General features: G+C 39.8%; 1 protein-coding gene across 5 annotated transcripts; it reads left to right on the forward strand.

Annotated features, from left to right (window-relative positions):
* The first annotated feature begins 38500 nt into the window (after positions 1 to 38500).
* On the forward strand, positions 38501 to 184925 carry LOC124607359 (cyclin-dependent kinase 12). 5 transcript variants are annotated; one of them, XM_047139665.1, is made up of 14 exons: positions 38501 to 38771; positions 67197 to 68883; positions 70594 to 72023; positions 76400 to 76681; positions 77199 to 77362; positions 83037 to 83233; positions 83347 to 83551; positions 85959 to 86230; positions 87039 to 87218; positions 87499 to 87540; positions 97489 to 97903; positions 105050 to 105188; positions 108822 to 109040; positions 184439 to 184925. In XM_047139665.1, exons 2-14 carry the CDS (start codon positions 67202 to 67204, stop codon positions 184534 to 184536), a joined length of 5325 nt encoding a protein of 1774 aa, XP_046995621.1. In that variant the 5' UTR covers positions 38501 to 38771; positions 67197 to 67201; the 3' UTR covers positions 184537 to 184925. The 5 variants fall into 5 exon arrangements, with proteins under 5 accessions (XP_046995621.1, XP_046995622.1, XP_046995617.1 ...); XM_047139666.1 differs by lacking the exon at positions 184439 to 184925 and adding an exon at positions 142341 to 143087; XM_047139661.1 differs by lacking the exon at positions 184439 to 184925 and having other exon boundaries at positions 38506 to 38771; positions 108822 to 111109.
* Positions 184926 to 288358: the final 103433 nt, after the last annotated feature.

The following is a 288358-nucleotide window of genomic DNA, read 5'->3' on the forward strand; positions in this document are numbered from 1 at the left end:
GTTGTTAGCAACAATACAAGTAAAATGATCGATTGCTACTCAAAGTAAATATAACACAATGAGTTGCAGACAGCCACGAAGAAAGACTGCCATCTTTGTGATGAGTAGCAATCTATGTTTTTCCTTATATTGTTGACATTCCAGCCTGGAGTTTCCAAGTTGTTAGTTACTTTCAGGTTCCATGTATCATTTGCACAATAAATCATAACGATGTTGAAGGAGTCATTTTACATTTGCATCACAAATTAATTTGTAAATGTGGCTACATGCTAATCACTTATAAGTATTTTATAATAATAATAATTATTATTATTTGTTATTATTATTTAATATAAAGATCTGAGCTAGTAATTCCTATCCACCACCTTTTACACATCACAATGATAGAAATTCTTCTATGGATTAGGATGGATTGTTAAGGAGAAACATTTTCAGTTTGTTTTCAAATTTTCATATGCTGTCTGTCAGAGACTTTATATCACCGGGTAAGTCATCAAAAATTTTAGTTACTGTGCAATAATGAATGTCTTTTTTTTGGTATTGTAATTATGTAGTACATCATTGTTTCTTTTGAACTGCAGTGGATTATTTACAACAAACTTCAAGGGGGAGTAAAATATACTGTGCACCTGTAGTCAGAATGCCCGACAGCTGTGTACAAGATGATCATGGATGAGCACCACATATTATTCTTGCAGCACATTTTCAGGCAATGAAGACTTCCTTTCTTAGAGATAAGTCACCCCAGAATATTATACCATATGACATAACTGAATGAAAATAAGAAAAATATGTCAACCTACTGATTTCTCTCCACAAGATTTGCAATTTTTCTAAGTGCAACTGTGGCTGAACTAAATTGATTTAGGAGTTCCAAAATGTGCTTTTTCTGGTTTACATTCTCACCAGTATGAACACCCAAAAATTTCGAAATTTCCACCCTATTTATTATTTCCTCACCATGTGTTACACTTATCATTTGTATAGTATCTCTAAATGTACAGAACACAAGAACTGCCATAGTCAGACACAAGACCAGTTGAGAAAAATTTGGGGGGCGGAGTAACACCTTGGTTCACCAGGCCCAGGTGATACTACCTAATGAGGGTAGTATGGTGAAGACTTCAACAACAGCGAAGATGGAAATGGAGACCATCAGAATGGTGGAGCTAGTGGATGAAGCAGTCCTGTGTTTCTGAGCCAACACCAAAATGGATAGAGGAGGAACCTCCTTTTTGTGGTTCTCAGTGGTTGTCGAGGTGGATGATATCATGCCAGATGGACCAGCTGTGAGAGCGCAACTCAGTGGCATTTTGAGTCAGTGACACTCTGTTGCAGTTGCAGTACTAGAACCTGCATGTCACATTTAATCTGAACTGTAGAGTCTAGACCAAAGATCCTAGTGTGTGGGTCACTTCCTTGCAAGCTGTGATCCACCTTAACCAAAATCCTGCTTGTGGGACTTTTTCCTGCTGTCACACCTTCAACTCAAGTCCAACAGTGATGGGTAAGGATAGTGGAGGGAGATTTTCAGATGAAACTGGAAGCCTCCAGTTTAGATCTGCATGTTGGCAGCAGATGTGTGATGATCGTCTTTCTGAGTTCCCATGACTACTCAGGAATTTGGTCCTGCATCTGTGTTTGGGCAGGCCTGTTTAGGATTACTGCTGCCCACTCTGAATGGGGAAGGCCCTAGAAAATGTGATGAGAAGGATGTCCTTGTCACCAGGACTGCAAGATGCATTGATGACTGCTGGGCAGATCATAAGCTTCTTTACTGCTGGTGGAGGATTTAGTCTGTCGCAAACCAAAAGAATCCATCCACAATCTGCCCAGGCTGAAATTCGATACGTCTAAACTTCAAATTAAATCCACAGGTACAGATTACAAAACACAATCTCAAATAACCTGGCTAGTCATCCAGTCAGCACTAATAGTGCTAATCAGGAATAGGCCACACTTCAGGAGGTCATTACCGAATCAGCTAAAGAAACAACTGGTTTTGTGAAGAAAAAAGACAAGACTGGTTTGATGAAAATAATGGAGAAAATATGCATTTGATTGATCAGTGCTAAACAGGAAGGCTATCTATCCTTACTTCATGATCCATCTTCCAGTGCGAATAAATCACATATCATGGAACTTAAGGGGAAATGCCAGGCACAAATCACGAAAATAAAGAATAACTGGTGGCAACAAAAAGCTGGAGAACCACAAAGATTATCTGACCTGCAAAGCTTCTATGCAGCCATAAAGGAGATATATGGCTCACTCCGATCCTCTTCAGTAACACTGAAGACTGCTGACAATTTCATCACTTTAACTAAGAATGCGAAAATCTTAGAGCATTGGAAGGAACATTTCTCTGGGCTTCTAAATCATGGCTCCAGTGTTGCTGAGGACTTTCTTCAGATTATCGGTCAGCAAACCCAACAACCATGGATGTCACATCCATTCACATCCAGAGGCTTTATCAAAGTACTCAATCAACTAAGACCAAGAAAGACTCATGGTCCTGATAACATTCCTCTGGAACTGATACATAATGAAGGTAAACCCCTGAAGAATAGACTTTTTACACTGATCCTCTTAATTTAGGAAATTTGAGAAGCACCTGATGACTTGAAGAATGCTACCATCATCACTACTTCAACAAGGGCAACAGTATTGTAAGTGGGAACTACCGTGGTATATCGCTATTGTCAGTTGTAAGTAAAATTCTTGCAAGGATTCTATTAAATCAGCTCCTAATTATTTCAGAGAGGATTTTGCCCAAATCTCAATGTTGTTTCCAGATCTCCAGAGGCACAACAGATATGACTTTTTGTGCAAGACAACTCCAGGAAAAATGTGGAGAGCAACGAAAGCCGCTATATTTAGTTTTCTATGGCTTGGAAAAAGCCTTTTATACTTTCCCCAGATTACATTGTTTTAATTACTAAGTATAGCTTTCTGCATTCTTTTGGTTAGGTGTCATTACCCATTGGTTGGCTATACCATTAATTCCATAGAATTTCAGTTTGTCCAGGAGCACATAGTGGTCAACATAGTCAAATGGCTTAGATAGATCACATGGCTGGATATTTGTGTGGTGTTTTCAGATAGTTCTTCATTATCAATAACTACATCATTTGCAAATAATCTGAGGTTACTATCAATAGTGTCTGTCAAGATATTAACATGAATGACAAGCAAGGGTCCCAAGACATTTCCCTGGGAAACACCTGAAATTACTTCTATGTAGCTGCTGACTTTCCATCCAAGATAAGATACTGCAATCCCCCAATGGAGAAATCCTCCAAATAGTTACAAATTTAATTGATACCCTATGTGACCATACTTTTATTAACAAGTACTGGTGTGGTACTGCATCAAAAGCTATCTGAATGCTTTTTGGAAGTAAAGAAATATGCCAAAATGTGTAAAAAGGTTTGAGCTGGATTTCACTTGACTGATGTTTTTGGAATCTGTGCTGAACAGCATGGTGGAGGTGAGTCCATATGAGATGCCTTATTACCAAAATATATGTGGTAATATTCTATGGTGCCTACTGAGCATAGTTTTTTGTCTGAAGGATGTATGGTGTATTATAGGTAACAAAGGTGCCAATCCTGCTACAAAATCTGTACTGAATCTGACAAGGATTCCAATGACACCTTATTTAATTTTTATAAAATCAGCAGTTTCTCAACACAACTGACTCTAATACGTACATGACTTATCTTTACAGTGGTGTGAGGATTAATTGTGGACCATTAATTGTGGAACTAATCCTGCTCCTTCTTTTGTAAAGGACTTTTTGAAAATGTTAAGCATTTATGGCTTTACATATGACCAGAATTTCATGAGGTTTTGGGAGAAGTCAGTCAATAAGAATCTTCTATGGTAGATATTTAAGGATTCACTCACTGCCCCTTTCACAACTAAACAGGATTCATTCAGCATCTCTTTTTTCTATTGCCCTGTGCTTTCTTGTTTCCTTAGAAGCTTTTTTTACATGAAATGTGTACCATGGAGGGTCCCTCCTGCCATGAGCTGTTTTGCTACATACTAGTTAACTATGTAACATGATTGCTAATTTTGTGAATTATTATGAGAAAAGCAGCTCCACTGCAGCAGTATGTGATTTCATAAACAAGCCTGTATACCTACCTCAAGGTAGCTAGGCTGAGCCATGCAATTTTGACGACTTCACAGAAAAACAGTGCTACTACCAATGGCCAGAGAGGAGTTTCCACATTCTTCGGCCATGAAAGTGATGATCTGTACACGCTCGGAAGCAAGGCATCTGCCCAACAAACATGCCATTAATCACTATAAATACCATTGAGTCTAGCACAGTATGCGCAGTCTGGCAGTACCGTCCATGACACCACAGCCAGACAAGTCTGGACCGTGTTATGGGCCAGTGAGCAGCCGATTTCGATCTGGGCAGCCATCTCCACCAGACTATCTCTTGGGGCTAAGTTTGCACCCATGGAATTGGAGCAGTATAACACATGAGTTGACTCCAGGTTCTACACCAGCAGTTGAACTTCTGCCTTGGAGAGCAGCAGTTCATAACCAGGGCAGTACCACTGCCATCCACTTGCAATGGGACAAGCTTCTCTTCCAGTAGGTGTAGACCTCTATGAGAATCAGGGCAGACGTTTGCATCACTGGCACTTCTTACTTACTGCCACACAGTGCTAACTGGAGCATGCACTGCTGAGTGAAGCAAGCAATGCCAGTAAAGTAGGACACTGATGTCAGACATCCAGCATACTGCCACAGCCTTCTGCACCCGATGGCAGCTGGCAGAACAAACGGCTGCAAGGAGGGTGTCTGTGGTATCAAAGAATTTCGAACATTGTAACAAAAGTCCCAATTAAGATGCTTTGCCTTGTAGCCAAGTTGCTATAGCCAGCAACATTGCCTCAACACTCAACATCCCACCACTCCACCACCTCTACACTGTATCAGCCCTGCTCTCCCCAGGTCGCTACAAATTGGTGTCAGAAGTATTTTGATATCAGTAGACCTCGACTGGCAGCTGGTGCTACACAGTCTACCTCCATGCAGCATGGCTTTGCAACCACAGCACACAGTTTTGTCACACAGTAGGGTGAGTGAGCAGAATGTTGGTTTTTGTGGTTGTTTTTCCTGTTTCTGGGTAGATGGCATGGAGTCTAAATGGGAGTTCCACAGAAATTTAAGGGCTACACTTGTATAGCCATTGGAACAGGCTGATATTTCTCACTTCCAAGGTAATACGAAGGAGCAATATTTACAGTTTGTGAGATGTGGTCAGAATAATTTTCTAGGGCATTTTTCACCACATGCAGAATCAGTACTGGTAATTTGTGTTAATTTTCATAGGAATGGCATATGGCTAGTCAGTGAACAGAGTCAAGATGATCAATGATAAGACATAAGATGTAAACGTTATATTGAGGTAAGCAACCTGTTATAAGTGTATTCTCTGTTATGTGGTGCATTTTGGAGATTCAGATTTCACAGTGACATAGTCTCAGATACAAGATGTCACTGATTGGGAGGCAGTTAAGGTGTTCATTAATTAGATAGTGCTACTGAGGGCATATAATACAAACTTGAGTAATGAGCTTTCAGCTAGAAATGAACAGTTAGAATTAGCCAAGCAACCTAGCACTTTACTAGATTTAGACATCATCAGTTTGATCATGTCTTTCCCTGGAAAGTTAACAGCCAATGTAATGTCCTTTTTTGATGACCTGCAGTTAATAGTGAGAATTGTCAAAGGATCAGTTACTACTGGTGATGAAGTTACAATTGGTAGGGAAACCTGAGATGCATGTCAGATGTACGGAGGACTAAATGGTGTGGAAACATTTGATAAATTGAAATAAGAGCTGCTACAAAAGTACAAGAAGCAAAAAAGTGCGAGATTTTTTTCACAAACAATTGAGTAGTCTGTCAAAGAAATACAATAAGTCACTTGAGAATTTTGCAGATAGGATACTTAAGGTGAATGTGCTAACAAATCAATTAGGGGAGTGTGATAAGACAAAAAAAGTCATACTTCAGGAAGTGAAACAGAAAACATTGGATGCATTTTAAAGGGTTTGCTGGTTGATATGTCAAGAACAGTGAAAAAGGATACCACAAAGGATTTATACTCTGCAGTCAGATTAGCCACAGAGTTTGATGAAACTGACAAAGCAACAGGAATGCAGGATAAGAGGGGAGTATTTTCTGTTAACATGAAGTGCTGCAGATCTGAGATGGCAAGATATGTGCAGAGGCAATGTCGCCAGTCGCATTGTGATAGATGTGGTGTGGCTGGACACCACCAATGCAATTGTAGGGATCGTAAGGGGCTTACTGGACACAGGAGTGCATGTGTTGGTAGTAAGTAGGGACCTCATGGGTCAGCGGTGTTTGAACCCCCCCAAACTATAATTTTCATGGTATTGGAGATAGCGATGTGGAGTCTTTGGGTCTAGAAATAGTAAATTTTCAGATTGGGTGCAGAAATTTAAGCAGTGTCTAGAAGTAATGCCCCAGTTAAGTGAAAGTTACTGAATGATCTTAGGGTTACATTTTCTGATAATCCAGCATACCAAAATCAACCTTAGGTGATGTATAGTTGAACTTAGAGGAATAATGTTTCAGCTAGGGGATGCTGTTGCCAGTGAAGTAATATTGCAAGGTGCATCAGTCTAAAGGGGAGAACTACTTGAATTGCAGTCAACAACATTAAGGATTAATTTGCATGTTATTGTGCCTCAAGACACAGGGAAGATGGTCTGGGTAAATGTGGAACCAGAACAGCCTATTAACGTATTGTGTTTGATAGGATCAACTGCAGAAAATGATGTATTAGATAAATAACACTGCTTTGTAAGGAGAAGTATTGTAAGCATACAGGAGAGGTTGGATGGGAAAGTAGTACCCACGATTTTGATAATTTTAGTGCTTACAGAGCAGAGCTGACCAAATGAATGCTGGTAGCTAATCTGAAAGTCCTGGATATGTTGACAGGGACTTAGTCAGAGTGCAACAGGGTAATACGCAAAAGTAGAGCACCTTAAGGGTACAAACAGACTGGATATGTAGATGTTATAATTTGAGTTTGAGATTTTTTTTTCCGAGGGCCTTTACCTTTGACACCTATAACACATCTTACCCCTACAGGAAATGAGTCACCAGGGCATCATACACCTTACTGCATACCTTAATATTTGCAACCAGTGTTGGAGAAATTGATTGATCAACTAGCCGGTAGAGTGATATAGTACAGAGTAATAGTCAAGGGAGCAGCTGTGAGGGTTGTGCCAAAGAAGTCACCAGATCAGCATAAGAGATATAGATTTTGTTGTGACTACAGACATCTTAACAGTAAAACTGTAACCAAACTGTATTGGATGCATGTCCAATACGGAACATCACTGTGACTACTGACAGCTTAGGGCAGTGCAAATACTTCTCTACCATGGATCTGAGGACAGGCTACCATCAGATAGAGGTATTTCCTGAGAACCACCGCAATACAGCACTATCAATCCCTGGGCCCACTACCAATATCGTAGAATGCCATTTGGTTCGAAGAATGCTTTGGCAATGCTTCTGCATTTGTTAGATGGAGTGCTGAAGGGACTGAGACCTCACCAGTGCATGGTATACCTAAATGTTATAATTGGTGTCATGAAGGATATGGCAGAATATACACATTTGTCAAAGGTTTATAGAAGGTTACAAGCTGAGCATGGAAAAATGTCACTTCACTTTAGAAGAAGTAGCACATTTAGGGCATGTGACTAGCAGTGAAGGAGTTCAGATGGATCAGAGGTTGGTACAGGCAGTATGGGAATTTCCAATTCCTAGTAGTACTAAGGATTTATGGCGTTCTTTGTGTTTAGCAAATTATTAAACAAAATTCATAAAAGTGTTTGCAGATGTGGTGGGACCACTGTTAAGAAAGGGGGCGAAGTTCAATGAATGAAGGAATGCTAAAACATGTTTGAGGAGTTAAAGAGAACATTAACAACAAGTCTAGCACTAATTTTTCTGAACTCTCTGAAAGAATTTGTCTTGTATTATGCTCCTAATCAAGTCGTAGGATGTGTTCTCAGTCAAATAGTAAATGGAGAGGAGCATCCAGTAGCATATGGCTCTAGGCATTTAAACAGAGTAGTATGATGTATGGAATCACATATTTCTGATGTTATTTGTATGGAAATAAGTTTCAAGTAGTAACTGACCATGCAACTCTTAGGTGGCTGCTGGTACTTAAAGGCTCTTCTAGTAGACTGATCAGATGGTCATTGAGACTGAGCGAGTTCACGTATGAAGTCTTATACAAACCTGGTAACAAGAACTACAGATGTGGATGGTTTAAAGCAAAAGGTGCTGGTTATAGAGTCACTGGGTCATCGCCTTGCATACTGACGAGCAGCACAATGCACTGCTGCAGAATGTAAACTATATGCATCACAGTTGCAATTCACTGTGTGTGATGAGTTGTTGTGTAAGACAATGAGCTTGGGACTGCTTTGAAATTGAAAGAAGTGCATGATCACATATTGTCAGGACATGAGGATTCTTGAACAGTGAATAGGAGAATAGTGGAATGCTACTGCAGGAAGTCAAGGAAAGAAAATGTGGATCTATATGTGAGATGATGTACACAATGTGCAGATATAAGTCATAAGTTAATACTTTTGCAAGGATTACCAGAAGTGACGGAAAATTTCCAAATGATTGGGTTATATATCCTTGGACCATTTAAGTGGACTCTAGCAGGGGTTGATTTGTGTTGACTACTATTGATAATTTTTCCCAATATGTAGAAAAGGTTGCAATCTCTAACCAAAAAGGTGCAATCATAGCACAAGAATTGGTCGACAGCTGGGTGCTCACATTTGGAGTGCCATAAATGATAATCATTGATCAATGGACAATGTTTACTCGGATTTGTTAAAGCAACTGTGTAATTTGTTAAAGGCTAGAAAGCTAAGTATTAGTCTCCTGCACCCACAGGCTAGTGCTAGGATAAAGAGGGTGCATTGCACTATTGGCAGGATGTTGAGTCACTATGGGAACTCATACCATAATGATGGGAGATGTGTCTATCATTTGTTGTGGCCTTGTGCAGTTCACAAACCTATTTTGGATCAGGGTTGCCACCTTATGAGTTAGTTTAAATGAGGTGCAAGCAGTAGCTGTTGGACTGGATAAGACCAAAGGTTGGCAAAGATGGGGAGTCTGTCAAGAATTTTGCTAAAGAATTAAGGACAATATGGAAGTATGCTCAGGTACCAAATGCCAGAGCTCTGGAATGTCAAGATCAGTTTGGAAATTATGTGGACAGATTACCACAGTATAAAGTTAGTCAGTGGATGGTGTTATCCCCAAGGAAAAGAATGAGAAGTTTTTACTTCTAGGTATCAAGGGCCATATCACATAATTGAAACAACATCACCAGTTAACATCAAACTCCAATTTCTGAATAGTAACATGGACGTTTATGTTGGCCACATAAAGCAGTTTCAAGGTGCTCCAGATGTGTTGAAGCAAATGTCGTCATTCGTCAAGGGTAAAATTACGTACAGAGAATAGGAAGAAGGGGAAGTGCAAAAACATTTTGCAAACTGCAGCAGAGATTCAGTTTGGATTAAGGCATTTAGGGGTTAATGTAAAGCATAAATGATTAATGTATCGAGTGGTTGTGAGATAGAGAGAATGAGTTGTGTCTCATGTTATACCTATAGTCACACTTCTGTGTTCATTTGTATGCATATTAGGTATTTTAGGGTTATATTTTCTCTTGTATATCTACATGATGACAGACCTTTCAAAGGGGGGAGGTGAGTGATGGGAATTCCTTGTTCCCAGGTTGCTGTGGGTTGATGTAGAGACGAGAGTAGTCCTTGTTTTGGTAGTGTACCACCTCCTTACCAGGCATGAAGTGGGTGCAAGTATGTGCTAGTCAAAAGCCATCATTGCGCACTGAACCTGACACTGAATACTTGGGCTGTGTTATGAGGCGAGATGGTGAGAAGATGGATTTGTGGAGTTACAGCCAAAGATAAAAGGTAAAGATGTGTTGAAAGGGTGACAAGTGAGTACAGTAAGTTGCAGCAGATGTATGAACAACTGCAAGTGCAGATGCAGCAGATGGTGGAAGTGGTACAGCACATGGATGGCAATGCAAAAAAGGGTGGTTAGAGGCAGTGGGAAGAATACTGAAAATTCTTTTTGGGACTATGGATATTGGTGACATCTGGGAATTAAATGGTACAAGAGGAAGAGAGTGAATGTTGTGGTGAGGAGGAATAAAGCCATCATGGAATGGCACACTACACAGTTAACCAGTTTGAACAAGAGGTATTGAATAACGCACACACATTACAGAGATTAGTAATGTAGGTAACATAGCCTATGAAGAGGATGGTAAATAGAGTAAACTGAGATGTGGAAGACCTGAGGGGTACTTTAGATACATGAATGGCAGTAGTAACAGCTTGTGGTGTGCTTGGGTAGTGGTGACAGAGTTGCAGTAAACAGTTTTACATTAGCTACATCTACATCTACATCTACATTTATACTCCGCAAGGCACCCAACGGTGTGTGACGGGGGGCACTTTACGTGCCACTGTCATTACCTCCTTTTTCTGTTCCAATCGCGTATGGTTTGTGGGAAGAACGACTGCTGGAAAGCCTCCGTGCGCACTCGAATCTCTCTAATTTTACATTCGTGATCTCCTCGGGAGGTATAAGTAGGGGGAAGCAATATATTCAATACCTCATCCAGAAATGCACCCTCTCAAAACCTGGACAGCAAGCTACACCATGATGCAGAGTGTTTCTCTTGCAGAGTCTGCCACGAGTCTGCTAAACATCTCCGTAACGCTATCATGCTTACCAAATAACCCTGTGACGAAACGCGCCGCTCTTCTTTGGATCTCCTCTATCTCCTCCGTCAACCCAATCTGGTATGGATCCCACACTGATGAGCAATACTCAAGTATAGGTCGAACGAGTGTTTTGTAAGCCACCTCCTTTGTTGATGGACTACATTTTCTAAGGACTCTCCCAATGAATCTCAACCTGGTACCCACCTTATCAACAATTAATTTTATATGATCATTCCACTTCAAATCATTCCGCATGCATACTACCAGATATTTTACAGAAGTAACTGCTTTCAGTGTTTGTTCCACCATCATATAATCATACAATAAGGGATCCTTCTTTCTATGTATTCGCAATACATTACATTTGTCTATGTTAAAGGTCAGTTGCCACTCCCTGCATCAAGTGCCTATCAGCTGCAGATCTTCCTGCATTTCGCTGCAATTTTCTAATGCTGCAACTTCTCTGTATACTACAGCATCATCCGTGAAAAGCCGCATGGAACTTCCGACACTATCTACTAGGTCATTTATATATATTGTGAAAAGCAATGATCCCCTGTGGAACGCCAGAGGTTACTTTAACGTCTGTAGACGTCTCTCCATTGAGAACAACATGCTGTGTTCTGTTTGCTAAAAACTCTTCAATCCAGCCACACAGCTGGTCTGATATTCCATAAGCTCTTACTTTGTTTATCAGGCGGCAGTGCAGAACTGTATCGAACGCTTTCCAAAAGTCAAGAAAAATGGCATCTACCTGGGAGCCTGTTTCTAATATTTTCTGGGTCTCATGAACAAATAAAGCGAGTTGAGTCTCACACGATCACTGTTTCCAGAATTCATGTTGATTCCTACAGAGTAGATTCTGGGTTTCCAGAAATGACATGATACACGAACAAAAAACATGTTCTAAAATTGTACAACAGATTGATGTCAGATATATAGGTCTATAGTTTAGCGCATCTGCTCAATGACCCTTCTTGAAGACTGGGATTACCTGTGCTCTTTTCCAATCATTTGGAACCTTCTGTTCCTCTAGAGACTTGCGGTACACGGCTGTTAGAAGGGGGGCAAGTTCTTTCGCGTACTCTGTGTAGAATCGAATTGGTATCCCATCAGGTCCAGTGGACTTTCCTCCGTTGAGCGATTCCAGTTGCTTTTCTATTCCTTGGACACTTATTTCGATGTCAGCCATTTTTTCGTTTGTGTGAGGATTTAGAGAAGGAACTGCAGTGCGGTCTTCCTCTGTGAAACAGCTTTGGAAAAAGGTGTTTAGTATTTCAGCTTTACGCGTGTCATCCTCTGTTTCAATGCCATCATCATCCCGGAGTGTCTGGATATGCTGTTTCGAGCCACTTATTGATTTAACGTTAAGACCAGAACTTCGTAGGATTTTCTGTCAAGTCGGTACATAGAATTTTACTTTCGAATTCACTGAACGCTTCACACATAGCCCTCCTTACGCTAACTTTGACATCGTTTAGCTTCTGTTTGTCTGAGAGGTTTTGCCTGCGTTTAAACTTGCAGTAAAGCTCTCTTTGCTTTCGCAGTAGTTTCCTAACTTTGTTGTTGTACCACGGTGGGTTTTTCACGTCCCTCACAGTTTTACTTGGCATGTGCCTGTCTAAAACGCATTTTACGATTGCCTTGAACTTTTTCCATAAACACTCAACATTGTCAGTGTCGGAACAGAAATTTTCTTTTTGATCTGTTAAGTAGTCTGAAATCTGATTTCTATTATGCTTGCTAAACAGATAAACCTTCCTCCCTTTTTTTATATTCCTATTTACTTCCATATTCAGGGATGCTGCGATGGCCTTATGATCACTGATTCCCTGTTCTGCATTTACAGAGTCAAAAAGTTCGTGTCTATTTGTTATCAGTAGGTCCAAGATGTTATCTCCACGAGTCAGTTCTCGGTTTAATTGCTCGAGGTAATTTTCGGATAGTGCACTCAGTATAATGCCAGTGTGGGCAGCTGTGTCCAGCTCTGTTAATGCCGGATCAGTTCTTCGTAGGCTTGCGGAATGTGTAGAAGGAATTGTCACCAGAATTAGAACTTGTTCCCAAGCCAGATGAATCAAACCTACCACTGTGTTACCCCATAGCAGTGACTGAGATTAGAAGGGATCTAAAGTGATTGTACATATTAGGTCAATTCTGGTTAGCAGTGGGTCAACCCAGTTCATGAGTTACACCCATACCTATTACAGTGGTGGACCTTGGGGAAGTTTGTCCAACTCAAAACAAAAGAGATATTGCTGATCTCAGAGGATGGTGACAGGCATGCGGTGATGTCACTAACCAAACTGCAACACTGTCAAAGACAGAGGGTTACAATCTGCTCAACCCAGGTGGTGCATCCAGACACTGGCACACATGAGATTCAGATGTACTTCGGTAGGACAGAAGGTCAGGATTGCCCATTTGACTTCCTGCAAACTGCAACTTGCAGGGCAGGCTTGCAGGAGCTAAACAGTTAGAATTACATGTGAGTGGAGTAATTATTAACAGAAAAGACTGTGACATGACAGGGCTGACCTGCCAGCCTCTGTTACAGGAGAATCTAAATTGAACATTACGCAGCTGTACTTGCACTGGCCAGCGAAGCCACTAGGGATACTTACAGTAAGAAATTTGACTTGCCTAAATAAAACATAGGAGCCTACCCTAATCCTATCCTTAAACCAACTAATAGACATGGAAGAGGGATGGGTTTCAGTATGGCAAATATTTTCACATGTAGAGCAATATCGGAAGGAGTAGCAACACATGATCACAATTATGACTGTCACAGCAGAAGCACGGTGTTGATTCTGATTCAGTTTTGTGTAGCCTTCATCTACCTCAGGCAGAGGGCTGCTTGTCAGTGTGACCCACCAGTACATAAAATACCAATGCAGTGCAAACATGAAATAGTACAAGGGGTGCAAGAAACTGAATAGTAGTGAGAGAAATTTGTTGTAATGTTAATGATTGTTTGTAACTAGGGGTGGGGGTGGGGGCACTGAGTGATGTTGGGACAAGTACTGTTGCTTATAGTATGAGACACCATAGGGGAACGATTAGTGGATATTGATGTAAATTGTTATTAAATGTTTTTGAATTGTTAATGCTTATGGGGTAACTTAAACAAGAACAGACGTTTTGTGTATTAATGTAAGGAAGGATGGATGAGTCGATGAGCTGAGAATAGCAGAGCGAGTGTGGGACCTCTGAACTTTGTAGCCCATGCTGCTTAATATTAAGAGGGAAACTGTAAATTGCTTATATCATAATTATGTATTTGAAGTCTTTTGTTGCAGACTGGTCATAGGTTCAAACCCGGGGTCCAGGTCTTTCCAAAGAGGGGAAGCACGTAATGGTATTGCTAATTCTGGGCATTACTGTGAGAAAAGCAGTGCCACTGTTGCAGTTTGTGAGGTGAGCAGACAAGCGCTGAGGCATTGGTATGTGATTTCATAAATGAGCCTGTTTGCCTACCACAAGACGGTCACATCAAGCTGCGCAATCTTAGCAATGTCACAAAAAAGCAGTGCAACTACAAACCGGCCTGAGGGGAGTTCCCACACAGTTGGGCTACAGAGCTGTTGCTCTGCGAAAGCTTGGAAGCAATGCATCAGCACAACAAACATGCCATTAACCACTATAAACACTCACTCAATCTAACACAGTTATGCACAGTCTTGCAGCACCCTCATGACACCATAGCCATGCAAGTCTCCACACATTATGGGCCAGTGAGCAGCTGATGCCGGTCTGGCAGCCATCTCCAGCACCTGTGCACTCAGAGAAGTACAATGGATGAGCCTTTTCCAGGCTTTACAGCAGCAGCAACTGAACTTTTGCCTTGGAGGACAGTGGTTCACAACCAGGGAGGTACAACCAGCAGAGCCTTCTGCTGCTGCTGATGCAGAGCGCAGACCAAGCACCTGCAGGGGCATGTCTGTGGCATCACAGCACTTTGATCATTGTAGCGCAAGAGTAAATAGAGATGTTTTGCCATGCAGCCAAATTTACTTAGCCTCTATAGATCAGGGGAGACTTACCAGATGGGATGAGAAGAAAAGACTGATTCTTGAGGACTACAATAGATGAGATTTCTGGGTGACTTTCCTCCAGTCCTTTTTCTTTCATGCATCTTCATTCCCCTTCGACTCTTCTGCCAGGGGAAGGAGCAACTGGCTCTGAAAGATTGTGAAGGTTAAGCCTTTTTGTGTATGTGTTCTCCTGCTGCCACTTGGTGAATAGTTTCTTTTATCTATCCATTTACATTATTTTGTCAATAATTGATTATTCTTGTTGTTTAACTACTTAGTACAGATTGTTTGGAAGCCCACTCACAATGGAAATATGTTGTAGTTGTGATGTTCAGTCCAGAGACTGGTTTGATGCAGCTCTCCATGCTATTCTATCCTGTTCCAGCTTCTTCATCTCCCAGTACCTACTGCAACCTGCATCCTTCTGAATTCTGAATCTGTTTAGTGTATTCAACTCTTGGTCTCCCTCTACGATTTTTACCCTCCCCCTCCAATATTAAATTGGTGATCCCTTGATGCCTCAGAATATGCCCTAACAACCGATCCCTTCTTCTAGTCAAGCTGTGCCACAAATTACTCTTCTCTCCAATTCTGTTCAATACCTCCTCATTAGTTATGTGATCTACCCATCTAATCTTCAGCATTCTTCTGTAGCACCACATTTCGAAAGCTTCAGTATTCTCTTCTTGTCTAAACTATTTATCGTCCACATTTCACTTCCATACATGGCTACATTCCATACAAATACTTTCAGAAACGACTTCCTGACACTTAAATCTATACTTGATGTTAACAAATTTCTCTTCTTCAGAAACGCTTTCCTTGCCATTGCCAGTCTACATTTTATATTCTCTCTACTTCTATCATCTTTAGTTATTTTGCTTCCCAAATAGCAAAACTCATTTCCAACTTTAAGGGTCTCATTTCCTAATCTAATTCCCGCAGCGCAGCATCACCTGATTTAATTCGACTACATTCCACTATCTTTGTTTTGCTTTTGTTGATGTTAATCTTATATCTTCCTTTCAAGACACTGTCCATTCCGTTCAGCTGCTCTTCCATATCCTTTGCTGTCTCTGACAGAATTACAATGTCATCGGCGAACCTCAAAGTTTTTATTTCTTCTCCATGGATTTTAATACCGACTCCAAATTTTTCTTTTGTTCCCTTTACTGCTTGCTCAATATACAGCTTGAACAACATTGGGGAGAGGCTACAACCCTGTCTCACTCACTTCTCAACCACTGCTTCCCTCTCATGTCCCTCGACTCTTATACCTGCCATCTGGTTTCTATACAAATTGTAAATAGCCTTGCTCCCTGTATTTTACCCCTGCCACCTTCAGAATTTGAAAGAGAGTATTACAGTCAACATCATCAAAAGATTTCTCTAAGTCTACAAATGCTAGAAATGTAGGTTTGCCTTTCCTTAATTTATTTTCTAAGATAAGTCGTAGTGCCAGTATTGCTTCACGTGTTCCAACATTTCTATGGAATCCAAACTGATCTTCCCCAAGGTCGGCTTCTACCAGTTTTTCCATTCATCTGTAAAGAATTCATGTTAGTATTTTGCAGCTGTGGCTTATTAAACTGATAGTTCGGTAATTTTCATATCTGTCAACACCTGCTTTCTTTGAGATTGGAATTATTATATTCTTCTTGAAGTCTGAGGGTATTTCACCTGTGTCATACATCTTGCTCACTAGATGGTAGAGTTTTGTTAGGCATGGCTTTCCCAAGGTTGTCAGTAGTTCTAATGGAATGTTGTCTACTCCCAGGGCCTTGTTTCACTTAGGTCTTTCAGTGCTCTGTCAAACTCTTCACGCAGTATCATATTTCCTATTTCATCTTCATCTTCATCTTCATCCTCTTCCATTTCCATAATATTATCCTCAAGAACATCGCCCTTGTATAGACCCTCTATATACTCCTTCCACCTTTCTGCTTTCCCTTCTTTGCTTAGAACGGGGTTTCCATCTGACCTCTTGATATTAATGCAAGTCGTTCTCTTTTCTCAAAAGGTCTCTTTAATTTTCCTGTAGGCAGTCTCTATCTTACCCCTAGTGATATGCGCCTCTATATCCCTAAATTTGTCCCTGCTTAGCCATTTTGCACTTCCTGTCGATCTCATTTTTGAGACATTTGTATTCCTCCTGCTTCATTTACTGCATTTTGTATTTTCACCTTTCATCAATTAAATTCAATATCTCTTGTGTTACCCAAGGATTTCTATTAGCCCTCGTATTTTTACCTACTTGATGCTCTGCTGCCTTGAGTATTTCATCTCTCAGAGCTACCCATTCTTCTTCTACTGTATTTCTTTCCCCCATCCTTGTCAATCGTTTCCTAATGCTCTCCCTGAAAATCTCTACAACCTCTGGTTTTTTCAGTGTATCCAGACCCTATCTCCTCAGATTCCCACCTTTTTGCAGTTTCTTCAGTTTTAATCTACAGTTCATAACCAATAGATTGTGGTCAGAGTCCACATCTGCCCCTGGAAATGTCTTACAATTTAAATCCTGGTTCCTGTATCTCTGTCTTACCATTATATAATATATCTGCAACCTTCCAGTATCTCCAGGCTTCTTCCATGTATACAACCTTCTTTCATGAATATTGAACAAAGTGTTAGCTATGATTAAGTTATGCTCTGTGCAAAATTCTACCAGGCGGCTTCCTCTTTCATTCCTTACTCCCATTCCGTATTAACTTACTATGTTTCCTTCTCTTCCTTTTCCTACTATCGAGTTCCAGTCACCCATGACTATTAAATTTTTGTCTCCCTTCACTATCTGAATAATTTCTTTTATCTCATCATACATTTCACCAATCTCTTCATCATCTGCGGCGCTAGTTGGCATATAAACTTGTACTACCGTGGTAGGCGTGGGCTTCATATCTATCTTGGCCTTAATAATCCGTTCACTATGCTGTTTGTAGTAGCTTACATGCATTCCTATTTTCCTATTCATTATTAAACCTACTCCTGCATTACCCCTATTTGATTTTGTATTTATAACCCTGTATTCACCTGACCAGAAGTCTTCTTCCTCCTACCACCGAACTTGACTAATTCCCACTACATCTAACTTTAACCTATCCATTTTCCTTTTTAAATTTTCTAACCTACTTGCCCAATTAAGGGATCTGACATTCCATGCTCTGATCTGTAGAATGCCAATTTTCTTCCTCCTGATAATAACGTCCTCCTGAGTAGTCCCCACCCAGAGATCTGAATGGGGGACTATCTTACCTCCGGAATATTTTACCCAAGAGGACGCCATCATCATTTAACCATTCAGTAAAGCTGGATGCCCTCGGGAAAAATTACAGCTGTAGTTTCCCCTTGCTTTCAGCCATTCTCAGTACCAGCACAGCAAGACCGTTTAGGTTAGTGTTACAAGGCCCGATCAGTCAATCATCCAGACTCTTGCCCCTGCAACTACTGAAAAGGCTGCTGCCTCTCTTCAGGAACCACACATGTGTCTGCCCTCTCAACAGATACCCCTCCATTGTGGTTGCACCTACGGTATGGCTATCTCTGTCACTGAGGCACGCAAGCCTCCCCACCAACGGCAAGGTCCATGGGGAGGGATGGAATTATGTTGGATCTAACAGCAACAAATTAGTCTCGGAAACTGACATACAGCTGAGAGAGTGGTGAGCTGACTACATGCCCCTTCATATCCGCATCCAGTGATGCCTGTGGGCTGAGGATGACACAGCAGCCGGTTGGTAGCGTTGGGCCTTCATGGCCTGTTCGGGAGGAGTCTTTTTTTGTTTAATAGCAACAAATTGCCAGCCCCCCTTGATGATGCCCACAGCATAACTGGTATCAGTGACCATGAGGCAGCTGTAGCAACAATGATTTATGAAGTAAAACAGTCTTACTAAAATAAGCTGAATGATTTATAGGTTCAGCAAACTAGATAAGGAGCCAGTAGTGTCGCATATCAGTTAGGAAACTGAAACATTTAGCTCTGGACAGAAGCAAGAAGAAGATCTGTGGCACAGATTTAGAATAAGAGCTGACCATGCACTTGATAGATATGTACACAATACAGCAGTTCACGATGGGAAGGACCCTCAATGGTGTACAATCATCATAAAGAAACATCTACAAAAACACAGACTACTGCATAATAGGTGTAAAATCATGGCTAAGGGTTATAGACAGGGAGATGTTGAATGAAATGAGTTTGGCTGTCCAAACAGCTCTGCATGAAGCCTTCAATGACTATTGTAGCAGAATATGGCAGAAGGATCTTTCATAAAACCCGAAGAAATTCTGGTCACAAGTAATGGCCGTTAGTGATACTAGAGTTAGTGTTCAGAACTCATGAATGAGACAAGAACTGCAATTCATGTTAGTTCATGGATTTATTCCAGTAGCAGTATTACTGTCAATGGTGTTGAGAAAAAGCTGAAATCGCTAAAACTGAACAAAGCTCCAACCGCTGAGGAAATCCCTATCTGATTATATACTGAATTTGCGGCTGAGTAAGCCCATCTTTTAATCATAATCTGCTGTACCTCCCTCAAACATAAGACTCTACATAACAATCTACAAGAAAGGCAGCAGAAGTGATCCACAAAACCACCATCTAGTGCCCTTGATGTCCATTTGTTGTAGAAACTAAGAATATACCCTGAGCCAGAGATCACCTCCTCCATGCCAACCAGCATGAATTCCTAATATATAAGTCATGTGAAACACAACTTGTACTTTTCCATTAAATCTCAAAAGTCATGGATCAAAGGAGTGAGCTACAAGTAGTATTTCAAAATTTCTGAAAACCATTTGATTCAGGAACATACCTGTGCTTACTATCGAAAGTACAATCATAAGGGCAATCAAACAAAATTTGTGACTGTATTAAGGATTTCTTAGTAGGCAGGACACAGTATGTTATCTTAGGTGGAGAGACAATGACAAATGTTGAGTTAACATAGGGTGTGTTACAGGGAAATATGTTCAGATCCTTGCTATTCACATTGTATATTAACGACCTTGCAAGACAACAGTAACCTCAGACTCTTGACAGATGATGCAGTTATCTGTAATAAACTACTTGCTGAAAAAAGCTGTACAAATACTCAGTTGGATCTTGATAAGATTCTGAAGTGGTGCCAATAATAGCAATTTGCTATAAATGTTCAGGAATGTAAAATTTTGCAATTCAAAAATGAGTATGCATAGTATCATATGGCTACTATATCAACAAGTCACAACTGGAATCTCAAAGCTCATACTAATGTCTACAACTACATTTATCACTGCAAGCCATCGTGAAATGCATGGCTGAGGGTACATCCCATTGTGTCAGTTATCAGGGTTTCTTCCCATTCTATTCATGTGTGGAGCACAGGAGGAATGACTAATTGAATGCTTCTGTGCATGCTATAATTATTCTAATCTTGTCCTGAAAATCCCTATGTCAGTGATACACAGGGGATTGTAATATAGTCCTAGAGTCATCAATAAAAGTCAGTTCTTGAAACTTTGTCAGTAGACTTTCTTGGGATAGTGTACATCATTCTTCATGAATCTGCCAGTTCAGTTTCTACAGCATCTCTGAGACACTCTCCCATAGATCAAACAAACCTGTGACCATTTGAGCTCCCTTTCTCTGTATACATCCGATATCTCCTGTTAATTCTATTTGGTACAAGCCCCACATACTTGGGCAACATTCTAGAAGGGGTCACATGAGTGATTTGTAAGCAATCTCCTTCATAGAGTGATTGTAATTCCACAGTATTCTACCAATAAACTGAAGTCTACCGCCTGCTTTATCCAAGACTGAGCCTGTCATTGTTTCACTTCATGTCCCCACCAAGTGTTACATCCAAGTATTTATATAAGTTGGCCGATTCTAACCATGGCTCTTTGATATTATAATCATAGGATACTACATTTTTTTCATTTCTGAACATTTGAAGGAAGCTATCAATCTTTGTATCATTTTGTGACTTACCATACGAAAGCGCTGGCAGGTCGATAGAAACACAAACAGACACATACATACACACAAAATTCAAACTTTCGCAACAAACTGTTGCCTCATCAGGAAAGAGGGAAGGAGAGGGAAAGACGAAAGGAAGTGGGTTTTAAGGGAGAGGGTAAGGAGTCATTCCAATCCTGGGAGCGGAAAGACTTACCTTAGGGGGAAAAAAGGACGGGTATACACTCGCGCACACACACACATATCCATCCACACATATACAGATACAAGCAGACATATTTAAGCTTGTGCTGTATATGTGTGGATGGATATGTGTGTGTATGCGAATGTATACCCGTCCTTTTTTCCCCCTAAGGTAAGTCTTTCCGCTCCCGGGATTGGAATGACTCCTTACCCTCTCCCTTAAAACCCACTTCCTTTCGTCTTTCCCTCTCCTTCCCTCTTTCCTCATGAGGCAACAGTTTGTTGCGAAAGCTTGAATTTTGTGTGTATGTATGTGTCTGTTTGTGTTTCTATCGACCTGCCAGCGCTTTCGTATGGTAAGTCACATCATCTTTGTTTTTAAATATATTTTTCCCGCGTGGAATGTTTCCCTCTATTATATTTGTATCATTTTGAAATCTTATCAAGATCTGACTGAAAGTTTATGCAGCTTCTTTCATACAGTACTTCATTATAGGTAACTGCAACAACTGCAAAAAGTTTAAGGTTCCTATTAATATTGTCCACAAGAACATAAACAGCAAGGATCACAAACACACATTTCTGGTGCACATCTGAAGTTAATTCTACATCTGCCAATGACTCTTCATTCGAGATAACTTGCTGCGTCCTCCCTACCATTCTCAATTCAGTCACAAAGTTAATATGATGCACCATATAATTATACTTTTGACAATAATCATAGGTGTGGCACTGAGTCAAATACTTTTCGGAAGTCAAGGATTACTGCATTATCTGCTCCCTAGTTCCAAAGCTTTTGTATGCCGTATGAGAAAAGTGCAATTGGGTTTTACATGATCAGTGTTTCCAGAATCCATGCTGGTTGGCATGGAGGAGGTCATTACATTCAAGATACTTCATTATGTGTCAGCTCAGAATATGGTCTAAGATACTAAAACAAACGATGTCAAGGATACTGGACAATAGTTTTGTGATCATTTCCACTATCCTTCTTGTAGATGGATGAGACCTGCACTTTCTTCCAACTAGTGGGTATGGTTTTTCGTTCAAGTGATCTTGATAGCTTATAGTTGCAACACAAGCTAACTCAGCCACAAATTCAGTGTAGAATCTGATACTGATTCATTGGGCCCTGGTTTCTCAACACCACTGACACTAATACAGATTTCACTCATTTTTTTCAGTGGTACGGTGATTAAGTTGGGGCAGTTGTCTTGGGTTTTCCTATATAAAGAAACATTTGTAAACAGAGTTAAGCATTTCAGCTTTTGCTTTCGTACCCTCAATTTCAGTTCCTGTCTGATACACTAGGGGCTGGACACTAACTTCCATCGACAATCTTAGCCTTTCCATATGTCCAGAATTTGTTTGGGTTTTAAGAAAGATTATTTGACAATATTCTGTTATGATAGTCATTGAAGGCTTCAACATTGCTCTCTTAACAGCCAAATGTGTTTCATTTAGTGTATCTATATCTATAGCCATATGTTTTGTTTTATGTCTATTATGCAGTAGTCTCTGTCTCTCTAGAAGTTTATTTAATAGTTACTGTATACTGGGGAGGGTCCCTCCCATAATGAACTATTCTAATGGGTATGTATCTAACCAAGACATGGTCAACTCTTGTTTTCAACCTAATCCTTAGATCCTCTTCATACTCCAGGCCTGTGCTGAAAGTTTCAAGATCCTCATTGAGATATAACACTACTGACCTCGTATCTAGTTTACTGAATATATCAATATTATGAAAAGGACAGTTGCTACTCACCGTATAGTGGAGATGGTGAGTCACAGATAGGTGCAACAAAAAGACTGTCACAAACTAAGCTTTCGGCCAACAAGGCCTTTGCCAAAAATAGGCAATAGACAGATACACTCTCACAACCTGACACAAGCAACTCACACACACACGGTCACAGTCTTGTCAGCTGCTAGAGACAGTGTTTTTTGTTTTTGTGTGTGTGTGTGTGTGTGTGTGTGTGTGTGTGTGTGTGTGTGTTTTGTCTACTTTTGACAAAGGCCTTGTTGGCCGAAAGCTTATTGTGTAACAGTCTTTTTGTTGTGCCTATCTGCGACTCAGCACCCCTGCTATATGCTGAGTAGCAACTATCCTTTTCATAATATTGTTACATTCCATCCTGGATTTTCCATTTTTTTATTGAATGTGTAATACATTGTTGATATTCCCTTGTGGAGTTTCCACTGTTCTGTTCATTTTAGTTGTCCTTTGCACTTTGGTAACCATTGTTGCAAAACCGCGTCAGGGTCACCGATATCAATTTCAATGTGGACATCCTCAAAGAAGTCAAGTCCATTTGTTGCCATTAGATCTAGTATATTTCCATCGTGGGTGGGGTTCTGAACTGTTCGTTCTATGTAGTTTTCAGAGAAGGCATTTAGTAATTTAGGTATTCCGTATGCTCATACCTTTGTTAATATTCTGTAGTGGGGCACAATGTCAAATGCTTTTTGGAAATCTAGAAACATGGAATGTGCCTCTTGTTCTTCATCTATGATTTGCAGAGTATCATGTGAGAAAAGGGTATAGAGAATTTGACATGAATGATGCTTTCTAAATCCATGCTGATTTGTGGACAGAAGCTTTTCTGTCTCCAGGAAATTTGTCACATTCAGACTCATAAGAAGTTCATGAATTCTGCAGCAAAACAATGTTAAGGATACAGGGTCCATTCTTTTGCTGTTTTTATATGCAAGAGTTATCTGTGCTTTATTCCAGTCACTTGGGATTTTGTGTTGGGTGACAGATTCACTATAAGTGCAAGCTATGTAAAAGGTCAATGACATAGAGAATTCTTTATAAAAAAGAATTGGGATTCCATATGGATATGGTGACTTACTAGTTTTCTGCTCTTTCAGATGCATCTTTAAGACAAGGATGCCTATTACTATGTCCTCAATATGGGAATCTATCCGATGGTCAGTTGCAGTATGTCTGTATCATCCAGGTGTGTAAACAATATTTTAAACTCAAAATTTAAAACTTAAGCTTTCCTTTTATTATGATACCAGACAGGTCTGTTAGTAACTGGATAGAAGCCTTTGATCTGCTTATTGATTTTATGTGGGACCAAAATTTTCTTGCATTCTCAGAAGGATCTTTTGCTAAGGTATGATGGTGGTAGTACACTTCAGTATTGATCCTTTTATAGACGCATGAATCCCTACTAACTTTTGCCTGTCATCATTTGTGCATTTTCTTTTGAATGTGAGTGCAACCATCTCTGCTTCCTCAGAATTTTCTGAATTTTGTATTAAACCACGATGGGTCTTTTCTGTCATTGCTCTTCTACTTGTCTCACATTTCTCCAGAGCCCGATTTATAGTTTGGTTAAACTTTGCCCATAATTCCTCTACATCCAGCATACTGTAAGTAAATGATGTCCATTAATTCTCTGACTGGGATTCTAACAACTGCTTATTCACTCCTTCTAGCAAAATTACTCTCCTTGTCAGGCGCGGCTCGTGCTTTCTATACTGGGGAAGGCTGCGATATTTATCGATCGGAGCCATCATAGACCTAGGGTTACGCTACAGATTAGTCTGACATAAACAACTAAGAATTCAGGGGGGGGGGGGGGGGATCACTCTCTACCCATAATTTTACGTACTGTATCTTCTATAATCAGGTATTCAATATCATTAGAAACTAACTTCGAGTTACAATCTTTGGTTAGTGTTTTTAAACGTCATTACATTTTCTGACACTTTGCAGCAAATCATATGAAAAGACGCGTTTCGGAGAGATCTTTAATGCGATGAATGTTAACTTTGCGGCTGCTTAATATTTTAAATGTTTTCAGTTCTAAACTTAAGGGCGTTTATTGTGGTTTACCTCCAAAGCTCGAAGTTTATGAGTTCGCATGACGATACTGTGATGTTTTGGTGACGTTACAGGTCTTGTGCAAGTAAAACTCACTAAAATCTTGCAAAATACAGTCCGAAAAAGAAACTTGCTAATATCACACGATATCAACAAAAGCAGTCAGCATCAGCAAGCAAGGAAAGTAAAGTAATGGGACAAATTTCGCGCGCTTTGTCCCTTAATCACTTATGAAACTCTCGCTAGATGGCAGTACTGGTATGTTACTGTAATGTAGTGCACTCTGGCGGGATATTTGCAAACTTATTCTAATTGTGGATAAAATAGCCAATGGCAGAAGCAAAACAACTATGTAAAACATTATCAAAACAATAATACTAAACGTCGATTAATGACGCATCGAAGCGTAGTAGAGACGTGCAGAGACAGAGATTGGATAGCAAAGTTTCGGCCACTCTACATTCCTTTATTACATAGATAGTGGAACGTGAAAAACGTGTGGTGGTTGGTATGACACCCTTAGGCTGCAAGCTCTGAGCCTCCGGGTCGCCCATAAAGAGCAGTACTATGTAGAAGCCACGCCCCCAAACCGCTACTACATGCAGCTTACGGACGTTCCAAGGCGCAGCCTAAACACTACTAACCGTTCGGAAAACATCCATCGATAGAAACAGTTCCAAAAAAGGTTGACCGTCGTTATTTTAATTGGAATGGGAATCATGCGAAATTCGTCCTGATAAATTAAATTATGTAATACGTTCTTGCGAAATTTACTTTAACATATATTTTGGGGCGGTTCCGCCTCAGAGCTTTTAATTACGAGCCGCGCCTGCTCCTTGTCTTCTTGGTTGATTCGTTAATATTAATAACTATCATCACTATGATATTATTAATCTCAGTAGCTATACTAACACTGTTGATAATGTCAGGCCTGTCTCTAGCTACAAGGTCTGAAATATTTCCTTTGCATGTGGGCACTCGAACCAGCTACTCAAGACAATATTCAGAAAATGCATTCAGAAGTACTTCACAAGACTGCCTGTCCATATCCCCTGCAGTGCATCCGTAGATGTCCCAGTCCATACTCTGTAGCTTAAAGTCTCATCCAACTAATATTGCACAATCTGTGTCTTTACATGCTACTGACCATAGATTTCCTTTGATTGATTCTAATACTGTTATAGCAGAATTGGGTGGCTGTTAAAAACATCCGACAGTTAACTTGTTTTCACATAGACCTGTTGTATGTGTAGATAACTTCACAGTCACACTCAAATTCTACCTCAATGGAGATAATATTTGTTGACAGCAATGAACGTTCCCACTCCAATGGTATCTAATCCGTCTTTCTGATATATGTACCATGAATTGCTAATAATTCATTTGGGGGTAGGAAAAGACTTTTGATAGGTTGCCAGAAACAAATGACTCTACAGAAGTTTCTCCTTTATAGGGATTTGGTTAGTAAATAATATTTTTCTACTTTTGAACCATAAACCTTGAAGTTGGTGGGGTGGCTTGCATGCCCCAGCGATACAAATAGCCATACCATAGGTGCAACCACAATGAAAGGCTATCTATTGTTAGGCTAAACAAACCTGTGCTTTCTGAAGAGGGGAAGCACCCTTTTCAGTAGCTGCACAGGCAACAGTCTGAATGATTGACTGATCTGGCCTTGTAACATCAACCAAAATGGCCTGGCTGTGCTGGTACTGGTGTAACTGTTCCCGAGAGAGTGCAGCTCTACTGTATGGTTAAGTGAAATGGGCAACCTTCTGGGTAAAATATTCTGGATCTCGAGGAAGGGACTACTAAGGATGACATCATCATGAAGAGGAACAAAACTGGCATACAACTTAGTGGACCAAGGAATGTTAGGTCACTTAATTGAATAGGTAGTTTAGAAAATTTAAAAAGGGACATGGATAGACTGAAGTTATAGTGACAGTGAATTTCGGTGGCAGGAGGAACAGGACTTCTGGTCAGGTGAATACAGGGTTATAAGTACAAACTCAAATAGGGGTAATGCATGAGTACGTTTAATAATGAATAAGAAAATAGGAATGTGGGTAAGTTGCTATGAACAGCATAGTGAATACATTATTGTTGTCATGATAAACACAAAGTTCCCACCGACCACAGCAGTACAGGTTTATACGAAAACTATAGAACTGAAAGATATTGAAGAAATAAATAATGAGATAAAAGAAATTATTTAGAAATTAAGGGAGGCGAAAATTTAATTTTGATGGGAGCTGGAATGGGACAGTACGCAACGAAAGAGAACATATTTGTTCATATCAGTTTCAATGTGAACATTGTCAGAGAAGTCGTGTCTATTTGTTGCCATCAGATCCAGTGAATTTCCTTCATGAGTGGGGTTCTGAGCTGTGTGTTCTAGGTTGTTTTCAGAGAAGGCATTTGGCAAGGTTTCACAGGATTTCTTATCATGCCCACCCCACCACTAACAATACTGTAATTTTCCCACTTGATTGTTGGGTTATTAATGTCTCCACCAATGATCACAGCTTGATTGGAGAACTGAGGTTTCGTCTGAAGTTTTTGGTTATGTCAGGAGATGAGTCTGGTGGGTAATACAAGGATGCAGATACCATTTTAGGCCCACCCCTGATACTGAGTCTTGCACAAACAATCTCACATGCAGCTCCAATTTCTATCTCGTTGGATTTGAGTTTCTTGAATACTGCAACAGGTTTCAACCAGCTTTCTGTACCTAGTATCATGTGAGCTTCACTGCTTTTCTGGAGCTCTTCGAATTCTGGCACTTTGTTGTTAATGCTTTAGCAGTTAATCACTAGGATTTTAATACTCTCGCTTGTGAGAGGAATTTATTTCGATCTTACACTGATACTCCTTGATTTCTTACAGCTATCGTTATTTGGACTGAACGGAGAGTCACTTAATCTTAAAAAAAAAAAAAAAAACACCCTTGTGTGCACTCCGCACACAATCAACTACCGTATTTACTCGGATCTAAGCCGCACCTGAAAAATGAGACTCGAAATAAAGCAAAAAAATAAAAATAAAAAAAAAAAAAATCCCGAATCTAAGCCGCACCTGAAATTTGCGACTCGAAATTCAAGGGGAGAGAAAAGTTTTAGGCCGCACCTCCAAATCGAAACAAAGTTAGTCCATTGTAATACGAGACACAATTTACGTCGAATGAATGACGATACAGCGACAGTAGTTTGGTTTGAGTCGTAAGCTTAGCAGTTAAGCTTTACCAGGTAGCCATTGCTATGCGTCAGGCGCTCCGTCCGTATTTATGCGAGTACCATTCCTTTTTCACGTGCTCTGTCTGGTTTGAATCGATTGCTTATTTTGCTTTGATCTGATAAGTGCCGTTTTCTTTGTTATAGGTGTCATCCTAAGCTGAAAATGCATTACTGTACTGTCATGGATTGTTTGTCGCATTCTGACAGTGCGTGTTTACGGCCTGTCGCCTCTCGCGGCACGGCTTGCTTTTGTGCGCGCTACCGCCGCTTACAATTAAAAAAAAAAAGAGAGGGGGGAATCGTCTCATTAGCGAAACAATGGCAGGAGACTGCTATTTGTTGTTACTTACACTGCTGCTTTCTTTGATAATGATCAACAAGAACCAAATAATAGACTGCGTATTTCAGAACATGTTCTGAACGAGAGTTCGGCGAAAATTTTTCTCCGTTTGAAAATCTTTGCGGCCGCTTCTGTAGTACATCAAATTCTGAACAGAAATTAGAGTCATCTTAGATTTAAAAATCTAGTCAGTCGCCATACTTCATTTCTGACTGTATCACATTAGGCATAAGAATAATACGAATATAAACATGACACGATACGTATATTCTTCCGCGTTTGCTGTTGTCTCACTCTAGTTTCGTAGTTTATTAGGCAGGATTTAAATGAGATAGCAGCAAACGCGAAAGAATACATGGCAAAATGTTTATATTCGATTATTCTTATGGTGAAGAGAATACTGCATGTGATTCACATTTCATCAGGTTCCTATTAGCAACCAACTCTTCTCACTGGTAGGAAAAAATTCAGAACGTAGAGTTGGCCATATTGACAAACATCCTAAACAGTCTTGCCAGTCGGATTTTCGTAGTACATTGAAATTCTGTTACATTCGAAGATGAACAATACGGAATTTGTATTTACTTCGTTGGATAATGTATGAAAATGCAGTGGTCGAAACTCGGGGCGGAGAAAAAAAAAAAGCTCGTCTTCCACCTTTTTTTTTAAATTTATTTACTGACACAGAGGTTTTGGCGAAAGTATTTATCTTTGTGCCTACAAAGCATACCTGTGTAGCGCTACATATATTCGACAGCAGAAGTTATAGTTGTACCGGCACCTACCAACGTTTTTCAGAACTTCCGCTTCCTTTGCACTCGATTCTAAGCCGCAGGCGGTTTTTTGGATTAAAAAAAGCGGAAAAAAAGTGCGGCTTAGATTCGAGTAAATACGGTACTTGGGTAGCAGCCTCTGATGTATACTATATACCTGACACTTTTAGGGGCACCCTACAGCCCTCAACCCTATAGCGCAAATATAGGATGTACAGCCTAGCTTGACACAGAACCTTTGATGTCTGTGGTTCAGTTCTTCCACTTAACTCAGAACCAAAGGGCCATGATCAGGCCTGGGGATGATGCTGCAAATTATGAGCTTCATTGAAACCCCTTCTGCAAGTCTGGTCTTCTGAACTTTCTCTGCCAGTCGCTGGAATGATCAAAGTATGACCTTGGAGCCAAGATGACATGAATCATTTGTTCCAATGTGCACCACAGTCTTGCAATTGGTTGTACCCTGTTCCATCAATGGCTGCCAGAATAGTCTCTTCAACATGCCACATGAAACTCCCAGGCGCACATACACTTAGTGCCTCTGGTGTCTTTTCCTATCCATTGCTGCCATCATTTGCTATATGTCTGAACTGCTGACAATTAATAATCCTCTACCCTTTGGCATTTGCCCCCTCTTGACAGCAGAGAAAACAGGTTTCCCCAGAAGATCTGAGTCCCACTGACACAGCTTCAGTGAACGACAGCACCATGAACTTGTTGGTTAGGATGATCCGTGTAACACCCTGAGTCCTGGACCCCGTCCATCCTGTATAGAACTACTAGATCAACAATTGAGACACTACCTGCTGCCAAAAGGATGAGCAATGTCAGATCCCTCACTTCCTGCAGAGGAGACAGGATCCACAGGTAAGGATAGTGTCTGAGGTGCCTTTGGTACCTGTACCACTGGTACATGACTCTCAGGAGTTCTTTGAACACACTGATTTGCAGCAGCTGCCAATTGTTTGATAGTAGTCAGGGTGATTTCCAATTGCTTACAAACATCAAACAACTCATTCTGTGTTCAAGAAGGGCATCCACAGTGGGGCTGCATTTTGGCTGGTGCAATGTATTACAGGGCAGTGAGCAAATAATTTTAGACTAGGCCTGCTGATTATGAAACTTCCTGTCAGATTAAAACTGTGTGCCGGACTGAGACTCGAACTCGGGACCTTTGTCTTTCGCGGGCAAGTGCTCTACTGGCGGAAGTAAAGCTGTGAAGATGGGGCGTGAGTCATGCTCGGGTAGCTCAGATGGTAGAGCACTTGCCCACGAATGGCGAAGGTCATGAGTTTGAGTCTTGGCACGACACACAGTTTTCATCTGCCAGGAAGTTTCATGTCGGCACACATTCCGCTGCAGAGTGAAAATCTCATTCTGGAAACATCCCCCTGCTGATTTTCTTTTAATCTGTTGAGCTAGAAAAATACTAATTGCCTATATGAACTGAACAAAGAACGAAACAAGATTTCTGTTAAGGCAACAGAAAAACCTATGGTAAAAATAAATAGTTTCCTAAAACTTTTTGATTTTAGTTATAGTTGTTAACAAACTCGAAAATGGAGTTAATGTATGAAAAATGTAGATCATATGTACAGTACCCATATTTAAGGGAAAACTAGATGTAACACAATATGTTAGTTACTATATCTGCTACAGTAACTAAATCACAAACGCTGATTTACTAGAAATTAGATTATGCATAGGACAATGGTAACTTCTGGAAATTCTCAAAAATGCATGTTCATTTGTGTTGATGTACAATGAAATACCTGTTTGTAACAATCAGTAGGAATATAAAATGGAACAGATATGCTCCCAGTTGTGGGTAAAACATTTCAATTTATTGGCAGAAAATGGGGGAAATGCAATTGGTCTACAAAGGAGATTGCTTACAAACCACTCGTCTGACAGGGGATATTGGATGTATTACGGATGATCACAGCTTTTTTTGACACATGGGAAATTGTCACAGAGAGGCTAAAGAAACTGACTTTGTAGATATTTGAAGACAGATGCAAACTATCCTGACGGAGCCTACTTACAAAGTTTCACTAACTTTCTTTGAACTATCAGGTCAAAGTAGATTCCAGAGGGTGCCGTTACCATTAATTTGCAGGCAGCCTCATTGGGGACACTGCTCATGAAACTGTAAATATCCCAATTGATTGTCAGATGACTGAAGTCTGCTTCAGTGATGACAGTATGAGAGGGGGAAACATACTAATGAACTTGAGTTTTTCACTATAGTATTTGGTTAGATCAGTGGGAGAGTCTGATGATTGATTGTTGTTGTTGTTGTGGTTCTTCAGTCCTGAGACTGGTTTGATGCAGCTCTCCATGCTACTCTATCCTGTGCAAGCTTCTTCATCTCCCAGTACCTACTGCAACCTACATCCTTCTGAATCTGCTTAGTGTATTCATCTCTTGGTCTTCCTCTACGATTTTGATGATGATTGATAGAAAGACATAATTAGAAGTTGTCCACTCTTGATACTGAGTCTTGTTGAAACAGAGTGGCATGCAGTATCAATTTTTATCTTGGTGGATTTGAGTTTCTTGCCTATTGTGAAAAATCAAACAGCTCCATTTCCGATTAGCCTATTCTTTTAATATCCACTTAGATTCATAACAAAATCACAGTTTTCAATTTCATAATGTACAGAAAGTTCTGGCTAAGAATTTCGAATTATTTAGGAATAAAGGAGGCGACATACCAAAAGGCAGAAGCGCTGCATCATCGACAGGTATACAAACAAAAGGGAAAGAGCTCGCTAGCTTTTGGAATAAAATTCCTTTTTCATGCTTGTAGGAGAAACGTGCACAGAAACACACTCACACTCATGCATACTCGTGGCTCCCTACATTGTGCTCAGTCAGCTGCCAGCTCTTTACTGCCCCACAGTGACTGTATTGAGGTGAGGTGGGGTGCAGGGTGGTTGGATGGTGGTACAAATTGGGGCAGGAATCCAGTCAGTCCCAATTCTGACCAACATCCAACTGTGACCTTCCCACACTCCATTCTAACCATCTCCTGGTCACCTTCCAGGAATTCCCAACTTCCAACCCGGCCTCACCATCCTTTCCCAGGTCCCTCCCTGAGAACAACAACGAATCTGCAGAAGAAAGGACTGCCCCATACAACCTAAAAATGGCCAACATTATTGTGATGAACTGGAGTGACTACCTGGCAGAGGGCCTCTGTCACCTCCACCTGCAAGCTCTGCCAAAGTGACCCCATCCCAGAAGTCCAACGTAACCTCCAATCACTGATGAAATCTTTAGGCCCTTCCCAGAACCTCTCCCCTAAATCCATCTCCCTACTCACCCGAACAACAGCCTGCACACCAACCTTCTACATGCTCCCCAAAATCCACAAACCAAACAATCCTGGGTGCCCCATTGTAGCTGATTACAGTGCCCCCAGTGAAAAAATATTGACCCTTTTTGACCAAAATCTGCAACCAATTGTCCAAAACCTAGCCTCCCACACTGCTGATACCAACCAATTCCTGCACCAGCTCTCCACTGTGCACACCCTTACCTCCCGTGTTCCTACGCGTCACTTTACATGCAGCCTCCTTATACACCAACATCCCTAATGCCCATGGCATTTCTACGATTGAACACCACCTCTCCCAACACCCTGCAGATTCCAAACCCACCACTTCATTCCTCATACACCTAACCAAGTACTTCCTGTCCCATAACTACTTCATGTTTGAAATTTGTGGCACAACCATGGGCACCTGCATGTCATGCTCTTATGCCAACCTCTTCATGGGCCAGTTAGAGGAAGCATTCATAGCTTCCCAAAACCCCAAACACCTGGTCTGGTTCATGTTTATTGATGACATCTTTATAATCTGACCCAAAGCCAGGACACTTTATCCTCATTCCTCCGCAATCTCAACACCATCTCTCCCATTCACTTCATCTGGTCCTCCTCCACCCATCGTGCCACCTTCCTAGATGTCTATCTTCTTCTCTCAGATGGCTCCATCCATGTCAGTTCACATCAAACCCACCAATCACTAGCAGTACCTGCAGTTTGACAGCTGCCACCTCTTCCACCCCAAAAAATCACTCCCATACAGCGTGGCCACCTGACGCATCTGCAGTGATGAGAACTCCCTTGCCCAGTATGCTGAAGGTGGCCTTTACAGACAGGCAATACCCTCCAAACCTAATACACAAAAAGATTTCCCATGCCATATATCCCCACATACACCTGATCCTCACATCTATCCCAAAAACCAGTCACAAAGCAGTGTCCCCCTTGTCACAGGACACTGCCCGGGACTGGAATGACGGAACTGTGTCCTTTGTCAGGGATTTGATTATCTATTATCATGCCCTGAAATGAGGGACATCATACCCAAGATAGTTCTGTCCCCTCCCAAGGTGGTGTTCTGCCACCCACCCAACCTCGACAACATCCTAGTCCATTCCTATGCCACTCCCACCCCAAATCCCCTGCCATGAGGATCATATCCTTGTGGAAGACCCAGGTGCGTGACCTGTGCAATCCACCCACCCAGCACCTCCTACTCCAGTCCCCGTCACAGGCTTATCCTACCCCATCGAAAACCAGACCACTTATGAAAGCAGCCATGTTATATACCAGCTGTGCTGCAACCATTGTGCTCTGTTTTATATTGGTATGACAACCAACCAATTGTCAACAATGATGAATGGTCACTGCCAAACTGTTGCCAAACACAAGGTGGACCACCTAGTGGTAAAACATGCAGCAGAGCACAACATGAGAGATTTCAATGGGTACTTCAGAACCTGTGCCATCTGGATCCTCCCCACCACCAACAGCTTTTCTGAGCTGCAAAGATGGGAGCTATCCTTATAGCACATCCTTACTCATGCAACCTCCCTGACCTAAACCTAAGGTAACTCTGTGTGTGTGTTTTCTCCTACAAGCATGAAAAGGAATTTCATTCCAAAAGCTAGCAAAGCTCTTTACCTTTCTTTGTGCATATGTCGACGACACAGCACTTCCGCTTTTCAGCGAGACATCTCCTTTATTCCTAAATAATTCATAGTTTTCAATTTCAGGTTTCAGTCCGTTTGCTGTATTACATGAGCTCCACTGCTTTTTATTAACGCATTAACCATCAAAGACAATTTATTGCATTCTGCCAGTGAAGAAGTTATCAGTTTAGTCAAAAATCTAGCTCATTATCCATTATGATGTTTTTACTTTAGTAGATGTCAACTTAGTGCTGAATCAAATACTTTTGTAAGTCTAGAAACAGCAAAAGCATCTGGTTACTTCTGCCCGTAGTTTCTAGACCATCATATAGGACATGAAATGTGGGACTATCATTTTTCACTATTGGAGTTTACAGATTCCATCTTGGCTGCAATGGAGTTTGTCTTTTTGCTACAGGTAAGTTATTATGTTTGAACTGGGAATGTTCATAAAGTATGGTACTGATAATTTAGGTAGCTATTTGTATGCTCCGTACATCATTTGTACAATTAATTGTTATGAAGTGGAACAAGTCATTTTGCATTCACATGTAATATGATACAAATGTTCATCTACATTTTTTTCCTTCAGTACTTTTGCTAACTAATTATTCTTGCCTGTCACCTTGAACATATTATAAAATTAGAAATTCTTCTATGGAATGGATGGAGGCATCAAGAAGAAACTTTTTCAGTTTGTTTTAAAATTTAACTTAGTTGTATGTCATATATTTTTTATCCCTGGGTAAGTGATGAAAAATTTTGGTGGCAGCATTGTGCACCCCTTTTTGTGCTAAAGATGACCTTAATGTGGAGTAACAAATATAATTTTTTTTTTGATATTGTAATATATACATAATTGATCCTCTTGAACTATAGCAGATTATTTACAACAAACTTCCTGTAGGAATAAATACAATGGGAGGCAGTAATCTAAATGTCTACCTTACACAGATGTCTACAAAATGTTCATCGGTGAGCTCCATATATTATTCTTAATGCACATTTTTGAGCAATAAACACTTTCGTTCTTAAAGTTGATTCACCCCAGAAATATTATTGAATAAAATACACAAAATATTTCAACACACTGATATGTCTCTCCCCAATATTTTCAATCATTCAGTGTCCAAATGTGGCTAAATTAATTGTTACAAATTTTTACATTTCCATCCTAGTTATTATTTCCTCACCATGTGTTAACACTTGTATTTGGTGTAGCACTATTACCTTTTTATGGGCAGAACTGAATCTTTTGTATCTTTTTGAAATTGAGAGTGAGACTATTTACAGAGAACCACTCAATAACACTTTTAAGCATCTTATTTACCATTTACTCTGTTGCCATATATATGTTTGGATTGATTACAGTCCTAGTGTCATCCACAAAAAAAGTAATCCTCCTTCTTGTATGTAAGATGGAAGGTTGTTTACATGTCTGAGAAACAACAGAGTACCTATGATTCATACTTGTGGACCCCGTAAGTGATTTCTCCACTCAAGAATCTCTCCTGCTTACATTGGTTGAATTTTTAGATGTAACTTTCAGCATTATATTAGTTAGATAAGACATTACCCTCTGGTTTACTGTACAATCAATTCTATTCCACCCCAGTTTCTCTGGGAAAGTATTTTATTTCACAGAGTCAATGGTTTTCGATACAGTAGTTAAGGATGCCTTTTTGCTGATGGATATGAAAAAACTGTTTTCCAACTAACAATAGTGATAAATTACAGTTAAAAACGGATGTCACACCCAGCGACCCTTGTCTCCACGTGCTATGACATACTTAAATCATACATTACAAATAGGAAACAATGCACAGAAATCAGACATACTAGTGGGGGAAACATAACAAACTACAGATCAGAATTACAAACAGTTAAACACGGTGTGCCGCAAGGGTCTGTGCTTGGGACAATACTATTTATACTCTACGTAAATGACTTCCCTAGCTATATAAATCAGAAACTTATAATGTATGCTGATGACACAACAATCATTTGCACAGCTGACACAAAGGAGGAGCTTGAGAAGGAAGCACTCCTGACTATCGAAAATGCAAATAAATATTTAACACAGAACAACCTGTTTATGAATCAGTCTAAAACAATAAATGTAGTATTTCAGACCAAGCATAGTGAAAATTATATATAAATGTTAATATAAATGGAAAGACTATTAAAGAAGTAACCAGCACAAATTTTCTAGGAACTACAATAGACAAACATTTGGCATGGGGGGAGCACATAGATGCACTGTGTAAAAAGATAAACAAACAGATCTTCATCATGCATAAAACAGCTAAGACTGTGGATGATAAAGTCCTCAATCAATGTATTATGGACTTGTCTTCCCACATTTGTCTTATTCAGTTCATATATGGGGAAGTGCACAAGCTGGCTACCTAAAAAGAATATTCACAATTCAGAAAAGGGCAGTGAGATGCATTGCAAAAATACCACCAAGACAGACCTGTAGGCAAGCTTTTGTACACTATAATATTATGACAGTATATTCACTGTACAATACCAAAGCATAATGGTGGTAAGGTCAAGTGATAAACACCTCCTAAATAAAGACGTACACAAACACGGTACAAGAGGAAATGAAAATTACTACATGATAAACAGAAATCTAAAACTGTCTATGACTGCCCCAGAAGAAGCAGGCAAAAGGTTTTTTAATCAACTCCCCAAAATCATTAAAAAAGAAACAGACCTAAAATGTTTTAAAAATCATTTGAAACTATATCTCACAGAGAAATGTATATACAGTTTGAGTGAATACTAAGATGGTGTTTAAATATGTTATATCGTTACTGAAATGTACCTTTAAAAATTATCATTTCTGTATGTTGTTTGGATTTGTGTGTACATATAATGTGAAACATGTAATACCTTTGTATGATTATGGACTATTTCTGTTTAATTATTTGTTTCATTTATATATAATGAAATCAAGTTTGATGTTAATAGCCTATTATATGACACACCCAATACTCTCGCTGGATTTTCAGCTGGAGTCCATGGGCAAAGAATAAATAAATAAATCTTCTACACCCGATGTTTTTGCTGAAGTACCAGGAACAGCTTTTAAGAAACACAGCAAACCTGTTATTGCTGTTAATGAATGTGAAGTTTATCACTAATACTTTACTTGCCTAACCAACTGAGTACATTTCTTGTGTTCTGGGTGCTCTATGTACATCCTGGATACCAAGTCACTAATAATTAAACCACAATTATGTGTTTGCTGGTAGCCATCTGTTTATGAGATCTTAGAGATTAATTTTAACAAGTGCCACTATTGGTTGTCAAAAACCATTAATATAGCAGTCAGGAAACAGTGTGTGTATTGTATATCGCACATTAGGAGTTCTGTACATCCTCCCCTACCTCTTATTCCCCCCTGTGACGTTATTTCTGTAACTATTGACTTCTTGTAAAGGGCGAACTAATTTCTGGGGCTTTTCCTCACGGGTTTTTGCACAAAATTAACTCCCGTCAAGGGTGAATACAACTATGTGATCTGAACAGCTATGGTTTTTCTTTCTTTTCAAGGATAGCAAATGAACATAAGGATTAAGTTACTCGACAGCATAAAATTTGTGCAGAGGCCTAAAGAACCCTACTAAAGCGTACAACTAGAATAATTCTAAATATGTAACAAACATATCTACATTATAGATGTTATTAGTTACGACGCAGGAAGGTCTACAATTAAAATAATTATCCCTGGACATTTACTATTTACCACTAGTGTGTTTTGTTGACGCTATTTTAACTGTGTATTTCGTCGTCATATGCACACGACGCATAAGTAATATACTTTAGTGCCTAGACTGATTTTTGCTACGGACTGTAATAAAGTGCAAGATGGGCATTAAATTTTTCCAAAACATTTAATAATTATGGGCATCTATTCCCCTTGTATTCCGGCGTGCAAACACCCACCCACATTGACTTGTTTCGTTTCCCCTACCCTTACCCCTACACTTCCTTCACGTTTATCCAGTGCATGCAACGTTTTTAATTGGTGTGGAAATGGACACAACACAAAGTTTTAATATTGAAAAAGATATTTTTAAAACGTAAAACATCGATAGGTCAACTGTGTGAGCAACACAGTTGGGTGAAATGTGGCCACAAACATGCACTGTTCATTTTTCAGAAGACCTAGCTCTCGGTGCATTCACAAGGTTGGCAATAATGTTGACGTCACCAAAGTGACCAAATGGCTGTATCTAAGTTCACGTAGATGATGAAGCTGAAACATGAGTAAAGAATAATGTAAATTACGAACATAGCTCCAGAATCGAATAGCTGACTAGCAAGAAAAACTGACTTCAAAAGTGTAGATAATTTTGCATAAATAAAGAACGATACCTGAGAATATATATATATCTTCCTTTTTATCCTCAATTTACGTCGGGCTCAATGGACTGATGCCCTGTGTACTAATCGGATCGCCTTGATGAAGAATACGCAAATATGTACTGTCTGACTGAATAGTGCTACCCATCAGTTCTGGTGAGTACGCACCGTTCGCTTTACTTAATATATTTAATGATAGTTTCTGTGTAAATATCAATTTACGATACTAATTCCAGCGAATGTACCGTGTAACCACTTCTGAACAAGATGGCGGACAGGTAGTTCCTGAAATTATTTTGCTGCGTGTTTTGAAATCATTTTCAAAGTTTTCAGTAGTGATCATTACGTGACTGACATTTGTAAACACAAATTCTAAAATAAGTGTAGTGTTTTTGTGGCCGTAAACAGAAACGGTAAGGTTATGATGTCTTTGTGGGCTACATTGTGTATCTACAAATTAGGTTTTGTTTTCCTGGAATGATAAAACACCGTTGCACAGTGACGAAAAGTTGAACACCTAGCACTTCAGTTATTATGTGTTTTGTTTGCAGGTAAATGTCTTTTCGTATTTTTGGGCCTTGTGGAAGTCATATCTAGTGTCATTGTGGTGAAACAGTTGTGCAGCGGTGCTGTTACAATGGCAAGGGTAGATCACTGGCTGTATCTCCGGTGTAAAGAGATAAATTTTCTAAAAGGCGCCTTAAAAATGTTATCCGGATTCTAAATTACGATAAATTACTTTTGGTGCCAGTTGTCCGTTTCTCAGTGATGTCAGCTGGGTGTTTACGTTTGATTATACAGAAAACATTGTATGTTTTCTTGTATGGAAGAAATTTATTTCGTGTGAGTTTATTTTTATTAACTGTTACAGTTATGGACTACGTTTTACGGTTTGTAGAGTGTCATATTGACATGGTCAAATTGTGGCAAAAGGTTTGTTGAGAATCAGCTGAGTGGTTAATCTTATTTGTATTGTTTTAGCCTCCAAATTGCGTCATTAGCTTTCTGAGTGTTTAGCCCATGCATTTAACAATTATTTTTGGTGTGCAGCCCTGTGAACTGACCCCTCAGTGTTTTTTGAATCGTAGTGCATATTTTATATCCACAGTATATTTGAATGTTGTGTTGAAACTAGTTGCAGGATTGTGTTCTCAGGAAATGTTACAAACATATGAAGTGGCATTAGTTGTGCCTTTTTGCAAATTGATTATATATCCGCCTTGTTCATTTACTTATCTATAGGCCTTATTACTTAGCAGAATGGTAGCTGTACCTATATGTAGAGACCTGGTGAGATACCCATGAGTGGAAGTTTCAGTGAGCAGTGCAGTAGAGTGGGAGTATTCAAACTTAGTTATTAAGTCACCAGCAATTCATGGTGGAGGGAAATTACATAGTGTAACCTGACCCTTTTCTGAGAGCGAATAAATCTGTGAAAATTGAATGACTTTCAGATGGTGTGGAATGTTACCGCCCATTGCCAGCCTTACCTATTACACAACACAACATACCGTAGCATTTTAGCAAGCACTGTTGATGCTGTTTATTCCAGTGTGCTGCCCTCTCTGTGAGAAAGAGGTGTGGGCTTGTTTCCCAACTCCTCTCTTTCTCTCATAGCAGCACACAAACCAGGGGACGATCATGTGCTTACACTTCCACCAACTACTGCAACAGTTTCAAGTTAGATTTTGTGTATAGTAGTCATATTTCCGTAATACAACAATGAAAATAATCAAATGTTAACAAACATGCAGATATTTATAATTACTTACGGGTCCCTGCACATATTGCCCACATGACTTCTGGTCGATGTCAGGGCCGTGTACATATTCCTGCCTCTCAATTACATTCTTTCTGCACTTCTGTCCGGGAAAAAAAAATGATTTAGCACCTGTGTGTAATAAGATGATGTTGAACTCAATACGGTTAACATTTTACATCTCAAATCTTTGGCAGAGAGTTACCTAATATTAAGCAGTATAATACGAAAGTGTATGGCAGAGATGTGTTCTTGTTTCACCATTTCTTACTTTCTTTTATTTAGGGTAAACCTATGCTGTTTGGTATTTTATTTAAGAAGGGGAGGCCACGACATTGGGATCACAGATTCACTACAAACTGTGTACTCTTTTATTAGGCCATAAAAAACAGTATAATGTGCAAGTAGTAAGGTGCACTACTCAGGCAATTCCAAGAAAATCACAAGGGAAATTTTATGCTGCTTATTATGTAACTGGTCTATCTATGTGAAGGTGCCGGCAGTAAGAAGTCATTGTTATCAAGCGGTTACTGTTGGCGCATAGCGAAAGACTTGTGCATGAGGCTATGGTTCAAATCCTGCCATCACTTATTTTTTAATCGATATTTTTTTCCATCACTGGTCACATTATTGAATTTATACGAGTTTTGAGAGGTAATATAACGGGGACAAAAAAAACGACGTGCATTTTCATGAAGTCGCCGTGAATTTCATGTGTTATTTGATTATTTACTATTTCTAATAAAATTTTCAGGGTTGAGGAACAGGCTTGAAAAGCCAAATCAAACCTCGATAAATAATGATGCGAACGACGCTATTCACAATCAGTAATACAGTAAGTAACAATGTGCCAGACAACAAGACTAGTGTAAAATTCATTGTCAGATGTGCTCTCGATGTCACATGTTGCAGGATGGTATTTTTCATGAGCTATAACATAAACTGAAACTTCATACAAATACACATCGTTTTTCTTTTGTTCTCATTATATTACATCTCAAATGTCATATAAATTAAATTAAATGACTAGTGATGAATGAAAAAATAGATTAATAATTAAGTTTGAGTGGGAGTCGAACCGTCACCTCAAACACGTATGTCTGACGAAGCTCGAACGCTAATCACTTGATGACTAATGAACTCCGATTTTCGGCTACTATGCATTGATATATAAGGCACATAATAGACGTGTAAAAATTCTCATGCGATTTTCTCTGAATTGTCAGAGTAGTGCACCTTACTACTTGTACATTATTTTGTTTTTAATGACCTACTAGAGGTGTGCAAAGTTTGAAGTAAATCTGTGAGCCCAACACTGTGGCCTCACCTTACAAGATGTATGCTTTAGGTGAACTTTTAAAGATGTTTGTTTTAATCACTCCTATTGTTTCTTTGACAACTCATTATATAGTTTAATTTCCTTGTGGAACACACAGTTTTAAGTTTTTTTGATATGTTTAATAAGTTAGATTTGGCATTTGCTCCATGATAATAAATAGAACTGTCAGTGTAATAATTATTAGTATTAAAACCCCTAAGTCTTTAAACAGATTTTTACAGTGACTGCAATTACTGTTTTTGGTTGATATTCCTGTGTCCCTTTCTGTAATTTGAATGTTGTCACTGTATGATGTTTACTAGATTCCCCCAAAGAAACAATATTTCGTGCAGTGATATCTGATTTCCTGGCCACAATGAACAGTTGATTGCAACTGTAATTTACAGTATTAGTTTTAGTAATTTATTCATCCAAAGATCATTTCATAACGATACAGGATTTGTCAGCTTAATACAGGGAGAAACATAAGCTAGATATACATACAGACTTACGACTATACATATGTTTTGTGATGAGAGGTCAGGTGATTTGCTGTAGTCTTATCTAAGGAAACATCATGGAATTTGCCTGAAATGATTTATGAAAATCATGAAAATCCTAAATGTGGATGATCGAACTGAACATCTGCCTCCATTCTATTCACAGTACGTTGGAGTGTACCTTGTGGATAAGTTTCTCTTCTTTGGGGTTGTATGATGGATCTTGTTTATTTTTATTATTTACTGTATGATGGATCTTGTTTATTTTTATTATTTACAATGCTTCCTTCACTTGGAACTCATAAGCAAGTTGAAGAGTAGGAATGAAGATGTCTGTCATCAAATTTCTTCCTTTCTTCAGAAATTTCAGTGAGAGGCACAGAAAATGTACCTTCCAAACAGGTGATTACATAAATGTATATTCTCTGTATAGAGGTGTGGGAATGCTTCCCAAACATACTTCACTTTTATGTCAACAGTACTAAGAAACTGAAGCTGTTGATGTCTCTATTTTATTGGGAAAGAACTAAATGAACCTGGACATTTTTTTCCTTTGTATGAGGCAAGCACAAAAAATAAGAGTACTCGATTTTTATATTTTTCGTAGAAAAGTGTATTTGAAAAAAATTACTGGATATTGTTGATACACTTGTTGACTATTTTTTCACATAATCACTCTCCCATTCAGTGCATGTGGTGAGCTTTGGTATGAGCTGCTTCTGCTCTCCTTGAAGAACTCTTCCACCATTTCCTTCTTCCACTTTGAAACCACTTTTTGTACCTGCTCGTCAATTTAAAATTTAATTCCACCGATGTGTGCTTTCAGGGAGGTGAAAAACTGATAATCTGGAGGTGCCAAATCAGGGAAACATAGGGGGTGATTAAGAACATCCCAACCAAATGGGTCTAAGGGTGCCGTGTTGGCTAAGGCTGTGTGAAGATGGGCATTGTTGTGCAACAAGCACACTCCTCTTTTGCTTTTATCACTTCTTTTTAATTTTTTTTAGGGTCTCAAAATAATGTTGTGCATTGATGTTCTCCTGAGGCAGAAATTCAAATGAAATCGGCCCCTAAACAGTAAGGTCATGATTTCCCCCTCCCCCCCCCCCCCCCCCCACCCCCTCCCTAAAGATTGTGGTTGTGAATTCTTTGGCAGGTAGGGAATTGGTGTGATGCCACTGTGACAACTGTCTTTTCATATCAGATACATTTCATCTCCAGTCATTCTAGAGCTCAGACAATCCTTGCCCTGTAATTAAAGAAACTCAAGAAACTTGTGCGCACTATTGACCCAGTTTTTCTTGTGCTGCTCTGTCAGCTGTTTTGGGACTCATCTTGTGCACTGTTTCCGAAATCCTAGCATACTTTTAGTGTCTCATATAAGAGAGTTGTAGAGGCACTGCAGAAATTTCATCCACTGACAATCAACGGTTGTCACGAAGTGTTTCCTTGATTTTTTTTTTTTTTACTAACTCATCAGTCAAAATGGGTTATCCACTGCTCTGTTCGCCATGGACATTTGTTCTGATCCAGTAATCTCCCTGCACCATTTAAACGCATTAATTATTTATGAAAAAAATTGGTAGGTGTTGTTTCTTCCATGAGTGTGAAGTGGATCATAGCATGTGGCTTGCACTTGGCGGGATTCTTATTAACATTTTTCATGCAACTGGACACTACAGTGAGAGTTTGTGTTCTACTTTTTTCATAGGATGCTGATTGTGGTCAGGGGATCCCCCTCTACCACTAAAGTGTTGCCAACTTTCAAAAAACCACAGCTTGTTCTGGTCACAGTACACTGGCTTTTTGAACATGCTTTGTGTTAACTATTCATCTAAGATTTTTTTTTTTCTCCTAGGTGATCATCAAAAAGGAATTACCTACAAACTTATGCTAAAACTTAAACTCAACCTAATGAATTAGAGCAATCAGATAATTGTTTGGTAAAGTATGTGTTAGCACTTAGTTTTCTTTGTAAATACAGGCTCGCAATTGTGCAGCCTAAAATGACAACAGTCTGTTCTTTCCCTTGTTCTTTCTTTCATTCATTGTACCTTCTCAAGATAAGGTCTATTCCTTTTTCTTGAGTCAGTTTTTCACCATTTGGTTCTTCGTGTGTCTGTATCAGTTAAAGCAGCACACAAATAATATAAAAACATATAATGGTATCATCAGCTCATTGACAGACATTCAGGATGTTCACAACTGATTTTCTTCCACTTGGGAAATAATGAACAGGCAATAATATCTCACGCTGTTTCATGTCTAATTACCAGCCTGTGAATCATTTGTCCTGACATGGGTCAGCAGTTTCATTGTGTTCTTGCAATTACATTTTATTCATGATGTTAATAGGCCTACTTGCTTGTCTCTGGAACTAAATCGGTTATCTTCTAGAATTTAGGTTCCAATCATGGTGTTCAAAGTTTAAAAAAAGTATGACCTCAGCATATAAGTAAGTGTAATCTGGTTTTACATTAGTGAATAATATTACTCATGCAAAGAAAATCACTTCTATATTTGAATATGAACTGTCATAAAATGAAATCTTTAGGTCTCTGGAAACTAAAATGATTGTTTTTTGACTGTACACTGATAGCTGACAGCTTGTATGGAGTTACTTCCAATAAAGGATACACTTCACTCCTGTATTCAGAGATGACATTAGTGTGGCCAAATTGACACCTCCGGTTGTTTGTACAAAATTTATAAGAGAAAAGGTTATTAGTGAAATTTTCGAAATTGCTGTTGCCCCTTTCCCCATTTTTCCACCCCTCCCTCAATTAACAACTAATCTCGGGTCAACTCAGGCATTCAATACCAGTTGTTTTCTTTGACCATGATGTAACTTTCTTTGACCCATGATGTAACTGTATTGTTTTATGTGATGTCACAGTGGCACAGCGTGTTTGTTGTGTGTAGTGTTTGCAGAGGGCGTGTTGCAGTATGCTGTGGCGTGCTCTAGTGTGGGATTTTTATTTTTTTTAATTCATTGGCGGTGGTGTTAGTGACACTGGACTCCATGAATGCTGTTTGTGATAATAATATTAGAAGACTTTGTGACAGTTTGTTAGTAAGTTATTTTGATGTTGACAGTTACGAGCAATAGATTCATTTTCAGGTTTGGGATTACGATTGAGGTGCATTGTTTGATAAGAGGTTGAGTTTTATGTTTCATTTTTTGTTAGTTATGGATGTGACGGTGGAGGTCACGAGTAAGAGTCTGCATGTCACAATGGGGACAAAATGTTGAACAAGATTAAATTCCTAATGTTGCTCAGTTTAACTGCTGAGTATGTATTACATTTGTGGAGGATGCGTGAGATTTTCTAAAGTTGCTGCAACTCAGACCAGGGACCAGTACATTTGGTGTTGTCTTCAGGACAATAGATGGTGTTCTGCCTAGAGGGGTTCCTGTTTGAGAAGTCTAGGCTGGTTCGTGTTGCTGTTTCTAGATTTCAGGATTTGTATGTCAACTCACTTTAATTGCTAATTATGTTTTTATGGTTTTATCTCTTTTTTTGTTGTAATATGTACGATGTGTGTTTATCTGTGTAATTGTGTGGATCTTGTATTTTAAAATTTATTTATTGTAGGTTTTTGTTGTGTTGGTAGTTTTTGTTAATATATTGGATTGTGACTGGTAGATATCGTGTAGTTCATTTTACCTACATTGGTGAAGTTATGTTTTTGACATTTGCCATATGAGCATATAGTTTTGTGGTACTGTGGTTAGGCTTATCGCTGTTGTTGATACAGTCTGATAGCTTTCATGATTTTTTGCTATGTATATTGGTCTTCCTTTTGGCATTTTCTAGTCCAGTCTGCTGTAGGATTTTTGCAGTGGTATTGATCTTTCAAGTAGAACTATAGCTCAACTCTGGTAACAAGGGGTACCAGGTTCAATTCCCGGCCGGGTTGGGGATTTCCTCCACCAGGGGACTGGATGTTTGTGTTGCCCTCATCATTTCATCATCATTCATGAAAGTGGTGGGACTGGACTGAGTAAAGATTGGGAATTTGTGTGGGCGTTGGTAACAACTCAGTTGAGTCTCCCAAAAACCAGACATCATCATCATCATCATCATCATCATCTGGTTATCACTACCACATTTTGTTAGTTTGATGAATTATTGCTAGTTGTATAGTGTGATTTATTTTAGGATTTCTGTACCGATTTTCCACTGTATGGTATTTCTTTTGTGTTTTGTATATTTTCTAATCATGTGTTTTTGCGATGGTTAGCCCTACCCAAAAATCACGCTTTTTACAGTAGTCCCATTAGCTTCTGTATTTAATATAAATAATTTGTATGGTTTTGTGCTTGTTGGCTGTATTTCACACCAAGTTACTGGGTACCATTGTGAAATCATTGTGTTGTATCGTGGGGCTGGCTGTTACATCGTTGATCAAAGCCAAAGAGTGGTATCGGATGCCCTAGTGGCTTATTTCCTACTCTACCTCCCCCCCCCTGACACACTAAAATGCACCAACACCACATAAAATGCACAAACACCACAGTGCTTCAGGAAACCAATCATCCTACACAACTGTCCTCAATGGACCTGCTTCAAAATCTCCCCTCCGAGTCTAGTTTTCTGGCACAGATAGTGGCTATTGAAAGAGGTTAATTCTGTAAAATGACAATAATGATAATGATAATGATAATCATAATCATAATCATGAGCATGAGGTGAGTTACAGACCATGTTGTTGTTGTTGTCTTCAGTCCTGAGACTGGTTTGATGCAGCTCTCCTTGCTACTCTATCTTGTGCAAGCTTCTTCATCTCCCAGTACGTACTGCAGCCTACATCCTTCTGAATCTGCTTAGTGTATTCATATCTTGGTCTCCCTCTATGATACTAAATTTGTGATCCCCTGATGCCTCAGAACATGTCCTACCAACCGGTCCCTTCTTCTTGTCAACTTGTGCCACAAACTCCTCTTCTTCCCAATTCTATTCAATACCTCCTCATTAGTTATGTGATCTACCCATCTAATCTTCAGCATTCTTCCGTAGCACCACATTTCGAAAGCTTCTATTCTCTTCTTGTCCAAACTATTTATCGTCCATGTTTCACTTCCATACATGGCTACACTCCATACAAATACTTTCAGAAACGACTTCCTGACACTTAAATCTATACTCTGTTAACAAATTTTTCTTCTTCAGAAACGCTTTCCTTGGCATTGCCAGTCTACATTTTATATCCTCTCTACTTCGACCGTCATCAGTTATTTTGCTCCCCAAATAGCAAAACTCCTTTACTGCTTTAAGTGTCTCATTTCCTAATCTAATTCCCTCAGCATCACCCGATTTAATTCAACTACATTCCATTATCCTCGTTTTGCTTTTGTTGATGTTCATCTTATATCCCCGTTTCAAGACACTGTCCATTCCGTTCAACTGCTCTTCCAAATCCTGTGCTGTCTCTGACAGAATTACAATGTCATTGGCGAACCTCAAAAGTTTTTATTTCTTCTTCATGGGTTTTAATACCTACACCAAATTTTTCTTTTGTTTCCTTTACTGCTTGCTCAATATACAGATTGAATAACATCGGGGAGAGGCTACATCCCTGTCTCACTCCCTTCCCAACCACTGCTTCCCTTTCGTGCCCCTCGCTCTTATAACTGCCATCTGGTTTCTGTACAAATTGTAAATAGCCTTTCGCTCCCTGTATTTTACCCTTCCGCCTTCAGAATTTGAAAGTGAGTATTCCAGTCAACATTGTCAAAAGCTTTCTCTAAGTCTACAAATGCTAGAAACGTAGGTTTGCCTTTCCTTAATCTTTGTTCTAAGATAAGTCGTAAGGTCAGTATTGCCTCACGTGTTCCAACATTTCTATGAAATCCAAACTAATCTTCCCTGAGGTCGGCTTCTACCAGTTTTTCCATTCGTCTGTAAAGAATTCGCGTTAGTATTTTGCAGCTGTGACTTATTACACTGATAGTTCGGTAATTTTCACATCTGTCAACACCTGCTTTCTTTGGGATTCGAATTATTATATTCTTCTTGATGTCTGAGGGTATTTCGCCTGTCTCATACATCTTGCTCACCAGATGGTAGAGTTTTGTCAGGACTGGCTCTCCCAAGGCCGTCAGTAATTCTAATGGAATGTTGTCTATTCCCGGGGCCTTGTTTCGACTTACGTCTTTCAGTGCTCTGTCAAACTCTTCATGCAGTATCGTATCTCCCATTTCATCTTCATCTACATCCTCTTCCATTTCTATAATATTGTCCTCAAGTACATCGCCCTTGTATAGACCCTCTATATACTCCTTCCACCTTTCTGCTTTCCCTTCTTTGCTTAGAACTGGGTTTCCATCTGAGCTCTTGATATTCATACAAGTGGTTCTCTTCTCTCCAAAGGCCTCTTTAATTTTTCTGTAGGCAGTATCTATCTTACCCCTAGTGAGATAAGCCTCTACATCCTTACATTTGTCCTCTAGCCATCCCTGCTTAACCATTTTGCACTTCCTGTCGATCTCATTTTTGAGACGTTTGTATTCATTTTTGCCTGCTTCATTTACTGCATTTTTATATTTTCTCCTTTCATCAATTAAATTCATATTTCTTCTGTTACCCAAGGATTTCTACTAGCCCCCGTCTTTTTACCTACTTGATCCTCTGCTGCCTTCACTACTTCATCCCTCAGAGCTACCCATTCTTCTTCTACTGTATTACTTTCCCCCATTCCTGTCAATTGTTCCCTTATGCTCTCCCTGAAACTCTGTACAACCTCTGGTTTAGTCAGTTTATCCAGGTCCCATCTCCTTAAATTCCCACCTTTTTGCAGTTTCTTCAGTTTTAATCTACAGTTCATAACCAATAGATTGTGGTCAGATTCCACATCTGCCCTTGGAAATGTCTTACAATTTAAAACCTGGTTCCTAAATCTGTCTTACCATTATATAATCTATCTGATACCTACTAGTATCTCCAGGATTCTTCCATGTATACAGCCTTCTTTCATGATTCTTGAACCAAGTGTTAGCTATGGTTAAGTTAAGACCATATTTGGTAATAATTTTCCAATAAAATGTTGTATGATGTGGTTGGTGAATTAATACGGTGTACGTTTAGTGTGAAGATCATCAGAGATACCAGAATTGCTGCTGATTAAGAATTGCATTTTTATGGAAATATTTGATTGTCGTCTTTACACTCTTCCATTTGTCCCCATTCTCCCCATTCCCTTTCATCTGCTACCACACTACCATGACGAGTCTTGCTAGTATAACCGCACAGTAAAAGTTTACATTGGATGCAAAACTTATTACAAATTACCATTGGTATAATCACATTAGACGTAACTGTATCTTAAAATAAATCAAATGTACTTTAATTTTATGTATACTTTTTAATATTATTGATAAATTTTTCAAACTTTTCTATTTTAAAACACTACATATTTCTTGATAATGAATGTAAATTTTCTAAAATTTCTTGTTTTTAAAAGATTGGCAGTGATTGCCAAAATGACTGTAGGTTTTCTTTACCACCTTTTTTGTAGTATGCATAAAAGCCATAATGTTATTAAATGAAGGCAGCATTTTTCCATTTAAACTGTACTTATTTTGCCTCCTTAATAAGTACAAACTACGCAAAAGATACTTTTTTGAAGTACGAATAATTCAAACTTTAATTACTATTTGATAGAAGCATAGTAACATAAAGCTTAAAATGAAAATGGAAGGCACCTATTACTCAGGAATGAATATAAGATGGATGTAAACTGCAACGATAATGAAATATAATTAAATGAAATAATAATCATCACATGGATCCATATTGATGAAGGCTGATGAACAGATTTCATCTTTGCAGTACCTCGGTCCATCTCCTTCAACAGGAATCTTATATGGTCCCTTTCACATGATAACACTTCGTTTGTTGTTTTTATCAGAAACTGCTGCACCACACTGAAAGCTGTTTCTCCTAAATACATACATAGAAAAGCTAAAATGACAGTTGTAACTTTCACCACAGAAGAGGATGGGAATTGTTCACTTTTGACCAGAAACCTTCGTAGCCATATTATTGGAGTAATACTTGGGCTTTTGTTGTGTTTCAAATCAAGTGACTCCTCTTGCAGCATCTTTATGATATTTTTCTTAGCCTATTGAAATTGGATTGAAACTCATGTTGGTAATTTGAGCTATATAGGTCATGACATTTACACTGAGGTGACAAAAGTCATGGGATACCTCGTGCTAGTGTGTTGGACCTCCTTTTGCCCAAAGTAGTGCAGCAACTTGGCATGGCACAAACTCAACAAATTGTTGGGAGTTCCCTGCAGAAATATAGAGCCACAGACACCCATAAATGTGAAAGTGTTGCTGATGTAAGATTTCGTGCATGAACTGACCTCTAGATTATGTCCTATAAATATTCTATGGGATTCAACGTCAGACTTTCTGGGTGGCCAAATCATTTGTTCAAATTGTCCAGAATGTTCTTGGAACTGATGTCATGGCACATTGCCATCCATTAAAATTCCATTGATGCTTGAGAACGTGAAGTCCAAGAATGGCTGCAAATGGTCTCAAAGTAGCTGAACATAACCATTTCCAATCAGTGTTTGGTTCAGTTGGACCATGGGAGCAGTCCATCCTAGTAAACATAGCCCACACCATTATGGAGCCACCACCAACTTGCACAGTGACAACTTGGCTCTGTGGCTTTGTGGTGTCTGTGGCACACTCAAGCCCTACTGTCAGCTCATACCAATTGAAATCGGGACTCATCTGACCAGGTCACGACTTTCCAGTCATCGAGGGTCCAACTGATATGGTCATGAGCCGAGAAAGGTGCTGTAGGCAATTCATGCTGGTAGCAAAAGCACTTGCATTGTCATCTGCTGCCGTAGCCTGGTAATGACAACTTTTGCTACACTGTCCTAATGGATATGTTTGTTGTACATTATGCATGGATTTCTGCAATTATTTCACAGTGTTGCTTGTCTGTTAGCACTGACAACTCTAAAACACCGCTGCTCTTGGTTGTTAAGCGAAGGCCTTCGGCCACAGCATTGTCCGCAGTGAGGGGTAATGCTGAAATTTGGTATTCTTGGCACACTTTTGATTCTTTGGATCTCGGAATATTGAATTCCCTAACAATTTCTGAAATGGAATCTCCAATGCTTCTAGCTCCAATCACCATTCTGCATTCAGTGTCTGTTAAATCCTTTCGTGCAGCCATAATCATGTCAGAAACCTTTTCACATGAATCGCCTGAGTACAAATATCTGCTGCACCAATACACTACCATTTAAAGGAATATTTTTTCTTCCTTTGAAATTTTTTTCGACTTTCTCATGTAAAGCTTGTTGGTTGATCAAAGTCCTGGCAGACAGCAGTTCCTCTAGTTCTTTGTAATTCTGATTAATGAAACAAATGTAAGAGAATAGTAATACTTCATTAACTGTAGCTGTTGATTTGTCAATTTGGAGTATACATTTTGTGTTTTTCTATGAATTGAATGACAAGGCACCTCATATTTTCACAGTGGTCTAAGAATATAGACATAATGTACTATAATTTACACAAAATTTCAGTAATGTCATTATTGACACATCACCGTTTTTAAAATGGTTGTCTGGTGAAGAGTTTGTTCATGGACTTCCCTTATTGTAGCTGAGCCCGTCTGTGAGCTTTTGCAATTTGTGTGTGCGCATATTGACTCCAAGGCAGAGAACTTGTAGTTACACTGGCTTGTAGAAGCATAATTGTAACAAAAGTGTATTTGAAAGCATTTTCACTTTTATACATCTTGCATAAATTATTCTCTCATTTTTAAACTAACTGGTAAAGGGAATATCATTTTGATCAATTGTATTGTCTTTATCTTTCATGTGTCACTGAAAAAATGTTTAGGAAATTAAATTCCCTTGCCTTTCTCTGTTAGTAACGGAAAGAGCAATCAATAAAGTTATTGCAGAACATGCACTGTCCTCCTGTGTCCCCAATTCATAGCTGCACTCCCTTCACCCTTCCATCCTGATTGCTACTTTTCATTCCACTGCCATCTCAAGAAATGGAATGCCTCCCCCACCCACCCCCACCCCCTCCCCATCTTCCATGGGGAGATAACTTCCAGGTTGTGAACTATAAGTCAGAATCTACATCTACATATGTACTCTGCAAGCCACAGTACAGTACATGTGGAGAGTACTGCATGGTGGAGTGTATCTTGTACCACTATTAGTTATTTTCTTTCCTGGTCCACTCGCAAATAGAGCAAGGGAAACATGACTCCATATGCCTTCATATGAGTCGTAATTTCTTTTATCTTCATGCTCCTCACGTCAAATGTACATTGGCATCAGTAGAACTGTTGTGCAGTCAGCTTCAAATGCTGGTCCTCTAAATTTTCTCAATAGTGTTTCTCAAAAAGAACGTCTCCTTCCTTCCAGGGATTTCCATATGAATTCCGAAGCTTCTCCGTTGAGACATGCATGTTGATTGAATTTACTGGTAACAAACTAGCAGACTGTCTGTGAATCGGAAAATAGCCACAGATTGCTGTTCACCCTGTCCATCAGATTATTTATGTGCATAGAGAATAATTGCAGTCCTATTACACTTTCCTCTGGGGGCACACTTGATGATACCCTTGTTCCTGATGAATACGTGCCGTCAAGGGCAGCATATTGGATTCATTAGTTAAGAAGATTTTGAGCCACACACGCACATCTGGGAACCTACTCATCTACATCTACGTCTATTGTCTGTAAACCACTGTGAAATGCATGGCGGAGGGTACGTCCCTTGTACCAATTATTAGGGTTTCCTCCCGTTCCATTTGTGTATAGAGCATAGGAAGAATGACTGAATGCCTCTGTGCATGCTGTAATTATTCTAATCTTATCTTTACAATTCCTATGTGAGCTATACAGGGGGGGGGGGGTTGTGATATATCCCTAGTCATCTTTTACAGCCGGATCTTGAAGTTTTGTCAGTGGTTTTTCTCAGGATAGTTTGTCTGTATTCACAAGTCTGTCAGTGAAATTTTTTTCAGTATGTTTGTAACACACACCCAAGGATCAAACAAACCTGTGACTATTCGTGCTACCCTTCTCTGTTTATGTACCATATACACCGTTACACCCAGGCATTTGTATGAGTTAACCGATTGCAATGCTGACCCATTGATATTATAGTTGTATGATATTGCATTTATTGTTTTGTAAAGCCCACAATTTTACATTTTCGAACATTTGAAGCAAGTTGCGTATCTGAAATCTTAGCAAGATCTGAGAGTATATTTACGCAGTTTCTTTCAGATGGTATTTCATTGTAGATAACTGCATCATCTGCAAAAAGAGTCAGGTTGCTATTAATATTGTCTGCAGAGTCATTAATACACAATGTGAAGAGCAAGGGTCCCAACACATTTCCCTGGGGCACATACGAACTCTCCATCCATGATAACATACTGCGTCCTCCCTGCCAAAAAGTCCTTACTTGAGTCACAGATTTCACTTGAGAGCTCATATGATCATACAGTAGTTGTGGTACTAGTCAAATGCTTTTCGTAAATTGAGAAATATTGCATCTATCTGATTGCCCTTATCCAAAACTTTCAGTATCTCATGTGAGAAAAGTGTGAGTTGGGTTTCACATGATCATTGTTTTTGGAATCCATGCTAATTGATGTGGGGGAGGTCTGTCTGTTAGAGATATCTCATTATGTTTGAGCTGAGAATATGTTCTAAAATTCTACAACAAATCGATGTTAAGCATATTGAATGGTAGTTTTGAGGATCATTTCTATTAGCTGTCTTGTAGACAGGTGTGACCAGTGCTTTTTTCCCAAGAACTGCGATAGACGTTAGTTAGAAAAGGAGCTAATTCAGTCTCAAATTCATTATAGAATCTCATAGAGATTACAGTGGGCCCTGTTCGGTTTTAATGATTTTAGCTGTTTATGAACACCATTGATACTAACACTGATTTCACTCATCTGTTCAGTGGTACAAGGGTTAAATTGGGGCAATTCATCAGGTTTTTCTTCGTAAAGGAACATATGAAAACAGAGTTAAGCATTTCAGCTCCTTCCTTGCTACCCTCAGTTTCAGTACCTGTCTCATTAGTGACAGGTCTCATAACTTTTTTGATACTAATAGCCTTTAAATATGACCGAATTTCTTTGGGTTTTGTGAAAGATCATTTGACAGTATCCTGTTATGGTAGTCATCAAAGGCCTCACGCATCAGTCTTGTGACATCCAAACGAATTTCATTCAGCATCATTTTATCTATAGCCCTATGGTTTGTTTTTCACCTGTTATGCAGTAATCTTTGTTTCCTTAGAAGTTTATTTACAGTGGAGGGCCTCTGACATTATGAACTGTTCTACTGGGTATATTTCTATCCAGTGCATGGTCAACTATTCTTTTAAACTTGAACCATAGTTCCTCTCCATGCTCCTGTTCTGTGCTGAAAGTTTAAAGTTCTTCATTGAGCTATGACACTAGTGAGTTTTTATATAGTTTATTGAACATGTATAACTTTCAGCTTGTTTCAGTTGTTTGTACTTTGGTAATCATTGTTGCCCCAACCAAATCATGGTCACTAGTACCAATTTCAATGTGGGCGTCCTCCAAGATGTTAGATCCATTTGTTGCCTTTTGATCCAGTACATTTCCATGATGAGTGGGATCCGAACTGTCTGTTGTAGGTAGTTTTCAGAGAATGTGGTGCAGTGGGGCACTGTGTGTAATGCTTTTTGGAAATCTAGAAGCATGTAATCTGCCTCTTGCGCTTCATCTGTGGTTTGCAGGATATTCCAAAATCCATGCTGATTTTTGGACAGAAGCTTTTCTGTCTCAAGGAAATTTATTATATTCAAACTGAGCATGTGTTCAAGAATTCTGCAGCAAATCAATGTTAAGGACATGGGGTCAATTCCTGTACTATCTTTATATGAAGGAGTCACCTGTGCTTTTTTCCAACCACTTGGGACTTTGCACAGGGTGAGAGATTCACTATAAATGCAAGCTAAGTAATATGCTAGTTGCATAGAGTATTCTTTATAAGACTTGGTAACTTCTTCCCCACTCTTTCAGTTGCCTCTTTAAGACAAGGATGCCTATTACTATGTCCTCCATATGGGAGTCTGTGCAACAGTCAGTTGCAGAATGTTTGTATGATCCTCCTATGTGAACAATATCTTTAACACGAAATTTAGAACTTCAAATTTCCGTCTATTGCCACACCAGCCTGTTCCAAGAGTGACTTGATAGAACTCTTCGACTGTTAAGCGATTTTCATAGGACCAAAATTTTCTTGCATTCTCAGCAAGATTTTTGCTACACACGTCTATCTTTTTACAGACACATGAATTTCTGATAACTTTTTCCCTTCAACATTTGTGGGTTCTCTTTGGAACAAGAGTGCAGCAGTCTTTACTTCCTCAGGGTTTTCTAAATTTTGTTGTTAAACCATGGTGGGTCTTTTCTGCCCTTAATCCACTTGCTTGGCACGCACGAAGTTTGTTCAAAAAATTCCAACATTTGTAATTTCGTCCCAGTGGTGTGTTGGAGCGAAATATGGTGGCATCCCAGCACACACCTGTGTTTAATGAGTGTCATAAGTTCCATTGTTGTATTTCTCTTAGTTATTGTTCAGTGCTGTATAGAGTAGAATGTTTTGTTGCACAGTTTGTGAATTTTGAGATGTAAGAATGAGAGGAGCAACGCATCTGCATTAAATTTTGCGTGAAACTCGAGACAAGCTGTACAAACACACACCAAATGAGTGCAGGAAGCCTATGGTAATGAATGCTTAAGCCATTTTCTCGGTGCTGTGAATGGTTCACACAGTCTAAAAATGTCCGAACAGAAGTTAAAGATCACCCCCATTTAGGACACCTGCCAGCAGCTACCGATACCGCTCATGTCAGGAATGTCAACAAAACTGTTCATGTCATTCAAAGACTGACTATCCGAAAGATTGCAGGAGAATGTAACATTTCAGTTGGATCATGTCATGGAATCCTGACACAGCATCTTGGAATGCACTGTGTTGCTGCAAGTTTGTCCCATGGCTCATGAGTCAAGACCAGAAAGACTTTCACCTTGCAACCTGTGAAGAAGTTTTGGACCCTGCAAATGAGAACAAGATGTTCCTTAATAGAATCAAAACTGGTGATGAGATGTGGGCCTACAGTTATAAAGTTGAGAAAAAGGTTCATTCCTCATAATGGGTCGGGAAAGGCCAAGAACAAAAAAAAACTCGTCAGGTCAGGTCAAATGTCACAGCCATGCTAATAGTTTTCTTTGAATTTAAAGTATAAAGTCATCATGAATTTGAGCCACAGGGACAAACTGTTAATTGATTGTACCGTTAGGACATGTTGTGACACCCGCGAGAAAATGTGAGAAGGAAATGGTGTGAAATGTGGTGAGATAATGCACCCGCACATTCATCCCTGTTGGTGCAAGGCTATTGTGCAAAAAATGAAAGCACTGTGCTGCCTCATCCTCTTTACTCTCCAGACCTGTCCTCTGTAGCCTTTTTTTTATTTCCAAAGTTGAAAGCCACACTGAATGGATGAAGATTTGCATCAATAGGCAAGATAAAAGGAAATTCACAGTTGGTGCTTCGCGCAATCCAGAGGTGTACTAATACAGCTTTTGGAAATGGAAAAGATGTTGGGAGGGATGTATCAAATGTGGAGGAGTGTTTTTTGAAGAGACCATGCACAACAAGTAAAAGGCGAGCGTAGAAAAATTTTGTATTTTTCGAAAAGACCTCATACTTCTCCAGAGCTCAATTTATAATCTGATTAAACTTTGCTCATAATTCCTCTAAATTTGTCATACTATAACTAAACGATGTACCTTTGTTGTTTAAGTGGGATGCTAACAACTACTTATCTGCTCTTGCTAGCAACACTACTCTCATAGCCTTCTTGATTGATTTGTTAACTTCAATGACCATTGACGCTGTGGTATTGTTAAATTTAATCTTTGTAATGACTCTGTTGATGATGTCAGGCCTGTTTGTAGCTATGAGATCTAAAATATTTCTATTGCATGTGAGACTCAAACCAGCTGCTCAAGGCAGTTTCCAGAAAATGCTTTCAGAAGAACTTCACATGATTGCCTGTCCATAGCCCCTGCCGTGCGTCTGTAGATATCCTAGTCTATACTTGATAGGTTAAAGTCTCATCCAGCTAATATTGCATGACCTGTGTATTTACATGCTACTGACCATAAATTTCCTTTGAGTGAGTCTAGAACTGTTATGGCAGAATTGGGTGGCTGTTAAAAACATCCAACTGTTAACTTGGTCTCATGTAGGCCTGTTGTATGTGTCCAGATAACTTAACACACTCAAATTCCACCTCAAACGAGACAATATTTGTCAACTGCAATAAACGTTCCCCCTCCAATGTTATCTAATCTATCTTTCTGATACATGTTCCACAAGTTGCTAAATAATTCATGTGTATGCAGGAAAAGGCTTTTGGTAGTTTGCTAGAAACATATGACTCCACAGAAGTTTCTCCTTTATTGGGATTTGGATAGTAAATAACATTTTTGTCTACTTTTGAACCATAGACCTTGAAATTGGTGGGGTGGCTTGCGTGCCTCAGTGATACAAATAGCCATACCATAGGTTCAACCACAGTGAAAGGGCAGACTAACTTGTTGTTTCTGAAAAGGGAAAGCAACCTTTTCAGTAGTTGCCCGAGCAACAGTCTGAATGACTGACTGATGCGGTCTTGTTAATATCAACCTAAAATGGCCTGGCTGTGCTGGTACTGGTGTAACTTTCCCCAAAGGCGTGCAGCTCTACTACTGCATAATTAAGTTATGTTCGCACTCTTCTGGGTAAAATATTCTGGATCTCGAGGAAGGGACTACTAAGGATGACATTGTCATCAGGAGAAACAAATCTGGCATTCTTTGTATCAGGCCATGGAATGTTAAATCCCTTAATTAGTAAGTAGTTTAGAAAATTTAAAAAGGGAAATGGATGTATTGAAATTAGATATAGTGACAGCTAGTGAATTTCGGTGGCTGGAGGAATAAGACTTCTAGACAGGTGAATACAGGTTTATAAGTACAAAATCAAATAGGGGTAATGCATGAGAAGGTGGAACACCAGAAGTTTTCAGACTGATTATATAATATGGTAAGGTAGAGATTTTGGCACCAGAAGTTTTCAGACTGATTATATAATATGGTAAGGTAGAGATTTTGGAACCAAATTTTAAGTTGTAAGACATTTCCAGGGGAAGATGTGACCTTTGACCACAGTTTATTGGTTATGAACTGTACATTAAAACTGAAGAAATTGCAAAAAGGTAGGAAATTATGGAAATGGACTCCTGATAAGTTGAGGGAACCAGAGGTTGTAGAGTGTTTCAACAAGAGTATTAGGCAATGATTGATTAGAGCTGGGGAAAAGAATCCAGTAAAAGACAAACGGGTAGTTTTGAGAGATGAAATATTGAAGGCAGCGGAGGATGAAATGGGTAAAAAGACAAGGCCGAGTAGAAATCCTTGTATAACACAGGAGAGAGAGAATTTAATTGATGAAAAGAGAAAATATAAAAATGCAACAAATGAAGCAGGCAAAACAGAATACAAACGTCTAAAAAATTAGACTGGCCAGGATGTGCAAAATGGCTAAGCAGGAATGGCTAGAGGGCAAACATAAGGATTTAGAAGCACATTTCACTAGGGGAAAGTTAGATATCACCTACAGGCAAATTAATGAGGGCTTTTGAGAAAAAGCAGCTGTATGAATATCAAGAGCTCGGATGGAAAACTGACCTCTCAGTGTAATAAGCCATGGTTGAAAAATACTGACATGAATTATGTACAGAAGAATGAAAAAAAAAACCAGTAGAGGCCGACTTCCAACTTCGGGGAAGATCAGTTAGGATTCTGGAGAAATTTAGGAATGTGAGGAAGTACTATACCTACGACTTATCTTCGGAAATAGGCTAAGGAAAGACAAACCTATGTTTATAGCATTTGTAGATTCAGAGAAAGCGTTTGACCATGTTGACTGAAATACTCTCTTTTAAATTCTGAAGGTAGCAGGGGCAAAATACAGGAAGCAAAAGGCTGTTTGCAGCGTGTAGAGAAACCAGACATCAGTCAAGAGACATGTAAAGGAAGCAGTCTTTGGGAAGGGAGTGAGGCAGGGCTGTAGCTTGTCACCAAAGTTATTCAGTCTGTACATTGAGCGGGCAGTAAAGGAAACCAAAGAAAAATTTGGAGTGGGAATTAAAGTACAGGAAGAAGAAATAAAAACTTTGAGGTTTGATGACAACATTGTAATTCTGTCAGAGACAGCAAGGCACTTTCCATAAGTTGAATGGAATGAATGTCCTGAAAGGAGCTCATCAGATGAACACCAGCAAAAGCAAAACTGAAATAATGGAAACCAACCAAATTAAATCAGGTGATGCTAAGAGAATTCGATTAGGGAAGAGACACTTAAAGGAGTGGAGGGGTTGTTTATTTGGGCAGAAGAATAACTGATAATGGCAGAATTGTTGAGAATATAAGATGTAGACTGGCAATAAGTCTTGTCTGGAAGTACAGTGTGTGCATGAAGCCCAGGAACACTTTCAGTTATCTACTGAATGAGAACCAAACTTTGTACAAATATCATACATGTAATTGTTGAATCCAGGGTACAAAGCATCCACATGAATGCATTGAATTTCCCCAAAGGTAAATGTTTTTTGTGCCTTTTCATGTTGAAAACTGCACGGGCCATTCTTCTTCTCTGAGAGCACTGTCGCTGGATATTCCTACTTGGACATCTTGCAGCAATGGCTGATGCCTCAAATGCAGGTGGACTCTCCGTTCATCTTTCAGCAGGATGGGGCTCACCCCGTTTTCATCATGGAGTTTGTTGGTACCTGAACACGGAGCTGCCACATCGGCGCATTGGCTGTGCTACAGAAGGGGACAGCTGTTTCATGAAATGGCCTTCCCCATCACCAGATGTCACGCCGTGTGACTTTTTTCTGTGGGGACACATTAAAGATCTGGTGTGTGTACTCCCTCTACCACGTGATGTAGCAGAGCTCTGGTAGAAAATATGGGAAGCAACTGCCACAGTCGACGATGCCATGCTGGGATGGATATGGCAAGAATTTGATTACTGTACTGACGTCCGCCGGGTCACTCATGGTTTGCATATTGACTGTTTGTAAAAAAAACTTCCAGAATTTCTCTTCAAAATGCAATATGTATGACATCTGTACAATGTTTAGTTCTTGTGCAATAAATAATTGAAAGTGTTCCCAGACTTCATGTACACTCTGTATTTGTATATAGTCTTGCCATGTATGGTAGTGAAACCTGGGCTATAAACAGTTTAAACAAGGAGAGAATAGAATCTTTCGATATGTCGTGCCACAGAAGAGTGCTGAAGATGGGAATGATAGGTAGACGAGTAGATCACATGACTAATGGGGAGGCGAAAAGAAATTTGTCTGTCAGCCTGATTAGAAGAAGGGGTCAGTTGATAGGACACATTCTGAGAAATCGAGGAATTAGCAGTTTAGTATTGCAGGGAAGAGCGTGTGTGTGTGTGTGTGTGTGTGTGTGTGTGTGTGTTTGGGGAGGGTGTTAAAAATTGCAGAGGGAGAACAAGAGATGACTGCAGTAAGTAGATTCAAGGATGTAAGTCGCTGTAATGATAAACCAGTCTTCGGATTGAAGACCACAACAACAGTTTTGATTTGCTTATTGTAGTTAAATGTGCAGTCCACAAACTTGTGACAAGGAAATGTGAGCCTGACCTGTATTAAATTAAAGTGCCTGATTAATGGCCATTCCATAGCATGGTTTTAAGATGATAGTCCACAGGTTTGTAACCAAATGCCTATATATTTGGCTGTCTCCACCTAGATGCACAATACAAAATCAAAAATATTAATAGGTTGAGTTCAGCTGCAGGTGGTGCACATGACTTTATTCATGATGGTTAATGATGCCATGAAGGTTATCTGACTGCGGAATTGAAATGAAAGCCACATATGCATGAATTAGCAGACAGTCCAGTGGTGGCAAGTCATCATTAGTTGTTCAGAAAAATTTGCTGCAGCATGTCTTTGTAAGACGACCCAGTAACAGAAGGTAAATCGTGACAAACAGCAAACACGTTCAAGTAGTGAGGAGCCACATTTCCAAGCGTAGTTGAAGATGTTTGCCTTGGAAAACTGTTATTCATTGTAGACATATCTACAAGCTACTTAATGATGATACTATTATTAATATTCTTATTACTATTGCTATTATTATTACTTAAATGAAGTGTGTCCAGACCAGCTATCCTGATTAGATTTCCAAAATAATTCCAGGTATATATCAGGATAGTTTCTAACAACAGGCCATGGGTGTCACTTCACCAATTTCTTGCTTGTGATGACTAATTTAAACTAACGTTTTATGCAACCATGTTATAGTAGTTGGTGTTAACACTTTGTACACATTTCTCTACCCAAGACTGCAAGGCAGCCGTATGCTGTGAAACCATTAAAAGTAATTCTTGATGAATACAAATACCACTATGATTTACTAAACTTGATATTCTTGATCACGGAGGATTACCAGAGTTAAAAGTCATGCTGGTTGATTATTTCACTTATAGTAAGTTGGCACATTTATTAAGTCATTGGATTTTTCCTGATATTTTAAATGTCTTAGTTTAATTTTAGAATAATTCCTCAAACCTTACCGTCAGCTCTAATGATCTTTCCTGTCCTTTTCTTTTTTACCAGAAGAGCTTCACGTGTAAAACACCTTGTTTTAATGTAGGCTAGAGTTGTTTGCGATATCAGTCCTAATTCGTGATTTCCCAGTTCCTTGTGTTTTTTGTCATATACCCTCTGTAATATGAGTACTGTTTGGAGTGTGATTCGTTGACTACCTAAAATTTTTTGTTGCTGCCATTTTTTTAAAAAATTTCTTATCTCTCCTTATTTATGAATATTTAATCAGTTATTGTTTATATTTTTAATGCATGTGAGGACATCTGATTGTGCCTCCATAGACTATGTAGGTGAACATTAATAAAACCAACAAATTGCAGGGACAGATTCCTGACTGGAAATGGAGGTAAAAGGTCCCATGAAGATGTGTCTGGATTTGCATCGTTGCTGATGAATGACAGTTTCCCTGACCACATGCCATGTGTTCCTTGTGCATTGCAAATTGTGTGTTTGATGCAGTTTACTTTAAGTAGCAGAATGGTCTGGTATTCATGTTGGGAACAAGCCGAGGCGAATTGTCATTTGACAGTGCCGTGTACTATGGCAACAATGCATTTCTGGACACTTGTTCATAGGATCTTTCCTCCATTTCCAGTCAGGAATCTGTCCCTGCAGTTTGTCGGTTTTATTAACGTCTGCACTGTATAGTGATGAAGTAATACAGTGCCATAGTTGTTCTATATTTTATTCAATTCGGTGTGTAATTTCCAGTTTAAATTGTTGATATATGATTGTATGTTGCTTATATGTAAGACCTGACATCGTCATGTTGCAGAGGTAAGCCATCTGATATATTTGGTAAAGCTTTTTAACTGTCTTGATTACAATAATATACTAATTTACAATTTATAAAAATATAAATAATGCATTAATTTACAATTTATGACCAATTGTAAAGTAATGTATTATTGCAATCAAGGCAATTAAGTTTTTTTTAAAAAAAATATAGCGCTTAACTGAGTTTGCTGTTAATTCCATTGTCATATTTTTTGCCTTCGACTACATTACTTTCACTTTTGTGTTTGGTAAATATTTCTGCCATTTACGGTATGTCTAGTGGTGAAGTTATTAACATGTAATTTTTTGGACAGTATTTGTTTTTAATACCCTCTGTTCTTTCATTTCAAACACTGTTGTTTGCCACATTTTGGAATTCTGATCGTGTTTTGTGAATTCATTTGTTACTTAAGTTTGTTGATGAGAGGTTGTTACATAGTTGTATTGGCCTTCTCTTGTCCTAATATTTTCCATGGTGAGTAATCCATTGATCAACACTAATAACAGCGCTGTATATAATTCACTAAGCATGATATTCTTGACCACGGAGCATTACCATAGTTAAGTCATTTTGGGTGCAGACTGGACTAACTGGAACATGCTCTGTGACATTGCAAGAAGTCTCCTTACACTGTGGATATCCTCGGGATAACTCCTGTTGAAGAATGTGACAGGCTTGGGCAGTATTGTCTCCACCATCTTGTGGAAAGCATGCAAAGGAGAATCCAAGCATATTACGATGCAGGAGCTGAAGTAACACAGTACTTTGGTGGCTTGTGGATGCGAGTATATTTCTGCCATGTTGCTTGTATGTAATGTCAGCAACAAAGTAAAAGCATGAAGCCATGTGGTGCAATTTTTTACACAGCAGAGTAACACGTAGTAAGAGTCAGATTCAAATCTTTCTCCTAAAAATCTTGGTGTAAGGGCCACAGTTGTAATGTAATTGAGCTTGAGACTTCTGAAGGCCTGATTATGCAGAGCATTATTGGTTGTTTTTGTAGAGGTAGTAGTAGTAGTAGTAGTAGTAGTAGTAGTAGCAGCAGCAGCAGCAGGAGCAGGAGCAGTTTCTCTCCTTGAATCATGTTACAGTGTTGTCTGTGTTATGCAAAGTAAATGGATGGTTCACACATCCAGAATATAAACATGAACTGCTCAAAAAAAGTTTTGTACTGCTTGTATATATCTCAATTTGTGTGGGATTAGGCTCAAGTAGGGCAGAGAATGAAACAATAATGCTTACAAAAGCAAAGAAAAATAAATTACTATGAAATAAAAACAAAACAATAACCAAAATGAGCACAATCGGCAGAAAGTACAGACCTTTGAATATAAGTGAAATCAAAATCTGCTGATGGAAACATTTAATACTACGTTACTGCAGCCCTTGCGTTGTAACATGCTTGGGTTCTCCTTTGCATGCTATCCACAAAATTGTGAAGCCTGTCCCATTCTTTGTCAGGAGTCGTCCTGAGGTTATCCATAGTGTAAGGAGATTTCTTGGTGTCGCAGTGCATATTCCAGTTAGTCCAGTCGATGCCCAGTTGGATTCATGTTAGCATATACAACAGACCATTCCATTCAGTTGGTTTTGCCTCATCAATAGTGGTTGAATGTTTTAATTATGCCACTGTACGAATTTGGCAGGCAATGTCTTGTGTCAGCAAACTACACCCTGAACATTGTACACAAGTCACATTGTCCCATTCATACTGGGAAACACAGTACACAATTTTACTGAATTGTTATGAGGATTCAGGTTCACTTTTATTTCTGTTACACAGCAATTTCCTGTGGTCAAAAGATTATTAAGAAGTGCGTTTTTGATGATAAAAAAAAGACTATTCAATCTATGAGGGTGAGGGTGATGCAATGACAGGAAATTATATCTTAACCGTCTACTGACTTCACAGTCATAGATTGGACTAAGATGGGTGCAGGCATCACTTGTACCTGTGTTGAACAAAACACCTTGATTTAGCATTTGCTTGAAGTGAATTAGGGTGCAAAGTAAGACTTTAAATCAGCATGGCAAGATGAGAATGAATCTTGCTCCTTTATCACTTGTCAACTTGTTAAATTTGTGCATGATGTGGACCACTCTGTCATATTACGCACTTTAAGATGATTTGTCTAATTACATTGAAACTTATGTTACTGTGGGGAAACTCTACATTCACATGATGTCAGTTAGTGTGTGTTTAAAATTAGTTGCGACTTCTGGCGTTTGGCTACCTGGAGGGGGACGTGACGCCGTTGCCTGGGTAACACCAATTGCAAGCTGGCTTTCCCTGCCACGCAGCCAGCTATTCGGCTGGTAAAGCGCCCCTGTTGCCACACTGTGTGTAAACAAAACCATGTGGTGTCACACATAAATGAATCAATGTTTGTCAGCTCTCATAGTAAAGTATTTCTGCTGTTGAAGTGTTCTGTATTCGTCAGGTATTGTGAACATGTGTTTTGTGTTGGCAGTGCAGTAATGACAACAGTGCAGTACATCTGAATACGAGATTTGCAGTAAAAGTGTCGTCCAAGAACACGTTCATTGGCCAGGAAGATAATGTTCTGCTGCAAGGGATTCTTCGGAATTCGACAATAGTAATGGACAAAACTCCATACCACTCTGTTGTGATGCATAATACTCCAACAATGCAGTGGATGAAGCGGATGTTTTCTCTGGGCACAAAGAAATGTTCCATGAGATAAAAGTTTAACCTAGCATGTATAAGCCGAAACTTCATCTACCGTGTCGACGAAGTGGCTAATAGGACAAAGTTTAATCAGGCTTCATCCGTATCATGCTCGTTTAAATCTGACAGAGTATATCGGCCTAGGTGAAAAGTAATGTGTCAAGAAACAGAAACAAGTTTACACTCAGTGAGATTGAAATGCTGATAAAAGGAGCCACTGCAAATGTTACACAACAGTGCTGGTCAGCCAATACCAAGAAGTTGGCTGAGGAGACACTGATTCGTTAAGGACTGTGACGAGTTTTGAAGAATATGTAATGTTTCCTGTTGTCATGTTAAAATCTGCTTCTCTTGTTAAAACACAGTCGAGTTTGGAAATATTCACCTCACTAACACTGTAATGCAGTTGAAACGGCAACAGAATCCTGAAATAGTGTATTATTAAACTAACAACCGAGTGCAAGTCAGGTCAATATTTATGAAACAGAAAATTCTAAGTATAAAAGTAAAGATGTAACTTCTTCACTTGTAACGTTATAAAACCCACAGCAGTTATCATTTCACCATGGCCTTCAATTACATTATTTATTTGGAAAAATCTGTAGTCTCTTGAAAATTGCTGTAGATATGGAAATTCCGCATATTAATCGTTTTGCAAAACAGTCTCGTTTTAGTTATCATTTGCCAAAATCTTGTTTTGATATCACAAAACATTTATGAGATATGAGGAATTGATGAATATTTCATTTTAGTAATGTTGGAGCGCTGTATGCACATTTAATTTTCTCAAGATTGGAAACAGACAGTGATATCCTGGCAAGTTTAAAGAGTAATTCAATATATTATCTACATTTAATACACAGCAACATGTAACCTAACATACATCAAACACAAATTCATAGAGGCATCCATTTTTCACTGCAAACTAAGAATTTCTTGCAGTAATGTACCTACTACCAAAATATCACAATAACTGTGACTATTAATGAAATGATATGTGGTTCTTCATGAAGCTGACGACTTAAACTGTAGGATGTGTGAGAATGAGAGTTTATTACTGACTAGTTTGTTTGAGAAAGAGTGCAGATCGACCAGCTTGCTGTTAATGCAGTCGAGTGACCATGCCAGGTTCCGCACCGAGTGGGACTGGCATTATCCTGTGTTCATCTGCTGATGTGCGTTACACATGCTGGCAACTACGCTACCCTCCACTCGCTCCCTGCTGAACTATCAGAAGTCGCAACTTATTTTAAACACACTATAGGTTACACAGCATCTTTTGAACTTCAGCAGCAATATTTGTTTTCACACATGATCATTTATGTAATCATTGTTCTGCTGCATGTATTTTTATTGTTATGTTTTATTATTAGAATCGTTTCACACTCATCATCAGAGACTGTGTTTCTGGTCTATCCTCTCAAGCGTTGTATATGCTTATTCAAAATAATAGATAACTTTTATATACATAGACAGGTAATGTAGAATCAATAGTTTTGCTACGAATTTATGGCATTATGGTTTTCATAGCATTTAAGTTACAAGTTTATCTTACTTTGTGGAGGAAGTTTATCTTATTTGATCCTTTTTACTTTTAAGTACTCATAAATTGGTTAAAAATTGTCATGGATTCATCTCTGCTGGCAAAAATTATCAATAGTAAAATTTTGCATTTTTTCCTTGCATAGTGTTCTATTGTGACCAGTGGAGTATCATTGTTATGTAACCATGTTTAAATTTCTTAACTTGTACCATTATCACATTTTTTTCCTTATTTTCAGCTGACATGCCCAGTGGTCGAACATTAGAACGCAATGGAAAGATTGGGGATCATAGAAGACATTCAAATGCATCATATACTAGGTCTGATGGCTCTGGGAGTGACATAGAAGGAGGAAATATGGAGAACACTGCAGACACAGTCTCACGTAACAAGCATTCAAAACATTACAGCAAAGCAAAAGCTTCAGTGAAGAAGAGTCATAAAAGACGACGTTCTCGTGAAAAATCAGTGTCTGTTGACAATACTATTTTGTCTGTGGCATCGTCTGTGGTAAAACCATTAGTGGAATATTCAGATGTATCATCAGAAGCTCTATCTGGACCAGAAGCCGGTGAAATTCAAAGTGACGATAGTGCTCGTGTCAGTTTAAGTGAAGGTGAAGTAAGTCCTCCCACTGGAAAGTCCTCCCACCGCCGCAAGCACAGCAGGAGGGGAAGTAAAGATGATGCTTCGAAATCTTATAAGCACCACTCGGAGCACAAAATCACACAGTCACATGCATCTCCCTCGAGACGGAGCCCCAGTAGAAAAGCTTCAACACCCCATTCACCTTCACCCCAGACACTTAAGAGTGTTAAAAGAAGGGACCACCAGCGTTCTCTTTCACCATTGGCAATGAAAGAATTGCGGCATTGTAAACGTCAAGAACAATCCCCTGTATTAGATAAACGTGTAGATGGTGTTAGAGACATTTCCCCCTCATCAGCGTTAGAAGTGTATAGAAAGATAAAAGATGAAATGCGCAGCTCAAGTGGTAGGCATCGATCTCCTAGTTCTACAAGAAAAAAAGAAAAGAGGCACAAACGTGATAAAGTTGATAAACGAAGAGGAAGCCGAAAATCGAGCAGGAGTCCAGCATCAAGCACTGGAAGGAAGAAAAAGAAGAAACGATACAGAAAATCTAGCCCTGAGGTGTTCCATCGTGAAAGGGTCCTTTCACACTCACCTACAAGAAGGGAAGGAAGCTTTGGCTCTCCTGATGAAGATCTAATACAGCGAAGGCAACCATCTTGGACACGACTGCCTCCAAATGAAATGGAAGGAGCTATATCACCTCCAAGGAAAGCAAAGAACACAGTGTGTTCACCTGAATCTCCTCCTTTTATTAGAAGTCCTACCAGTCCGCGGAATAAGGAATGCAGTGACATGGATATCGATCCATCAGATTCTGAACGTAGCCCATCCCGGCGGTCTGTAACGCCATCACATACGACACCAAGGGCAATGAGACGAGCTCGGACTCCTATCTCATCCCCACATACACCTCCCTTGCCACCAAAAGCATATGAGAAATTAGCATCTTCAAGGTTAGCAGATAGTGATAATACAAGTTGTAGGCAGTCCCCCAGCATAACTGATAGACGGTTGAACACTCATTCAAGATGCACTTTATCTCCAACGGAACGCTCACATACAAGATCGAAGCCAGTTATGATTGATGACGATGATAGACGTGAACATTGGCCTTCCCACTCCCATGCCAGTTCACCGAGAACTATGGGTCATTCCCGTACTCCAAGTCATCATCCTAGTCGTAGAAGTGTTAGTCCATCATACCACAAGAGAAGAAAATCTTCACAAAGGGAGAGAGAGAAAACCAGATCTCATCGGCGAGAGAAGGATCGGGATCGTAGTTCCCACAAGACGAGGAGTCGAAGGTCTAGAAGCAGATCACCAATAGCAAGGTATGTGAATATAAATGTTAATGTTCTTTACTTATTTAGGAGTACATTGTGTTGTTTAGTTTATGCCTGTGCGGGAAAAAAATTTAGAATTATTCAAAATTTAGATTTGTATTTGCATATAAAATGCTATGCAGTGTAAAGAAATTTTGTCTCAATATTTCAAGACTGATCAGAGACAGTGTAATTGAAAAAGTGAAAGGGAAAAATAAAAACAAGTAAGGAATAATGAACAGTGCTTAAAAAAAATTTTTTTTTCTTCTGATGTGAGTCGGTTAGTCCCAGAATGAAATTATGTGACACAAAATAAGCATCTGAAGTAAATGCATTTCATCACATTGAAGTCTCCAATATAGTAAATTACCATAATGGCAAATGCAATCAAGCAGAGCCTTTGTAAGGTGTGGAGGATCTTATGTTTACAGATAAGCATGCTGTTCACACGATTTTGTAAGAATTTTGTGCAGTATATTACTTGCATATGCTAGTTGTCATGGACAGTAAAGCTCTTTGAATGCTGTGTGTTATAATAAGAAGGAAAATGTATGTGATTAGTTTTGCTCAGGTTTATTGCCAATGACCTAGTTTCAGAACGGTTCAGGATTGCTTAAACAAGTTGACCTTCAGGTAGATGGAAGATTTGGTGCTCTATCACAGTGTTCGAATTATCAGTAAACTTGACATTTTTGGAAAAGGATATAAGAAGTCAGCAACAAATAAAAATTGCCACTGAACCTTCCCGTAATCATCTTTTGGTTTTGCCTGTGTTTCTTATCAGCGTTGAAGTAATATCTCCAGTTCTGTTTGTACAGTTGACTCTCGTCTCTCATTATATCAAGTTGTTATGATTTTATTACAAAATTAGTTGACTTTGAAGCTGAAATAAAGCTTTCAGTAGTTCTTAGTTACATTGCTTAATATTTCATGATACTTTTGTAATCTGTTGAGGTACCTAAATGAGGTGAGGTTCCTGATTGGAACTACTGTTGTAGATAGAACACAATTCTTCTTAACTAAGCAGTAAGGAAATAAGAAGGAAATGACTATGAAGAGTAAACTAAATCGTAATAATTAAGATACTGCAAATTTTAATAGATGGAGTGGAGAATGGTAAAGCAGAGAATAGAAATGTAGACAGGCAGAGACTGCGGGAGTGAAGTTCAGGGTGTGAAGAAAGATACCTGCAGTTACCAGATTGGGGTAAATTGTGTGTATGCTTCCAGATTACCAGAGCCACAGAAAACAAATTCTAGGTACGATTCTGCAACTGTTTTGCTATGTAAGTAATTTCCATGTAGATTCTTTAAGATATTTTTTATTCTATATGACATGTTTGTGTACAATGTTTGTTAGATGCTGTAAAAAAAATAAAAAGAAATACAATGAGAGAAAATGTGCATACATTACTAGCATAGCTACCTTTGCCTTCCTACATGAGATGCCTGTTCATTGACATGGAACTTTGTTTAGGGAGTTGTATGTTTTGGTTGGTGGAACTACATTCTTTCTCTGTTGATAAAATGTACGCTTACTATTTGTATGTTTGATGGCATGAACCAAAACATGTTAAGAAATAAAATATCGTGAAGCAGTGCAGGCTGATTATTATTTTTTTTTTAATCTATTTTTATTTGCAGCATTGAACTTGATCTGATACAGGTGGAGCTTAAAGTGTTTGGTTTTGTTGTTTCAGATGTCGCTTTTTTTTCACAGGGTACGTTGGACGCCGTCACGGTCACGCAGCCGCAGTATGCACCGACGACGGCGTCCTTCGAGGTCTCGATCACGTACTCCACCTCGTTTGCGCCGTTGGAGTCGTTCACCAAGCTACCACACACGTAATGTGCGTGGCTCTAAGAGACCGCGCTCACGCTCGCCGAGGCCTATGACGCCGCCACGAAAATCGTACAAGACCAGGAGTCCAATGACGAAAAGCCCTAGGACTCCGAGAAGTCCTATTTCTTCATCTGGTGCAAGTGTGAAGGACCTGCGTGATGCAAAAATGAGTGAAACTAGCCTTTTTGCAGAACTTGTGAAAGACAAAAACACTCGTGAGTTAGCTATGAAGAGACTTGCACAGTTAAAGGAAAAGACTGCTAATAGGGACAGTGAAGTTGAAGAGATAATCATCTTGGACAAAGATGAATCAAGCACTGATACTGTAGAAATAACAAAATCTGTTTCCTCACAGAGCAACCAGACTGCACAGACTGCTCCAGTCACTCAAACTTCACAAACTTCTCAAGCGCAACAGATGACACCGTCAACTCTCTCAGTTGTGACATCACAAGTGTCTTTGCCACCACTGCCACAGCAGCAACAGCAGGTTCCTCATCAAACACAAATTCCTCCACAAGTCCAGATTACTCAGCTGCCACTACCAGTGCACACTCAGCTGCCAAATGTTCCTTATGTCCCTGCAGCATCACAGTTAGATGTTAATACTATTCCTGTACCTTCAAATGATGCAGTAAAAATATCCCAGTTTCCACAGACTGACCCCATTCGTAACACCCCTACTGGTACACAGCAATCTGGAAATGCTAATGTTGGTCAAGCATTGCAGGATGCTGGCACAGGACTTGGTGGTAGTTTGGCAGTACTCCCTGCACAGAAAACTTCTGATGCCAATGTGCAGTCAGAGCAGCAGGCAGTGTGTCCTCCTTCAGATACTGTATCTCTTAATGTGGCACCTTCTGGTTATTTACCTCTCCACGGGCAGGAGCTTGCTGTTGTGACAGCTTCACCAAGAAACTCGACTGTGTTGCAGATTCCTACTCCTGCTGCCACTGCTCCTCCTTCAGTAAGTCATGCCACAAGTCAGCTGCCACAGGATCCTACCCAAGTTATTAAGGACCAGAAAGTGTTGAAGTTAGTGAATGAGGTACCATTAGTGCAGACAAAGCCTGTCTCATCTGACGTCAGTAGCTCGGCCAGCGGAGCAGGGCAAGTAAGCAAACCTGTTATGGCAGATGTTGGTCAGACTCAACAAGCAAAACATAAGGATCTCACAAAACTTCCAATGCCACCTGGTATTAACCAAAGTGACTTTGAGAGTATTGATTCACCTCCAAGTAGATCACCTACTCCAGAGCCAGTGAAACAGAAGGCACTTGGAATAAAGGATTTGCCAATGCCACCAGGTATTTATTAATAATACTACATTTGAAATATTAATGATAAATAAAATGTCATGAAAATCTAACTAAATTGCCTTGTGAATCTAGATTACACATGTTAGAAATTATCATTGTTTCAGAAATCAAGGATTTCTTAAATAGTGTGAAGTTGTTTCTTTTGATTTTATATCATATCAGATGCTCACAAACTTTTATAAATCATCTTTTTTAAATTATGACTTTAAAGTAATTGTGGATTTGTAAGTGGGATATTCTTTCCTATCAACATTTGTGTTAACATTATCATTGGCAACTTTTGCTGTACTTTCATTGCGCGTGCATGCACGTCTCTCTCTCTCTCTCTCTGTGTGTGTGTGTGTGTGTGTGTGTGTGTGTGTGTGTGTGTGTGTGTGTGTGTGTCAACGTCAACAGCACATGCTTTGGTATTCTTGCAAGTAGCATTCGTTTACACGCTATAGGTCTAAATGCTACACTAAATTAAAATTTACTGTTGTGACTAGAAAATGTCTGGTCCTACATTAACCTTACATTGGCTGCCCCAATTATACGTGTAGGAGGAACTTAGGTTTATATTGCCATTCTTTGAACAGAAGTCTTGAAGTATTGTATTTTTGTATCTGTGTAGGAGCAGTGATTAATAATGTAATGAGGTTTACCAGATTTGTTTCAAAACATTTTTCACAAACGTTTCACTTCTAAAACACGTGGCATTTTATTGAAACTGGTGTCTTTCTGGTTGGGATTAACACACAGAGGTGTAAAACTCAAATATATGTTTCTCTCTATTATTGGCTTATCGTATCCATCCCTCTAAGTATTAGACACAGGCAATAGCTTAGAACTAAGTTCAAACTGAAGCAGAGTTGTACATTCTACATTATTTATATTTCTGTTTGTTTTTAACTTCCTTAGCAGAAATCCTATCTTTGTAGCATCCTACGTGGCCTTTGACAAGCAGTTTCTCTCAACTCAACAAGAGTTCTTCATAGGGCTAATAATTCTTTGTGGGCCAGCATTAGAATGAAGTACAGATTTAGATAACTTTAAACAATTTCTCACAGGTCGCACATCAGTGCAAAATTCTCAGCCATTTCTCATCTGACTTAAGCTTAAAAAAAGGTCTCTTTTTCATCCTTGAAAAAGGTCCTGAATTTCACACATTCTTTGAATGTCGAATCTTCAATAACATAAATTTTACATTGAGAGGTCTCTCTTAAAAATTCCAAAGTATCAGTATTAATAAAAAATGGTTTTAAAACATTGTTTTCATTTTCTTCAAAATCAAAACTTGTTAATGTGATGTATAACACACTGCAAGTAACTGGCTGCTTCTTGTTTTGATGTTTCGATATGTTGGTCATTTACTAATTTCAAGATGACTGAGAATGTCATAGAACTATAAAACTGGTCTTCTCTTCTTTGCTTCAGAGATGTTCCAAAGTACCACTTACTGTCAAATAAATTAAAAAAAAAGCAATATTGTTCACTATACAGCTGAGATGTGTGAATAATGTCGTCCTCAAAACTGTTGCTGAGCATCTTTGATGGGCATCGTCCTGCAAGGTGATGTACCATTTGATTAGTTCAAAGTTCTGCACTATTCACTTTACAGCTGTAGAGGAAATAGTTACAGGGTTGATATGTCTCTTAAAAATATCTTGTCATTCAACTTCCAGCCACCAAAAAAAAAAACTGCTTTGAGTTCCTGTTTCCGAAGACCAATCGAATTCATTGTCTGTCATGATAACAGTGGGTCCCACATGAGTTCAAAGAGAATTTGCTGTCTGTTGTGCAGCATCAGTTACATGTTGCTGCGATGAAGTCGGAATTTTATTTCCATGTTTTGACATACAGACATTTATTCTTTCCAGAATTTATGCATGCCTTTCGGCACAAAAACTGGTGATATTCGTGAATGACGAAGGTGCCGTGCTATTGATTTCTGCTGCAGTTGAAAAATATGTTTCACTATCATTACTGTAAAATGACAGAAGTTCTGCACAGCTACTTTCTTCATGAAAAAGTAATGAACTACAATTGGAAAGGTTTCAGTGTGTCCTTTGTTGGAAACATCTAGAGAAACAATGATAATGAGAGTTGTTCAGCTTCTTAAACGTTTGCTCTTTACAATATGGACCTAGCACCAATTGAAATCAATTTCGTTACCTTGATGAGTCCACTTAAATATTTTTTGCAGCTTTTTGAATCAGGAAATAACAGTGAGGATAAATTGCTGCAGCATTCCACAGAAGCATCACCATGAATATGTTTAACTGAATGAAACACAGTGCAGGAAACATTATAAGATTTCTTTGGTAAGCCATGAGTAAACCTTGCGTCACTCATTAGTAAACTCAGTTTACAGTTTTGACTTTTGCTTGTTATTTCAACTTGTCATTTTATTAGTTTCGCCATCTGATGCCAAATCCTTTTGTAAAAATGCTCTACGAACAGTAAAATGCACATTAATGACAATCAGTTGTTTTGATCAACTTCCGAGTTGCTGCTGAATGTGAGGAAGTTCAGTGTAACAGCTGTTGACTGTGGGTGTGTCAACGTAGTTCTCTTTGGTGTGAAGGAAGAAATTTTAACTTCATCTGCGTTTACAATAGTACCTTTTGATTTAACACTCACACAGTGAACAAATTATATTATTACCGTTTTTGGTCTAATTGAGATTTTTATATATTCAGTTGAGCTTTTAGTTGAGAGTTGGGTTGCCACCAGGAAAACGGAGACAACCCCGCCTAAATTGGTGTGTTTGACAACCTTGAATGTAACTCGTGTCGCTGTCTTCAGGGATAATGATGAAATGTTTATGGACATGTTTGTTTGACAATACAACTTCACATGTTGTCCAAACAAACCAGTGGATGGCTGAATTTATCGACTTTAAATTTCCAACATCTCCCTCTCTGAATTTAAGTTTCTATCATTTTCCTCTACACTTGGATTTAGATTTTTTGTGGTTTCCTTAGAAAACTTGAAAAATGCTGGAATGTTTCCATTGAAATGGGCACAATAGATTCCCTTTCCCATCCTTAGCTCATCTGAGCTTGTGCTCTGGTTCTAATGACATTAAAATGTATTGTTAAAATACAACAATGGGTAGTCCAGGATGGAATAAAAGTAGTATTACGAATAGGATAGATTGCTACTCATCATGTAGAGGAGGCACTGAGTCACACATGGGCACAACAAGTACACAGTTTGGAGACCGTGGTCATGTGTGAGTGAGCTGTGCTTTCGTGACTCTGTGTGTGAAAAATCCAGGGTGGAATGTAACAATATTATGAAAAGGACAGTTGCTACTCACTATATAGCGCAGATGCTGAGTCACAGATAGGCATAATAAAAAGACTGTCACAAATGTAGCTTTCGGGCAGTAAGACCTTTGTCAAAATTAGACGAAAGACACACACTGCAGTCGTGCTGCGAGTTGTGTGTGTGTGTGTGTGTGTGTGTGTGTGTGTAGTCTAATTTTGACAAAGGCCTTACTGGCTGAAAGCTATATCCTTTTCATAATATTGTTATTGTTAAAATCTGTTGCTCCTTTTCTTCCAATGTTTGCATTGTTTCTATGTCCAGTGATACACCAGTAATCACTTGTTTATTCTGATACCTTTAGAAATTGAATGCAATGTTTAGAATAATTTTTCTGGGAGTATCTTTGCTAGCCCCCCCCCCCTCCCCCACCCCTAGCTCAGTTCTGTGTGACAAGAGACTTGGAGTATTAAGGAACTGATATTTCCTCATCTATTCAGAACATTTTAGAAATTGCTTCCTAAGAGCACATTTATCCATATCATTAGTGGAATATTTATTGTGAGGACTTTGCTTCTTCCTCTCATCTTCTTCCTTTTTTTTTTGGGGAGATATTTAAATTTTGTTGTGCATGGTACAGTGTCCACCCTTATCAACTTAACTTTAACTGTTTGCCAGGATGTTCCATTGATAGCTTCCTAAGTATGCAAGAGAACTGCTGTGAAGTTGGGAAGTATGGAGAGGTACTGACAGAGGAGAAGCCGTAAGAATGAAGAATGAGTTGTCAGTTCTGCCTCGATAGTTCAGTCAATAAGACTATTGCCCATGAAAGACAAGATTCTGGGTAGGTTCCAGTCTGGCACACAGCTTTAATCTGCCAGGAACTTTCAAAGTAGCACTCACTCTCCCGCAGAGTAAAAAACTCATTCTGTTTGCATATAACTTTTTCCACAATTACTTTACATGTGCACCTCTTAGAACTGAGTGTCCAGTTCAAGTGACAGGATTGGTTCACACTTCAGTTCAGGTTGTGGCGTGAAGTACTCTTCTTTGTGTGATTTTTCAGATAAACTAAAACTCAGGGAAAGCATCTTGTAATAGATTTGTTTCCACAGTCGTTATGGACTCTGAAGACCTTAGCCCAGAGGAAGATGCACCAGCAACACCTCCACCACCAGTGATGGTAGAAAAGGTGAAGCCAAGCAAAACATTGCCGCGGCCCAAGCTGAAGCGTCCCAAAATTTTGCACCGCCGCCGAGTGAAGACTGCCAACACGACCATGTCAGCAACTGGTGGCAAAGATTGGGGTGAAAGATGTGTTGACGTATTTGAAGTAATGGCACAGATTGGTGAAGGGACATATGGCCAGGTGTACAAGGCAAGAGACAGGAGGTCAGGTATGTTTGCTATTGTAATTTTCTGTGCTGAAATGTTAGTCCTGTAACAATATGTAGCTATTAATTGTAAGCTATGAAATTATATTCTAGTTTGTGCATTTTAAAAAATAATTGTTATCTTCCTCTTTTTCTCTGTCTGTCATGTGTAAGTCCGTTGCTGGTTGACTCTCCATTCTTACCAATGCTGATTTGTTATCTTGTAAATTTTTTTTAAATTTTTGTCCTCAAAATAAATTTGTTTTTCATATGTGTGTGCCTTAAAGCTGATTTATCTAAAATAGTGTAAAAACATTTAATTTGTCTACAACAAAAGAAAAAATGAAAAAGGAAAATTGGCTAATGCTATACGTTATTTACTAAGATTACAACATTTTGTGTATTTTAAGAAAAGTTTTGGACAAAAGGCAGCCGTAGAAATAAACAGATTACACAGACTTGTAGTATCGTGCACTGCTTAAAGAAGAATTTATTCCTATGTGATGAATACATATACTGTATATATTTTTTATTTTTATAGGTGACTTAGTTGCATTAAAGAAAGTGCGGCTTGAGAACGAGAAAGAAGGTTTTCCTATCACAGCTGTCAGAGAAATTAAAATTTTACGTCAGCTCAATCATAAGAACATAGTTAATCTCAGAGAGATTGTTACTGACAAACAAGATGCCCTGGATTTCAGGAAGGTATATGCATGCAAATGTATTTAGAAGAATTTTTAAAAATATAGATACTCTGGGGTTTTCTTTTAAAACTAATTTGTGATTGGGTAGTACTAAATCTGTCATTCAAAAGTAATCATCTTACATCTGTTTTAATGTCACTTTTCTCTTCTTCTGAATGAATGTTGCATGCTTTTAAGTAGTGTTATTTGTTTATCAGTGACACTCTGCATGAAATCATAGTAATCTGTATTGTTCATTTTTTCCCTGTGCTGATTTGTGTGAAATATTATTGCAAAATGCCACATGATATATGCTATGAAAACAGGTACTATATTGTGCAGGATTCAGTAAATACTCACAAACATATATAATAAACTATTGGAACTCATAATTTATACACATACCCACAGTTGTGAGAGAACTACATTTTATTTTACTTCCAGCTTTGGTTTTTCAGACCATTTTCAGGCTCAAACCTCATAACACTGTCCTGTGTTCACTTTGATTTCCAGACAGGTTCTTGAAGTCAGTCAGTGTCAAACATTCCTTAAATCCGATATGAACAAAAATACACTAGATATATTTAATGGGTGGCATGAATTACACATATTTAAAAATACGTTTGTAATTGTCCTGTACAACATATATTATCTAAAAGTAATGCTATTTAATCTGCTGTTATACACCAGTTGTGTTCTAGTTTTCATTCAGAAAGAGGTTCTACAGATCAGATAATATCACTCATGACCTTCATAGAAGGAGGCTTTCAGAAGAATTTTAAAAAATCACTTGGTTTATAGATGATGCAGTTTGGAGACGTGGCTACAAACTCATTAAAATAACCCCATACAGGAAAGAAGTCCAACTAATTAATAATATGATTGCTGGATGGTCATCCCGGATCATGCTAGGCAACAGGATAAGCTCTTCAAAGATGCTAAATGATGGACAACCTTGGGGATCTGTCCTTGCCCTACTCCTGTACATATCCAGTGTGAGTGAAACTAGATCTCATAAGCTTGGATATGCTGATGTCTGTTTGCAGGCAGTGAGACATATAAATTTTGAAGAAGCAGAAGCCATCTTAACATCTAATCTGGTGATAATGGGAACATACTTTCGGAGATGGAGACTAAAACCAAACTCCACCAAGAAAGAGATGACTTGCTTTCATTTGTGCATCAGCCCATTGAATGGGCAGCTCCTAGTGTATTTTGGTGACAGACTACTTCACCACAATCTACACCCAGAATGTCTACGGGCTACGTTGGACTGGTCACTGTCCTACAAGAAGCATCTGGAAAACACCACTGTGAAGATATGGGCTATAAACATCATCCTACATAAGCTGTTTGGAACAACCCAGGGTTTCTGCTGTTGAAACCCTTTACACTTCAGCACTTGGACTGATCTACTGTACTGCGGAATTTGGTGCTTCTGTGTGGCTTAGTAGTGCACACACACAAACACTCTATGCACAACTGAACAATGTTGTGAGTATTATCAGTGGTACACTAAGATCAACCTCCCTGTTGGATGTCTGTGTATATTGAGCCACATTCCACCCTATGGGTCTTGATGAAAAGTAGCTCTACCCCATGAGTTTAAACACATACAAGGCAACCTGCAACTCCTCCATCAAGACACAGTTTTTGTAGAAAGCAACTGTCTTTGACCAAGAAAACCATCCATGAAAACAGCCATGGAGCTGTACACATCTCAGTTAAACTTAACAGGCTCATAGATATGAGATTGGGCAAAGGCTTGTCCTCCACATTGCCAGAACTTGCCCTGCATGAGAAAGAAGCACCCCCTGCCTTTCACCACCCACACACAACATGGATAATGTTCAACAGAATATGCACCATCTACATCTACATTTATACTCCGCAAGCCACCCAACGGTGTGTGGCGGAGGGCACTTTACGTGCCACTGTCATTACCTCCCTTTCCTGTTCCAGTCGCGTATGGTTCGCGGGAAGAACGACTGTCTGAAAGCCTCCGTGCGCGCTCTAATCTCTCTAATTTTACATTCGTGATCTCCTCGGGAGGTATAAGTAGGGGGAAGCAATATATTCGATACCTCATCCAGAAACGCACCCTCTCGAAACCTGGCGAGCAAGCTACACCGCGATGCAGAGCGCCTCTCTTGCAGAGTCTGCCACTTGAGCTTATTAAACATCTCCGTAACACTATCACGGTTACCAAATAACCCTGTGACGAAACGCGCCGCTCTTCTTTGGATCTTCTCTATCTCCTCTGTCAACCCAATCTGGTACGGATCCCACACTGATGAGCAATACTCAAGTATAGGTCGAACGAGTGTTTTGTAAGCCACCTCCTTCGTTGATGGACTACATTTTCTAAGCACTCTCCCAATGAATCTCAACCTGGTACCTGCCTTACCAACAATTAATTTTATATGATCATTCCACTTCAAATCGTTCCGCACGCATACTACCAGATATTTTACAGAAGTAACTGCTACCAGTGTTTGTTCCGCTATCATATAATCATACAATAAAGGATCCTTCTTTCTATGTATTCGCAATACATTACATTTGTCTATGTTAAAGGTCAGTTGCCACTCCCTGCACCAAGTGCCTATCCGCTGCAGATCTTCCTGCATTTCGCTACAATTTTCCAATGCTGCAACTTCTCTGGATACTACAGCATCATCCGCGAAAAGCCGCATGGAACTTCCGACACTATCTACTAGGTCATTTATATATATTGTGAAAAGCAATGGTCCCATAACACTCCCCTGTGGCACGCCAGAGGTTACTTTAACGTCTGTAGACGTCTCTCCATTGATAACAACATGCTGTGTTCTGTTTGCTAAAAACTCTTCAATCCAGCCACACAGCTGGTCTGATATTCCGTAGGCTCTTACTTTGTTTATCAGGCGACAGTGCGGAACTGTATCGAACGCCTTCCGAAAGTCAAGAAAAATAGCATCTACCTGGGAGCCTGTATCTAATATTTTCTGGGTCTCATGAACAAATAAAGCGAGTTGGGTCTCACACGATCGCTGTTTCCGGAATCCATGTTGATTCCTACATAGTAGATTCTGGGTTTCCAAAAACGACATGATACTCGAGCAAAAAACATGTTCTAAAATTCTACAACAGATCGACGTCAGAGATATAGGTCTGTAGTTTTGCGCATCTGCTCGACGACCCTTCTTGAAGACTGGGACTATCTGTGCTCTTTTCCAATCATTTGGAACCCTCCGTTCCTCTAGAGACTTGCGGTACACGGCTGTTAGAAGGGGGGCAAGGTCTTTCGCGTACTCTGTGTAGAATCGAATTGGTATCCCGTCAGGTCCAGTGGACTTTCCTCTATTGAGTGATTCCAGTTGCTTTTCTATTCCTTGGACACTTATTTCGATGTCAGCCATTTTTTCGTTTGTGCGAGGATTTAGAGAAGGAACTGCAGTGCGGTCTTCCTCTGTGAAACAGCTTTGGAAAAAGGTGTTTAGTATTTCAGCTTTACGCGTGTTATCCTCTGTTTCAATGCCATCATCATCCCGTAGTGTCTGGATATGCTGTTTCGAGCCACTTACTGATTTAACGTAAGACCAGAACTTCCTAGGATTTTCCGTCAAGTCGGTACATAGAATTTTACTTTTGAATTCACTGAACGCTTCACGCATAGCCCTCCTTGCTTTCACAGTAGTTTCCTAACTTTGTTGTTGTACCACGGTGGGTTTTTCCCGTCCCTCACAGTTTTACTCGGCACGTACCTGTCTAAAACGCATTTTACGATTGCCTTGAACTTTTTCCATAAACACTCAACATTGTCAGTGTCGGAACAGAAATTTTCGTTTTGATCTGTTAGGTAGTCTGAAATCTGCCTTCTACTACTGTTGCTAAACAGATAAACCTTCCTCCCTTTTTTATATTCCTATTAACTTCCATATTCAGGGATGCTGCAACAGCCTTATGATCACTGATTCCCTGTTCTGTACATACAGAGTCGAAAAGTTCGGGTCTGTTTGTTATCAGTAGGTCCAAGATGTTATCTCCACGAGTCGGTTCTCTGTTTAATTGCTCGAGGTAATTTTCGGATAGTGCACCCAGTATAATGTCACTCGATGCTCTGTCCCTACCACCCGTCCTAAACATCTGAGTGTCCCAGTGGCAGAAGCATTTACTCTCTTCACAGGTGGTTTAAGGCTTCATCTGTAAAATGAGATTTTGGAACAGGCATGCAAACTGTTTGTCACATTACTATAGAATGTCCCAACAGGGCCTATCATGGATCTTTCAATGATTTCCTGATGTCAACGAATGGTGCAACTGACTATATTAAAAATGTAGATGTTTGTTTGTCAATTACTTGTTACTGTGTGTAGTATATTTAATATTGTGGTTAGAAACCATACAGTAAGTAAAAGAAATTAATAAATAGATATGTTTTGTCATGCCTCATGAATATTCAGGAGAGTGTAGAATGTTCATGAGGAGTGACTGAACATTATTCACCCACAACAGCCACCTAGATGGCATGACTTTTTGACTGTGTGTTATGTTGGGCAATTATGAAGGTATTGTCAAATGTATATGTAGTTCATGTTGCCCACTAAAAGTATGCAGGGTAAAGTTTTTGTTCAAATTTGATTTTAAGGAACTTTTTGTATAGATTGACAGGATAGACATGTTTTCAGATCATAAAGTGAATATACTTATGTGCACTGTGGTGGTGATTTTGTACCTAAATATGATCTGAAAGACTGCAGCAGTTTGGAAAGTAAATGGAACTCACCTAGCAACTGTCAGTGTGTCTGTATGAGTCTCATGCAGACTTGCAACCTGGCATAAATAAGTTGTATTGCTACACTGAAGTGTTATCAGCTTCTGTTAATAAACATTGATTGCAGTATAGCTTTAAGGACAGTTCTATGTCATCAATAACAACCTGTCTTGTTGTAGCCAAAGTTTTAAAATTGTGAATATTGGATGATATGAATTACATACAATTGTATAAATCAAACAATGGAAATCCAAGATGGAGTGTAACAATATTATGAGAAGGAAAGTTGCTATTCACCTTATAGCGGAGATGCTGAGTCGCAGATAGGCACAACAAAAAGACACTCACAATTATAGCTTTCGGCCATTGAGGCCTTTGTCAGCAATAGGCAGACATGTGCACGCACACACGTGCCCAACTGCAGTCTCAGGCAACTGAAATCACACTGCAAGCAGCAGCACTGGTGGATGATGGGAGTGGCGACTGGGTAGGGATAAGGAGGAGACTGGAGCAGGTAGGGGAGGGATAGTATGGTGGGGGTGGTGGACAGCAAGGTGCTGCAGGTTAGACTGAGGGCAGGGTACAGGTGAGGAGGGTGAGGGGGCGAAGTTACAGAAAAGGAGAGAAATAAAAAGACTGGGTGTGGTGGTGGAATGATGCCTGTGTAGTGCTGGAATGGAAATGGGGAGGGGCTGGATGGGTGAGGACAGTGACTAACAAAGGTTGAGGCCAGGAGGGTTACGGGAACTTAGGATGTATTGTTGTATGGAGTAGGATGTATGATAGTATAAGCTGAATTCTGGATGATTTTCAGAAATAAGTTTACTTCTCTGTTTGAATGCAAACCAGAAATATTTAAGTGATTTTCGCGATTTAAATATGTTGTTAGAAATTTAAAATTTAATGCGTATTTCATGGGAGTTTTGTCATTGCTTTTCAGGATAAGGGATCATTCTACCTCGTTTTTGAGTATATGGACCACGATTTAATGGGTCTTCTGGAGTCTGGCATGGTTGACTTTAATGAAGCCCATAATGCTTCCATAATGAAGCAACTACTCGATGGTCTGAATTACTGTCACAAGAAGAATTTTCTACACAGAGATATAAAGTGTAGCAACATTCTTATGAATAACAGGTAATTACATTAACTAAAAGTACTTTGAGAAACTAAAACTGTTATCATGAAATGATTTAGATGAGAGGAAAAGTAATTTAGTTTGATTGTACATAAATTATTTGTACTTTTAGGGGTGAAGTGAAGTTAGCAGACTTTGGTTTGGCAAGATTGTATAATGCTGATGATCGGAAAAGGCCCTACACAAATAAAGTTATTACACTGTGGTACAGACCGCCAGAGTTACTTCTGGGTGAAGAGCGATATGGACCTGCAATTGATGTGTGGAGCTGTGGCTGTATTCTTGGTGAACTCTTTGCAAAGAAACCGATGTTTCAGGTATAATTATACAAATCACGTATTGGAATTGCCAGATGTTATGACTTAATTTTGAACATCAGTTTGCATGTTGTGAAATGTGGTTGTAAATGCTGAAATTTGTTTAATTATTGTATGCAATGGTGAATTGTCTAATTGTGTAATTTTTTCCTTAATGATTGAAGTTGCTTGTGGACACTTAATTACCTCAAAGTATGGTTGGTATTACAGTATACTTCTGATTATTCATGGTAACATGGTAATGTGGGGGAGAGGAGGCACAAATAATCGAAAAACATGAATAATACAGATATTTTCAAACATCTATTCTTTGTTCGAAAGTTTATTCAAGTTCTGTGCATAGGTACCGTAGGTGTGTTTATTTCTTAAAATAGTCTGTGATATTGGTCTGCTTCTGAGAGGAGTTGACATTTCTTTGCGCAGTGTTTCAAATTATTTTTTATTTATTTATTTATTTATTTTTTGCAATAATGTCATTATACTGAACCCCATCCTTGGCCCATATAATTTAGAAGAGTATAGACACATTGCTATGTGGTACAATAACTGACAAGGTCACTGTCTTCATCCCCACTTTCACATTCCTCTTCTTTATTTTATTGTGAAGCAGCAGTTACAAGTTCAGTGTCACTTATGTAGTGGAAGCTGGGTTCATCTGCATTGATCTTCAGCCACTTATTCAAATTTACTTCATTGACATATTCGGAGCCATTTAAACTGCCTGTTAGATTCATTATTTGTACAGTTGCTGTTATTCGTCACTAAAACCTTTAAAATCACTTTCTTGTACACCTGAAAGAATTTTCTCTATGATTAAAATAGTGTATGTGGCTTGACTTCCTGCCAGGCATCAGAAATCCCTTATATGCCATCTAGAATTGTCAACTTCTTCCAGAACGCCACATAATTAATAATAATAATAATAATAATAATAATAAAAATAACAATAATCCTTGGTCCATTGGCTGTATAATGGTAGTCATGTTATGAGCTAAAAACTTAGTTTTAATGAGATGACATCAGATAAGAGAATCCTCTCATCGAGATGTGAGGAACATTATCAAGCAGTGGACCGGCCAACTGTGGCAATCTTTTCTTTTCTAGAAATCACCAAACTTGTAGTACAAAATGTTTGTTGAACCAGTTTTTGCAAATTTCGGTAGCCATTCGTGCTCTTTCTTATTTGTAATAATGCACAGGGAGATCCTTAGCTGTGATATCCTTGAATACTTCGGGTTTGTTGGGCTTTCCAATCACTAGTAGTTGCACCTTTTGGTTTCCAGAAGCATTAGCGGTGCACAAAATTGTAATGTGTTCTTTAGACGACTTATATCCAGGAACACAAACTTCGCTCTTAAAATCAAGAGTTCTGGTGGTAGACATTTCCGATACAGACCACTTTAGTCTGCATTATAAATTTGGTGTGGTTTAAAATTCTCTTGTTCCTAACATTTCCGGAACCATTCCTGAAACTAATCGGCTGCTGCAACATTTGAACTAAGCCACTCTCCTTGCCCAGTAAGTTCGTGAAACTTGTGACTTTGTTTCACTCTGGATAACCGTCAAGCTGAGTGTTAAATTCTCCCTCAAATAACGTTAGACCTTCATGAAAAAATTTAGCTTTTGTGGCACACATTGCACTGAAACAATCACATTTCCTGGCAAAATCTTGTGTTCTCTGCTTATTCTCTGGAATGTCCTGAACGATCTGCATACCAGTGCAGTAATCTGCACTGTTTTGCAGCAGTTTCTCCCTTCTCAGAACTTTCAGTTAAGTCTTAAGTTTTATTTTAATCTCATCACTTATTTTTTTCATTTCTCCTTCAGTGCTTTTACAGATTTCTCTTCACTTGCTTTGTGGACATGTACATGGCCATTAACTTTGTTCTCAATTTACACGGAACAAGGTGGCCGATAGCAACGAAGATGGTGCACTGTTGTCATTGTTTAAACAATGGAAATAGCCTTATTGTCATGCAGTAGGTTGTTTATTGCTTTTTGCCAAAGAAAAACATTCCACATTTTTTAAGATGTGTGAATAATCTGCAAACCAGATACTTTGCACATGAATAATCTGGAATCCACTGCATTTGCAAAAATGTTGAGAATTTGATGAGTAGCCAGTCTCGAACAATGAAAGCAAAAATTGTTTTCATATTGAGAGATAGGCAAAAGAACAAAGTGTTTCTTCATACTCAGTTTCCGCTTTCTTCAAGTCTCTCCTCTCTCACTTTTTCCCTTTTAAAAGTAAGTGGTGTGAGGTACCCAGAGTTGTTACATATGTTGATTTCAGTTTGTAGGGTTTGAAATATTGGCTTCTGTTTAACTATGAATTATATAATTACAGGAAAAATGATGCAATATTTAATTTTTCATTTTTGATTAAATAGAATTTTTGTGTGTGTAGGGGAATGTGGAGCTAATGCAGCTGGACATTATCTCTAGACTTTGTGGTACACCAACACCAGCTGTGTGGCCCTCTGTAATAAAATTACCATTGTGGCATACACTGAAGCCAAAAAAACCACACATGCGGCGTTTGCGTGAAGAGTATGAAATGTTTATGCCCGCATCGGCCCTTGATCTGCTAGATAAGATGCTTAGACTTGACCCTGAGAAGAGAATCACAGCTGAAGAGGCTCTCAAATCAACATGGCTGAAGAATGTGTGCCCTGAAAAGTGAGTTAAAATGTCTAATTTTGCATTCTAATTAATGTAACAAAATGTGAGACATATGCCTGCGCTTTCTCTCTCTCTCTCTCTCTCTCTCTCTCTCTCTCTCTCCCTCCCTCCCTCCCTCCCTCTCCCCCCCCTCCCCCCTTCTTTCTTTGCTGTATTTTAATTCGTTGAATTAGAAGAGAAACTACAAATTTATGAAGGTTTGTGCATTCTGTTTTAACTGATTTCAGACAAGTATGGCTTACATTTTAAATTTTTTGTTATAACTGCCATACATTTTAACATTGATGATTTGTATAGCAGAGCAGTTAGCTCATATTTTTCTGAGCACAGTGATAAGCTGGCCATGTATCTATATTTGTTTCCTTTTATATTTGTTCTTTGCCTTAAAGTATTTATTATGGGCAGCCCAAAGTTGGGTTTGTGTTCCAAGGAATAATTTTAATACACATTTTAAATAGCTATTTATAGCTATTTATTATTAATTACTTGTTGTACCTATATTTTTCTCATAATATTTTGCTCTGAATATTAGAAATATCACCTGTAGGTCTTCAGAATCTATATACTCATTGTAATTGTCAGTTTGTATACACTGCACCCTGTATTGATGTAGCAAAGATCCTCTTGAGTGTTAGAAAAGTGTTCATACTGGATTGCTACTCTGTAGGTAATAGCACAGCACTCTTCTATATATATTTTACCATTATTGACTGGGGAGCTGTCTGTTGAGTCCCATGCTACAATTTTAGAATTAAAGAAATGTAAGTGATAAAATGTCATAACAGGGACTACCATTCTGTTTCAGAATGCCTGTGCCTGAACTACCTACGTGGCAAGATTGCCATGAATTGTGGAGCAAAAAGCGAAGACGACAGCTGCGTGAACAGCAAGAATCTCTTCAGAATTTGCCTCCTGGTAAACCTTCTACCTTGAAAGAAAAGACTTCGAGTAATAAATCTTTTGAGGAGAGCTTTGAAATGGGAGGGTAAGTATGGTTCAATGTCTGCGAACCCATTTTCTTTCCTGATATATTGTGGGCATTACATTTTGTCATGTTAAATGCAGTTGAAAGAAAAGAACTGTATACAACAATTGTAAAGTTGTCAAAGTGCTGTAATTTTGGATTTTAGTTTTCATTGCAAAATAGTAAAGTTTTTTATTTTCAATGTTCATTTTGTCACCAAATTTATGATTTTCTTTTATTTAATTTTCTATTCAATTAGATGTTTGTTAAACTGAGAAACTGTTGGCTGATATGCTTACAGATCTGCCAACTGTACCCCTTCGAAGCAGGCAATGTCTGACAGGTAATTAAAATTGTAAATAACTTAACTGTGGGTTCTAATTAATGGCTGTAATGGGAAATACTTTCTGTTTTGTATGTGTGCTAATTTATGTAGGTTTGTGCAAGAGTTGTCCAGTTAATATGTGAATTGATTTCATTTCATAGTAAACTTTGTGGGTACAATGGTTGAAATGGTATCTTTCTTTACAGTTTAGATAAAAATTATAGCATTATTTCCAACGATTTCAATAGCACTTTGAGCTGTTCATGTTGTTCTTTGCATTGATCCTAAGAGATTTTAATTGATAAAGTGCTAATTATATACTATCTTAATGTGAGGCAGCACTTTTCATGTAATTTCTTCTTTATGTATAGTTAACTCTTAAACAGTGGTATTGTCGCAACAGAATAGATGCTGTGTTGACATGCACCACTCACATTAGTGCACTGATTGCAAATTATGGGTGATGGCAAGCTTTATTCAATTCATTTGAATAGTTGTATAACATCTTTAATTCATTGGAGTTACAAGATTTTTTAAACAATTTAGTAGAGAGAAGCTTAACAGCTAAACATAATATTCTTGCTGTCTGAAGTCTTTTTGATCACAGGCATATAAATTAACAACAACATTGTGTGATTTCATTTAATTGAAGATATAGTTTCATCTGCCTACTACCCAGTGGGTGAAATTAACTGCAAGATTTGATTCTGCTGATTTCCTTGCTGATACGTACTACTGTCATAGGTCTGAAAAACATTGTAGTCAGCTCATCATTGTTCACCCAAGTTAAACTGTGCTTTCCTTGTCAACAGTGTGTAGTGTGCCCTTGTTGCATTCCCAAATTCTAGAGTTGTATGATCCACTTCAGGTCAGTTCCTGCCCTAGTCCACAGCGTGAACTTGTCAGTAACAGCTACATTTAATTCGGTATAAATACTATTCTAAATAAATCTTCGTTACTGCTGTAAAGAAAGGTGCTGTTCAAAACGAAACTTAAATTAGAAAAGATAGAAACAATGTGCTTGCAGGACAGCACATTCAGACACTAACACATGTACAGGTTTTAGAAAACAGAAGTTCCTTTGATTGACAGTGAAAGGAAGAGGGTGTCTGCATGTGGACATACCACGAGAATAAGTTTGATACTGTTGCATGAAGTGACATGGACACTTACTGGCTTGTTCTATATGTACATAGGCTTGTACATGGTTCTCACTCATGCATTACAGACATTCTGTCCCTATTTGATACAGATCATGTAACTGTCTCCAAATGTCTGCTGGTGTGTTGATGTGTATGTTACATGTGCTGCAACATGTTGCATAGAAGTTACCTGAACTTTGCTTGATAATGACTAAAAATTCAAAGTTTGTTAATAGCATGTAAATTTGAAAACTGTGGCGCTTATAATGGTCAACATTTTCCTTTGAAAAATATATTGAGGCTCTGGACTCGTGCAAACAAAATTATAAAGAGGATAGGCTGGAGAAAATTTGGCTGACAAAGGTCAGATGGAAATCTACCCAAGATGCAAGCTGGAGTGAGTCCTGCTGTGCCTGCCTTGTCTGTAAATATCTGTTGTGGTCTGTACTTTTCTCTCTCTCTCTTTTTCTTTTTGGTTGCTTTTTTTCCAGACTGAGAAGTTGCAGGCTACATGTAATAATTTTTATAGGTCACTGGAAAAATCCACATATGTAAAATAGATGCCTCAAAATGTGAAAGCATGAAAGTAACGAATAGATGTTGTTTCATAGGGAATTGTATGCAGAGGAACTTTATTATAAGAGAGACTTTGAAATAGATTTGTTTTCCACATGTTAATGTAGAAACCAGTTTTTGGTTACTGGTATTGTACATCATCTGGCGAATCCAGTTTGGAAAGATAATGTGTGTATGAAACTCTTTGCAAAACAAAAAGTGCATGAGTGCAACAGTGTATCAGTGTGTTTGGTACTCTGGTGTCATGCTAGCAATGGGCAGATGAATGGTCTATTTGTTATTCAAGCTAACTAAGCTGACACTCAGTATGGTGTGTGATGGGAATGACTTGGTGTGTGATGGGAATGACTGAAATTGGGAAATACGTTTATGGTTGTTTCCATCAGCCACTGTGCTGAGTGCCAACTTACTTTGTGCAAATAGTAAGATACGTGCTGTGTAATGCAACATAGTAGTCAGCTATAGGACCTAGCTTGTAACATTTTATAACAAAGAAACATGCACTTCCATTTTTTAGCTTAAATCGAAACAGTGGTGTAATTCGGACACTTTCAGTGTGGCAAATTATGTTGTGGGTATTTCAAACAGTGGATGTGCTGCATACCACTAGAGGTCAGGCCTAAATTATCTTGTTAATAATACTCTGACAACTTAAACAGTCAGTTGTGCAGTAGCTGTTCTTGAATGCTTTGTGTTGTGCTTTCCTCATTGTATTCCTTTCTTAATTTGAAATAGTGAAGTGACTAATCCTGGTCCATCACGGATTTCGATTACAGCCCTTACAACACCAGCGTAGATCGATGATCGCTGTGACAATTAGTTCTGCTTTTGCAAACATGGGGTGTAGGCTCCTAGCCTGCAAGAGGGAGCAGGGGTTGTTTCCCTTTACCAATCCTCTCCTCTCTGGCAGTCAGAAGTGTAGTTTAAGTTCACAGCCGGCTGCCACTACATAGTGTATACACTGTGCGCTAGAGTGATTGGAAAACAAAATCCGTCACATTTCTTGACTGCACTGAAATTCGTCCCTTAGTGTTCAGATAGAGCTACTTTGGTTCTACTTCTGTGCTAAGTGCCTCATCATTTCTATCTGTAGTGTTGCCAAGCATGGGTTGCACGGCTAGGAATGCCCACCGCAGGTTTTGTAATCATCGAATTGTGCAGGAAAAGACAAATATTGTCGAGAAACTCTTTAAATAAAAAATGTATTTAGTTCAGCAGTGGGAAAATGCTGCTGCTTTTCAACACAACAAACACTTGTTGTAAGATTAAACACAGCCAATGAAGAAAATGGAACAAACACTTGTTATAAGATTAAGCACAGCCAATGAACAAAATAGAGGCCATTTTGAAGAAAAAAACTTGTAACTTTTTGCAGAAGCAAAGATTCCAGTCAATAAGCACTTTTTTTAACAGTCTATTGACAAGAATGGATGTTATATTTTGCAGTAATCAGACTAATTCATGGTGATTTGTTATTCTTCAGATGAAATCAGTGCCAATATTCACTGGACACTACTTGCACGTGTAGACGGAACTAAGTGTACTGTCAGTCTTGCCTCGTATTGTATTACTTTGTTTTGTTCAAATGCATAACTTAAGATAGTAATTTATATTGGCAGATTGACTTCTTGTTTTATCAATCAATTGATTTGTTGGTTTTAGTTAGTTTAAGAGGAATATAAATTCAAATGGTGATGGTGAGAAAATTCTTATAATTTTTGCTATAAAGCCTCAATTTTCCTTATGAATTTTGCTATAAAGCCAAGTTGTTGCAATTGGCAAGAAGTATTGTTGGGAATATGAAGATGGTTTGATAAATTTGGTAAAAAAGCAAGAAAAAAATTTTGTTTCGTAAACAATTCACCTTGCTTTTTGACATAGTCTCCTTTGAGGGATATATACTTGGTCCAGTGATCCTCCAGCTGGAAAAATAGGTTCTGTGAAACTTTGCAAAATGTTCCTTGATGGAAACTATCACTTTTGCGAATAGGGTGGATGAGGAACTGATTCAAAGTTCATTCCATGCACTTGTTATCGCTGATGTGTGGGATGGTGTATTATCCTGATGAAAGTGCACTTTTTTAATCTTCTTTCAGACAATGCAAGTTTCAGATGAACCAACGAAGAAGCATAATATGGCCCAGTTATGGTTCTGCCTTTTCTAAGTAATCTATGAGGATTATTCTTTGGGAACCCCAAAAAAAACAATAGCCATCACCTTACTAGCTGACAAAATGGCTCCTTCAGTGCACTTTCAACACCTTTTGCCTATTGTTTTTACTGATGTTTTGGCTCTAGTGTGCAAAATCAATGCAAAATGTCTTGAGGATTGCAATTAAACATCACCATAGGTTGTGCTGAAATGAGTCTGATGTGGTTTTGTGTGACTGAGTAATGCTGCTCCCACTTTGCAAATTGCTTTTTCATAGCCAATTGTCTGTGCAGGATATTACGCGTTCTCTCAGTTGAAATGCCAACTGTCTCGACAATCTCACAGATTTTTCTTTGTGGTTTTACATTATCATATCATGGATTTTGTCAGCGGTTTCCTTTGTGGTGACCTTACTTTGACAGGAAGAGTGCATTTCATCTTTGGTAATTTTGTGCCCATGTTTAAATTCATTAACCCAAAAGTAAATTGTCTTAATTGATGGTGCAGTGTCTGTGAGAACTTCATCCAGTTCTGTTTTGATTTGTGCGGTAGTCCAACGTTTCAAATGAAAATGTTGAACAACAGTGCAAAACTTGGTTTTCTCCATTTTCAATTGCAATTGACACATTGACCAATTCAGACTTCTATTAACAATGGACTGTATGCTGTAAACTGCTGAAATTCTTTATATGATCCTTGAAATAATCAAGCTTACAAACCATGGAGGCACAACAAAAAGTGTGGTCTTCTTTCCTGAAAATATACTGTACATATCAAACCATCCTCATATAATTACACAGCAATTTGCTTTGACTTTGGCTTTTGACACCCAAGATGAATAAGTAGTGGAAATGCAGTTTGTCCTTTTAAGTTTAAGTTTTTATTTGGTAAGCCAATTTAGTAAACAGCCAGCAATATAAAATAACAAAAAGAAAAAGCAAGTCACATATCAAAAATCTGTTACTTTTTCCTTAATATTTAGAATTTTGGTACAAAATACGTTCACAGACACTCTTGTCAAAAATTTGTCAACTATTTGTTAATACATTAAATTTCAGGCATGCAGCTGTATGAATTTGCATGGCTGCATGCGAAAAATTTAATGGCTTATTCATTAAACCATGAAAAATGGACAGCGCACAATTCTGTTGTTGATCACCTGTTTCCATGAAATGTTTAAATTGGCTTCTACATTTTATGAAATCGATATTTGTTTCTTTGTAATTTTAGAATTGTCCATAGGATATTGTGTTTTTATGTGATAAATTCTATTGTTTTTATTTCTTACTGAATTTTCATTAATCTTCTGTATACTCAATTTAATTTTTAAATTTTATGTGATGTTAATAATTGAGTGGTCCTTGTCGCCTTCTTCTGCCCAGCATTCTGATCTGTTTCTGAAATCTTGATAAAGGTCACAGTGGACTCTGTCAGGACTAAAATGATTTAAAATGTTAATCCAAACAATTTTCCCAATTGGAATGCTGTTCAACTGGTTCATAAGTATGGTGTATTGATATTCAAATAAAAAAATCTCCTTTGTATGAGAAATGGAGCTAATTGTATGTGCGCATCCATCTGTACCCATGTCAGTTATTGGTTGACCTCCATGATGAGGCCAAGAAAAGACAATGTGCAATATGTCCATAAATTTTGAAATTTATTTCATGTGTCATATATGAATGTAGGATGGACGTGTCCCTATTTATAAAGTAATGTGAAAGGAAAAGACAGAATGAAACTACTTTTTATTCAGCTGAATATTAATTTCATTCTGGTATTCTTCACTAAATAACAAGATACTGAATTATGTATAAGAATGATAAATGAGATACTCAGACAATGCAAACTTTAGGTAGTAAATCAACAACATAGGAAACGATAGATTGCTACTTGTAGTAAAGATGACATGTAAAGTTGCGGACAGGCAAAATTAAAAGACACTTCCACATAAGCTTTTGGCCACAGACTTTGTCAGAAAAAGAGAAACACTCACCTTTCATTCGCAAAGCAAGCACATCTCATGCTGACATAACCGCCCGAGCTACCAGAGTTGACAGTCATGTGTAAGTGTCTTTTAATTGTCCCTGTCTGCAACTTAATGTGTCATCTTTATGGTAAGTAGCAATTTTTTTTCTTACATTGTTAAATAAGATATTTCATGTTCTAAAATTATAGGAACTATTTTGTATTGTAATGTAATTCATTAATGAGTACGAAAAGGTTGAAAAATCAGCCAATGAGTCATTGAGTCGAGCCTGTAAACAAGCTTACGGGTAAGTACATTAGTTGTGCTGGCAGGTAGAACATATCTACAGAGCACATTATCTTCATTTTCTTACTTCCGACAATCTCTTGCATAGTTTCTCCATCACATGTAAGAAGTTATTGTTAACAATAAAGAGATTAATATTCACAATAGGAAGCACATCCCCTCTATTTGTAAGACCGATCTTGCAGTTGTTATATACCTGTATCAATGTCCAGTCCAGTAACGAGCACCGAATTCTGTTGGGCTTCCCCCTCCCCACCACCTTCCAATTTTGGCCAGCTGTGAACCGTGTAGGACTTTTAGGCTTCTTTGCCTTTGTTTTTCTTTCTTCCCAGAACCTCTTCATAATTTTCATTCCCTCTTAGTGATTTCACATTTGTGCTATTGGCTTCGCTTCGGAATTCTTCTCATTTTGGATCATCTTTAAGTATAATACTATTTTCTTTTGCATCTCTTTTGACCTCTTTTTGTCCAGTTAAAATTGCACTTTAATGATGTGATGTTACTGAAGATTTTTTAACTCAAGCACTTTTTATCCATTCTTTCTAGGTGTCCATAAAATTTCACATTATTTCCGTGATATTTTCAGTATATATGTAGAGCTCCTTGTTTTTCTTATTCTTCCAAGTTCCACCAGTAGTTTTCAGAGGTATGAGAATATCTTGAGAATCTTCTTTCGACTGTGCTTTTTTACTTAAAATAAGACACTCTGAAGCAGTGTCCTTATATAACTGAATTATAGTGATTGCTTTTTGTCCTTGTAGGATCCTTTTTTTTATTGTACATGTTCTGTTTCAGTTTGTAAAGCAAGATTCTTCCTTTGCCTGCTTCTTTATCCAGTCCATTAGTTTGGATCCATTTGCCTAAGTATTTGAAGCCCTCTGTTTGTTTGATCTTCCTATATTGAATTTCCAAATATTCCTTCCATTGTTGTTTGTTTCATATATTCCCTTGTTTCTTAAGAGGCATTGACACCTGCTTTTACTGTGCTTTCATGCGAGATCTCCCATATTCTTTGTGCATCCTTTTGGTTTCAAACTAAATGGGCAAGACTATAACATCTCATTTCCAGATTGTTTCCTTTCTTTCCAAGATGTACACTGAGGTGAGAAAAATCATGGGATAGGGATATGCACGTATACAGATAGTGGTAGTATTGCATACACAAGGTATAAAGGGGCAGTGCATTGGTAGCTCTTATTTGTACTCAGGTGGTTCATGTGAAGTGGTTTCCAATGTCGATTATGACCACATGACAAATTAACGAACAGACTCTGAACACAGAATGGTAGTTGAAGCTAGACGCGCGGGACATTCCATTTGAGAAATCATTAGGAAGTTACATATTCTGAGATCCACAGTGTCAAGAGTGTGCCAAGAATACCAAATTTCAGGTATTAGCTCTCACTACGAATAATGCAGTGACTAATGGTCTTCACCTAACGAAGGAGAGCAGTTGTATTTTCATAGAGTTATCAGTGCTAATAGACAAGCTTCACTGCATGAAATGACTGCAGAAATCAATGTCGGATGTATGACAAACGTATCTGTCAGGACAGTGTGGCCTAATCTGACATTAATGGGCTAAGGCGGCAGACAACCAATGTGAGTGTCTTTGCTAACAGCACATCGCCTGCACTGTGTTTCATGGGCTCGGGACCATATCGGTTGGACCCTAGATGGTTGGGTAACTGTGGTGTGGTAAGATGAGCCCTGATTTTGGTTGGGCTGATGATAGGGTTTGAGTGCGTTCCAGACCCCACGAAGCAATGGACCCAAGTTGTCATCAAGACTTTGTGCAAGCTGGTGGTGGCTCCATAATAGTGTGGGTTGTGGTACTCTGGTCCAACTGAACCAATCATTGACTGGAAACAATTATCTTTGGGTACTTGGAGACATTTGCAGTCATTCATGGACTTCATGTTCCCAAATAATCATGGAATTTTTCTGGGTGACAATACGCCATCCTACCAGGCAATTGGTTTGAACAACTTTCTGGACCATTCAAGCGAATGATTTGACCATCGCCCGACATGATTCTCGTCTAACATTTATGGGACATAATTGAGAGGTCAGCTTTTGCAGAAAATCCTTCATTAGCAACATTTTTGCACTTATAGTTGGCGATATAGGTAGGCATGGCTAAGTAATTCTGCAGGATCCTTCCAGCGACTTGTTGAGTCTATGCCATATCGAGTTGCTGCACTATGCTGGACAAAAGGAGGTCAGATACAATATTAGGAGGTATCCCATGACTTTTGTCATCTTAGTGTATTCTATTTTCTCGTTGTGTGACCCTGTCTTTATTTCAAAAGGCACAGAGATTTTTGCGAAAAATTTAACTTTTGAAATGGTGAACATCAAGGATTGTTTTACAGTTTACCTTGTTTATGTAGCAGTTCTGAATTCCTCTAAAATCATAAATAAAGTTTGCTTGTCAGTGGAATCATATGCTTTCTTGAAGCTGACGAAAATCACTGTTGTATCCTGACCCTTACTTCTTATTGCTCTAGTTCTCAGAATACCCTTGAGGTTTGAATATCTGTTCCTCGCATGACCAGTCTTTTCGGAAACGAGCTTGATATTCTCCAATGAAGTAATCAGGCTGTTCTTCAGTTCTTCTTGGCAGGATTTTGGAGGGTAGTGAAAGAAAGGAGATCCCTCATAATTGTTCATATCTGTTCAGTTGCCTTTCTCAGAGGTGGGGTGTATGAACACACATTTCCAGTCTTATTGTATCTTTTCAGTTTTCTGTATTTCTTCTTTAAGGCAGTACACCATCTTCAGTAATGTGTCCTCCGGTCTTCCACATTTCTGCCACAGTACCATCTTCATATGGTGCCTTATTACTTTTGAGCTCCTTGTTTACCTGCTTGGTTTCACGAAGGCTTGATGGTGTGGAATCTGAATTATTGTTGATTGTTTTCCGAGGCTGTTCAAAGTTTAGCAGCACTTTGAGGAAATTTTGCGAAGAACTCACAGTTTTATTTGCCATTGATACCTATGCTACAACCCATTCGCCTGAAATACAGACATGGAGGTTGATATCCCTGTAGCTCCACTTTGAAGAGTCTATAAAACTCACTGATGTTGCTCCTTTTGAGCTTTTGCTCCACCTTACTTTAATCACATTTCTTCTTTTCTCCTATTACAATATTGGCTGTTCCGTTCCTTTCATTCCTGAAGTTCGGGCACTCATGACCGTGTAGTTGAGTGCCCCACAAACCAAACATCATCATTCTAGAAGTCCTCCTGTTTTCCGCAGTCTTGTTAAGAGTTCCACCACTTTTAGAATTTTAATATCCTTTCTGAGCTTTGTAGAAAGGGTTTTTTGATCCCTGGAGCCATCATTCCTCTTGAAGTGTTGCATAAAAATGAACTCTGCACAAAATTTTGATCGACACAAACTTTGTTGGATCAATACAAACTTTGTTGGATCAATACAAACTTTGTTGGATCAATAGAAACTTTGTTGGATCAATAGAAACTTTGTTGGATCAATAGAAACTTTGTTGGATCAATAGAAACTTCGTGTGGCTCTAAATTTACACGTGATACATTGTATACCCTACTACCTACCACACATCTATACTATTTTTATGTACATTATGGTGCAAATTTGCATTTCTTGTCACATAAACAGCCATTTTGCGTAATAATGTGAGTATTCTGAATTATTATAAAAATCATTGCAATTGATCAGTATAATTATGAAATTTGCTATGGACTAAATATAGCATGCATTTTGTCATTTTGTTTGATAAAGGTAACTAATGAACAGTTTGATTATAAGTTAAAACCGTTTTTGTTTCCTCCGATTGCAGTTCTTCAAAGGCGTTGAAGAAAGAAGCTGCCGTCTTTTCATCACGTGGTGTAGAAGATGCTTACAACCAGGCAGTGTTTTCTACAGCAATGGCAATGTCTGCTGCAGGGAATACATCTCCATATCTGCAGAATGTCTCAGGGCCTAATAGTCCCTTAGTTGGACGACCTATACCTCGTCTTGGTGGTGGAATTGGAGAATCTTCATTAACACCACCTCCAAATTCAAATATGGCAGCACTTGGGTGTATGTCATCTAATCACTCAGAAGGTTCTCATACTCCTCAGGCAATTGATGACCACCCCAGTATGGAAACAATGTCCCTTCAAAAACAGCTGTCAGTGCTGTCACATGCATTGGTTAATAAACTGCCAGTACATGTTGGACAGCTGTTGTCTCTCCATGCAGAGAAAGAGGTAAGTTCAGAGCATTTTTTATGCCAATTTGCAGTAATCTTTTACTATAAGTAATTTTCTTGACATAAGTGCAGAATGGTTTGTTGCAGCCTGTTGCATCTAGCAAAATAAGGAAGTGATATTTTCTGTGTTGAAACCTGGAGCCATTTGTAGTTATTGTTTCTGGCTACTCCTATTCTTGTAAACTCACCACGCTGAAAAAAGTGCAGTTACATGTCACTGTTTTGCTGTGGACTGTGCTTCTAGTGGCACATTAAGGTACACAATATTGGCAGTAAGTTACAATGGCGTGTTTGCAAGATATTAAAGTCTCCTGTGGCTAGCAAGTCCCCATATCTGTTCCCAATTGAACATGTGTGGAACCAGCCCAGACGTCAACTCCATCGCGATACCACTAAGATATCAAGGACTAATTAACAATTATGGGCCAGCTTGAATCAGGATATGATAAATCAATTTTATGACACCCTTCCCAACCGAATCATACTGATGAATGGGTTCATACTGCCAAGTTGTCAGTTTGACTTCATTTTGTAATCATTGCAATGACACCGCTCCCCCTCTCAGCTTGTGAAATCTTGTTTCATTTTCTGCTCCCCTTCTGGGTGCCTCACTTTTTTTTGTCAGGCAGTAGATGTCACAATAGAACACACAGTTACCTGGCTGTTTTCACAGTAACTTCGCTGTTATCACAGTAATTATCCTAAACAGTATCCAGGAAACAAATAGTTTTCTGCAAAATCTGCCACTACTTCATCAGGTTTTAGATCTCCTTTCAATACTATCAGGTATTGAGAAAATGATATTCTGGCACAAAATGATGGCCTGGAAAATACACAATTCTTTCTGGAAATTTTTCAACAAAATCTTCTCTTGACAGTTGCTGTACATTTAGTATAGCTTGATCAGTGCTTCCCTCAGGATATGCATCCCCATACACTGAAGAAACATATGTTTCTACTTTTGCCTTTCTGTGTGTGTGTGTGTGTGTGTGTGTGTGTGTGTGTGTGTGTGTTGCAGGCTGTGCAATCCACAAACAGATTTGTGCTTTCCTTGGGCGATATTAGCAGATAGCATCAGTTTTATATTTCTGTGAGCAATGCACACACAAACTGAATGCATTCCAGCAGAACAAACAATGAGACATCATTTTGTTTTTAAGTCACAAATAAATAAATAAGTAAATCTGATCTCTGCATCAGACTTGATATGTGCAACAAACAGTTACTTTAAATTGAGCAAGAATAATCTCTTCTACTTTTTAATTTTTTTGGCATCAATTCTTAAAGGTACACAATTCTTCATGCCAGGCCAAAGTTAGTAAAAAAAACTGATTGCGCTGTTTTTTATTTCCTGAGAAAAAGCACTGCCTGTCTTATCCTTTGGTATTGACTGAAACAATCTGCCCACTCACCATTTTTATCACTTGATTCATTTTACATGTTGCGTAGGTTTCTGAATCTCATACCTCACTTTCTTAACCTTCAGTGGTGACGCCCAAAACAAGTTAAGCATTAACTTTTCTGTATCAGCATTCATTTTGACATCTTCATCTTCCTTGTCAGATGAAGATGATTGTGAAACATGCACCAATGAAACATGCACCAACTTTATGTTCAGTTTTTTGTGACACAGTGTGCAAAACTTTAAGCTAAAGGCAACAGTATCGGAAAACTTATCAGCTGCAGTGGTTTTCCAGCCTCAAACCTTATTGAACATGTGTGGTAGCTGTGGTCTTCAATCCGAAAACTCGATTGACTGGTTTGCTGCACTTCTTGATGCTACTCTGTTCAGTGCAATTCTTCAAATAACTAATGCAAGTTACGTTGTACTGAATTTGCTTCCTGTATTCATCTCTTGGTGTCCCTCTACAGTTTATAGGTTCAACACTTCATTCCAATAATAAATTGGTGATCCCTTGCTGTCTCAGAATGTGTCGAATCAACTGATCCCTGCTTCTAGTCAGATTTTGCCTCAAATTTGTCCCCCCCCCCCCCCCCCCCCAATTCAGTTGAGCACCTCCTGATTAGTTATGTAATCTGCCATTTAGTTGTCAGCATTCTTCTGTAGCACGAAATCTCAAAAGCTTCTGTTTTCGTTTTGTATGAACTATGTATTGTCCATGTTTGTCTTTCATACATGGCTGCATTCTGCCAAATACTTTCAGAAAAGCCTTCCTAACACTTAAATCTATTATTGATGCCAACAAATTTCTTTTCTTCAGAAAAGCTTTTCTTGCTATTGCCACTCTATACATTTTGTATCCTCTCTACTTCAGCCATTAACAGTTTTTTGCTGCCTGAATAACAAAACTCATCCACTCCTTTAAGTCTCTCATTCCCCAGTCTAACTCCCCCAGCATCACCTGATTTAATTCGATTGCTTTCCAATATTCCAGTTTTGCTTTTGCTGATGTTCATCTGATGTGCTCCTCTCAGGACACCTTCCATTCCATTCAGCTGATCTTCCAAGTCCCCTGCTGTCTCTGACAGAATTACATTGTCATCAGCGAGATTTTTCTATGGCTTTTCAATGTACAGATAGAATAACTTCAGTTATAGGCTACAACCCTGTCTCATACCCTTCTAAAACAGTTTCCCTTTCATGTCCCTTGACTGACATCTGGTTTCTCTATATACAAGTTGCAAATAGCCTTTTGTCCCCCTTCCCCCCCTCCTAGGACCTACTTCCATCTAGACGCATCTGATCTAGTGCGGACTTCAGATTGAGCATGTAACATAGAGCAGACTGAAAATGGAGCAGCTAAGTGCCTAACACCATCCAGGCACAAATACTGGACCTGATCCACAAAAGGACCGTTCTCAGATCATCTGAATAAGACATTGAGTCATTCTGTTGAAATATCATGTGAGAATGACGAGTCCAACTGGTGGAGTACTTGATTATTCAACATGTCACCTCAAGTAATGCATATCAAGAAATACGTTCTGTAAATGTTGGAATCTACATACCAAATTTTAACAAAACCTGAGGTGAGAAGGAGAGAGCAGATCAGTATTACAGTCTGAGTGCTTGACTGCGGGCACAGATTAGTAAGGCTGGACAGACAATTCACACTTAAGTTGTCAGAGTGCTAGTCTCTAGCCTATGCGATCATACTGTTTTGGTCAAGTGCTGATGATTGGGTGGCAAAATGGCTTGTATACACTTTGAATGTGTGTAATAGGTAGGGACTGGAAAATGTGGTATCTATTTTTTGCTAAGTTCGCTTCTATTTCTGATGAAATTTGCATTTACTTTTTGTTTGTAAATGATTAGATGCACAAATTTCAAAGGTTGTCATGCTACATGAGTGAAGACAAACAATGCCTCAGTTCGTTGAATCTGACTGTTAAAAAAAAAAGTGAAAACTTTCACCTTTTTCTTCCAAAATGGCATTTGTTTTCTTCACTTGGCTGTATTTAAGCTTAAAAAATGATTGTTCTATTGAAAAGCAGCAGCACTTTCCCCACCCTTCAATGTAGAAGTAGAACCAAATGTACGGTAACTCTTAGTCGAAAAACCTTGCAGATTTTGTTTTCAGTTGCTATAGCGCAGATTGTGAGCAATATAGGCTGTAGTGGCAGATGGCCCCGAGTGTAAACTAACTATTAATTTTGACTGCCAGAGGGGAGATGAGTGGTGCATGGAATCGAGCCCCTCTTCCCTCTTGGAGGGCAGCAGCTTACATCAGAACTGATGTGTTGTCATAGGGATTGCCGATCTCTTCTGTCGTCGTAAGGATCACAGTCGAAATCCATGATGGACTAGGATTAGTCGCTTCACATATTTCAGAATAAGAGAAGAAAAGAATGTGTGACAAACAACACAAAGCTATCGGGAATGGCTACTGCGCGATAGCTTGTTGAGATTAGCAGAGTATGGTTAACGACGTAGTTCAGGCCTGATCACTAGCGGTATTCGATGCAAACACAGTTAAAAACATCCTCCACCTAATTTGTCATGTTAAAACTGTCCGCCTTATACCATCTTTTGAGCTTTAGTTAGCAAGCAAATGTATGTATTTCTTAGTTATAAAATTCTAGGTCCCATGGCTGATTAGTTCTCTCTTAAATAAATCATGCAGCCGCTCACAATTGGCATGATATTAGATCATTGAGCACATAGGGTTGCCTATACTACTTGTACCTGTCCACAGCCGATATGATGGGTACCTGTGCACCATGAGGCTGCGTTGGATCTGCTTTTTATATAATGTGTAGAAGTTCAAGAAGAAATCTTAATTTAAATTCCTTAAATGAAACACACAGTGACAGCCAGTGATTTAACCACTTTTAAAGTAAATTGTTCCCCTAAATCTCAGAATGGATTGGAGTCTTTCCATTGCCATCAACATCCTTTTCACCTTGGAGGCTATTAGTGACAATGTTTATGATTGTTTGGGATATGAGTGTTGCAAGCTGAAGACTGATGCTGTTAACTCATAGTGTATACTTGTTGAAAGGAAAGTTAAAGCAGGGTGGAAGTCGTAGGTAGTGTGTATCTTGTGGCGCACCAAATAAAATTAAGAGTGCTCATGCACAACAGACCTACTGTGAAGTGTCGAACGATAATGTTGATGAGATATAACGTTTTAACCTACCATCCAGTGGCGGAGCAAAAGGGGAAGGGGGAGGGGTTAAGGGGGTCTATCATCCCGTGGGTGTCACTTGCAGAAGGGCGCCAAATGATCTCCACAAGATTTTTCAGAAAATATGTTGTTATTAGAGTAAATTCTGTATATTATATCACAGTTATGTGTTTCTGGAGAGGGCACAGTAAAGAGTGTTGTACACCAGGTGCTATGAGGGGATGGCAGTGAAGTGTTGCCCCCCGGGCACCAATTTGGGGGGGGGGGGGGGGGGGCAGTTATGTTTGCTACACCATTGGTACCATCCTTTCAGGCAAATGACACTTTGCCACAGAGATTCTGTAATTTTGTTGTTATTGATGAGACCAAGCTTTCAGACATTGTGATTTGAGTTGATAGTCTTGGCTCATTAACACTTTGTGACCTTTACCTTTTTTGTGTCCATGATGTGGAATCCCTAGCATTTTCAGTCTTTCATTATCATAATTATGTTTGCAAAAATATAAAGATCTTGGGGGAAAATTCTTCTTCGAAATAAAAGCAAAATCAATAATATTTGTTCTAAGTACTGCGTGCAGACTTCATTTAAATTTGGCTGAAAATTTCAAATTTAGAAAGCCTATGCAAGAACTTAATTGCTGCATTGTCAGGTAAAAGTATAACTTCCAAGAGAATAAATGTATGTTGTGTTCATTTTTCAGCTTTTCAATTGCCTGTTTAGTTGAATAATGCTAACTACATATAATGAAAGGTATTCTACCCTCTGCTGAGAGGGTGAGGCTACTGGAAAGACGCAAGAAAGATCCATATATGCTAGGTTTTCGAAAATAATTGTATGTATAAATATTAAAAACTATTAATTCGGTGTGAGAGGGCAGTAAAAGACTGACAAATGTGTTGTATACTGAATGCAAGTAGAATCTAAAACTTTGAAGAAAAAAAAAGAAAAGAAAAGCCTGGCAATGGGAATGATCAGAGTGTAGGATAGTTGTAATATTGTTTTGGTCCTAAGTTTTAAAGAGTCACTCTGCCAATAGAGGAAGAATAGCAATTTCTGCTCAACACATCTCAGAAATTGAATGGGAATTGAAGTAATGTTCCAGCTACCAATACTTTTCAAGGGTAGTCATTGAACAAAATACCCTAATTTTGTTTTCAGAAGGGAAATCTGGTGTTGCAAGACAGTGAAGTTTGTAAGAGTGATTTCTAATGGACCGCTTCTTAAAGAAGCCACACGAGTGCGCACCAGTGGGCTTCAGTATATATGTATAAAGGATATTGCTGGCATGAGTTGATCCCTTGCTTGCCCAATATGATAAAAAGCTAGTGGTACAAAGATACAGGAATTTGTACAAAAGTTGGTGGGTAGTACTTCATACGTGGAAATTATTCTTGAGAAATATGTTGGAAGGAGTGAGATTTATTGTGAAATATTTTCTGCTTTTAGCTTTCACTTCATTGTATAGGGTGCGGTAAATAAGTGGCCTGGGGAACAGTTGCAGGGTACAAGCAAACATAGCAGAGGAAAGGAAAAACAGCCCTAATCTGACTATAGCAGATTTTGAAAGAGGCCATCATTCATCTCTTGGCACTTTTGTGCCCTCGTCAGCAGGCGGATTCAAGCTGGAGTGCTGCAATTGCTGCAGTCTCATCCTTGTTGAGATATACTTTAGATGTGCGGGCTCCCCACATACACTAATCAACACTTATCAGGTGACCTGAGTGGTCAGCTAGAGCTGCAACGAGAGTGACCTCTGTTAACAAATCTCTTGAGCATGAAGATTGTGTTAATGTTCTCCAGGGTTCGTCTAGTTATATGGGCAATTGCCCCATCCTCTTGGAAATAACAGGGCGTGGTTATATGCATACATTCACACACATCAATATCGATTCATCTGGGCCACTTTTATTTGCCCTATCCTGGATATAGAGGGACAAGTTCGTGACAAAATTTCGGAGAAATTTAGAGAACATCATGTCACATAAGGTACACAAATAGAAATTCAAGGATATTAACAACAAATAAAATAGCAGGCAGTTAATCACAGGCAGGTTGTGTGTGTGTGTGTGTGTGTGTGTGTGTGTGTGTGTGTGTGTGTGTGTGTGTGGGGGGGGGGGGGGGGGGGGGGGGGGGGGGGGGGGGGGGGGGGGGGGGGGGGGAAAGGTGGTATTTAAAATTATTTTGGGCAACCACTGGAAATTTGAAGGTGAAGCGAGTACGTGCATCATTATCAGCAAGCAAGGCAAAACAGTACAGCCCCTACTTCTCTGTTACGTCAGTGTTAAGATAATATGTGTAAAAAGGAGACATATCTAAACTGGTTGTCAGTGGAACCAATGAGTAACACCAGTTTTATGTGCCCAAATTGTTGCCTTAGGTAATACAACTTTTTTTCCCAAATGCCTTTCTGTTAGCGAGGTATTAAAGTTCCATCGCATATTCTTCAAGACACACATAATTGCATTATAATTTGTACTTTTGATTCGTAGAAATGTAGCAGTTGTTTTAGAAAGAAAAATTTGTAACCGTTTGACTGAGAATATGTACTTTGCAGTCTGATCCACAGTCACAACAGCTGATCCAGAAACTTCACATGGAGCTGAGGGGAGCTGTTGGTGGTAAATACAATAGTCAAGCGTTCCAGATCAGTTCTATGAGGCTGGATCCAAAACAGCTAATATTTAATCCACCAGGTAAGTGCATATATTCTGCTGGTGTAAGCATTCATAAAACTGATCAAATATAGTATCACAAAAGGTGATATAAACATACTTTGGATTTACTCTGAAGAGCCAGAGCATTATGGCCACTATCGATTTAAACACGTCCAGGTGATAGCAGCATCACCTGGTGTGGAATGACTGTTAGTCAGACACATACGTAATGCATGTAATATCAGTGAGCATGCTGTCCATGTGTAGAATGGAGGTGGCACACAATCTATCTGTTTTGACTGAGGGCAGATTGCGATGGCCCAGTCGCACGAATGTCTGCTGTTCTAGGAGTGCTGCAGTGAATGTCTTCAAAACATGCAAAAACCAAGGTGAAACCATGTTCTGACATTGTGGGGTTACGCGGCCATCTTTTCTTTACAGATGTTGGACATTATAGGCGAGGCAGACTGGTAGAACAGGACACGTGGTGAACTGTGGTGGAAGTAACATCAGACTTTAATGCTGGGCAGAATACAAGTGTGTCAGAACACACAGTGCACCGAACACTCCTAACAATGGGCCTCCACAGCTGACAAGTCTTTCATCTTACAATGTTAATACCACGACTTCGCTAGTTAGGACTGAAATGGGCACGTGACCATCAGCACTGGATGTTGGCGCAGTGGCAGTGTGTTGCATGGTCTTATGAATCCTGATACCTTCTTCAATGCACCGATGGGAGGGCGCGAATCTGTCTTGTTCCAGGGGAACAGCTCCTTGACATGTGTACTGTAGAACAGGGACAAGCTGGTGGTGGCTCCTTTATGCTTTGGGACAATTCACGTGGGCATACATGGGTCCAGTAGAGCTCGCACAAGGCATAATGAAGGCCAAGGAGTATTGTACACTGGTTGGAGACTACGTACACTGCTTCATGACAATCATGTTTCCTGATGGCAGTGGCATTTTTCAGCTAGATAATGCACCATGTTACAAGGCCAGAAGTGTGATGGAGTGGTTCGAGGAACACAGTGGTGATTTCCAATTGTTTTGCTGGTCCCCCAACTCGACAGATCTGAATCCGAACGAACGCATCTGGGATATCATTGCACATGGCATCAGAGCTCATCACCTTCCCCCCCCCCCCCCCCCCCCCCCTCCTCCCCAAAAATTTACGGAAATTAGGTGACTTGCGTGTGCAGATGTGGTGCCAATTCCCTCCAGTGACCTACCAAGGCCTCATTGCTTCCATGCCACGATACGTTGTTACTGTTATCCGCGCCAAAGGTGGACATACCGGCTATTAGGTAAGTGGTTATAATGTTCTGGCTGACAAGTGTAGATTTCATTTTGTGGTATACATTCAGAGTTAGTTCTGTAGTATGCTTTATTAGGTGAGATGTTAGGAAAGTTAAAAGATACACTCCTGGAAATTGAAATAAGAACACCGTGAATTCATTGTCCCAGGAAGGGGAAACTTTATTGACACATTCCTGGGGTCAGATACATCACATGATCACACTGACAGAACCACAGGCACATAGGCACAGGCAACAGAGCATGCACAATGTCGGCACTAGTACAGTGTATATCCACCTTTCGCAGCAATGCAGGCTGCTATTCTCCCATGGAGACGATCGTAGAGATGCTGGATGTAGTCCTGTGGAACAGCTTGCCATGCCATTTCCACCTGGCGCCTCAGTTGGACCAGCGTTCGTGCTGGACGTGCAGACCGCGTGAGACGACGCTTCATCCAGTCCCAAACATGCTCAATGGGGGACAGATCCGGAGATCTTGCTGGCCAGGGTAGTTGACTTACACCTTCTAGAGCACGTTGGGTGGCACGGGATACATGCGGACGTGCATTGTCCTGTTGGAACAGCAAGTTCCCTTGCCGGTCTAGGAATGGTAGAACGATGGGTTCGATGACGGTTTGGATGTACCGTGCACTATTCAGTGTCCCCTCGACGATCACCAGTGGTGTACGGCCAGTGTAGGAGATCGCTCCCCACACCATGATGCCGGGTGTTGGCCCTGTGTGCCTCGGTCGTATGCAGTCCTGATTGTGGCGCTCACCTGCACGGCGCCAAACACGCATACGACCATCATTGGCACCAAGGCAGAAGCGACTCTCATCGCTGGAGACGACACGTCTCCATTCGTCCCTCCATTCACGCCTGTCGCGACACCACTGGAGGCGGGCTGCACGATGTTGGGGCGTGAGCGGAAGACGGCCTAACGGTGTGCGGGACCGTAGCCCAGCTTCATGGAGACGGTTGCGAATGGTCCTCGCCGATACCCCAGGAGCAACGGTGTCCCTAATTTGCTGGGAAGTGGCGGTGCGGCCCCCTACGGCACTGCGTAGGATCCTACGGTCTTGGCGTGCATCCGTGCGTCGCTGCGGTCCGGTCCCAGGTCGACGGGCACGTGCACCTTCCGCAGACCACTGGCGACAACATCGATGTACTGTGGAGACCTCACGCCCCACGTGTTGAGCAATTCGGCGGTACGTCCACCCGGCCTCCCCCATGCCCACTATACGCCCTCGCTCAAAGTCCGTCAACTGCACATACGGTTCACGTCCAGGCTGTCGCGGCATGCTGCCAGTGTTAAAGACTGCGATGGAGCTCCGTATGCCACGGCAAACTGGCTAACACTGACGGCGGCGGTGCACAAATGCTGTGCAGCTAGCGCCATTCGACGGCCAACACCGCGGTTCCTGGTGTGTCCGCTGTGCCGTGCGTGTGATCATTGCTTGTACAGCCCTCTCGCAGTGTCCGGAGCAAGTATGGTGGGTCTGACACACCGGTGTCAATGTGTTCTTTTTTCCATTTCCAGGAGTGTATATTAGAAGTACACTTCAGTGTAAAGTATTTTAATTGAGACAAATATTTTTGGTCCATAACAAATTACTTATTGAAATTTTTTACTTAGTTAAACTTTCTATCTCGCATGCAGTTACTGCTGCAAAATTGTGTTGGTCATAATAGTTAGAGATATATGGCACACACAAATCTGACTGTTCTGTAACAGTTTGTGACTTGTCAGATAAACAATGTTACATCCACGACATCTTTCTTTAAATATGGAAACTACTTTCTTCTTTGTTCTTGTTCAGTATCTTATTTGATCTGGATTTTTTCCCTCTGCGTACAACTTTCAGAAGAATGATATCATTGTAGATTTGGCCTACCATGACTGGGAATATTAATTGACACATACAAATAATATTAACCAGTCACTGTTCGTATTTTTCGTGTGTTCGAGATACTTAACTTAGTGTTAATTTGTAATGGTTCTGCAGCACCCCACGAAGCCACAAAGCTTGTTTTGTAGAAAATTGTTCATTTTCAGTAAAATCATCTGGCTGCAAATTGCAGAAAATATGAACCTACTGAATTATTTATTTATTGGAAGAGTGCCATTCGATATATACCAGGAAGATAAAATTTTGGGTTTAGCAAATCCAATTTTCTCTTTTGAAGCTGTTCTTAAGAAATTTGTGAGCCCATTGTAAGAAATATGTTGTAATCGGAAGGGGAGGGGGGAAGAGTTTACTTTCAACTGTAGTTTCACTTTTGCTAGCATGTACTTCTGATTCAAAATGTCTGCTATGCACAAGAAAGGAAACACTCACATTTTTGTGTTCCAAGATTTTTTCTTCTTTTCCAGGTGGAAACTTGTGGTCAGTGGGTGGAAAGGCAGACGGCAGTTTCGATGCACATGCTGTTTATGCTGGTGATAACGCTGTTAGTAGTGGCAGTCGAAATTGGGGTGGTGTGACACCCCTTGCTACTGAAGGTGTCCGCACTGCATTAGCAACTTTGTTTAGTCGTCATGGGTTGTCAGGTGCTGCTGGAATACTCATGAAATCTATGGCCAAGGACTCAGGTACAGTACCCCCTCAGTCTCGAACATTTCATCCAGGTTTTAGTGAGTCAGAACAGGGTCATCCCATCGCTACAACGTACAGTGCAGATATAAGTGGTGATACAGGTAACCTTCATACAGACAGTTTGCGAAATGTGGGTTCAAATGTTCCTGGGAGAGGTAGAAGTCGTGGCGGTAGGGGTATGTATCGTGGTGGGCCCAGAGGGTCAGTAATTCGTAGCCCTCAAGACTCCCACACTCCTGTATTTACAACGCCGCCGCCACCTTTACACAGGCCTCCTCTGCCCTGGGGTACAGGTCGAGGAGCACCTTTCCCTTGGAGAGGACCGCATCCAGGAAGATAGTATCGGAGAAATTCCCGAGTGGTTCTTGGGGTAAAAGCTCGGACATATCAGGTTTTCTGTACTTGAAATGTGTGGAATTCACTGACATAGAAGATATTACATAGCTATTTTTATCAGATGGTGATGCTAATGCTCATTTTTCATTAATTCCTTGGTGCTATCAGTATTTTATGTGGAGTCTCTGACTTCCCTTTTGTATTGCAGGAATGTGTGGTATGTAGCACATTGTCTGGTTAAGATTTGCCATAATTCAGTTTCATTAATATTATTCTTACCCATCACAGAAACGTAGAATGGTAATCATACCCTGGAAACAAAGGCTGTGTTTGTTAGTGTACTAGTACAAATATGATTTGTAGTTTTCATCAGATGTGTAATGTCTCATCTTCCAGTCACCATTCACAACACTGAAGGTGTGGCTTCATAGAATACATTGGAAAGCTTATTAAAACCCAGAACTTACATTGTGATAAACAGTGTCACATCATTGAAATGTATATTTTGTGATTATTGTTCAAATATAGTGAATTGATTCGTAGAGCAGTTGGCATTGCTAATATTTTTGTTCCATTTTGATCATCACTTGTGTCGCCGTGCCTTACTTTTTCTTTATGATTTTAAATCATGAAAGTGACATGTTATCACACTTGCCCTTCAGTTGCTCGAAGGCTAGCATTACTCCTGAATATGATAAGTGTACTTAGTTTCTGCTATATAACATGCATCTTTATTTATGGCCGATGTTTGATCTTTTATTATAATTTCTTGTTTACATTGAATTGTCTCAGCTTTTCTTGGGTACAGGAAGTAGCAGTGAGTACTTCTTCCTCTGTCATATTTTTTAGTAGTCTGTTCAAAAAAACAGAGGGAGAGCTATGCTGCAATACACTTTCTATGTTAGCTGGAAAGTTCATGTTTGTTTTATTGTTATTTTCATAATGGTAATGGAGTTTGTGCTAAGCATTCTCTGTAGCGAACTGAATGTTTTATATGGTTGTGGCCACATACAATAGTCCAGTCCCTGCCTTTGGTGGTCTACAAATGACGATTGATGTAGTTGAGGTTCATGATACTGAATCATGTAAGTTAAAAATATTGCTCTTTCAGATCTGTCAAACAGTCTTTGGATACATATTGTTTGGCAACAAGAGCATTATTCTTATTTGTCTACCAAAGATGAACTGTTGTGTTGATTCACTATATAGTGTGTATACAAGTTGCTGATGTGTAAATATATTGTCAGGTGATTATACATCTGATATTTGTCAGCAGATTGTGGACTTAATCTGGTACCAACAGATTTGTACAGTGTACACATTAAGAAAGTTGTTTAATATTATATGTTATATGTTTCTCTTCCTTTTATACCTTTTTTAATGATATGCTTAATTTTTTAAGCAAATCATAGATGTAAAGTGTATATATCATATTGAATGTGACAGTAAGTCATAAATGCATTCCAGTTAAAATTTTGAGAAATGCTGTTTGTGCCTTGTGCAACATTTTTGAGAAATATTCGAATACTGGATATAAGTGAGCGATAAAAATAAACTATTATTTATTTCATCAAGGCTCAGTAAATGTTGCCTTGTTGCTTTGTAATATAAAATTTAATAAATAAATACAATTTAATGTTCTGTATAGTACAAATCCAATGTTGTTATTTGTATAGTAGGCATAGCAGTGTTTTTGTTGAATTTACTGCATGTTTGTGTTGCCCTGTAAACCCTGTTCCTTGTTAATAAAGGTTTCATTTCCATTTTTAAACATGTTTTGTCAGTGCGTATGCTTGATTAGTTTGTATAGAGAAGAAAAGAGAGTCTGACTAATGTGTCCATTTTGATATTTGCCAAAAATGGAAAGGAAATCTAATTATCATTGTTAGGCTACTGTGATTTTGATCTTCCACTTGAGTGGTGGTGATGCAAGAGGTCAATGGTGTCATTGATGTGTTTTGCGTAAGTACTGAAGAATCAGTAGTTATTGACTACCACTGGCAAACAGCATTGCTTGCACTCCCCCCTCCTCTTTGCAAAAAAATTGTCTTAAGTTTTTAAACTCCCCCCCCCCCCCAAAAAAAAAAAAAGAAAATAAATAAATAAATAAATTGAGTGAATATCCCTAATGTGTGCTGCAGAATTCCTGCTTTCTCATAAAAAGCTTTATTATATTTCAGATTTCTTCCACAGTAGGGATGGCATTTGATTGTGTAATATGCAGGTGTGAGCTTGGGAATGTAGTGTGTATCTCAGTTACATAAATGATGATGTAGTATATTAAACAAGTAACACAGTTCTTTACATTGTGTATGAAATGAATAGGATTCTATTTTATCCACAGGAAAATAATTTGGCCAGTTGTTGGCAAACTATATCAAATCTCAACAGTGATTTTATAATGTATATTTGGTACTGTATTTATTTGTTTTTTAAATGTGAAGAAGAAATATTTGTTTGTTTTTTAACAAACAACTTTTCCATCAAACCGTTCATACTTTGCGTATAGTTAGTAATTCTTTCTCTGTCAGCAGTACTTGTGCTATTCATCTTCTGTCACTGACATTTCATTCTAAAACTAGGAGAAAGTATTATGCACCTGCGGAATAAAATTAAACCATGAAAGGAAGGTTTGTAAATCGCGTAATGTTTCACTTAAATAATCAGAACTCTATTACCAACAGGAACATAATGTTTGAATAACTTAGCTCATAACTGTGTTGGTACCAGATACAATCCAAGCATAGTGCAAAATTTTCACTAGCAGTGCTAGCCATGGTACAATTGGATGCCTTTCTTGTGTACTTTTCTTCAAATGTAGGCAGTTTTTTGTATATTGTGTTCATACAGTAATTTTTCAAAAATCATTGCCATTTCCTTTTTTTACATTGTTGGTGCATTTCTGCTTTTGTAGTTATGTTCAGAAGATGGTGGGAGGGCCTCACCTTGCAAAAAGTTTTGTTTGAACAACTTCAGTTTTATCAGTAATGGGAGAAACGGCTTGAGTGGGGATGAGTGTGTCAGTTTTACACAGAGCAAGTCTTATTTCAATATATGGATGGCCATGATGACTCATCATTTTTATTCAAGTGATGAGTACACATCGAGAATTATGAAAGGCAACTTCTTGGTGGATTGGTGTTTTGTAGACATGAATTACATCCCATTTATTGACAAATTTATGCCAGCAATTCACACACAATAATTTTTGTGTGTCCCAATGTTTAATGTCAAAAATGATGTGGGCATTTTTCAGTGAATTACTTGCAGCGATAGTGATTTCAAAATATGACAGTGGAACTGATCACATTTTGTTACTTGCGTTGAGTTAGTGTGTAGATTTCAAGTACACTGCTGACTAGAAAAAAGGCAGTATCCAGAGAACTTGGTCAGTTGTCAATGTACGCATTATTGGGAGGTATGTACATGATTTAGATTACAATCCTTTGCGACAGGTAGAATGGCCACCAGAGTGCATTACTGTTGTTACCAGGTGTGTTAGGATACATAAGGGGAGTGAACATCGATAGATACTGAGTGCCGCTGTGAAAGATATGAATATGCCATGTACTCATTGGAGACCTTCAGTGAGGACGAGTGTGTCAATTTTACAGGGAGCAGTTCTTTCTTCAAAATATTGGTTGGCCATGATGGCTCATCCTTTTTATTAAAGTGAAAACTGAGCGGAGTTGGAAAGGTGTCTCATCGTAGGTATCTGTTTGGCCAGCTGATTGAAATGTGCAATATCCAGATTTATGGAGCATTCTGAAGTGACAGTGACCCAATGTAGGACTGCATGGGACCGTTGTAACACTCATACTGCTTGTCGACCACGTCTAACCACCACAAGTGAGGTTTGCTATATTTTGCATCAAGCCCATCGTAACTTGTACACGTAAGTGCGTGTCATCCAAGAACTAATAATGGTCTCCCTACAACATTCTGTGTTGTCCCACATCATTGGTTGGAGACTAGCAGCAGCCGAGCTAGTGAATTCCATCCATGTATATGCTGCCGTTAACATCACAATAGAAACAACAGCATTTGGAATGGTACCAGAACTGGAAAGCATGAACTGCTTATGGATGGCATAGCATTGTGTTCAGTGATGAATCATGTTTCTGTACTACCCCAGATGTCCATTATCGACAAGTACAGTGTGGGGAGCTGTTGGGTACGACTTAAGGTCAAGGCCGGTAGGACAGCACAGTAGAGTATCACAGACCTTATGCATCCTGATGGATTACCTGTCATGTGACAGCATTGTAGTGTCATTTTTCAACAAGGCGATGTTCATCCACATGTTGCACCTGTGTCTATGAATTTTATGCATGATGTTGATTTACTCTTGTGGTCATGAGATCCCTAGATGTGTTCCAGAAAGAACATGTGTGGGACCAGATCAGACACCAACTCTGCCCCAGTATCAATACATGATTCAGGATATCAGGAGTCAGTTATAACAGTTGTAGTCCAGCTTTCCTCAGGAGAATATACAATGGTTTATGACACACTTCCTGCATTTGGGCCAGAGGGGGTGGAGCCAGTTTCTTTGTAAATTTGTCTCAATGTTGTAATCATGAAGTGTCATTTGGTTTCCTCTTCTCCTTCTGGATACTTTCTGACCTCCCCCCCTTTCCCGTACACTCCCTCCCCCCTTCCCCCCAAGGCAGTGTATGATGATGACTTCTAAGTAAATGTACACTAAATATTTTTCAATATAAATGAAACTGCATTTTTTTTCGATTCATTTCACTCTGTTTGCTCTCTGAAATTGTTTTTAATTATATGCACTTCAGAAGTTGCTGTGGCATAATATCTTAGCAGCAGGTTGTAACATAATGAAGTTCTTACAAAAAAATAATTTCTGCTGTGTAAAGATTGTAGATCTGATGTCTTCACAGCCAAGGTAATGCTATAGTAATTTTGAATTGGAAACATTGTCGAGGCATAGTAAGAAAGAAATCTATACATCAATAATTCAGTGCCTTTTAAAGCTGCCATTACCATATTACCAAAGGCTATATATGCAATACCAAGTCAACACCTGCATCCAAAGGGAGTTGACTAATTTTCAGATCCTGAAGAATTTTACAAACAAGATTATAAAAACGAAGATTGGTAGAATTTGTCAGGTTAGCAACAGAGATGTAAGAAACTAAGAATGAAGTAAACGTGACAGAAAGATGACGACAAGGATCCCCCCCCCCCCCCCTCTCTCTCTCTCTCTCTCTCTCTCTCTCTCTCTCTCTCTCTCTCTCTCTCTCTCACACCACACACACACACACACACACACACACACACAAGTTCACTTTCTTGGATTCCTCTGTGTTAGATGTCGCAGCCCAGCAAGAAAAGTGATGCAGGTTGAAAAACGGCATATTTAGTTTATGTCACTGAAAAATGTGTCTCACAGTGTGCACAAAAAATGTGATAGAATTTACTTCCAACAATACTTATCTGAAATTCAAAGGGAGCTTGCATTATTTCAGTATAAGTTTCGTAGAATTAATTCTTTAAATCGAGTTTTCTCTGTACTGAAATTTTGAATTGTGTCACTGTTCTTGCTGGGCTATGATATAATGTTTTATTCTTTTGGATCTCATTGTTTCGTGGTTTTTATTTAGTAACTTCTGGACTTGATATTTCGCCTCTGACTCTGCATACTGGAAAGTTGTGACTGAATATTCTGAAGTTTCCTTTCCTCCATCTCCTAATCCTTAAACCTGTTGATTTATATTCCTTGTGTATGACAGTGATGTTCTTCATTTTAGTAAATTATGTGTGTAATAGTTTGATGTAAAAGTTCAAGTGATATGCACACCAAACCAGTAAAGCAATGGCTTAGCTTTTATACTCCATCTTTGTGTAAAAGTTCAGCTGAACTATCATGAATTTTAATCCTTTATAATACTCGAAAGTGGAGGCTAAAACAAGATGTGAGAAGTGCAACACAGGTGAATGAGACATGTGAAGGGTGTCATGAATTTTATCACTTTACAACACTCAAGATGGGAGATAAGACAAGATGTGAGAAATGCAGTACGGGTTAATGAGACATGAGAAAGGTAGCTAAAACAGAAAATATCAAAAGTCTCAGCTAAGCCTTTATGATTTTCCATGAGCCATATTTCCATCTCTTCACAGATGTGCACTCTTGAGGTACGGGCACTAACTGAATTCTAGTGGAATCTTTCACTTATCTCAAAGTGAAAAATCACAAACCATAAACCTGGAAGAGTAAGAGGGCCAAGTCAATGGCACAGAAATGTCATTTCTGCTGTTGTATGGTTGTGCAACGAGTAAGATCGATTGTATGAATATTTAGATTTAACACGTTGATGTGATAATGAAAAATGCGGGGTGTAATACAAACATTGGTTTGAGAAAAGACACCTACTCTATATGGCCATTCCAATCTGAGCTGCCAGAGATGATGGTGTGTGTGATGTCTCCTTGCTTGTGTGAATGAATGTGTGGATGTTTTCTTTTCTGAAGAAGGCTTTGGCTGAAAACTAAATTTTAACAGTCTATTCGATACGTCTGTCTGTAACTCAAAGTGTCCTCTTTACAGTGAGTAGCAATCTATCCTTTTCTTTATACTGTTGATATTCCAACCTGGAGTTTCCATTATTCAAATACTGTTAAACTACTGTATAGTAGATCTACTGATGGGGCTGTAATGTTTGCTCCTTGTTTATGTGCCTATGTACTATTCTATGCTTCTTCTATATTGAATATGTCTGTGATGAGCACCATCAAATTCGATCCATAGCTTTTAAGTCTTAGTTTAAAGCTTTGGACTCTTTGTGATGGTTTTGTCTTATTATCTTTTGTAAGTATTATTTGATAATTCTGCTTGGTTTACTGTTTGAGTATATGAGAGATCAAACTTCTTGATTAATTCTGTGAAGAACTAAAAAGCGATTCCCATTTTAGTGATTTTACTGTATCTCATATTTTTAATTGTTACTACAAAATGCTGGAATGTGTTTGCCATTTCTCCTGCTGGGATAAATAGTCTTTCATCTCAGTTTATTTCTTCACTACAGTCATCCTTGTCTAATGAGCGACAGTGTAGTATGTTTTACATGTGCACATTTCTTTGACTTTCTTCCCTTTCCCTCAGCAGTATATGTAGTCAGTGAAACAGCTTAGTAAGAAATTTCCACAGAAATAAAGTTAATGTAATGTATTGTAAAAGGTAAAGTAATGAGTCTTTGTGTTCACTGTATTTCCTCCTTATTAGTTTGTTATGCTCTGAAAGGTAAAATGAGTTGTTGGGTTCACTGTACCTCCTTCACCATTTGTACATCTACAAGAAAAGTGCTTATTGTTAAGTTTTCAGTTGGAGAACTATGTCAAGCAGCCGTTCATATTGCTTCTCCCAAAAATGTTTAAAACACTATAAATATGGATCAGGTGAACGATAATGCCCATTAGTCAACATGTCTTATTTTGCAGGGAAAGACCCTAAGGGTTCTAGATGGAGATGGTAATTACTGAAGTCAATAGACTATTACAAACTAGTGGCAGTTCACGATTATGCTAAATCTGTAAAATACTTGTGTTTGTCTGTTTGTCATTGGACACACTAATCTGCAGAACTACTAGATGAGTTTGCATGGGGTTTTTGCAGGTAACCTGAGCATAGTTTGAAGCACTGGATAGGCTTTACTTCACCAAAAGTTGATCATTTAAGAAAGAAAAGATAACATGATCTAAAGTTTTAGTAAAAGTTCCTTGTCTGTCTGAACATGCTAATCTCCAAAACGACTGAGACGGGTTTTTAGGGGGTTTTCACTGGCACTTTCAGTGTAGCTAGGGGCACCGTATAGGCTATATTTCATCAAAAGCAGATCACGGGTAAAAAGGTATTCATACATATTATAAAAATGTATTTATGTATATTCCACATCTCCTCCAAAACTAATGGTACCAGTTTCAGTCAAAACCTTGGTACGTGCATAATTTCTTGTCTGTAAAGAATTGCTATTAATTGGGTGGGGTATGTGGAAAAGACGTGTAGCCCATGATACATGAATATCCAGATTTTGTTCATCCATTGTTTGAGAATGAGAGCATTTGGTGACTTTCAACAAATTTTATACATAATTTCAAACCTTTAAAAACTTTTTCTCACATATCCCCCCTCCCCTCCCCTTCCCTCCCCATCCCGCCCCTCCTCTTCCCTTCTTCCCCCCCCCCTTCCCTTCTTCCCCTTCCCTTCTTCCCCTTCCCTTCTCCCCCTCCCCTCCCTTCTCCCCTTCCCCTCCCTTCTCCCCCTCCCCTCCCTTCCCCTCCCCTCCCTTCTCCCCCTCCCCTCCCTTCTCCCCTCCCCTCCCCTTCTCCCCCTCCCCTTCTCCCCCTCCCCTTCTCCCCCTCCCCTTCTCCCCCTCCCCTTCTCCCCCTCCCCTTCCCTTCTCCCCCTCCCCTTCCCTTCTCCCCCTCCCCTTCCCTTCTCCCCCTCCCCTTCCCTTCTCCCCCTCCCCTTCCCTTCTCCCCCTCCCCTTCCCTTCTCCCCCTCCCCTTCCCTTCTCCCCCTCCCCTCCCCTTTGCCCCCTCCCCTCCCCTTTGCCCCCTCCCCTCCCCTTTGCCCCCTCCCCTCCCCTTTGCCCCCTCCCCTCCCCTTTGCCCCCTCCCCTCCCGTTTGCCCCCTCCCCTCCCGTTTGCCCCCTCCCCTCCCGTTTGCCCCCTCCCCTCCCGTTTGCCCCCTCCCCTCCCGTTTGCCCCCTCCCCTCCCCTTTGCCCCCTGCCCTCCCCTTTGCCCCCTGCCCTCCCCTTTGCCCCCTGCCCTCCCCTTTGCCCCCTGCCCTCCCCTTTGCCCCCTGCCCTCCCCTTTGTCCCCTCCCCTTCGCCCCCTCCCCTCCCCTCCCCTTTGCCCCCTCCCCTTCGCCCCCTCCCCTCCCCTCCCCTTTGCCCCCTCCCCTTTGCCCCCTCCCCTCCCCTTCGCCCCCTCCCCTCCCCCTCCCCTCCTGCCCCCTTCTCCCCTTCCTGCCCTCTCCCCTCCCCTCCTCTCCCCTTCCTGCCCCACCCCTCCCCTCCTCTCCCCTTCCTGCCCCACCCCTTCCTGCCCCTCCCCTCCCTTACCCTCCCCTCTCCTCCCCTTCACTTCCCACGCAATGATGAAAGGGAAGAAGTTTATCAGTTATCTGAATTGTCGCTGTTCATTTTCACACCTGGCGGGGTGTTTTTGCTGCTGCAATGTATTACTTCTTTGCTACTAACTATATTTGCAACACAATTTGTACACAATGTTCAAGTACAAGCATGGTTTGGTGAATCTGGTAAATTTCCATGAAAGGATGGAATATTTTTGTTGTGGATTCAAGGCTGGTAATGTTAATTATTCCAAGGATCGTATAAAGAATTTCAGCAATTTACAGCATACAGTTCATTGTTAAGATTAGTCTGAATTGGTAAGTGTGTCGACTGCAATTGCAAATGGAGAACACGGAATTTAGTGCTGGTATTAAACATTTCCGTGTGAAAAATTGGGACCACACTGACCAAAATAGAATTGGATGAAGTTCAAATGGAAAGTACACCATCATTGAAGACCATTTGCTTTTGGATTAATGAATATAAACATGGACGGACAACCGTGAGAGACGAAGCACGCTCTTATCGTCAAATTGAGGTCACCACAAAGGAAACCATTGACAAAATCCATTGTATGATAATGAAAGGCCACAAATAAAAATTCGTGATATTACTGGGACTGTAGGGATCCCAAATGAGCGAGTACATAATACCCTGCACAGAGAATTGGCTATGAAGGAGCTGTGTGCGAAATGGGTGCCTTAATTGCTCACAGTCGATTAAAAGCCATTTGGGACAACATTTCAGCACTATCTCTAATGATGTTTAATCACAGTCAGCAAGACTTTTTGTGCTGATTTTACACACCGAAATCAAAAAAATGGTCAAAAGCTGGTGAAAGTACATTGAAGTATCAAAAGACAATTTTTCAGCTGGTAAAGTGGTAGCATCTGTTTTTTGGGATTCCCAAAGAATAATCCTCATAGGCTATGTGGAAAAAGACAGAACCATAACTGGACAGTAACATACTTTCTTGCTTCTTCGTTTTACACTTGGGTGTGCTGAAAAGGCCAATGTTGGCATGCTAAATGGTGGTCATTCACCAGGATAATGCACCATCCCACACATCAGCGATAACAATGGCGAAAGTGTGTGAATTGGGCTTTGAAGTGGTTCCTCATTACACTATTCAGCAGACTTAGCCCAAGTGACTTCTTCCTGTTCCATAATTTTGAAACATTAGCTTGCTGGGGAGAAATTTTCATCAAATGAGGAAATGATTTTTCAATCAATAAGTATTTTTCAGAGTTTGAGAGACTCTATTTTTCCGATGGGATGAAAATGCTGGAGGATCGCTGGGCCAAGTGTGTGTCCCTCAGTGGAAATTGTGGCAAAAGGAAGGTGAGTTGTTTGCAAAATAAACATTTTTTTTTTGGTTTTTACCAGACTTACCAAATCACTCTCGTACACCACTGAATGTACCTGCAAAATTATACCTGTGTACAGCACATAGTGCAGGATATATGATGTCATGAACACTGAAAATGTGAAAAACTGCTGCATCATGCGTGGCGTTTAAATTTATCATCACTAACACGTAGAACTGATTTTGATGAAATTTGGTAAGGAGGTAGCTTGAACCCTAAGGAAGATCATAGGCTACTTTAGAAAATGTGTAGTACAAGATATTTATTGATTTGAAGAATATTATACAATTTACGTAAAAGTATTTACTCTTTGCTAAAGCTACTCTGACTTTTTTATTTTATTGAATTTTTTTAAAATGCCTTTCTTGGTTGATACATGCTATATGATTTAGAGTAATGAATGCGATGCTTATGCAGTCTAGTAGTTTACTCAGTACTTCCAAACTACTTGTTGTATGGTGTTTTGCTGCATGATGTTCAGGGTGTCCCATTTATCTTGACCACCCTAAATAACTGTTTGTCCAGACGCAAATTACAAAATGTTTCAAGCAAATGTTCTTTAGCTGTCAGGGGGACTAAGTGACATCCTGTAATTTTTTTTAAATTTATTTTTTTCCCCTGTAATTCATTTCCTCTCCTAAACATCTATTCAAAAATGTATCACGGTGTACCATTCACTGAAACACAATGTTATTAATTACATAACACAACATTCATGTTGACACTCCCAGTGCTTAGTGCAGGTACTCTGGGTAATGGAACACATCCATGTGCTAACGTTGACAGAGGACAAATGTAAACATAAGTAGAATGCACACCCGTCATTCCATCAACCATCGTCAGTTGAAGAGTTGTGAGAGTAGCATGTTTAGTACAGTAGTTTAGTCCTTTCAAATATTGTTGTGTAGAGTCGGCTTACAGTAAAGGCTGCCCTTCCTACAAACTGCATCGACATAACAGATCTTTTATTGTTGTTGTTGAAGGTAGGCAAAATGTTACATAGGCAGCGGAACTGTACAGAGAGCGATATCCTGACAAGAACCCACCTTCCCAATGGATGTTTTCTTGTCTTGTTGCGACGCTTCAGGAAATGGGAAGTTCCAACCCCCCTACAATGCAATCGTCGTAGCACTCAAACAGATGAAGCTGACAAAGTTACTGTTCTCGCTTCCGTTGCTATCAATCCACATGTGAGCACACGACAGCTTGAACACGGGATTGGCATTCCTAAAACCAGTATACATCGTATGCTTACATGTCATCGGTTCCATTCTTATAATGGACACTTACATCCAGAATTGCATGGGAATGATTTCCAGAATTGTGTACAGTTCTGTCAGTGGGCGCAACAGCAAATCCTCGCCAACCTGAACTACTTCTCCAATGTTCTATTTACTGATGAATGTTCCTTCTCAAACAAAGGACAGGTAAATACAAGGAACATGCATTATTGGTCCAGCGACAACCCACAATGTCTTAGATAGGTGGAATATCAGCGTCAATGGAGAGTTAACATCTGGTGTGGGATGCTTGGTACTACAGTTATTGGCCCTTATTTCATCAATGGTAGTCTAAACGGCACAGCGTATGCCAACTTACTCAGACGAATTCTTCCTCCTCTCCTGGATGAAGTGCCACTAAGAACTGCACGTCATGTTCTAAACCGAAGGTATCTTGCCAGATGGATTGGTCGAGGAGGAACAGTTACTTGGCCTGCTAGGTCTCTTGATTTAAATCCTTTGTACTTTTTTCTTTGGGGATGCATTAAAGATGTCTATCGTGATATCCCAACAACTCCAGAAGAGATGCAGGAATGTATCGTGCTTGCTTGTAATTCTCTTCAGCAGGCAACACTGGAAGCAGTAAATAATTCTTTCATTCAACGAGTGCACCAGTGTATCTGTGTCCAGGGTCACCACTTTGAGCACCTCTGAACGTTCTACTTCAGGGAAATGGTACAGGAGAGTCAAAGTCAATTTTGTTTTGTGTCTTTTCTTCGTTTTCATTTGTTTTCTGACAACTCCAGCAAGTAGAAGAGTTTGTGATCCTGGGCTGAAAGTCAGTGTTATGTTATGTAATTAATAACGTTGTGTTTCAGTGAATGAATGGTACACTGTGATACATTTTTGAATAGGTCTTAGGAGAGGAAATGAATTACGAATAAAAAAAATACAGGGTGCCATTTAAAAAAGTCATACCACTGTTCATATCTTTGTAAAAAACAATGCTACAACGAAGACAATCATGCTTATTGATGTCCCCCTGACAGCTAAAGAACATTTGCTTGAAACATTTGTAATTTCCATTTGGACAAACAATTATTTCGGGTGGTCAAGATAAATGGGACACCCTGTATAGCTGTTATGTGCACCGTCCAGTGTTTGAGAATGAGAGCACTTAGTGAAATGCACCAAACTTTACACATAATTTTGAACCTTTACGAAACTTTTTCATGCTGATAATCCCTATAATATGATGAGAGGAAAAACGTTTATTGCTTACTACATTTTCACTGTTCAAGCAGTAAACTGTAACATCAGGCATGATGTTATGACATTTACATTTAGTGCTTCTTTGGTACTAATGCTATTCACAACTCCTTTAGCAGACAGTATCCACATATGCTGCTGAACATGTGTACAAAATTATACCATTGTACGACACACAGTTTAGGAGATATGAAGGTTGCAGGAGACGGACAGAGAGAAGGGGAGGAGCAGATGGACTAATAAAATTAAAATAAATATACACCAGGGCAACATTGGGTGCTCAGCTAGTTAGAAAGAAACTCAGCTTCGTGGTAGGGTAATATGACAGCACCTAAGGTGGTAATAAACTCATTGTATTGCAGTATACATAACAACACAAATAGACACAGTGTATTAATGGATGGGACAAGTACAAAGTTTATGACTGTTGACTGACCAGATGAAAGACAAGATATTTCTTACTTTGATTTTACATTGTGAACTCTCTTGGGTGTGACAGTTTCTTTAATGCTACTATTCTTCAAATTTGTTCTAGATGACACTTGACTGCACCTCTAGGCACTCTTGAACTTGGATAGTGACTGTGTCCTTTTATTCTTGAAGACTGCATGTATAAAGGATCTGCCCATATAAAAAGGAAAATTAGTTCTCTAAGTGTGCTTTTGGCCTGTGGCACAGGTCGATGATTTGGTGGTAACAGGGCAGTTTCAAAGAGTCTTTCTTAGTTAGAGTAGTACAGTGGTGGGCCTGTACTTCCATGTCCTGCTTTTGATAACTTTGCTGACAATTTCATCATTACGGCTTTTTACTAGTGGATGTGCATGCTACGTATCAGTCATACTCACTGGTGCAGTTGCCGTCAGCTGCATAACAAACACTAGACCGTGAGCAACTGCACATGATGGAAAAAGCCATCTGAGTCATGGGGTTAAGGAGGAGGTTGGGGAGGGATAGCAGGGTATAGGTGGGTGATGGCGAAGTGCTGCTTGTGGTACCATGCAAGCATGTGGTAGGGACGGGGTCGGCAGCTAGGTGCAGTCAAGAGGTTAGGGGGGTGGAAGTGGGTGTGTGAAAAATAAGAAATGTAGAGTTGGAGTAAAAGGACTGTGGGTATGTTGGTGGAATAGAAGTCTTTGTAGTGCTGGAGTGGGAGCAGGGAAAGGGGTAAGCAGGTGTAGGAAAGGGAGAAACGAAAGTTGAGGCAAGGGGGTAACATAGGATATATTGCAGGGAGAGTTCCCACCTGTGCAGTTCACAAAAGCTGGTGTTGGTGGGAAGCATATAGATTGCACAGGCTGTGAAGCAGTCAGTGAAGTGAAGAATGTTTAACCTCCCAACAAGCAGCACTTCACCGTCCCCTAACTTACCCTGCTATCCTTCCCTCTACTTGTACCAGCCTCATTCCTTATCCCATCAAGCACAGTTGCTCGCATTCCGGTCTCAGTGGCCAGAGACAGTGGTCAAGTGTGGGTGAGTTGTGCTTGCACGAATGTACAGGGTGATTCTAATTAAAGTTAAACTTTCAAACTGCTGTAAAATAACACCATTGGTCAGAATGACGTGAAATTGCAACAGAATATTATCGGAGAAGGGGGAAAATGTGTTACAAAATGTAGCAATAGATGATGCTGCGAGCATCATAATTTGTGGTCGACAGCAAATGAATCGTACAATGATGCCTAAAGTATACGTTTAACATTAAACAAACTGGACTATTCAGTGTGCATGCAAAGTCACATCACGTCAGATGGGAAAATTAGTTTTTAATTGTCGTGAGGCCAAAAACCGCGTAAAAAGCATCAATCAAATTCAAATCGGATTATTAATTTCTGTGTGACTGGTGCAAAACATGTTCAATGTCCACCGTTTTCTGCAACAAGTTGAAACTGAGAAACAGCACATTCCACAACTGATCGAGATGTTTCCAGGGTCACGTTCAGAATGTGTTGTGCAATGCATACCTTTAACACAGCTAAGCTTGCAATCAGAACAATGAACACAGTATCTTACAGATAGCCCCACAACCAGAAGTCACACGAATTAAGATCAGGTGATCGGGATGGCCAAGCTGTTGGGAAATTGCGGCTGATAATTCTAGCATTTCTGAAATGGCACTTCAACAGTTGCTTAACTGGATTTGCAATGTGCGGAGATGTGCCATCTTGCATAAAAGTGATCCTATCCACACATCCACGATGTTGGAGAGCTAACCAGTGATGGTATAGGTAACAGGACCAGAAGCACCCGTCTCACCAAAAAAATATGGCCCTATGATAAATGATGCCATAACCCGTACCACACAGTGACCTTTTCAGGATGAAGTGGTACTGGTTGATTTGCGTGTGGATTTTCCGTTGCCCATATTCGACAGTTCTGTGTACTGACATATGCTGTCAGATGGAAGTGTGCTTTGTCTGTCCACAAACTCTTCCATGGCCAATCATTGTCCACTTCCATGTGAGCAAGCAATTCTAAAGCAAAGGTCTCTCGTGCTGGCTGGTCAACAGGAAGCAACTTGTGCACATGGGTAATTTTGAAAATGGATAGCAAAGAAGGATGTTTCGTAGTTTTATACCCACCATGCTCACGGGTATGCCCACTGTTCGGGCAATTCTCCATGCACTACACGTTTGCACACCACCACTTGTCTCCTCCTGCATTGCTGTGGCCACGGCTTCCTCTGACATCGAACCAATTTGTTTCCCCCCACTACCAGGTTGCACACCAAAACAACCTGTCTTTTTGAATTTCTGAATCAATTTCTCAAGACCCATGGCAGTCATTGGACCAATGCCTTTTTTCAAACCTTTCAGTGTCTGGAACTTCTGCAGAGCAATGTGTGCACAGTCATAATTCTTGTAATACAGCTTTACAAGCAGAGCACGATCCTGCATTGGAACAGTCATGGTGAACATCACAGACGCGAAAGGAACAAAAGCCATGGACTAGGCGTGTTTATACCAACTTCAATGGTTTGTACGCATGAGAGGTGTTCTCATTTATGTATTCTGATACATACAGCACCATCTATTGATCAGTTTTCACGCTATTTTTTTTCTGCTGCCATGCGTTTTCCCCCTTCTCCGATAATATTCCGTTGCAATTTGACGTCACTCTGACCAGTCGTGTTACTTCTACAGCATTTTGAAAGTTTAACTTTAATTATAATCAACCTGTACATCTCTCTCTCTCTCTCTCTCTCTCTCTCTCTCTGTGTGTGTGTGTGTGTGTGTGTGTGTGTGTGTGTGTGTGTGTGTTGTGTGTTGTGTGTTGTGTGTTGTGTGTTTGTGTGTGGTAGGAGGGGGGGGGGGGGGAACTGAGGTGCAGATAGGAACAACAAAAAGACTGTCAGAAAGTAAGCTTTCGACCAACAATGCCTTTGTCAAAAATAGAGAAGAAGAATTGAAGTTTTTTACGACCGGATGACATATCTTCTGGTAAACCTTCCGGGATGTAAGGTCGTGGTCCATGAAACTCTTCAGCTCCTAACTCTTCAGCTCCTCCCTCTGAAGATGTCCAGCGCAGCTCTGGACGAAACGTTAGGAGCTGAAGAGTTTCATGGACCACGACCTTACATCCCGGAAGGTTTACCAGAAGATAAGAATAGAAGTTGTCCATGTGGCCAAAGGCTCACATGCTTAGCAGTCTGTGTGTTGTGCCTGTCTGCAGCTCATCATCTCCTCTATATAGTGAGTAGTAGCAATCTACACTTTTCATAATATTGGTATTATTGCGTCCTGAAGTTTCTATGTGAAATTTAAGGAGAGGAGTTGAACCTGATTGCTTTATATAAGGAGAACTCTGATGAAAATGAGACAGATGGGGGAAAAAGCAAATAAACTGTGATGTCAAAAGTAATCGCCATAGCTGTTATTACATTTATCCCACTGTGGGACAAGACGATCAGTTCCTTAATGGAAAAATGCTTGTTGTTGCGTATGGAATCATGATTGTACCCAGGCATGTACCTCTTCGGCCAAAGCAAAACAATTGTCACAAGTATCTTTCTTCAGGGCTCCAAAAATGTGCGAAATGCATGGGTAAGGGTTTCCCAGCAAAACTTCTGCAGTGTAGTCGAAACAGCCCTGGTGACATGTGGGCTCATCTTCTCACAAAGTGGCATAAATTTACTAACAGTCATGGTGATTACTTTTAAAATAGTAAACAGTTTATATACTTTTTTCTATGACTGCCCCTTACACTTAGTCGTGTCCACTGAAAAATTTGGTGTCCTGGGTGTAAATTTAAAATAATGCAGTAGTCCAGAGGACATGTGAGTAATGAAATACAGCTTGCCTTTATTTGTGTATCAATGTGATAATATTTCATAACTTTCAGATGTCTTGACCACACTTCCAAAATTGCCTTATGTGTTTCAACATTTCATCATTTGCAAAGGCTATAAAGCACGGTACATAATTGGTATTGAAGGTGTAAAGTGTGTTACATTTCACCAATGATTAGAGATATAATACAAAATGTATATATATATTTTTTTTTTTTTAGCTTGCCAATGTTATGTCAGTTATAGGAAATTGTTCAAAAAAATGGTTCAAATGGCTCTGAGCACTATGGGACTCAACTGCTGAGGTCATTAGTCCCCTAGAACTTAGAACTAGTTAAACCTAACTAACCTAAGGACATCACAAACATCCATGCCCGAGGCAGGATTCGAACCTGCGACCGTAGCGGTCTTGCGGTTCCAGGCTGCAGCGCCTTTAACCGCACGGCCACTTCGGCCGGCGGAAATTGTTCAGTAGGTACATTGTATCTTATCAGTATTCTTAATCATGAATACAAACTACCACTAAGGAACACATTAGAAACCAAGGGGCTAAACAGCTAGGTGACACTGGATATGGTACACACTGCATTTGTTTGTTCACTATTACATTCATTATTACACTTAATAAAACAACTTCAACTGTAAACAGTTAATGGAAATCACAAGTTTTACAAGAGGTATTTTTTACAAACGAGTGTGTAACAGTGTTTTTGAACTGTCGAAAATAATGCAGTGGAAGAGGCTGCTGGGCGGCGCAAGGGTATGTGAGGCAAATTATAGCTTAACAAGCATAATTCTTGACAACTTAACAGTGCCTAAGTTAATAGCATGAGTAAAAATTTATAAATACTATTGTATGATAAGTTAGAAACTATAGAAATATCATTTGAGGCACCTAGCACTCGCTTTTTCAGAACAGGCGATGCCCATGCATTGCCATTGCTACTGATGGAAGTAAGTTAATAAGCGCCCTATAGGAAATCCAAACAATTTGAGAAGGTGCAATCTTGGAATGCCATACATCTGTGTCATCAATAGTATGATGTCCATGGCAGATTGCCTTAGCTAATTGAAACTCCTTAACCCCCATGTGTCAGTTTAACTAAAAAACACATCCAGATTTACAATCATGTGAATACCAGTGCAGTTTTACTGCTAATAGCACATTGGTAATTGTGCTACCCTACATAACTTGTTCCCATGTACGTATATTACATGTTACAATCTTTTCTAGGGTCCAAGATAGCTCCTACAGGTATAGGTATAGGTATAACTATATCATGTAGTATAAGCTGTAATTGTAAGTATGATAAAGTGATAAAAAATAAAGAAATTTGGGCGACATTAAGAATTGACTTATTTAAAATATGTTCATAGATCTTCTGTGGTTCTATCACCATGAAATTGTTTTTCTGTAAATAACAAGCATTATGAAATTCCATGAGGCAAGTAAAAGGGGGAGAGTGGCGAGCAATGGAAAAATCTTTTATAACTGTTTGTAGTCCTGTGATTACACCTATTTTATAAAATGACAACTTTAATTGAAATAAGGTGAAAGTATTGTGGAGCAACTAAAGTAGTTCTTTTGTAGAGGGTTTTCAATTTGTGCTGTGTAGTGCCAAGCACTAAGTAATAATTTAATCAGTGGAAACTCAAGGTTGGAATATCAACAATATTAGGAAAAGGATAGATTTCTGCTCACAATGAAGGTTAAAAGGTGACCCGTTGAGTTGCAGACAGGCATGATCTGGATGAAGCTGCCGGTGATAGTCGCCATGAGTGAGTGAGGTGTGTGTGCTTATGTGAATGTGTGTGTTTTCTTTGCTGAAGAAGGCTTTGGTTGAAAGCTGTAGTGTGTAACAGTCTTTCCATTGTTCCTGTCTTGTATGTGTAGTAGCAATATATCCTTTTTCTAGTGTTGTTAAGTAATAACTTATGAATATTCTATCGACCTGTGACCAATATGATGAGTGACACTATATGTTTATGAATATTTAAGCTTTTACTCATCTTAGGAAAAAAGCAAAATACTGGGGGAAGCCACACAAAGATACACAGTCTTTGGGGTTAAACACAGAATAGTACAGCATTTATCACTAAAAGCATACTGTGCAGTGGTGAACTGTTGTGTGTTACCATTTACCAATGTCATAGGATGAAGGCAGAAATATATATCCTAGAGACTTAGTAGACAGTGCTGCACTAGAGTTCACCACTACACAGTATTCTTGTTGTGATAAATGCTGCACCATTGTGTATTTTACCTGCAAGGTTGTGCATCTTTGTGCAACTTCACCCAGTGTTTTCCTTTTTTTAAATAAGATGAGTAAAAGCTTAATTAATCACTACACATACAGTGACATATGCTCAAATTGGTCTGTAGCTGATACAATATTTGTAAGTTATTACTTAGCACTTGATGCTTGTTAACATACAACTTGCCTCATGTACCCCAGCACCACCTAACGGCCTTTTCAACTGTATTATTTTCGACTTAAAAAAAAGAGAGGGGGGGGGGGGGGGTGTTTAGAGAGAGAGAGAGAGAGAGAGAGAGAGAGAGAGAGAGAGAGAGAGAGAGATACACATTGTTTTATAAAGAAAGATACATTTTTATAAAACATTGTAAAGTGATTTCCATGAGTTGTTTACAGGTGAAATTATTTTATACAATGTAATGATGAAAAATGTAGTGAACAGACAAATGAAGCATTTACCATGTATCCAGCACTGCCTAACAGTGTAGTCCTCTTGGACTCTAAGATATTCCTAGGTATCAGATTGCACTCATTGTTAAGAATGTTGATGAGATACAATATATTTGTTGAACAATTTTCTCTGTTAACAAAACACTGGCAAGCTAAAAAACATATTCTACCCACTGTACTACCTGTATGTCTCTAAATGGTGAAATGTAACATTTTCATATATTTTGATACCAGTTTTGTTTTGTATTTTATAGCCTTTGAAAATGCTGGAATGTTGAAATGTGGAAGGTGATTTTGGAAACAATAAAAAGTGTGCTCAAGACATGTGAAAGTTATGAGAGTTCATCCAAACGGCCACTTTGTCTCATAGCATCTGCATGCTGTTAGCAGACGTGATAAAAAGTATCAATTTGCTCGTTACGTAATAGGACTGTAAATATATTGGTGTTAGTCTGTTACTATGAGTTGGATGGTGCAGTTGATAAGAGATTGGGCTTGTATGTGTCAGCAATGTAGATTTAGTTTTTGTTAGACTGATTAAGATCTATCTTGGGATTTTGTTTCTGTAAAGGATAGGGGAGACTTCTCTTCTCTCCATGTCCTATGCAGAGTTATGTCTTTAATGACGTTTCCAGTGATGGACTGTCAAACCCAATCTTCCTTGCCTTTTACATGCACCTAAAGTCTGGGAACATTTTCAATTATTTATTGCAAAAGAACCAAACATCGTATAGATATCATACATATGTCATTTTTAAGAGAAACCCCAAAAGTTTTTTTCCCCCGTATACCGCCACAGCGTAGTTTGGTAATTTGCCTATAGTTATTGCTAGTTGCAAACATGGCGAGTTCAGGTGAGGAGAGAGCTTTCTGTGTGTTCGGAGCTCGACATAAACAAGTGTGCTAAAGCTGTTCAATGGATGTTTAGAACCAAGTATGGTAAGAAGCCACTAACAAGTAGGGCCATTTACCACTGGCACAACAAATTTGCTTTGACAGGTGGCTTGTGCCCGGCAAAGAGAAGCGGACGTCTCAGTGTGAGTGAAGTGAATGTGGAGCACGTATGAGAGACATTCATAAGGAGTCCAAAGAAATCGGTTCTTCGTGCATCCTGTGAATTCGAAATGGCTCCAATGACAGTGTGGAAAGTCGTGCGATAGAAGCTGTCTATGAAACCATTCAAATTGGAGCTAGTGCAGAAGCTCAATGACCTGAACTCGCCATGTTTGCAACTAATGCTGACTATAGGCAAATTAACAAACTACGCTGTGGCAATATACTTGGGGGGGGGGGGGGGGACTTTCAGGGTTTCTCTTCAAAATGACATATGTATTATATCTGTACAATGTGTGGTTCTTGTGCAATAAATAATTGTGTTCCTGGACTTTATGTACACCCTGTACTTTTTATTTGGTAAAGTGATAAATTAGTGTTATGAGTGTGCAGAGATTGTGTTCATGTCAGTGTAAGAGGTACAAAAACTGAATATTACCCTTTTTTGTCATGCTTCATCCAAATAAGTAATTTGTATAATTTTTATATTTTGATTCTACAATTCCTCATTGTAAAATTTTAGGCTTATTGTTTAAATCAGACTGAAATTCAATTTCTCAGTCTTTCCTGAGGTCAAGAGTAGCTATTAGGATAAAGCCATCTATTCTTCATCTAATAGTGTGGTAGAGAAAATTAAACTCTTTCATGTGAGAATCATACTTGAAGAATTTAAAGAGCACAGTGTTACCGATGATACCTTCATGAAAGTTTAGTAAAATTTGAAAGGAGAGACAAAAAAACCCTGAGTGTGTCTTGTTCTGTTTGACCTAATAAGGACTGTGACCTTTGCTTTTGTGGGCAAGTGCTCTACCGACTGAGCTATCCAGGCATGAGTAATGAGCCAGCCTCACAGATTATTTCTGCCAGCTTCTGTTTTCTACCTTCCTAATGTAGCAGAAGCTCCGTTCCAGAAGAAAGGATAATGTGTAGAACTGGCTTAGCCATAGCTGAGGGACCTGTTTCCAGAATGTATCCCCACTCCACAGTGGAGTGCAGTGAGTTGAAACTTCTAGGCAGATGTAAACTGTGTGTCAGATTGATACTCGAACCTAGGACCTTTGCCTTTCGTGGGCAAGTGCTGTATTGATTGAACTATCCAAGACAGACTCATGACCCGCCCTCACATCCTGGTCCGTCATGCATTTTTGATGTTATTTCTTTAATGTAGTTTGAAGGGACTTTTACACTATCTGATCAAAAGTATCTGGACCCTTATTATTGGACATTAATGTGGGGTGTGTTCACCCTTCACCTATGATGGCTTGAACTCTGCTGTGAGTATAGTCAGTGAGGAGTCTGAATGTCTATGGAGAAATGGCAGCTCATTATTTCTCAAGGGCTGAAACCAGAGAAGGTAGTGATGATGTTTGATGCAGGGTTTGAGCAAAGTACAAGTCATAACTCATTCCAAATGTGTTCCATTGGGTTTTTGGTCATGATTCTGGGCAGGGCACACTGTTTCAGGAATGTTATTGTCCACAAACCATTGCCTCACAGATGCTGCTTTATGACAGGGTGCATTGTCATGCTGATAAAAATAATCATCATCTCGAGACTGGTACTCCACTGTAAGCCAGTACATAATGCTGTGTAATGTCTTCATATCCATCTGCATTTAGCATTTTATTAAGTGCTATAAGAGAACCACACCCTAACTTTGAAAAACATCCCATACAGTAACACGATCTCCTCTGTACTTCACTGTCGCTTATACACTCGATGGCAGGTTGTGTACTTCAAACATTTGCCAAACCCAATCCCTTCCGTTAGATTGCCATGGGTTATAGCATAATTCATCACCCCAAATCAATCATTTCCAGTCATTCACTGTCTAGTGGTGTCGGTCTTTACATTACGTCAAGCATCACTTGCCACTGACTACAGCAATATGTGACTTATGAGGAGATGCTCGACGGTTGTAACCTGTTCTTTTTAATGCAGTCACTGTGCTAGCTGGACAACTAATAACACTTTGGAACTCGTGAGTGGTTCCTTCCATTGATATCATGTTTTGTTTTTGCAACCACACTGTGCGTTGCTTGATGGTACCTTTTCAGTACATGAGGTCAGCCTGCTTTTGGTTTTTGTTGAACTTGTTTGTTCACATTTCCACTTCACAATCACAACACCAACAGTTGATGTGGGCAGCTTTAGGATTTAAATATCCGTGATGGCTTTGTTACTCATGTGACATTCAATGATGATAATCCACAGTAAAAGTCATTGAGCTCTCCTGACCGAAGCATCATGCTGTAACTGGTTCTTTACTGGCAACACAGTATTCACCACTTCCTTTTATACTGACAGGTTGACCCCTCATAACATGTAGTGGTCATTTCTGCATTACATGTGCGTTTCCAGACATTTTTGATCAGCTAGTGTGTTTATAACCCCTTCCATTAACATTAGATTTTAACAGCATATAGCTATGTTCTGCATTAGGAGGTGTAGTACATCCCAACACTTGTGGTTTGTACTTGCTAAGATATCTGCTTACGGCCTTGCTGCAATGATAACTCCGGTTCCTGTCAGATCACTGAAGCTAAGCACTGTCGAGCTGGGCTAGCACTTGGATGGGTGACCATTCGGTCTGCCAAGTGCTGTTGGCAAGTGGGGTGCACTCAACCCCTGTGAGGCAAACGGAGGAACTACTTGATTGAGAAGTAATGGCTCTGGTCTCATAAACTGACATACAACGGGGAGAGCGATGTGCTGATGACGTGCTTCTCCATATCCACATGCAGTGATGCCTGTGGGCTGAGGATGACATGATGGTCGGTCAGTACCATTATAGGCCTTCATGTGGGCGGAGTTTAGTTTAGTTTTAAGATATCTACTTTACAAACTGTCATGTTTGTTGTTGTTACATCAGTTATCTGTATCATCTGGCTTTCTGTGCATATTGACAGATTATGCTTCCCTGATTGGATCATGGAGTGGGCTTTTTCAATTATTTCTTGATATTGTGCATGGAAATTTTATAAACAAAAGTTAACATGTAACATAACACTATGGAAAGTGCGCAGACTGTGACAGAAAATATTTTATTCTGTGGAATGGCTTTGTGCAAAGCTTGAAGGTTGACTTCAAAAAACGAAATGCAGGGCTGAAGTGTACAGCAAATGCATTGCATTCTGGCAGAAAAGCAGGCAAATTTATGTAATATGCTATGGAAAGTTACTTTGCTGGTGTAGCGTTCTGTGCTAATTAAGTGCCGCTCAGCAGCTACTTGTGCTGTATAAACAAAACTGAAATTCTCATTTTTAATTTTTTTCCTTTGGAAGGGAAGAGGAATATCTGATTACAATAGAAAAAAAGTTAATATAGAATGTATCTTTTGTAATGTCAGCACTTCAAATAATTTACAAGTGGATTAAAGACATTAAAATGATTTTTTTAGAGTAATCTATTGAGAAATTAACCTAATTATGATTTTTAAAAACAGTGGTGCTTGAAGTAGTAAGGTAGTATTGTATCACTTGTCAATATTGGTAGTGAAACTATTCTGAAAATAGGCAGGAAATTTTATACACGTAAGTAAATATGTAAACATAACTTAATAGAATGTAAAGTGCTCAGTTTGTATAATCTTGCTGTTCACATTTACCACGACAGGAGTAATTTGTTCTGTGCAATGGCCTTGGGAAAAAAACTTGGAGGTTGAGTTCAAAAAATGAAATACAGGACTGAAGTTTACAACAAATGTGCTGCACTCTTGCAGAAAACAAGGGAAGAAGGATGGTAATAAAAAGAGTGGTACCAAGAGGAAGTGAGAAATTTTGTGAACAAAAAGCAATTGCAAGTCATTAGAAGAAGACACAGGTCACAGTTGTCTACAAGATGGGTAGCAGAAGCAAGCCACACTACTACTATCCAGTTTCATTGATTTCCATCTGTAGTAGAGTCCTAGAACGTATTCAAAGCATAAAATAATGATTGACAACCTCCATAGTAACCAGCATGGGTTCCGGGGGAGGGGGGGGGTGGGGGGGGGGGAATGATTAGGCGAGACCCAGTTTGCGCTTTTGTCACATGATGTCTTCAAAGCTGATGCAGTATTTGTTGACTCCCAAAAGCATGTAACTCAGTTCCACACCACTGATTATGCTTTTATGTCATATCAAACTAACTTTATTACTTAATTGTGATGATTCTTTGGTTGGGAGGAAACAGCATATTATCTGATGGTTCAAATGGCTCTGAGCACTATCGGACTTAACATCTATGGTCATCAGTCCCCTAGAACTTAGAACTACTTAAACCTAACTAACCTAAGGACAGCACACAACACCCAGCCATCATGAGGCAGAGAAAATCCCTGACCCCGCCGGGAATCGAACCCGGGCGTGGGAAGCGAGAACGCTACCGCACGACCATGAGATGCGGGCATATTATCTGAGATAGAGAGTCACCAACAGAAGCAGAATTAACTTAAGGTACGCCGAGGAAAGTGGGTTGGAACCCTTGTTGTTTGATTTGTATATTAATTTTCTGTCAGGCAATATTAACAACTACTTTAATAATGAAGAACTGAAAATAGGTGCATAAATGCTCAGTCAGATCTTGATAAGATTTCAAAGTGGTGTAGAGATTGGCAACTTGTTTTAAATGTTCAGAAATGTTAAGTTGTGCACTCGAGTGTAACAATTTGTAGGAATGTGAAATGGAACAATCACACAGTCTCGGTCATAGATAAGGCAGACAGCAACTAAGAGACTTTGATTCATTGACAGGATACTGAGAAAGTGTAGTCAGTCTGCAAAGGAGAATGATTACAAATCATATGTATATCCCATCTTCGGACATTGCTCAAGTATGTGGAACCCGTATGAAAAAGGATTAAAGAGGGATAATGAACGTATATGAAGTAGGTCAACACAGATGATCACAGGTTTGTTTCACTCGTGGGAAACGCCAATAAAATGCTGAAAAACTTGAATTTACTGACACTTGAAAGATAAACACTAATTAAATGAAAAATCAGGAGATACTCTTTAGCCTAGTACCTCTTTCATTGGTACTGCAAAGACAAGTTGATATTAAATGCAGCATTCACAGCAACTTGTAAGCAGCCATTCTTCTTACCCCAGATATTTAATTACAATGGGAATAAACCCTGACATCTGGTACAATGTTTAGTACTCTCTGTCATGCACTTCATAGTGATTTGCAGAGTATGTATGTAGATGTAGAGTTAATGGTGAGAGGTCAGTATGAATGGGATAGGGTGAGACACACACATCATTAGAGCTTGTAAATAATGTTATCCAATTTACCAATAACTCAGAGTCCTTATCTAAAAACATGGTGCTAGAACATTTCCAGTACCTGTTAACCCCAACTGCACACCCTTCAGCTGCCTTTCCATATCCCACCTGTTTTAGCTACTCCTCAGTATTGGCTTTTACAATTAGTGTTTGAGACCTCAGTATCTGTGCCCTTGATTTTTTAGTGTGGAACAGGAAAACTGGCAACTAGTATAATAGATGAAGGGAGAGCCACTTTGAAATGTTGCATCATTTTGATGAACTGAAGGACGGGAAATGCAAGAACTTTATGTTAGCTGAATTTGTCACAAATACAAGGTCATATACAGCAGATGGTGTGCTTGCCACATCTGTCATTAGTCTATACGGTAATGAACATTTAAAGAATTTGGTGCAAAAAATGATTTCCATAGCAAATTCCTGAATTATCACAAATGCCATGTATGACTTTCACATGAATATGCAGTTTGAATTTTTGTTACAATGTTTTAATCTTGAGTACAAAGGGCAAAGCAGTTTCCTGCTATGTTTTTGGCAACTCTGTGTAAAAGAGGCAGAACTGAGCTTGTTTTCTCTTTAGTTGAAGAAAATAATTTTTACCCCACAGTTTGTTTTTACATAATTGCCACAGAATTTAGAATGTCATTTTAATTTGGTGATTTGATTACAGCCTACATATACTACCACTGCTGTGTTGAGCTAAAGCCTATGTTTTTAAATAAGCAAGTGATTGCTGTGGAAATGGAGATGAAAAATTCTGCCCTTCTTTGTTTCTAATCAATCATATTTCTCTAATATCAGGGGACTGTAGCATTTGTATGCCTTGAATTAGTTTGTGCACTGGCCAGTAGTTGTGAGTGGCAAGGAATAAGAGAAGACGTGCTCCTTAGGCCAGTCTTATACATTTTAAACAGTGTTATTGGGTACATTACCACCATGAATGATGGACTCTTCTGCATATAACAGTGGCAGAGTGACAGTGTTTTCATACACTTTTCAGTTACCTTCCATTTCATTGTGGCTGTGGGACCCCTAGGATCCCTATGAGAGCTGTAATCTGACTACTCCAAAGCTTAACAGAACCTCCATGATACTTCTTTGTGAGAAGAAGTTTTAGATTATACACTTCTAATATCTCCATTCCTAAATACGCAGCCGGCCGAAGTGGCCGAGCGGTTCCAGGCGCTACAGTCTGGAGCCGCGCGACCGCTACGGTCGCAGGTTCGAATCCTGCCTCGGGCATGGATGTGTGTGATGTCCTTAGGTTAGTTAGGTTGAAGTAGTTCTAAGTTCTGGGGGACTGATGACCACAGAAGTTAAGTCCCATAGTGCTCAGAACCATTTGAACCAATTTTGAACCTAAATACGCATGTCCTGTGAAAGAGATGTAGACTCTTTGGTCCACATTATGAGAGCAGTTCAGTGAGGATCCTTGTTTGAAGACAAATGTCCTTGCTAACAGAAGTTGGTGTTACCATTTTGTGCTGCCAACTGGTAAACAATCTTGAAACAAAAATGACACTACTTCATAGGTCAAATTTGGCTGCCATTTCCATGAATTGTGGAAAGTGCTTTTGGCTGAGATGGAAAAACTGCAGAATCATACAGTGGTTTGTTTTTAAATATGAAAAATGCCAAGATAAAAGTGAATTTGAATGCTGATTATTTTGGCCTTTGTCCTCCAATGAAAATGATTGGACATGGTTTGTGCAGATGTATTTACTGAAGAAAGCATTGAAACAGTCCTCAAATCAATTCTTACTGATTTTTTGGGAAAAAAAAGAGCATGAAATACCAAAGGCCATAGATTTGTCAATTGGAATGTCAGCTAACATTTCACTTGATCAGTTGGCGATAAACGGTACCACTTTCGCTGAATATCGATCACAATGAGGTGTAGGTTTCAACATCAAAGTTATGTTTGGAGCAATGTAACTGAGGTCTGGAAAACATTTTATGGTTGTGTTGTCACCATCAACGAGACCAGTATTCATCATTATAACTCATAAATCTAGCAACAGTGAAAAGGATTTGCCCCAAAGAAAGTGCAGATTGTCTCATTTGCCAGAAAAGTTACAGTGATAACTTTTGGGCTGTAAAGTGCATCATACTCTATGGATTTCATAGAAAAAGGGTAACAATCACTGGACAATAATACTGTGAGGCATTATACTGCTTTAACAAGAAATGGAATAAAATGCTGTCCTGTTTGGTGAAGAGAAAAGTGCTGTTTTGCTGCTAGCATGTGGCAACACATTCATCTACATTTGTTGCCACAGTACTGTGTGAACTGCATTATGAACTGATGTTGCATTTACCTTATTTGCCCAGCCTGGCTGCCCTGCAGTTCTGTCTTGCTTCCACATGAAGAAATAGCCCACAGGTTAAAAAGTAAGATTAGTGGTTTTAAAAATATGATTGAGACATTAGAGAAAATGTATGAAGCTAAAAGAAGAGACTGTTGGAAAATAATGTCTTCTTTGGAGGAGGGGGGTGGGGGTCGGGGGGGGGGGGGGGGGTGGTTCAGTCATATCTTTGTTCCCAACATTGGTGCTTGTTGAATTATTGAATCGCCCTTTGTACTTGCTTCCAATCATCCAGTGGTCAGCAGTCTTAAGATTTTTTGGTTCTGATACCCCCCCCTCCCCCCCTCCATGAACGATGGACCTTGCCGTTGGTGGGGAAGCTTGCGTGCCTCAACGATACAGATAGCCGTACTGTAGGTGCAACCACAACGGAGAGGTATCTGTTGAGAGGCCAGACAAACATGTGGTTCCTGAAGAGGGGCAGCAGCCTTTTCAGTAGTCACAGGGGCAACAGTCTGGATGATTGACTGATCTGGCCTTGTAACACTAACCAAAATGGCCTTGCTGTTCTGGTACTGCGAACGGCTGAAAGCATGGGGAAACTACAACCATAATTATTCCTGAGGGCATACAGCTTTACTGTATGATTAAATGATGATGGCGTCCTCTTGGATAAAATATTCCGGAGGTAAAGCAGTCCCCCATTCGGATCTCCGGGTGGGGACAACTCAAGGGGACGTCGTTATCAGGAGAAAAAAAACTGGCTTTCTACGGATCGGAGCGTGGAATGTCAGATCCCTTATTCGAGCAGGTAGGTTAGAAAATTTAAAAAGGGAAATGGATAGATTAAAGTTAGATATAGTGGGAATTAGTGAAGTTCGGTAGCAGGAGGAACAAGACTTTTGGTCAGGTGAATACAGGGTTATAAATACAAAATCAAATAGGGGTAATGCAGGAGTATGTTTAATAATGAATAGGAAAATAGGAATGCACGTAAGCTACTACAAACAGCATAGTGAACGCATTATTGTGGCCAAGATAGATACGAAGCCCACAGTAGTACAAGTTTATATGCCAGCTAGCTCCGCAGATGACGAAGAGATTGATGACATGTATGATGAGATAAAAGAAATTATTCAGATATTGAAGGAAGACGAAAATTTAATAGTCATGGGTGACTGGAACTCGATAGTAGAAAAAGGAAGAGAAGGAAACGTAGTAAGCGAATACGGAATGGGAGTAAGGAATGAAAGAGGAAGTCGCCTGGTAGAATGTTGCACAGAGCATAACTTAATCATAGCTAACACTTGGTTCAATATTCATGAATGAAGGTTGTATACATGGAAGAAGCCTGGAGATACTGGAAGGTCGCAGATAGATTATATAATGGTAAGACAGAGATATAGGAACCAGGTTTTAAATTGTAAGACATTTCCAGGGGCAGGTGTGGACTCTGACCACAATCTATTGGTTATGAACTGTAGATTAAAACTGAAGAAACTGCAAAAAGGTGGGAAACTGAGGAGATAGGGTCTGGATACACTGAAAGAACCAGAGGTTGTAGAGATTTTCAGGGAGAGCATTAGGGAACGATTGACAAGGATGGGGGAAGGAAATACAGTAGAAGAAAAATGGGTAGCTTTGAGGAATGAAACAGTGAAGGCAGCAGAGGATCAAGTAGCTAAAAAGACGAGGGTTAGTAGAAATCCTTGGGTAACAGAAGAGATACTGAATTTAATTGATGAATGGAGAAAATACAAAAATGCAGCAAGTGAAGCAGGCAAAAAGGAATACAAAAGTCTAAAAAATGAGATCGACAGGAAGTGTAAAATGGCTAAGCAGGGATGGCTAGAGGACAAATGTGAGGATGTAGAGGCTTATCTTTTGAGGGGTAAGATAGATACTGCCTACAGGAGACCTTTGGAGAAAAGAGAATCACTTGCATGAATATCAAGAGCTCAGATGGAAACCCAGTTCTAAGCAAAGAAGGGAAAGCAGGAAGTTGGAAGGAGTATACAGAGGGTCTATACAAGGGCGATGTTCTTGAGAACAATATTATGGAAATGGAAGAGGAGGTAAATGAAGATGAAATGGGAGATATGACACTGCATGAAGAGTTTGACAGAGCACTGAAAGACCTGAGTCGAAACAAGGCCCTGGGAGTAGACAACATTCCATTAGAACTACTGATAGCCTTGGGAGAGCCAGTTCTGACAAAACTTTACCATCTGGTGAGCAAGATGTATGAGACAGGCGAAATTCCCTCAGACTTCAAGAAGAATATAATAATTCCAATCCCAAAGAAAGCAGGTGTTGACAGATGTGAAAATTACCGAACTATCAGTTTAATAAGTCACAGCTGCAAAATACTAACGCGAATTCTTGACAGACGAATGGAAAAACTAGTAGAAGCCGACCTTGGGCAAGATCAGTTTGGATTCCATAGAAATGTCGGAACACGTGAGGCAATACTGACCCTACGACTTATCTTAGAAGAAAGATTAAGGAAAGGCAAACCTACATTTCTAGCATTTGTTGACTTAGAGAAAGCTTTTTACAATGTTGACTGGAATACTCTCTGTCAAATTCTGAAGGTGCCAGGGTTAAAATACAGGGAGCGAACGGCTATTTACAATTTGTACAGAAACCAGATGGCAGTTATAAGAGTCGAGGGACATGAGAGGGAAGCAGTGGTTGGGAAGTGAGTGAGACAGAGTTGTAGCCTCCCCCCAATGCTATTCAATCTGTATATTGAGAAAGCAGTAAAGGAAACGAAAGAAAAGTTCGGAGTAGGTATTAAAATCCATGGAGAAGAAATAAAAACTTTAAGGTTCACCGATGACATTGTAATTCCCTCAGAGACAGCAAAGGACTTGAAAGAGCAGTTGAACGGAATGGACAGTGTCTTGAAAGGAGGGTATAAGATGAACATCAACAAAAGCAAAATGAGGATAATGGAATGTAGTCTAATTAAGTCGGGTGATGCTGCGGGAATTAGATTAGGAAATGAGACGCTTAAAGTAGTAAATGAGTTTTGCTATTTGGGGAGCAAAATAACTGATGATGGTCGAAGTAGAGACCATATAAAATGGAGACTGGCAGTGGCAAGGAAAGTGTTTCTGAAGAAGAGAAATTTGTTAACACCGAGTATAGATTTAAGTGTCAGGAAGTCATTTCTGAAAGTATTTGTATGGAGTGTAGCCATGTGTGGAAGTGAAACATGGATGATAAATAGTTTAGACAAGAAGAGAATAGAAGCTTTTGAAATGTGGTGCTACAGAAGAACGCTGAAGATTAGATGGGTAGATCACATAACTAATGAGGAGGTATTGAATAGAATTGGGGAGAAGAGGAGTTTGTGGCACAACTTGACTAGAAGAAGGGATCGGTTGGTAGGACATGTTATGAGGCATCAAGGGATCACCAATTTAGTACTGGAGGACAGCATGGAGGGTAAAAATCGTAGAGGGAGACCAAGAGATGAATACACTAAGCAGATTCAGAAGGATGTAGGCTGCGGTAGGTACTGGGAGATGAAGAGGCTTGCACAGGATAGAGTAGTGTGGAGAGCTGCATCAAACTAGTCTCAGGACTGAAGACCACAACAACAACAACAACCATATAAAACCTTCTTTTTCCATTTGCCTTGTTGAGAAGATATTCAGAAATGCTGAGTTTTTTGCGACAGTGCATTTGTGCAATTAAGGTTTTGCTGTTTCCAATGACACTGTGTTATCTAGAAGTGTATGAAGAAAAGTAATCATGGCAGTAATAACAGTTCTTATTAAAACGTTCCTCTCTCTAGCATTGAGTTTAGTATTTCTTCTACTGAAGGTTTTGATGTTTTCCCATCTGTGGCTTTTATTGTAATGGTCACAGCTGTGACAGACTTAGGTACCCCTTCCAGATTTGTGGCTTGTCACTGGTACACCAGTCAAGTGAGAATCAAAAATCGATGCTGATTGAAAGCCTGAAATATCTGACATGTCGATATGTTAATAAAACGTTACAATGATTGTGGATGTATGGCAATTCAGGACACTCTCAGGGAGATATAACAGAGGAGAGAAGCAGATCACAAAGTCTGTAAACTAGGGATAAGATATAAACAAGCTCTGAAATTATAACAATATGAGTTAGTTTGGATATCTACTCACCATATATAGGAGATGTACAGGCACATTTAAAAAGTAAAGTAGGTTCTTGGACTCTATCTGAGAGTGCTTCAGACGTAGAAAACATGCACACGCATCCGTGTCACCCCCCCCCCCCCCCAGAAAAAAAACCACCAAGCTATGAGGGTAGTCATAAAGTATTAATTTTTTTTTCTTGATAAAATAAAATAATGAAACTGATTTTTTTTTGTTTTGTTTTGTTTATTTGCAGTACATATCTGCAGTCCTGGTACACATTGAATTTTCCATTCTACAGTACCATAGCACACTGCTAGAGGAATCAAAATAAAGTGGCTCATTGACAAAGCAAAGTATCGTGTGGCAATTCATTTTCTGTATTTTAATGGGAACAGTGCCACATTAATCCATTCTGAGTGAATGGGAGCGTACAGCAACAATACATCATCATACGACACAGTGATTTGATGGTGTAGACATTTACGTCCACTGTCATCAAACAAGTCTGAAAGGCAAGGAACAAAATGGCACATCATCTTGTTATGAAGAAATGAGAATTGCAGGAAAGGTGGAGACCCTGATGCTTGAAGACCAGTGTATCACAGTTGGGACAATAGTGAAAATCATTCGTAGGTCAGTTTCATTGTACATGAATTTTTGAAAATGATGAATTTTGCCACCCTCTGTATCTGCAACTGCTTGCACCCGTTCAGAAATCCTGTTGAATCAAGGCAGCAAGGGAAAAGTAACTGTGTCAGGTCCGTCCGGATGACTTCCTTATCTACTTAGTCACCGTAGATCAGTGCCGAGTGTATCACTATGACTTTGAGACAAGAAGGACTAACTTTGATGCAACATATTTTTGTTTGACCTCTACCAGTTACGTATCTCAAAGACCATTTTTGACAGTTATTTCAGAATTATCCCCATGTCATTTTTTACTTGTACTGACAGAGACTGTGTCTCATAAGAGTTTTACTAGGTTGCTCAGAGAATGAAAAAATAAAAGTCAGTTAATTATTATTTTACGATATATATTATCTCTTACAGTTTATCCTATTATGTAAGTCACAAAGCCATATAATCAAATGGACCAGTTAATTCGAATAGTGTTTGCTGCATACACCTATTACAAAATAAACTACTAATTAAAGTACATTAAATCTGTATTCATTATCTGATTACCAGTGTAAACATTATTGCTGTTGCTGGTGTAACTATTATCACTATAATTACAACTATTACCATTATATGTCTCTCATTAGTTTATTCGTTATGGATACCATTTCCTTGTAGAAAAACATATTTAAACACATTTAGGTATATGTGTCACCACTAGACCCAACAGAAAGCTACATGAGTCAACAGCTACAGTCAATTGCTTACATAAGGCTTGGGTTGGCATGTTAGTGCAATTTCACATTGGCCTATATTTTGTGTTGTACCATCACAGAACCTCTTTTCTGGAAAGTTTCACTCTTACTCAATATAAACTCCTGTAAATAGTTCTATTCGGTGGTCAGTGAGCTCACGTATCCTCTCTGCAAAATATTGACTGACAGTAAGTGTAAATCACAATGAAATGATTGCAATGTTATCCCTAGCCTTCCCCCCTTGTTACAACAGTATTGTTGTCCAAGTGAAACCAGTTTGCTACTTTGAAATCTAGCATCCCTACTGTGACTTGTTGCATCTACATAGAAGGGAAAGTGCCATACTCTGTGTTCTGAATTATTCATGATATAGCTATTGTTTGTCTGTCTTTAATGATTTTATTCAAGTGATCATATATAGGCTGCTTCCAATCAGTTAGTGGCTTAAACAGTTTGACAGGTTAAAGAAGCTAAATGTTCATTTTTCCTGACTGTTATGCAGAAATATGTATGGTTTTCCACCCCTTTATTAAACATGCCATTCTGTCTACCACAGTTACAATATGCAATATCTTTTTATTTTTTAAATTTTGGTTATACATATATCTGTATGAGTCTCCAATCCAAGTATTTTATGCAGTTGTGTTTGATTGACATTGTTGAATCAATAGAAGGAGCATCTTTCCCTGATCTTCATATGTGACAGATGTATTGTCAATGTGAAAGCTACATTGGTGTAATAAAGAGAGCACATGCTAACTTAAACAGTGCTGAAGATGCAAGCTATGGGCCCAGATAGTAGCCCTGTACCACACAGCAGATCCCAGTGTAGATCGTTGGCATGACTGCAGTCATCTAAGAGTACACTGGAACCTTCGGTCACTGTCTTCCTTTCTTCATGTTCAATACCTGCTTTTAATCCCAGTTGTTATGGATGCCACTCACACCAGTAATATTCTGAGATTGATTGCATGAGTGTTTTATAAACCATCTCCTTTATAGATTGATTGCATTTTCAGGTAGGAAAACTTCCTGCAATATGTCCTTTATTCCTGCAATTCCTCTTGCCTCATCCTTTGCTAGTCCCTGCCCTCCACATACTACCCTCTTCCCTGATCCCTCTCCAACACTACACAGCCTTCTGTTCTGCCAATGCACTGACAGTCTTTTTTTCTCTCCTGTTACTCTTCCACTCCTCCCCACCCTCTTCCAAACCATACTTCCTGACTGCACCTCGCAGCCCTACTCTGTCCCCTCCATGTCTCTGCATGTTCTCCAAAGTAACAGTACACCTTACCCCTCCCCTGCCGTACTATCCTTACCCCACTACCCATGCCAAATTGCTACTCCCATCTGGTGCAGTTTCAGTCTGTAGTCTGGCTACAGTGGCTGAAGACAAAGATTGTGTGTGAGTTTTGTTGGTTAAGTGTGTTTGTGTTTAATATCTCAGAAGAAGGCCTTTTGGACAAAAGCTTAAATGCCTAGTATTATTTTTGTTGTGCCTGTCTGCAACTCTGTGTCTCCTCTATAAGCTGAGCTGCAATCTATCCTTTTCATAACTTTGTTGTTATTCCATCCTGTACTTTCCATTGTTTAGTTGGTACACCTGTGTATTTGCAAGAGTTGATTAATTCCAGTTGTCACTCATTGATATTGTACTCATAGGATACTATGTTCTGTATTTTGTGAAGTGCATTTTTGAACATTTAGAACAAGTTGCCAATTTTTACTCCACTTTGATGTCTTATCAAGATCTGTATTAGTACAGGATGTTTAAGACAGTATTTCATTATTGATAACTGCATCATCTGTAAAAAGCGTGAGGTTAATGTTAAAGTAGAGTATAAACAGCAAGGGTTCCAACACACTTTCGGTGTGCAGCCTGAAATTTGATGTGCTTCTGCCAGTGGCTTTTTATCAAAGATAATATGCTGCATCTTCCCTATGAAAAACTTTAGCCTGGTCACAAATTTTATTTGATACCCCATATGATAGTAGTTCTGTAATAATCATTAGTGAGGTTCTGAGTCAATTACTTTTGCAGAGATTGGACCCATCCATTTTCTAGCAGCTCAATAATTGTAATTATTTATTTTCTTTTGTTACATTGGCATGGAGTAGAGGTGGGGGGTGATCACTACATCATTCTTTGAGACAATTATTAAGTAGTATCACTATTCTTATTTTATGCTTGTAGTGAGGTCTTACAAGAATTGTGTCATGTATGGAAATAATATTTCCTTCCTATATAATGATTCCAGTTTCCTTTGAGATATCAGTGTCTGGACTGCTAGTTTTTTTATGATGTTAATCACATGAACCAGATGCAATGGAGCAAATTATTACAGATTTAAATATTTTATTTGTTATCTTGCTGTTGTTGATTTCATCCCAGAGAATGAGGGTCAATTTTGTGTCACTAGCAACTTAAACGTTGCACACACATCTTGGAATCTTCATGAATCTGTTACACACTGTGCATCATCAGTAATCAATCCTAGTACTGCAGTTTTGCTGTGCCTTTATGACAGTTATACAACTGCATTGAATTATACATTCAATATGTGCTGGTTTGTTTTTATGGTTCATGTAATACTACTGAGCCGTGTTACTTGCAGTGTGAATTCCGTACATAGGAAACACTGTTCTAAAGAGAAAAAGAACACTGAGATGAACTGGAGAGTGTAAAATAAAGTAAACAAATTCTCATGTTGCTGGATGGAACATAGTTACTGAGTGAGGTGACATAGAGGTTAGCACAGTGGACTCACTTTTGGGAGAACAATGATCCAAATCCATGTCTGACCATTCACATTTAGATTAGCTGTGATTCCCCCCAAATTGCCCCAGGTGAATGGTGGGTTTCTTCTTTTGATGAGGTGCGGCCAATTTCCTTCCCCATCCTTGACAAAGTCCGAGTTTTTATTCCTCTCTAATGACCTCAAAGTCAACAATATGTTCCTTCCTTGAACCTAGTTTCATTGTGCAAATTTTTCCTTAACTGTTTCATGTGGAACTTCATGTAATTTAATGTTCTGACACAGTGCTGTGTTAGGTAGCATACTTTTTGTGATGTTGTTATTTGCAAATTATGCTGTCATTGAGAATTGTACAAAATGAGTTTTTCTGTGATAAGTTAGCCTAGCTGTAGAAGTCTCTGACTGAAGTGTCCCTACAAATGTAGAGAATATCTTGTGATGTTGCAGTTTAGCAGGTGAATAAGACAGCTAACCAGTTGCAAAAAAATGGTGGTTTTCGACTAACCTTAACCGTGGTTTCAATGGATTTAAACCTGTCTTCTTCAGAAATTACACCATGTATTACAATGAAAACATAATGGACCAATATTATGTGACATACAAAAGCTACTATCTCGAACAATTTTAGGCATGTCACAAACAACATGATATATACCAACATAGGAAAACTAGTACTTACAAACTTCACATTACCAAACATTCAGTCAGTAAAGCGATGTAACATTTCCACATGAAATGTGTCGGCAATGTTCTGTACATGTACTTGTAAAAGTTAAGGCCCTTAAAATCAAGGTCTTGTCATATCAGTAAAATCAATCACATAAAATGCCAGACCCTGTTGAGAGCTATGTACTGATTGAGGGAGAATGGAGAGTGTGGATACCAGGAAATAAATAATGAGCTACATGTGCCGATAACATGTATGTTTGGCAGCATAACCAGCCAATAAGCATAAGCACATCAAGTTACTATCAGAATTAAAGAAATACACAATGCCAATAAACGAGTGTAGAATAAAATGTTGAAAAAGATAAATACATATTAAAATATACTAGCACACATTAAGACCCTTGTAGGACCATTAGTACATTATTGTACGAAAATAATAATGTCTGTGCGTAAGTAAGTTATTACAAGCGTAACGACAGTAAACAGATTAATATGACCTATAGTAAATCATTGTACAGGAAGTAATAACACCAGTGCATAAGCACACTATTACACATAATTACAGTAAAGAGCAAAAACTCATAGGTCCCTGTATAGTGAAAAATGTAGATTAAATGGACTACTTGCAAAGGCTACCAGCAGTCATTAAGTGTTTTTTTTTTTATATAAATACAGCATTGGTTTGAACTCATTAAATAGTTGTCTACAGCTGAGCTGCAACTGATCATTTAGTAAATTACCATCTCTGCACTCTAGATGTTTATAGATATTTAGTTCTCCCCAAAGGTCCATCCTGCACCCTTTGACCTCTGTGAAGATTAGTTGTCTTTTTCCACACTGGCTGTTTATGCCACCAAGCATAAATGTTCATCGGCACTTTTGCCTCAGGATTTGTTTCCTGGTATCTCTGCTCTCCACTCTCCCTCACTTAACGAGTAGCTCTTAACGTGTCTGGCATTTTATATGATTGATTTTACTGATGTGACAAGCCCTTGATTTTTAAGGGCCAACACCTGTTGTAGGTAGTGGTTTCTGTATGACACATAATATTGGTCCATGGTTTTTTTGTTGTAATTTATTGTGTTGCACTGTATGCAGGTTTGTTCTTCTGGAGATTACAGGTGTAAATTCTTTGAAACCATAGTTAAAGTTAATTGAAAATCACAATGTATTACAACTGGTTGGCTGTCTTGTTTGTTTGCTGTTCTGTAATCATTGCTGAAGTATAGCTTCGTTCAAAATATTGAAGTTCCTGCCTGCCGAGGTATCTAAAGCTTTCTGAATATAGGGACATCAAACTGAAAATAGTAGAAACACGTACGACCATTGACTTTAATAAACTGTGTTTGAAGTCAGACATAATTCCTGATTACATGAAATTGTACATAGATGTGAAGCAGTGTAACAAAGAGCCTTCCATCAAAAGGAAACTAGTGCAGCAAGTCATTTCTGATAAGACAGTACAACTTCATAGAAAGAAAGACAATTTAAATGGTGAAGCCTATTGTTTGCATTTGTTTTTATTTAAATATTTTAAGGAACTTTATAAATTTCAAATTGATTGTATCTGGGATAGTATTAATGATAACAACATAGATAAAATTAGGGCTAGACATGAAAAGAAATTTTAAAATTCCAGCAATAATAGTGCCAATGCAGTTAACAATGGTGTGAAGCATCAGTTTTACTATAGAGTGCTTAATAAAACAGACATTACTTTTGCACAGGCTGAGAACAATTTGTTACATAAAAGGCTTGAGTACAATCTAATTTTCCAGCTTAAGAAGTTGGGTTGAAATCTCTTAAAACTGGATAAGATCGATCAGGTCAAAATTGCACTTGAATGCAATAACGTAATAGATAAAGTACTAAGCTGTCTATATCATTTTTTGTAGCACTATAGTCTTATGTCTGAACAAGAGATGTAATTGATAATTCTTCCGAATCTGAAGAATCTGAACATGATTGTGAAATGCCAAGAAAGACAGTTAGTCTACATTTAGCATTTCATATTCTCTCTACTTCAACCCTCATCATTGTTTTACTTCCAAAGTAGCAAAAGCCATTTCCTAATGTAATCCCCTCAGCATCACCTGATTTAATTCCTTGCTTAAACATGATTTCATTCTTGCCATAAACTGTTCTTAATTATATACAAAACAACAAAATCCTACAAAAACAATTCTTCCTCTTTCCAGACAAGTGACGTATATTATTATTGTTGTGATCTGTAGCCTGTGTTGCCATGCTGGTTTTGTGGGTTTCTTCTGTGTGTTGGTTGGTTCTGATCTCTGCCTAGTGTGTATATTTAGTGTAGTGAGTGCTCCTATATAAACCAGTAGTTGTAACTCTTCCATAGTTGTATTTTCATTTATTTTGTTGTGTATTATTGTGTTGATAGTTGTTATTGTTGTTTCGACTTGTGGGTTATTTGGTGGTCTATGCAAGAATGGTCTAATGCCTGTATTTGTGTCTTTGTATTCTATATATGTCAGCTGAAATTTTTCTTCTATATATAACATGTGTGTCAATCTGTGTTCTATTTGTGCTTGTTCTGGTGGCTGTCTTAAGATTTCGTTTTCCTCTGATTTTTTAACTGATGTGTGTTGTTCTTTGTTTGTTTGCTCTGGGATGTTTGAGTCCATTACTGTATTTTCTTCTTCTTCTGATTGCACATTATTTTGTTCCAGTATTAGTTGTTTGATGTTTTCTAATTCCGACTGGGGTATCCTGTTATTTCTGATTATTACACGGATCTGAGCAGCTAGTCGTTGTTCTATTAAAAATTTTAATTCTGGGTTTCTGGTAATAAATGTTGTGTATACTTGTGATCTGTATCCAGTTGTGTTGGTTCCTAAGTTTGTTGCTTGGTAATAACAGAACATGAAGTGTCGGTTAACTTCATCTGACCATCTCATCCTCTGTCTTTGTTTTCCTTCTAGAGTGGTTGCAGGAAGCATATCCTGCAAAATACTTCTATTGGGATTTAAATCATTTTCCGTGTGGCTAGCAGTGTCGTTACCATTGTGAACGGGCATAGGGTTCAAGCCTCGTCCCTGACTATGACAGTGCTTGTCTGAGGCTTCATTAGTTCTGTCCTGAACCAACTAATCACACTAAAAGGGGGTTAGCCCTAGTAGTGGTTTGTTCTTTTCGTCGCCTTTTACGACTGGCAGAACATACTGGAGGCCTATTCTTTTCCCGGGCCTCCACGGGTTTTATTATTGTTATTATTATTATTATTATTATTATTATTATTATTATTATTATTATTATAATTGACAGCAGATGCTATTAATTTCACATTCTGATTATTGTCTGTATTAAAAAAATTTTGAACACCCAGAATGTATACCTATGAGTTGCCACTGGTCCCAAGGTCAGCACCTTCTTTCTTTGGAATTGGAATTATTCCATTCTTCCTGCAGTCTCAGGGTATTTCGCCTGTCTCATACATCTTGCATACTGGCAGAATGTAGATGAGTAATGATAAGAAAAACATTTCTGAATATGAGAAATTTGTTAACATCAAATATAAGTTTAAATGTTAAGAAGCCTTTAATGAAGGTGTTTGTCTGGAATGTATTCTTGTATGGAAGTGAAACACAGATGATAAGCAGCTGAAACAAGAAGAGAATAGAAGCCTTTGAAAAGTGGTGCTACAGAATAATGCTGAAGATTAAATGGGTACTGAATGGAATTGGGGAGAAAAGGTATTTATGGCACAACTTGACTAAAATAAGATGTCAGTTAATAGGAGACGTTTTGGGCCATTAAGAAATTGACATTTGAGGAAAGTGTTGGGAGTAAAAATTGTGGGAGGAGACCAAGGGAAGAATAGAGTAAGTGGGTCCAAACAGCTGTAGGTGCTGTAGTTATTCAGAGGTGTAGTAGTTTTCACAGTATAGATTAGCAAGAAAAGCTGCAGTATACCAGTATTTGGACCAAAGACCACAGCAGCGGCAACAACAACAACAACAACAACAACGAAGAAAACACAATGTAGTGACGAATTTGACTGGAAATAAAATGGCTTTTGTCCACTTAACCACACATTTGATGATTCACCTTCAGCACACAAGTGCCAACAATGGGGTGATCCAAGTATTTTGTCATTCTTTATGCTATTTTAACATAGGATATGATGAAATTTGTGATCGATAAAAAACTATCAGTTTTATTTGTTCATCAAGAAAACTGCTCCAAAATCAGTGCATTATTGTCTATCAAAGATAGATATAGGATATGAAGAAATGTATTATTTCATTGTTATTTGTCATCTCATGCATTCTGTGAAAATGCTAAAATTAATGAAAATTGCTCCAGAGATGTTCCTATGAACAGTTTACAATGAAATTATGTGCAGATACCATTTTGTTTTATTTTTGAGAAAGCTACATTTCAATGACAATTCTGTCGATAACACAAGAGACTGATTATTTAAAAACAGGATCACGGTCGGTAAAGTTCGTATGGGATTCTGTTGTGCATTTAATCCACATCAGAAGCTCTGCAATGGCCAAAGCCTTTTGTCATCCAAAGGACGTTTATCTTTCAAATAAGTCATTCCATAAAAATGTTTGATGTTTGGAATGAAAATGCTTTTGCTGTGTGACAGTCACACTAGCAATGCCTTAGATTTCATAGTTTGTACACGGGCAACAGAAACTGGGTTCTACAGTTAGGTTAAAAGTTATGAAACTCTGCCATTGATGGCCTTTATCCACTTTATCCCTCATGTGCAACAAACCAGCATAGTCTGTACACTAGTGGAAAGTAACCAGTGATGTGTGATCTAAAAGCATCCACTAAACTAAATTCATTATTTCTTCATTTATTAGATTGAGGAATACATACAGTACAGTACGTATTATGAACATTTACATATGATGGCATACTAAACTACTGATGTATACTATGTATACTGAAAGTGACATGTAACTTTTCGAATGGGCCACCAAAACTGGATCAGAAAGTACTGAAGGAAAATATTCCTTTATATGTATATGGATTTGTAACAACCATAAATTTTCAGAGCAGCTTAAAAGCAAAAAACTGATTTTTCACACCTGGAGTAACATTCATCTCAGTGGTGACGAATTTTAGAGTGACAGGAGGAGACATCGTACAAAGCACTCCAGAAATATTCAGCACTGGGTGAGGCAGGTTGTTCATGTAACCCTGCCCAAGGTAGAATCCCAAATGTACGCTACATAGTATGGGTAGATGCAATAGGCAGTAATGATACAGGCACTTCTGCAGTTGTTAAAGGGCTAACAAAAGAAGTTTGTGGATAATAGGGGGGTAGTAAAAATTGTAGAGGGAGACAAAGGTTTGACTGTGGTAGGCAGGTTTAAATGGATGTAAGCCACAGTAATTGTGCATAGATGAAGAGGCTTATGCAGAATAGATTTATTCGAAGAGTTGCACAAAACCAGTCCTTGGACTGAAAGCCACAAGAACAATATGGAAAGTAAGTACGATACACACATGCTGCTAAATTTCGTCCCACATCCCAGTAGTCCAATGTTTACATTGATACCTTACTGTAGAACATCCTTTCTGTTGTATATGTGGCCATTAATACTTGTTAATGTGCTATAGACGTGCATCAAGGTATCTTTGTATGAGGAGTTTCCTAAAACAGAAGTAAGTAACACATGTTAGCTAGGTACGTAAAATCAGATACAAATAGAAGCTTAATGTAAACTGTCTCTGACAGACCTTATTCCACAGGAAGAAATACTGACATAGGACACCATTACTTGCATTTTCCAGCATAACCATTATGTCTGGCAAAACATTTGTTAATTATTGTGCCCCGCATAGATTGAATCTGAGATGCAAGGGAAATTCTGAACATTCTGGCCTAACACAAAAATGATATGCTGTGAAGTTTCTGAAAACTAGGTTTAATTCCTTACATGTGACAACTGTCCAGACATTGAAATCTTAAGACTGTCATGAGACATTGATAAAATTGACTCAAGACTCTGATCAGGTGCTTTTTTTAAGGTGTTTAACCCCAATGTAAGCAGAAGACGAATTAGATTTAGCATTAAAGATTCTCCCACCAGCTTTGTTTTTTCAATGGTTGGGCCAATGTTAAAGTGCAGTTGTATAGTCAATGTATGTGATCAGCATGCAACTTGCCCAAAAACATGTGCTACTAAAGATTTACAAAAAATTGACACTTATGGACTCTTTTGTGATTACCAACAGGACATTGAATAAACATTACTCAGGCACGTTTAGACTAGTTTAAAACTAATTTCAGAGATTCTCTGATATTCTATAGCAACGGACAAAATGTGGGTTCAACATCATATGTTTTAGAGATGAAGGAACAATCAAAATGATTAATAACAAAAAGAGAAAGTGGCTAAAGAAAGCAATAGGAGTACCATCTGGAGCAAAAGTCATAGTTTGCTTGCTAGTATTCTTGTGGTTTGAATTCACAGACTATGGGTGGTAATGATAGGAGTATAGTGCACAAGTTGAAGCATGCTGTTTGTGCCAAACACTTATACCTTGAAATGATGAAAGTTCTCGTGCATCACAATGGTACAGCCATACTCAAATTTTGAATTATTGCTGCATAACTACACAAAATTAATTTGAAGTACTTCCAAATTCACTATACTTGCCAGATTTGCCTCCAATGGATTACTTTCTGTTACCAAACCTAAAGAAATGGCTTAGCTCAACCTGATCCATATTTTTCCCAGTTGTACAAATCTTATTTTATTGTAGGCACTAAAATGTTGGAAAGTATATCTGAACACTTCTTAAATAAGGAGATAATTCAGAGGGTTCCTTTTCCAGGATACAGGTTGGCTGGCAGCTTTTCGAGGAGCTCTTTGCGGTGTGGGGGAGTAGCCATGTATGTGAAAAACGGCATCCCATTTGAGTCAATTGATGTTTCAAAGTACTGCACTGAAAAGGTGTTTGAATGTTGTGCAGGTGTGGTTAAATTTAACGGAGCTAAACTTCTAACTGTTGTTATTTATAGATCCCCAGACTACGATTTCACAACATTTTTGCTAAAGCTAGAGGAGGTTCTTGGTTCACTTTATAGGAAATACAAAAAGTTAGTTATATGTGGTGACTTCAATATTAATTGTATAAGTGATTGTGCAAGGAAGAGGATGCTGGTAGACCTCTTTAATTCATATAATCTTATGCAAACCGTATTTTTTCCAACGAGAATGCAAGGGAACAGTAGAACAACCATAGACAACATTTTTGTTCATTCCTCATTAGAAGGGCATTCTGTTAGCAAAAAGGTGAATGGCCTTTCAGATCATGATGCACAAATTTTAACTTTAAAAGATTTTTGTGCTGCAACACGTGTGAAATATAGTCATCAGCTGTTCAGGAAAGCTGATCCAGTTGCTGTAGAGACCTTTGTAAACCTTATAAAGGAACAAGAGTGGCAAGATGTTTATAGCGCTGATACAGTAGACGATAAATATAATGCTTTTCTCATGCTCTTTGAAAGTTGCTTTCCGTTAGAACGTTTAAAACAGGGTACTAGCACAAACAGGCAGCCTGGGTGGCTGACTAGAGGGATAAGAATATCTTGTAGAACAAAGTGGCAATTATATCAAAACATTAGAAACAGTCAAAATCTAAATGCAGCAGCCCATTACAAACAGTATTGTAAGGTGCTTAAAAATGTTATTAGGAAGGCAAAAAGTATGTGGTATGCAGATAGAATAGCTAAGTCTCAGGATAAAATTAAAACCATATGGTTAGTCGTAAAGGAAGTTGCTGGTCTGCGGAGACAGGTCGAGGATATAGAATCAGTTCGTAGTGGGAATGTCCGTGTTACTGATAGGTCGCATATATGTACAGTATTTAATAATCACTTTCTGAATATAGCAGGTGAACTAAATAGAAACCTAGTCCCAACATGGGAATCATATAGCGCTCTTAGAAAAAAGTGTTCCGAGACTGTTACCTGAAATGCTCCTCCATGATACTGTCAAGAGGGAGATTGAGTTAATAATTAAATCACTAAAGACCAAGAACTCGCATGGATATGACGGGGTATCTAGCAGAATACTGAAGTATTGTTCTATGTATGTTAGCCCAGTTCTCAGCCATATCTGTAACTTTTCCTTTAGGAGTGGTCGGTTTCCTGACCGATTAAAGTACTCGGTAGTGAAGCCACTTTATAAAAAGGGAGACATTGATAATGTTGACAATTTTAGACCTATTTCTATGCCATTGGTGTTTGCTAAAGTTATCGAGAAGGTTGTATATACAAGGTTACTGGAGCATTTAAATTCACATAATTTGCTGTCAAATGTTCAGTTTGGTTTTAGAAATGGTTTAACAACTGAAAATGCTATATTCTCTTTTCTCTGTGAGGTTTTGGACGGATTAAATAAAAGATTGTGAACGCTAGGTGTTTTCTTTGATTTAACGAAGGCTTTTGACTGTGTTGACCACAAAATATTGCTACAGAAGTTGGACCGTTATGGAGTAAGGGGAGTAGCTTACAATTGGTTCGCCTCTTACTTTAAGAACAGAAAGCAGAGGGTAATTCTCCGCAATATTGAGAGTGGTAGTGATGTTCAGTCCCAATGGGGCACTGTTAAGTGGGGCGTTCCCCAAGGGTCGGTGCTGGGGCCACTGCTGTTTCTTATTTATATAAATGATATGCCTTCTAGTATTACAGGTGATTCAAAAATATTTCTGTTTGCTGATGACACCAGCTTGATAGTGAAGGATCTTGTGTGTAATATTGAGACAGTAACAAATAATGTAGTTCATGAAATAAGTTCGTGGCTTGTGGAAAATAATTTGATGCTAAACCACAGTAAGACTCAGTTTTTACAGTTTCTAACTCACAATTCAACAAGAACCGATATTTTGATCAGATAGAATAGGCATATTATAAGCGAGATGGAACAGTTCAAGTTCCTAGGCATTCGGATAGATAGTAAGCTGTTGTGGAAAGCCCATGTCCAGGATCTTGTTCAGAAGCTAAATGCTGCTTTATTTACCATTAGAACAGTATCTGAAATAAGTGACACTTCAAAATGAAAAGTAGTCTACTTTGCATATTTTCATACGCTTATGTCGTATGGTATTATTTTTTGGGGTAATTCTTCTGATTCAAAAAGGGTATTTTTGGCTCAAAAACGGGCTGTTCGAGCTATATGTGGTGTAAGTTCGAGAACCTCTTGTCGACCCCTATTCAAAAATCTGGGAATTCTGGCATTGCCCTCACAGTATATATTTTCTTTAATGTCGTTTGTTGTTAGCAATATTAGCCTATTCCCAAGAGTTAGCAGCTTTCACTCAGTTAATACTAGGCAGAAATCAAATCTGCATGTAGAATGCACTTCCTTGACTCTTGTGCAGAAAGGAGTGCAGTATTCTGCTGCATCCATTTTCAGTAAGCTACCACAAGAACTGAGCTAAAAAATTAAGCAAATTCCAGTGTTACATTGTTGATTTTCTTCATTTAAACGTACGACTTGTCACCTGAATATGTTTTTTTATATTTCATTTTATCTGTTTCTAATATCGTGTTATAATTTCATGTATTGACTCGTTCCATGACCATGGAGACTTCTCCTTAATTTGGTCCCACGGAACAATAAATAAATAAATAAATAAAAAAGTCATTGGATTAACAGTATTAATTTACAAGGTGGTGGTGGTAAAAAATAACATGATTCCACATTCAATAGGATTATGTCTGGTAAAGTACTGTGAGTTTTAAATCAACCTTTTAAGTTGAGAACTACTTTACTTTTTATCTGTTTTTTATTTTGTGTTGATGTTAATTATTTTGTGAAGTGTCCTGGGTGTTTTTGTTGATTTTGTGTTATAGCTATATGATTCTTTTTGCTATTGATAATGAACTACACTTTTGGTTGCTTTCCATATGCATTTTATGTCATTTTATTTGAACTGTTTTACATAGAATTACCATAATTTTCAGTATTAATTTGTTCAATTAGTTTGCATTGTTTTACATACGGCAAGTGCTTTGTTATTACATACTAATCCCTAAAATATGGAAGTAGTATTTGTTTCGTATCATTAACATCTAAACTTGTACTCCTCAAGGCATCTCCTGGTGTCTGGCAGAGGGTTCATCTTGGAACACTATAATTTTCATCCCTTCTTTCCCAGTTATGCATGGTGCACTGTGGCAAGCATCTTTGTGAGCTTTAATTTATCATATTTTGCAGTCATGATTGTTTAATAAGATGTATATGTCACAGCAAATAATATGTTGCTTAATTATCCTTGATATCTGCATTTTCATGATTTTATTGATAAACAACTCTGTGACACACAACGCAACACTTTGCTTATAGTTTCCTGCAGCAGAGTGTGCACTGATTTGAACTTCGTTGTTATATTAGAACATCAATAGATTCTGCCCATGCCTGGATAATTGCAAATTACTCAGCTGCTAATGACGACAGCAACAAAATCCATCACTTGTGGGGGAAGGAAAGAGTACATCCCATGCTGGTTAGAAAAATGTGAGAAACTATTGGATGACTTTAAAACAACTGAAGACAATGAAGTTGCTGAATCAAGCACTTAAATCAACAATGGAGAAATAGCTTGAAGGAGACAGTATACCCTCTTAACTTTACACATTCCAGTCATAAACAATGGGATTTATTACAGAAACATGGAGGAGCAAAGCAGATGAAAACTGGAGCTACTACACTGAAGAGTCAAAGAAACTGGTACACCTGCCTAGTATTGTGTAGGGCCACTGTGAGCACGCGGAAGTGCCACAGCATGATATGGCATGAACTTGACTAATGTCTGAAGTAGTGTTGGAGGCAATTGATACCATGAATCCTGCAGTACTGTCCATAAATCCGTAAGAGTATGAGGAGGTGGAGATCTCTTCTGAACAGCACATTGAAGCCATCCCAGATATGCTCAGTAATGTTCATGTATGGGCAGTCTGGTAGACAGCAGAAGTGTTTAAACTGAGAAGAGTATTCCTGGAGCTACTCTGTAGCAATACTGGATGTGTGGGGTGTCATGTCATCCTGCTGGAACTGCCCATGTCTGTCGGAAAGCACAATGGACATGAATGGATGCAGGCGATCAGACAGGATGCTTACGTACATGTCACCTGTCAGAGTCGTATCTAAATGTCTCAGGGGTTCCATATCACTCCAGCTGCATATGCCCCACACCATTTCAAACCCTCCACCAGCTTGAACAGTCCCCTGCTGACATGCAGGGTCCATGAGGTTGTCTCTATTCAATTTGAAATGAGACTCATCTGATCACGCAACATGTTCCCAGTCATCAACAGTCCAATGTCAGTGTTGAAAGGCCCAGACAAAGCATAAAGCTTTGTGTCATGCAGTCATCAAGGATAAACAAGTGGGTCTTCAGCTCTGAAAGCCCATATTGGTTCGCATGCTGACTCTTGTTGATTGCCCCGCACTGAAATCTGCAGCTATTTGTGGAGGAGCTGCACTTCTGTCACGTTGAACGATTCCCTTCAGTCATCATTGGTCATGTTCTTGCAGGGCCATTTTCTGGCCACAGCAGTGTCGGAGATTTGATGTTTTACCAGATTCCTGACAATCACAATACACCCATGAAATGGTTGTACATGAACATCCCCACTTCATCGCTACCTCGGAGATGCTGTGTCCCATCACTCATGTGCCAACTGAAACACCACATTCAAACTCACTTAAAAATCTTGTTAACCTTCCATTGTAGCAGCAGTAACTGATCTAACAACTGCACCAGACACTTGTTGTCTTGTATAGGCGTTTCTGACCGCAGCACCATGTTCTGCCTGTTTACATGTCTCTGTATTTTAATATGCAAGGCTATATCAGTTTCTTTGGCATTTCAGCATAGCATCTTGCCCTGCCAGATTGCTTTCATACTTAAGAAAAAATAAAAAATAAGAAATAGTAGTTGAGAAAAGAAGGAAATGTCTAGAAAGCTGAACAACTATTTAGAAAATCTGCATTGGCAAAGTCTTGTATGTTGAAATAACATAGCCTCAGTGTCTTTAATTGCACATTCAATTGATTTTGGTGACACAGACATTGCTCTGAAACAAGTGAAAAACCATAAGACCCCAGATGTATGTGGTGTACTACTAGACTTTTTGAAAAATTGGATCCAACCAAAATCTGGTTGGCCAGATTCTTCATGGAAATAGTTGACTCTGTAAAACTACCAAAGCTATTGATGGAGGTAAAGGTGATTGCAATAATTAAACCAGAGAAAACAGCAGGAGATCTGAAGCACTTTATACCTATCTCTTTACTGTGTACCACCTACAAATTGTTTGAGAGGGTATTGACTTTGAGATTAATGCCACTTATCAAAAAGGTGCTGTTGGTGGAACAAACTAGTTTGAGGAAAAACAGGAATTGCAATGAATGAGTATTGACACTGACTACATACATAGAAAGAGGCACCGAGTGATGTGGCACACTGGTTAGCACATGACTTGGATTCGGGAGGGCGATGGTCCCAATCCACATCCAGCTATCCTGATTTCCCTAACTGGCTGAGGCAAATACCGGGATGGTTCCTTTGACAGCATGGCGGATTTCCCAAATCCGATGGGACCAGTGACCTTGGTGTTTGGTTCACTCCCCCAAACCAACCAGCCAAATGAAAGAGGTATCCAAGATGCAATGAAGACAGGACTAATGCAAGTAATTTTGCTGGATCTGTTGCGAGCGTATGACAGTCCGCATCCAAAATCTGTTATGTAAACTCGCAGAAGTCACCAAATCCAAGCAAAAACTGAAGATCATGAAATCTGTGCTAGTGGAGAGAACTTAGAGTCCATCCGAAAAAAATAAGCAATGTTAGAACACTTAACAACTGCCTACCTCGTGGTTCAGTGCTCACTCCCTTACTTTTCAACTTCAGTCACATATATTTGCCTATGCCAGTTATTTAGCAATTGCCTCACAACCACAGTCATTCAAGCAGCTAGAAGCTATTCTTGAATAATGATCTACAAACTCTTCATGAGTATTATATCAAATGGCGCTTGAAACCAAATCCTTCCAAATTTGTGTCACTGTGCATCTCAACAATAAAGAAACTAACCAGAAGTTGAGGATTAAACTCGGGGAAGAGACAATTAAAGATGAAAATAGCCCTAAGTAGCTGGGAGCTAAACTTGACTCTACACTTTCCTACAGGCATCACCTAGAAGTAGTGCAGCAAAAACTGCAACCAGAAAAACTATGCTAGCCAAACTAACAGGCAGCTCATGAGGAAGCAATGCCTGCACACTGTGCACATCAACATTGGCAGTGGTATCCAGTACTGCAGAATACTGCACCTTAGTATGGGCAATGAGTGCCCACACAAAAAAATTGGATGTGAACTCAGTGAATTGATGAGGATCATAAGTGGTTCACTTAAAATGCCCGCACAACTTGGCTACCACTGCTAGCCAATATCCAGTCACCAAACACTGGATGCAAAGATGCAATAAAACAGGAATGGTAGGAGATACCAAACCAATGTGATGTCCCAGTTCATCATCATTTACACACCAAGAACCAGCTGCAGTTGAGGATACCAAAATGGATCCCTTATTGCTGATGTGACCAAACAAGTTCCTGGTTTTGACCTTCCAAGAGACTCTGAACAATATTAGACAGATTAAGAAGTCGAATGGGTTCCTGTAAAAGCTTCATGACAAAGTGGATCTTGCAAATGATTCTTTCTGTGAGTTCAGTGAACTTTAAACTGTGGATCATATTTTAATTTATGTAATGTATGGTTTCAAAGGAGGAGGAATTACAAATATCCATATTGTCCTTGGAGAAGCCCTCCAATGGCCGAGTAATCTCCAGTGTGTATTTGACTGTAGTGTATATAGTGTATATCTTATTAATAGACCTTTTTTTTTAAATAGTTCTTTTAGATTCACGAAGTTTTGTGGTTTTCAGTTCAGATATGCTATCTGTGTGCAGTGTGTATAATGTATTTTCCCTTCCCTTAGGATTATTCCTGTGACTCTCAGATTTCCATCTGCTTTTTCTACAACTAACTTTATGTGGTGTACAGTTTAAATTACTTCATATGCTCATAGATAGCTTGCACTTGTTGCTATGACTGCCTATGATTTAACCGAACAACAGTGCATCCTTGTGACTGTCCACACACAATGCTTTACATTTGTTTGTGTTACTAAATTGCATGACTTTCCAGCAAGTGTCTATCCTCTGTAGTTTCTGCTGCATACCGGTACAATTTTCGGGACTTACAACTTGCTTGGTACATATGGACTGTCTGAAAACTGTCTCTTATAACTCCCGACATTATGCACCAGGTGATTTTCCCATATTGTGAACACAGTAATGGTCCTATAACACTCCTATGAGGCATAACCAAACCTAAGTCTCCATCTCATCATTTCTCCCCACTGAGAATTTCATGCTGAGTTCTGATTGATATAAAGTCTTCACTCACATATTCCATAAGTATTCATTTCTTTCATTAACCAACAGTACAGATTCTATTGAATGCTCCTGTAATTCAAGGAACGCAGCAGCGACCTGAGCACTGCTACCTACTAAAGACAAACAGAATCAGCTAAGTCTTAATCAGGCACTGCTTGCAGAATTTTCATACAAAGGATATTTGCAGTGTTTCAAATAGTTTTAAAGGTTTTTAAAAAACTAACTCCAACCAAAGTGTGGTTCGCCAAATTTGTGTGACAGATGTGGACATAAAATGTATCCCATTTTTCAACACTTATAACTGATCTATATGTATAGTTATGTGCATCAATCTAATCATTTAGTTGGAAAATGGGAATAACTTGCATCATTCTCCAGTTGCTTTGATTGCCTTGTCGCTCCAATGACCTATGACCTCCTAGTAGGAAAGAAAATTCTTTTAGTTGGTCTGTATAGATTCAAACAGGTATCTTATATTGTCTAGGTGTCTTTCCCCTTTTGAGTGTTTTAAGTTGATTTTCGATTTCATGGTCACTTATCTCAGTAACAGTAACTCTGGAAAATCTAGGATGGAATAACAAGAAGATGTAAAGAATAAATAACTACTCACCACATATAGGAGGTGCTGAGATTCAGACAGGCACATTGAGAAAAGACTCTTAGACATTATTAGCTATCAACTAACAGTAAGTGTGTCATCAGACATGGACACCCCCCTGCCACATGCACACAGGGTCACTGAAGTCTCTGAAGACGAAGGCCTGACTGTGACTGCATCTGAAATAAGCAGCAATCTCACTGGGGTGGGTAGCATGGGTCCAGAAGAGGCATAGAGCATGTAGGGGGAGGGATATAAGGGTAGGAGTGGGGGAAGGTGCTAGTGTTGTCAGTGTGGGAGTATTAAGGGATGTGATGGGGACCAGGATAGTAGGCTGTTAAGTGTAGTTTTGGGATGCTGTGCCAAACTGGTGGGGAGGGTGGGGGGGAGGGGACAAAGGTGTGAGGAGAGTAGTAGAGGAGGGAAAATGACTATGCTAGTGTTCTTGTAGGATAGGAGACATCTTTAGGACTGGAGTGGAAGCAGGGAAGGGGATAGACTGGTGGAGGATAGGGCTCCAGCCTTCACTACTCACTTGCTCAAATTATCATGTCATCCTCTATTAATTCTTCTACTGAATAGTAGCATTTCTCCCACAGAATCTGCTGTAGCCTTATTTTTAGACTCTCTGGCTTCATATTAAATATATTTTTGCCCATTAGCTTGTTACATATTGTCATCCCCATATACTGTGGAGTTCGTGCATATAATTTCAAATGGTGTGTGGGTAACATAAAATTATTTTTATTTCTTGTGTTGTATGTTGGTTAAAATGATTTTCCTAAAATAATTTTTGTCTGCTGTGTACAAAGATTATAATTTCATAAATGTATATGGAGGGAACTGTTAGGATTTGCAGGTTCCGAAATAATGGACGATAAGATTCTGTTTGTTGTGCTCTACACATGTATCTTATAATTTTCTTTTGCAGTTTCAGTATTCGAGATACACTACTTGAATTTCCACAGAAAATGATACTATACCTAATGACAGATTCAAAATAACTATTGATATGCTATTTTTTGTGTACTCATGTCAGTAGAGTTTGCTAGTATTTGCATTGCAAATGCAAAGCTGCTTAGTTTATTTGATAGGAACTCAATATGTGTACTCCAGTTTAAGTTGTTGTCCACATTTAGTCCTAGGAATTTGACTGTGTTAACTTTTTCCATAGGATGATTGTGATGATGTATTTTAAGATCCACACATTTCAAATGTTTGGTTTTTGAAATGTACCATATTGATTTTTGCAATGTTCAGTTTCAAGCCATTTAACTAGAACCAGTTTTCTAGAGTACCCATTGTGCTCACAATGGAGCACTGAATTTTTTCTGCATCATCTTCAATTAGAACAGAAGTGTCATCTGCAAACAGAACTGACGGGGAATTTATATTTATGGGCAAGTCATTTACATAGAATAGGAATAGGATTGGCCCCAAAATGGAGCCTTGAGGCACACCTTGTGATACTGTACTCCATTTAGAATAATAATTCACTGCATTTGATGTGACACTTACCCTTTGCTTTCTGTTGTGCAAGTATGATGTGAGCCATTTCAGAGCTTTGTCCTTAATCCCATATTTGTTTAATTTGTAGATAAGCAAGTCATGGTTCACCTAGTCAAATGCTTTTGAAAGATCGCAGAAGATACCTGTGACTTTACTCCTCTGATCCAATGATTTGCATATCTTCTCAGTAAAGTTATTTACTGCATCCAGTGTGTGTTTTCTTTGTTGGAATCCAAATTGGTTACTTACAATAATATCATTTTTTACGATAAAATTTTTGATCTGATTTGCAGCTACTTTCTCTAACACTTTTGACAGGATTGGGAGAATAGAAACAGGGCGATAGTTTCCCATATCTTCCTTGACCCTTTCTTGAACAGAGGTCTCACTTCGGCATATTTTAACACATCAGGAAAGCACCCCTGTTCAAAAGATTGGTTGATTATTTTAGCTAGTGGGGGTGCTATTATGCCATATACTGCTTTAATCACTTTACTTGGTGTCCCATCCCACCCAGCATAATTTTTATTTTTTAATGACAATATAACATTTTTCACATCCTTTATGGTGACTTTTTTAAAATCTGTGAGATACTCAGCTTCTTGGTCGAGTCCAAAGGGATTTACTTTACTCTGATATCCTGCTACATCAACTTCTGACTTTGCTACATTTATGAAGAATTCGTTTAAACACTCTGATATTTGGGCTGGGTTTACAACAACATTATCATCTACTTTAATCTTAATTATTTCATTACTACTGACTTTAACACCTAACTCTGATTTGGCAACAGGCCACACTGCTTTTGTCTTACTACTATGTTGTAAAATAAACTTATTGTTTGCCGTTTGTTTTGCTGCCTTTACAACTTTTTTGAATATGGATTTATAATGTTTCACATACACAGCAAAATGTCTGTTTTTGTTATATTTCAGTTCATTATGTAGCTGCCTCTTTCTGGCACTAGAAATTTTTATACCCTGAGTTATCCATTTAATCTTCCTAGTCATTTTGTTACATTTGGTTTTAAGTTTAAAAGTTTCATTAAATATTTCAAGAAAGGTACCAAGAAACTTGTTAAAGTTTGTACTACTTGAGATACAGCTGTCATAAGGCCATTCAACCTCTCTTAACTGTATGACATTCAAAAGGGGAGTCATAGTACAATCTTGTCCTATGAAACCAGTTACCTCTCTTAAAATTCTCAACACTCACAGTAACTGATGCTGTAACTGGCTTAGTCAGGGAACGTTAACTGAATCAGAGAATCCAGAACTTTATGCACCTAGAAACATTAACTTAAAATTATTTTTCAAACTATTCAAGTTAATCTTCAGATATTTCCCATGCTAAACATTCTAGTTATGCCCTTTTTCAGTCTATGGCAGGTAAGATGAAATTTCTTGATATTAGCAAAGCATGGTTAAGAAAGTTACATACACTGTTTTCCCAATATCCGTGATTACTTCGTTTTTAAAGGCAGATAACAATGAAAGTGACCGATTACTGTGTTTAATCCTCTTTTGTTGTTAATGTTAGCCTGATTATGTCAGTAATGAGTAATAACCTCATTAAATGTAGCAATAAATAGCCGATCATTACAGTGTGTATGTCACTCGGAACTTAAGATTTTACTTCTGTTTTCATCCCTATATCTGCTTCCAGTGCTACTTGGCCATTATTAACATTATAAGTGAGGTAAATTCTGAAACCTTACCACGGGTGTTTCTACAGTTTTTTAGTAATGGGCTGGGTGATGCTTAAGTACACTTAATATAACAGAGAAGTCAATCTGTAAAAGACTTTACGTCATTTCTACCTCAGAAAGATAATATAGTGCAGTTCATGAACCAAAACAAAAAAGTGGTACTCTATGACTTGAATATCAACGAGTCTTATTGGAATTGGTCAACTCATATAAGGACCTGGTGTAATAATTTGTAGGGATATGAAATAAAGTGATCATATAGACTCACTTACAGGTGACAGACTTCTATTCAGTGTCAGAATACTATGGAAATGCAATCCATCAACAAAGGAGATTTGATTCTTGAGTTTCTCTCGGCGTATTTGATAGTCAAAATATCCACGGGTGTGCTGCCGGTCTATAGTGTCCAATGGGCACAATATTTCGGCGATCATACATGTCGCCATCATCAGGTGAACTGGCGGACTGAGCTCCTGTGAATGTGCCGGCACGGAGATCCGTACGCTATGGCTGCTCAGAGGGAACTGGGTTCGGTCGCGGCGGCGGCCAATTTAAATACCCTCCGCCCGCGGCGTGCTCCCTCCGCCGTCCGCGCCTCGCGCCACGGTCGTGCGGTGGAACAGATTGCGACGGCGTCTCAGATGACGTCGGTGTGATGGCTCTGTCCGCCGTGGTAGTCACAACTATACGTTTGCTCGATTTACTCTTGATTAACCCAATCGCTGGTTCCCAAGCCTTGCTAAGATTATAGCCACAGTCACGGTTTATGAGGTCGTCATTGGTGCGAATTTCGATGGCCTCTCTAACAACGCTGTCCCAGTATCTCGACGTCTGTACCAGAATCCTCGTGCGGTCATACTCCATGGCGTGATTTTCCGACAAACAATGTTCAGCGACCACCGACTTGCTCGGATACATCAGTCGAGTGTGCCTCTGGTGTTCACGGCATCGATCCTCGACGGTACGCATCGTCTGACCAATATACGATTTGCCACATTGACACGGAATCTGGTACACGCTGGCCTTCCTCAAACCGAGGTCATCTTTGGCGCTCCCCACCAGTGCACGAGTTTTATTTGGAGGACAAAACACAGTTCCGACCCCGTGTTTCTTCAGAATGCGGGCGATTTTCCCCGAGAGTGCGCCTGTGTATGGAATAAATGCAGTGCCTACTTCCTCCCTCGTGACTTCATCCATCTCAACAGGTTGTGCTGCAGTGGTTGGGTGGAGAGCACTTTGAATCTGCCACTCTGAGTACCCATTTTTTCGAAATACAGTTCTCAGATGTTCCAATTCCTGGGGTAGACTCTCTGCATCAGAGATAGTGCGTGCCCTTTGTAGTAGAGTTCTAAGTACCCCCATTTCTCTGTGAAGGGTGGTGGCAGCTGTCTGCGTGCAAACACAGATCAGTGTGCGTTGTCTTCCGATACACCCCATGACCTAGGGTGCCGTCAGCCCTTCTCTTGACCAAGACGTCAAGGAAAGGTAATTTACCCTCCGTTTCAGTCTCCATAGTGAATTTGATTTTGGGGTGTATGGAGTTTAGATGTGTAAGGAAGTAAAGGAGTTTATCCATACCATGTGGCCAGATGACGAACGTGTCATCCACGTAACGGAAAAAGCAAGTAGGTTTCCATACGGATGACGACAGGGCTTCCTCCTCGAAGTTCTCCATGTACAAACTCGCTACCACTGGTGAGAGTGGGCTACCCATGGTGACTCCCTCTGTTTGTTCGTAGTATTCTCCATTAAAAAGAGAATACGTGGAAGTCAAGACATGCCTAAAAAGTTCAGCGGTCTTCTCGTCAAACTTCTGTCTAATCAATTCTAGTGACTCTCGCAGGGGTACCCTCGTAAACAAGGAAACGACGTCAAAACTCACCATGATATCTGACTCATCCAATCTGAAGCTATCAAGGCGTTTAACAAAATCCACGGAATTACGGATGTGATGAGGCCATTTACCCACACAAGGACTTAATATTCCCGTTAGGTATTTGGCCAACAAATATGTAGGTGCCCTGATGTTGCTGACAATGGGGCGTAATGGTACCCCCTCTTTGTGAACCTTCGGGAGTCCATATAGTCTAGGCGGTACCGGACCTTGGGGTAACAATTTCTTAGCGTCACCCTCCGGTAAATCTGCGTCCTTGAGAAGTGCCCTCGTCTTGTTCTCCACCTTCTTTGTAGGGTCAACGCTGATCTTCCGGTAGGAATCGTCATTTAGCAGGCTCTGCATCTTATCAGTGTAGTCCTTACGGGAGACAACAACTGTAGCATTGCCTTTGTCAGCCGGTAAGACAACAATTTCAGAGCGCTCCCTCAGATCACGAATGGCCGCCCTCTCTTTACTGCTGATATTTGACTTCATTGGCTTGGATTTCGTCAATGCACGACAAGTTTCACGACGTATTTCCTCGGCTGATTCTGGCGGAAGTCGAGCTACAACCTGTTCAACCGCACTAACAATTTCTGCGACCGGAGTGAACTTGGGGGTGGGAGCGAAGTTGAGACCTTTCTGCAAAACCGAGACCGCATCATCGCTCAACACCATGCCACCGTAGATGTCGTTTGCTAAGTACTCTTGCCTTTCTAAAGAGATGTCGTTCCGAGAATGTTGTACAAATTTTGCTAAGGTTATGCATCACATCGATTCTGCAGCAGTTAAGAGAATCAAGAAACGAGCCAGCCTTTCATTGGTACGTGAGAGAGTGCAATTCACCCGCCGAAGCCTTGAGTTTATCTCACAGGAATTACTCAAACTACATTTGTAACTGGCTAGTAAGTTCACTTCCTGGGATTGGATTGATGGTGTCACCTGGGTGTCAGCTGATTCCGCCCATAAGAAGGCTACGGGACGTCAAACAGCTAAGTTCTCACATCTCCTTGACAAACCATCTGTGCAGGTTCCGTGCAAGACTGTCATCAATTTGAGTGGCATGGTGTTGAGTGATGATGCGGTCTCGGTTTTGCAGAAAGGTCTCAACCTCGCTCCCACCCCCAAGTTCACTCCGGTCGCAGAAATTATTAGTGCGGTTGAACAGGTTGTAGCTCGACTTCCGCCAGAATCAGCCGAGGAAATACGTCGTGAAACTTGTCGTGCATTGACGAAATCCAAGCCGATGAAGTCAAATATCAGCAGTAAAGAGAGGGCGGCCATTCGTGATCTGAGGGAGCGCTCTGAAACTGTTGTCTTACCGGCTGACAAAGGCAATGCTACAGTTGTTGTCTCCCATAAGGACTACACAGATAAGATGCAGAGCCTGCTAAATGACGATTCCTACCAGAAGATCAGCGTTGACCCAACAAAGAAGGTGGAGAACAAGACGAGGGCACTTCTCAAGGACGCAGATTTACTGGAGGGTGACGCTAAGAAATTGTTACCCCAAGGTCCGGTACCGCCTAGACTATATGGACTCCCGAAGGTTCACAAAGAGGGGGTACCGTTACGCCCCATTGTCAGCAACATCAGGGCACCTACATATTTGTTGGCCAAATACCTAACGGGAATATTAAGTCCTTGTGTGGGTAAATAACCTCATCACATCCGTAATTTCGTGGATTTTGTTAAACGCCTTGATAGCTTCAGGTTGGATAAGTCAGATATCATGGTGAGTTTTGACGTCGTTTCCTTGTTTACGAGGGTACCCCTGCGAGAGTCACTAGAATTGATTAGTCAGAAGTTTGACGAGAAGACCGCTGAACTTTTTAGGCATTTCTTGACTTCCACATATTTTCTTTTTAATGGAGAATACTACGAACAAATGGAGGGAGTCACCATGGATAGCCCACTCTCACTGGTGGTAGCAAATTTGTACATGGAGAACTTCGAGGAGGAAGCTCTGTCGTCATCCGTATGGAAACCCACTTGCTTTTTCCGTTACGTGGATGACACGTTCGTCATCTGGCCACATGGTATGGATAAACTCCTTGACTTCCTTACACATCTAAACTCCATACACCCCAACATCAAATTCACTATGGAGACTGAAACGGAGGGTAAATTACCATTCCTTGACGTCTTGGTCAAGAGAAGGGCTGATGGCACCCTAGGTCATGGGGTGTATCGGAAGACAACGCACACTGATCTGTATTTGCACGCAGACAGCTGCCACCACCCTTCACAGAGGAATGGGGTACTTAAAACTCTACTACATAGGATGCGCACTATCTCTGACGCAGAGAGTCTACCCCAGGAATTGGAACATCTGAGAACTGTATTTCGAAACAATGGGTACTCAGAGTGGCAAATTCAATGTGCTCTCCGCCCAACCACTGCAGCACAACCTGTTGAGATGGATGAAGTCACGAGGGAGGAGGTAGGCACTGCATTTATTCCATACACAGGCGCACTCTCGGGGAAAATCGTCCGCATTCTGAAGAAACACGGGGTCAGAACTGTGTTTTGTCCTCCAAATAAAACTCGTGCACAGGTGGGGAGTGCCAAAGATTACCTCGGTTTGAGGAAGGCCGGCGTGTACCAGATTCCGTGTCAATGTGGCAAATCGTATATTGGTCAGACGATGCGTACCGTCGAGGATCGATGCCGTGAACACCAGAGGCACACTTGACTGATGTATCCGAGCAAGTCGGCGGTCGCTGAACATTGTTTGTTGGATAATCTCACCATGGAGTATGACCGCACGAGGATTCTGGTACAGACGTCGAGATACTGGGACAGCGTTGTTAGAGAGGCCATCGAAATTCGCACCAATGACGACCTCATAAACCGTGACTGTGGCTATAATCTTAGCAAGGCTTGGGAACCAGCGATTGGGTTAATCAAGAGTAAATCGAGCAAACGTATAGTTGTGACGACCACGGCGGACAGAGCCATCACACTGACGTCATCTGAGACGCCGTCGCAATCTGTTCCACCGCGCGACCGTGGCACAGGGCGCGGACGGCGGAGGGAGTGCGCTGCGGGCGGAGGGTATTTAAATTGGCCGCCGCCGCGACCGAACCCAGTTCCCTCTGAGCAGCCGTAGCGTACGGATCTCTGTGCCGGCACGTTCACAGGAGTTCAGTCCGTCAGTTCACCTGATGATGGCGACATGTATGATCGCCGAAATATTGTGCCCGTTGGACACTATAGACCGGCAGCACACCCATGGATATTTTGACCAACAAAGGAGATTGTTTAACCTGGACCAGAAGGGACTAGGGATGAAACAGGTAACTGTTTGGTCAGATATTGGCTGTTCGGCCAATCTATAAACCAGATATCCAGTGGCCAGTTATTCAACTGAATGTTGCCACATAGCATGTAGGTTTGAGTGAGCCCAAGGAGGTCAAGTAGTGACAATTGTGCAATTTCAAGTAAATTCAGCCATTGTTGTTCATGACTGAAGTGAGCGAATGGCATTGAGTGACTGACTTGACTGCCTGATTTGTTGCAAACTGTGATCACTTTCATTTGGTGTTATATGAGGTTACTACTGAAAGTAAATTCTTAGGTACAAGATAAATGATGAAAAATGTCATTTGGGAATATTTTGAAACAGACAGCAACAATAATCAGTTTTTCAATTGTTTTTTGAGCTGAGTTCAAAATTATTGTGGTGGAAATGGAAAAAAAGCAGGTATGTACCAAAGCTTTAGCTTGTCTTTTATTCTTTTGTTTTGAACTGTTTGATTACATTGATAAAAAAGGTGTTTATTCACAGATATGATGATTAATATGATTAATTAGGTCCTATTTATTGAATACTTATTTTAAATAAACTTGTTGGGGATGTGCTGATGTTTGTGTGAAATCTAATAATAAAAAACCATTTAAATTAATAGAAAATATATAACCTACCATAAACCCAAGAAAACAATTTTTTTGTCTAAGAGGTACTTTGGCTATGAAAAATTATTTGAAAATGAAACATCTAGATAAATTGCAAGAAATGAATAAGGCACAGCCACTTCTGTGCCTACACCATCTTTATCCATTCATGGTACAAATTCGTGTTCAGCATCAACAGAAAAGTAATTGACTGCATCAGAATTGTTTGAAAGGAAATTGCTTTAGGATGTAAATGATGCAAAATCCAATAGATATTGTTATTTAATAGCAGAAATTATTGCACCAACAATGAGCAATTATATATAACAGAAAGGACAAGATTCACAAGACTCGTAGAACAAGTTTTACCCCACTATGAAAATCCAAGTCATACATTCATTTCTTAAGAAAATGTTCCTGACATCTACAACACAATTTATGAAAAAATCAAAAGAATCATTTCAAATGCTCTGATGTTTTCTGTAACTTCTGATATGGGGACCTGTTTGCATAACAATTCCAGTTTCTTGAGTTTCACTGCTCATTGGTTTCTCCTGAACTCCAGAAGCCTAAAGGATTTATTGGTGGCCAACTCCTTCTACTCCATTGATGAATTTCTTAGTAAAACCAACTGATTTGTATATAAGTACAACATAACTTCTGCACAATTTCAGTGCAGTAATGTGTTCACTGAAAATTTGTGTGTGTGTGTGTGTGTGTGTGTGTGTGTGTGTGTAAGTATAATCTAACTTCTGCACCATTTCAGTGCAGTAATGTGTTCATTGTAAATAAGTATTACAGTAGTTGTATTACATGTTTATTACCTTATAAATAAATAAAAAACGTTTTTTATTTTAAATTCAGTGCATTAGTATTTGTAAAATGACTCTTAGTGTTCATTAAAAATGACGATCATTCCACTTGGGACCTGTGGAATGGTACATTAGCTTATTTGTTTTAGTTGTAAATATTTGTCATGTATTGTTGTTTTTCTGACATGTTCCACATCCAGGAGGACCTCCTCACTACGGATCAATTGGAATGAAAGTAAATCTAATCTAATCTAATCTAATCTTTAACACAGAGGTCTTGCAGTGAAGCCTTTTCTAGGTTGTCATACAGAATAATATCTAACAAGGGTGCTTAATACACTTGCAGATCACTGTGATATTGACCACAGCAAAATATATTAACTCATTCATGACAATGGCACTAACACAGTGAAAGGTGTTTGGATGGCTGAGTAAGATTCTACTGTTTCATCCATTTGCTTCAGAAGGTTGTATCTGAATCATTTAATATCCAGTGTGAAGTAGCAGAAATAGTCACTACTGGCAGACATTTTATAATGCACTTGAGTTGTTTGAGCTTAGGTAAAGAAAAATTGTTGGTTGTTCAAAAGGAGCTAAATTTACTGGAGCATCAATTGGTGCAAGATATCAGCACATTATGGAATTCCACATTTTTTATGGTGGAGTGTGTGCTGGAACAAAAATGTACTTTCCCTCTCTATGTAGCTTACCATGGTACACATACTAATTTGATGTCTCCAGTGGTGTTTGATGAAGCATTGCATTTAGCTTTTGAAACCTTTGAAGAAGTAACAAAATAAGTTCTGACCTCTCCTAAGTATCTAAAGTAGTACTATATGTTGCAGCATTAAATAAATATGTAGATAAGATTGAGACGACGTGAAGAACCCGTGACTTACCACACCTGAGAGCATTGCTGAAAGGTGAATTGAAATGTTATTTCAGTCTATTAAGTGAACATCCAAACAGGTGATTGCAATCTCTCTAGACTCAAGATTAAAGACAGACTATTTGGGGATTCTTGCAGCCAAGATTCTATTGGAATTCTATGAAGAATCTTTCACCAATAGCAGTACACCTCCAATGCCTGCTAAAAGAAGCATAGAGGTGAGACTGAATAAATGTGACTTGCAAAGCTCATGACATGTTTGGGACTGGTTTAGTGAGGTGGCAAATGAAAATAATCAGTGTGATGGTCAAGAAACAAACACGACTACAAGCAAGGTTGACTATCATCTGAAGGCAGTTCACATAAGCCACAATCACAACCCTTGTATTTGATTGTCTGCTAATGCAATGGATTACCTAAATTGGACAAAGTTTGTTCAAATTTATCTTTCAGCACCTTGCAGTCCTGTACGAAGCAAAAGACTTTTCTCTGAAGTTAATCTTGTTTATGAAAACAAGTAAAATCGCTTATTACATCTTAATGGCAGAGAAATTGGTGTTCATTCACCAAAATTTGCCCTTAGTTCATTATGAGTACTAATTTATTTTTTGTTAAAGTGAATAATAAATTGTGTTTTGATTAGAAGATAATGCGGTTTTATTTGTGTTTAGAGTATGTTGTAGAGTCTTGTTCCACAAGGTAGCTAGAGAGAGAATGTTGTTATGGGTGGGCGGTATCCTCTGTCTCTAACACCAATGCACACACGGAGTAATATGGTTCTTTATTTATATGAAGCTGCTACTTAACTTGAATAGAATCCATGTTGTGGTACACGCTCATCAGTAATAATCCTCTTGCAGACAATATCGGTAATCTTGTTATTACAAATTTTAGTCTCACTGCTAGTCCCACTATAATCACTAATCTGGTCGCTATGTACTGTCGTAGCCTGTGGTGTGCTCTGTGACTATATTGACAGACACCAACTGGAAGAGTGAGTCGATTGAGGCCCTCAGGTCAGCAGTGGTGGCCTAAATACAAGCTGTCGAGAGAGCTTTGGCGGCGTGTTGCTTGTTGGTGTGTCTCTGGCCTCTGTCATGATACGAATGCTTGATCCAGTGCCTGCTACTGATCTTCGCCCTACATCTTTGCTGACCAGTGTGCTGGCAACAGCTTACGCCGGCACATTCCTCGCTGAAATACTGCACCATTGTTGTGTAGAAACGATGTGAACGACAACAGGTGGGGGGTGAGGGGAAGGATGGAAAGGATGCTGGACATAGAGATGAGCTGGGAGCTGTGGCTGTGGAGGATGGCGTACTTCTGACCATCCCGAGACAACAGGTAAACCCTTTGGAAAACTGCTACCAGGGCATATGTCCAGGCCTGAGGGCTTGTCTGGGGGTGATGATGGCGACGGTGGATCCACATCCAATGGGTCAGTGAGCAGGGATGGTGGGGGTGCGGGCGTATTGTCCTCATGGATGCCGTGGTGGCACCGGCGGGTGGCTGCGAAGGCAGTACAGTCCTGTGAGGCCATAAATCTGACGAAAGAAAAGCATCAGAATCAGGGGAAAATGACACGCAAGAATTTGGTTCTGGTGGCAGCACTGCACACCATTGGCACCTGCAATCAAATACATAAAAGAGCCAATGCGTTCCTGGATCACGCCTCTTTCCCAGCGCCCATGGTTTCCATAAACCCTGAAAAGAACAAGATCGCGTGAAGCAAAACGATACTTGTGGAACATTGGCAGCACAGGATGCTGAGGTAGGTGTGGCAAGTGTAGAAGTGTCCGATGGTGGCGGCTGTGCAGAAGTTCCACCAGTGATGGTACGTCTTTTGGGTGGGAGCAATAGGAGGCAAGAAAGAGTTGCAGCACCTGTTCCCATGTGTGGGTGATGCGAAGCTTGGCCATTTGTTGTTTAAAAGTGTGCACAATGCGTTCTGCTTCTCCATTGGACTGTGAGTGAAACGGAGCACTTGTTAGTTGGTGAATGCCATATCATTCACAAAACTGTTCAATGTCACATGAAGTGAACTGTGGTCATTGCCTGACACAAGTACTTACAGGAAACCTTCTATCCAAAATATGGAGGACGACATTTGAATTGTGCTAGGTGATGTAGTAGCAGCCATAGGCACTGCAAATGGGAACTTGGCTGAAAGAGTCTACCACTATGAGCCGATGAGTGTTCAAAAATGGTCCTGCAAAGTCAATGTGCACTCATTGCCAAGCTGCAAATGTCTGTGGTGGAGAGGACTGGTTTTCCATGCGTGTGTGACACTGTGACATCATCTGTTCAATATGGGCGTCCATGCCCTGCCAAGTACAGTGCTGGCGCACTAACTGTTTAGTGTGCTCAATTCCCTAATGTCCATGATGGAGCAATCCCAATACATCCTTTTGCAACACTTTGGGAATAAGGACATGCGATTCTCCACCATTATTTTGAACTAGACTCACACCTTGTTGTACTGGAAGATTATGCCAGTGTGCAAAATATTGGCACACTATGGAGTTCTCAATACTGTTCAATGAGGAGGCCAAGATGTGTGAATGTAATGCAACAGAATCTTGAGGTCTGGGTCTGCTTCCATGGCCTGTGCAATTTTTCTGTTGTGCAAGGGAAAAGATTCCAGCAGTTCAGAGTCCTGTGCATCAATTTGGCAACAAGATGCAGCAGATGCATCAAAATCAGAGTCTGGGCCAATCAAAGGTGTGAAAGGGTGTCTCCATTGCTGCCATGCTTGGCCGTAGGTCTGTACATAGTTTCATACTGATGCTGTGAAAGCAAGAAAGCACAACATTGCGATTTTGGAACAGTGCATGTAGGAACCAACTTTGGTGGATGAAACAACGACTGGAAAGGCTTGTGATCTGTCACTAATAAGAACTTGCGACCATACAAATAGTGATGGAATTTTCTCACGCCATACATAGTAGTGAGAACTTCTTTTTCAGAGTGCCGAGTTTGAATTAACAACTTTGAGGCAAAATTAATCGATCTCTCCTGTGCACCAATTCTGTGTGACAGCACAGCACCGATTCTGTAGGAAGAAGCATTGACTTGCTAAACTAAATGCACTAAACATCTGTTGCTGAGCAGGGCATTTTTGACACACACAAAAGGTACATTTTTGTGATGCAAGCAATGCAATGGAGCTGCGATCTGTGAGGCATTTGGTTCTGAACCGAATGTAGTATGTCACCTTGCCTAGTACTGACTGCAGTTCAGACACATTGTGAGGAACAAGCAGGTCACAGATTGCAAGGAAATGAGATTGGGAGGGGTGCACTCTCTGACTGTTTATCACATGTAGTTCAGTTTAAAAAAATCGTACTTTTCTAGACGATACTAGGGCCCTGCTTCTGACAACACTCAAAAAATAGTATGCAAATTGGCAATGTGTTCCTCTGGTGCACTACCTGAGACGACAATAACAATGAGGTAGTTTGAACAAAATGGCACTTTTGCAGTCAGCTTTTCAAAACCCACTGAAAAATGGCAGGTGCAGAGGCACAGCCAGAGGGCAAATGCAAATACTTAAACAGTCCTAAGTGTGTATTCCAATTGCGAAACCTTCCCAGTTTGCCCTCTTGAAATTAAATCTTCGTCGAAATGGAATCCGCACTGGCACCACTGCTGAAGTAACTGTGAGTTTGATGGGTCTATGTTGGGAGTGTGGAATAGGACCCAGGACATCTTTCACGCACTCAGTTACCAAGTTCTGGCTGATGAAGACGAAGTCAGGGTTGTACCCCCTTTGCCACCTGCCGCTGTTAAAAGATTGGGGGAGTTTGGCATCGTGTATGAGACAGAGTGATTCAGCATCTGCCCATGTCTCCACCTTGAGTCCGTCTTCATTAGATTCATTGTATCCCCAGCGTGTATGGTGGCTGTTGAAGTCATCCATTACAATACTGCCCGTGGGAAGGGGAATATTGCGCGGCAGGTCATATTCGAATGGCGTATTTGGAGGCTTATCTATTGATGTTATTGTCATATGATTAGTCTCAACTCTGAGAAGTTCAATGTTGTTTTTGTCTGAAAGTTGAAACCCGTCGTAGGCTACTCCCTCTCGTATGAAAATTGCACTTCCGTATTGATCGTCAGGCCGTTCGATTGCCAGTTTCGTGCCCGCAATTTTAGGTCTATTGCTGTTTGGGCCTCGGTGCGTTTCCTGTAGGCATAGGACGTGACATTCGTTCGATCTGCACAAATCAGCCAGTATATCCTGTTTGGCAGGTGATAATCCCTCCACATTTATGGAGATGATAGTCAAACGTGGTCTTAAGAAGGACCGGTGACGGGAGTCGTCATGCATTTTGTTCTTCCTTGTGATGGCTTGGTGGTAGCAGAATCAGCAGGACTACAAGTAGTCCTCCCAGGGCCGCGACGTGGACGCTTCTGCTGTGGCCCCAAAGCTGCAAACTCTAGAACCAACACCCAGCAACTACGATAAGTTCATAGAAATCGTCCAGAATGTATCAAGAAAGTCTATCCCTAGGGACTGCAGAACGGAGTTTGTACCGGGCCTAACGAAAGACAGCCGGCAACTATACGATGCATATAAGGAAAAGTATGAGGAGAACCCATTCTCTGAAGAAACTCTTGAACTTGCAAATGCACTTACCGACCAGCTAATCGAGAAGCGCCGAGAAGAATGGCAACATCTAATTGAAAGTGTAGACATGAAACATTCTAGCCGGATTGCCTGGAAGACAATTAAGAAGCTAAATAATGACCCTAAGCAGCAAACGGAAATACCAAGAGTAACAGCCAACCAAATAGCGCACCAGCTCGTTCTTAATGAGAAAATGAAGACTCCAGCAAAAACCATCCCAATAAGAAGTGGCGAAAGTGACACGAACTACTACAGCCGTCCATTTACCTTCGAAGAGCTAGAGTCCGCACTTAAATCTCTGAAACCTGGCAAAGCAGCAGGGCTAGACGACCTTAGGAATGAACAGATCCTTAAATTTGGCGAGTACACGAAAACTGGCTGCTCCTACTTTTCAATACCTGTATCAGGCTAAAGAACATCCCGAAAATCTGGAGAAAGGGCAAGGTCATAGCCATTCCAAAACCCGGCAAACCATTGGACGAGCCAAAAAATTTCAGACCGGTAACATTACTTTGCTGCTTGTACAAGGTGTTCGAGCGCATGCTGCTGAATCGATTTGTGCCTAATATTGATCATCAGATAATTCCGGAACAGGTGGGGTTTCGCCCTGGGAAAACTTGCACTGGACAGGTCTTGAACCTTACCCAGTTTATAGAGCATGGGTACGAGAATCGTCTAATTACTGGAGTCGTACTTGTCGACCTCTCATCCGCATTCGACACTGTAAATCACAAACTGCTGCTCACTAAAATATACGCTATGACTAATGATTTCGGGCTGATACAAATTATATCAACTCTTCTCAGCAACAGACAGTTCATCGTAAACCTAGGAGGGAAGCGAAGCCGATGGCGTATCCAGAAAAATGGACTACCCCAAGGCAGTGTCCTCGCACCCACTCTTTTCAACATATATGTGAATGATCAACCAGTTGCACCAGGGACTAGGAGCTTTGCTTACGCGGATGATCTTGGAATAGCCGTGCAGGGTCGGAACTTTAACGACATAGAAATTAGCCTTACGAATGCCCTCAACGGTCTAACGCCATACTACGAAGCCAACTGCCTACGCCCGAATGCAGCAAAAACATTATCCTGCCTATTCCATCTTCGAAACCAAGACGCCAAACATACCCTGAACATCACGTGGAACAACCAACGGATTGCGTTCAGCAGCACTCCTTGTTATTTAGGCATCACCCTTGATCACACACTTACTTACAGACATCATGTAGACAAGGTCAGGGGCAAACTATCAACAAGAAACAACCTTCTGAGTAAGCTCATCTCCACAAAATGGGGTGCCGACCCACATACTTTACGTACGTCGGCACTTGCACTCTGCTACTCGGTTGCTGAATACGCTGCCCCAGTGTGGGAAAGATCAGCGCATGCGAAACGAGTGGATCCTCTGCTGAACGATGTCTGTCGCGTAATCACGGGATACCTAAGACCCACCCCGGCTAGCCAACTTTATTTGCTTAGTGGCATAGCTCCACCCAACATCAGACGAGCTATAGCAAGCGAAGCAGAGCGCCTCAAGCAGCTGCGCGACCAGCGCCATCCTCTCTTCGGACAAAACCCTCCACACACACGTCTAAAATCAAGACGGAGTTTCCTCACCTCAGTTCAACCGATCGAAACCTCAAAACAAAAGGTCAGATTGTCAAAATGGAAAGCAACACTGCCTACAGGAGACCAGGCACCTCTAATCTCACCCAACGAACAATTGGCCTCTGGAAATGAACTAAAATGGCCATTATGGAGAACCCTCAACTGCCTACGAACTGGGGTGGGCAGATGCAATGTAAACATGTGTAAATGGGGATACCGAGACGGGACGGACATGTGCCAGTGCGGACAGACCCAAACAATGGACCACCTCCTGGAATGCAGCAACATGGGGGAAGTGTGCAGGAAAGAAGATTTGGCAAACGCTACGGCAGTGGCAGTTAAATGCGCTGAATTTTGGCGGGACGTGAATGATATATATACTATGTTTGTCTTTATATTGTAATGTGACTCCCCATTTTGGGTTTGTTTTACTTATACATATGTGTATTGTATTTGTATTTGTGTGTACGTGTAATATGTGGGTTGTCTATGGCTTGGACGTGATTAAATAAATAAATGTGTATTTATGACAAACACTTCCTGTGATTCTTCATCCAATGAAATTTGCATGTAGGCATCACACAAATCTGTCTTAGAAAAATAGCATCCTGCACCAAGCCTGTCCATGAGTTCCTCAGAGTGAGGTAATGTATAAGTGTCAACCACTTTTTGTGGGTTGACTGCAGACTTGAAGTAAACACAAATGTGAATGCAATCAGAAGGCTTAGGCAACAAAATGAGGCACTTGCCCATTATAAAGCTTGAACAGGAGCAATTACATCATTATCTAGAATTGTTTCAATTCACTGGGTACTTTGCCGCTTAATGCAATGGTATTGGGGTGAGCCTGGAAAAACATGGGCTGTGCAATGTCTTTCAATGTATTACAAAGTTAGTAGCTTTTCCCATTTCTTCTGAATATAGTCCAGGAAATTCTTTGATCAAGCTAGCTGCACTGCCTTTTTATATAAAATCAGATACTGAAAGTACATTGTCTTGGATGCGAAGTCCAAACAAACCAAAGGCATCTGAATGGAACATGTTCTCACTGTCTCTTGATTTCAACACAAGAAAGTTCACTGACCTAGTGTGAGATTTGTAAGTGGCAGGCAAACTACACCATCCAAGCACTGGGATTTCCTGTCTGTTGTAAGCAGTGAGGCACTTACTAGATTTAGAAATCTAACTGTTCATATGTGGCACAATTAAGCAAAGCTACTGCGGCACCTGTGTCTAACTGAAAGTTCACATGACGGCCAGCAATTCTTAGTGAGACAAATAGTTTGTTAGAACATCATTGCACAGCACTAGGGTGAGAAGGAGGCACAACCTTAATTTTAATTTTGTCAGAATCTGCTGTAAGTTTTGAAAACAAAGTAATCACTGCATGTGCATGATCTTGTTTTTTCTGGGAGCAGGCAAAATTGACATTTTGGTGCTGTTGCAAACAAATTGTTTGGACATGACCTTTTTTTTCCACATTAACACGTTGCATTATGTAATGGGCAATCCTCTCTTTTATGGCAAGCAAAACATCTAGAGCAAGACTTCACTAAATTCACAGGCTTGTTTACATGTGTATGTGGCTGTCTGCACAGCTACATACATGCTTGTTGTTGTGGCTACTTGGGGCGGTCGTGAACAAGATGCAACTCAGCCTGACAATTCGAGACCTGGTCAGACTTACCAGCTGATATGTCACCTGTATCATATTGCCCCAAGATTCGCAATACTTGGGGAAGTGATAGATCAGAGTACTTGAAGATCTGTTCCTGTATTCTACTATGAGGGACATTGAATGTTATTACTGTAAAAGTTGCTGCAACTACACTTGAATTTACACTTCCTGGTCATGCCTATTAATTCAATGTGCCATGGTCAGTATGTCTGTTCTGGCTTTTTCTGCAAATGAAAGAACTGATATCTAGCTGCAGCTACTTGGACTTGCTCGTCACAATATTTAGTTACTGCAGCGATTACTTGGTCGTAGCTGAGTTCGTTGGAAGGAAGTATTTTAACTTTACAGTATCTTAAACACAATGAACTTGACAATGTGCTTGGAACTGAGTCAGGTATTTGAGCCATTCTTCTGCTGATTCCTTAAATTGCTGGAATGGTGGTGTACCAGTTGGTGGCACCTGTTGGGCTGGTCGGTTGGTCAGTTGTGATTATGTGGCAGATGAAGCTTGAGCAGCCAGTAGTTATACTGCTGTCAGTAGGGTAGCAATTTGTTGGTTAGATCCATCACACTGGCCGTCTGCAGCTGAGACATGGGGGCAGGGGATGGAGAGGGCAGGGAATTCACGGATTATGCAAGTACATTATATAAAAATGCAAACAAAGTACTGTTTTAGCCTGTGATGGGCTCTGCAACTATTACTGACAGGTGCCAAGTGGAAGAGTGAGTTAATTGAGGTCCTCTGGTCAGTGGTGGTGGCCTAATTAGTGCTGTCAAAAGGGCTTTGGCGGCGTGTTGCTTGTCAGTGTGTCTCTGGCCTCTCTCGTGATAGGCGCACTTGATCCAGTGCCTACTATTGATCTCCGCACTACATCTTTGCTGACCAGTGTGTTGGCGACAGCTTACACAATATGAATCTTACATGTGAATTAAATGAAGTCAACTTTGCAAAATTTTCATAATTTATCGTAAATCCAGTATCCACTGGATATTCACCTACCACCTGTTATCTGGCCAGATAGTAAAATTAGCCTGGATATGGCAGATACTAGATAGTTGTTGGATGTACATTTCATCCCTAAATAGGACTAATGGCAGATATTAAACTTACAGAGAGATGCAGCACAAATGTTCATAGGTTTGTTTGTTTTTATGAAATAGTGTCATGGAGATGCTGGATAAACTGAATGTCCAGATGCTTGAAGACAGATGCAAACTATCTCGTGAAAGCCTACTTACACAGTTTTAAGAACCAATTTTAAATGAATAATCAAGCAGTGCACTGCAACCATCTACGTATAACTTCCATGGGGGGTAGTAAAGAGAAGATTTGACTAATTATAGTGTGTACCGAGGTGTTGAAGCAAACAATCTTCCCGCATTCTGCACACTAGTGGAATGGGAAGAAGTGCTAGTAACAGGTAGGGTTGGGAAGCACCGTTTACAGTTAACAGTGGTCTGCAGAGTTTAAATATTGATATTGAAGCTTCCATTTCAACTCTTCTGATAGCAAATAAATAGAGCTTTTGATAACATCAGGTTGTTGAAAATTTCTACAAAAGGTGACACTCTTGCCAGTCTTGATCAAAAGCATGGAAGTGTACCAGAGTTCAGTGATTCTTAATACTTTTAGTGTGATCCTGTTGGTGTTTTTGCGTATTAAGTGCTTCTGAAACACTGCATAGAATTAGCAACCCAAGTGTTGATGAAGTTCAATGAGACATTCTCAGATATATTTTTAGAGTGAAAACTCCCAGAAAGGAAGATGTATGGGTTCATGTTTCCATCAGGTTCATAGTTCCAACTTGTCAAAAATGTTAAACCAATAGATACTTCTGAAAGAATCAAGTAGCGGTGTCTCACTTTACTGTGTGTAAGTTTGAACACAAGGAATCAAGAAACTTCAAGGGTGTGTGTGTGTGTGTGGGGGGGGGGGGGGGGGGGGTAGCTCACTGCATTCATAGCTTTCAGTAAGCCATACATGCATCCTAGTTTGTGCCAAGTGGTATGTACGTCAGGGAGCTCAGTGTTCATCAGCTGGGTTCAAGTTTGGCCACAGATCTTACAACTATTATAAACACTCAGAGTGCCTCAGCTGAATCACAGAGAGTATCAAGCACCTACCACAGAAAAGGATGACTAAAATTAATAGTGGGGCTCATTTCACAAGAAAAAATGTGTTTCTGGTTTTAAAAGGAGAGCAGTGTGGTTTTATTCTGATAGCTGAAACTGATAAATCAATTCAAGTGGAAGTACTAATAAAATTAGGAAAAGAAGGGTGAATTAAATGTTGAAGTTGAGATGCACTACTCTCTCAATTCTAGCAAGGGCATATTCGCATAGCGTGATATAATGGAAATGGGTACCTTGGAAATTAAAGAAGACTGGGCATCAAAGGGAATAGTCAACATGAGAGAAATGACATGAAGAAATAATGAAGAGTGGGAGAAGACAATCGTTCTCCTTGTAACTTTCAATACTCAGTCACGACCTGAGTATGTCACAACAGGCTCCCTGTGTCTTATCAATACGCCTAATTTATGCAGAGATATGATGTTGTGAAACTAAATTTCAAAGCTATGCTGCCGGGCAATGTGTGGTGCACGTTGGCAAAAGTTGTTAATGGAGCTAATCAATTTTGGCATATTCCAACTTTTGTACCATGAAACTATAAGTTGCATGTGTTTTCAGGATAGCTTTATGCCATGAATAGGTGCTGATGGGATATAAATAGTATCATTTTAAGAATGTAGTATGAGATGCTGCAATATTTGAGTAATTTTTGTTCGTGATATGAACATTGAAGAATTGATGGGTGTCACATCTATTGAGCAAAATGCATTTAAAAGAAAATACATACACAAATCAACTAAGAAAAAGTAAAAATCTCACCATGGGACTGGTGATGTGTACATCACAAAATTTACATGGTTTACTTTATTGGATTTAGTATTGAGCAAAACTGTTGCAGAAGGAAAAGCTATACAACTTTGGTAAGCTGAACTCCGTATTTAATATTATTTTATTTGATTTTCTGAGATAAATTAATGTTTGTTTATATTTTGAATGCTGCCATATCATTGATCTGCCTTCAAGAAAATAGTTAGCAAACCATTCTCTTCTTAATCTGGCCTGTTTCAAATAATCAATCCTGCCAGATCGCAGCTCCATATAGTCAGTCCCTCTGGGTTTATGCTCCTCCTTGTGCCCAACTTGTGGTCTTTACTGCAGTCATCTTCTTCATATATTAACTGTGGCTGTACATGCCACCGTGGAGGTGTTTTGCGCCAGCAGTTATGAATCACAAATGTAGCTCTACCATTTTATGTCATTTATGTATGGCTGAAATGGTACTGGCATTTTATGCAAGCACACTGTAGAAATCAAAACTATGAATTAATTTTTCACATGATATGCTTGTAAGTCAGTGGACCATGCTTTGAGGAAGGCTCCGTGAAATAAGGAGTTAAAGGAAATGTGTCAACACCAAGTAGCATTGTATATTTTGGACTGTGTAGCTGATTTTAGAGTACTGTTGCATAAATGCTACCTCCGGAAAGCCTTAAAAGCTTCACCTATTTTAACATACAAGGCGCAGTAATTATTGTCTGATACAGCAAGGGGAACAATGTTAAATGTGCCCTTGTAGCTGTGGAATTCTGAAACAGTTTTTGATGGAGACTTTCATCACAATATGTTTCCCAGCAACTACAGTGAAACTTGAAAAGTCTAACTGGATGTTGAAGCCCTTAATTAAAATCCTTCTCAGTTTGAGATATCTGTAAGGAAAAGCAGTCTGTGGTTCATAATAATGCTACTTAGATCTCATTTGGTATGCTTCAGCTTAATTTATGACAACCAAATTCTTTTCCTTCCAGGATGCAGGAGTGAATCCTACTTGTTGAGAAACAAACTGGCATGGTTTGGAGGATGCAGTAATTTTACAAAAATCGCCCACAGTGAGAACTGTAGGTGAAGGTACTGAAGCTGGACTTGTGCTGTCCAGCAGCAGATCATCTTTAATGTCACAAAGATCTCTTGCAAAGAGGAAGCAATCTATGAAAATAAAGATTACTTTTTGCATTTGGAAAATCAGTAGATGCTCTTAGAGCAGGCCTGAGGAAACATACAAAGCAGCCAGCTCCACTAAGAGTGTTGCTGTGCAAATGGGGAATCTGTCCTTAAATACAATGTGGAACTAATGGTAGAAATACAAAATATTATCTCTACAAAGCAAAAAGCTTTCATGCCAGTAAGAGGGAGAAATGGAGCTTCTGGCCTGGAAGACTTTCATGCTGAAAAGGTGGCAGACGTGTTACAGTAACATATGATTATGGTGGTGTACTGCGAAACTGTTTTGTAAGAACTGCAAGCATTTTATGTTGCATCTATTACATTATATTTTTGTTCTGTATCCTATTAAAGTGAAAAGTAAATAAAAACTTTGAAGTTGAAAATGTTTATGTGTGTTCCACTTTCTATATTACACTATCTTCTTTCCTTTTACTTGTTGATCTATGTAAGAAAATACGTGAAATGTTTTGATGCCATTCATAGATGGTTGAAATTGCTGCAGTCTTCTGACCTTTCAACGAGGTTGCTAGCACTCAACATGCCGTCTCTTTAACCAGTCACTAATTCAAACCTATTTCTTTGTCTTCTTCTTTTTCTTTTAGTTTGATTTCAAGGAGAGAAGCATTGTCTCTGCCATTGCTAATTTAGCTGCCAAAATTTCATCTTGTAGCTGAGAGTGGTGCTTTGGTATTCACAAAAAGTCAAAACTAAAGGGTACACTAATGTGTAGACAGCCACATACAAAACTAGTTTTGCATTGCTGGTTTCTCGAATCTAGTTTCACAATTTAGTGTCTCTGTGTAATTTATGCATTACATCCAAAAACCTATATGGTGTTACAAATGCCATTATTTTAGTCCTATATCAAAGATTTGTAAAAAAAAAGTAATTTGTAGAAAATATGGAATGGCTGTCTATTAACCTGCCTCTGGCTGCCCACCTCCAGCCATGCACATCAACTGCTCTACCACCCACTCTGGCGACAAGCCTGCCTAATATTCAACAAGGAAAAAAAAAATTCAAGAAATAAAAGTGACAAAAATGGATGCCATGTGCAGACAACCAGTAACCTCCATTGTTTTCCATCTTTTTTGCTTGTTTGATGAAGAAGCCTGTCCCTAAAGTAGAAATTTTGATGAGAAACAATACCCATTGAAGCAGGAACAAATGACTGTACATAGATCTACAGTTTTACTTGCAAAAGGAAACAAGGTAAGGAAACAGTAACCCATGCAGTTACAATAAAAGAAAAAAAGTCAAATTTAAAATTATGTTTAGAGAAAACAATGTGAATATGAAGTGCCTTCCAACAAACGCATTGCCCATCATACATGAAGCAGAAAGAGAATTGGGAATGGGCATAAAATGTTAATCATAGGCAGTCCCAGGTATCATAAGTATGATATTGACAAAACTGACTAATGAGGAGGACATCATGAGCCCAGATGCCTTGACATCAGAACTGCTGAGCCCCTCCACATCTCCCCATCAGTTGGTGGCTCTGCACCCCAATACAAATTTGGTCAAAAATTAAAAACACAGTGCTAAAATACATTCTATAAATCAGTGGAATATTGATGGGGAGGATACTGAGACTATTCGTAGAGGAAGAACATTTCTGTGTATGTTTTTAAGATAGTCCTCCTTGAAAGACTGATGCTTCTCTACTTGGAGGCTATAGTTTCCATAGAATAGGTGATGTTACCAGTGATACAACAAAAAACATGTGGTTGGCGAGATCTGTTTGTTCATCAAGGATACGTATCTCTCCTCACTTATGCCCTTAACCACAACACTGCAAATAGTGCTGTCACAATTCATGCTCATGATAACAAACCAGTGAGTTTTATGTACTGCTTGCCACCCAAGCTTTTCAACAGTGTCCGTCAGAAAACTTACTGCTGAGCTCCTCATGTCTTCCTTCTTTTTGAAGGTTTTAATGTATGTAATGCACTATGGGACTCTATCATTATCTGTCCCAGGTGTCAAGTGACTGAGGCTTTCACACAAACTTAGCACATCTTGGTGATTAACATGATCATTGATTTATTTTTGTACAGCTACACGGTCAGCTAAAGTCATAGACCTCTCATTTTGCTCACCTTCTTTTGCAGACAGGGTTCAGCAGAATGTGAATCACACAACCTGTATTGAAGTAACTACTTTTCCATTTGGATCCATCTGCTAGACAGAGCAGATTCTGCAAGCAAGGTGCTGAAATGGATACTTCATAGGCAGTTACTTGTTTTCAGACAGCATGAAGTGTCTACGCCCGGGCAGATTACATCACAATTGCTATCCCCATGCAGTTGACATATACAGTGATCTGTACCAAAGTCATCAGAAAAACCTCTGAGACGGCCTACCCATTGATAGAATGACAAGTGTCATTCTGCAATAAGGGACAGGTGAGCTGCTATGCGAAGTTTCAGGCAGTGCCAACATTGCTGAAAACCTCGCAACGTTTTGGGTGTCAGGGGTGAAACTGAGGAGAATAATTAAGAGAATAAGAAGAGGTCATTGTAAGCATTCTCGAATACTGTCAGCAGATCCAAATTGCAAGAAAACTGCAGTAAGCAATGAGAAATATTTGCAGGTGACATTTGAGACTACCTATAGCAGCTGTAGAAGATTAGAGGTTGTCTCCTCATATCAGGGAACATCACCCAGTCAGTGGTTGACTTTTATATTAGCTTTCTGTCACTATCTGGTGACACACTAAGGAGTGATTGTGATTCTTGTTCCACTAACGTTATAGAACTGCCCCTTCTTCCTGTGGGAACTGGATTCTGAATAGTCCACAGCTTGTCATATTGTGACCTGTGATGATACGTTAACATACGGTATACTAAAGCAGTTGAACCAATGGTTGGAGCAAATCCTATTTCAGCTTTTAAATATATTTGATTGACAAAAATACTTCTCAGCTCTTGGAAAGAAGTCAGTTTTGATCTTAAAATTAGGAAAGGACAGTATTTGCTTCGGAACCCCATGGTGGTGCATGGTCAGTAGGTGCATAATATGGGTTCATGTAATTCTACCACTATAATGTCATTTTCACTGAGTGTTTAGGAAGTATCGCTCCACCATTAGTAACTTGACACAGCTAGACGTGGTAATTCAATAGGCTTTTGATGGAAGAAACATATTTATCTTTATTCTTTGACGTGGAAAAGTCTACGGTAGTACTTGTAGGCATGACAGTCTGCTGCAGCTCCATGAATACAGTTTCCATGGACATCTGCCCACATTCATGTGGCCATTTCTATTGGAAAGATTCTACGTTCTAGAGTCATAACTATCCTAACTAAACACTTTAAGAAGAAGAACTGTATCCCACAAGAGCAGGTTTTAAGTGTAACCATGTTCTTCCTTATGATAAACAGTATTACATTCATGGGAAGAAGTCCTGTACAGTGCTCCTTAGTACTAGATGATTTCTCCATTTTCTGTGCATCCTCTAGCCTCTTGGTACACTAACTTCAAATAACTTGTGGAAATGCAGGTGGGTAATGTCCTCAACAACAGCCAGTGTTTCAACGGCTGAGCACCCTGTCATTTTGTAGACATAAATGCTATGAGAGTTTGATGTACAGAGCATTTTAAATCCTAAGTGGTTGAGGTTGCACCTGCCCAAAAACCAAAATACAGCATATGCAGAAAGACAATAAATACCGCAAACAACTAGTGCTATCATATAACCAAAGATGAGCAATGCTAGGCATTATCAGTAGTGAAATAGAAATCAGCAACAGGTGAGCAAGTAGTGCTAACTCTGTCCCTCTATTGTTTAACCAGGTAGATAACTGGTACAAAGGGACTGTTCTACAGTCCCAGATTTGTCTGGCTGTTGTAAGAATGTGTGATGCTTGTGCTCTGTATAATGGCTCTGCATGGTCCTAATAGTATGACCAATATATGGCAAGCCACAATTGTAGGGGACAAATTAGACATTCATCTTATGCAAATGAAAGTCATCCTACACAGACCCAAAAAGGGCTGTAGTCTCAAATAGTTGTTGAAAACACATTTCCAGTTGTGTTTCCTCATTATACTACCAATCCTGTTGGAAGTACTGTCTAGATAAGGAAGAAAAGCTGTAAACTTCAGAGCCACTTCATTATTCTCATCACTCACTCAATCCACAGTTTGACAATAGCACAAATAATATTTGATCTGAAATTTCCTGGCAGATTAAAACTGTGTGCCCGACCGAGACTCGAACTCGGGACCTTTGCCTTTCGCGGGCAAGTGCTCTACCAACTGAGCTACCGAAGCACGACTCACGCCCGGTACTCACAGCTTTACTTCTGCCAGTACCTCGTCTCCTACCTTCCAAACTTTACAGAAGCTCTCCTGCGAACCTTGCAGAACTAGCAAGGTTCGCAGGAGAGCTTCTGTAAAGTTTGGAAGGTAGGAGATGAGGTACTGGCAGAAGTAAAGCTGTGAGTACTGGGCGTGAGTTGTGCTTCGGTAGCTCAGTTGGTAGAGCACCTGCCCACGAAAGGCAAAGGTCCCGAGTTCGAGTCTCGGTCGGGCACACAGTTTTAATCTGCCAGGAAGTTTCATATCAGCGCACACTCCGCTGCAGAGTGAAAATCTCATTCTGGAATATTTGATCTGTCTCAAATTATACATTTTCTGGTGAAAGGTAACATCAAATTAGGCTGATACAGCTGACAAACTTTCAGGAGCTGAGATGATGTAGAACCTGTGAACTGGAATATGAAGTATCATTTCATGCTGAGCCAAATAACTGTCAGCCTGAATACACAAATTGGTGAGAGATGGTTCCTATAAACAAATTGTTTCAGCATACCATCATCTCTCCTCCTGACCAACACATCAAAGAATGGAAGGCAACCATCTTTTACAGCTCCAGCAAATATTTAGGATGACGGAATTGAGAAGTTTTAAAAATTGTGCACATTCTCACTACCAAAAGGCCAGAAACAGAAGTGTCATCTACATATCTAAAAACAGCAGGCAGGTATTGACCCCATTGACTCCAGGGCACACTCTTTGAAATTTCGCGTAAAAAGATGGACAACAATAAATGACAAAGAGCTCCTTGAAAAAATTCTGGCTACTGAATAAAACATTAGTGAAAGACAATACATACTAAAAGAGGTTATTTAGTTCAACATCAAATCTAATCTTAGTTAACCATAATGAGTCCAACAGAGGAACACAAGAGAAGGTTCAAATGGCTCTGAGCACTATGGGTCTTAACATCTGAGGTCATCAGTCCCCTAGAACTTAGAACTACTTAAACCTAACTAACCTAAGGACAACACACACATCCATGCCCGAGGCAGGATTCGAACCTGCGACCTTAGCAGTTGCGCGGTTCCAGACTGTAGTGCCTAGAACCGCTTGGCCATTCCGGTCGGTACAAGAGAAGGGGAAGACCACATCAAAACTAAGTAAATCAATAGAATGAATTGCCAAATTCTGAATACAATGTGCACTCGGATCTACTAGTGGGCCTAAGAAGAAGCATTTTCTTACAGATCTCTGGAATGCTGTGTAATCTGAAGTGGACCACAAAATAAGAGTTAAGACTTATGATAGTATCATGTGGCAAGGAAGGGTTTTAGTCTTCCTCTAAATCCTTTGTGTTGGATGAGCACTTGAGTCTGAGATATTTAGATCATATATTAAACACTGCATTTTCTGAGCATAATCCCACTTGTCCAACACAACTCTAGCATTGTACTTGTCTGCAGATGGGCTAATACTCAGATCCAACCTGAGAAGTGCAAAGCAGATCTCCAAGCTGCCATCGAGATTAAACTAACAAGTGTCTTTATAAACAGAGGTGAAGGTTTTTGCCTGAATTCTGCTTAATCCTGCTCTCTCCCAGGTTAAATATTGGAGGGACAGGTAGAGATACCTGCTCATCTGTTGCTGGCTAATGTTTAATTATCAATAATGTCTGATGTTGATCATCCTCGGTTGTGTAGTGTATCTAGATCGTTACAGTGGGGGTTATCATCTTGTATATACTATAGTTTGATTTCCCCACTGGCACAGCCTCACGCACTGAATTTTTTAACTGACATGCAAAGTGAATTCTCATTGCAACTGAAAATGATGGTGTGTTATGTCAGAGTACTGATGATTGTCAAGGATGTTACCCGACTGCTTTCCCATATTCATTTAAACATCCAGTATGCTGAAAGAAGTTTAAGATTCACATATAGAACCTTATTTGTTGAATTACCCAACCACCTGTTCAACATTTACTCAACAACTGTCCACAGGCATTCTGGCTGTTTGAGATCAGTGTGAGGCAGATCTTTGATATTCCACAGTCCGATGGAATTGTAGTCCAAAGTCAGGGGTGCAGTTAGTGATCCCTCTTTATACAGGATGACACAGAAAAACTGGAACATTTCCACAGTCCAATAAGACTAGAAGTGATGAAGAAAATAAATTGTATTCATAGTAACTGAAACCTTACAACTTTGCCATTTACGAATCATTGATGTCATTTATGATTTTTTAAAAATTACATCCTTTAGATGGCGTCGTCCTTTATGAATACATACGTGAAATCTGCTGTTGAGACTTCTCATTGACCGCTGCAACATCTCAGCTGAGATATTGGGAATTGCATCCCAAGTTCTCTGTTTTAACTCATCAAGGGTTCTTCATTGATTCGTATAGATTTTACTCTTAAGGTAGCCCCACAAGAAAAAATCAATAACTGATAAATCTGGCAATCTAGAGGCCAGGGAATGCTACCAAACCATGAGATCACACGGCTGCCGAACAATTCTTGCACGTGTGCCATTGATTTCCGTGCAGTGTGTGATGTCACTCCGTCCTGTTGAAACCAGTCTTCTTGAATGTTTGGAAAGTTGTTCAATGCATGTGTAGCAAAAGTTCGTAACATCTCCATGTAACGATTGGCATTGACAGTTATTTTGTTTCCCTGTTCATTTGTGAAAAAAATATGTGAAAAAAATATAGCTCAATAATCCCATGTGATGAAACACCACACCATACTGTCACTTTACTAGCGTGTAAAAGGATGCTCATGAACATCATTAGGATCTGTCTGACATCCAAAACTTGTTTAGATATTCGTCATCATTGTTTACTTTTGTTATCATTTGTTGACAGAATCCTAATCGTAACCAGTAATCATTGTCCTTCAATTGTTGCATCATCTGTAGTTTGTATGGATGAAATTTTAAATCGAGTGAAGAATTCTGTGAACACTCTCCTGGGACATTCCAACCACTGCTGCTTGCTTATGAACTGAACACCATGGGCTGCGTAAGACAGACTTGTGTACAACATCAATGTTCGCTGGAGAACATACACTTCTTGGTAATCCTGTTGGTTTCTTCTTGAGGACTGATCCAATCTCTTCAGAGTTATTAATCCAACATTTTATCATGTGCTTCGACAGAACAATGTCGTGATGTCCTAAATTATAAAAATGTCGAAACTCCCTCTGTGTTGTTGCCAAACTATCATTGTTTTTATAAAACATTTTTATGGCTAACACATGCTGTTGTCCGTTCCATTGATCCATGATTACTGAAATGGTGGACTGTTTACTCACTAACTGTCATGACCCTTCAGTGCTGCCACCTGCTCATGGCTGCCACTACTCATTTCAAACATTTCCATTATTCTGTGTCACCCTTTACTACATTGGTCCAGATTAATATCGAAACTGATGAGATGCAAGAAGGCTTGAACCCAAAATTCCATTTCTTAGAATAAATTTTATCAGGTTTTAAACTGACACCCATATTTTATTTGTGTTTGCGTTAAGGGGTTTAAGCAGGGAGCCTTTATCAGCTGCTCAGTCTTGGCCCTGAATGTCCTTGAGTTAAGGCTCCTTAGACAGTTTTATGTGTGTACTATGCCGAAGTGTTTCCCATTGGGGGCCTGATCAGCTAAGATGATTTGTGATAAGAAACTCGTCATCTACTTAGGTTAATGAAGTATTCTTCTTATCATTAGACAGTTGCATACAGAAGACAGTATGCTCCAAATAATCGCACTCATTCTCTTGCAAAGGCAGGAGTAATTGGTAATTTTCTTCTGGGTACTACTGCACACAGGATTAGAGAGAAGTTAGCTTGCTGATGTGGCTGCCTAGGTGGTACGCTCTCTCCTACCTGCTCCTTGTTCATTATCCCTGCAAATGGTTGAGTAAAAAAAATGTGTCGAATTGTTGGAAGAAAGCACGCATCACATCCATCTATCAAGAAGGTAGCAGAAGTGATCAACAAACTGTTGTTTATATTATTGTCATCCATTTGTTGCAAAATCTTAGAACATATCCTAATCTCAAATGTAATTAGGTATCTCTAAAAGCATGACCCCCTCAAGGTCAAAAAGCACTGATTACAAATATTCTCTGACCAGAGGGCGGTGGTTTCCTTGCCACCGGATTTGCCCTCTATTTTGCAAGACGACGCAATGACTGTGGTTAAGGACTTACGGTTTTGTGTCCTGTCCAATTTGTTGCCTCGGACTTTAGGGAGAGGACTTTAATGTGCTGCTGGGTGACTGGCTCACCCAGGTTTTAGGTAAGAGGCCCGCCAGTCATGATTACCTACGTGTTTCACTTCGATTTCTGTTCTCTTTTCTGTGTGTTTCCTTTCCTTTTTTAGTGTGTTTCTTCTCCTCTTGTTTTGCCTCTGTATGTGAGGATTTGGAACTGTGTCAGGTCTGTGTCTTGTAGCCGTTCTCCTTGTTCGCAGTCCGTCTTCGTCCCTTCACTGCATGTGTTCCTGTTTCTGTTTCGATGCGTTTGGGCGCTGATGACCATGCTGTTTAGCACCCGAAAACCTCAAACCACACACACACACACACACACACACACACACACACACACACACACAAACAAATACATCAGTTACGCGAGATCCATATTGTGCTTTTTTTGTATATCCTGAAAGCCATTGATTGTGCCAGTCATGTATATGCAATATTTCTTGACTTTTGAAAAGCAGTTGACTCAATACCACACCTACACTAATTAGCAAAAGTATGATCGTATGGGGTATTAACCAAAATTTGAGACTGGATTAAAGATTTCTTGGTAGAGAAGATTCAACATGTTATCTTAGAGGGAGAGTCATTAAAATGTAACTTCAGATGTGTTGTTTGGCCTTCTTCCCAAAATATTGGAAAGTAGATTTTAATGTATGACAGTGTGGTTGCATCATCCATTGTTTTTAAGTGATCACTCAGCCACAGTAATCTTCTTTCTTTCTTCAAATGTTTTTGTTCTGCAATTTTGTGATGGTTTAATTTGTTTTGTGTTATTGTTTTTAAGAACTCCCGTTTGTCGCTATATTTTATTAGCTGTGGTTTTTTGTTGTTGTTCGGTTTGAGATTTATTGTTTCTATTAATTTTATCCACTGTCATCTATTTATTTTATGTAAGGGCAGTAATGACCCAGCAATTTCTATCCCATTGGGTGTGAAGTTTTTATCTGTTGTGACAAATACACCATCTCTCTCCCCCATTAGCCTATCATTTTGCTATACACTTAGATTTCCCGAAAATCTTGTTGCTATCAATTTGTGGTATTAGCCAACCTTCCACTCCTTGTGTTATGTGAACTCCGTTATATTCTAAGCATTTGATCACTAAGATTTCACTAGTCTCATCTGTGGGGTCATTTCTTTGGATTTCGCAATAATACTTCAGACTCGCCTACAGCTATTTTTATCTGGACTGTATGGAGAGTCACTTAATCTAAAAAACACTTGTGAACTCCCCTGACATGCTGTCAGCTGGAACCCCATAGTTCATAAATCTTTGGCACAAGTCCATAAAGTTGCAGCCTGGCTTGTCACAGAACTTTCAAAGTATCTGGTTTGAGGTTTCCATGCAGTGTGGAATTAGAGGGCCATAATCAATTCTATAAAAAATCCTGCAGATGTATCTTTGAAATACCATGAACAAGCTGGTCATCTCAACCTTTTCTGCCAGTCACTGGACTGATTCAGCTATGACCTTGGAGCCCAGATGGTTAATGGTTTCCTCAGTATGTAGCTGGTTGCACTCTGTTCCCTCAGTGGCTGCTGGAACACAGCCCCAAGTGTACACACTTGATGCAGAAGATGATCTGTCTAACCCTTGCTTACATATCCCAGTGGGTGCCATTATTTGTCATATGTTAAAACTGAAGATGAGTAACAGATCACTACCTTTTTGCGCTAGCTGATGGAAAACACAGCAGGCTGCCCAACAGGTCAAGTGTGTGACATGGACTTACGTTTTTACTGCTCCTGTTAGCACATATCATGAAACTAAATATCACACATGACTAGCCTGGACCCAATGTATCGAACGGATGCATAAAATTCCACTTTCAAAAACATTTATCAGTTGCTGCTAAGAGTAATGTGAAATATGATGAGCAGCGTTTGTTTGGACTGGCTCCATCCACACATTATTAAAAACTAAATTGCAAATATCTGCAGAAATACAATCCTGAGAACATCAGAGCTTCTTTGCCAGTCTCTGACTTTCATCAGCTGTCACTCCAGGAGGAAATCCTGCCTTAATTCTGTGCACAACCCTACCAGAGAAAGCTACTGTTACTACTTTGTGAGCTGTATTCATGATTGTGTTGACCTATTCACCTCACAGACCATTGCAGTCTTTGCCGTAATTATGCCAGGATATTTTTATGATTGACTACTGGCCAGGCCAGTTTGACTAATTTTTTTTTAAAGGAAGCATTTCTCTCCCATCCTTCTCCTTTGTGCTGATTTATGACAGGGAGAGCCTGGCCTCCCAAGGGAGAGGTGAGATTTCCAGGATTATATGTACACACATACATTGTGAACTTTAATCCAATTTCTTTCATGATTCATTACAGCAGCTGTTTTCTCCTCAGAAATGGGAGTCTTTTGAGTGTAATGGTTAAAACACTTTACTCACCCTGGTAAGCAGTGATTCTAGCTTCTTATCCAGTTACCCTGATTCAGGTTACTCATAGTTTCTCAAAATCATTTCAGGCAAATACCAAGAGGGTATTTTAAAAAAGGCTAGGGCTTGAGTAGCATTATGATGGTAACCCTCTCTCTCTCTCTCTCTCTCTCTCTCTCTCTCTCTCTCTCTCTTGGCTTGTGTTAGGACCTTGAAGATATTTCTCCCATTCTATTTCATTCTTCATGTTGTCCCCTTGTTCCATCTGGAAAAAAGGTGACACAGCATCTTATCACAAAGAATTAAATGATCAGCTCATGAAAATGGAAAAAAAGTTAGAATTGTCCATCACACATTTTGGGGATAGGATTTTACCATAAAAATCATTAATCTATGACAGTTTAACTGTAGGATGACAGTTGTTTATTATTAAAAAAATGGAAATTTTTTACTATTGAGTATTCTCTATTCTGTGTTATCTAAATAACCCTTGGCTTTGTAGTATGGATTATTTCAAAGGTTTGCTCTGACTAACTTTATAAATATGTGGGTTTTAGCTATCTCTTTATTCTCTTTAATTGTACAATTTTATTCGTGTGCAGAAAATGCTGGTTTGTGTTTACTCTTTACTCTTGGTAAGGACAACTTTAGTCTGTCTCTTATTCAGTGATAATGAATGCAGTTGCTTGTGAAGTAATTGCTGATGTTCTTCTTGATGTGCTAACCAGTTTGCTAAATGCACTTACATGACACAACTACAACGTCCAGCTATTTAAAGAACTTCTTGCAGGGAGCTTGCTTACTATCTTTAGTTATTATTCTAGTGGTCCTTTTTTGTAGTTTCAAGACTGTGTCCATCTTTTGTGTTTGGGACCACCAAAAAATGATTCTACAGCTAAAGATGGAGTGCATATAAAAACACTATGTAACTATAAGACATTGTAAATTACACACTGATAACATGACTCTTAGCATGTTGATAACATTTTCTTGGCTAGTGCACTTGTGTGTTCATTTCACTTCAGGTGACAATCAGTATTAATTTCCAAAAACTGCGTGTTTGCTCTATAATCTATAAAATTTTCACCCACATTTAATTTTCCAGTATTATTGTCTCCTTTTAAGGAGAAATTCATGCTGCTTTTTTTTATATTCAGTGTAAGTTAAATGCATGATGACCAATTATAAATGTCCTTCAGGGTTTCATTTGCTTTCTGTACTAGGAGTTCTGGTGATTTTATCTGTGATTACAATATTGCTGTCATGAGCAAAAAGAATTTTTTCCCAGTGTCTAACATGGTCTTGAAATTCACTGATCTACAGTGATGAAAAAAATTGCAACACCAAGAAAGAATTATGTGATGTAAATTAAAGTTTACTTATGTGTTTCTACTTCTGAAAGATGATGTCTCTCCAAATTTCGCACCAATCACATAGGAGTGGTGCTAGTGGTGCTACTATGAGGATGCAAATCAGATTTACTTTAAATACATGGTCTAATGGTCATAAGCATTAGTTACCTTTGAGATTGGACATATTACTCAAGAATGCCTTTAAGGCGACAAAGACACCATTATCAACACCTCACTGAGTTTAAACGAAGTTGTGCAATAGGGCTGTGAGAAGCTGGATGTTCCTTCTGCGATACTGCAGAAAGACTTGGTAGGAATGTAGCAACTGTACATGACTGCTGGCAGTGATGGTTATGACACTGGTCCTAAAAAGACCAGGCTCTGGATATTTGGCACTACCGACAGGGAAGACTGTTGTATTTGTCAAAGGGCTATGGCACATTTTACTGCTTCTGCAGCAGCAATTTCAGCTGCAGTTGGCACCACAATGACACAACGAATTGCTACTAATTGGTTACTTCAAGGACACCTTTGAGCTAGATACATTCCACTGACCCCATACCACCACCATTTGCGACTTCAGTGGTGACAAGTGAGAGATTATTGTAGGGCAAGATGGAGGTTTGTTGTGGTTTTTGATGAAAGATGTTCTGCCTTGGTGCCAGTGATGGCCATGTGTTGGTTAGAAAGAGGCCAGCTGAGGTCCTGCTTTCACCCTCTCTACATGCTAGACATGTTGGGCCTACACCTGGAGTTATGATCTGGGGTATGATTTTATGTGACAACAGGAGCACTCTCATGGTTATCTCATGCACCCTGACTGCAAATTTGTACATTAGTCTGGTGATTTGACCTGTTGTGTTGCCATTCATAAGTGGCATTCCAGGGGGTGTCAACAGAATGGCACTCACCCACATACTGCTGTTGTAATCTACAGAGTGTGGACATGTGGTCTTGGTCTCCTGGATTGCCAGATCTGTTTCCAGTTGAGCACATATGGAACATCATCAGATAACTCCAGTGTCATCCACTTACATCGTTAACTGTCCCTATATTGACCAATGGAGTACAACAGGCATGGAACTCCATCCCACAAACTGACTTCTGGCACCAGTACAACACAATGCATGTACATTTGTATGCTTGCTTTGGACATTCTGGCAGTTGCACTGGTTATTAATGTACCAGTATTTCACATTTACAATGACTTATCTTGTGCCTACATTAACCTGTGATCTTGCAATGTTAACCATTTAAATATGTAACCTAGACAAATGTATTCCCAAAATTTCATTACTCTACAGTAATTATTTTTTGTCGTTGCCATTTTTTTTCCATCAGTGTGTATCAGAAACAATATTGGTCCTCAAATGCTTCCCTGAGTGACTCCCTGGTTTATATATTTGGAATCTGATAAATGTTTCACTAAAAATTTTGTTTTATTTGAACCCCCTGCAACCTCTACCCTTCGTACCCTGTTTTTCATGCATGATGAGAACCAATCATTGACAGTTCCTCTCATTCCTAATGATTCTAGTTTTTTTATTATAATTTTATGGTTATTGATATCAAAGGCCTTTGATGGATCTAAAAACATATCTATGACACATGCATCCTTGTCTAGTGCATTAACCCTCATGCATGCACTCCTATATATAAAATGTGCCAATCACAAATAACATTGTTTTGCACCGTTCCATTACTGTTTTACAATTGCAAGCCCACACCCATTCCTTCATTATTGTTTCAGTGTAACACAGTGATAAATTGTGTTGCCTTATGTCCAAGTGAGCTGCAGTAATATGAAATAAACAGCAAGCTAGGTGAGAAAAAATTTATGATTAGTAGAAGAAAATGACCCAGATTACGAGATAGTAGTGCATTCCTACTATGAGGCTGTTGTCCAAAAGTAATTGAATAAGTGGCTAGCTGAGAACTGATGCAACTTTGCTGTTTAGTGCTTTGAGTGGGTTGTAATTGTCTGGTAACACCTGTCCATGGCAAGAGAGTGATGTAATGAAAGTTTATTTCGTTATTGCTTAATTAAACATCATGTAAGTTTATTTTATATTGTTTAATTAAACAAAGATTTAACTGTGAATGCACACATACATGTTTATCATGGTAACATAAAGACAGTTATTCTTTACGTGTGTACAAAGTGCACCATGTGACTGCTCATTTTATGAAAAACAGTGCACCTTCTTGAAGGATAAGTACCAGTTTGTAAAATCTGCTGTGGCTGGTCCTGTACACTGTGCTTTGTTGAGGAGATTATATTTATCTATTAATCTGTCTGTTATAATGAATTATATTATTTTTTAGAACGATGACAGTAGAGAAATGGGCTTATAGTTTTCTAAATCATCTGTTTCTTTGGTGGAGGCATAACTCTTGACTGTTTCTGGGATTCCAAAAAGTTACCAGAGCAGAAACATTCTATTGTTAAGCCAGTTAACAGGGCTTGTACACTGCCTATGAATACTCCAAGTACATAGGCAGGCAGTTCACCTATGCCTGCTGACATCTTATTCTGTAATTTTTGAACTGTTTTCCAGACTTCATACTCTGTGGTGGCTAACATCATCGTTTCACTTGCCCCATAAGCTTTTACTAGAACAACATTTGATTTTGAGAATTTTTTTTGTAGTTCCTCTAATATGTAACATATGTCTGAAAAATACTTATTCACAAAATGTGCTAGTTTCTGTGAATCATTTATCAACTTATCTTGTCTTTTATCTGCAAGTTATTGTGATTCTGTTTCTGTTATCCTATTTCTTGTTTGACAACCTTCCAAGCTGATGATGTATGAACACCTGTTCACAAAATGCTGCTTATAGTATCTGAAGATGGCCTTTGAAGGCTGAAACTCATTGTAATGATATAATTGAAAATGATCGTTATTAAATCCCTCTAGGACTGAGATTTTTGTTACCCTTGTTGTGCTATTGACCATCTATGACATTCCAGAACTGTGAAGCATGTTTATGAGACGGCTACTGGCTTTATCTGTGATAGTTAAGTTTATATATTTGTGTGTCTGTACAAGATTATCTTGATTTTTTTTGGGCATTGAGACTATGTTGAGAGCCTGACTTAATTTATTACACAAAGGTGTTTATATTTCTGCTAGGTGATCAGTACACACAAAGAACGAGTATTATTTTTTGTGAATGCCAATATCTATTAGTTCACTACTATGAAAAGTCCTAGATGGAATAACCAAAATATTATGGAAAGGATATATTGCTACTCATCACGTAGAGGAGGCACTGATTCGCAGACAGGTACAGTGGAAAAGAATACTAGAAATAATTTTAGTTTTTGGACAAAGTCCTTCTTCAGAAGTAGAACTCTCACACATTCACACAACAATAATATACACACATATGACACTGTCTCTAGGCACTAAGGCCCAACTACCACTGCATCTGATGTGAGCAGCAATACAGGTGCGGTGGGCAGTGGGGTAAGGAGGCGACATGGAGGGGGGGGGGGGGGATATGGGAGGAGAGGCAGGACTGTCTGTTACTTTCACTATCCACCCCAGCCAGATTGATGCTCACATCAGATGCAGTGGTAGGCAGGCCTTAGTGCCCAGAGACAATGGTCATATGTGTGTGAGAGTTTTATTTCTGAAGAATGATTGTCTTAAAGCTGAAATTATTTCTTATATTCTTTTTCATTGTGGCTGCCTGTGAATCAGTGCATTCCCTATATGGTGAATAGCGATATATCCTTTCCATAATATTGTGGTTAGTTCAATTCCTGGTTTTTCAAAATATGTCTCATCATTAACTATAGTAAAATAATGTATGAATTTAAACCATTTTCCCTTTTTTATATATGTTTATGATTCTCCCTTCTTTAAAGAAGCCTTACAATAAGAGCTTGTCCTCTCATATGAGGATAATGTTATATGTTGGAACTTTGTACAGCTTCACTATTTTAAACTTTCAGAAAACTCTTCTTTACTAAAAGAATCTAGGACATGTGGGGGTTTCTTTTTGAAGGTTGGAGCTATCTACTGGTCTGAACGCATCTGTTTCTTATAAAGCTGTTGTTGTCACTGAACGTAAAATCCTCTGGGTTGATAGACAATGTCATTTTTCTCTTAATATGATACTGGTACAAACCAAACAGAGTTCTAATGTCTGTGAAGTACCTCATCAAGGTATAACTGAAAATATACCAATATATGAGCTTTTGAGAAGCAGTAATAAAAAAATAACTTTTATATGGTAAGGAGACATACCTGTACACAGTGTGTTCACCACTGCCCTGAAATCACTGCATATTTTATGGTATCCACCTGATTTGCAACGCAACATTAAAGGGAGCTGCCCATACACTGGATGAACACTTTTGCTTTGCCTTGTGATAGAACTCCTCATGACAGCATATATGATAGAGGAATATGAATTTGGAATCGTTTTTCTGCGTTCAAAGTCTGGCTTGAACAGTAATTGAAATTGTGCTTACATTAATACATTAGATTCTCCTTTGAACAGGACAGATACCAACTATATTCAAGTGTATTGTCTGTCATTCACTGCTTAAATCAGTGTTGCTCCAGAGTTCAATTGAAAGGAGATCGATTAGATTGACTGTGAACCACAAATGCGTACCGTAGGGTATTCTCACAGTGCGTACCATGTGTTTTACATCCACATGTGTGTGTGACATGAGTTGTTGACTAGTTGAAGCTCTACTGTAACAGTCTGATGGTACTTGTGTGGCACAACCACAAGGAGCACAAGAGGCATAACAGGAAGTACACTCTGCATGTTGCTTTATGCATTCAGTGCTGTATAATGATGTGCAAGAGAATGCTTTATTCTGACACAATTTTGGTTCATGTTTTCTGAGCAATCAAGCATCTAGAGTACTTTCTCAACTGCTGAATGGGCCCCTTCTGCCTGTAACTTGCGCCATGCAAATCGCTGCGTTTACTCTTTTCAGCAGTTCTATGACCCTGTGGCCTCCATTCTATTGGCTGTAACTTGTGCGCGCAGAAATATTGCACCGAATCTAACTTTTTCCTATCTTAAACAGTGGGGCCACTACGTTATCCCCCCCCCCCCTTCCCCCCTCTGCAGAAAGACCTGGACCCCGGGTCATACTCTAATGGGTTGGCACATACTTATGACATATTTACTACTATTACAACAAAACTTAGATGTGGTGTAATCCTCTTAAAACACATGACATGAGACAAAACTTAAAAATTCCTTACTGGATGACCACCCCACTTAATGCTCGATCAACCCCTTACCTACTCCTCTTATACTCTCGGTATCCAATCCACCGGGATTTGGACTGCTGTCGGTTCCCTGTTGGAATTGGCTCTCCGCCTAATCTGAATGAAAGCAACACACAACAAAGTTAAGGCTGTGATGGCACTTGGCTCAGAGGTGCTCAAAACGATTGTTATTTGTCGTATTGAGCAACATGCTACACAAGCTGTTCGGCTGAAATGAACTGGTTTACAGATCTCGACAGACCTGACTCCAGAGTTTGATTTAACAAGGTCAGATTCTGCCTTGGCAAAAACTCTAAAGTTGCTTCGTGCCACTACAGCTGTGGCTGTGTGACATTCAACTGCGTGACTCCTGAAATTGATGCTGGCAGATGGAAGGTTGGTCCTATTATGTTACATGCAGTTCCATTGATTAAAATTCTGCTCCCCTCGAGCTCTATACGTTTTGCTTCTGCAGATATTCCCTGCTCAAAGCAACTTGCTACTGTCAAATTTTCGTAGGTGGAGGAGATCCAATGCTTCCTGACCAATTGCAAGCTCAATTTTGGCTCCACGATGTCCCTAGAACAATCTATTTCTTTCCTCCTGGCTAAAAATAACTGGACTGTGCATGTGTCTGGATTGGTGCTTATCACTCTGGTTGGACATACCGTTACCTTCCCTCTATTGTAATTCCTCCCTTGTCATCTTGGCATACCGGCTGTTAACTGCTGAGATCAGCAATACCTCCTCAGTTTTTACTTCTACAAACTTGCTCAACACTCCCCACTTCACTGGATACAGGTGGACCGTGTAACACTGAAACCTCGCGTTTTTCCCCATAACTGGGAATTGAACCAAAATATACACACATGCCTCATCGGTTGTTACCTTTACTGTTCCAACATGGTAGAAAAAAGGGCAAATTTAGCTCGCTGGGCTCCATTATTAAATATAACCCTGATGGTAGCTACTTCTGGGCCTTGCACAGCCTGCGTAAATATTGGTCCAACAGTAACAAATAGGTACTTATATGGCCTCGCCATGCATGATGTGCTGCTTCTCGCAGATTCGTTATCACTCCCTATACATCCCACACACTGTCACCTACCTCCTGCAGAAGTCTAGTTAACACCACCCGGCTATCTAGGACTTCAGACGCCCCTGTAAGGTTCCCAGGTTACGATTTCTTACGTCTTCCGACGCCTTAGCGTATTCCACTACCTGCCCTGCTGATGAGTGGAGTAACCATGTGTTATTCAGGACTTCCCCTTCTAATGTGCCTATTTGGGTTGCGTGCCAAGCTTCCGCCACTCTACTCTCCTCTGCAAGTTGCCTCACAGGTTAAACCACATTGTTCAGCTCCTTTATATCGCTTTCATCCAATTCCTCCATCCATCCTACCTCCTTCCGTAGCGTCTCATAAGTCTCATGCAATTTCTTGTACTTCCTGGCTGCTTCCTTCAGCATTCCCTTTCCCTCTGCACATTGCCTAAGCTCTTCAAACACTTCCTCAAGCCTCCTTACTTCATTCCACATTTCCCATACATTCCATACCCACTTTAATGCCCACTGGTGACTTGACACCACCACATCTTCCTGCCTCAAGTACAGCACACCTCCATCCAGGTGCTGCAACCACAAGCACCTGATGATGAAGAGATGAATTACCACCAACACTCACCTTTTCAGTGACCTGAGGTCAGGAATCACCATCACCCTTCCTCCCTCTTCAAAAAGACTGCTGTCCCCAGCAGGCTCACAATACTCGAAAACGCATACAACATATGAAAATACAATGCCTAATTAGTCTACACAAACCCAGTGATACATAACAAGAAAACAAAAAACTACAAATACTCTAGTACTTTCTGAATTGCAAAGCGTACAGTACATCATGCTGTACTCTATCTTCCTGGTTTTCCCTGCCCTTAACACCTCTCTCCACTCTCTCTTTCTTCCTCTTCCCTTTCTTCCCTTCCTGTGACATGCCTGGAACCACATCCCGACAACCCTTAAATGGCTGCACCCACCCAGTGTGTACTATTGTTGTTCTAGTTGGCAGCTGAAGCTTACATTAACGGGGATGTGGTTTCAACTAATTGGTATGGCCCTTGATACCTCGTGACGAACTTCTTCGTTTTCTCTTTTGGCATATAGGGGCTGGACAGCATTGCCCATTGTCCTACTTTATACTGCGGTAAACTTCCTTTCCACTTCACTGCGTCTTTCTGCCTTTCCAAAGCCTTCGTATTTGCCTTTTGTACCCGTTTCCAAACATTCCCAATTGTCCTCGCGAATTGACGTACAGATTCACCAGTCCTTCCTTTCTGTAGCTTCACTAAATCAAACAGTGATAGCATTTTTTGCCCATACACTACCTGAAATGGAGACAAAACGGTATTGGTATGGATTTTTGCATTGTATGCACATACAATATGCTTCATATACTTGTCCCATTGATGGTGATGAGGATCCACATAAAAACTCAGCATCTTCCCAACTGTTCTGTGTACCCGTTCTGTCCTTCTGTTTGCCTGTGGATGCAACGCGCTTGTCCTCAACAACAACGTACACAGTTCCTTCATTAAATTCTGACATCAACTCCTAACATAGCAAATGGACATGTTGCTTCCGACAATCATTGTTGCTGTATCCATTTCCGACTCAAATCTGCTCTCTGCGCATGTGATATACGATTCTTGGCATACTGATCCACATCTACTTTCCTCCCTCTCCACCAATACCTCTCCGCCCTTCTCCTGTTCGTCGCTCTACCCCCACCATGACCAGATAACATGTGAGAATGTGCTTCTTTTAAAACCTCATCTCTCAGCTTCACTGGCACTACTACCCTTGGCCATAACTTCGTTTCCCTGCACAGAAGACTATCGTACATATTAAATTGTGGCTGTGTCCAATACGATTTACAATCGTTGTCAGTGTCTGGTAATTCTTACCATACTGGAAGGTCATAACCTATGACTTCTACTTTTGCCACCTTACTACTCAGTGCATCTGCATTACCATGCTTCTTCCCAGGCTTGTGCACCACCTTGTAGTCAAATTCACTAAGCCTCACAGCCCACCTAGCAAGACAAGTGGACGGATCCTTCAATCCCAACAACCACTTTAACGCAGTATGATCTGTCAGTACCCAAAATCTTCTCCCATATAAATAACACTTAAAATATGTGATTCCATAGATTATGTTAAGCATCTCCCTCTCTGTTGTTGAGTAATTCCTCTCTGCTGTATTCAACTGCCTAGACGCGTAGGCTACAGGATGTTCATTCCCATCAATTTCCCGACTAAGAACACACACTAATGCTTGATTCAATGCATCACATACTAGAATAAACTCCTTTTCAAAATCTGGATACACAAGGACCATACTTGATGTTAACACTTCTTTCAGTTTGTCAAATGCTTTCTGACACTCTTCTGTCCACTCAAATTTCACACCCTGCCATAACAATCACATCAATGGCTGTGCTAAATCTGCAAAACCCTTCATGAACTTTCGATAGAAATTTCAATTTACAATGAATGATTGCACTTCCTTAACTGTTTTCGGCTCCCAAAAATCCATTACAGACTGTACCAACCTCAGACTTGTTCACACCCCGTCCTTACTGATAATATGACCTAAATATTTCACTTCTTCCAATGCAAAATGACACTTCTCCAGGCTCACCATCAAATGAGCTGCCCTTAACCCATAAAGACTTCCCTTAACCGCTGTCTGTGCTGCTCCATACTACTTGAAAACACTATAATGCCATCCAAATAGACAAGACCCTCAACACACTGTCTAGCAACCTCTGAAACGTTGACATGGAGTGTTTTTCAAACCGAATGGAATTTTGATGTACTGGTAATGGCCTCCAGGAGTAGAGAAAGCAGTTTTTGGATGATCCTCTGGAGCTACCTCTAACTGATGATAACCACTTGTCAAATCCATCGTAGAAAATACTGGAACTGTCCTAAGTGATCCAAAGTCTCCGATGTTTTTGGAATGGGGTATGTGACCGTTACTGTCTTATTATTGAGGTATTGGTAGTCACAACATAACCTGTATTTCTTAGTTCCATCCATAGATTTTTTAGGCACAATGACAATGCCTGATCCCCAGCAACTATTACTATCCTCCATAATACCATCTGCAAGCTGCTGACCAATGAAATCCTCCACAATCGGCTGCAAATACCTCGGTATTCTGTATGGTTTACAGCAAACAGGTGCTTCATTCCCTGTTGGTATCCTATGTTGAACTAATGAAGTTGCTGGTAATGGTGCTCGTGGAAAAAATTCTCACAACACTTCTTCCATATGCTCTTTTACTCCTCCTTTCAAATGCTTAACTTTGGTACGCAATGAAGTTCTATTGGCAGTTAGTGGTTGATTGCTATGCCTACCTCTCAAACACCAGTCTTCACCATCTGGTACATCCAAATTCATTACTAAAACTCCTTTTCCCAAATTCGCATCTACAGTGCTAAAATTATCCACATTCATGGGGACTACTCGCCCACCGTTTCCCTCTTGTACGTGTACAATACTACATTTCACAAAACAACGCAATGGATCCAAAACTTCATTATCCTCCAATGGTTCAATAACACATACTGCACCCACAGGTAGATTTGACTCTATACTTACCCAAAGCGAATTCCCGGTGCCACTAGACACACACTCATTTGAATTAAGCCTTAATGCTAATGTACTCGGTTCAGTTGGTTTGTTCATCACGTTGAATGCCCCTCGTGACAGCTCTGCATTGAAAACAGTTTCCCCTAGCTGACATGATATTCCACCAAGTTCCACAGTTCATTGTCCAAGGTCAATTTTGGCATAATGTTGATGCAAGAAATCTACTCCTAGGATCATGTCTAGCCCTTGCTTACCCATGGAACTACCTCCATGCATGCATCAAACCGGACTTTCCCTATGCGAAAGTCAACTGTCACTGACCCCAAAGGTGTGACCTCCTTATCCCCCACTCCGCGCAACCTATAACGTGGTGGGTTCAACTTCTTTCATCCCATTAAACTCTTAGTAGCCACTGACACTTGCACCCCTGTGTCCAAGAAAATCTTAAACTTTTTAGTTCCTATGGATCCTACCACTGAACATTTCACCTCTGCATACTTATTTCTAACATTGAAATTAAATAGGATCTCCCTTAGGTGGGTCTTGAGCCCTCTCTGCCATTTAACGATTGTCCACCTCTACTAACTCCACTTCTCCATCCTCCACGCTGCTGATTTCCACCCCTTCCTCTATTCCTTGGTGACTGGGTACATTGCCTCTGCACATGTCCCATACGACCACACTCATAACATTTTATACCTACTGTAAACACTGTTTGTCTATCACATACCCCTGTTGTCACGTCTCTTTCTCACAATAAATTGCCAGCTGAATGGCCGAATACAAGTCTTTCAGAGGCCCTTCACACACTTTCCGCACCATATGCGCTGGTAACTCCCTCAAAAATACATCAAGTGCCCTTTGCTTGGCCTCCTGCGACAGAATACAATTCGCTTCATTGCTCTGACCCAACTTGTAAGTATACTCGTTAATTTTCCTTATTCTGTCTGCAAATTTCTCTACTGTCTCCCCCCGTCTCTTCGTCATTGTACTCAACCTCTCCTTAAAGTACCAAATGCTATTCTATTTCTTGTACCTGTGTAAAAGCCCCTCATTCAACTGCTTAAACTGTCCTGCCTTCCTTAAGGCCTGAGAACACCTTACATATGTCTTCGCTTCACCCATTAATCTAATCTTGGCTACATGTAAGAACTGTCCATCAGATCAGCCATTCATCACAGCTGAAGTTTCCAAGTCTTCCACAAGCGAATGCACATCCTCAGGTACCTTGCCAGAAAATGGAATAATCAAACTCATGGCAGCTGGATCAATTTTCTGCTGCGGCACCCTAGGCAACAATGACTGATCAGATGAAGTGTCCCGCTCACTCTTATATGTTAATTCACTTCTCAACTGCGTATTGTCTGCTGTCAATTGTGCTACCTTTTCCAACAAAATCTGTACCACTTCTGGTTCCGACACACTTTGTGTCCCTGACTCTGCCATTGTGTTGCTTTCATTCCCAGTTAGTCCCATTTAAACCCATAAAATCCCACAGAAACAAAACATTTAACTACAAAAATGAACTGACTTCCTACAGCTCATATCTCATCCTACGTTTTATGCGATGATGTACTAGGAGGAGATAAATAAAACATCATACTCAAACCAATACAAAAGTAATTAAATTCCACGAAAAAAAAAATCTTATTGCCCCAAACACACTACACTTATTCTGACAATGCAAAGAAAGAAAACATCCAACACTCGAAAAGAAAAAATGATCAATGCTCACCACATTTTGTTACTGTAATGCAGGCGGTGGGCTCAAACGTCGTACTGTACAGACGACGCCTGCTATTCTGACACCAAATGTAGCTGTCACTGCCAAATGTAGATGTTAGCATGCAGTGAACGAATGGTGGACATGGATGGAAACTGCCAGGAAGCGCCGTATTAAAACTCGGCCATGATCTTCAAGTGTTTCATTATTCCCAGATACAGTGCCATGTTCCTCTCTGTCCTGCGATGCCGAGGACGCCACTTCACTGTCTGCAAAACAGCTTGGCGTGGAAGGGGTACCTCAGCAACCCGTGCAACGTACTTCAGTGTGCCGGCTGTGTACAGCCGCAGTGTTTTGACGACATCAGGATGCGCTGGCAGCCGACTCAGTGGTCTTCGTCCCCATTGCCTGCTGGCTGGCTATGGACCCTGCATTGGCCTCAGAGAGTCGAACCAGTGACCCGCTGTGGACTGGACTGCTGGTGCCCCATCTGCTGCTGCATGTAGCTGGTGATGTGACAGGCCCTGCCATCCAGGAGAGCTGCCACACTTGAATCCCCCTTGTTAGAAAACCGGCACCTATTTATATGCGGCTGTGCGCCTCTGTTTTGTACTCATAACACCTAGGTTGGGCCAGTGGGCCTCTTCTGCTTGTAACTTGCGCCGTGAAAACTGCTGTGTTTACTCTTTTCAATGGTTCTATGGTCCTGTGGTCTCCATTCTACTTCGCAACAGCTGGTAAGTGTAACTTACTGTCAACAGGTCCATGTCTGACTGTAACTTGTGCGTGCAGAAATATTGCACTGAATCTAACTTTTTCCTATCTTAAATGGTGGTGCCATTACACAGGGATCAATATTAAGTGAAGAATCTACAGAGATTCCTCTTCCTTCTACATTTGACTCCTATCAGGCATACACAGAGGCAATTAAGCAGTTTCTTCCCATGCTCCATACAAGGTAGGAATGGGAAGAAACCCCGAAATTGCGGGGGGTGTATGTAAATGTAAATCAAGTGTATTCTGTAAGAGACAATCTCTTACAACACTATTTGAGTACTAATGACTCATTCTGAGCTGGAACAGATGAAATGGCAATGTTGACTCGTAGCAGCGAGGCACCTAATATTAAAAGGATTGACCTGATTGATTCTAACAATTAAAGAAAGAAATATGTTATGACACTACATGTGCCATCCAGTCAAACAACTGATCTAAAATATTTTTGAGTTCAACAGCAGTTAAAATGCTTCTGAGCCATTCTAGACCTTGATTTAATCACTGTGGTGGTCAATCTGTCTGACTTGTGCCATCACAAGATGGTGTCTGAACTGTGTGAATAATTATTTCAGCCCTTTGGAATGGACAAGGGTCAATGGTGTGTATTATGAGGATGGTTTGAAAAGTTCTCGGAATCACCACGAGATGTCAGCGCTAGCACAACGCATTGTTCACATGATATTCACTGGTCTGTTGCCTGTAATCACATGCCATGTCAGTGCTCTTGGAAAAGAGCTATGGCAGTGACATGGCTCTGTTGTTGTTCCCGCTTAGTGATTTGTGAAGATGGAAAGAATCGAGATTCGAGCAGTGATTAAGTACTTTGAAATGAAAGGTATGAAGGCAAAGGACATTCATGTTGATTTCCAAAATATGCTGAGGGACTCTGCTCCTTCACATTCAACTGTTGCCAAGTGGACAAATGAATTAAAATTCGGCCAGGACAGCTTAGATGATGATTCACACAGTAGTCGGCCAAGATTTGTCACTACTCCAGTAATCATTGCAGAAGTGCGCAAAATGATCATGGAGGATAGCTGATCGAAAGTGCATGAAATTGCTCATGCTTGCCAGATGTCATCTGAAAGGGTATATCACATTTTAACTGAAGAATTAGAAATGAAAAAATTATCTGCAAGATGGGTGCCGTGACTCTTGATGCTGGATCAAAAATGCATGAGAATGGACATATCAGAACACTGTTTGGCCCATTTTAGGAGAAACGGACAAGATTTTTTGCACCGGTTTGTGACCACAGATGAAACTTGGGTGTGCTACAATACCCCAGAGACAAAACAACAGTCAAAGCAGTGGAAACATGCTGATTCTCCACCACCAAAGAGAGCAAAGACAATTCATTCAGCAGGAAGGTCATGGTATCAGTGTTCTGGGATGTGAAGGGGATCCTGTTGGTAGATTATCTCCCCACTGGGCAAAAGATTACTGGAGAATACTGTGCTAACCTCCTGGACAAATTGCAACAAAAGATACGTGAAAAAAGACCAGGTTTAGCAAGGAAGAAAGTCATCTTCCATCAAGACAATGCACACCCGCACATGTGTGCCATTACCATGGCAAAATTACATGAACTCAAGCATGAATTGTTGCCACACCTGCCTTATTCACCTGATATGGCTCCGCCAGACTTCCATTTCATCTCAAAACTGAACATTTTCCTTGGTGGATGAAGATTCACTTCAAATAAAGAATTGATAGCTGCAGTTGACAATTATTTTGCAGTCCTGGAGTGAACATTGTTGGACCTAGTGCATTAATCTACAAGGAGATTACATTGAAAAATAAAAAAGTTTCAGTGATGTAAGTACTTTTTTCTATTCTGTTCCGAGAACTTTTCAAACCTCACTCTTGCATAAAAAGTCGTTCAGTAAGCTACTATTGCAGTTAAGTAGTTGTCTGTTCTGCAGCTGTTGTTACTTCATTTGTTTCTGTGGCAAATGAAGCTGATGGGGGATCTTATTTTTTAATTTGGGAACAACCTGTTTGTGAATGAAACTGAAAGAAATCTTCCATTGTAGAAAAATAGCATTACTGCAAGGAAGGGAGATTAAGGTTCAATACTCTGTCAAGAACAAAGTCATTTGTGGTGATTGTGTCGCTGACTTCACCTTCTTGCTTAAGCTCCTAAATACAACACCTTATCTAAAACCTTTAATTATCCTAACAATATTTCGGTATTTGCCTGTACTTATCACAACTATGATGATTTTTAGGCCCTTCCTACCATAGTGATGTCTTCTATGGTAAAGTGGCCTCGTAATTACATAAATTTCAAGGAAACTGTGAAAATACACATACATTATATCAGGTAGGACATTATGGAGGCATCAATGTTCGTCCTCAATTTACAAGTCTCTCAGCTATGTAGGAGGACACAGTCCACTACAAAGGCCAAAGACTGTCATGAGGAGACAGTCCATTACAAAAGCAAAATGATTGTCATGGGCATTAGTGCAAGTACCCTTTGTGTGGCACAATATATTTATGTTTTATCATCTGAACTGAAGTTTTTCTGGCAGTCGGTTGCAGAATTTGTTTTTGTTGGTCCATATTACATTTGAAAATATCATGAATATGAATTTATGGTACATTTGATCCACTTTCTCTGACTTATGAGAAAGATCCTCCTCCTCGTTTTTCTTTGCCTTTGTCTGCATCTATGCAGGGTTGGCATGGTTACTATGGATTGATGGCTGGATGTTTTTTCTTACAGGAAAGATTCTTATGGGAGTGATTCAACACAGATTATTAATTATAATTGTGAGTTCCAATGTATTTACATATAGTATTCATTAGTGTGTGAGCTGAGTGCCAAATTTAAATATATATTGTCTTGTAACTGTAGCATTTTGCAATTTATGTGAATGTCTGTTAGTAATCCTTGATGGCTGCATTTGAACTGATTACTTCCTAAATGTGTTGAAATAGTCCAAATGATTACGTCTTGTGAAGGATTGTTGAAGGGCAGTCATTAAGCTTCAATTATGTACCACCTCGAAAAAATAAAGTTATGTAATCAACTATTTCTTTGTTTGCAGGTATGTTTCTGCAGTACACAGTCAAATCCCCATGTGACAGTACAATAGCATGTTGCTTGGGGAATCATGAAAATGCTGCATGCCATTCATTAAACACAGTACTATCTGTGAATTCATTTTTGACAGCAGTGGAATGTTGCAACAGTGCCAGATCAGTCCCCTATGGCTGAAGAAGCTATTTTTTCAAGGTGATAATTAATGAAATTTGACAAAAGATGGACCAATAAGCTTAAAAATAATGGTACTTATGTATGTAATCAAATGATATTACTTCATGTATAACTTGTTGCCTCACTTATACAGAAATGTTGCGCGACCTTCAAGGGGTTGTAGAGGCTGACATGCGCAACAGATTGCGGTTGGGAACTGGAGTCTGGAAACATCAGCCAATGATGTTACAGAATGTCAAAGTTGTAGGTGATGACACCTGCCACTAAGCCACCCCTTCTACAGACAATGTGTCTTTGTACGTTCACGGACTGTAGGCAGAACATTTTGCAGTGTTGATTGTTATTAAGTGATAATGACTGATTGCCATGATCTCCAGTGCGGAAACTGAAGCTAGCTGCTGCATAGAAAGGCCTTATCTTCCATGAAAGCAATGCTCTGTTGCCTCCGTAAGTGAGGGTTTCAGACATGGGTTTCCATCTGTAGTCTGTTTTTCTCCCAGGACCCTCTAAAATCTCTAATGTTTTTTCAGTATAGAGGACAAAAATAAACTGCAGATGGAAACCTGTGTCCAAAATCATCATCCACCAAGGTAACAGAGCTTAATATTCATAGTAGAGAAGGCCTGCCTACGCAGCAGCTAGGTCCAGCTTCTCCACTGGCAATTGCGACAATCAGTTGCAATCACTGAATAGCAAACTACGTGGAAAGTTATGTTTGCTCCTGAAGTGACAGCCTAGTGGCAGTGACAGCATCTATAGCTTTGATGCCTATACAAAAGCCTTTCAGAATTACACATTAACTGAATTTTATGGTTTTCATTTAATTTGGTGTATCCTTTCTGAGAATGATGGTTGTTGCCATCTCAAATGGCAGATATGTGGGTCTACTCATGTAACAGCAGTGAGTTAAGAAATGTTTTGATATTTGTGTGTATGAGTTGAAATAAGATAAAAGGACTTTTTGAAATCTCCTTTATATTATCTTTTCATGTGTATGTTAATTAGTTTTGTTTACAGTCCTGCTGTGATCTAATAACTATCTCTGTAATTACCAGTTGGATAGAAAGAAGTAATGCCTGTGTTGTCTTGTTAGAGATTTCATGATCACATCCATTATGATGAAGACATAATTAATCATTGAAAAATGGCAATGTCAGCAATTCATCTCTAAACTGTTAGTGGGGAAGTTTATATCAGAATGACTGGCTCATTCTGTCACATGTATAATCCCAGATTTTATTTTCTTTTACTATATATTCTATTTTCTTGACCATGGAGTTATGCTTGTTCATCCAAATGGACATATGTAAGACCATCTTGTAAATCACCATAAAATTTTTACACACAAAGCCTATAACAGTAGATACACACTAAAATGATTCATAAACTATGTTATTGTGCTAGTGGATGTTAGCTGGAGTGTCCATTCATTACAAAACTCCATCACCAGCCTCAATAGTATTTTCTCCGTGCTAGCCACTTAAGAATCCAAACTGAGCCACAGTCTTGCCAGTTAATGTTTTGGAAGAGTGTTTCTTTTTTAGTTTATATACGGGACTATGTAGTAGATGAATTGAAGGAATTCTGCTGTCTTGTACACAAAAATTCACATTAGATACTATCAGACTATAACAGGAAAGACATAATTTCTCAAAAAAAAAAAAAAAAAAAAAAAAAAAAAAAAAAAAAAAAAAAAAAAAAAAAAAAAGGCCCTTCTAATATCAAACATGGGCCTTAATTTGAGATAGATATTTCTGAAGCACAGTAGTGTATTGAAATGAATCATACCCTGTGAGAAGACTGGACAACATTATTCACTTTTACTTCGATACGGTTAAGGCTTCCTCAAAACCAAGAAGATCGTTTCATTTTGGAACATATTTCAATATGTATTTGAAATACAGACCCATATCATTGAGATTATAACCACTACAGTTGTGCAACTAGCCTTTTAGATGGCTATTAGAAGGTTTTCACAACTAACTTAGTGAAAGCACAATCAGTTTCCCATTTAATTTGTGTGCTGCATTAGAGAAACAGAGAATGAAGCTCGATGTAGTTACAAGAATGCTAATGCAACATAGAGTTCTGATGTTTCTAGCTGGTTCAGCTCACATCATCTTCACCAAAAGTGATGAGAGTGCCACTCATCATTGAAGACCTTACTTAGCCTGCTTTCTGTGAGTACTAATAGTGAAAAGTACTTGCATGTAGGAGGCACAACAAATTGAATAATTGTTCTCTTCTTTGTAGAAATAGTGTGTCGTCTTAATCAGCATATGATGTTGTAGTGATTCGAGAATTTCTGTGTACATTCTAGAACCGTTCAGCCTTCCACTGTCTCGAATCCACAATATTCTGGATATGAGCGTGGGATGGTAGAATCCTACCTACTGCGCATCACATGTTTGTGTGTGCAGGTTTAATATCAGTCACTGGAAGAAAGTAGACACGGCGGACGGACGGCACCGACAAGTACGTGTCGGGCAATCCATAGCTGTTGTAGTGAGTGTGTAAGGAAGAACCATGCAGCTCTGTGCTTGCTGTGTCATTGACTATTGTTATTAAAACAATAACTGTTGAAAAAAGCACACTTGTAGACTCTTGACACAACCTTGTTAGAGGCATTTTATGATTCATGTTAAGAAAGGTCATGGTATCCAAGCCAACTTTCTTTTAACTCCTAATTCAATATGTTTCTAATGTCTGACTGTACAAGAGACTTGCAGGAAGTTATATATTCATGTGGAAAGTGAAATTTTTATTTTGTGTGGAGGTCAAATACATCATTAGTTGACGAAAAGTAAAGTTTGTATGTCTACTTATTTCATAAGTAGAAAGAGTCTGAAAATTACTGTACCTAGCGTTATTCGACGGAGAAGAAGTCGAGAGTATTTCCAGCAGCTGGCCATTCAGTAAAGAAGAGTGGCTGTAAATACCAAGTACGTCATCTCGTAAAGAAGTGGAAGGTGGTTTGGGGGAATAAGCTGATATAACCAAGATCCACACTCACACTTTAAGTCATCAGAACGTTAGAAAATATACAGATGATTTTGTATTCCTGCTACTGATCATTGCAACTTCTCTCCTTCCTTGTTTGTGTCCATGCTGAGTCCCACAGTAGGTGACACAACAGTAATATCACAGTCTTTCAATGGGCTCAACCATTGGAATCACAAGAACTGTAAATTTCTTCAGCGTACTGGCAATGTCAATGAGATCTCATGTTCATTGATAACTGAATGCCTCAAACTCTCCTTCCTGACCGTTAATCTGTGCACAGAATTTACAGCAATGATAACATACAATGCCACTGTAAGGGACAGAATATGCAAAATAAAAGATTCATGACACATGGCTGTTCCTCAGTTTGCATCTGAGATGCTAGGCATTATTGTTTCAGTACAGGACCACAAGGTGCTGGTAAAGATCTTTTACAAGAACAATGACTGTGCACCTATAGCTCTCCAGAAGTTCTGGATACTCAAAGTATGAAAAAAAAGTGTTATTCTGAATTTGAAAAGGCAGGTTCTTTTGAAGTGCAATGTGACAGGTGGAGGGAAACAGTTGATCTAATGAGAGCAGCAGGTGAGACCGCAACATTGCAGGAGTTGAGCAGTGGTGTGCTACCATGCAGTGCAGGGAATTGACCAAACTTTGTACATGCCCTTGAGCACAGAGCCTAGAATTCTATGAAATATCATGCATTACTAGCCATACAAAATTGCCCATGTTCAGGAGTTGCTTCATGATGACCTGCCAGTAGGACAAATGTTTGCTCTAGAATTTCTTACTCACATGGATGTGGACAATGTCATGGCGGCTGCAGTGTAACACGTGTTAAGTTCGGCTCGCGAAATTTAGTTGAATTCGAAGGTGTTCTCGTAGGTGGTGTTGTCTAGTACAAGTGGAAATCGTGAAAACAACAGTGTTCTGTGCAGTAATGCTATTTGTTTTTTCTGTGCTCCGCCAATATCTTTGAGAAAATGGTAAACAGAAGAGTGAACAGCAGCGCGTCCAGCAGCGGGCCCGCTCTTGGCGGAAGGTGCGGCCGCGGCTCCCGGTATAGCGGAGCTGGTCCGCTCTGAGGTAAACGCTGTGCTTCGCGATAAAAACAATCTCGATCTGATAGCAGGCACTATATCAGATACTGTAACGGCAGCAGTATTGGCCAAAATGCGTGAAACTGTTGAGGCCAATACTGCCGAAATTACAGCACTAAAAAAGTCTGTGTCTGAATACGAGAAAAAGGCACGAGAGTTGGAAGTCAAACTATCTGCCGCAACTGACGAACTAGAACAGTACCAAAGGCGAAATAGTCTACGACTGTTTGGAGTAGTAGAAAATAAGGAAGAAGACACGGACAACCTGCTTATACAGGTTGCGCGTGAAAAATTAGGCGTTGAAGTGACCAAGGCAGACATTGAGAGGAGCCATCGCGTGGGACGAAAATTACCAGGTGCCACCAAACCTCGTCCAATAATAATTAAATTTGTCTCGTACTGAAAAAGGGCAGAGATCTTTACCCAGAAGAAGAAGTTAGCAAGGACAGGGCTTACAATAAGGGAAGATCTGACACACGAACGGCTAAAGATTTTAAACAGTGCCATATCCCATTTCGGTCTTCAGAATGTGTGGACTCAGGATGGCAGAGTAATCATTAAGACAGCAGCTGGAAAGAAGACAGTCACAAACATGACAGAACTGAATAGTATTAAGTGAAGCTACTCGAGCCAAAAGTGCAAACTTAACACCATTTGCAATTGTAACAGCCCCAATACTCAGATATAGTCTTGTAATTTTATTAATTTTTTAATTATACCCATATTTGTACCTTCAACTAATTGTTTTTGTAACTGTATTAACTTTTCACTATTTTTTGTGTCTGTAGCTCTAACCATTACTTAATTTTAGTTACTGCTAATTCTTTTTTCATTTTCTCAGTTTATTCTCTTCCGTTCTGAAATAGTTCTATTGCAATTATTAGTCTCTCCTTTAGTTCATTAATCACCCATCTCTTCGGTTTAAATTGTTCATAACAAAAATCACTATCAGTATCACTTTAGCAAATTTCAATCTAATTGTAGCTTCCTACGATAATCACTACCAGTATCACTTTAGTAAATTTCAATTTAATTCTAGCTTCCTACGATAATCTATTAATTACTAAGCTTACTTCTCTCTGCTGGCAGCATCGGCCTCTTAAATCACTCCCTTCTCCCTTATTTCCACCCTAAGCTGTTTCAAATACGCTAATTATATTTCTCCTCGTACGACAGAGGATACACAGTGACACACAGACGTCACTATTTTGGTCATGTTCTCCTTGCACAGAATACCACTAATCCATTTTCTATACTCCCGCAACCTCAGGAAATCTTTAGCAGGCGCCTTTCTTTTGGCACTCGCGGTGTCACAAACAGGGCGTGCAAAATCTCGGACACCCCTGTGTTATGTCACTTGGCGGAAGCAGCGGCCAGTGCCCCTCGCGGCAGGTAGTGCCTAACAAAGGGACAAACCAGTCTGCCACCCTACTACAGGCAGCTCGGCGGAACGCGTCAGAGCTTTTAGCAGCTCACTGCAACATCCAGTCTTTACCTGCGCATTACGAAGAACTTAGCCTCCTCTTCAACCAACTAAACTACCACGTAATCCTCTTATCCGAAACGTGGTTGAAACCACACATATCCTCTGCATCTTTTCATCTCCCAGGGTACACATTTCTTAGGGCAGACAGATCAAAAAAGCGAGGTGGCGGGGTCGGCGCGTATATACGAACAGATCTCAAAGTCTTATGTACGTCAAATCCTGCTGAAGAAAAAGAGGCTGAATTCATGTTCATTGAAATAAATATACAAAGTCGGAAATTCTTGACTGGCGTCGTGTACAAGCCGCCAAAAATAAGCTCAATGAGTTCCTTCCAGTCGGAATTACATTCACTTCAGCGTCAATACAAACATGTCATCGTAATGGGTGACTTGAACATAGACCTGCTAAGAGACACTCCCTCCGCAATAAACCTAAGAAGACTGTTTAGTTGCAATAGCATGAACATTCTTCCATTACAACCTACACACCATACGGCGCACAGTCATACTCTTATAGACGTAATCGCAACGAAACAGACTGACAAAGTAAGAGATGTTGGTCAAACATCGGCCCCTGGCCTCTCAGCACATGATGTAATATTCCTGGCCTACTCTGTGCAGCCCCCAAGGATCAAATCGCGTTACATAACTTGTAGGAACATGAAACGTATTGACCTTGATGCTCTAACAGCCGATTGCTCAGAAATCTCATGGCATCAAATAATCAGAAAACCCACAATCGACGGCAAAATTAATGAACTTGGTGATAAACTCACTGCCCTCTATGACAAACATGCACCTGTGCGCACAATCCGTGTAAGAAAATCTCCTGCTCCATGGCTGACAGCTGAATTACGTCAAATGATGACTAATAGGGATGCTGCCCACAGGCGTTTCAAGGCAGATCCGAAACCCGAGCGTTTCGAAGAATATAGAAAGCTACGGAACAGAGTGAAACAATGCATTCGCAATGCTAAAATCAGGCACGCTTGCTCCCTTGTATGCAGCGATCTGACGCCCACGACTCTATGGAAGAATCTCCGTAGCTTGGGGGTCGGAAAGGCAAAATCGGAAACTACTTTTCATGTGTCAGCTAACGAATTAAATGAATTCTTCTCTTCACCTCTGAATACCAGCACAGCTGATAATTACCGTCCACAAGAATCCCCAAACAGGACAACTAACAACGATACCTTCCATCTAAAACATGTAACAACAAATACGGCAAGAAAAGCAATAATGAGAATCTCTTCTGATGCAATAGGCAATGACAGTATCGGTATAACCATGATTAAGAATGTTGCCGATATCTTAGTACCGGTCTTAACTGACATATTTAATTTTTCCCTCGTGAACGGAATATATCCCACTGCATGGAAAAGAAGCCTAATTCGACCCATCCCTAAGATCGAAAACCCGCAACTGCCTAGTGATTACCGACCAATTAGCATACTGCCTGCTGTTTCCAAAGCACTTGAATATATTGTTCATGACCAAATCACTGAACACTTGCATGAATTCAGCCTATATGACAAATTTCAATCCGGTTTCCGTAAACATCACAGCACAAACACTGCTCTAATTAAAGTAACTGATGACCTGAAATATGCCATCGACAATCGAAAGGCAACAATATTGACGCTACTGGACTTCAGCAAAGCTTTTGACACTGTTAACTTTGACATATTGCTCAGAAAAATGCAACAGCTTAATTTCTCCGATAGTGCAATGAGATGGTTTGAAAGCTACTTAAAAGACAGACAGCAATGTGTTGTCTGCGTAAATGAAAAAATCTTCCTGGAAACATGTTTCCTCGGGAGTGCCACAAGGATCAGTCTTAGGACCACTTTTGTTTTCTTTATATGTCAACGATATTTCGTCGGTTCTGTCCTCCTGTAAATATCATTTCTATGCCGACGACCTCCAGCTCTACCTAAGCGTCAGACCTGAAGATGTAAACACTGCAATCGCTCAGATGAATGATGATCTGTCTTCAGTAGTGAGATGGGCGAAAAACCTGAGGCTTAAACTAAATGCAAAAAAGACGCAAGTAATCTTAATAGCCCATCAGAAATTAATAAGTTCAGATTTCTGCGAACGGCTACCTCTTATTCTGCTCGACGGTACTCCAATACCATACCAGAAAACAGTGAAGAACTTGGGTGTAACTTTGGATGAGCATCTCAACTGGGCGGAGAATACAGTCGCAGTGTGCCGAAAGACGTCTGCTTGTCTCTATGCTCTCAAAAAGTTTTGGAACATATTTCCACAGGACTTGAAACGCCAGCTCGTGCAAGCACTCGTTCTTCCGAACCTCCACTATTGTGATGTGATTCAACAAGGCATGAGTAGTGAAAACAAAAGACGGCTAGAGCTAACCATGAATGCCTGTGTGCGTTACACCTGCAACATTCGCCGATATGATCATGTTAGTGCTTCATACTCCGAGTTAGGGTGGCTGCGGCCGGACAAATTGTGTGACTACCACACTCTATGTCTACTCCACCGACTCCTCATCGCGTAAGCACCCCAGTACCTTGCTTCAGAGATTAAAAACCTGTCATGTCATCATAATCGAAACACGAGGTCACTCTTATTTGGTATCCTAACTGTGCCCACTCACAAAACAAAAACTTTTGCAAACTCCTTCTCAGTTGCCGCTGTCCGCCTCTGGAACAAACTGCCCCTTACCTTGCGCAAAATTCGATCTCCTGCTGCTTTTAAGAAGAAGTTGAAGCATTTCCTACTATCATCCTCACAAAGTTCTCCACAAAATTAATGTACAAGGACAATCCCCTCATCTGTCAAATAGCAAATCTAGCGTCTCCTATCTTGCTCCTGAGATGCCTTCCTCTTCATCTTTCTCTATTAGCCACGCAATCTTCTTTTCCTTTATATTTCCTTAATTATGTTTCATCATGTCTCTATTCTTCTCCTCCCTTCACCATGAGTCTCCCCCATACTCCCTGCTGCCGGCACTCCTATCTAAAATCTGTCTCTTCAATAATGTCTAATTATAACAGTACTTGTGACCTAAGAATATAAACTCTATATGTATGTATTTTTCCAGGTGTACCTTTCAAATTGTTTATTTCACTTTTTGTACTAGATGTAGTTTAACATGCCTACTAAAACATATGAATGTAAAATAAGTAGAATGCCTGGTTAGATGTAAGAGAGGGCCTGATGGCCCTAATCTTGCCAGGTTAAATAAATCAATAAATAAATAAATAAATAAATAAAAGACAATGGATGGCCATTGAACATTCTGTGCACAGACAAAGCCCATTTCCACCTCCAAGGACATGTCAATACACAGAACACAGAAACTGGGCAACAGAAAAGCTACTTGGACATCAAACAGTACCAGTTCGTTCTGCAAAAGTAACTGCATGGCACACCGTTTATTGTAGAGCCATATTTTTTTGAGGGGATAGATCCTGTGGGTTGAGATGGTTTGTCCCATTACTTGTCATGATACTAACTCATACTGGTTACACACTCCCTCCCTCCTGAAATACGATCTTAGTAGTTCAAAGCCTCTCTGTCTTCACTTATTCACAGAGAAATGTCAGATATCCCTGATATGGTCAGCATTGTGCTCTTCCTTCAGAGGTGCCAATATTTAATTAAAACTTCTCACCGAGTGAGCTGGCGCAGTGGTAGCACACTGGACTCGCATTTGGGAGGACGACGGTTCAATCCCGCGTCTGGCCATCCTGATTTAGGTTTTCCGTGATTTCCCTAAATCGCTCCAGGCAAATGCTGGGATGGTTCCTTTGAAAGGGCACGGCCGACTTCCTTCCTTAATCCGATGAGACCGATGACCTCGCTGTTTGGTCTCTTCCCACAAACAACCAACCAACCAAAATTTCTCAAAGAATATTTCCGATAATATAAATGACTATTTTTATTGGCAGGACTAAACCTCATTCGAAAATGTCTTTGTAAATTGATTTATTTTTTCCTTTGTTGTAAATATATTCCACTTTCTGTTAAATATATGTATATCAGGTTCCTTTTATCTACCTAGATGAGAAATGACTGTTTTTTAGATTTTTAATAAATTGTCTTCACCATGTAAGAATAGCCTTTTGCTGTAGTAAAACAATGGCACATTGGCTTGATAAAATTCACATGACCACTGACAATAGTTAACAGTTCTCCTGTGCAACACCAAACTCCATCACTTTTGGGTATTTTCTTCTTAAATACTGATCAGTGACTGACAAGATAGTGTAATAATTATTATTTGTCTAAGTTTCTATGTTCACTTGCCAGTCAAACACCTCTTTAATCTAAAATGTTGGTCAATAAGCCTCACAGATTTTAATGCAAGGATGAAGTGATATTGACTGGTCACGTGACCACTAAGATCAAATTCTAAGTCAAGCAATCAAACAAAACTATTTTGCTCACTGGCCATAGTTCATTTCTTTAGGAAAAGTTCATGTTTTCAGTGGTATAAAACTTCCTACTCTAAGTTTGGGCACTTTTCACAATTAGGAAAACCGTTACTGTACATCTCATCAAGTAGTAATTTACTAAAATTACCTTGTCCATCAATAATTCGAAACTGGTTATATCAGTCACCACCAGATTAGAGCAGAAGAGCTATTCTTCCAGTAAACATCAACCACAGATCTTTTAGAATTTTCTTGTAAGAAGACCATCTTTGATAACTTCAGTAGGCTTATACAATACATTTACTACATTGTTCAGTAAACAAAGTTGACAAATATTTAGTTAACATATGGTTTATTTTACAAATTTTGTTAACATACAAGTTCAAGACCTGATGTAGAACTGGTGCATTTTTATATATTCATTTTAAACATAAATTTTTAACAAAATACAGATGTGATCCTGAAGATGGTGCCTTTATGCTCATGTCAACACAGACCATTGGTGCTGTCATGATAGAGACCCTTACTGCTGATTTCCTGCATTAGTGAAACATTGATAATTTACGTGTCAGGATCTCTTCCAAGCAGCATGAAACAGACAGAAAACACCAACATTTCAGTATACAAATCATAGAAATAAATTTTCTGTCAGCAGAAAAATGTTCCTATCAAAGCACAAAACGAGGGAATATGCTCCTGTTTAAACGATTCTAACTGGAGAGTGGATACCAGCTGCCTCATTCTACCTTCCTCAGCACCTTTAAAAATTTTCCAAAAATTTTGACATGTGAACATATTTGCACTTTTTATTGTGCAACTCACCTCTCAGTTGCTGTGTCGTCTGAACAAGACACAGCCAGGGTAAGAGCACCACAGGCACAAAGATGCAAGCTGGTGCCAGTGCCATAGAGACTCGCCACTTCCCCGAGTTCCACCAGTGTCGCAGGCAGTGCTGAGGATGAAGACATCGACTTTGCCTCAGCCAATTGCCAGCCAAGTATAATCTGCCAATGACCAGCAGACAGAAGCCTACTCGGAAGATAGAAGAGCAACTTTCGCCTTTGTAGTTATAGATCTTCATCCAGGGCTGACTTAGACAGGAAACATCATTTAGTTAACTCTTACAAGTGAACAGACAGTTGTTGTAAATTGCATTTGCTATGTACTGTGAAGTTTACCTATGATTATTTGCACTCAGCCATTGAGGGCCTCTTTTTGTTATATTCCGTGCAGTGTTGCAGACTTAACCATTTAACAAGTCACAAGGATAAGTAAACTTTTTTAACTCATTTGTGTGACTCTGTTATTAATTTGTTGGAGTGTTGTAGAACCTTTGTTCTCCTATCCTTTTACCTGACCCTGGGGCATAGCTGTGTAATAGTGGTAGGGAGAAATTGTCTTAGTGGTGTATTGCATCAGAAGCTATTTCACGAATTCGGAAACTCGATCTGCCATTACAGCAGTAGCGACACAGCCTTTACAAAACTGGCGATGAGGGTTTACAAAATCACTCTCACAAGCTCCACTAACTGTAACTCGCTCATAGCCCCTAGTCTATCACTGCAAGTTGGTAATACCCATCCACTCCCACCTTCTCATTCTCATTAACTAATTCCGCCCAACTTGTTGTCATTATCTCTTTTTGTCTTCCTGTCACTGTCTCCAGTCTCACAGCCATAGTCTCCTTCCTTCTGTCCTACTACTACTACTGTCTCCTCTCCCTGTCACTGTCTCCCTCTTGCTCTCTCTTACTGTTACTATCTCATTCATTCCTCCCCACTGCTGCTGTCTCTTCTTACTGTCACTATCTCTCTATTCCTTGTTATCATCATTATAAGTTCTGTCTCTCATGATCACTGGCTCTCATCCACTTCCACAAACTCCTTCTCTTTTTCCTCTCCCACTGCCACTGTCACTTTCACTCTTTTTCTAGCACTGTTCTGTCACTTCAACTATGTTCCTTTGCCACTACACCCCTCTCATTCTCGCACACTGCCATTGTCTCCGTCACTCTTTCTGTACCACAACCACAACCACTGTATAATATATTTCAGTATTTATTTCATTTCCATCTCTGTGACTCTGCCACAATCTCCTTCTCTCTCAGCTTAAAAAAGCACGAATATGTCTGCATGGCAAAATTTTTGGCAGAATGAGGCAGCTTGTACCCCATTTTTCAGTCAGAGTCTTTTGAACAGGAAGGATTACGTTCATCTTTTTTGTGTTCTGGTAGTAGCGTTTTTCTGATGATTCCCTCATATGAATAGAACTTTAATGGTAACAAAAATTTGGATAATTGACTTATGTAAACTTGAAATAATGCAAATTTAATTTTACACCTCAGATCAGATTTTAAATGTACAAAAATTTTGTTTGTGCTTCACTACAACATGTGGTGCCAGGACCCTTCTGATAACTTTACAGCTTGTTTCTCTGCACTTTGTAAATTTATGAACTACGTTTTCATCTCACACTGGATTTTACTTACATATTTTGTGTGTACAAGTAGGGTAACTTTGAACCTTTGTATATCTGAAATGTATGAAGACATCAAGAACATTGTGCTGTGCTAACCATTGCACCACCTCTCTTGGTCTATTCCTTGAGTTTACCAATAAATAATAAATATTTTTGAAAGGAGAAGATGGCACTTCTAGATAAATGAGCAATTTAAGCAATTTGCTGCGGTTATTTATTATTTAGATTCTGCCTCATATTGGATTTTATGTGCATATTTTGACTCATAGAAGTAGGATGCCTTTGAACCTCTGTATCTTGGTAATGGATAGAAATATCAAGAGACTTTGCAAGGTTGTTCAAGGTCGGCATCTTAGGAATATTTTGTAAAAAATTTCAGCCATTTCCTGTGTATAGCCATCTTCGAAATTGCAGCTTGGCTTTGGTGTGGAAAATGATTAAATAAACCCTTTTTTGAAAGGGGGGGGGGTCTGAGGAACCACCCATGAACTGGAGGCTAAGGCCCACACAGAACACTACAAATGCAAAAAGAATCAATCACTTTGCTCCATTCATCTAAGCAACTGAAAGTGTGTAATATTCATACTTTGACCCTGTCCTGTAGGGCAGTGACACTAAGAAGATCTGTCTGTTGGGTATACAAATGGTCCCTTGCCAAGGGCTATCCAAAAGACTTAACACTCTCTTTCTATCACCATTAGAACACAAGGTATGAGCCACAGAAGAATCTGTTTTTATTTGCAGTGTTTCGGAACATATTAAGTAGAACATGCTGTCACATACATACTGATTGTGACTTACCTGATGTCACTCAAGTGGAAAATAAGGACAGTGCTGCTCACCAATTTGGAGCAGGACAGTGTCCTGTTACCTGTACCACCACTGGTAAATGCTGCGATAGTCTCTTGTGCACCAATGTTGCTCCAGCTCTTCAAAAGTGTGGATATGTGGGTAGGATCATTTTTATGTAAGATGACACTCCTCCACATGTTGCACAGCCGTACATTGCTTCAGGGGAATTTTGGAAATGCTAGAATTATCAGCTGCCATTTAGCTACTGCCTAGCCGTCCAAATCACCCGATCTTAATATTTGTGACTTCTGGCTGTGAGGTAGTTGGAAAGATGCTGCATTCAGTGTTCCTATTACAAATGTAGCTGAACTGAAGGCATGCATTGCGCAATGCATTCTGAACATGACCCACATGACACTCAGAGCTGTTGTGGAACATGCTGTTTCTCGATTTCAGCTTGTAGCAGAAAAACATTGGCAGTATATTGGGCATACCTTGCACCAGCCTCATGACAATTGAAAGCTGATTTCACTGTTGCTTTCAGGACAATGAAAAACTGATTTCATCATTGCTTTTTATTTGGCTTTTGGCGCCAGGACAATTAAAAACTGACTTTCCCCCTCCCATGTGGTATGACCTTGCTGTGATGGATGGGGTTACCTAGCTAAAAATGCCACAACTGTTTAATGCCAAACTTGTGTGGTCATGCACATTGTACTGTAGGGTTGGTCAAATGTGCCTCTCACACCGTAGCCATCAAATTCTGATTCGTATGTCATTTGTGGCCAAACCCTTTTATTTTGTGACAATTACAGTGCCATTCACTGGAGAAATTTTTGTTAAAATATGTTTCCATAAAGTTCCTTTCTTCTTCAGTTATATTCTGTTCACATTTGACATCATTCTGAGCAGTAGTTTTTTTTTACAGCATTTTGAAAATGGAACTTTAATTATGATCACCCTATACTAAAATATTTTCTGGTTATTTTAGTTTTGTGTCTGTGTCACTGATCACAGATAATGACATTAGCTGTAAAGAAATGGGTATTATTACTTTTTTCAGGTTTCCAGTCAGGTTTGAGGCACAGAGGGTCTATAAATAAAGTGTGATATGTAGTCCCGCTTGAAATAACTAGCACTATTGATCTGATTTTTATGTCCATCAGTGACAGGTAAAGTAGAAGTCACTTACAGTCTGTGATTATTTGAACAAAGCATTTTGAACTTTTTTCTCTTAGTATGAACAGAATCCTTATTGAAATTCATACTATTATAGGACAACATTGTAATTTAAAAAAAATTAATTAGCAAGTTTTTACTGTTGACAGACTCCATTTGTACACTACTGCATTAAACTGGTGAGTTATGAAACTTGTTGTTAAAAGGGAAGATGCACTTGCAGTTATTGCAGTATTTTCATATAATTATGGGTTGAGGCATGGCATTTTGTCAATCAGTTTTCTAATATTACACTTCTGCCATAACATTTGCATATTTTTGTTTAAGTCATCAGAACAAGTAATTAGTTTAGTTTACTTTGTTACAAATTATGGATGACTGAGTAGTACTGATCAAAGTGTAGCACTGGACTAACATTTGGGAGGAGTGGCCTTGCATCCATGTAAGATCATCTACATCATTTCATGTCCACTGCATAGTTTATGGGTCATTCCCTTCAACACGCTTGTTTGACAGAGGTAACACCACAAACGACATTCATCTCCACAGGACACTGATCTTCTTTCCTCTCTTATTTGGACAGTGTGTCATAATGATACAGAATGGGTTAGTTTACGGACTGCTATACATAATTTATAACCAAACTCATGCCAGTGACTTATAGGTGAATACATATAAAAGAAAAAGAAATATTGAATCTAGTAACAGAAATAAGTACGTAACTCATGAAAGGAGATTGTTTGGACGTAGCAGAGGAGACCTGTGGCCTTTAAGCATGATTAGATTATAAATGTCAGTGTCTAGGTCACATGCTAGTTTCTTCTTCTTCTTGCATTAATGCCTGCTAGGAACCATGTTCCTATTTCAGTCTCCCCCCCCCCCCCCTCTCTCCCCCACCCCCCTCCTCCCCGCCCTCCCTCCTTCTCTCCCTCTACCACTTTGTGCCAGTTTTCTTTCCCTCCCTGCCTTGGAATCCTTTTTTCCTAAAAATCTTGCTTTCCAATACTTCTTATGTTATTCTTTTCCAAATCTAACCTAATCTCTTCAATCCCGGTGATTGTTAACATCTCTCCACCAAGATATTTGAAGATCTGCTTCATGGGTCTCTTGCAATCCATTCTGTAAATATGTTTAAAAAGTAGTAATCTCCACTTCCTCATTGTTTTTGATATCTTTTCTATGTGCTCGTGAATTTCATCATTACTCAGTAATTTCTAAGGACTTTATAGTTTTTTTTCTGAGGACTTAACAGTTTCCATATAATTCTTCTTTCTAACATTTCCAATTTGTCAAGCTTATAAAGTAATACTTTGCTAGCATACAAGCACTCTGGTTTCACTACTTTGTTGCAGAGCTTTATTTTAAGGATTTTTTCTTTTTTTTAATAAGCACTTTTTGTTGTAGGTATTCTTAGCTATACATAAGCTATTTCCATCATGTGTATCTCTAAGCAAGATTTTAGATTTTTTAAACCATTTTTTAAATATTCAATTACAAATATTTCATTTTTTTACATTTACTGTTTGCCAAATATCTTTCATTAAATATTTTGATTTTTATATTTGTCATAAGTTCTGTTTTCTCTGCAGAGATTCTTAAGCCTGTGATGACTGTTTCTTCCAGAAGACGGACTTGCACTGCTGTGTGTATCAAAGTTTCAGAAAGTCAATCCACAAATGTTAGGCAATTTATTGCAACACCCTTATTCTTTCTTGCTGGTATGAGTGACAATATTTTTGTATTCTTGCAGTTTTTCATTCCAATTTTTTACACTTTTCTTCATTACACAATTGAAAAGAATTAGAAATGAACCATCATCTTGCTTGACAACATTATTTATTTTGAAAGTTTCAGATATTTCACCTATAAATTTTACTTTTGAGGTTGTGTCCATCAGAGTTTCTCAGATTAGTTTTGTCTATTTAGCTTTAACTCCAGATTCACAGGTTACTTTACCTAGGGTTTACCTATCAACAAAAGTAAACATTTTTTTTAAAGTCACTAAATGTCACAACTACATCTTAGGAGTTTATTAATCTGTGACAAAATATGGATTTCAGGATGAAAATCAGTTCTGAGTAGGATGTTTCCTTTCTAAACGTACATCGATATTCAAGCAATATACTGTCAAGTGTACATTGTATGTTGTTGAGAATAACTTATAAGCAGTTGATGAAAGGGATGTACCTAATAGTCAACATCGTGCTTGTTGTACAATGGATGTTTCAGAGCCATTCTCCATTCTTCTGGGATCTTTCCCATTTCCTAAACTTCTTCAAATTGATTGTTGGTTTTGGCATTGTAGCCATCAGATCTAATGATTATGTAAGCAGCCTGTACGTGTGTTGTCAATATGTCAATACATGTATTGACTACATGCCTACATGTTGCTGACATGCCCTTGTATTGCTGCTGTGATCACTAGATCGGATTATGGCTACAAAGCTGAAACTCAATCAGTTGTAATAAAGTAGAATGTGACTAGTGATGTATATTCTGTCAAGCATTTTGTTTGTAACTCATCAGTTCTGTGTGAGGTCCCCAATTCTGATGATATTCTAAGATTCTGCCATTTAATTTGTAAATGTCGAATGTCTGCCATTGGTCTTCCAGTATCTTTGTGTCTCTTTATGTCGCTCCACAACCGAGCAAAGAAATCACATTTCAGAAGCTTGGACTGTTACCTTAATTCTTGCTTGAGCTTCCATGTAAACCTGCCAGTACCAGCATTATCTTGTAGAATTTCAGCATAAATATTATTATTATTTTTTTTTTTTTTTTTTTTTTTTTTTTTTTTTTTTTTTTTTTTTTTTTTTTTTGTGGTTTCCTGCTTATTGTACCACATATTCTTATAAGTTTTACAGTTTTTTTCCAGTATCGATTTCTTCAAAAAGGTCACTCAACTGACTAACTTGTGTGATGCAATGCATTTATTATTAATAACAGACTTGCAGCAGACTTAATAGAGGCCACAAAATATTGTGGACTCTATTTTATTTAGCGAATTTTCGAAATAGTACTGTTCCATTATGTTATTGAATCTGAACAGAGTTCACTGTAGCATGTCATCAGAATCTGTTATTATTCATTCACTTGAGTGTGAGTTGCGTGTCAATGGTAGATCTAGGCTTCCTGTATAGGAAGGTCTCAGGATGTGACACCGACCCCTAAGCAACAAGTTATAGGTGGTCTGTCTGTCACTGAAACTGAAATTGAACCAGTGGGACTCACTTCACCTATTTTGAGGAAACCTGTTTTGCTGGTGTCAAGAGGAGGCAAATGCAAAAGGGTAGGGGTCTATTAATTGCTGACAGTTCAAATGTATGACAAATGATGGTACGCCTTAGGGGAATGCCAGCGAGGAACAGGAAAGGATGCCAGATGCACTGTGTGTGTGTGTGTGTGTGTGTGTGTGTGTGTGTGTGTGTGTGTGTGGTGTGCACATGCGCGCCTCATTCAACATATTGAAGAGGCTGTTCCAGCAGCCACTGAGTGAACAGGATGCAACCAACTGCAGACTGTGCACATTGGAACAAATGAGGCTTGTTGTCTGGACTCCAAGATCCTATTTGGTTCATTCCAGTGACTGGCAGAGAAGGTTGAGAAGACCAGCCTTGCACATGGAGTCCCAACGAAGCTCACAACTTGTAACATTGTCCCCAGAACTGATTGTGGCCCATTTGGTTCTCAGTCAATTGGAAAGACTGAACAAGAGACTTCAGAGTTTTCAAAGACTGTGATAAGTTATGCAGCGACCTATTAGACTTGTGCCACAGGGTTGATGTGCTGTTGTAAGCTGGCATCAGCACGCCATACAGCATAGAGGTTGCGAGAAGATCGATAGAGGCCAGGAAATGCACTGCCAATGCCCTCTCAGCTGTCAGTATTTAAATCACCACCATGGATTGGAGGGCCAGTGTCGCACCCAGTGAATTCGAGTCTGTGATCAGTTGCAGCCCAGTCAGAGTCGCAGTCACAGCCTCCATCTCAGAATCGGACAGCACATAGCGACCAGGATAGTGTACATAGCAGACTTTGTACTTTAGCAACAGCAAGGCTAATGTGGACTATTACAGAGAGCTTGTACCACGATGACTGTCTTGAGTTAAACAGATTTTTGATTCTTGTGAATAAAGAATCCAGTTCATGTACGCATGCAGTTTGTGTTATAGAAAGAGGGCGCCAGTCACCAAACAACATCCTCTCATTGCTCCGTTGGTACAAGCCTACAGAGACAATGAGACGACATAAAAGATGGCTCAGATGGCTCTGAGCACTATGGGACTTAACTCATACAAGATGGTGACAAGTATAATTCAGAGGAAGGTTTTGCTTTCTTCTCTTGTGTTCTAGCTTTCAGGGGTGCTCATTGCTACTGTCTTGTTGTTTTGCTTGTATTCCAGGAGGGGAGCTACAGAACTAATCAAATCTCTCTTTTCAGAGGCTTTGCTTGCTTGCTTTTTTTTTTTTTTTTGCTACATTGTTTTTGTAGCTATGATGAAGTAATCGCTGCAATAATTCAGTATTATGACCAGCAAGTTGAAATAGCTGCAGTCAGATATCAGTTTTTTCACTTGCAGAAAAAGCAGAACGGACGTACCGCCAGTGGTACACAGAATTAATGGGCATGACGAGGAAGTGTAAATTTAAGTGTAGTTCTGGCAACTTTAACAGTGACTTAATGATTACGGATGCTATAACATTCAGTGTCCTTGATAGAAGAATACAAGAAGAGATCTTGAAGTACTCTGATCCATCACTTCCTCCAGTGTTGCAAATCTTAGAGCAATATGATTTGGGTGCCATACCAGCTGGTAAGTTTGACCAGGTCCCGATTTGTCAGGCTGAGTTGCGTCTTGTTCACAACCGCCCCAAGCAGCCACAACAACAAGCACATTTGCAACCATGCGGACAGCCAAATAGACATGTAAAGAAGCCTGTGAATTTAGTGTAGTCTTGCCCTAGATGTTTTGCTCATCATGAAAGAGAGGATTGCCCATTACATAATTCAACATGTTAATGTGGGAAAGAAAGGCCATGTCCCTACAATTTATTTGTAACAGCACCAAAATGTCAATTTTGCCTGCTCCCAGAAGAAACAAGATCATGCACATGCAGTGAATACTTTGTTTTCAAAACCTACAACAGGTTCTGACAAAATTAAGATTAAGATTGTGCCTCATTCTCGCCCTAGTGCTGTGCAACAATGTTCTAATAAACTATTTGTCTCACTAAGAATTGCTGGCCATCATGTGAACTTTCAGTTAGACACAGATGCCTCAGTAGCTTTGCTTAATTGTGTCACATACGAACAGGTAGGCTCACCATGCCTTTCTAAATCTAGCAAGTGCCTCACTGCTTAAAACAGACAGGAAATCCCAGTGCTTGGATGGTGTAGTTTGCCTGCCACTTACAAATCTCACACTAGGTTAGTGAACTTTACTGTGTTGAAATCAATTGCAAGATAATGATGTAATTGCTCCTATTCAAGCTTCACAATGGGCAAGTCCTCTCATTTTGTTGCCTATGCCTGCTGATTGCATTCACATTTGTGTTGACTTCAAGTCTGCAGTCAACCCACAGACAGTGGTTGACACTTATACATTACCTGGGTGAGGTAACAGGTAAGTGTCAACTAATGTCTGTGGGTTGACTGTAGACATGAAGTCAACACAAATGCGAATGTGACCAGAAGGGTTAGGCAACAAAATGAGAGGACTTGCTTATCTACTTTGCCACTCTCACCCATGAGATGGACCATCACTGGCGGAACTTCTGCATGAGTGCTGCCAGTGGTCTGCAAGTATCACCTTACGCCATGCAATCTTGTTTTTTTTTCAGGGTTTGTGGCAACTGTGGATGCTGGAAAAGAGATGTGATTCCGAAGCTCATTGGATCTTATATATACTTAATTGCAGGTCCCAATGGTTTGCAGTGTCGCCACCAGAACCAAATTCACACATGCTCTTTGCCCCAGATTCTGCTGCTTTTCTTCCCTCAGATTCACTTCTTTGTGGGATTGCACAGTCTTGGCAGCTGCCCACTGGTGCAACCAGGGCACCCCAGGATTAGTGGATGGATGATGCGCCATCACCCCTGCCGTCTCCAGTCGCCAATGCGATGGAGCTGCACCAGCTATTGCCATTGCCGTCGTCGTCACCATCGCCATCATCACCCCATCACATGCCCTCAGGACTGGACATGTGCTGTGGCAGCAGTTTTCCAAAGGATTTTCGTGTTGCCTCACAAGCCAGATGGCAGGATACAGTTGGGAGTACACCTTCCTCCACAGTCCAGGCTCCTGGCCCATCTCTGTGCCCAGTGTCCTGTTTCCATCCCAGTTGTTGTTTGCAGCTTCACTACACAACAGTGCAGCATTTCAGAGGAAAGGGGGGGGGGGGCAGGGGGAGGTATGTGCTGGTGAGTACTGGCAACACACACCATGTGGCACAGAGGTTGCGAGAAGATCAATACAGTTTTGTTAGTGGTGGCCATGATAGTACATCCTGTGAAACATTAACCCTGTGGTGCATGGTGTCAACTATTGTGAATGGCTGTTATTGGCCACTTTTACCTACACTGTGACCATGTTTTTAAGTCTTCAATCCGTGCAGTCCACTCGAATGGACACTCTCCATCTGCTGCTGCCATCAGTAGTGCGGTAGTGTAACTATTAGAGTGTCTTCTTACATCCAAACATCACAGGTGATCAAGATGGCTTCTAGGAAGCGTGGCTGTGGACCAGTGTGTAGTATTTCAGCAAAAGATTTCTATGGGTGTTCAAGATGCAGGGTAAGAAAATTTGTAATGAATCTAGATAGATACTGCTCCATTTCTAAATAATCAAAGTTCACCAAAACATATTTTTACGATTACTATGAAGCAAAAAGTATGTGTCCACTGCAGTGGACATCATGCAATAATGGCATTGGTCATGAGCTGTCTTACAACGTGACATAGTAACTCAGCACTCTGAAACATTTAGTTTGTTTCTTATTTTACAGTTTTTAGTATACTTTCTTAGTTTAGCATAGATATTATAATTTATGGCACAAGAAATCCTATTATTAGTCCCAAAATTCTGAATTTCAGGAAGTAACCGAAGATTTGCCATCTGATTCAGATTGCACACTTGCCGACGAAACTGACGATGAATTCGGGAAAGCACAGTCATCGAGAAACTTAATGGTGGAAACAAGTTCCAGCTCTGATGACAATGGTTCTGATTCTGATGATAGTGAGAGTGAAACTCCATGTGATGCTACAAGTTCTGAGCCAGTAAAAAGAACACAGCTGTCAAACTACAAGTGGCAGCAGATCGACAGTAATTCTGTACCAGTACCAAAATATACAGGTGTGGAAAAAATAAATATAACTGGAGACAGTCCTATTGATTTCTTCACAGAAATAATTTCTCATGAAATGTTGGAACCAATTGTGTTTCAAACTAATCTGTATGCTCTTCAGAATAGCAAATTGAATCTAGGACTGGCAGTTCCTGAACTGAAAACATTTCTAGGTGTGAACATAGTGGTGACATATACCAAGTACCCTCGTACCCAATCATACTGGTGATCAGATGGAGGTCTAAGGATGGATTTAGTAGCCAACTCTTTACCAGTCAAGCGGTATGATAATATACTGCATTTTCTTCATTTTGTGGATAATAGTGCAGTCAATCAAAGCAACGCAGATCGTCTGAACAAAATCTGTCCATTTCTGGAGTGTCTGCAAAAAAAGTTTCTTCATGCCACACAAGCTGAGGAGCATCAGTGTATTGATGATCAGGTCATACCTTTCAAGGATCGGAGCAATATCAACCAGTATGTTGCTAACAAGCTGAAGAAATGGCGACTGAAAGTCTGGGTGAGAGCTGGTTCTTCTGGTTATGTGTACCATTTTGAAATATACCAAGATGGATCTGGTGCGAGGCAGCCAGTTAGTGAGTTTGGAGCTTGTGCTGATGTGGTTCTACGACTTTGTGATGATATCAAGAACAAGAACCACAAAGTATTTTTTCACAACTTATTTACATGTCCCCCACTACTCCAGGAGCTTTTTTTTTTTTTTTTTTTAAAAAAAAAAAAGGCATTTGGGGCACTGGGACAAGCCGAGCGAGACATGATAAAGGGTGCACGAGGGAACTGTGTATCTGTTATGTGTAAAGAGGGCATAACCATTACAAAATGGTTTGACAATAAGTGTGTGCATATTGCTTCTACCTGTGCTGGTGCACAGCCCATATCACAAGTTCAGCGCTGGAGCAAAAAGGAGAACAACACCATCAGTGTACCTCAACCATCCAGCGTCACTTGTTACAATCTTCATATGGTAGGTGAAAAAATCATGGACAAGTGTCTAGCATTATATCCACATTGTTGACAAAACAGGCGGTGGTACCTGAGTGTCTTTTTCCATTTTATTGATGTGGCCATTGTGAACTCTTGGTTGCTATATAGGCAGGCAAGTAATGACATCCGTCTCCTTGATTTCAAGGCATCAGTAGCACGATCACTCAGAAACCCGGGAAAATATGAAGAGTAGTCACCAGTAAGGAGAGGGTGACCTGTTTCTACTCCAAGATTCCAGAAAAAGATACCAGTTTGTAAAGCAGCAGATGAGGTGAGATTTCATCAAGGGAGTCATTGGCTGAAACGTTTGGCCATCAAAAATGCAAACAGATGTCATAGTCAATTGTGCAAAAGGAAAACTAAGTACGTTTGCACTAAATGTAAGGAACCTCTATGTCCAAATTGTTTTGAGAGTTTCCATACAAAAAGAAATAATAAACAGATACAGACCCAGGAGTTCTTAAGTGCATAGTGTCCACTCCAGTGGACATCTCGATATTTTTTTTGTAAATAGCAAATCTGAATAAAACTTTGTATTTTGTGATAATAGGCATTGTTCTTTACTATATAAACCCCATTTCAAAAACTTTTTCTCACTTGGTAATAATTCATGCATCACAGGGTTAATAACTGCCTTCTCTGAAAACTAACTAGAACAGATAGTTAGTCCCCCACTCATGATGGAAATATATTGGATCTAATGGCAATAAATAGACTTGACCTCTTTGAGAATGTCCACACTGTATCAGTGACTATGACACAGTTGTGGCAGCATTGCTTACCAAAGTACAAAGGACAACTAAAACAAGCACTAAGACATATATGTTCAGCAAACCAGATGAAAGGTCAGTAGTGTCATATCTCAGTGAGCAACTTGAAACTTTCAGCACAGGACCGGAGTATGTATAGGAACTATGGCTCAAGCTGAAAAGAGTAGTTGACCATGCACTGGGTTGATATGTACCCAGCAGAACAGTTCATAATGGGAGGGAAAATATAATAAATGTAAAACAAAGCATAGGAGTACGGATAGAGAGATGCTGAATGAAACATGTTTGGCAGTCAGGAGAGCAATGTGTCATGCCTTCAGTGACTATCATAGCAAAATATTGTCAAATGTTGTTTCACAAAACCCAAAGAAATTTTGGTTGTTTTTAAAGGCTGGTAGTGGCACAAAATTTAGTGTCCAGTCCTAGTGAATGAGACAGGAAGTGAAATTGAGGGCAGCAAAGCAAAAGCGGAAATGCATAACTTCATTTTCAAATGTTCCTTTACAGAGAAAAACCCAGGAGAATATCCCAATTTAATCCTCACAGCCCTGAAAACATGAATAAAATAAGTATTAATGTCAATGATTTAGAGAAATAATTGAAATTGTTAAAACTGAACAAAGCTCCAGGGACCGATGGAATCCCTACCAGATTCTTTACTGAAGTGGCAGCTGAGTTATCCCCTTTTCTAACTGTAATCTGTTGTAGATCCCTCAAACAAAAAATCATGCCCAGTTCCAGGAAGAAAACACAGGTGACACCTGTCTAAAAGAACGGTAGTAGAAGTGATTCACAAAAGTACCTTCCAGTAACCTTGACTTGATTTGTTGTAGAATCTTAGAACATATTCTAGTTTAAACATAATGAGGAATCGTGAACAGAATGACCTCCTCAATGCCAATTGGCATGGATTCAAAAACCTTCAATCACCTAAGCCCATCTGGCACTTTCTCACGTGACATTCTGAAAGCTTTGCATCAAGGCAGTCAGGTAGATGCAGTAGTTCTTGATTTCCGAAAAGCATTTGACACAGTGCCACACCTAAGCTTATTGTCAAAAGTATGATCATATAGGATATCAAGTGAAATTTGTGACTTGATTAAGGACTTTTTAGTAGGTAGGGCACAGCATATTATCTTGGATGGAGAGTCACTGTCAGATGTAGAAGTAACTTCAGGTGTGCCCCAGGGAAGGGTGTTGGGATGCTTGCTGTCCATGATGTATGTTAATGACCTTGCAGACAATGTTGACAGTAACCCAATACTTTTGGCAGATGATACAGTTATCTGTAATGAAGTACTATCTGAGAGAAGCTGCATAAATATTCAGTCAGAGCTTGATGAGATTTCAAAGTGGTGCAAAGACTGGCAACTTGCTTTAAATGTTCAGGAATGGAAAATTGTGCTCTTTACAAAATGAAAAAAACATAGTATCCTGTGACTATAATATCACTGAGTTACTGTTGGAATTGGCCAACTCATACAAATACCTGGGTGTAACACTTCGTAGGGTTATGAAGCGGAATGATCACATAGACTCAGTCAAGTGGAAAGCAAGTGGTAGAGTTTGGTTTATTGGTAGAATACTGGACAAGTGCAATAAGTCCAAAAGGAGACTGCTTACAAATCACTCATACAACCAGTTCTAGAATATTGCTCAAGTGTGTGGGACCTGTGGTAGATGAGACTAACAAGAGATATTGCATGTATATAAAGAACGGCAGCATGAATGGTCACAGGTTTGTTTGACCCATGGGAGAAGGTTGCAGAGATACTGAAGGAAATGAACTGGAAGACTCTTGAAGGTAAATGTAAACTATCCTGGGAAACCCTATTAATAAAGCTTCAAGAACCAGCTTTAAATGATGACTCAAGGAATATAGTACTATCCCTTACACATCGCTCACATAGGGGTCATGAGAATAAGATTAGAATAATTACTACATGCACAGAGGCATTTAAACAATCATTCTTCCTGTGCTACATACATGGATGGAAGGGAAGAAACCTTAATAATGGGTTAAATGGAACATACCCTCTGCCATGCATCTCATTGTGGTTTGCAGAGTATGGATGTAGATGTAGAATTTCAAATCATTACCTGGTTTTTGGCAAACAAGTGTGTCAGGATAAAGTTATTTGTCTGAAATGAACCTGACTGTACAGGCCTTCTTTTCCATTTTCGAATGATGATGATGTTAAAATTAAATCAGTGACAAAGAACAGGCTTATTGTATGCCCATATTAATGAATTCACATAACCTGTTTGTAGAACTTATACATGTCTTCTCAAAGAATTTCTTGCTTAGTACTTTGACTTTGTCTATAAATAGAATATAGATGCGGTGATGCCATTTCCTTTTTTCCTTGATTACTTGTTTCATGATGCAAACATTATCTGACAGATCTACTCTTTTGACATCCACTGTGTTCTTCTTGTAAGACATTACTGATGAACAGAAAGAGAAAGAAGTGAGATGTGAGTATTTGGTATGAAGCTCATATCCAGAGCTCAAAAGGCAATCCTGATGTAGTAATTAAGATTGATCCTACCTCCTTTCTTTCAGTTGCTAATTTTAGTAATTAAAATTTGTTGATTAATCTCTTTGTAAGCATTAAAGGAAAAAATTCACTGAAATTAATCACGTAACAGGTTTTAGTATGTGTTTGCCATTCTTTTCCAAGTTTTTGTCAGTAAGTGGACTGAAAAAATTTTAATATCCTGACTTAACTTTTGGTCATGTACTACATTTATCAGTGACATTGTGTCCATTGATGACGGAAAAGAATATGAATTACTGTTAAAAAAATAAAGAGATTGATACTATTTCCAGAAAGGCACTCTTAATTATTTTAAAGGCATTATTGACAATTTTAAACTTAGAAATAACTCCTGTGATAGGGTTTAGGGCACTACACATCCACAAAAATGGTCAAAGGTCATGATACAGGACCAGTTTTGGATTTGATGGAATTATTAGAATCATGGTATTGGGTGTGTGCAGACGAAGTTATATGGGACCCCTGATATGTCTAGATATGACTCTGACAGGTGACATGTACGTAAGCATCCTCTCTGATCACCTGCATCCACTCATGTCCATTGTGCATTTTGACAGACTTGGACAATTACAGCATGACAATGTGACACCCCACATGTCCAGAATTGCTACAGAGTGGCTCCAGGACCACTCTTCTGAGTTTAAACACTTCCGCTGGCCACTTAACTCCCTAGAAATGAACTTTATTGAGCATATCTGGGATGCCTTGCAATGTGCTGTTCAGAAGAGATCTCCACTTCCTCATACTCTTACAGATTTATGGGTAGTCCTGCAGGATTCCCGCAATTCCCTCCAGCACTACTCCAGACATAAGTCACTCATACATATTCTGTGTATTACCAATCTGTATGTCTACGTACTTTACATGTGGAGCGTCATACTGTGCGCATCCATTGATCTCTGCACTTCTGGTACCTGCAAGTCATTTTTACTTGTTTGGAACTGCACTGCATAATTCCATACGTGATTAAGTGTTAAGCAGTTGTTGTTAACCTGATAAGTTGTTGTCCCAGTTATGTCTGCTATGGGAGTATTTGGGACTTATCAGTCTGTGCACGACAGTGTATGGTGCCAATATGTTCTAAGATCCCCGCGTGTGAAAGTGCAGTTTTTTCAGGTGGTCGTATCTTGGTTTCTATTGATCAGAGATAAGGGGTCAAGTGTCTTGGATAGCCCTGGGCCTAACAACCATTTGTACACCTATTGGAAGAAAAGGAGTACTGTAGCTATCCTACAGGACTGGGTCAACAATAAACATTACACACTGCCTCCAGCTCAGGCAAATTGAACAAGTTGGTTGGTTCTTTTGCATTAGGTGTGACCTAGGATGGACCTTAGGTGGTTTATAGAAGAACCATTTGTTCATGGGCAGTTCCTAAGAAAACCCCGAAAAACCATGATTTTTCAGATACCAAAAGTACATATTGTGTGGATGGCCACTTCTGTAATTTTTATTCATGATAGATTGTTGAAATATGTACCATACATTCTTAAGATGATGTTGTTAAGGAAACATAAAATTTATTATGATATCATTATCTGTTACCAAGATCAACAGGTTTAAAGTTATTGTACTTGTGCAGAAAATTGCAGAAACTGGTTGTTAGCTATTTTTCTCTATGTAGCCAAGTTATTGAAACAACTCACCACAGAAAATGGCTCAAATTTTAAATGTACATTCCTTAGACACTCATCCAGAAATGCCATTTCCTCGTTTCCAAAAATCTGTATCTGTTATCAAGATACAACTCAAAAACTATGATTCTTGCTCACTAAAAGTACCAATCATGGGGAAAGTCACTTCTATAATTTTTATTCATGGCAAATTGTCAGGACCTCTACCAAGTGTTTTTAAGGCAATGTTCTCAGGGAACCTTAAAACTTTTTGTGATATCATTATCCATTACTGAGCTCTAGCAGTTCAAAGTTACCATACTTATGCACACAAAATATGCATTTGATATCCAGTGTGAGAAATAAATGTAGTTTTAACTGACATAGTGTATGCATGACAAGGGTTATAGGGTCACTGCCAGGGTTCTGAGGTTACAAAGCTACATTTTTTTCACGCCTATACAAATAATCTCAAAGTGGTATTGCAGTGACAGAAAATGGGTTAAAATGGGGCTTAGCCTGAAAGGAACTTAGAATGGCTGTCAAGAAGTATGTAAAACTGGAAAAACCACAAATTCACTAAAATATTTCTAATGACATTTTTGCCCTTTTAAGAAACAAATAATAAGCCAGGTATTTTCAGTAAATTGTTGTTGATGAGCAAAGCATACAGAAAGAAAGGGAAGCAAATGATGTTAAGCTTATGTTATGCATACTTATTTGTTGTTTCTATGCATCAAAGAATGAAAATCAAGCAATGGAAAAGCTGGGATGGAATGTAACAATATTATGAAAAGGAAAGTTGCTACTCACCATATAGGAGAGATGCTGGCGCACACACACACACACACACACACACACACACACACACACACACACACACACATATATATATATATTTTCCCACGTGGAATGTTTCCCTCTAATATATATATATATATATATATATATATATATATATATATATATATGCAACTCACACACATGATGACTGCAGTACCAGGCTGCATGAGACTGCAGTCGTGTGTGTGTTGGCCTTCACCAAATCTTTTACTTTTCTAGTCAGGTAGTTAGCTATGTTAAATTCCTCCTGAAGCTTCTTAATACTCCAGCTTTTATTTAAAACTGTGAAAATTTCCATGTGTTTACTACGAGATGTGCAGGTACTAAATTTCCCTTTCAGCTCAATGATAATCTCTGATTATGAATTATCATCTAACTCTTCTTCATCAGAATACAGCAACAGTACTTTTCTTTGGATTTCTGAAGTTACTTTTATTAATTTTTTTGTAGGATACTTTGCCTCACTTAGTTATTTTTTCGTAACTGCCGATTCACCAACAGACTGCAAAGAAGCATTCAAAATTTCTAGGTCTGCACTTGTAGCAATGTCTTGTTCATCACTACAGCTTAACACCTTTTCAATCATTTGTTTGACCTCAGAACACACTAGATCATATGTACTAGACTTATCAGAAACTTCTTCTTGTGAAATTTTTTCCAGCACTTTTCACATACTTTCTAACTTACTGTTAGGAAAGGCTTTCTTTCTACCATCTTTTGGAAATAGTACACAGGTTTTTCTTTGGTTATTGTGTCTTATTTTGCTAAAAAGATTACTGGACAATGGTGAAATTTTAGGCATTTTATGTCATTCTGAAATGAACTCAAATTTTTATGAAACATTTTCAAGCTTCAATGTATCGGCTTCCTGTAATTGAAAATGAAAATCCTGACAATATACCACAGAGCGTCATGAATACATTACGTAACTTTGAAACATGATTCAGTCTGAATGGCTTAAGGCTAAACATTTCAAAAACCCACATGATGAATTTTAAAACCAAACAGTCAAAAACTGAATTAACCTCTGTCACTCACAACAATAAAAAATGGAAGAACTTGACTCAGTCAGGTCCCTGGGAATAAATTTAGACTGAAGAGTAGGAATTCTCATATAGATTATCTAGCAAATAAATTAAACAGCCTTGCATATGCAGTGGAAATTTCAACCTGTGCCACTGATATGGACACCAGGAGAATAGCATACTATAGCTACTTTGAATCTGTGAATCTGTTATTTGATATAGCATAATTTTTTGGGGAAACTTGGGAAACGTTATACGAATTTAAAAGTTGCAAAAAAGAATCAATCACAACTTGTGCACTGCACAGCCGAGGGCATCATGTCAATCATTATTTAAAGACCTAAAAATATTAACTGTCTCCTCTTTATACTTCTTTGAGGTGGTTCTTTTCCTACCCAGCAGAGCTGATAAAAAACACTCATACAACACAAGACATAAAGAAAACTTTATGCTCATCTCACATCACTTAAAACTGCATGCTCAGACTCCTCAGTATATATCCATGAAAATTCACAACACAATAGAAGGGTGTGACATAATGAATATGAAGATGAATACTTTAAAAAGCAAGTTGCATGATTTTCTAATTGAACGATGCTACTACTCTGTGGAAGATTTCATGAAGGACGAAGTGTTAATTTGAGTTGGATCCTTGAAATGGAATAAAAATTTATGATAGTTATAATTGATGTAAGTACTGTAAGTCTGACAAATATTAAATAAGTATTATTGTAAGTGTGACAAAATTTCAAATAAGCTAATTGTAACCTTGACATGTGTCCTGTACATCAGACATATGTTCTGAAATTGTGTACTTTATGAGATGAATAATACGCAATTCACATATATTTCTAACAACAGATTTACGTAATTTTAATATTCTAATCATTTTGCTCGTGTTACGTCAAAAAATAATGCCATACTTTATAACGGATTCAAAATAGCTGTGGTAAACTACTTCTCTGGACTCCATGCTAGTTGAATATGACATAACCTTCATTTCACAAGCTGCAACATATTGAAAATTGAACAGTGACCCCAATATTGATTAAATTTAATTTGCTTTATGTCTATGGTCGCAAATTTTTTGTCATCAGGCTACCAGTTTCGGTCTATAATGACCATCTTCATATCTGTTTTATAAAAACATGTCCTAATATGCTGGAGCCATGACAGTGCATTAGGACATGTTTTTATAAAACAGATTTGAAGAGGGCCATTACAGACCGAAACTGGTAGACTGATGAGAAAGAACCTTCAATGCAAAGGTCAGGCATTTAATTTATATGTTAAGTATGTCATATGTGCAGACCAGGATAAAGTTTGGTCCAGATGCATTCCTAGAAACTTAACTCAGCCTGCTTCTTCCAGTTCTTGGTTTCTGTGATTAAAGTGGTTTTCAATTACCTTAGAGTTTTTAGTGTTAAACTGCAGTAAATGTGTTTTTCCAATATTCAGTTTCAATCCATTTAGTTGGTACCACTTTTCTAAACTATCTAGTGGATTTGTGACAGTTGAGGGAATTTATTCTGAGTCATTACTTTCGACAATGGCAGAAGTATCATTGGCGAATAAAACTGAGTGTGAATTTATGTTAAGGGACAAGTTGTTTATACACTGAAGACCCAAAGAAACTGGTACACCTGCCTAATATCGTGTAGTGTTCCGCAAGCAGGCAGAAGTGATGCAACACAATGTGGCATGGACTCGACTAATGTCTGAAGTAGTGCTGGAGGGAATTGACACCATAAATCCTTCCTGGCTGTCCGTAAATCCATAAGAGTATTAGGGGCTAGAAATCTCTTCTGAACAGCACCTTGCAATGCATTTCAGATATGCTCAATAATGTTCATGTCATGGCAAGTTTGGTGGCCAGCGGAAGTGTTTAAACTCAGGAGGGTGTGCCCGGAGCCACTTTGTAGCAATTCTGAATGTGCGGGGTGGTGCATTGTACTGCTGGAATCCCCCCAAGTCTATCGGAATGCACAATGGACAGGAGTAGAGGCAGGTGGTCAGGCAGGATGCTTATGTACGTGTCACCTGTCAGGGGTGTATCTAGACATATCATGGGTCCCATATCACTCCAACTGCACATGCCCCACACCATAACAGGGCCTCCACCAGCTTGAACAGTCCCCTGCTGACATACAGGGTTTATGGATTCATGAGGTTGTCTGCATATCCATACAGGTCCATCCGCTTGATACAATTTGAAACCAGACTTGTTCAAACAGGCAAATTGTTTCCAGCCATTAACAGTCCAATGTTGGTGTTGATGGGCACAGGTGAGACATGAAGTGTTGTGTCGTGCAGTCATCAAGGGTACCTGAGTGGGCCTTCAGCTCCGAAAGCCCTTATTGATGACGTTTAATTGAATCGTTCACACACTGAGACTTGTTGATGGCCTAGCATTGAAATCTGCAGAAATTTGTGGAAGGGTTGCACTTCTGTCATGTTGAATGATTCTCTTCAGTCATTGTTGGTTCTGTTCTTGCAGGGTCTCTTTTGGGCCACAGTGATGTCAGAGATGTGATGTTTTACTGGATTCCTGATATTCATGGTACACTCGTGTCCCATCACTCGTGTGCCGACTATAACACCACATTGAAACTCATTTAAATCTTGATAATCTGCCATTATAGCAGCAGTAACTGATCTAACAATTGCACCAGAACTTGTTGTCATATATATGCATTGCCAACTGCAGTGCTTTATTCTGCATATTTGCATATCTCTGCATTTGAATATGCATGCCTGTATCAGTTTCTTTGACACTTCAGTATATAAAGTAGAAATAAAGTTGGGCCCAGAATTGAATCTTGTGGGACACCTTGTGAAATAATCATCCATTTAAATAAGGAATTTCCATTGCTTGATGATATAGCTACCCTGTGTTTTCTGTTTGTGAAACATGACCTAAACCACTCTAAAGCACATCCCCTAGTTCCATATCTTTCCATTTTATGTAGGAGTGAGTGATGGCTTATACAGATGCTTTTGTGAGGTCACAGAAAGATCCTGCAACCTTTTCTGACTTGTCTAAGGCAGCAATGATTTTTTGTCACAAACTCATTAATGGCCGCTATTGTGCTTTTACCTTTCTGAAAGCTATATTGAATATCTGAAATTATATTTGCTGTTTCTATAAAATTTCAGAAAAAAGCAAACATAATTTCAGACAATTGAAATGGCTTTCATAAAGACAAAAGCACAATAGAGGCCATTAATGAGTTTGTGGTTCAATGTGTAGAAGGAGGGATGTCCCTAAGCAGATCGACAAGGCATTCTTTTGTGTTAGCAGAAGAGCCAACACCGTGTTACGACTGGAGGCCAAAGTGCATGTGTTTTAGCTCAAGCAGGCTGTCGTGAGGAGAGAAGAATGATACTGACACGAGATCTGGAACATGATAAGGAATGAGATTTCAGAAAGGGGACATAATTAGTTTGATACTTAACTTTAATCTATTAATGATGAACATCGCTCTTGATGGTACATGAGTCACCATATTATCTGTTCAGAAGACATTCTTGAAGATAGTACTTATAGTAACTGAATATGGCGCTTTGCTAGGTCGTAGCAAATGACGTAGCTGAAGGCTATGTTAAACTGTTGTCTCTGCAATTGAGTGCATCTGTAGACAGTGAACCATTGCTAGCAAAGTTGGCTGTACAACTGGGGCGAGTGCTAGGAAGTCTCTCTAGACTAGACCTGCCGTGTGGCGGTGCTCGGTCTGCAATCACTGATAGTGGCGACACGCAAGTTCGACGTATACCAATGGACCGCGGCCGATTTAAAGGCTACCACCTAGCAAGTGTGGTGTCTGGCAGTGACACCATACATTCTGTTCACGTAGACACACCAACACAGTAGCCAATATGCTGTATTGCCGACTGGCTGTGCCCATACGTACACCTGACAACAATCTCAGTGATGAAAGACAAACTTGATTGTTGGCGCGCAGTGTTGGTGCTCATGGCACCATTAAAAAATATTCAAGAATTATGACCAAGGTAAATACGAAAACAGTTTTACAAAGACAGTGCAGAATAATTAAAGAACCAATGAAATCCCCTGTGACATAAAACAGAAATTATTATGAAAGATAAAACAATAAAACTGTGTCCAATGATCATAATGCATTTCTCAAATGTGTAGGTCTAACTTGTTTGGAATAATTTGTATTTTTTGCAATTAGAAATTTGTTTCAGCACATCCACTATGAATTATTCAAAGACATTTCTGATTCCACTGTACAATTGAAATCTGGCCCATGCTGAACACATGATGCCTGAATGAATGACAACCCAGTTGATTCAAAATGTCTTGTAGCAGTCCAGCCATGTAACTTATTGTCTGGGTCAGATCCTTTTAATTACTACCATTTGGCAACCACTGACATCACATGTAATCTGTCCATGAGTCCACACACTATTCTACATTAACAAATTGTTTTCAGATTCTTTTGAAAATGAACAGTGAGATCAATTTGTAATCACCTCATGAAAAAAAAAAGTTGAACAATTGTTTACCTGTATCTCTTCTATGAACATTGAAAATGAAAAGTACAAAAGTAACATGGTATACGAATGCTAAGAGAAATTTTATTACCTATGATATAATTTTCTTTTATTTACATTAACTGTTGTTGTTGCTCTAGTCTTCAGGCCAAAGAATGACTTGCTGCAGCTCTCCATGCTACTCTTCCCAGTGTGAGCCTCTTCATCTCTGAAAAATTATTGTAACCTACATCTTTCTTAATCTGCTAACTGTCTTCATCTCTTGGCCTCCCTCTACTATTTTTACCAACTACGCTTCTCTCCAATACTAAATTGGTTATCAGTTGATGTCTCAGAATGTGTCATATCAACTTTTGGCTAAGTTGTGCCACTAATTTCTTGTCTCCTCAATTCAGTTCAGTACTTCCTCATTAGTAACATGATCGACCCATCTAATCTTCAGCATTCTTCTGAAGCATCACATTTCAAAAGCTTCTATTCTCTTTTTATCTAAACTGTTTATTGTCCATGTTTCACTTCCATACATGGCTACACTCAAAACAAGTACTTTCAGGAAAGACTTCCTAACTCTTATATCTGAATTTGATGTTAACCAATTTCTCTTCTTCAGAAATGCTTTTGTTGGCATTGCCAATCTATATTTTATATCCTCTCTACTTCGGCCATCATCAGTTATTTTGCTGCCCAAATAATAAAACTCACCTACTACTATAAGTGTCTCATCTCCTAATCTGAGTCCCATAACATCTCCTGATTAATATGACTACATTCCATTATCTTTGTTTTGCTTCTGTTGATGTTCATCTTATATCCTCTTTTCAGACACTATCCATCTGTTCAACTGCTCTTCCAAGTCTTTTTCTGTCTCTGACAAGATTACAATGTGATTGGCAAACCTCAGAGCTTTTATATCTTCTCACTGGACTTCAGTTCCCACTCAAAATTTTTCTTTGGTTTCCTTTACTGCTTGTTCAGTGTATGTATTGAATAACATTGGGGATGGGCTATAACTCTGTCTCCCTCCATTTACAACCACTGCCTTCCTTTCATGCCTCTCATCTCTTATAACTATTGTCTGGTTTCTGTACAAGTTGTACATACTCTTTCACTCCCTATATTTTGTCCCTGCTACCTATAGAATTTCAAAGAGAGTATTCCACTTAACATTGGCAAAAGCTTTCTATAAGCCTACAAATGCTACAAATGTAGGTTTGCCTTTCCTTAACCTATCTTCTAAGATGAGTTATAGGGTCAGTACTTCCTCACGTGTTCCTTCATTTCTCCAGAATCCAAAATGATCTGCCCAAAGGTTTCTTCTATGAGTTTATCCAATCTTCTGTAAAAAAACTGTGTTAATATTTTGCAACCATGTCTTATTAAACTGCTTGTTCAGTAACTTTCACATCTGTCAGCAACTGCTTTCTTTGGAATAGGAATTACTACATTCTTCTTGAAGTCTGAGAATATTTTTCTCTCTTATACATCTCGCACACCAGACAGTAAAGTTTTGTCATGGTTGGCTCTCCCAAGGACATCAGTACTTCTGATTGAATATCATCTTTTCCTGAGGCCTTGCTTCGACTTAGATTTTCAGAGCTTTGTCAGATTCTTCTCACAGTGTCATATCACCCCTCTCTTCTTCATCCGTGTCCATTTCCCTTTCTAAAATGTTGCTTTCAAGTTCATCTCCCTCATGTAGACCTTCTACATACTCCTTCCACATTTCAGCTTTTCCTTCTTTGCTTAGGACTGGTTTCCCGTCTGAACTCTTGATATTCATACAGCTGCTTTGCTTTTCCCGAAAGGCCTCCTTAATTTTCTTGTAGGTGGTATCTGTATTTCCCTAAGTGAAGTTTGCTTCTAAATCCTTACATATGTCCTCTAACTATTCCTGCTTAGAAATTTTACACATCCTATTGATCTCATTTTTTAAACATTTGTATTCCTTTTCAACTGTTTCATTTACTGTGTTTTTAAATTTTCTCCTTTCATCAGTTAAATTAAATATCTCCTGTACTATCCAAGGATTTTTACTACACCTTGTCTTTTTACCTACTTGATCATCTGCTGCCTTTAGTATTTCATGTCTTAAGGCTACCCATTCTTCCACTACTGTATTCCTTCGCCCCCTCTAGTCAACCGTTGCCCTCTAAAGCATTCAGTTCCCATCTCCTTAATTTCCTACTTCTTTCCAATTTCTTCAGTTTTAATCTACAGTTCATAACCAATAAATTGTGGTCAGTGTCCACATCTGCCCCTGGAAATTTAAAATCTGTTTCCTAAATCAATATCTAAGAACCAATCTGAAATCTTCCTGCATCTTCAGGTCTCTTCCACATAGGCAATCTTCTTTTATGATTCTTAAACCAAGTGTTAGCAATGATGCTCTGTGCAATTATACCAGATGGCTTCCTCTTTCATTCCTCCCCCCACCCCTCCTCCCCCTTTTTCCAGTCCATATTCACCTACTCTTTTTCTTTCTCTTCCTTTTGCTACTGTCAAATTCCAGTCCCCATCACAATTAAATTTTCACCACCTTTAACTATCTGAATAATTTCTTTTATCTCATCATACATTTCTTCAATCTCTTCATCATCTTGGGAGCTAGTTGGCATGTAAACTTATACTACTGTGGTAGACGTGAGTTTCACATCTCTCTTGGCTACAATAATGAACTCACTATGCTTTCATAGTAGCTTAACCACATTCCTATTTTCCTGTTCTTTAATAAATCCACTCCTTCATTACACCCACTTGACTTTGTATTTATAACGCTGTGTTCACCTGACTAGAAGTCCTGTATCTCCTGCCACCAAACTTTGCTAATTCCTACTATATCTAACTTCAGACTATCCATTTCCCTTTTTAAATTTTCTAAACTATCTGCCGAGTTAAGGGGTCTCACATTCCACACTCTGGTCCATAGAATGCCAGTTTTGTTTCTCCTGATGATGACATCCTCTTGGGTAGTCCCCACCCAGAGATGTGAATGGTGGATTATTTTACCTCTGGAATATATTACCCAAGAGGATGCCATCATCATTTAACCATACAATAGAGCTCCATCTCATCAGGAAAAATTACAGCTGCAGTTTTCCCTTGCTTTCAGCCATTAAGTACCAGCACAGCATGGCAATTTTGGTTGATATTACAAGGCCAGATCAATCAGTCATCCACATTGTTGCCCATGAAACTACTGAAAATGCTGCTGCCCATCTTGAGGAACTGCACATCTGTCTGGCCTCTTAACAGATACCCCTCTGCTGTGGTTGTACGTATAGTATGGCTATCTGTATCACTGAGACACGCAATCCACCTCACCATTGACAAAGTCCATGGTTCATGGGAGGGTACATCAATTATGCAGATCTATTCATATATTGAATAAGTTAAACCCAAAAATGGAGAAAGGGCACTATTTGTGAATATAACTGAACTGTTTCAACAATAGACAGTGACTAACTGTGTACTCAGCTAAATGAATGTGGATATCAAGTGATGATTCATTGAACAGTCTCATCAAGTTGCAGAAAAGGAAACAGTGCCAACGCCATTCAAGACAGCTGTATAATAGATCAATGTAAAAACCATGTAAACTTAACAAGTCTCTGATAATGTTAAAAATGTATGTAGAATGTACAGAATCGGTAACAGAAATTTCATTCTCATTTTGTTTAAAAAACAATTCCTAAATGTTGGTAAGCTTCCTCTTCGCTTTTCCCCTTTGGTCTTCTCTGCCTGAGCTACTGGCATATGTTGCTGTCATATTTTTCTTTGTATTAATGAGACTTATAATATTTATGTGACGGACACAACATTTCTATTAATGTTATCATTATCCCTTGTCCTAAACCTGGCTTTTAAATGTTTTTGCAGCCATTTTTAATGGTGAGGGTTGAGTTAAGTTGGATGTTACTAGTATGGTGAACTTATCGGCTGTCACTGGTGCAGCCTTGAACGCACAATGCATGGTCAGTAAAATAACCTGCATTTACTCTAAATTCATGGTATATAGTGTGATACCTTTTAAAGAAGTATTGCAGTTCAAAGCAGATTCTGGCATTGAATTACTAATATTTATTCTCACAGGCATGCATCACCCTGTTAGTAAAGAGACAACAGTCACTGATTACACCAACTTCCAACTCAACTTCCATCATTAAGATAATTTCACCTTACCTTCTCTCGCTAGTAATCTAATACAATAACCTTTAATATTTAGTTCAAGAGAAAGAGGAATTATATGCTAAAAAGTTCAGTCAATGGTATAGGAGAGCAGTGACTGCACATGCAATCACTGTTTGCTACTCTTCCCAGGACAGTACGTTTGCAAGTTTTGCAGGTATGTGTTTTGCCTGGTATAGTCTCTTAGCTCATTCCAGATCCTTCAGTTACACAAAGCATTACTTGGTGACCATCAGATACTGTTCTCACTCATTCTAATGATGATCAATGGCGACTGATACTGATTAACAGTATAAAACATTTTATGGATTGCATCAAAAGAACTACAGAGTGTACAATAAAAATATGAATCACTATCTCCCTGAGAGAAGTAATTTTTTCCATAAACTTCTTTGGGAGTGTGGACATTATTATGTCAGCCAGATGATGCGGTCTGTAGTGTAATGTGGACATGAACAGTTGTTTGGGTCAATGCTATTCCAAGATGTATCAGAACACATACTAGAAAAGAGATTGTAATTGTATTGGCTAACTCTGCCTTCAGAAGGAAAGGAAAATTTTTGTGTAGTGTTTTACGTATTACTTTAGAAAATGACAACATCAATACGGTATTGAAGATGTTGCCTTTTACAGTGCTAATATAGGCACCAGTGACATCATAAGCAGTAGCAGGAATATGTTTTATTTAATTTATTTGTACATTTATCTTGACACAGTTAGGTTCATCGTGACTCTCTTACATCTAACTAAACAGCACACGTATTTAATGTTACAGGTATTATGACAATCGTATAATCAGAGTTTTTACATTTAATATGGAATCCAACACCTACAAATAACTATGACTTTATTTGTGGAAACAGTGATAGCAACAACAGAAACCTGGGATGAAGCCATAATATACTGTAGGTCTTCAAACAAATAACTGTATCTAGGTGTTGGAAGAAAGCACAGGTCACACCCATGTTCAATAAGGGTAGCAGAAGTGATCCACAAATGTGCTACTTAATATCCTTAACTTCTGTTTACTGTATATGAGCTACCTCAAAATTACTACAACATAGAACATTCAGTTTGATAGTGGAAGGAGCCAGATGCACACACTGAGAAATAAACATGTATACTCTTTTACAAAATTTTATTTTATCATACAAGTCTAATTAAAATGACCAGTTTAAAAAATTAAAAACAACAATAAAGACTACCATGGGATACAATTATTTTACTTTAAGAGATGTACAATATAAACATAAGTTAGATACAATTCCTTTGTGGACTCCAATTGAATATAACAGCTTCAAATACCTGCCCAATCCAGCCTCCCAAAAGGCTGTGGGCTGTCTTAAACAGGTTAATTAAATCACACACATAAGAATCTAAAACACACATAAGAAATAATTACAATATGTGCCTTAAAATGAAACCAGCCATTACGTGCTGTACACTATGGTATCATACTTACACTTATTATCAGAAACATGGTCATATGGGGTATCAGGTGAAATTTGTAACTGGACTGAGGATTTCTTGGTGGACAAGATATGGCATGCTGTATTGTATGGAGAGTCATTGACAGAAGTAGAACTAACTTCAGTCACTCCTGGACGTTTTTAACACCACTGCTGATAATGTTGTGTATTAATTTAACTTTCAGACAATATTAATAGTAGCATCAGACTTTTCACAAATGATATAGTTATCTGTAATGAAGCTCTCACCCTCCCACTCTTGCTCTCAGACAAAGGAAAAAGCATATAGAGTCAGGTGTTTTTCTTTCAAGAAGATGATTTGAAAGTCAGTATTGCGTAGATTTTTAACAGGGTCAGAACTGCAACTTTTTAATGCCTACTTACAAGTCACCACCATTCATCTTACAAAATATTAAAGATACTCCATACCCTAGATCTAGCCTTCCAACCCCCTGCCCCCCCTCCCCCTCCCTATCACCATCCCTACAAACCATCATATGGGTGCCTTTTCTTTCAGGAGAAGTATGCAAATAACATAGAATGCTGGGCTTTCTGTCACAGACTGCACACTAGTATAAATATGTACGTGCATATAGAGAGCTGTTGGCAAGCAGGGTGCACTCAGCTGTTGTTAGGCTAATTGAAGATCTACTTGTTTGAGGAGTAGTGGCACTGGTCATGAAAACTGACAACGGCTGGGAGAATGATGTGCTGAATACATGCCTCACCATATCCACACACAGTGACACCTATTCAGCTGAGGACTACACGGTGATCGGTTGGTTCCGTTGGACTTTCTGAGGCCCATTTGGATGGAGTTTAGTTACTGTCATATTTATTTACAGCTTTTTTTACACTGAAGCTGCAAAGAAACTGGTATAGGCATGCATATTCAAATAGGCAGGCAGAATACGGTGCTATGGTCAGCAACGCCTATATAAGACAACAAGGGTCTGGTGCAGCTGTTAGATCGGCTACTGCTGCTACAATGGCAGGTTATCAAGATTTAGGTGAGTTTGAATGTATTGTTATAGCCAGCACATGAGTGATGGGACACAGCATCTCCAAGGTGGCGAAGAAATGGGAATTTTCCTGTATGACCATTTCGCAAGTGTACCGTGAATATCAGGAATCCAATAACACATCAAATCTATGACATTGCCGCAGCTGGAGAAAGATCCTGCAAGAACGGGACCAACAACGAGTGAAGAGAATCGTTCAGCGTGACAGAAGTGCAGCCCTTCTGCAAATTGCTGCAGATTTCAGTGCTGGGCCACCAACAAGTGTCAGTGTGTGAACCATTCAACGAAACATCATTGATATGGGCTTTCAGAGCTAAAGGCCTACTTATGTGTCATTGATGACTGCACGTCACACAGCTTTACGGCTCGCATGGGCATGTCAAAACTGACATTGGACTGTTGATGACTGAAAATATGTTGCCTGGTCGGACGAGTCTCGTTTCAAACTGCATAGAGTGGATGGACATGATGGGTATGGATACAGCCTCATGAATCCATAGACCCTGCATGTCAGCAGGGGACTGTTCAAGCTGGTGGAGGCTCTGTAATGGCGTGTGCAGTTGGAGTGATATGGAACCCCTGATACTTATAGATAAGACTCTGACAGGTGACACATATGTAAGCATCCTGTCTGATCACTTGCAGCCATTCATGCACAGTGTGCATTCCGACGGACTTGGACAATTCTGGCAGGACAATGCAACTCCCCACACGTCCAGAATTGCTACAGAGTGGCTCCAGGAACAATCTTCTCTTCTAAGTTTAAACAGTTCCGCTGGCCACCAAACTCCCTAAACATGAACATTATTGAGCATATCTGGGATGCCTTACAAGGTGCTGTTCAGAAGAGATCTCCACCCTTTCGTATTCTTACGAATTTATGGACAGCCCTGTAGGATTCATGGTGTCAGTTTTCTCCATCACTTCTTCAGACATTTTCTAGTCCATGCCACTTTGTGTTGTGGCACTTGTGTGTGCTCGTGGGGCTCTACATGATATCAGGCAGGTGTTCCAGTTTCTTTGGCTCTTCAGTGTGTTTATGTACCGTGATTACCGAATAGCTATTGTGTCACTAGATTAAATTTTAGGTTACTGTGCAATACTATAACATACGTTGCAACCACAGAATTGATTATATATTCTAGTGACTTCAAATTTCCTTTTTGTTTCAAAAGATAATGCAGTACACCTGTGGGATGAATTGGAGGCGTCAGCTGAAAATGGTTCGAATGGCTCTGAGCACTATGGGACTTAACATCTGAGGTCATCAGACCCCTAGGTTTAGAACTACTTAAACCTAACTAACCTAAGGACATCACACACATCCATGCCCGAGGCAGGATTCAAATCTGTGACCTTAGCAGCAGCGCGACTTCATACTGAAGCGCCTAGAACAGCTCGGCCACAACGGCCGGCGTCAGCTGAAGAAACTGCTAACCCACAAGAGTATATTTTGAGTTTCTATATATTGTATGTTTGATTTAATTGAAAGACAGGACCTTCATTCCAATAACGCAAAACAGATTATACAGTGCAGAGCCCTTTCTATCGATATACTGGAAAATTTGGCACCAACATGTGATGCATTTGAAAACACAACAGACAGTGTAATCAAACTAATCCTTACTATTTTGAGGGTTAAGTTTATGATGTCTTTCTCACCTCTGTGAAACGCATTTTCTGTTAACAGCCTAGTCGGCGCGTGCTTCGAAACGTTTCGGCAGACCGTTAGCGTTCGGAGCGAAGCTTCCAGTTACCTACCTGTCCCTAGTGTTGAGTGATTGGCCTATACAATGTTGGCAGATTTATAGGTTCGTGGAGATTTTGGTTGTGGCTTCTTTCCACTTGTTTGGCACTGTTCCTGGTGTGATCGCTTCTTTATAAAGGTGGCTCAGTGTCGGTAGCAGGAGATTTGTTGGAGTGGCATGGGAGGTGCTGACTTGGGGTGGGGGAGAACGAGGTACTTTGTGACTCCCCACCCTCCCTACCCAACATTTAAATGCAGCCTGTTCCGCCAATGTTCATACGTGCATTTCTCCCCTTTTACCGGGAAATCTGTTAAAATTCCATCTACTATCATGCTCAAAAGTATCCGAACTATCTCAGTTGCCATCAGCCTGATTTGCATTGGGCCCATGTTACGTAGCTATCTTGCAGGTCCTCTAATATCACTTCAGTACAGTCGTTTGGTTAAACAAAATGGTTATTACAAGTGGCCACTAGAAAACACTGCTCTGTACGGCAATAACTCCAGATGTAAATTAATAAGAGTCCACGGAGGATACAATATCCGATGAGTAGTGACCAATTTTCGTCCAGAACGCTGAACGAGTTCTTTCTTTGTTCGGAAGGGGAAGCCGACAGTGTCTGCCACCTTTCGGCCGGTCGGCGGTGATAGAATAGGGGCGGACGCCCTGCAGTCTTTCTCAAACGATTTTACAGAAACTATTTGGTAAAAAAAATCATTTTTGCTTTTCTTGTAGCTTTATATGTCGGTCCATTATGATATGCCTATCATTTCGTTAATGGTCATAGTTATTGTGATATTGACGTGGAAGTAAGACAGTGCGCGGAATTCGAAAAAGTGTACAAGGAAAAATAGGGGGCGCTATGATTTTCCTTTAGGTGCGTATTACACAATGTGTTTCTGCGTATGAAATTTAACCAACATACTGAATTTTTCGTTAGACTTGGGTGGAAGTCTCCATCTGTCACCAGTATTGAGAAAATTAATCTGACATAGCACACATATTTGCGATCGCGCCACACCAGTGATAAAGCCAGTTTTTCATAAACTGTTTGAGATACCGAAATAAGATTTTGGCAAATGATAGCACGCAAAGAGGAGAGTATTTTGGTATATGGTTATTACGCAAAACTTCATTACCTAGCGTGTTATTCCACTAACTACAGACTTTTTCGATAAGAGAGTGTAATTTTTAAGGGTCATCAATAGCTGGCGAAACGAGAAATGCTATGGGTTTTGGAACAACATAAGTGAAGATATTACACGTTTATTTGGTACCGAGGATGTGCAATTTCATAAGCTACTGACCTTACTTTTCCTCAGTTACTCACTTGATAAATTTAATAAACCACTGTTTCAGAAGTCTGTGACAGCTGCGTCTGCACAACATATTAGTGAGGTAAGACACTACAGACTCCGCTGTGTTTTGGCAAAAGAAGCAAATTTTAACATGGCAACAAGAGATGTGTGGTTTTACTCAAAATTCACGATTTATGACACTTCTCTGAAAGTTACAAGTGGTTAACAAGCCAGAGGAAAATAGATCGCCGCGTTTTTTGCGAAATTCCTTTTAGGTACTAACCGAAGCAGATGTGACATCTTTTTGAATTGTCACGATGCAAGGGTGGTTGTGGAGGAGCCCCGTTTAATATTTGTTAAAAAATGTGAGCGTAAGGTTCATTATAGACCTACAGGGCCTGCCCGCAGTCGCCAACACAACCGCCGTCCCCACAAATGCCCTGCCGTCTGCGCATATACCGGCCACTGTATTCTGCGCGGACTCTACCCCTATATTACAAACATCAAGGAGTATCCGAGAGAGTCCTTAAAGCTTGTAAATTCATATTTAATACAATAAGCGTTTTCTAAAATGTTACCACTCTAATTAGTATCCGACAAAAGTAATGCCAATAATATATAAGTCATTCCGTAACCCTTACTCAATACTAATTTTTTTGCAGTATTCATTCTCGATAAAAGAGTATCCAGTCATCTGTTAACCATAGTTCACTAAGCGAGTGCTTTTGCATAAACTGATTAATGAACTAACCAGAAACAAAAACCATGATTAACAGCGTCAAGTGCTGTATCGAAACGTCACCATTCATATCATATCACTAGTATTTTCACTGTATTCACGACGCACGTTCATCTATGTGCAGTTCGAAAACCACGTATCGTACTCGTTATCCAACACAAAATGACATGAAAATGAAAGTTTTCGTGAACAGCTAGTCGTGGATATGTTTGAACTTTAAAGGACATGACGAACTGTTTTGTTCTGAATATGGACTGAAACAGAAAACTTACTCAGCAAAATATTCGCGGCTGACCGAGACTCAACCACAGCACTAATCACCATTGTTGACTAGTCATAAAGAGATGTCATATATAATATTTTAGCCAATATCAGTCAGAAAATCTGAAACTGAAGTGAAATAACGAAAATCGTTGAACTGGACCGGGACTCCTATCTGGTCTCTGTTTACCAACTACGAAAGATGTTAAATATGGATTCATTCCCAAGTAACCAGCTTGAAATGACATATGTGTGGGACGGCGATTCGAACCCAGCACCTAATGTAAGCACAATGGAATGATAGATATCGAATTTTCTCAGCATTAAGGCCTCGCCAAGCAGTTACTGATCTGGTGGCGCTGTCCACGCCCCACGGCAGTTGGCAACGGCGCCACATAGGCAGCGATCTCCACAGAGCGGCTGATAACTGTAAAAAATACGGTATGTAAACGAAGAAAAACTACGTCAACTTCTGTCGTTAATTTTCGATAGTGTTCTCTTCTTCTTTTAAAAAATTAAAAACCATTTATTTCGGTTTTGTGCGTTTTCGTCACTGTAAAATACTTCTCATTCGATTCTGAGGAAACAAATTGGCACAAAAAGGTGATATATGCGTATCTTATAGTTTTACATTATAGCTTGACGATGAAGAGTCAATTATGTCGATGTTGGTCATAGTTACTGTGATATCTACTTTCGAAGCACTTAGTAGCATAAATATTTTTTGAAGGGTTTGCAGTGAAAAAATATGGTCGCTGGCTACTTTACATTTCGTTCGTTTTAGGTGATACGTTGCTGTGAACTAAATGTAGCTAATATATCAAAATTGTTTTTAAAGTTGGGAAGAGAGCCACATTTCGGTACAGTATGGAGAAAATACACTGAAGCGCCAAAGAAACTGGTATAGACATGTATATTCAAATATGTATGTATATATATGTACACAGGCAGAACCAAATTCATACTCCGCTCCAAATGCAACACCGCCCCTGGTCACGACAGCATCACCTACCACCTTCCTTCCTAGCTGTCCTTGCTACCCTGTATAACGTCCTCCTCTCCACCGGCTTTTATGCTGACCTGTGGAAGACTTCCCGCGTCCTGCTGTTCCTTAAACCTAACAAACCCCCCCTCTGACACCTCTTCCTATCATCCCATCTGTCTCACCTCTGTGTTCAGTAAGGTCTTCGAGTCCATGCTCTATCGCTGTATTCATCATTACCTTTACGAGCACCACTTCCTTCCCTTACCTAGTGTGATTTCCGGTCCTCCTCCTCAGCTGACGACTAGATCCTTAACCCCACCATCTTCTTTCCCTCCAATTTAACTCCTGTCGCTTCGCTATTTTTGTTTCCCTCGATATCCAGAACTCCTATGACTGTGTCTAGCATCTCTAGCTCCTCTTTAAACTTAAGACCTACGTCGTCCATCTTGTTGCTTCCTTCCTCTCCCATCATCCTTCCTATGTCACTATCCACAATACCAACTCCCGGCCAGCTGGGGTGGTCGAGCGGTTCTAGGCGCTACAGTCTGTAACCGCGCGACCGCTATGGTCGCAGGTTCGAATCCTGCCTCGGGCATGGATGTGTGTGATGTCCTTAGGTTAGTTAGGTTTAAGTAGTTCTAAGTTCTAGGGGACTGATGACCATAGAAGTTAAGTCCCATAGTGCTCAGAGCCATTTGAACCATTTGAACCAACTCCCATACTTTCTATCCCACTGCCAGCGTGCCCCAAGGCTCCGTTCTTCCCCCTCTCCTCTATCTCCTGTACACTGCAGATATGCCTAAACCTTCCCTGCCGGTTCACCTCCTCCAACTTGCTGATGACACCGCCTTCCTGGCCCTTTATCCTACCCTTCAACAGTCCGAACGTACCCTTCAAACCTACCTTACCAGTTCACTGTCTGGTGCAACCAGTGGTTCCTTCTCGTCAACCCATGTGAGACCCAGGCAATCATCATACGTTGTACCACCCACTCCTTCTGGCTCCACAATTTTTACCTCATTATTCATGGTCATCCTATCCACCTCACTCCTATCCTGAAATACCTTGGCCTCATCCTTGACCAACACCTCACTTAGAATCTCCATCTTCTTATGATCCAACACAAAGCCCACAATAAACTCCACCTTCTGAAACTGTTGTCTGGCTGAACATGGGGACTGCTTCCTGCCACCATTCTCTCACCTACAAATTCTTGATACATCCCATCTTTTGTTATGCCAGCATTGCCTGGATTTCTGCCATGCCAAGATTCTATAAAGCCCTCCAAATCCTTGAATGGCATGCACGCCGCCTCACCTTCCGTATCTGCCCCTGTCCACCACACAGATCCTCTATGGCCTCAACCTTGGACACATCTGCACCCTGTACATTCTCCACAGACTCGATGCCCCCCATTCCCTGGTGTCTTCTGTCCTCTCTATTCCCAACCCATTGCCGCTACTTTACTGTGGTGTCCCATCCTCTCTCCATCTCTGCACCCTCCGTTTCCTTTCCAAATGCAACTTCGAGCGCCTGCTCCTCCTGGGTAATGAGCTTCGCCCTGATATCTACCCCTCCCACGAACTCTAACCCCACCTTCCCCTCCTCCCTCCTCAGGGCTCTATCTCTCCTCCCCTTCCCCTGAGCGATTTTTTCCTTCCTTCTCCACCCCCTCTCTTTTCAGTGCACTCCTGAGTCTCTGCACTCCCTCCTGACTTGCCTTCCCTCTCTATCTTCCATCCTGCCCGTCTCTTGCACCTTAGTGTGCCCCCAACTCCCTAGCTTTTTCTCCCACCATCTCCAGCCCCTTTCCCCTCTACCCCGTCCTGTCCTCTATTTTCCTTTCTCTTCATTCTCCTCTCCCTCAACAGGTCTCTCCTGGCAGTTACTTTTCGTCATGTGTGCTCTGTCTCATGCAGTGGTTTTTAAGTGTTGTCGTTCTGGGGTATTTTAATACTGTGGCTATCCTTCAACTTGTAAGTGTGACTTCAGTGTTTTTTACATGCTACACAAATCGCAAACTGTGTTTTTTAACATTATGTGGACTTTTTTTGACTGTCCAACATGAACATTTCCATGTACATGTATATTTTAACACCCTCTGTCTCCCCTTACTATGTTCTTATGTCCCTCTTTATCGCCTTTTATATGTATAATTTTCATCTTTTTATTAAATGTATCACTTGGCTGAAGACCGTCGGATTGTGATGCTGCCAGCCCTCCCCTGCTTATATGGGGCGGGAGAATAAAATCACAATAAAGAAAAAATGGCATTGTTGTTAGATCGGTTACTGCTGCTACAATGGCAGGTTATTAAGATTTAAGTGAGTTTGAAGGTGGTGTTATAGTTGGTGCATGAGTGAAGTGGGCTGCGGCTGGAAAAGATCCTGCAATAACGGGACGAACGACCACTGAAGAGAATCATTCAACGTGACAGAAATGCAGGCCTTTCGCAAATTGCTGCAGATTTCAATGCTGGGCTATCAACAAATGTGCCGGCTGAAGTGGCCGTGTGGTTAAAGGTGCTGCAGTCTGGAACCGCAAGACCGCTACGGTCACAGGTTCGAATCCTGCCTCGGGCATGGATGTTTGTGATGTCTTTAGGTTAGTTAGGGTTAACTAGTCCTAAGTTCTAGGGGACTGGTGACCTCAGCAGTTGAGTCCCATAGTGCTCAGAGCCATATGAACCATATACCAACAAATGTCAGCGTGCGAAACGTCATCGATATGGGCTTTCGGAGCGTCCTGCGTGTCAGCAGGGGCTGATCAAGCTGGTGGATGCTGTGTAATGGTGTGGGGCGTGTGCAGTTGGAGTGTTAGGGGACCCCTGATACGTGTAGATACGACCCTGACAGGTGACACTACGTAAGCATCCTGTCTGATCACCTGCATCCACTCACGTCCATTGTGCATTCTGATGGACTAGAGCAATTCCAGCAGGACAATACGACACCCCACACATCCAGAATTGCTACAGAGTGGCTCTAGGAACACTCTTCTGAATTTAAACACTTCCGCTGGCCACCAAACTCCCCAGACATGAACATTATTGAGCATATCTGGGCTGCCTTGCAACGTGCTGTTCAGAAGAGATCTCCACTCCTTCGTACTCTTACGGATTTACGGACAGCTCTGCAGGATTCATGGTGTCAATTTCCTCCATCGCTACTTCAGACATAAGTCGAATCCATGACGCGTCCTGTTGCGGCACTTCTGCGTGCTCAGGGGTCCTACACGATATCAGGCAGGTGTACGAGTTTCTTTGGCTCTTCAGTGTAGAACTACTGTATTCTCGCGCAGAGGCCGAGCGCGCTGCCTGAATGCACCACGCCAGATAATGTATCCTGCAGGTCAGCCGTGAACATTTCGTAAAATACAAACCCCCTTTTCAAATTAGTGATCGTAAATTATTATTGTACTTACTGCTAGAAGAAAATGATGAAGAAGAGGACATTCTACTCCAACAGTTGCGTATCCTATATTTTAAGACAAGACTTGTTAAAAGTTTTGTTTACGACACTTACCAGTGTCATTTATTGCACGAAGACAAGATATTGTGGGTTTTTCAGGTTAAATATTTTGAAGTTTGTAACGTCTAGAGAAACAAAAACAATATATTATGTAGTAATTAGAGAATTAGATGTATCCTATTGTGTCATTGTATAAAATTATGTATTTTTTTTTTATTATTTATTTCTGAAAACGTCTGCGTCGGCGAGTAATAAAACCGACACAGAAGATAAATGTTAAACAGAGATTAAAAAAGGAACTAGTATATAATACGTGTTGAATATGAATGTCTTTGTCGTCTTAATTTGGAAGTTGTGCGAGTAAGATCTCCTGTTGTTCTCGTAGAGAACGCCAATGTAGCATTCTTTTGTCGAGACTAAGCAATGTACGCCATTACGTGTGAATTCACAAAGGTCGGTAATCACTGAGATATTTAAAGGTTTTAATAGAGTTGTTTAAATGAAAACTTGTATTATTTATTGTTAAGCTTGCTTGCATATTATCCCATCCTGTTGAGACATTTTTCAGTTATATAAATATTATCTGTGGTGCTGAGCTGCGTGGAGAACTAAGAGCCGCTGCCGCGGCGTATTTAAACGACTTACAATATAGTCGATCATACCGCAAGGAAGCGGTAAAATAATAGTAAAATAATATTATTTCTTTTAGCTCCCAGACTGGCAGTGAAGATCAGCAGATTTTATGATGTGTTGCAGATTGACACGGGCTGCTGATAGGATATAATTTACAGTGCAAATAATTTAATGTACCTTCAGAATCTGATAGGAATCTTGCTGTGCTCCGTTCTGATCTGGCAAACTTTATAGTGACAACGTATTTTTTAATGAGAGTCTCATGTTCTTGGGCTAGTCGTGGTATGAAATAGCATTTTAACGAGAAATAAAATCCACTGCGAACTTGTGTTTTTGAACGATCACCCGAACTGTAACATCAGTGTTCATAACAAAGTAATTTCAACTTTTAATCACTATGAAGTAGGGAAGATATATTGATTCTTAGCATGAGTTGCAGTTATGAAAAATCGTTCCTTAAATTGTAGGCCAGATACAGAACAATAAGACTTCCATATATACATTTTATTCCGCTAAAAGGTAATGATGATAAAGAAAAGCAAAGCACAGCATTGCTAAAAGTATTTCACGTAACTCTTTTCGTAAATGTGTTGTTACAAAGAGAATAAATAAACCAAAGAGCAACAATTTTACAATCCGCGAGAGAGTTGTACGTGAAACTGTCGCCCAAAAACGCGGGGCCCGAATTTGCAGTGGCCACAAATATAAAATTTTATGTATTTTTCTTTCAGTGTTGATTGTTATGTATGTGTAGATATATATGTATTTAGTGATAAATGTATGTATGTATATCATGATCAATGCTATGTTTTAATGAATGTGTAAACACTCTTTCATGACAAACCGTACTACTGCAAACGAGTCTGAGAAGACGATCCTGATAGTACTGAGAAGCTGTAACGACTACGTAATCCGGGGGCAGCCGAACCCCGAGATAAGATAAACTAAAGGTAAGACTACAGTGTAGTTGTCCTGTTTGTAGAAGTCGAGCTCCAGTGAAGTGATCTCATTTCGCTAGTGGTGTGCATATTGTGCGTAGTTTGATGTTAGTGTTTGTGACAGGACAAAGTTGATGGTAGATAGTAATTGTTAGTGTGCAGTTAGTGTAGATAAATGAACGTATTTTGTGTGCAAGGGGCAAAACTGTCAGACTTTGTGGTTTAGTAAGCAATTTATGAATATGGTTAAGTTGCGTAGTCAACGTCCGAGCAATATGGATACTGAGGAACAAAAATTAGTTAGTGCAGGAAATGTGGAACCGGGTACCTCAAGTAGTACTAGTACTCTCTTTGAGGATATAACATGTGAGACTGTGGGGGCAGGGGCACAGGAAGTGGTGCCACCGCCCACTAGTCCTCAAGGGGATGTAGAGAAAGAAGTTGTACCACCACCAGAAAAGCAGGAACCAGAGAGTGGTAATCTGACTGGTGGGTATTCGCTTCAGGCCATATTAGAGCGCGTGCTGAATTACCAGGCAGAATTTGCGCAACAGCAAGTCGAGCGAGACCGCCAGCAAGCTGAGCGAGATCGTAGGCTAGCAGAAAATTTACTTGCCCAGCAAGCTGAGCGAGATCGCCAGTTAACAGAAAGTTTCCTTGCCCAGCAAGCTGAGCGAGATCGCCGGCAAGCTGAGCGGGACCAGCAACTTGTGCAATCGTTAGGAAACATGAAAAAAGAGATTGCAGATATGAAACAGAATTATGAGTCGATACCTAAGGCCGTGCAGGAGCTGACTGAACAGGTCAACAACCTGCAAGTAGCAAACACTAATAGGGTAGACGAAATAGGTGTATTAGCCAATCGAGTAGAAAAGCTAGAAATAGATTCCACGCAGCTTGTAGAGCAGAAGTGGAACGAACAAGCAACTAAAATTGAAACAGAATTCAACTCATGGCTAGAAGTGAAGGAGTGTGAGATTGACAAGAACATTAATTCCAAAGTACAAGCAGCCATAGCAAATAGAGGCTCCGAATCGTTCAGTACCGCAGTGAATAGTCAGGTACAGAACGACGTGCAAACCATCAAACAAATACTCAGTGAGGATATTCCGCAGTGGCAAGTGAATATGAACAAACGGATATCCGACCTGGAGAAGGGTTTAGCACAAAGCAGAAAACATTTGGAACAGGAACCTCTGTCGCCAACAGCCCATGGTTTTGGCAACGTACAAACTTATACGCGATACAACAATGGGGAATCTGTAGTCGATAATGCGAAGAGCTGTAGCTTCGGTTCGGAGCACACAGCATATGTCCAAGGAGCAAAACCATGTAGTTCAAAAATATTAGTGGAAGAAAGTTTAATCAAAAATAGACAATTTCAAACGTTTACTACTGAACGGAAATCAGTACACCCAGTAGTATTCATAAAAAGCTTTAAAAATATCTTGCCCAGTGTGTGGAACGAAACACAGAAAATTCAATACATAATGTCGTACATTCAAGGTGATGCAGCGTTGTGGGCTACAGAAGTAGCAGACAGCTGCATGACATATGAACAGTTCGAAAGGGCATTTCTATCGAAATATTGGTCGCCTTGTATACAAGAGCGGCTAAGAAAAGAAGTATATAATCCCGGACCGTACTCACCTCGTCTGGGGAATTTGAGACGGTATTTTGAAAAATATATAAACAAAACATGCTACTGGGACGAGCCTATATCACCAAGAGACATAATAAGACTACTAAAATCACATTTACCCATTCATATCAAAGAGAAATTAATACACGTACCAGAAAGCGATATGGAAAACTTCCTGTCTGTTCTAGATTCTATAGACTTGGTACAGGAAGACGCAAAATCAGCGTGTGATCACTCGCGGAATAATGGGTCAGGATGTAAACAGGACAGAAATAGTAGTGCACAAAACCACAACCATGGAAATGGTGGGGGTGGTAACAAGCGGCAAGAACATTCGCAAAATGGTAGTAATGGTAGAGGCCAGAACGGGTATGGACAAACAACTTATAACAAAAGGCGTCTATTTGACGACCGGTACGAATCTGGAATGTCAGGGACCAACCGCTGGAAAAATGCGCGAGGTCAGTGGCAGAGCAATTATAGTGATAGTAATCGAAATTGGCAGCAAAATCAGCGAAGAAGCCCAGAGCGACAGGGTAATGACCGGTATGACAACAATAGACCACTGCCGCAAAACGCGCCTATTGCGCAGCCGTGGCGGCCGACAAATCAGAGTGTACATATAGTGGAGGTCGCGGACAATAGCCGTCCAAGTAATTCACAAGTAACTAATTCAACAAACTAGAATCGGCCTCGATATGCTCTCCATCGATGGCCGAGGGATGGAGTGAGAGCAACACGAGTGATAATAATATACCTGGGATACGTATGCTGCGATACAACGATGGTGTCAGTATGGATAAAGATCTACTGAACGAACCACACGAATGTAAGAAAGATAATAACGAAAATGTGCAAGCTATTATCGAAGCGAAAATCAATGATGTTGCAGTGAATATAATCATCGACACAGGTGCCTCAGTAAGGGTAATGAGTATGGAGTTATTTAAGGCACTGGGAAAAGGACATAGCATTCCGACTTTCCCGGTTAATAATTGTAAGGTGTCTGGAGCCATTAGTGCACAGAGCCAATCAGTTAAGTACCAGGTGCAGGTGGAGATTTGTAAGGAGGGCGAAGCCATAGTGAGCTCGTTCCTCGTTGTTAAAGGATTGAAGGTGGCCTGCATTCTGGGAGTAGATTTTCTCCGTGAGAGGGACGCATTGATCGACCTCTCCTTGGGGAAATTAAGCATAGTTAATAGGGGTAGGAGGATTGAGTTATCTATGATGAAATCGAAGGAGGTACTTGTGCCGTGTTGTAATCGAATCAATATCAAGGGTAGGAACCCTTGGGTACTACACCTTGATGATTTGTCACATGCAGCAGACCTCTATTACCCGAATTTAGAGGATCGAAATTTTGAAACAAATGTTGAGGCATTTCAAACCAAAGTGCAGGAATCTGAAGGTTTAAGCGATAAACAAAAGCAACAGTTGACGCAGCTGCTATCGGAATACACTATGGTATTTACCGACTGACCAGGAATAGTCAAAGGGTACCACTATCACATAGAGGTGATGCCCCACAAAACATACTGTCGCGCAACTTACTCCATCCCTTGGTCGAGGAGGGAATTAGTAGCTAAAGAGATTCGGAAGATGTTAGAGTGGGATATCATTGAGCCCTCCTTCTCTCCATACAGTAGTCCTCTTGTAGCAGTGGCGAAAGCCAATGGAAAAATCAGGCTAGTGTTAGATGCGAGGGACATTAACAAAACTATCATACCTGTCCGGACTCGCCCTGAGAATTTAGATGAGCAAATACAAAAATTTCATGGAGTACGAATGTAGCTATTTGTTAGCACATCCCCATACGGGGAAGATCAAAGGATTGTATCCACGTAAAGATGTGAAGTTATTTATTCAGTGACATATCACATATAAAGAGTAATAGTTGTAAGAAGATTTTAATTGTGTTTTAGAATATAAGTATGTTAGTATTAAGAAAGAAATTTGTGTGTAATGAAACTTGGAGGAAGTGGATTCAGAAAGTAGGCAATAGCTTACACAGGAAAGATTTTGTTTACAGACAATTAGAGCCATTTAAAAATTATAGGCTCATTAAGCAACGAACAATCTTCTTGTTGATAAAGTGAGGATTAATTTCTTGAATCATTATACAAAGGATTAATTTCTTGAACCATTTTCTATGTGTAGTATGTAAGTGCAATTAATGATGCAATCTAATATAGTAAGGTAACTGTCGTAATTGTATTAGGATAAGGAACCCTGAGAGAGAGAGTCTTGACTAGCCAAACATGGACTCTGTAATATGCAGCAATTATGTGATGTTTGCTGCCAGTAGTGATATGAGAACGACACTGGAGCATAAGCTAATCAAAAAACAAGCCCGTTCCGTGGAAAATCCGCTTTGTATATAACAATGCTTCAATTGAAGCCTGTGTACTTGGTGCACGCCCTTGAATATTCATTACGCGATACGCGAATTAAGTCAACCAATGTGGAACCTACACTGTAGTCATATAGGAAAAATCATTAAAAATAATGCTAGTGCTAAATGAAGTATTTATTGATCAATATGCCCAAGTCAAGCTGTCATGCACATGGTAAAATCTGTTTGATAGATGGGTGATGACCAGGCAAGCTACACTGATAAGAAAATTAAAAAATTTTACAAAAGGGCTGTATACGCCTAGTAACAATATGAAAAGTGTGTTGTGATAAGGTAAAAACGAATAGACGCCATGTAGATGAGAGTGAGTATGCGAAGAACAGTTAAAAGGTATTAAAAAATAAACTGTGTGCATAAACAATGGAGGAAAGGACGGAATATTGGGTGTAGCAGGGACAGAAAATGACTGTTGTATCTGCACCAATATATACGTCGATAAGTCTAGTGTTGAGTGACAGACTGTCCTAGTGCAGTGCTCAACGAACAATAGACAGTGTATAAAAACAGTAGTTATTGATCCGTTCGGAGTCGAGTTAAACGAACATCGCTCGACGGGGACATTTAGTATGTGTGTTACGAAACATTTTCACGTGTTGAAAGACGCTCTGGCAGTGTACCAACCGTGGAGTGAGTGAAAATGTGTAGTACAATGTGCGTGTGACGAACCTTGAATACCAGTGTCACAATGCCACAAGAAACCTGTTATCACGCCAAACCATCCTGTGCATACCAGTGAAGCGACGGCTTACTGAACAATAAACGCTTTTAACAAGTTGCATCTTCTTCCACAGCTAGTAATCTGTGTCCTTAAAGACAGTACACCGTTGTGGAATGTTTGTTTCATGCGCTACAACGGGGAGCCATGCGGAGAAGCCGAGACGAGTGCCGTGCCGCCAGCCAGCCGGTCGCGGTAAACCACTGCCACTCGCCGACATCGGCGAATGGTTCGCCGCGGTTCGTGACGGCGTCGCTGTTACTGAGAGCCGGTCGTCGAACCCAGCGGCCGTCGGCACGCGGCGTTCCAGACGACGCTACTCAACAATTGCTTCGCGCCGCCAGCTCCGTACAACGTTGTTGTCATTCAAATGAACTATCAAATATGTGTTTAATGCACTAACATGAATAGGGTTTAGTGGACACGAAATGACGTGACAAACATTTGTTTTTTTTTCTTGAGTTATTCAATACGGACTCAAAGTATTCATTGGTTCAGTGATATATAGATATAATATGTTTTCGTCATGTTAATGAAGTATACTCGCATGAATGCTAGACATTTTAAACCAATTGTCACGAGTAAATGCAAGGACGATTCATGATACTACTGTAAAAACGTGTAATAAGTGACTTTCATTACAATCCAAAACACAAATATTATATGGGTAACAAAGAGACTAAAGGTTTAACATGCTCTCACAAATAGCCTTTGTTATATGTGAACAGTGGATAGAATCTGAACTTTTTGTGATCAAACTGGGTATTAAAACAAACCAGACGAGATGACCATGGCTCCGGCGCAGTTTTCCCAGGTTTTCTGATCGCACATAGCCCGAATGGGGGAGCCAAATAAATGTAATGACCCTGGGACTAGGTTGACGGTCACCTCGCAAAGTGTAAGAACAGTATAAAAAGTGTAATTAAACCTACAGTGTAAAAGAACTAAGAAGTGTAAAGTGAATGATCCAACCAAGGTAACAGACAATAACCAAACAGACGTTAGTGGCAGCATATTGCCGAACATTTCCAACGTTAGTCAATTGCTGCCAGGGGCATTGTAACGTCTAGAGAAACAAAAACAATATATTATGTAGTAATTAGAGAATTAGATGTATCCTATTGTGTCATTGTATAAAATTATGTATTTTTTTTATTATTTATTTCTGAAAACATCTGCATCGGCGAGTAATAAAACCGACACAGAAGATAAATGTTAAACAGAGATTAAAAAAGGAACTAGTATATAATACGTGTTGAATATGAATGTCTTTGTCATCTTAATTTGGAAGTTGTGCGAGTAAGATCTCCTGTTGTTGTCGTAGAGAACGCCAATGTAGCATTCTTTTGTCGAGACTAAGCAATGTACGCCATTACGTGTGAATTCACAAAGGTCGGTAATCACTGAGATATTTAAAGGTTTTAATAGAGTTGTTTAAATGAAAACTTGTATTATTTATTGTTAAGCTTGCTTGCATATTATCCCATCCTGTTGAGACATTTTTCAGTTATATAAATATTATCTGTGGTGCTGAGCTGCGTGGAGAACGAAGAGCCGCTGCCGCGGCGTATTTAAACGACTTACAATATAGTCGATCATACCGCAAGGAAGCGGTAAAATAATAGTAAAATAATATTATTTCTTTTAGCTCCCAGACTAGCAGTGAAGATCAGCAGATTTTATGATGTGTTGCAGATTGACGCGGGCTGCTGATAGGATATAATTTACAGTGCAAATAATTTAATGTACCTTCAGAATCTGATAGGAATCTTGCTGTGCTCCGTTCTGATCTGGCAAACTTTATAGTGACAACGTATTTTTTAATGAGAGTCTCATGTTCTTGGGCTAGTCGTGGTATGAAATAGCATTTTAACGAGAAATAAAATCCACTGCGAACTTGTGTTTTTGAACGATCACCCGAACTGTAACATCAGTGTTCATAACAAAGTAATTTCAACTTTTAATCACTATGAAGTAGGGAAGATATATTGATTCTTAGCAAGAGTTACAGTTACGAAAAATTGTTCCTTAAATTGGAGGCCAGATACAGAACAATAAGACTTCCATATATACATTTTACTCCGCTAAAAGGTAATGATGATAAAGAAAAGCAAAGCACAGCATTGCTAAAAGTATTTCACGTAACTCTTTTCGTAAATGTGTTGTTACAAAGAGAATAAATAAACCAAAGAGCAACAATTTTACAATCCGCGAGAGAGTTGTACGTGAAAACCCCAATTTACGTTAATCTCTCTTGATGACTCTTGCTGCATCTTCGCTAACGAAAACTCCTTAATCCAGTCACAAATTTCACTCGATGCAATTGTACTTTTGATAATAAGCATAGCAGTGGTATTGAGTCAAATGTTCTTCTAAAATAGAGAAATACTACATCTACCTGAGTACCTTTATTTATGGCTTTCAGTGCGTTATGAGAGAAAAGTGCGAGTTGGGTCTCACATGATCGACGTTTTCGAAGTCCATGCTGGTTAGCATGGAGGAGGTCATTCTCTTCGAGATACCTTTTTATGAGTTCAGAATGTGTTCCAAGATACAACAAATTTATGTGAAGAATTTTGGACGGTAATTCTGTGTATCACTTCTGCTGTCATTCTTCTAGATGGATGTGACCTTTGCTTCCTTCCAATTACTGGGCACGGTTTCTTGTTAGAGGGTATTATAGTGACTGGGGAAGGGGGGGGGGGAGCGCTAACCCACCCGCTAATAAAATTTCATAGGGATTCCTCTCGGGCTTTGTTCAATTTTGACGAGTTTACTGATTGCAAATGTGAAGCATACAGTTTCTCGTAAGATAGGAGGTACTGCTTTAAATTGTATTTTAAAACAAATGTATGTAATGACATCTTCGGTTATTAGTGTTAGAAACAAGCTTGGAAATAATTAATGTTGACATCATAAATACCTTGTGAGGCTAGGCAATTAATTTTCGTTTGAATGATTGTCTTATAGGAAGTTCAACTTTCTACGTGTTGCTTTCCGTTTTGATTACACGGTTGCTTACATACTTGCTGTAATATCTTTCAGATGCTTTAAGATGTAACACACACTACTTGATTTCCGGTAGTTAACACTGTACTGTACTTCATTTTATGTTACTTAACTGCAAATGTGAAAAAGAAAATTTTTGCAAAAATATTTACAATTTTTTGAACCAGTTTAGCAGCTATATCGCTCCATGCTTCAGCCTTCTTCAAAATGTTCTTACAATCTGCATCGCTTGTATCGCAGGTAGTTGTATTTCCTCACCTGTTCGATACGTTTTTCCGTATACATGATTTCCACTGAGAGCACTGCACGCTTGCCGAATCGACAAAGCTGCCTGTCGCTGCTGCTGGCTGAGCCGTTGGTGTGAGAATACGGCAAAAAATGTCGCTGGAGGCGCCAAAGCCGCCGAACCCAGCGGCGAATCTGTGTTTTCAGTCAGACTGGTGCTCGCCGCGTGGGCTGACCGGTAGCCGCGGCGGCAAGTCAGCCCTCAGTGCGACCGACACGATGCAACAACATGCATTTCAACAACGCGGACTGCTTGCCGCGGATCAAGGTCGCCCGCCGCTGCTCATGGTCGCAGACCGCTTTCTGTGTGGCCAGCCCTTTAGCGAGATATCAGAAACTGCAGTGACGGGACAAATGAATATTTCTGCCTTCTGGAGACACTTATCGCCGTTTTTTTAAGCCGAGAATAGACATTAAATATAGGTTTCTTTCACCAGTAGCGGTATGTGCGCATGTTTGAATTAGAAACGGTGTGAAAGGACTCGTTGATTACACACGGATGCTTTTTCCACCAGTAGCAAGGAGTCTATGAGTGGCATGTTTGAACTTGAACTAACGTGATTGAAAGACCTGTGTCTCTCAGGGAGTCGAGAGTGTCACATTATGTTATTAACAATGGCTGTAAAGAGGCTAAAATCAACTTAATTTTCCACCAACGATTAGGTGTGATCATGATAACACTTGAAAGGACATTATGAACACTTTTGTTCTGAACGAGGATTTGAACCCCCCCTGACATGCACGTTACGTGAAGACCTTGAGGAGTTTGGAATCTTGAGCATATGGCTCTGTATCGTCGAGAAGGAATTCAATCCTGCAAAAGGAAAGATCCAACTTCGAATCCCAATCCACAATCAATATATTCGACATCTGAAGCTGAAACAAAAGACAGAATAAGTGCCTTATGACCGTAGACAGTGTTTGGTTCCTTAACTAAAATAAAAATACCAATCTAAGAAAGGTTACTGGTGACAGAGTTTCTACATGCTGACACTTAGGCCTCTGTCATGGTCCAGTATTACCTGTAGTTGTTAGCAAAGGGGCATCACATTTAATGTGGGTATCGAACCACAATGAAATTGTATGTACTTCATGTGGTGTAACCCAGTGTAAACAAGATCTACAAGTCCCTATTATAAATAGTCGTCTGAAGTGAAAACCTAACCCAGCTCTTTGTATAGTAACCTAGCATCAAGGAGGAAGAGGAGATTGACGTCTAACGTCCTGTCGACAATGAGGCCATTAGAAACGAAGCAGAAGATCGGGGTATGAAAGGATGGGGAAAGAAAGAAATCGGCTGGCTCTGAGCACTAAGGGACTTAACATCTATGGTCATCAGTCCCCTAGAACTTAGAACTACTTAAACCTAACTAACCTAAGGACATCACACAACACCCAGTCATCACGAGACAGTGAAAATCCCTGACCCCGCCGGGAATCGAACCCGGGAACCCGGGCGTGGGAAGCGAGAACGCTACCGCACGACCACGAGCTGCGGACAAAGAAATCGGCCGTGCCCTTTCAAAGGAGAGGGAGATGTGTATGAAATCTTATGGGACTTAACTGCTAAGGTCATCAGCCCCTAAGCTTACACACTACTTAACCTAAATTATCCTAAGGACAAACACACACACCCATGCCCGAGGAAGGACTCGAACCTCCGCCCGGACCAGCCGCACAGTCCATGACTGCAGCGCCCTAGACCGCTCGGCTAACCCCGCGCGGCCCTTTCAAAGGAACCAGCCCAGCATTTGCCTGAAGCAATTTAGGAAAATCACGGAAAACCTAAACCAGATTGGCCGGACGCAGGTTTGAACCAGCATCTTCCCGAACGTGAGCCCAGTGCACCTAGCTTAAAACTCCCAGACCACTGAACTTCAGCTGGTCAGGGTCATAATTTTGTAGTAGCACATGTATGCTACACTGGATGAGAATTCTGTCTTCCTAACTCCCTAGAGTGGATGTTGTTGTTGCTGTTTTTGATGCAGCTCTCCATGTTACTCTATCCCGCACAGTCTTCTTCATCTTCGAGTAACCACTGCAACCTACATCCTTCTGAATCTGCTTAGTGTACTCATCCCTTGGTCTCCCTATATGGCTTTTGCCCTCCATGCTTCCCTCCAGTACTAAATTGATGATCCCTTGATGACTCAGAACGTGTTCTACCAACCGAACCCTTCTTCTAGTCGAGTTGCGCCACAAATTCCTCCTCTCCCCAATTCTATTCAGCACCCTCTCATTAGTTACGTGATCTACCCATCTAATCTTCAGCATTCTGTTGTAGCACCACATTTCGAAACGTTCCATTTTTCTTCCTGTCTGAATTATTTATCGTCCAAGTTTGTCTTCCATACATGGCTACACTTCATACAAATACTTTCAGAAAAGACTTCCTGACACTTAGGAAAACGACGGAAAATATAAACCAGGATGGTCGGACACAGGTTTGAACCAGCATCCTCCCGAAAGCGAGCCCAGTGTACCTAGCATAAAACTGGAATGGATAACATTCATTTATTGCTCAATCGAATCACTATTAACCAACTACCTCAGCTACTCGGACGTAACACTCAACTTGATTTTGTAATTACTGAAAAAAAATCACATAACGGCCATCTACACAAACTGACAACACTATAGGATGCGGAAGTTTCCACTAGAAGTGTTGCTGTTTGAGCTATTCTGTTGCACTGTCTGTTCTTTGTGAATGTCGTTCATTGCAAAAGAAAAGAAGGGTTACTGAACCCGATTCTTCTGCAATTCAGTAACCGTAACTCGTCGGTCTGCTAACAGTATCAATCTCTTGGGAGCTCAGAGATAACTTACTTCATTTTCTAACCCCTCAGTGACAGCCAAACCTTGGAAAACATATCCGCGAAGAGCTCGTGGCTGTCTGTCCTAATCAAAACGATTTCTGTTCAACTGCCGTACGACATACGGTGTCAGCCAAGGCGATCGCACCGGATCGTGTCTTAAGCCTATGATGTACAGCGGACGTCCGTAAAATCACATTGGCGAGCAAAAGATTATTTAACGTTATAGTTTGATTTTCAAAGTGAAATATTTTCTATAAACTGTGTGTGCACCATGCTGTAACAACAAAGTTGGTAACCAGTATTCTCGCTTCAAGGAATACTGAGTATGTACTCTACCGTTATGGGGCAAAATTTTCCTGGTAAAAGGAGTTTGGTGCATATGTTTGTGGCGATTTTGGATTTGGTAGAAGGGCGAAAGAGTTCGAACATCAGTGCCCTGTATGGGGTGAGTATTATCAAAAAATTAAGTCTTCTCGTCTCATGTCGGATCATTCTAAGGCGAATTATTTGACACGTTCAGGCAGCTGAACGGTTGTAGCTCTACGCATAAGAGGTAAAACATTTGCCTTATGCGGGATTGGAACCTTGAACCAACGCAACTTTGGCTTCGCCACGCGGTGACGTTGGCTCGGACTTGGGTGCTGACTGAGGTGTTCAGTGCTCCCTCATAGTCCTAGTGCTGACTAAGACAGATGATTCACAATGAAGACAGAATTAGCTGTAGTTCCTGAGTGGAATGACCATCCTGAATTAAAAACATGCATTTGATAGACAACCGACTATAAGTGAAAATCGTTGAGAATATTTAATTGAAATACCAAGAGAATATCAAATGAATGTAGCAGGATAATTCTGTGTCACACGATATTGCAGTGCCTGTGTTGTTCAGAAGTGTGTATTCATCCACCGACACCGGACAAGCGACTTTTAACTAAAAATGTCTCCCCTGTATGGGATTATACACAATGGATATACAAGTATGGGTAGAAGACACATGGCTGACGACATACGAAATTTTGGATCTGGCCCTGAGTCGTGCTCGGATAGACTATTTGAAGGGCTATCGCTCGCGATAAGCGTGAAATCCGGGTTCGAGTCCCGGTCTGGCACAAAGTCATTGTCATCATTCCATTATACAGCTAATGGTTTTCCACATTCGCATCTGCGAATACGTTTCATGTAGTTCTGTGTCACTTCAGGAAGTATCTCGTCTATCGCAGGGTTGGCAGACTTAATGTGCAATGTTGCCAAGTTCCAGTCTTCTTCGCAGCAGTAAGAAATACATTCCACAGCTGATATGTTTCTTGAGCAGTCTAGCAGTCCGGGAGTAGTACTTGCGCATCAAAAACGCAGAGGGAACTGCCCGCAAATTGACAGGTGGCGGAAATACGATAGATGTAACCAAATATGTGTAACTCAACAGAAATAGTATGCATTAAGAGCACGGGAAATCAACTGGATGACCTTTCTCTGTCATTATTTTATTTCTGTTTACATTGTGGATTATCAGTATATTGAAATGAGAATTATCGCAGTATAATTGTCAAAATATACTGCTTAGCCAAGTTTAAATAAGGGCTCAACGACAGGAAGTCTTTAAATGAAAAGAAATTAAAGAAGTAGCCTGGAGTGGCATTTACACAGAGCGACTGACAGCAACATCGTGGGATACGAATGCGACCATATAGATGGGCAGATGGTTCTGGAATGTGCACAGATTATTCAGGTGCTGCTGATTCATTAAGTGGAACTACCAAGATTCTTTAACAGTGCTCATAATCAAGTAGAGTATAACCCACACTTAATTTCTGATGTTGAAACAATTGTACAATAGTGTGTGAACTGCATCAACACCGTTGTAATCAACACACAGCACAATCCGCCTACATTCTTACATTCAATCAGAGCAATAGTACCTATGGTTACATCTTTCTGTGGACAATTTAATTTCTTCATAACACACAGGGGTGGTGGGATAAACTTTGTCCTGAGCCACTCTGAATTGTTGCCAAATATATTCAAAATGGTGTCCTCTCCTCGACTCTTCTCCATGGGGTAGATGTGGCAAAGTCATGCTCATGACACATCACCCCAGTCCTCCCCCACTTCCCTTCCCCCCTCTCCCCCTCCTTTCCCACACTTCCTCTTGCCTCCGCACTTGTGAATTGGCAGGAAAGGACTTAGTCTGTGCTGAGCTGCTTGAGAGGAAGGATGTAAGTCTTTATTTATTTTCAGCTGTGCTGTCCTTCTCCACCACCCACTGCTCCCACTTTCTGCCGCCCCCACCTGCCCCTTCTTCTTTCTGATCATGTGTGTGAATGTTCACCTTTCAGTTTGAAGACTGACTGCCCTAGTCCACAATTCCTTTTGAGAATTGGCGGGAAAAAGACTGAGTCTATGTATTTATTTATCTATCGAGGATATTATCCTTTAAGGTGGTAAAAGAACTACCTTGTACACCAAATAAATATCGATGTCTTGTAACACAGCCAGGAATGATGCAGTATACCTCAATACCACTCGACAAGCACCCTAGCACAGTCCTAATATCACGTCACAGCCGGGGACCAGGAATACTTGGATAGGCTCTGTAATGTCAGAATCAAAATTCAAGACAGAGTGCAACAACGATAACTGTAAAAGTCCCATACACTGGTCTACCCATACCTCTCACCGCTCATAATGCTACTGATAATAACACTGTTCTAAAAACGAGTACACATAGAAAAACACGAGTTTGTAAATTACGACTGTATGCTGCGGTGGTTGACAGATACAACAACAACAAAATTTTGCAAATTATCGGATGCTACCGCAGTAGTGGTTAGAACTGCTGCTGCTGATGTTCACAACCGCCCATAAATACGACTGCATATTTAACGCGGGGCTCGGAGACGCGGCTGCTGGAGGGTGACATGCTGCAGGGCATGAATACATGCAGCCGCCTCGTTGCAGGTGAACCAAGAGAGCTTCCTACTCTGTGGTGCTATTAGGCCGGCACCTGTGGACAATTACACCTGTCCACCTGTCTATTATTATCTACTGTGCCATCCACACTACAGGGCTATTACAAATGATTGAAGCGATTTCATAAATTCACTGTAGCTCCATTCATTGACATATGGTCACGACACACTACAGATACGTAGAAAAACTCATAAAGTTTTGTTCGGCTGAAGCCGCACTTCAGGTTTCTGCCGCCAGAGCGCTCGAGAGCGCAGTGAGACAAAATGGCGACAGGAGCTGAGAAAGCGTATGTCGTGCTTGAAATGCACTCACATCAGTCAGTCATAACAGTGCAACGACACTTCAGGACGAAGTTCAACAAAGATCCACCAACTGCTAACTCCATTCGGCGATGGTATGCGCAGTTTAAAGCTTCTGGATGCCTCTGTAAGGGGAAATCAACGGGTCGGCCTGCAGTGAGCGAAGAAACGGTTGAACGCGTGCGGGCAAGTTTCACGCGTAGCCCGCGGAAGTCGACGAATAGAGCAAGCTGGGAGCTAAACGTACCACAGCCGACGGTTTGGAAAATCTTACGGAAAAGGCTAAAGCAGAAGCCTTACCGTTTACAATTGCTACAACCCCTGACACCCGATGACAAAGTCAAACACTTTGAATTTTCGGCGCGGTTGCAACAGCTCATGGAAGAGGATGCGTTCAGTGCAAAACTTGTTTTCAGTGATGAAGCAACATTTTTTCTTAATGGTGAAGTGAACAGACACAATGTGCGACTCTGGGCGGTAGAGAATCCTCACGCATTCGTGCAGCAAATTCGCAATTCACCAAAAGTTAACGTGTTTTTCGCAATCTCACGGTTTAAAGTTTACGGCCCCTTTTTCTTCTGCGAAGAAAACGTTACAGGACACGTGTATCTGGACATGCTGGAAAATTGGCTCATGCCACAACTGGAGACCGACAGCGCCGACTTCATCTTTCAACAGGATGGTGCTCCACCGCACTTCCATCATGATGTTCAGCATTTCTTAAACAGGAGATTGGAAAACCAATGGATCGGTCGTGGTGGAGATCATGATCAGCAATTCATGTCATGGCCTCCACGCTCTCCCAACTTAACCCCATGCGATTTCTTTCTGTGGGGTTATGTGAAAGATTCAGTGTTTAAACCTCCTCTACCAAGAAACGTGCCAGAACTGCGAGCTCGCATCAACGATGCTTTCGAACTCATTGATGGGGAGGGACATGCTGCGCCGAGTGTGGGAGGAACTTGATTATCGGCTTGATGTCTGCCAAATCACTAAAGGGGCACATATTGAACATTTGTGAATGCCTAAAAAAACTTTTTGAGTTTTTGTATGTGTGTGCAAAGCATTGTGAAAATATCTCAAATAATAAAGTTACTGTAGAGCTGTGAAATCGCTTCAATCATTTGTAATAACCTTGTATTATCTAATGATATGCATCAGGCAGGCGCCACCTCAATAGACGCTCGCATTGTTTCCCAGCCAGGTATGCATGTTTATTGCAGACAGCCACCTGGATATGTTTCTGAGTATGCCACGACGAACTGTATCTCCATCTGAAACTTAACAATATATTTCGCTCTCAAAGACGATACCAACTCCTGTTCAAAAGGGTTGGATGTTTCCTTACAAAGGGCTCATGGCCAGCTAGGAAAAGTATCCAATTAGCTTGTTTGTGTGTCAGCAGGTCTCTGGCTTCTGAAAGTAGCCTTGTCTGAGGCGATAGCGGCTCTACAGGTTCCTTCTAATGGAAGTCTAAGACTATGCAGTTACATCCTCCGTGTGACAACTCACAGTTTTGTCAGAAGCACGTCAAATTATGTCACCAGCGATCTTCCACAGAGAAAAGCAGTGCTTACAGAAGGTTTCCAAACCACTCAGAAGTCATTTGATACCTGCTTGCCAAAGACGACAACGATGGAGGACACTGTGCACTGTATGGTTAAGGGGGTTTCTGCCTGTAGGATAAAGAGGTATGATATGTGTGTCCAGCCTTCATCATCTGCTGACCGGTACCAACTTCACAAACAGCCTGTTGGCTTTTGTCATGGGTTCTTCGGCCGACATTCGTCTGATGATTTTTCTGTCATTTCGCCAGTGCGAGTGACTGTCATTGTCAAAGCTTCACCCTCCATTGCTGGTGGTGGACTGGAGCCGAGCTCGCGGCCGCAGACTATACGTACCTGGTGCGCCAACGTCCAAGGGCTTTTCTGCAGTCATCTGCAGTGCAATCCTCCTCTTGCTACCTGCAGTGCTCGTTCGCTGCAGCACAGGAAGCCAGAATCTGTTTACTTTGAGGCTTTCTTGTTTCTTGGTGAAGTTGTTCTCGTGTTTGTGTATATATGTAGCTTCTCTGAACAAACGTGTGTGACAGCTCTTTCTACAGCCAGAACTTCCATGTCGGTGAATTTTGCTACGTGGTCGGTCTCACACAGTGCATGTTCTGCCACGGCCGGCTTCTCCACCTGCCCCAAATTGCAATGTCACTTATGTTCTGCTGCGATCCTGTAGTTGATTGATCGTCCAGTCACTACAACATAAACTTCTCCGCATGTGCATGATATGCGATATATTCCAGGCCTTTTTCCCCTTTGCCGATCTGAGACACTCTTTGATCTTTTTCGTCGGTTTGTATACAGTCTTTACGCCGTGTTTGCGCAATATACGACCGATTCTGTCCGTCACCCTGGGAATGTATGGCAGATAGGCTGTAGCCGACATTTCTCTTACTGATGTGTCACTTCGCCGAGTGTTTGACTGTGTTATATTTCTAATATAATTTGTGGGGTACCCATTGCTCCTCATAACACTTTGCAGGTGTTGCATTTCGTGTCCGAAGTGCTGCGGCTCATATATTCGCGTTGCTCGCGTTATTAGCATATCAATCATGCCTCTTTTCTGTCTTGGGTGGTGATTTTACAGTTTGTGCAGCTACTGGTCCATGTATGTTGGTTTTCGATATATGATGTATTCCAGGTTTTCACCAGCCCTTGAGACCAGCGTATCTAGAAATGATAGTTGTTTATCCTTTTCTACTTCCACAGTAACTTTTATGTTGGCATGGAGGCTGTTCGAGAGCCTTATGAAGTCACCAAGCTGTTCTCCACCATGGCTCCCCACAACGAAGGTAACATCGACGTACCTGCACCACCATGAGATTTACAAGGTGCAAAGGCCAGTGCTAGTGCTTCGAAATATTCCATGAAGAAGTTGACCATCACTGGACTAAGACGACTACCCATGGCGACACCTTCCAGCTGTTCGTAGAAGCTGCCATTCCAGGTGAAATAACTCGTGGTAAGACATGCATGAAAGAGCTTGGCGAAGTCTTATGGGAAAATGGAACTGATATGGTCCAGAGAGTCACTGAGTGGCACTTTTGTAGACAAAGAGACAATGACAAAGCTGGCCAGGATGTCGTTTGGTGCAAGTTTTAGTTTCTTCAGCTTCTCAATGAAATGTCTTGAGTCCTTTATGTATGGTGTCAGTCTTACCCACGTGTGGCTGGAGCAGAGAGGTAATGACAACTCCTGAACCCCAATCGTCCATGCCAGAGTGGGTGGAGGGAATGGCACGAGACTGGGGCCTCTGTGACCCCAACTCCCCTCAAATGCCTGAGTGGACAACGTGTCGCAGACAATGAAGAGTCCTGGGACAACATTATGTCTTGGAAGGAACAGGAATTAGGTAATTAGTATTGTGTATATAATTGGTGTTCTTTGCAGTATCATCAGTTGTAGCATTTGGGTACACTTATTATCTCTCTTCATAGTCACAAGAACACAATATGCTGTGCATGGGCACAACGGCAAACAGTAGCGCCATCACAAAGAGGTTCCATGTGGCACACCACCTCTGCAGGACAGGGCGTATAGCTGTTTTTGCCGCCGCTACCGCCCTGGCCACCTCTGTCAACCTAGTCCGGCGTCCATCGGTCTCCAGCAACACAGGCAATCAGGTCAGGGCTGGGAGCTGCCGATAGCTCATGGCAGCTATCCCCACAGCCCAGATGTTCGCACTGGTCTGATGCAGCATCTCCTCCTCATCTGACTAACAGCTCACCACAACTGAGGTGTTCTCACTGGCTTGATGTGGTTTCGGCCCACAATTGATGGTCACACATGGCTGGTGGGCCACGCCGCTTACCTCCTCTCGCTTTCACCAACAGGATGGTCTCAGTCTAAACATAGAGATAGTTTTAGTGATCCCATGACTGGAAGCAGTTTTCTGTCCCATCCTGCTGGTGACAGACACCAGGTTAGTGGCGTCACATCACAATAGACCTACTCAGTGGTTGCGAATGCTTTTGAGGAGCGGATCTCAGTTACTTGTGTAGAGAACCCTTTGGGAGGGTACTGGGATTTGACCAGCTTTCTTGAAGCATGCATTCTCATTGCAGAAGTAGTACTCATCAGAATTAATGATCTGCAATATTGCCTAGTTAAGTGTGGTACAGTATTATGCTGTGAACTAATACATCTCCCCGAATGGGAGGTTGTTTCTGAAGAGAGAAGTCTTATCTATAGTTTTTGGGGGAGATTAACGTCATATCGCTGAGCATCACAGCTGCTGAATGGTTCTGTAAGTTCACAATGAGTGCTATATGGGCCTAGTTTTCCAATACGTAAGTCATCCACTCACATGTCTATGATCCAGTCAACGCAGGGTCAAGCTATATTGTGCTTCCTAGGGATGTAGCAGCCAAGAAGGTTTGTATTAATATCCAAAATAAAAAAGACAAGTATTTCTTTGCGTGGTCACTCCTGGCTCACAAGAGAAATTACTATCATAAGGATTATCTGCAGCATCCGACTCGATATGGTAGACATATTGACATTCATAGGTTTTATAACTTTAACAGTATCGAGTTGACTCATATTTGTGGGTTACTGTTAAATAGAAAAGTGGAAACTCCTCACAGAGATCACTGCCATCTTATGGGGAAGATCTGTGGTGGATCTCACATTATATGTAACTTGAAGTATCAATTACCATGACACATACCCATTGTCTTCCACAATTTAAGTGGATATGACGTTCACTGTCTTGTTGAACACTTAGCTAATTTCGGTATGGAGAAAGATCAGGTTAATGTCCTGCCTGAGAGTGTTGAGAAATATACTTCATTCCCCAAGCAAATGACGCCAAGAATTACGCTCCGCTTCTGTGACTCGCTACATTTTGTGCAGGCACCACTCCAGGAACTTGTTGAAACTCTACCGCAAAAGGATATGCACATCACTCAAGCTGTATTTCCTGACAAGGAAAAGTTTCCAGTTGTGACTAGGAAGGATGTTTTCCCATATGAGTATTTGGATTGTATGGCAAACTCAACGAAACCAGGCTACCTGACATAACTGCATTCTCCAGCAACATTACAGGCAATGCCATAATGGATGCAGAGTATGAGCATGATGTGAATGTCTGGTGGGAATTCAACATCTCCTCTTAATGGGCCTATGGGGTATCGTCTCAGTTGTGCGACTGGATTCGTGATTTCCTGTCAGGAAGGTCGCAGTTCGTAGTAAGAGACGGCAAATCATCGAGTAAAACTGAAGTGATATCAGGTGTTCCCCAGGGAAACGTCCTGGGACCTCTGCTGTTCCTGATCTATATAAATGACCTGGGTGACAATCTGAGCAGTTCTCTTAGGTTGTTCGCAGATGATGCTGTAATTTACCGACTAGTAAGGTTATCCGAAGACCAGTATCAGCTGCAAAGCGATTTAGAAAAGATTGCTGTATGGTGTGGCAGGTGGCAGTTGACGCTTTCACTACACTCGTTCGTCCTCTGTTAGAATATTGCTGCGCGGTGTGGGATCCTTACCAGGTAGGATTGACGGAGGACATCGAAAGGGTGCAAAAAAGGGCAGCTCGTTTTGTATTATCACGTAATAGGGGAGAGAGTGTGGCAGATATGATACGCGAATTGGGATGGAAGTCATTAAAGCAAAGACGTTTTTCGGCGCGGCGAGATCTATTTACGAAATTTCAGTCACCAACTTTCTCTTCCGAATGCGAAAATATTTTGTTGAGCCCAACCTATATAGGTAGGAATGATCATCAAAATAAAATAAGAGAAATCAAAGCTCGAACAGAAAGGTTTAGGTGTTCGTTTTTCCCGCGCGCTGTTCGGGAGTGGAATGGTAGAGAGATAGTATGATTGTGGTTCGATGAACCCTTTGCCAAGCACTTAAATGTGAATTGCAGAGTAGTCACGTAGATGTAGAGTATGCACAGCTTTACATGGAGACAGACATGCCTTTGTTTGAGGATATTTTCGAGAAATTCCAGTCTATGTAGTCCAAATATACCCTGCATTCTACCTTTTATTACACTGCCTTCGGTCGTCTTGGGACGCTGCGCTCAAGAAAAAGAAGTGTAGCATTGGACTATTGACCAATGCTGACATGCTTCTTTTCTTTGAGCGAGGGATCAGTGGCAATATGTCCACAGGCATGCCAAGGATAACAACCCACAGATAGGAGAGACGTTCAACACGTTCGATGATTCGAGTTACATAATGTACTTTGATGGGATAACTTATATGGGCATGTCATGCAACAATCGCTGCCAGTTGGCAGGTTTTGATGGCTGTCTGATGATGAATGCGTCAGATTAGGTGAAGCTTTTTGTAGTGATGGGGGTGTGGCGGCTGATTCTGGTGTAGGGTATGTTGTGGAGGCAGAACTCACGTATCCCATCAGTTTTCATGATGCAAATAGCGACTTGCTGCTATTTCCAGAGCAATAGTTCTGTGAGGAGGCCTCACCCCAAAACTGATGACAACGCTGGGGAATGAGCAAGGATACATTATTCACTATTCAAATCTCCAGAAGTATCTTACCTTGGGAATGGAACTGGTTGGAATCACCTGGGCTATCTCCTTCAAGCAGTCCCCTGGTTGAAGGAGTATATTGATTTCAATATGAAGCAGAGAGGTTCTGCAATACCTGGTTCTGAGAAATACTTTTGTAAATTAACGAATAATTCAATTTTCGGATTGAGAATGGACAATTTGTTTGAACATCTGACATTTTGATTAGAACCAAATGGGATAGGCATTGGGGCATAAGAAAATGCATCGCCAGACCAAATTTTAAGTGGGTCATAATATTCAATGAGAACTTTGTTGCTGTGGAGATTGCAATGGAGTTCACAAAACCTATCTATGTGGGGATGTGGGTACTAGACCTATCCAAACATCACATGTACCGATTCCACTACAGGTCCAAAGTTACTTTATATGGATGCAGATAGCTTCATCTCCTGAGCAAGGGGCTGTGATCAGGTGAAGGGCTGTGATCCATATGAAGTAATGAGGTGCTATGGTGAAGAATTCGACACATACCTGGACAAGCGGTTGATAATTTTTATGGTATTGTTCCACAGAACAAGAAGATTATTGGCCTTTTGAAACACAAGTGAAAGGGTTACCAATTGTGGAAGTTGTAGGTCTGTGAGCAAAAACATATGTGTATCACACATCAGAATGTGCCACCCAGAGTCGGGCTAAGGGTGTGCATCATGTGGCATCGAGAGCCCTTTTGGTCAAAGACTACTTACAATGCCTGTATGGTGGTATTTGTGGTGCTCCACCGCAATTGCAGCATATGGTGCAACAAACAGAAGTGTTTTAGATTGGCATGGGCTGCATGGCGCACCAAACACTTAATTAAGTTGCCACCTCAACAGTCCTTTTACATGCAATGGATGTTGCTTACCGAATATTGGTTGCCATTAAGTATTATTAATCAGCTAGTCTGTGCCGTGAATCTGTGTACCTTCTTCCTCCAGCTTGGCTCAGAATTCGTCTCCTTACAGGCTGCAGATAAAGCTGCTGAAAAGTAAATTCTCATTCTCATTCATATCACCAGATAAATAAGAAATGAGATTCAATTCAACTTCTTGTATTATCTTCAGCATTGCAACTTGATACACGAGAAATGAGGACAGCTACCAACCCATATACTGCCTCTCTGTGCTTCATACGTAACAGATCTGATATTCAACTTGATAATTAAAAATTACAATACATTTCTTATCTTTAAAATTTCGCGTTCTTAGATTTCATGGAGCTCTTTCTTCCGCACCACCTCAGCAGGTAGGGTCATCTCTCTGCTACCCACATCTGTACAGTCACTGGATTGTTAGCTCTGGCATCAGCATTGTAAAAATATGCTCAATCAGTGCTACTGTTTGGTGGAGTGCAGAAGGTTTTGATTTTTCTAGTCATAGTTATTAATAATATTGTGTAAGTTTAAAGTATCTCTAAATTGAAAATATTCGAACCAAATTGTAGTGTCATAGATATTAGTGTCTCAAGAATCAAATCATAATCTCAAGAACCAGATCATTTCTGTGAGAATGGAAGAAGCGAAAAATTCGTAACCATACATCTTTGAGAAGTTTAAGATTGAGAATAATAAAATATACGTAATAGTTTATGGGATTATGTCTATTGTACAGTAGGTGTGTGCCATGGGACCAGGAGATATGTGACAGTGCCTGCATCCAGAAGCAAATAGCAGACATGGTTAAAACTATATATCCTGTTTTTGAGGAGAACCACAGACATGGTATCAGGGTAAAGTTACATACTAGCATAGTGTGAAAGAAATGAAGTACACAGACTATGAGGTGAAAATTCATTTATTTTTCATCCAACTTAAAAGTAATTTTACATTTTCATAAGCAGACACGACACTGCTTCCACACATCTTCTTCTTCTTCTTCTTCTTGAGTCGATGGAGAGGAGAACACCCATAGAATTCCAGGTGTTGAATAGTGGTAAACTCGAAGATTCGACGCATTAACGTGGTCTTCTCCTTGCCTTTGATGTAGATGATGGTATCCAAGTGGTCGAATAATCAAAGTGACATCACCGTATCTTTACAGAGTATACCAGGCTGATCCCAGTGAATTCCATGCTAGAAATGTGTTAACCACTTTGCACCCCTCCGTGTTTTAGCATGCTCCACACCCTTGAAACACCTTGGTGATGCAGTGTTTGCTGGGAATGTCTCTATTATACCAGTATCTTCTGTGCATACTATGAATGAAACTTCTTTAAATATGAACTGCCTGCGCTCATGATCATAGAAACACTGAGTTTTTGCAGTGATGTTGATACCTTTAGATACCAATGAGAATTGCTCTGGGTATAGCACAACACTTGTTTCATTTATACATATACAGCAGATTGCCAAACACCAGTGAGTGGGCAATAGTTAATCACACAATCATGTAGATCTAGAGAAAGAAATGGGAAATTTACAGAAGATTCAAATTCAGTCTATATATCTATGTGTCCAGGCTTAACTATCCCATGCTGTTTTGTGCAGTCTGTTACAATGATTGGTGCCAGGTCCTTGAATTTCCATGGGCTTAGTAGACATCCTTCCTCTTCTTCATAATAAGTAGCATGGAACCTCTCATATATGTCATATGCTAGACTGTATACATTTTCATCCCAATGCAGTTATAGAATAGAACAGAATAGAATAGAATATTTATTCACCTCAGAACATGTTTACATGTAACTAGTGTCATAATATGTTTTATAGTTACAATATTACAGTTATTTTACAATTATCCTAGCCTAATTATGTTGCAAGGAGGCTTTTACATAAGCAACTACTTCAGTAAAGTAAGTTGTAATACAAACTGATCACTTTTTGCAAACCAAATAGAGTATGCCACAATGAATCAGCATATCATGTTAGTCTCTTTGTATCTAAATACTCTGTACACAGTTATAATAATCATAAATTTTATATATGGCACAGTGAATCAACATACCACACTGGTAGCTTCATAAAATATTACAATTTATAATTTAGTATAGACTCATCTCAAAACTCCATCTATTACACATTCTTCAAAGTCTTTCACTGTATAGAGGGCTTTGTTTTTACGCACTTTGTTATTACACTTTTTAATTTATTCCGGGGTGCTGACTGGGCATATTTAGGTAGTCTGTTAAAATGTGTGAGACCAAGATATTTATAGCTATTGTGGATTTTTGCTTATCTGGCATGGGGCTTGTCAGTTGCATGTCTCTGTCTAGTGTTATATGGTGTATTGACGTCTTAAGGTCAAAATTATCTACGTTTTTTTCGTGTATATTAGGCAACTATAAATATATAAACTAGGTACTGTCATAATATTCATTTCCTTGAAGTAGTGTCTACGTGATTCTCTTGGTGTGAGTTCTGCAATGCATCTGATGGCCTTTTTTGCCATTTAAATACAGTCTTAGATCCAGATGAGTTTCCCCATAGTAAAATTCCTTATGTCAGAAGGGAATTGACGAAAGCAAAGTATGCATAGAGCAGCAGAGTTTCGCTTACATGGCCTCCCAACTTATACATGCGAGTATGGGGCATAACATGCCTGTATGGGTATCCCTTTAAACTTTGATCGGTTGGAATCCAAGAAGTTTCACTGATTTATTTTCCTTCTTGAGGGCATTCAGATTAAATACATTGTTCTGTTTTGCTATTATTTATGTGTAATGCAATAGCCCGAAACCAGGAGGTACACACATCTATTACTATTGCTACATTCAGCTGTAACTCATCCATGTTAGTATTCTGAGCTTAATATGGAAGGCAGATCATATATATATATATATATATATATATATATATATATATATATATATATATACATATACATATATGAGGTGGAAGTTCGGGTTGGTTACACCAAACAACACTCATTTAGTAGTAGTTCATTTATTCACCTAAACACATGCAAGGCTCACAAAGAACTGAACATGGTGGAACAGAACAAAGATAATGCTTAGCTTAGTTCAAAGATGGATGCATATCGATGTTGGTGTCGATTTCATCTGGCCACATAGCCCCCCCCGCCCGCTCCCCCCCCCCCCCCTCCGCGGTACGGAGTACTCTTGAGAGGCTGGGGGGAGTGACTATGGGGTCGGCAGGAGTGGTCTGCGGGAGCTGGACCACGGTCAGCTCGACAGTGTCATCGGGGAGCTGTGTGGCTAGATGTCATGAAGGAAGGTTCGGCCACCTAACCTGGAAGTCATTGAAGCGAGCCGGGTGTCGTACTGGGCATGCTGGTGGAGGTT

The sequence above is a fragment of the Schistocerca americana genome, chromosome 3 (assembly GCF_021461395.2).
Source record: "Schistocerca americana isolate TAMUIC-IGC-003095 chromosome 3, iqSchAmer2.1, whole genome shotgun sequence".
NCBI classification, from domain to species: Eukaryota; Metazoa; Arthropoda; class Insecta; order Orthoptera; family Acrididae; genus Schistocerca; species Schistocerca americana.

Excerpts from the sequence above, each read along its gene's own strand:
- LOC124607359 (XM_047139661.1), top strand. The coding sequence starts at position 67,202 with ATGCCCAGTGGTCGAACATTAGAACGCAATGGAAAGATTGGGGATCAT. Across the intron at positions 83,552-85,958 it reads CAAAGAAACCGATGTTTCAG|GGGAATGTGGAGCTAATGCA; the intron begins GTATAATTATAC and ends TTGTGTGTGTAG. Across the intron at positions 86,231-87,038 it reads AAGAATGTGTGCCCTGAAAA|AATGCCTGTGCCTGAACTAC; the intron begins GTGAGTTAAAAT and ends ATTCTGTTTCAG.